This window comes from Phyllostomus discolor, chromosome 14, assembly GCF_004126475.2.
Source record: "Phyllostomus discolor isolate MPI-MPIP mPhyDis1 chromosome 14, mPhyDis1.pri.v3, whole genome shotgun sequence".
Lineage (NCBI taxonomy): Eukaryota > Metazoa > Chordata > Mammalia > Chiroptera > Phyllostomidae > Phyllostomus > Phyllostomus discolor.
In genome coordinates this window covers 18,389,189-18,612,785 of record NC_040916.2, presented here as the reverse complement: position 1 = coordinate 18,612,785, position 223,597 = coordinate 18,389,189, and the positions used below count along the sequence as shown (strand labels likewise).

Below are 223,597 nucleotides of genomic sequence, written 5' to 3'. Positions count from 1 at the left end.
TCACGCTGGGGGTTCAGGTTTCAAACATGAAACTGGGGAGGACAGGAACACTCAGTCCCTAGCAAACACCCACCAGGTTTTTCTGTATCAGATATTTTCCGTTAACTAGGGAATGGTGGAGATGTTTGCACTGTATGTATGCACCGCCTGGTATGGAACCCAAGTGGAGGGTGGGGCGTAGGTTTGTTTTCTAAGCGGTTTATAAAATGGGTTTCGAGTGCCGAGTAGAGGAAGTGAGCGAACCTACATGTTGGAACGGGGTCCTGCTGAGGACCGTCTGGGTCTTTTAAGGCCGCACGTAGAGACAAGACCAGAACTTTCCATTCCTCATCTGCCTTTCTGGACTCCGAAGCGCTGCCCTCCTCCAAAAAGGAAAAATTAAAAACACAAATTCTCGAGTGATTTGATAGTAATTCAGCCCAGCAAATTATACTTTCCATTAAAAGCCACCAGCTGTCACGCGCTTCGCTGTGAGTGGAAAGAACTTGCTCTCAGAGAACCTTTCTCGGTGGATGTTGCTGATGAGTTTTATTTTCTCCTAATGAAAAATGGATTTGCGTTAATGCGGCTTTGGTGACAGGAAAGCCCTGGACGGCAGCCTGCCTTGGTGATCTGCCCCTGCCCCAAGGAACGCTCGTGTCTCCGCCAGCGGCTCCGAGGGTTGACGCCGAGGGCGCCGGGGTCAGCACAGGGTTCGGGGGGAGCAGAGGGGAGGGGCGGCGGTAACGTGGTATCTTCTCACAAGGCGGGTCTCCCAGTGATGCTTCCCTTTAAGGAAAACGTTTCAATGGAAACATGCTGTGACGTGTTGAGGCGGTTTTGGAGACAGGAGGGGGTACTTGAAGGCAATGAACGGTTTGGGGGGGGCAGCCCTTCCGCTACACGTGTGCTCCAAGGGGCACGCTGGCCCGCCCTGCACACGGGCGCCCGGGGGCTCATGGCTGGGACAGCTGGAATCCGCTGTCCTCGACTCTCAGGAACAAAAGACAGAAAGGATCTCTAGACCGAAGCTGCCTGCTGCTCGACGTGAGTCATGTGCCTCGGTGACGGTGGCCCCGGGTGGAGGGGCCAGGACGCTCGGAGGTCCCGCTGTGGGTCCTGTGGCAGGCAGCGGGGCCCAGCGGGCAGAGGAGGCAGGAGGGTGGTGACTAGGACCCCCGGCGTGGCCTACCTGGGCCCTCCCGGGTGGGGAGGGCAGAGCAGGCATATTGCTAGTCGTTCCAGTGGGGGCCTGGCACGCTGATGCTGATCCTCAGGGACCAGGGGCATGGAGCTCGTGACACAGAGAAAAGCGAGACCCTGACAACTCAAACACCAAGGGCTGGAGACACCCTGGGCCTGGGTCCTTGGAGGGGAGGGGAGGGGAGGAGAGGGGCCCTCCCGCCCCCGATGTGCACACACCCGGTCACACAGGCCACCCCCAGGAGAGCCCCCTGTGAAAACAGCCGCCTTCAGAGCCGGGGCCATCCCAGCCGAGGCCAAACTTCCCCCAAGCCTCCTGTCTCTGAGCACACAGTGAGGGCTCAGAAGTGTCCAGAAGTTTCTGAGTAATGTTCTTGACAGACACCAAGGCTCTGTCCCGCTCCGGAGCGAGGAGCCCCGGGGCTGCCCCCAGGGAAGACGCCCTGGCAGCCGCTGTCCCGCCCTGGGCAGGCGCCAGGAACGCTGGAATCTGGCTGCACACGCAGCCAAGGCCCGGCCCCCTCGGACCCCCCTCCCCCTCGTCTCTCCGGGCGGGAGCCTGCCAAGTGTTCCAATCGTCATGTTTCCGAGCTGCCCTGCTGCTTGATCTGTGTGCGCACGGGGCAGGGGCACAAACTCTGGAGTGGGGAAGGCATGCTGCGGGCAGGGGGCTTGAGGGTCCTGCCTGGTCCTGTCACCCCAGGGGTCACCGGGAGCGTCCCCGGTTTTAGGATCAACTCTGTTTCTCCCAGCAAGGGCTGAGGAACAAACAGGCCTAACAGATGTCAGGGGAGCAGCGGTGTTCTCGCTCCCTCGCTCCCTCCCTTCCTCCCTCCTCTCTCTCTCCCTACCCCTGCCCCACCCCCGCCCCCCCCCACCCCCTTGTGAGATGCAGCCATAAATGGAGGGAAGCTTCGTTTGCCCTTTCGCCTGGCTTCACCTGAAAGGGCTTGCAAAAAACTTTCCAGCCTTCTCCTTCGGGACATGGGATGCGGTCGCTCTGGCCAGAGAGAAAACGAGTAACAGATGAGGCCCCTGTGCACGAGGAGGCCAGAGCCAAACCGTTAATCACCCCAGAGTACGCGCTGCTCCCTCCCAGCCTCGCCCGGCTCCCCTCCCAGGACCTTTGACTGGAGAGGTTCCCCTCCGTGGGGCGGGGGCGGGCCTGCTGCTCCTGCTGGGAATGCGTTCACTCTGGGGTCCGAGGGTCCGGCTTGCACGCGGTACACAAGGTCGATGGCTGTGTTTCCGTGCACGTCCTGAGTCTGTCGTGACCCTCGGTGATGGAGTATTGACCACAGCACCCGGTTGAACTAATGCTCGGTGAGACACCCTAAAAGGGCAAGATGCTGTCACCCACGACGCACAAACACGCCCCTCTGTATTCCCTGCACGAGAGAACAGGAGGTCACCGGACCGTGTTTGGAGCGAGCTCTGGCAGCCGGCCCGTGTTCACCGCTCCCGGTCACAGGGCTCTAATGGGGCCGGAGGCTCTGTTTTCCCTTCTGAGAGGGGAGGCCCGTTCCGAGGGTGCGCAGTCCCTTTCCCTGCCCGTGCCCGAGGTCAGCCCGGCCCTGTGACCACCGGCGTCCCCAGTACTGGTGACCAGCTCCAGAGCCCAAGCCCTGAGGGGTCGGTGTATTCATCTGAGCACCCGGACACTGAGACACCCCCCATCTGTCCGTCACCCGGGGCGAGGCGCAGATGGGGCGAGAGCAGAAGGTCTGAGAACACTCTTTCCCCAGCCCTTGGGATCGTGGTTAGCTCTGTACTGGGTAGAACTCCAGAATGCCTTCTGGTCCCTCGTATGTGCTATTCCATGGATCCGGGGTTCTCTCTGGTGTCTGAGGAGTGGACTGGAAGCAACAGGGGCTGCCCGAGCTCGCCTCTCTGGCCCTCCTTGTCCCCGGGGTGCCCGCCGGTTCTCCACACGGGCTGTGCATTCGCGTCACCGGGGAAGCTTCGAAAACACGGGAGCCTGGTCCCCAATCCCCAGCAGCTCTGAGTGTGTTGGCCCGGGGTACTGCTGAGCACCAGATGTTTCAGAAACTGTATTGTCTGTTGTTTTTAAAAACTGCACATCACAGTAAAAATATTTGGGAGAATGTTCACCAGTATGTTAATGGACTATCTCCAGATAGCAGAATTAAGAGGAATCTTTATCTACTTAAATACTTTTCTGTGTGTCCTGATTTTTTTTTTTTTTTTTTTTGCAACAAAGCAAATGGCAGTGAAACAAATGACCTGTGTACAGAGGGGAAAGCTGTTTCTTATTTTTAAAGGAAGACACTCCAGATACCCCCGCAAACAGAACTCATCTTCTCGACCCAGATGTCCTCCCGCCTCCCCAGTTCTGAAGACGACACCTCCCCCGCTGCCCTCAACTACCCTGCCCTCCTGCCCTCCCCAGGCCGTGCGTCCAGGTGCTCACTAAGCCTCCGTCTGCGGCTTCCTGATGCTTCTTCACTCTCCCCACGCTCATCCACACGGCCCCTTCCTCTGCCACCCGGTGGGGGCACCCCATTAACTTCCTTCCGTTCGGAGCCGGGAGCTGGCTCCTCCCCCAGCTCTCTGTCCTGGAGGCTGCGGTGTGGCGGGGCCTCCCCACACGGCACACACTTAGTCTGCAGCCACAGCGGCGTCCCCTGCGCCCCACACCTGCTCCTGCCACTCGCCCCCTTCACACTTCCAGCGACCTCTCCGGGGGCACATCCTCCAGACCCTTGCCTGGCTGACAAGCCTGTCGGTGACCAGACGCACCCCTTTCTAAGCCCCTCACCCTGCACCCTTCCCACCCACCAGGCACAGCAGCCGGGCGTCCCCAAAGGGACCCCCTGGCTCAGACCCGTTGATGGGAAGGCCCCTCCCTCCCGGCCGCCCAACCGTTTTCCCGTGGCAAACTCCTGCCACTCAAGACTCCGCTGCTGGGGAGTCTTCAGCAGCTCACCCCCCGCCCTCTGTCACATTGGCTGGTCTCTGTGTGTGTGTCTGTCCCTGCTCTCCCTGACCTTGAGGACAAGAAGGCGTGTCTGCTCCCCTCACGCAGCCTAACACCTCCCAGGCGTCCGGTCAGCGAGCCAAGGAATGAATGGGCGCCGTCGATTCCGCGCATCACACAGCTCTTCGCGATTTTCCCCAGCACCTTTGTGTGTGTTTGGGGTCGGGCTTGCGCCCCAGATTGTCTTGGAGATGCGCCACCCGCATCCCGATTTCTCCTCCAGGCAAAGCGGGGAGAGGGGAGGGGGGCCGGGCTGTGGAAGACGCAGGAGCCCAGACCCTCGGGCCGAGTCCTTCCCTGCGCCTCACCCGGGCCCCTGGGCGGGCGGCCGCCCACCAGGAGGAGGACATGGTCAGCCAGGGAAAGCCCCGCCGCCCCCATTTTCCATTCCTGCTTCCGGGAAGGGAGGGGGGGTCCCAGGGGATATGAGTGGAAACCGCGGCTCCGGGAAGGTGAAGGCGAGCCCCTCAGGGGCGAACAGCCTCCTGCAGTCAGCACTTCCCACAGGGCAGAGCGCACGGGTCCCGCAGGGGTGGTGTCGGCTCTCTGGCGGAGAGAGACACACGCTCGCGGGTCCCTTGCTCTGTAGCGAGGCCCGGGGAGGACGGGCTGCCCGGGGGAGAGCCTCTCCGGAAGGTGATGTCAGGAGAGGGCCGAGCCCCCCCACCTTCTGACCCCCCGGCCAGCAGCCACATCCTAAGACGGCACACGGCAGTGGCCGTGACCAGAACTGTGGCTCCTGGCTCTGCCGGTCAAGCCAGATGGTGTCCCGGCACCTGCATCGCCACAAGCAGCAGGGAAGGAGACATGGACGGGAGATGCGTGGTACTTCTTCTTAGGCCAGGATGGCGGGAATGGCAAGGGGCCCGGCGTGACCCTGTGCAAACACTTGTGTTCGCCTCCCTCAGAGCACACCTGCTTGGGACTTGCACGTTCCCGGGTCCTTCCTGGCAGGCACACCTGGCTCAGGTGGTTTCTCTGAGCAAAAGGGCTTCTGCAAGCTACCACGTCACCACCCCGGCGCGGTTCCCGGGAGATTGGCGGTGGCAGGGCTGCTCGGGCCCCAGAGGTTCCGGACAAACACACGCTCGGCTTTCCAGGCAGGGAAGTCTTGGCCGCTCTGCTCCCGGGAGCAGCTGCGAGCAGGGACAGAAGGCGGGAGGCCCGGGGTGGGCACAGGCACCTGGGCGGGGCCGTCCCAGCCTTGCACCTCATTCTAAGCAGTGGCCCTCTGGGGACGGGGACAGTGTCCTAGCAGCATCAGGAGAAGGGCTTGTGTGTTTTATTTCACAAGAATTGTCAATAAGAGTTGTGACAGGACATTTAGAGTTCTAAAGTAAATCATGTTTGCGATGGGCCGCTGCTCTGAGAGCATAAGAATCAGAGTGTCAGGAACGCTCTCTGCCAGCCCCACCTCGCCTTCCCCCCTGCCAGTCCCCTCGTCCCTGTCCTTGGTGGCCCTCAGCTCCTCCGATCGGAGGGGACGCAGAGCCATCCAGGGGGCTGGCTCTGTTGCATGCAGTTCCTCAGGCCGACTCAGGCGGCATCTTCCCATGTTTCTGTCATCTCTGCCACCCTTTTCCCGGACAAAAATTGGTGGGTCTGAGGGCAGAAGCAGGTTTTAAACACCCTGAGACAGTGTCACCCTTGGGCATTACAGGCCCTGCAAAAGCCCCGAGAGCAGCCGCTCGCACGCTCTGCAGCCCTAAAAACCTTCCCTGTGGTTTCCCTGTTCAAGTCACCGTTTCCAGCCCTGCTGACCGTCGGTGGGGTCAAAACGCGGCTCTGGCTGGGGCAGTGGCGGGCAGCAGGCCACACCGTGGGATCGGGTCTTCCCACCCAGTCCGAGGGGCCTGGCATGTCCCACCCAGACCGAGGGGACTGGCATGTCCCACCCAGACTGAGGGGACTGGCATGGAGAGGGAGCCCGGGCTCCGCACTCCTGAGGGACGCTTCTCGGTCCTTCCCTGTGGTCAGCAGCAGGCCCCGTCCTGCTGTCCCTCCGCTCACCCCGCCCATCCAAGGAAGCTCTGCAGTTTAATCCCAAAGACGGCATCCCCTTCCACACGGTGCCCCGCCCCACCCGCCGAGACTGTCCTTACAGCACTAGCCTTTCCCTGGCCTGGGAGGTCAGTCTACAGAAGCGGAGAGAGGGCCCAGCCCGGCCTCAGGCCCCCTCCCTGACTCGGCAGTGAGTGAACCTGCAGGCCCATCCCAAGGGCCGGGAGCTGTCAGGGAGAGAAGGGGGTGGGGACCCCACAGGACAAGGGCACCTTTTCCTCGTGGAGCCAAGGCCCCGGTCGCTGGCAGCAGCTCTGCACTGGAGTCTTTCCCCAGGGGGTGACATTGAACTTGAACCTCGGAGAATGGAAAGGGGCAGCGTGTGCAGCAGGTCAGGAGGCCAGGGGGGTGTGAAGAGCAGGAAGCGACAGGAGCCGGAGCACAAACGGCTTCATGCGTGTGGTGGCGCATGTTTACACACCTGTGGGAAGGACTGGATCTTTCTAGAAGCTTGATTCATAAGTATCAAAACTTGGAAGCAACCAAGAGGTCCCCAGCCGGCAAATGGAAAAACAGCTGTGGTCCATCCAGACAGTGGATGATGATTATTCAGCACCAGAAAGAAACAAAACGAGCTAGCAAGCCATGGAGAGGCACGGAGGGAACTTAAATGCATGTTAAGCGGAAGAAACCCAACTGAAAAACCTGATTTCAACCACCTGACGCTCTGGAAAAGGCAAAACTGTGGGGACAGGTGAAAGGTTAGTGGTTGCCAGGGGCTTGGGGAGGGAGGGATGAATGGGCACAGCACACGGGCTGTTTGGGGCGGTGGGTGACCCTGCTCTGTGTGACACCGTAGTGGTGGACACATGTCCTTCTGCACTTGTCAAAACCCACGGAATGCACAGCACCAAGGGCGAACCCCGATGTAAACGACAGACTCAGGGCAATGGTGATGTGCCAGTGCGGGCCCATCCCTGATAACACGTGTTCCGTCCGGTGCGAGCGGTTCATAGTTGGGGGGAGGCTGGGGCGGGGGAGGGGGGGCATGGGAACTCTGCTTCCCACTCAGTGTCGCTGTGAACCTAAAGCCATTCTATTTCTTAAAATTCATGAGCTTGGCCAACGCTATTTTCACAAAAATGTAACATTGCAAACGTTTAAGAAACCCCTGCAAAGACTTAATTCACCAATGTACACAATACACCAATACAACAGATCCTCTTAAAAACTCTAAACACATTAAATACGCAAAATGCCACGACTCCAAAGCTGCCGCCCAGCCTTACATCACAACCTGGTGTAGAAGTGCCAATGCTGCGGATTTCTTCGCTTGGGTTCTTACCCTGCATTCCACACCTTCCTGGGGTGCCAGCTTTAACACCTTACTAGGATTTCAGTGAGTTCACCGAATACTATTTTTACCTTGCTAGGGACTTGAACAGTCTTACCAGAGCAAACAACGAAGAAAGAGAGCCACCCCAAAGCGCTGGGTTTGCCAACTCTGGGTGGCTGACAACGGGTTCCAGGCGGGGGGGTGAGCCCGGGCTGGGGAGTCCCAGGGGAAGACCCCAGGGGTCGGGGAGGGGTTCCCTTCCACAGTCACACGTTACTTGTTCCTTCCACCCTTCGGGGAGGTTTTCCGTTCTGCGGCCATGGATGCTCCCTGGCCTGAGGTGCATGCACATCTCGCTTGGCCGGTGTCGCGTCACCTACTGCCCTGTCACCATCACATGTTGATTGATGTGATCTGGTAGCGCGATCACGAATGTGCGTCTCCTTGCTGGCGGAGACCCATGATGAATGGGGGCCCTCTGGCAGCTGCACCCCTGCAGGGGACAGGCACCGGTTCCTGCTGCTCGCTGGGACCACAGGGCGTGGAGGGGGCCCTGCTGCGCTGTGCGGTCCCGTGGGCCCCGGGGCTGAGAGAGCCTGTTCCGGGAGAGTGTCTGCTCGTCCCCGAGCTGGCTGCAACTCAGCGTTCGCACACTTACTCTTTCCCGCTCCCGCAGGTGGAAACTCTCTCTGCCCCTGAGGGGCAGAACAGAACCGAGAGGAAACAAAAGGCCCGTCTGCGGGGCACGCCCTGCTCTCTGCATCGGTGGGCGCAGATGAACTGGTCCCGCGGCCTTCGCCCTCCCTGCGGTCTACCAGGCGCTCCCTGCACCCGCTGGAGCTGCTGGAGTCCGGCCGTGAAGCCGCACCTTTCTCTGGCTCCACCTGTTCTCATTAATGCCCAATGTAATGTCAGGGTTTGGCCCCGGAGCCCCCTTGGTTTGACCCCTGGTCCTTGCTGCACAGCCCCTGGCACTCCAGAAAGCGTTCCTGCTTTCTGGCAACAACAGGATGTACCAGGCACGTCTGATTGTTTTCCTCCCTCAAGACAGGGAATCAGCTGGCCTCCCCCGAATCCTCGTGCCTGTCAGTGGGGAACGCTGCTGGGGCAGGCATGCTGCCTTGGTGGGAAGAGAGACAGAAAATACCTGCTTTTAAGTGAATGCGTTCATACTCCTCTTCCCCACGCCGCACAATGTGCCTCCTGTCTGCTTTTCTCCCGGTACGAGCCTCCGGTGCCCACTCAGTCTTTGCACGCCGGCCCAAACGATGAGCCGTAAACGCAGCCCTGGCCCATCCTCCCCACCGCGGCCCGCAAGGAGAAGTGGGTAGGACAGATGTCTTTCTGCACCGCTGGAAACCAGGCCCCCCCACCACCCTTGGAAGGACGCTGCGGCCCAACGATTTGGTTTTCTCCGCTGTGTTTTGTTCCAGGACCGTGGGGTGCAGGCACGCGATCCGCTTTGCATCCTGGGTGGGTTCCGCTGGTCGCTGGGTCAAGGGTGCTCGAGAGAATGGGCTGGACACAGGAAGATCGTTGAAGAGTCTGTCGCAACGGGTCAGAACAGGAGCCTTGAACCAAGGAAGCGACGGGGAGTTGGGCATGGCTTGGTGTCCGGTTCTGGTCCCTGCAGGAATGGCGGTGCCGGCCGCCGAGGGTGAGCACGCAGTGGACATGCAGGCCCGCGGGAGGCCTGGGGGGAGCCTGGCTCTGACCTGCTGGGGGTGAGGTGTTTCCATTTGGATGGAAACGTCCGGCAGGGAGTTGGACCCGTGCGTCCGAATTTCTGACGTGAACCACAGGCAGAGAGGGTCTCCCCAGCTATAGGCAGGTAGTGTGGGGCTCCTGCCGCCCAGGGCCGCTCTCCAGGGACCATCCACAGCCTGGGCGGTGTGCTTAGGCTGCATGGGAAGATTTGGAGACACTTCTGTTTTTCTCATTCTCCTTTTGTCTGAGTCCTCACCGGGAATCCCCGAGGTTTCTCCTCAAACCAGAATCCCAACCCGAATTAGCAAATAGCCCAAACAGCTGGGACCCAGAGAAGGGGCTGACTACTTCTCCCCTTTGTGAGCCCTGGGAGACCAGGTGAGGGCGGTGGAGACCCAGAGCCAGGCGGAGGAGGCTTTAGGAGCGAGCCCTGGCCCTTCCAGGAGATGGCGTCTGCCCCCCGGGTGTTCCTGGTCGGTTCCGGAGCTTCTGGGGGAAGCACAGAGGTGAGAGAAGGGAGGGGTGCTGCAGAGAAAGGACCTCCTCCCACTCCCCAGGCAGCCCTCTGGCGGTGCCTGCTGTGGGGAGCGTCTGGCCTGAGCGTCGGCCTGCCCCGGGACTCAGCGTGGCCAAGGCCGTACGTACGTAACTGGGCTCCTCCCTAGCTCGGAGGAGACACGGCGGCTGCGTTCCTGGGACGGTCGGCAGGACTGGGCTCATCTCCGAGTGTCTGTCGTCTGAACTTTGACAGGCGCTAGACGGCCTGGTTTCCTTCAGGGGCCGGACACGGCAACTTGGATCTCCGCTGTATGCCTGATCCAGTGTTGGGTTACTTTTTCCCCTTTGCTGATTAGAAGAAATTGCCAAGTGTAATCAACCCCCTCATCACTGTCCTCTGCGCTGAGCCAGAGGAAGTCAGAGGTGCAGAAGGGGCCCTGTCTCCAGCCTCTTCTCCCGCCTTTCCCCCACAGGAACCCACCTGGCAAGTTCCGTCTCCTCCCTACCTGCCCCCGTCCGGCCCACGCCCACCCTCCAGCCTGAGCTACGCCCTCCCCGCCAGGTTGCGCTTCCATTTCTTCCATTTATTCCACCTGGGGGCTCCTCCGTCCTTGGAGGCTGAGCTCGGCCTCCATCGCGTGGATCAGCTCTCGGGATCAAAATGGAAAGTGTCTGAGACCCTGCCGTGCAACAGCCTGCAGCGCAGATGGACACCCCCCCCCCCCCCCGTGCACCGGAAACACAGCAACTACAAGTCGGGGGGCAGGAAACCCTCTGGGGCATTGAGAGGAAAACCCCAAGCAGACTTAGCCCTTTGCCTTCTTCCATTCTCCCTGTCACCTCATTGTCAGCGATCTTGCCACACCCGCCACCCCAGCCGCCCTCCTCGCCTGGCCTCCAGCCTCTGGCCAGAGTTGGCCCCAGAGTTCCGGCTGCTTCCTGCACTTGTCGAGAAATGACCGTTTTTGCTGTGTGCAGACGTCCTGCTCCAGAGTTTGGGAGCGATGCGAGTCTGAAACGCATGGGTTACAGCCTCGAGGTTAGTACCCAGAGAGGGTGCGCCTCCATCGGAGCCCCGGGACAACCTCCAGCACGCAGCACCCTCGTTGTGTGCGTTGTGTGCGAGGGCACAAGGTCATTTACACGGAGCGCTCAGGGTCCGGCCCGTGGGCCTCAGGAATGGACCCACGCCAGCACTACCGGTCGGGCACACCCACCCCACGCCAGCCTCTCAGAGGCGAACGCCCTGCTCTGCAGCCGTCAGCTCTGGGCGCGTGGGCCCCCTCGTGGTCAGGCTCCGCACACGCAGCAGGGACAGGGCCGAGGCGTCGGGGCCAGAGAGACGGGAGGAGCAGCCGGCGGTGCCTGTGACGGAGCCACTTCCAGAATGGGGCCGGAAGGCCTGCTGCTGCCTGCTGGGCTGGCGCAGACGCGGCCGGAGCCAGTGGTGGCCGGGGCCAGTGGTGGCCTTCCTCCGCTCTCTCCCTCTCCACACCCCCCTCTGGACCCTTTTCCAGTCCCACTGCCTTGCACGGCGGCCCTGGCCTCCCTGGCCTCCCTGGCCCTCCAGAGCAAACGTATGGAAACATTATTTATAAAGGAACCCCAACCTGCAACTCTCGGGGAACCATTTATGGCACCAAGAAAAACATGATGGAAGGTTCCAGGCATTCAAATGGATCCACGGGAAGAAAACGGGGTGGACACTCGCGTGTCCACCAGTTCTGAGTAGCACTGAGCACAGCTGTTTACAGAGCACCGACGCCGGCCAAGGGGAGAAATGTGCTTCTCTAAGTAAAGGCTGGACAGGGGCACCCGGGAGAGCAGTCGGGCGAGGAGGGCAGGCAGGATCATGGGCTGGGGAGGTTTCCTTCCAGCCCCTTAAATTGTATTGTCAAGTTATGCTGATGATGAAAGTGTCGTATATAAGTCAAGTGGCAGCCCACTGTCCCATTCCAGGTGAGCTCACGTCAGAGCTGATCACAGCCGTGGCGACTTCCCCGTGGGATCCGGGGCTGAAGTCTCCTGGGAAGGAGGCTCCAGGAGGTGAGGTCTCAGGTGGGGCAGGTCCTCTGCTGCCCCGGCGCCTGGCGTGTCTCCTCACAGGGCTGCAGAATCCGGGGCCCTGGGGGCCACAGAGAACACCACACTTCCCGGGCTCCTCCCGTGGGCCCGTACCCAGGGGTCCAGAGGAGGGGGCAGGCGGATCAGGCGCCATCCAGGCTATGGCGTGAGGGACAAGGGCAGGAAGCAAGTCACTGTGGTCTCAAAAGACGAGGACTTGGACACCGGAAGAAGAGCTCGGGGCCAACAGAAGTGAACCAGTGAGATCCGGGGGAAGAGGCACAGACTTTGCAGCCCAGTTTCGATCCCAGCGCCATCAGGTACTGCCCAGGTGATCCGGAGCAAGCTATCGACCTCCCCGAGCCTTAGTTTCCTCATCTGTGCAATGGGCATCCATGGTCCCAACCTGAGAGTATTCATTCTTCTGAGGCCAAGGACTCGAAAGCACAGCGCCTGCGCGTGGCAGGCACCAGTAAGTACCGGCCTCCAGCACCTGCTGATGGAGCGGGAGGGGGCCCAGGGCCCGTGGGGCTCCCTCTGAGCCACGTGAAGGGAGAGACAGAAAGTGCTGTGGATCGGCCCGGGGCTTCGGAACCCAGGCAGTTCCGGGGTGTGTGTGGCCTGGAAAATCCCTCCGGGTATGGCTCTTCCTTCCACCCCAAACTAGTTCACGCCTGGTCACCACCATCTCTATCAGCCTCTGAATCTGTTCCCGCAGAGCGGGGGGTTGGGTGCGTCTCTCGGGACGTGGCCCTTTGGGTTTGATAAAGGTCAGGGGAGGGGAGTGGTCGCCCCGTGCGAGGTCTCTGAGGCAAAGTCAAGGTGATCTTGCAACCAGCCAGGACCGACTGTGCCAACCCAACAGCTGACTGTGAAAATGGCCGGAAGGTGTGTCCTTGTGTGTTGTCCGCCCTCTGTGACAGGAACACGCTGGGTTAGGGCCCCGGGCCCTGGAGCTGGACTCAGAACCCGGTCCGTGAGTGTGACACATCCTCAGGCAACTACCTGGACCCCTTGGGGCTGCAGATGGATGCCTCGTGGGCAAAATGAGGGCTTTGGGCCTGATCAGAGGCGCTGGTCCCCAAGCGTAGTAGGACCACCAGGAGACCCGTCAGCATCCAGCACACGGCAGGCTGCCCAGGCACCCAGAGAGTCCTAAGTGAAATCCTGGGGATTTCCTTAAAGTTCCCTAGATCTCTTTTCCCCCCAAACTTGGCTGCACCTTGGAGCCACCTGGGGCGTTTTAAGGGCTGCTGATGCCTGCGCCCCAGCCCCCGAGACGCTGACGTAGTTGCTGCGGCTTGAAACCTGTGCACAGGTGGCTTCCCAGCTCCCCAGGTGATCCTAATGTGCAGCACAAACACGTCTCACCTGGAGGCGTCTGCGCAGGAGGCTCGAGGTGCGTTGGTGATGCCTCCATGGCTTTGTCAGACTTTTATTCCCCCTGAGAAGGAGGGCCTGGTGGGCTCAGAGACGGGAGCGGGCTGCCGTTGTGATGCTGAGGTCCCTGCCCCCGGCAGACAGACGGCCCCAGGGAAGGTGAGGGTGCTGGCCGCACAGAGGTCACATGGGGCGGGGCATGTCTGCAGCCTCATCCTCCAGGAGCAAGCCCAGAAACCCAGCAGAGGGGAGGGGAGGAGCCCCAGACGCAGCTGATGCTGGAGGCTTGGTGCTCAGGTCTTGGTTTGAATACTGGGGAACCCCCGGTGAGTCCCTGACGCCCCCCATTTACTCATTTTTTCACACACGTTTCCCACCAACATTGACAAAGCACCCTGCGGGGCCCTGGAAAGGAAAGATGGGTTGTGTGGGGCCGGGAGGAAAGGGCACGGAGGGGCACCTCCCACCCGGCGGGGGAGCAGACGGGGCAGAGGCTCGGGGCAGTGAGTGGCAGGGCCTCTGCCCTGCAGGGGAGGGGCAGGCGGGCCCACTCACGCGCCGTGGGCCGTGCTCAGGAGCTTGGGCCTTATCTGGTGACTCTGCCTCCCACACACGAGCTTCAGCTACTCCAGGTAGCATCGTGGCCGCGAGGCAAACAGTGCTGCTCTCTCTGCTCCCCCTGCTACCACGGGAGCCCCCTTCGAGGTACCAGAATTCTCTGGGAGCCCACGGGGGCGTCTCAGTGAGGGCCAGATGGCACTGGGTGCCCACCCACCCTGCATGCCTTTCTCCTGAGCCTGGGGCGGCTCTCCACTGCCACTGCATACCAGGAGGGGGCCCTGGGTCGGTGGGTGTGGCGGGGGGGGGGGGGGGGTCTGTGCAGCGCCTCATCATGCGGCCCTACGTGTCCCGTCCTGGTCTGACCGAGCACTTAGGGAGGTCACTCCATCCTCTCGAGTCTGTTGCCCTTCCCGCTGGGAAGCCGCCCCTGTCCTCCTGCGGCCACCCCCAGCCACCTGCTACTCTTTGTCCCCTTAGGACAAGTTCTCCCCACCCCGGGGGGCTCCTGGGCCCTCCTAGCACCCAGAGTCCTGGGGCCCACAGGCGCCGCGGACAACAGGGAACATCCGGGACAGAAGGTAAGCCAGAGAGTGCCATCGACTTCCTTTTGTAGAAAAAAAATAAACGCGGAAAGCTGAAAACCCATCCATCACCCTCGGGCATGGGCAGGCCCGTGAGCACCAGGACTCGCGTGTGCAGCGAGACGAGCCCCTCCAGCTGCAAGCACTTCGCCAGCGACACGCGGGGTCAGGAGGCAAGCGGGCGGCCGGCCTGTGAGGCAGGCGCCCTCTCGGCCCCATTCCACAGCTGAGCAAACCAAGGCTCGGAGGGGCTCGGCGGCCTGCCTAGGCTGCGCAGCTAGGACGAAGAAGCCCAGTCCGAGTGTCCCTGCTCCCCAGACACTGGCTCCCCCAAACTGCTGACAGCACTTCTGAAACGGGGAAGCGTTGCACAGTGTCAGCACCCATAATTATTATCACTTCACTGCGGGGAGCTGGGCCCCGGGGCCCCGGAGCAGCCGGCACCCACTGCTGCCCTTCCACTTGCCTGTCCCTCACCTGCCCAGCGCAGAGCCACCGTCAGGAGTGGGCAGAGCCGCCGTGAGGGTCACGGCCAAGGCTCCATGTGCGTCCCCATCTGGTTTCACATAAGTCCCTGTAATGTCTGGCCATCCTGACTCTGAGTGCAGAAAGAGACGCTGAGGTCCTGCAAGCTGCCTCCTCTGTCCCAAAAGCGAAGTTTGGGGTGTGGGACACCCACAGAACAGAGCCGGCCGAGCGCGGCGAGGCTGGGAGGGGACAGGCCCTGGGGGTGCTCCGCAGGCATCTCAGTGGCGCAGAGCCATTCGGGCATCTGGGGTGTAGCCCACGTGTCTCCCCCAAGGTCTGCTTTTCCTGGAACGTGAATTCCTGCTCGTAAAGCGTCGGGAGAGACGGGGTAACGCAGAAGACGGGGAAAGTGGGGGGAGGCCCTGAGGCCTGAGGAAGTCAGATACTCCCTAGGAAACACTTCGCTGTACGACAGGCTGGGAAACATATGGATTGAGTTTTCCCAAAGAATACACATGGACTGAAAAATTAAAGGGCAAGGATGGGGGGTGGATTTTTTTTTTAATAATTGGGTGTTTCTCCTCCAAAGCATATTTGGGGGGATTTTATTGGCAACCAAACCACTTAAAACCCCCTGAGACGGTAACCAGACGTGGAGTCATCCAAGTGACCTCTCACCCCTCGAGGCGGGTCCGCGAGCCGTCTGCCCCTCCCTGGTGGGTCTGCACAGCCGCCCCTGCTGGGGTCACCCCCGGAGCCGGCACGTGTACGAGGAAGTGATGATGGCGCGCATCTCCGCTGCCAGCTGGCCCCCTGCCGGTGGGGGCCGGCCGGCCGCCCGCCCGGGTCCGTCCGCTGTGAGCTCCAGAGCGTCCACTAGCTGCCGAGCGGAGCTCGGTGGGCCTGGCCTTCGCCTCTCTATGCCTCGGGCTTCCCATCCGCTAAGTGGGAATAATAATAGCTCTCACGGTGACCTGAGAACTAAATGGCTACGTGCATATGGAATGCCTTGCAAACTTTTAAGTGGTGCTCAAAAAAACAATAGCTGTAGCTGTTGTTACATGGGAAGTGCATAGCGATACCTCGAGTGGAATCCTGTAACTCAGGACTTGATGAAGGCGACAGAAGGATTCCCTGACAGTTCCTTCATTTCCCCAGCACACACTGACCGAAGGCCCGTGTGGAGAAGGTGGTGTGTGAGCGGAGACTTGAAGGAGGTCCGGGAGGGAGGGAGCCGCCCGGAGATCTGGGGGAAGGTGCTCTGGGTGGGTGGAGGGGCCGACTGTGCGGGGGCCGGTGTGTTTTGGGGGGAGGAGGAGGCCAGCAGGGGAGGCCGGGGGGCTGTTTTCTGGGCGAGTCGGCTTGTCACCTCCTGAAATGGTTGGCGGCCAGCCCTGCTGGTCTGTCCCCCCGGGTCCACTGTTGCCACCGTCGGGGGCAGTGGGCGCCAGCTGCAGGGTCTGGGTGTCGTATGGGGGAGCGTACAGGGCAGGGGGCGTTGTTAGTTTAAAGCGTTGTGGGAAGAAACGTCTCTTCTTACTCTTATTTTCCCCCTGGATTTAAATTAGCCTCCCCGCCCCTCACCCTGCACCACCCTCGCCAAAAAAGAAACTTCTCCTCTCCCTCCTGACAAACCCAGCCTCCCTGCCCTCAGCCACAGAGCCCGAGGCCTAACTTCTTAGTCACATCATGGTACTGCTGTGACCTGCCTCACAGTAACCCTGCAAAAGCGGCAATGCCCTTACCCTCACGCCTGTTTTACAGACGGGAAACCAGCCAGGAACGGGTGAGTGATGTGAGTCCTACAGATCAGAGAGGCAAGGTGTGACCCAGGTTTCCTGACCGCAGAGCCTGTGATTGGTTCACGGCACCAGTAGCCTGCTGTGTGGCCCCGCCCACTGAGCCCTCCCCTGGAATCTGGGTTGGCCCTGTGACCTGTTTTGACCAATAGAACATAGTGAGGGTGACACGGTGGGACTTTTGAGGCTGAGCCTTCAGAGGGCCATAGCTCCCTACAAGCAAGCCTTCCCCATGGGGAACGCCCCCTCTGGAAAGCGTGCTGTCATTAATAAGTCCGGCTGTACTGTGACTGCCATTCGGTGAAGTCCAAGCCCCGTGGACAGAGGAGGCTACGTGGTCGAGAGTATGAACGAAGCCTTCTTGACCTTCCAGGCCAGCCAAGCCACAGGCCACATACAGCCAAGGGAACGGCCCCAGCCAGCACAGAGGGCGAAGGCCCAGCAGGCTGAGCCCTGTCTGCACTCCTGGCCCCCAGAATCTTAGGCACATGCAGTAGTTATTGTTTTAAGCCACTAAGTATTGGAGTAGTTTGGGGTAACAAATAGATCATCAAAATGCCTTTATATGTATGGCAAGAGATGAGTAACTGTCGACTTAATTCCTTCTTCCCTCCCTCCCTCCCCTCCCCAGGTGTTTATTAAGCACCTACTGCATGCCAGGCCCTGCGCTAGGTGCTCTACTAAATGAGCAAGGCAGTCACCACCCTTCAGGGGCCTGGTGGATAGTAGGAAGACCGTGTGCGAGCAGATACACACGTAAACATGACCTTGATCATTACAAAGCGCAAAAGGGGCCTGACCCACCGGGCGGGGCTCTCCACGTCACTGGGAGCACAGCAGGGAAGGCACACGAGTGAGCTCTGGAAGAACGAGCAGGCAACGCCCACACAGACAAAGCAGGGGGGCCGTTGTAGGCGGAGGACATAGTTCTATGACAACAGACACAAGGGTGTGACATGAGGCAGGAGCCAGGCAGGGCGCTGAGGGAGGCTGAGTCAGCTGACCCGTCCCCTTCCCCGTCCCCAGCTCCGGGCAAGCTCCACTTGCCTTAACTGCCTTTTGTGTATCACGCGAATCACTCACTAAAATGCTGAACAGGGTAAGGCCGGGCCAGCTGCTTCCTGTGTATGCCAACTTCGGCGTGCCCCTCCCCTGCCGTGCCCCTTGATGGAATGCCATTAATCAACGCTTTTCAGGAATTTTTGTTGAAACACTTACAAAAGCATCTGTATGGCCAGTGCAGGCTGCCTTAAAATACGAAAGACTGGAGGGCTACAACAAGAGGTGGTGCTTTCTCCCAGTTCCGGAGACTGGAAGTCCAAGGTCAGGGTGCAGGCTGGTCAGCTCCTGCTGAGAGCCTTCTGTCTGGCTTGCTGCCTTCTCTGTGTCCTCTCCCGGTGGAGAGAGAGCTCAGGGGTGTCTTCCTCTTCTTAGAAGGACACCAGTCCCACCGTGAGGGCCCTACCCTCTGACCTCATCATCTGGACCTACCTGATCACCTCCCAAGTCTCCGGTTCCATCCGGGGCTTACGGCTTTGACGTCTGGATCTCAGGGCAGGGGGGAAACAGTCCAGGACACTGGCGATTGAGGCTATCATCCCGGTGACATTTCTCCCTCTTGACCCTGAGGGTGTAATGAGCGTCTTCACTCAAGTTCATGTTTCAATCCAACGTGTAACGTCGCACTAATCCTCCAGTCTGGCGACCCCATTATTAAAGGAAATGAGACCATTTCCTCTACTAAAAGCTTACAAATTACGCATTTAATCATCTTTTCAAGGGCTTTTGTCAAGGTTCAGGTCTGTTAGTTTTGGAATCTACCTCTCTTTCCATTTTTAAAAACTGTGTTCAGAACCTGCCAGTCTCCTGTCACCTGCTGCCCGGCTCCTCCCAGGGGACCGAGCAGACATCGGGGACATTGCTTACAGATTGTCCCCAGTCCCGGGATGTGTCTGACACAATTTAAAGGCCAGGCACTGCCCTCCTGTGTGACAGGGTAATTTTTTGAAGTACTCACGTGGGTGTTTTCTTCTTGGCGTGCCCTCGTCCCGAGATTGATAGAGGTAGCTGGGTTCTCATGAGCTCCTGCCCATGGCGGGGGGTCTTGTACAATGAGGCCAAGAATAGAAGTCCCCATTTGGCTGCCTATTTCTGGCATTGGCTGAAGAGACTATGATAAGTATTTTTAACAGCAATGGGGAAAATAAAGTGCAGAATTCCCTGAGACCAAAAAAAAAAAAAAAAAAAAGGAGTGGGCAGAAGCAGGACTGGGCGGTGCTGGGGAGGTGGTCAGACCGGGGTCGCTGGCGGCATGGAGCCCTGGGAGAGGCTGGCTCGGGGACCAGGGTATCCCCATCTCTGCGATGATATCCACGCCACACATGGCTGTGAAACAGAACCTTCGAGGGACCACTCAGAGTTCAGACAAGGAGGGTGTCAGCCACAACCATAATGACCTAGAGCTGTGTGACCTTGGGCAAGCCCCTGAGCCTCTCTTGGCCTTGGCTCCTTCATCTGCAACGTGGCAGGAGTCAGGATTCCATCTGGGGTGGCTCCGAGGCTTCCGTAAGCTCACGGATGTGAGCACTCAGGACAGTGCCCGGCCCCGAGTGCCGTGCTGCTGCGGCTGCTGGTGGCGATGCCTCATCATCGTTCAGTGGTGCAGCCCCTGGATTCTGGGGAAAGGAGGAGCTTTTGTAATAATTTAAATTGAGTTTCCTGCCCAAGGGACAGGGTAGGATCTTCAAGTCAAGTTGAAGTCAGGTTGAAGAGAGTAAGGAAGTGTGACCTTTCTTGCCCACTTAAATGCAGGAACCAAGGCTCTCATCTGCTCCCGTATCTCACTCCGTGGCAGGACACGCGTCCTCTTTCAACTGTTCGTTTTCCCCTTTATGCAGCGGGTCGCTTCGAGTGGGCGCTGCCAGCCGCTAGCATTGACCGCCTTCCCCAAGCAGGGCCTCCGCCTCCTGCTCAGTCATCTTCCTTATTGGCCTTCAGAACGGTCCCCAAAGGTGGCCACGTCCCAATGCCCCGAATCTGTGAACGCGTCCTGTGACAGAGCCAGGAAGGTGTAGATGGAGTTAAGGTGGTTAATCAGCTGCCCTGAAAACAGGGAGATGATTCTGCATTGTCCGGGTGGCCCAGTATTGTCACCAGGGCTCTCAAAGCAGGGAAGGAGGAGGCAGGAGAGGAGCCCCCCCACCAGCCTCCGCTGGCTTGGAAGGTGGTGGGAGGGCACCCCGGCAACCCCTTGGTCCCAGCCCCGGGAGACCCCTGTCAGACCCCTGTCAGACTTCCGACCTCCTAAGATTATGAGCCACGCAATGTGCGGTGATGTGTTACCGCAGTAGCAGGAAACAACCACACAAACAAACCACAGTGACAAACAACAACCAGCCAAGCAAAACCACCGGTTTCCGCAAGGCTGGGCGGTAGCTCTCCCGGCTCTGCTCGGAAAGTGCTCCGGCCTCTCTCTCCCGTCCCTGCTCATCCCCGCCCCTCGTCCGGGGCTGCTGTGTGTTGTGCTTTACAGAGGGCACCCTGTCCTGCCGCTGTGACCCTGTCTCCCGTCCTCGCTGAGGCCGTTCTTGGTCTCCTACTCAGACGTCCCTTCGCTAGCATCCTGTGTCTTGTTGAGGCCTCTGGGGCTGCGCCTGCCTTTCCTCCGGACTCCATGAAACCCTTTCCTGGGACCTGGGGCCTGGGGCCTGGGGCCTGGGACCGACTCCGACTCCCAGGTCCCAGGTCCAGCGAAGGTGCTGAGGACGCCAAGATGCCAAGTCTCTCACAAATAACTCGTCGTCTAATGGCCAAGGCCATGTGAAATTGCCTTTGTTTTTTAAGATCTAAAAATCTAAGATCTAGGTACAGTTCAGCCTAAGGAGAGAGAAGACGTGTGAGTAGCTCCGAGTGTGAGAAAGACACACGAAGCCGAGACGAGGAGGCGAGGGAGCATGGCGGAGGGGACAGATCCCCGGGGAACAGCAGCGAGGGTGCTGTGCAGAGAACCACCTGTCGCTCAGAGCTCCTGGGAGCCACTGAGGTCGGCGTCAGGGAAGGTGACGGGCGTGCCTCGTGCCACAGCCCGGCCTGTGCCAGGCGAGGGCTGGGGGAGCTGGGGGACACTTCAGGCGGGAGGAGGACGCCCATGGACTTTGTGACTTGCTGCCTCTGCAGGGAGTGTGCGGGAGGCCGGGGGCGGGGGGCAGTGGAGGAGAGGAGTCCGTTAGAGGGGTGTGTGTGGTAGGCAGCCCACGGATGGGACGGCGGTGGCCCAGAGAAAGACCATGACCGTGGGCAGGGAAAGGGGGAGGTTTCGAATACAGGACATGTTGGTGCCGGGGGGGGGGGGGGAGGGCAGAGGAGGGAGAGAGGGATGTCAGGGAAGCAGCTGGGTTCTGTGTTAGGGGCTGGATGGTGGTGCCACTTCTCAAGGGGAGGCACCCGGGAAGAGGGTACCCTGGGCGGACAGGCACCCGTGTGGAGGAGACCGGAAGAGGTCACAGAGCCCAGGTCTGGCAGTGCTGAGCCTGACCGTCAGTCCACAGAAATGGCCCCCAGTGACTCATGCCCCCCAGTACTCACGCCCTGTGCCCACCCTCCCCCAAGTCCTGGGTGGGCCTGCAGTTCTCCTTAACCGGTATGATGTGGCTCTAGGTTTGGGGGGGTAAGGGGTAGGGGGTTGTGTGTGAGCTTTTTAAAAATTGTAGTAAGATACACACAACATAAAATCTACCATTTTAACCCCAAAGTGTATGGTTCTGTGACATTAAGTACCTGCCACATTGTTGAGCTTCCATGACCGCCATCCGTCCACAGAACTGTTTGCATCACCCTAGACTGAACTCTGTCCCCCTTCAACAGGGAGTGCCCCACACCCTCCCCCAGCCCCTGGCAGCCGTCATTCTACTCTCTGTCTCTCTGAACTTGACTGCTGAGCCCCTCATGCGAGTAGAGTCAGACAGTACTTGTCCTTCGGTCACTGGCTTATCTCACTGAGCATAATAAGGTCTCCAAGGTTCACCCTTGGTGTAGTGTGTGTCCAGATTTCCTTCCTTTTTAAAGCTGAACAGTATCCTATTGTTTATATGTACATAGATTTTGAGTATCCCCTCATGCACGGATGGACCCTCGGATTGCTTCTACCTTTTAGATACTGGGAATCACATTGCTGTGAATGTGGGCATGCAAATCGATCTTCAGGTTTCCAGCTCTTCCGGGTCTGAGCCCAGAAGCGGGATTGCTGGGTGGCGTGGTAGTTCAACATTTAATTTTCTGAGTGACGCCCACACTGCCTTCCACGGTGGCTGCACCGTTTCACATTCCCACCCGCAGGCACAAGGGCTCCCGTTTCTCCGCATCCTCGCCAGCACTTCCTATGCTCTGTGATTTAGCTTTTTGTTTGCTTTGAGAGTGTGAGGCATCATCTCCTATTTGTGGGTGGTTCTCGTGTGAGCCCTAAGTTCCAGGTGGGTTTGTTGTGCTGCAATGGGAAACCAAGCCCCCGAGTTTGCCATCCTGGTGCCGCCCTGGTGGCTGCCAGGCTGCCAGGCTGGCCCATCACTCTAAGATGGCTCCCTTACCTCCCCACGGGCTCTGCCACCTGTGCCTTCCAACTGTCTGTGCCTGGCCAGAACAGGGTCTAGAGTAGCTGCCCTCTGGAGAGACCTTCGAAAAAGCATGTTGAGAATTTCCCTAACGCTGTTTTCACCCCTCCTCCCTTGGCTTAATGTAAGCCTTTGGGGTTGGCTCCATGGGTGGCTTGTGGAGGAAATAGCTGGAACCCTTCCTTCTGGGTAAAAGGTTTCAAGGCCATGGCTGGCCACCCTCACACACAGACTGGTGTCCAAGAGCCTCACACCCCCAAGGCCTTGCGTATTTCTTCACGTGTCCACGCGTGTGCCTGTTCACTGCCATCCACATGCGCATTCTGCAGGACACGGTCAGACGTTCCTGACACACGTCATAACGAGGCACACCCAAGGTCAGCCAAGGACAGTGTGTCTGGCTGCCCCGGAGCCTGCAGCAAGCCTGAGAGCTGGGAGGTGCAAATAGAAGGTTCTAGGTGCTGGGGTCACTTGGGGGTTTTCCACAAATCTCGGTGTTCAGGCCACTGCTCCTGCCAACTGAACCAAGATCCCTGGGTGTCGGGCCCAGGCATCGGTATTGAATGCCAATGCCCACAGGTGCCGCCAAGTTCGAGAACCTGACATCCTCACCTGTCAGCAAACACGGGAGCTGCAGTGGAGATGTTTTTTTGAATTGTGGTAATAGTCACACAACATAAAATTAACCCTTGTGAATGGTACAACCCAGTGGCATTAATGCCTTCACAACATTATTCAGCCATCACGTCTACTCGGCTCAACAACACTTCCGTCACCTCCACAGGAGACCCTGTGCACGTTAAACCTGTACACACAGGCGGTCAGTCACCGTCCCCAGCAGCCCCACCCTGGGCAACCACTGATCCGCTTCCTGTCCCTCTGGATTTACCTCCTCCAATCTCCTGCAGAGGGAGCTTCTGACGTGTGAACTTCTGTTTTCAGCCTCTTGCACTGAGCACGGGTTCCTCACCGGGTGGCAAGTATCACCACTTGTTCCTTCTCACGGTGGATCGAACGCTTCGCTTCCCCACGCCACGCACCCGCCAAAGGACATTCGGGTGGTTTCTGCAGTGTGGCCGATGTGAGTAATGCTGCTGTGAACATTCACACAAGTTTTGCTTGACTATTGTCTGTTTTGAATTCTTCGGGATATGTATCCGAAAGTGGAATTGCTGGGTCCCGTGTAAGTCTATGTCTCGCCTTGCAAGGACCTGCCGCACTTTTCCACGGCAGCCGCAGCATTTTACATTGACACTCGTTACTTCTCATGTTTATATCACAGCTCTTCTAGCAGGTGTGGAGTTTATGAACCTCCTTGTGGTTTTCATTTTCATTTTCCTAATACTGGCCAATGATATCGGGCGTCTTTTCTGGGGCTCGTTGACCATTCGTACATCTCCTTTGGGGACGTGTCTATTCGAGACCCAGGTATTTCATATGCCCTGATCCTTACACCACCACTGAAAGGACTGTCCGTGTTTTTGTAATGAAGAAACCCAGGGTAAGAGAGGTTAGGTTGCCCCATATTTAATCGGTGATGGACAGCAAGGTCAGACTGACCCCGAAACTCACACCACATGCAGTTCCCCTGATGTTCAAGTGCGCGAATGCCGGTGCCAGAGGAGAACCGCAGCCAAAAGTCTACGGGGGAGAGGGGGGAGGGATGAGCACAAAGAACTGGAGCTCCCAAGGAGATCTGCAGGTGGGGAGTGGCGAGGGGTTCCACGTGGGTTTGCAGACAGGTACCCAAAGTGAAGAGCACATTGAAGGGGACCCCTTCGACCAGGCCTGTGTCCACAGCAGAGAAAGACACTGTGTGCTCAGCTGGGGGACGCTCGGGTTTCGTGCTCTGGGCTCCCTCGAGTCCCAGGAACTCAGCCACGCTCGGCTCCAGCGGTGGATTCCGGGACGGTCTCAGACAGACCCAGCCTCACCCAGGGTCACTCACACACACGGAAGCAGTAAGTCTGCCCGGCACAGGCAGCCCCTGCAGCGGCAGGAAACCTGGAGGCGGGAGATGACACTTGTGTTCGACCCCCAGAAAGCGGCCTCACGCCTGTGCGTGTGTGTGTGTCCGCAGCACGCAGATGCTCACGTGCACCCTTCCGGGAGACCTCCTCTTCCTCTAAAGGGTGCGGAGGGAGCTGGGAGGTGGGGCGACGAGGCGAAAGGAGTTCCGACGATCGGGGGCTGAAGAGCAATGGGGGCCAGGGCGGTAGCCCTCGGCTTTGGCAGGCAGCCTTCGCCTCTGGAAATGATGCCGAAATACTTCAGCCTCGCTCTCCTAGGGCTTCCTGTTTCCTATTTGGTCTCCGGTTTCCAGGCAACCCAGGACGGCTGCTGAACTCCTGAAATGCACGGGTCTCCAAGTGTCCCTCCGACTCCGAAGCTCACGTCCGTAATGAGTTTCCCAGCTGCCGGGTCTCCCAGGGCAGCCCATGTGCTCTGCTCTCCCCACGGGACAATAGCAACGTGAAGATGCCTCGTGCTGTGAGGGGTGTGCGTGTGCATGTCTCTCCCCCCTTTGTAGGCTGGCTTCCTGTGGTTTAATAAATCCTGCAAGTCGGTTTAGCTGGCTCTGGTGTGCGCTGTGGGGCAGCAGGATTAGGGTTCAGTGCTTTGATTTTAGTAAGACCCAAGCCTTGGCAGGAGCCCAGCGGCTAGACGGGATTGCCCTGCGGTATGCCGTCGGCTGGGTCTCTCTCTCTCTCTCACAAAGGAGCACACGGGGCTGCTTTTGCTCCGGGGAACTCGGGTGGGCTTCAGGGCACAAGACGCCCTGCCTTAGAGGCACAGCAACCTGGTTTCTGAGTGCAGCGGGCCTGGGGGTGCTCAGAATGCAGTTGAGGGGGGCAGAGGTTTGGGGAATGGCCGTTAATTTTTGCTTTTACATAATGACATTGGAGACATGTATTTTTTAACTATTTAAAATTGATTTTAGAGAGAGAGAGGGGAAGGAAGAGAGAAGGAGAAGGAGGCTCATGGATTTGTGGCTCCATCTATTTATGGGGATGACGCTGTAACCGGCTGGACCCCCCAGCCAGGGCCCGCTTTCAAAGTCAGACAGAACTTGGGGGCTCGCAGCAGCACATGAGAACCCTCTACATCTCCTGTCCATCTCCGGGCCCCAATCCAAGGGGCAGCCGGCTGTACTGTTGTTAGCTGGTTTAAGAAATGTGCCTTCATATTTAAAAGGCCACTTCTTAATCTCACCTTAGACATTCTTTATTGACTTCCACCCCGAAAGAAAAGGAGTTATTTCTCTTACATCTCCCACTGCACAGTAAGTCATGTGGCAAAATCTAAAAGTCAGTGTTCGTGTGAGAGTTATAACTGGGTAAATGCGGCTCCCAGCCGGCTCTCCCAGCCCTGGATTACCTCGCCCATCCCACAGAGCTTTCTGACCTTTGCCCCCACCCCACACTGAAAACTGCTTTTGTTTGCTTTATTGTCCAGGCACCTACCATGAACTTTTCTCCCAGCCCAACCCTGAGCCCCCGGGACCTGACAGAGTCGTGGGGCGGTTTCGGCTTTCTTCTGAGCCATCTGTCCCCCGTCTCAGCCCCCCGCTGCTGCCCAGGCCTGAGTGAGCCTCAGCCCCCATCCTGGACCCCCCTTCGCCTTACCCTGGGGAGGCCTCCCCCTGAGCTGCCTGCAGCCCCCCACTGTCTCTCTCTCGGTTTAGTCCCTCGTGTTTGTGGGCCCCCTGCTCCAGTAGCTTCCTGAGAAAGGGGGCGTGGGGGGTCAGTTGTACATGGCACGTGTCTGAGATGCCTTCAGTCCGTGTTCCCAGGACAGGAAGTCGAGACCAGAAGGCATTGCTCCCACCCCTTTGAAGGGTCACTCCCGGCCTGTGAGCCCCCCTCCCCCTTGCTGGCGATCAGCCTGGCCCCTGTCAGTGCCGATCTTCACGTGTGACTCTCCTCCACCACCCATGTGGGTCGGTTCACCTCTCTGTGCTTGGCGCTCCGACGGTTCAAGATGAGGTTCATTGACGTGGGTCTGTTTTCATTCTCTCGCTGCTACTCTGGGGGGCCTTTGAGGCTGGTGATTTACGGCCTCGGTGCCGAAACTGTTTCTTGTATTGGTTTATTGATTGTGCCCTCTTTTCAGCTTCCCTGGTCTCTCCCAGGGAAAATTCTTTTGTGTATTTGACCTTTTTATTTTCCATCTCTGTCTTCTTGTTCTATTTTGGGGGACAGTTCCATGGGCTTCTGTTCCATCCTCCCTACTGAGTCCACTTTGCCTACCACACGTTAAACTCACGAGAGCTCTTTCTTTTCCTCTGCGTGCACTGTCCTCTCTTTTATGGATCTCGGGCTTTCTAAACATCATTGCGATCGTTTGTTTTCTTCAGCACCTCCCATTATTCTTGTCTCCTGAATTCCTTTCTTTCCTGTTTATTTTGTTGGCTTATTTTGATCTCTGTCTTTAATATTGAGGGATGGGGGTCTGGTATGGATTTAAAAAAACAAAAACATAGCCCTGGCTGGCGTAGCTCAGTGGATTGAGCATGGGCTGCGAACCAAAGTGTTGCAGGTTTGATTCCCAGTCAGGGCACATGCCTGGGTTGCAGGCCATGGCCCCCAGCAACCGCACATTGATGTTTCTCTCTCCCTCTCTCTCTCTCTCTCTCTCTCTCTGCCTCCCTTCCCTCTCTAAAAACGATTAAATAAAATCTTAAAAAAAATTGGTCTGGAAAATTAAAAAAAAAAAAAAAAAAACCCATGAGCCAAAAAAGCAAAATAGGAACAAGCCTCCCTTTATAAACAAAATCTAATGAAAATATGTAAGCTACCTTCTTAAAGACAAAAATCAGTCCCCCCCTCAATATAATGCTTTTCTAGGTAAACTCACTGGTGTAAAATTTTAAATCCCAAATCGGATTGCATTTCCTATGCATTGGTAATTGTTTTCTGTTCTTAAAAACTGACACCCAAGAATATAAAGGAAGAAACTTTATTTGCGTTAAAACTTGTTTTAAACCAAACAAACACGCAGTAAACACCCCTCTTCTTGGATTAGTCACCAGACAGATGAAAACTTCCTTAGATCATTACATTCATCATAAACCTACAGCTATGGGAATAATATTAGTGACTCAGAGTTGATGTAAGCCTGTTTTTCATTAAAAAGCGTGGTTTTCAGAACTCAGTGCAGACTCCTTGTGGATAATAATTCTACTTATTTTAGAGCTGCAGTGGAGTGGTGGTGGTTTTCCACAGTGTTTTCTGAGCATTTCCCCCCAGACGTGAGCGGAAGACAAGGGGTGTGTGTGTGTGTGTGTGTGTGTGCGCGCTGGTGCTGTCCTCCCGCCCTGGTGAGTTGGGCTGCCTGAGGGCTGTCGGTGGGGCGCCTCTGAGTGTGGGCCCAGGGCGTAGACAGGCTTGTTTTGTTGAGAACACCCCCATTTCAGTGTGATAAGTCTTTTCTCTGGTACTCGTCAGCTTTTCTAAGGAAGACTCTTCCAGCCTTCCAGGCTGTTTGGAACAGAAGGGAGGAGGCCCCTGGGTCTCCGCACAGCCTGGGGACCTGCACCCAATGGCCTTGATTTCCCCACCTGGCCTTCCCCCAACCCTCCAGTCCCAGTGGCTGGGCTCCTGGTCTGTCTGGTCTGTTTCTGTAGATAAGGAACTTCTGGGTGGGGGGAAGGGAGGCGGTCCCCACTGGTCCTATGTTTTTCGTCCCATCTCTTCCCACCTTCTGAGGAAGTGAGCGTCTACCACAGCCTCCTTGGCCCCGACAGGCCAGACCGGCGCCATTTATCCCACTCCATCCCTTATCTCTGTCCTCGGGAGTTCACCCCCTTTTTATTTCTTAGTAACACTTCGTAAGTGGATTTGGGGAGGGAGGAAAGTATATATAGGTTTCCAGTCCACCTTGTTTAATCAAGAGTTCTTGTGCTCTTTTGTGATGACCAGAGATTGTGCTTCCCAACCGCTCATTTATTCACTCACCCATTTGTGTAGGTGACCAGTGTTTGTCAGAGCCCCACGCAACCTTGCAGCCTGGTGGGGCGTCTCGGGGACAACCAGGTGGAGGCCAGTGTGACCGGCTGGTGGCCGGCAGGTGCGGGGCTCCAATCTGGGTTTTTGAATCAGCCTCAGACCTGTTTGCACACAAGAAGCCAAGGTCAAGAATCCTCTGTAGACGATCCCGAGCTTAGGATGGTTCGAGTTACAGTTTTTTGACTTTACGATGGCATGAGAATGATTCGCATTCAGTAGGAGCCATGCTTCGAAAGTTGACCTTCACCCAGGCTAGCGACGTGGGGTAGGATGCTCTCCCGTGATTCCGGATAGCGGCGGCCAGCGCAGGTCCGGATCCTCCACACGATTGGGAGGTCGAACAACTGAGACGCACAGTGCATCCATTGTGCAAGATGGTTTTGCCCAGCTGTGGGCTGGTGAGAGTGCTACGGGCACATTGAGGTCGGCTAGGCGAAGCTATGACATTCAGGAACTTGGGTGTATTAGATGCATTGTCGGCTTAATGGTATTTTCAACTTATAATGTGTTTATCAGGACATAACCCTATGGTAAGTCAAGGAGCCTCTGTACTGCCTTCCCAAGAGCTGACGTGGGCAGGACAAGAAACTTATTCTCCCCGGGGGAGAAGGCGAGCACTCCCTCCATACGGCTGGGGGCCGTGGGCAGCCCAGGGTCACAGGGTCGGAACTTGGGTGCACAGCCATCTGTCTTGGGCACTCTGCTAATGCCAGGTTGCTGGACAGCCCCTGAGACGCCTTTCAATCCTCAGTCCCTTAATTCAATGCATCCCCACAAACCCAAACAGAAGTAATGTGCCCAGGGCTGAGGTGTGCACCAGGGACGGTACCCAGAGACATTGACGTGAACCTGACTGTCCCCCGGCCAGTGTGCTAGTCCCGTAAAACTGGATTCGCTCAGTCCCCTCAGTCAAAATCTGACCCTCATTGGAGCTGAGGTCGTGTTTCTGAATGACTGATAGCTATGTAACTTCAGGATTCAGGAGCAATCAGAACTCCTGGGAATTCTTGGAAATACCCCAAGTGATGTCATTTTTAAAACGCTCTCAACATCCTTACCACTCTTTACTCACAGCTGTGTGTATCTTGGAAGTTGTGTTGAATACATGAGAAACAATAAGGTGGTGGTATTTACAAAGAATCACGGCCCACTGCAAATGCTCAAGCACTGGAAAACACCAGCAAACATGGCTGGGTCATCCTTGGGTGCTGGATCTTCTGGCCGAGTGCACAGCACTGCACGGAGTCGGGTGTGGAAAGGCCCCGTTTAGGAGTGTATTTGTGCTTTAACTTGTTATTTCTTGGAACACCATTGATACGATTTTAATTGCATGTGCAAAATGTATCAACCCATTAGTATTTATTTGTCACGGTAACTCAACGCCAGACAGGGCCCCGAACACACACTCATAATATTCCAACAGCTCGAAGCAAGACTCACTGTACGGTGACCGGGTTTATCCTCCGAGTTCCCGTTACCATTCCCCAAAACGTCCGACCTGCACCTGCACCTTCACCCGTGAGTTCTCAGCACTTTTTGCTGCTGATTTCACGTGACGTCAGCGGGTCCTTCAAACTAGTCCCATCTCTGGGTTGACTGTCGACTTCAGTTCTCACGGGAGAATAACGCTTTTTCCCTGTTCTCCCGACAGATTTTTCTCAGCATTTGGGATTTTAAAACATACTAATTAAAAAAAAAAAAGCCCAGAACAAATCCCGATGTGGAAGCAGCAGGTTGCAGTTGGTCCTCACCTGGTTTCTAAACACGGGTGTCATCAAACAGACAAACCAGCGTCACGAGGAAGAGCACGTCAGAAGGGAGGCAGGCAGCAGGGCTGGGGCTGGATGGCTGGATCCCACCTGGTGTGGGCAGTCCCCTGGCCGTCACTCACCCACGGCCACTCAGGCACAGTGCAGCCTTTATCGTGCCCTCGGGGGGCCCCCTGGGAGCAGCTGGGTCCCCCAGCCCCACTCGGCTGTTCGAATTCAGTCGTTGAGCACCAACTCTATCCCAGGAACTGGGAACAGCGCCATCTGCAGGGGACAAGTGGATAAACAAGACACCTCTGCCCTCAGGACACCTGGTGTCATCCAGAGACCGTCCAGGGGAGGGTCTGATGGGGCCACAGGAGAGGTGGCAGTGAGCCCAGCCTCGGCCACCAGCTGCCCGGGCTCGACCCATCTTGCCAACCCAGACCTTCAGCCCCCCCCCCCCCCGGGGGTTAAAAGCCCTGGGAGACCCCAGACCAGTTTTCTTCAGATACATGGTCGCTCACTGCAGCCCCCTGGTGTCAGCTCACGGTGCACCGTCCACGCCTGTGTGTGACTTTCTCTGGAGCACCCGAGCAGCAAGAAGGGAAAAGCGTGTTAGAAGAATCTTTCATTCCCTGTGTCCGTGCTTCTGGCTGTCCAATCAGCGGAAAGCTCGGGAGGGCTGTAAGTCTGCTAGAGGGCAGGGCAGGGTAGGGCAGGGCAGGGCAGGGCAGGCCCCGAGCGGCTGGGTACTAACACCTGCTCCGCCTTCCATCCAGGAGGGAAGGCGTTCCTCCCACCGGAAGCCACGCAAGCTGGGCAGTGGAGCAAAGGAGCAAGCCAACTCCCGAGGGAGGGAGGTGGGACAGAACGGGGGTCCCAGGCAAGGGCGGATCTGGCATGAAGCTAAGGAAGCTGGGGGCTTCAGGACCCCTCGCTTGCCAGGACCCCTTCAGGTTCCTGGGCGGGGCCCTTGGCAATGGCTTCACATTCGTAAAAGGTGGCTAAGTTAGATACATTCACCATAATCAATTAAGGCTGCAGTCTTCCCATGCTTCTATTCCTCAGTCAGTCGCCCTTCTTTTCGCCTTGGTGGCGTTTGGAATGGCTGTGGATGTTTTTAAAAACGTATCGGGCCAAGACGAAATCGAACGGAGAGTGCCTGTATGTGTGTGATTTGCAGTCACTTCCTAGTGAAGTGGTTTTTAGCGCCTTTGCCCCCGCATAGAGGCGGCTTCCAGGAACATCCTTAGAAACCTGGTGGCTGTGCTGACTCATGACCAAAGGTCGCACTGCACTTCGAATGTGACCTGTGGCACCTGGCACCGGACGGAGGTGGGGAGTTGCAAGCGAAACAAGGTTCAAAATGTGCTGAGGTAGAAGCTCGTTCGTGGGAGATTTTTCAGTGGCCGTACATGCAAAAGGCAGGGGTCGGTCCCCATCTTCTGCCCGGAGTTCCTCTCCTCTATCAGGAATATACTTAATAATGCAATGCATACAATGACAAACACACCATATTTTTTCCCTCTTTGTTAGGATCGACAAAACAGAACATACGTTTCTCAGGGGCCTGCCAGCCCCTCTGCCTGCACTTGAATAACGGAGACTTCTTCCCTGTTCCGGCAGGCTTCCTGCCAACCCCCGGCGGTCCGAGGAGTGCTGTTTTTAAATTAGCGTGGAGCCGGCCGGTGCAGGGCGTCCTCAGCGAAACTGAGGGACTGTGGAAGTAACCTGCTATTCTTGCCCCTCACCCGGCCCGCTGGGTCTCACGGCCACGTGGCTCCCAGCCCTAGGGGAGTTTTTCCCAATTAGCCAGAGCTCTGCAGAAAGACTGCAGGGAAGGCTGTGGGGTCCGGCTGCACCAGCCGAAGCGTGAGAGGACACTGACCCCGTGTGGCCGCTGGTGGAGGTGCAGCGCCCTTAGAGGGATGGCTGCTCGGGTGTGGTCCCTGGGCCCTTTGACCTCAGCCAAGTGACCCCTTCGCATCTACCCTGATCAGCCCGCCTCTGTCCCTACTCATAGCAGAGGGCCCGAGGGGAGGGAACTGGTGTCCTCAGATCCGCTGGCTTCCCTGGTGACCTGACCCTCGTGCGCTCTCAGCTCCGCGCTGGGCTTGGGCTGTGGCCCCTGGGCCATCCGAGCTCAGCGGGAGCAGGAGTGGTTGCGTGGTGAGGGGGCAAGCACGTGCAGGGGAGGAGAGTGCTGTTACCCACCCCCCTCAAGCCCCAAAGCACAGCGCATGGGTCCCAAATGTGGCGTGTGCTCACCCAGCAGTGCGGAATAAACAGACGCGGGCACGCACCTGCATGCCCGGCGAGGGGTGGGCCCACGCGGAGGCAGGCAGGCGGGGGTGGGGACGTGCCTGGAGGCTGCCTCTCAGAGAAGGTTCCAGGCTAGGGGAGCACTGAGTTGAATTCTCTGGACAATGAGTCCCCAGTCCCGATGCTATGTTCTTTCCCTGATCACAGAGTTTTCTGGAAGGGAAGGGGCCTGCACGCTGCAATCTGGGATGGGGGAAGGAGTGGGTGTCCAGCCAGGCAGCTGTAGCATTGCTGATTCCATGTAGGTTCTCTCTCTGGGCGTTCATTCTTCCTGGCCACGGTGATCAAGGTCCCACAAAAAGAAAGTGCTGTGCTCGGGACAGACAAGGTCAGAGAAGTTGAATAGTTACGCGTCACGTCAAGGCCACGCTGTGGGTGAGAAGCCCCACTGGGTTTGAACGATGCAGTGACAATGCAGCCCAGGCGAGGCTGCGGGTCTCCGGAGTCCACGCCCCGCCCCCTGCCCCTGTAGCTTCTATGGAAACAAAAGTCCCTCTGGTTTCCGGGGTGCCTGTCTCCTCCGCCTCAGTCCACTCTCTCCACGGCAGCTGAGTTGCTGTCCAAAAGGCAAGTCTGGTCACATCAGTCTGTGCTCAAAGCTATCACAGCTCTCCTCTGTGTCAGGGTGAAGCAGAGCATTGGCCTTGGCTTTGCTGGCCTTCCTGACCTTGGCCCCACTCTGGCCACATCACCGCCCCCTTCTTTCCCTGTCCTCCCGTCCCTGTTACCTGGCTGCTCACCCCCTCCTCCAGGAGTCAGCTTAGACGCCACTGCCCCCACCCAAGCTCTCCTGCCCCCACTGAGACCAGCGAGGGCACGCCTCGTCTGCTAGAACGGCAAAGAGAGGTCCGAAGTGGACGGAGTGATAATGCCTGGGATCCGTTTCTAGATCCTCACGAGGAGAATGGGGGCAGGAGACGATGAAGTAAGAATGGCCGAATATTGTTATCAGTAGTTGCAGTTGGGGGATGGCTACATGGGGTGTGTTGTACTGTCCTCTCGGTCTTTGTGTATGTTTAGAAGTTTCCAGAAGTTTTGAAAAACCAAGCCTGGGTGAGGAGCCTCTCCCACGTGCCTCCTTAGCACCTGTCCCTGCCGGTCCCCACCTGTCCCCCTGCCCTTGACTCTGACACTCATCCCACTGCATTGTGAGCTGCATAGTTTTTTTAAGGGCTGAGATTGTACTGTGTTTTGTTCATTTCTGTGCGCTGGCTTCTGGCAGGGTCACAGGCACAGGGAGAATCTCAACATATTTCTGTCGCATGATGAATGAAGATCTTTCCAGGCCGTATTAGGTAGCAGAAAAGCACATCACTGTAAATGCATGTTGAAACAAACAAACGAAAAAAACAATGCCTATTGTCCCGCCTTACACAGAGCAGGGCTGCGTCTGCTCCTAGGACTCTCTAGGAAGGCCATGGCGTCCCGGAAAGGCTTAATGGCACTTGAGAAAAACACTGTGAACGGTGAAGAGGAAAGCAGGTGTGGACAGCGGAACCTCTTCGGTGCTTAAGGGAGGAGGCGAATGGGAATGCGACTGAACGCTGTCGGGGCATCAGCTCCGTGGGTTCATTCACTCGCTCGACCACCCAAGACGCGTCCCAGGTCCGAGGGCCTGGACTGTCTGCCACATCGGAGACGCCGCTTCTCCACCGTCGCTTCTTGCCTGAGTCCGTGTAAATGAAAATGGGAAAAAACAAATGCAACTTAGACAACAGTAAAGAACTCCTTGACTTTATTTCAGCAGCCGACGCAGCAGATGGAAAGGAGCCCCGAGGAGCCGTACAGAAGGAAAGGCTTTTACAGGCAGAAGACAGTGGGGCAGGGAACGCGTGCTTGGCAAAAAGAAAGTGGGTGGGTCCCTGCAAAGTCCCTTTCCTTTCGGGGACAGCAGGGGTCTAACTAGCGCTGGTCGGGCAGTCTCTGACCGGCTGGTTTAAGACTGCATTTCTGGGAGAAACGGGGGTGTGATTTCAGTCTCGGGTTGGTGACATAAGGCTTAGCATGGGCAACTCCGTTTTGGGCCTGTCTTCTTGTTTTTAACAGGAGCTTGTGTTTGCTGGCCCAATGAAAGAGACAGAGTGTTTTGTTTTGGGGGGAGTGTTTTGGGGTTTGGGGGGTCATGGGGGGACATAGGAAGAGGAGAGAACGGGGCCACAGAAGTCTGGGCCCCACCCAGCGGGGCTGAAGGAGTCAGTCCGGGCCGGAGGATTGAGGGCTGTCTGTCCTTGCAGGACCCTGGGCTGCAGCTCAGCCGACTCTCCGCTTCATTGTCTGCCCCGCCTGCTCAGGCCCCATCCCGTTCTAGCACTCTGCAGCCTCGTGGTGGCCATTAGCAGCAGGAACAGGAGAGCAATGTCGCCTCTGAGGCTGACAACAAGAAAGGCAATCAGGTGCTGTGCTGGCACATCTTTGACCCAGCAAGGCGGAAGGGATGGGCCCCACCTATGATCTTCAGTTCAAAGCTGGCTGGCTTCTACTAAGCCACACAATTTCTGAGGCCAAGTCCAATGTCTCGTTCATTTCTGTAGGATAGAGTCCTAGCCCCGAGTCTAACTCGAAGCAGGCGCCAAATCAATGTTTGAAAAACCAATGAACAGAATGAATGTGCTTGGGACACTGTGGGTTTTTCACTTGGCCCCGAGCGAGAATGGTTACTCAAGCTCAGCCATACTCCATGTGGTTATAATCAGCTTGGTTACTGGGTTTATAGGGCACTTAAGAACTCCCCTATTCCCCCTGGCTTGGGGGAAACTGAAGCTTCGGTGATGAGGGAAATGCTCACTTGATTGTTTTCCGTGGGAGGGCAGCCTCGGCTCCCAGCTGGTGGCCTCCATGAGGTCCGCATTGCTAACGGGATTTCATGTGTTTCCTTCTGCCTGCTGGATCCAGCCCTTAGACAAACGGACTCCCCCCACCTTCTCATGAAGAGGAAGTTTAGTCTCACCCCAGACCCTCTCTGGTTAGGACCTGATTTTAGGTGGGCAAGAGCAGACTTGAGAAAAAGAAGCAGAGCACGAGGCAGGCTCCTGCTGTCTGGGCCAGGCAGACCCTGGGCTGGGAGGAGGAGTGGGCATTGGCCATGAACTTCGCCTTGGTGCACCGGCTGATGTAGCTCAGTGGATTGAGCCCTGGCCTGTGAACCAAATTGTCGCCCGTTTGATTCCCCATCAGGGCACATGCCTGGGTTACCCGCCAGGTCCCCAGTAGGGGGCACACAAGAGGCAACCACACAGGTTTGCCCCCATTCTTCTGGGACTTCTCCACTGCTCTTGCACCCCAGCCGCATTCCCTGCACCCCACGTCTGGGACCGGGACTTCAAACTTCTGAGCAGTGACTGGCCAGCGCCCGCTAAACAATGTTCGTTCCCTCAGGAAACACTTATCAAGCCCCCGGCGTGTACCAAGCACTGCTCTAAGCATGGGGAGTAGCGCAGTAAACAAGACAGACAAAATCACCGACCTCAACCGTGTCTCGTCCAATGTGGGGGAGGGAGGCTGCATTATTTCCGCATGAAGAAACGTGCCCAGAACTTTCCGAGCATGTTGGAGGCACCCAACACCCCCCTGCCCCACTGTCCTGCAGGTTTCAACAGGCAGAGCCTGGCCCACGCCAACCCCTGTAACACGGACCACAGCAGAGGCTAACACGGGGGCGCGGGCTTCCCCTGCGCCCAGCGCTGGGCAGGCTCCTCGCCGGCCCTCTGCCTTCCCGCCGCTCCGTGCGCAGCCAGGGATCCCGGGGTGGCGGCTCCCTGGGGGCTGTCTCACTGCGTTGGAGGAGCAATCGGGTGACTGACAGCAGCCTGTCTCCCTCCGCCCACCGGGGCGGGGGGGGGGGGGTCCTCTCTCAATAAAGGGCCTGGCGGTGGAGGGAGAGTGGTCCGCACCATGGTCCAGGGGGGAGACGGGTCCCTCCCAAGACCCCAGTCTCCCAGAGTTTACCGAAGGGGCTTGTGAGAAAAGCCTGGGGTGGAAAAGGGGCTTTCAGGCCATTCGAGGTGGGTGAGCCACATGGGGTTCCGGAGAGGGCAGCTCCCCTCTCCCTCGTTTCCACTCACACCCCAAAAAGCGCCTTCGGCCTTTGGACCAACGTCCATGTTCTCTCCGAGGCCATCGTTGCCCAGGTTAGAGACTTCACCCAGCCTCCGTTCACCTGCGAAGAAGGCTCAGGACAGGCAGGGGACCCAGTTTAAACAGTGGCCGGAAGATTGAAGCAGATGCCTCCCAGAAGACACCCAAGTGCCCGACACACAGAAACCTGCAGCGCCATCGGCCGTCGGGGGAACGAGAAGGAGAACCACACTGGGAGAGCGCGGCCCCTCCGCCAGCAGGGCCGAGGGGGAGAGGCCTGGCGAGGCCGGGAGTCCAGACACAGAATCTTCTGTGCTCCGCTGGGCTGCAGGTCGGTCCACCTGCTGGAAAACTGTTTGGCAGTTTCTGCTAGTGCTGCACAGACCCTGCGATTGTACTGCCGGCTCTCTCCCCAGCAGGACTGAGTGTGCGCGTCCTCCAAAACCGCAGAGGAACACGTAGGCAGGAACCCTCCGCATGGCTTTCTCCCTCATCGCCAAACAGCGGGCCCAGCCCAGATGCCCGCCCCAGGCGCTCCGATACGCATGCGAGGCGTTTTCTACAATGCCACGTCACTCAGCAACACCGGAGGCCGCGGTGCCCAGCGCACGTCGCCCTGGGTGACTTCCATGGGGGGGGGGGGGGGGGTGAAGAGAAGGCAGACTCAAGGTGACACGCTGTGTGACCCCTTCGCCATGCCGCTCGCGAACAGGCCATGCTAACTGGCAGAGATTGACGTCAGGATGGTGGTTGCATTGTGGGATTATGAGGTGTTTACAAGGAGGAGGTGCTGGGAGGTCGTTACTTGGTGTGTGTGTGTGTGTGTGTGTGTGTGTGTTTATCTAGTTTTACACTGCAGATGATGTGTAAGTGGTACTTCAGCAAACATTTAAAAGAAGGAAGAAACAGCCCTGGCTGGTGCAGCTCAGCGGATTGAGTGCCAGCCTGCGAACCAAAGGGTTGCCAGTTCCATTCCCAGTCAGGGCACATGCCTGGGTTGCAGGCTAGATCCCCAGTCCGGGGGCGTGGGGGGGGCACAGGGGAGGCAAACACACATTGATGTTTCTCTCCTTGTCTTTCTCCTTTCTTTCCCCTCTCTTAAAAATAAATAAATAAAATATATGTAAAAATAAAAAAGAAGGGATAAATGAAGGAAAGACCAACAAAACCCTACCCTCCCAAATGCAAAACGGTACAGCCATTCTGGAAAACAGGCAATTCCTTAAAAAGTCAAACTTTCACCTACCATGTGACCCACCAATCCACTTGTAGGTCTTTAGCTAGAGAAATGAAAACGTACTTTACACAAAAACCTGCACATACGCGTTTACACCAGCATTATCTACAATGGCCCCAAACCGGAAACGACCCAAGGTCGCCCGACGTTGCACGGAGAGACCGGTAGGTCTGCTCCACGGACGCCGCTTGCGGTGGGAGGGGCTGGGCTGCTGACGCGCACGGGGAGGGGCGGGCTCCCGGTGCGCTGAGCTGAGTGAAAGCCGGATCTCGGAAGTGTACACTCCACCTGGTTGCATCTGCGTGACACTGTGGGACAGACAAACACACAGGAAGAGACAACGGATCGGTAGCGGCCAGAGGGCTGAAAGCAAAAGGGGCGGTGTGAGAGAAGCTCTGGGGCGCAGGAGTCGTTCTGTGCTCGGTCTGAGGCGGTGGTTACAAGAAACCATACGTGTATAAAAATGCATAGACTGACACCCCCCAAGAAGGTGGTTTTCCCCGTATGCAAATTTACAAGTGTTTTAATTTAAAAAAAAAAAAACACTGAAGCTCCACCCTCCCCTCCCAGGCCCCGGCCTCAGTCCTGGGAGCTTAAGGGGGCGGGGCAGGCAGTGGAGGCCGGTCAGAGCGCACACTCATCCCTGTGGGTTTGCTCCTAATCCTCAGACGTCCTCACTCAGAAGCAGCTAAGGGAGTCGCCCCCATTACTCCCTAAGGGGGAGTTTACTCTGAGGTCACTGCCAGTGCAGAGTCCCTTGGGGGAGCCACAGAGGAAAACTTATCAGCCCCCGCCCCCCATCCAGGGCTCCTCCCAGTTGCTGAGCTGTTATTTAGAGAATCGCAAGGTGAAGGCCTTCGTGGTCAGTTGGCCTTGGTCACGCAGAGCGCCCACCATTGCCCACGAGGTCACGTCCTGGTTGTTCCTCAACGCATGTGCTTCTTTAAGACCCTGTTCCAATGCCATCTCTCTCCTCTGTGACGCCTGACCCGGCCACCAGGCCCTCCTTCCATCTCCCCAGGAGCATCCACTGATCCAGCCAGCGGTGCCTGCCACCGGCGTGCAGGGAACCGGGACTATGAAGAGGATGGAACAGGCAGGGGCCTGGGAGGAACTCCCGTCCTCGGGGGAGACTGATGAGGAACATGTGTGTGCACGCTGTCCTTGCCAAGGGACCCAGGTGCAGGGCGACGGGGTGCAGGGCTGGTCACAGGGGCTGCATGCGACGAGGAGATGCCACTTTGGTGGGGACCTGAAGGAAGGCCCCGTCCGTCCGCCTTCCTCAGCACTTGGCATTCCCCTAGGAAGCGCTGCCGGAATTTGCCAAAATAGTGCATGAGACATACTTATACCCAAAACTTGTGCTTTGTTTTTCTGAAATCCCTGTTTAACCTGTCATCCTGTGTTTGAGGGGCTCCCTGCCCTGTGAGCTCAGGGCCCAGGATGGGGCCAGTTCACAGCAGACGCTCAGTGAACTGTGAAAGAATGATCCGCCATCACTCGTACCCTGTGCTTCAGTCTTCGAATTTGTGTGGCAACTCCCGGTGACCCAGTGACCTCCCCTGTGGCAGGGACAGGAGTAGATGCCACCCTGAGTGCCTAATGTAGGGCCTGGCTAGAGGCAGCCCCCCGGGGGGGTTGTGGCTTGGAGGGGGCTTCAGCTGCCTCCTGCCACCTCCACCAGCACCTCCCCCACGTCCTCATATAATAATAAAATAAGACAAACATTTCTTTAAGTGTGGTAAAATGTGTAATACTGGAAAACTGGTTATTTCCTCAGTCTTGAGTGCATGAATGAGCATCTTTGGAAATCGTTGCTTTGTCTGTGCGGGAGCAGTCTAAGAAGAAACTGCTCCAGCGGCTTGGCCACCCCCTTCAAACCAAACAGACTCCCCCCTAAGCCCCCTTTCTATTCGAGCTGGCATATCCGAACCAGCGGCATGAAAAAATGCCTTGCGATTCCGGGTGTGCGTGTCTGTCTCCTCCCGGGACTGGTGCCCCCCCTGTTCACAGGCCTGGCACCGAGGCGGCATCTCAGGAAATGCGGTTTGAAAGCCCGTCAAGAGTGACGGATCCAACCTGACACACAGGCTTTCAGCTCGGGGCGCTCCTTCTAAGGAAGGCCTCTGCAGAAGCAGACCCCCTGCTGCCCCCTAGCGGTCGGCGATGCTCTCCAGCCGCGGGTGTCAAGCCGCCGCCCAGGAAGGGTGTGGGGCTCACAGCCCAGCAAGTTCCATGAATGAGCTCAGTCTTCACTCACTTTCGTGAAAGGAGCAGTGTCCCGGGGCCGCCCCAGCCCCTGTTGGTTTCAGCTCAAAAGGAGAAGGTTGTTGCTTGAGCCTCTTTTGAGTTTTAGAAAGAACAAGGAAAGGCACTGTATAGAGGGCTTTACTTCTGGCTTTTTTTTTTTCATTCCTGCAAACTGTCGGATGTTGAGAAGCTTGCATTTACTTGTGAAGTGGCAGGCTGTGTTTCGGTAGGGGGGCCGGTAAAGACGTGAAGGGTCAAAATTATTTTCCCTTTCCTTGTAAGTTTCTCCAGTGCTTAGCTTTCCATGGAGTATTCTATATTTATTTCTGTGTAGTGCCGTCATTACTTGGTGCATCTTATACGTGCAGATGCTGAAAGCTTCTCCCCCCACACCTGTGCTGAAGTCAGTTGAGCCACGACGACAGCCGGGCACCCACCAGGAGTGGGGGCCCGCTGAGCCGAGGGAGACGGTACTGGGTGGGCGCACTGGTTGAGCTGGGAGAGTGAGCACAGAAACGCTGCGTGCCAAGGTGTCAGACTTAAAATCAGCTTTCGGCACACTATTTGCTTGCATGCCAGGGAGGCCAAAAATAGGTTTATTTTGCATGTCGAGGGCAAAACTCGGAGTTCAATGCAAAATAGAAGGAGAAGGGGGAGAAGGAAAAACTGAAGACAAGTTGCACGCCGTGAACTTTGCCTCCCTTGGGTTAGCTCCTGCTCAGCACATAGCTGAGAAGGTGGGCAGGTTGCTCTGCCCTGGCAGCTGGGTGGGGCATCAAAGAAGATAAACCCAGCGAGAGGTTCAGGGAGCCCCAGGGCCCCTGAGCCTGTAGCTGTGCTGTGTGGGTGACAAGCTGCCTGTCAGGCCGGTCTGCCCCACGACCCTGATAAAAATTCCTCAGTGGCGCATGAATACAAACAGCCTAAATGTCCAACAATGGGAAAAGTGCTACATCAGGTGCAGTGTGGCCTCAGCATAGAATACCAAAGATCTTTTGAAATGTTGTAGCAGTTTGGGGAAGTGTTGTCATAAAAGAATAAGTAACCATGTGGGAAGTTCTTCATGATAGACTATTAAGTTAAAAATAAAAATGAGATTTTAAAATGATATATACAGGGAGTTCTGGGTAAAGATGGCGGACCAGACGTGGTTTTTTTTGTGGGTTTTTATTTTTTTGGTGGTTCCTCGCCAAGCCCCACTGAAATGACAGTAAAAGGATTTTTTACTCCTAAATAAAAGAATTTCTTTATTAGAATCTTAGCAGGGATGTTAACACATATAGATCCTCCACAAAGAATAACAAGTTAATGAAAATTTGCTTTAAAGCAAGACTAACGAAACCTAAACCTGGGCCTGCTGAGGGCCTCACAGGGTGGTTTCGAAAGGCACACACCTGCGGAGACAGGAAGGAAGGAAGAGGAGACGAAAGGACCAGGTTTAGAAGCATGTGGGTGAATGAGATGCACACAGGAGAGTCCAAGGAGACTTCCCGCGTGGCGTGGAGGCAGACCAGGCATGAAGGGCAAAAAACTCTGTGTGGGAGCAAGTCCAAAAGCTCCAAGGAAGGATTTCTTCGAAGAAGGTGAAACTGTTAGGAATCACACATTTCCATTTGTAGAGGAGAAAGAGAGTCAACGGGAAGAATTTTCTCTACAGAAATAATAATAGACAAAACTAAACAAATGAAAGATGGAAACCAAGCATTCACTCAAAAAACAAATGAACAAAAAAACCCAGCAACAACCAAAGCCAAACAACGGGTCATCAGAAAAGGACGATATCCATCAGGGTCTGATCAGGAAAAAACGAGACAACTTTCTAGAACAGCAGCTACCACCATCCACTCCAGCTGGGACTCAGAGCCAAGGAAGACCCTCTCCTCCCGGAGGACATCCAGCCCCCCTGGAGAGGGCGCAGTCCCAGCTCACTGAGCTGCAGGGACGTCGTGATGGTTTCACGACTGGGGGGACTTGCTGGAAATCTCTAAACTGGCTCAAAGCCTACCCTCCAGGATGCTAGGGAAGCCACTCGTGGAGAGATGTCTCGCTGGAGGCGCCAGGAGGGGCGTTGGGGAAAGCAGCTGGCCGCTGTGCACTACAGGCGCCTGGCGGTGGGAGAGGGGCACAGAGAACCGAGGAAGAAAGCCCCCACCTCCTCGCAGTGCCTCTCTAGCGCCCTCTCCCGGCAAAGCCCGGCATGGTGCCACCCTGCAATGGGAAAAAACCCTAAAAGGTCCAATATGATTTTCACAGAGCAGGCGATCAAGGGTGGATTGGCGCTGAAAGGTCATAAGCTGATAATTGACACAAAAGTCTTTTTTAATATTATTGTGAGAATGAAATGAGATAAAGGGCTTGGCACACAAAATGAGTTCTAAGAAGTTAATGACAACACAACTGCTATGCAGGGTGATTCACTGGCTGTTAGCAAAGAAGCCTTTCAGTCAATGCTTGGGAGGCTAAATGGGTTATGAAGGAAAACAATTTCAGTGGCTTTTAGATGACTCAGATGGCCTCAGAAACTCAAGTGCGGCAGTTGATGCTGTGGGTGGCCAGAAGGATACACCGTAGGGAGGGAGACTCAGGAGAACACTCAGTAGCAAATTATTGCGGCCGCACGGGAAATGAGCGATGAAGGCCCAGGTGAGCGGCGGCGGTAGTGAGGACACGGAGGGAACCCACGTGCCACTCCCTGCGGAGACACGAAGGCTCGGCTCCAGCTGGCCTCAGCCTCGGCAGTGGGTGACCCACAGGCTAGAAAGTGGCGGGCCCTTCAAGACGGGTTTCGGACAAAGCGCCCTGACCTGTCCTTGCAGAGCGGCGCCTTCCTTGGGAAGCTCTGGGCCGCGTGGGACACGGACTCTGACTAGCTGTTGCTCAAATGCTCGCACATGCATTCAATGACTCAGACAGGACCCAGGTGGCAAGAACGCGGGGCTCCTGCAATTCACACGCTGCTGCTGTTGCTGCTGCTACTGTTGCTGCTGCGAGCGCGAGTTGACCCCACCCCTTCGGACAACTGGGTGATGGGCACCACCGACGCGCGCTGGACGGAGGCATACCGAGTGACGCAGCAGCTCCGCGACGAGCTAAGCCCGGACATTCTTCACGGCACAAGAACGCCCGTGGCAGGACTGTGTGTAACAGCCCAAATCCGGGAGCTACCCGCATGCCTGCCCATCAAGAAGGAAAAGCGATAAATGGTAACGTCGTCTCCCAATGGAATTCTGTTCATCAGTGAGCATGAAGGACCTACAACGACACGGCCACGGGTGAATCTCAGACACGTAATGTGGAACGAAAGACAGCAGACGCGGAAGAGCACTGCGCGTTCAGAAGCCGGCTCACCAGGCAGGATCCGGCCAGGCTCCACCCACCCAGGTGAGCTACAGGAGCAGACCTACGTCTGTGTTAGAGGTCGGGAGAAGGTCTGCGCTTGGGAGCAGGTAGTGCTGGGAAGCTGCTAGTTACCCAGGTGTATTCAGTTTGTGCAACTTCGTGGAGCTGTGTGCTCCTCGTTTTCGACAGACATGAGACTCCAGAAGTTTAAAAATAAAGGAAAAGTGTCTGGTGCCATCTGTTTTTCCTTTCTCCCTTCTTTAGGGGGGGGTGGGCCTTGTGTTGGGGCTCCCGCCCTCGTGGCTGTGAAGCTGTGCCAATCTCTAGCTCTGGCTCTGCTCTAACCAGTTGTGCTTCTCCGGGCAGGTTGCTTTACCTCCCGACCTGCTTTTCCATCAGCAACAGGTGGGGGCTGGACCAAATCCAAGGTCAGCACATCCTTGCCTGAGACTTTGTTACTTCGAAGTCCGCGATAGGAGGGCCTTGAGCTGCTGCTGCTGCTGCTGCTGCTGCTGGTGTTTTTGAGGTCGGTTTGTTTCCTTCTGTAAGCAGTTTCTAAAAGCAGCATTCTCATAGCAACTCTCCACTCCCTGAAAATAACCTCCCCCACCTCAGCACGCCACATGAGTACCAAGTAGGTGCTAGCAAGGGCCTCAAGAATCAAATGTGTTTTGTATAACCAGTCCTTTCCTCAGACTTGTCAAGACATGAGTTGTCTGCAAATAACTGACACGTTACTAACTGACTTCACTAGATAACGGGCATCGCAATGGATGATGCTGGGAAGTCAGTTTTGCCACCCAAGCATCCTTACTCGGTGCTCCCAGCAGGTAAGGGACAGGTGTGCTGCTTCACTGTGAGTGCATTTTCTTAAAAGGAGGGTGTGTGTGTGTATGCAGGCAGCTTGAGGCAGTATTCCCCACAGACCTTGCCAATGAAGGGGCCAAGAAAACTTCCAGTGCCCCCAATTTCCCATGTCTGCGGAACCTGTTCTCCTAGAACTTCTTTTTCGAGTACTGAGTGTCTCCCATGGACCATGTGCAGTGTTGGCTCTCCAGAGATACAGACATGAGTAAAACACTGGCCTCAGCTTCGAGTGCTTACAGCCCAGGGGAAGGCATCAGGTATATCCCCCAAAGATGCCCATACACACCAAGGACTGAGTCTCAGAAGCCTGAGAAAACACCCACAGTCAGAAAGGTCAGGAAAGGTTCCGTGAGCAAATGGCTTTTGAGAGATGAGGGATGTTTTTCCCAGGTGGAGCTGGGCGTGGGGTGGGGTGGGATTTCCAGAGGAAGACCCTATCACAACCATGAGTGCAGGGAGAGGCGTTGGCTTCTGAGAGTGAGTGAGCCCTTTAAGGTGGGGAGGGTGAGGAATTAGCAGAAAGCGGGCCTGGGAGGGTGGACGGGCACCAGCAATGCCAAACAGAGGAGCTGCCATTGAATTGGGCGGGCTGCGGACAAGCCACCGGTGCGGTATGCACTGGGTCCCCTGCTGAGGACGTGCCCGTGTGCATGGCCCTTGGCTGGAGGGGACAGCCAGGTTCCTGCTCGGATCCCACCTCGATGCACTTCAACACATCAGCTGCAGAAATAGTACCCTGCGTGAGGCTCTCCGCAAATGGAAGTAACGACAAAGTCAGACTGTGTCTTTAAGAGCCCTGCAGTTTGGGGACAAGGAAAAAGAAGCAAAGGTGGGGGGAGGTTTGACAAGGATACCTAGAACCACAAGACATCACATGAGTTGTGAGAGAAGCACCATGGGAGTCTTGGCAAAGTGCTCAGGCCTTCCTAATGGGGGCTCCCCCTGGCCTTCCATTCTCCTTGTCAAGACGAGGCTGTAAGCTTCTCGGGGCCCGGCCTTGCTTGTCTTGGCCTCACCAGGGACTAGCTCAGTGTCTGGCACTTGGTAGACAGTCACTGAAGGAAGGGTGGCAGGAAGGGAGAGACAAGTCCTCTTGCGTCATGTACCATCTGCCGAGGGGATCTGTCTTTAAGTCCACCTAGCACGGCCTACCTTTGGTTCATACTGGCCCTTTCTCCTCTCACCCCTGTTTTGCCCACCCCCGTCCTCCCTCCCTGGTGGTGCCAGCCCACACCGTCTTCCCAGACCCGATTCTTTCAGTGATCGCAGAGTCTGTGCCGCACAGTTTAAGCCCCTGTATTCCTTGCAGCTGTTTCCTGCGTGCTATCGTGTAAACTCTCTGAGGGCAGAGTCCCCTTCTTAAATGACTGCATCCTCCAGACTACAGAGACCACTGATTGGCTGGGAAGTAAGGCCCGTAGCAAGAGGAGAGGGCAGAAGCCAGCATCCTGGAGTGTCAGGCGTTGTGCGGTGCTGTGTGTACATCCACAAAGAGCCTGACACTATGGCCCAGTGAGGGGGGAGCTGGGGGGCAGAACAGGCCCTAAACTCATGGCTGAGGACAGAAGAGGGGGAAGTGTGTCTGTCTGCAGCATGAGGGGTGGCTGGAAGGATTTGGCTGGTGTGAAATTTTGGAGGGGACTGCCTAGAGGAGCCACGGACTCTCCTCTCTGAATGTCCTTAAAGGGGATCACTAGCCAGCTCAGGCTCCAGGACGCGCTGCCTTCTCCCCAGCCTCACTGTCTTTGTTGGAGTGACAGGCGAGCAAGAAGCAATCTTGGGGGTAAAGCGTCTTGGAGGAACTGTTGCTTTGCCCTCTGGCTGTACGATCTGAACGTCAAACGAACGAGGTCACTCTAATTAGCTGACTGCAGGCAGGCCAACGTTCCTGCGCAGAGAAGGAAGGGAGATTCTCGCCACCACCGAGCTCGTCTTCCTGAGAATTATGTATTCCGTGGTCAGAAAATGCCTCCCAGACCTGTTCCGCCCTTCCTTCCGGGACAAGACTGATCTAACTTCTCCTGCACTTGGCTGAGCACTCTTCTCACAGTAATTGTTTTCTGCAGAGGGGCTGCCCGCCCACCAGACTGTCTGGGGCTGGTGTCAAGCAGGTTACTGCTGTAGGATCCCCCGGGAGTAAGTGCTCACATCTCCTGATTTAGTCCTTCCACCGACCCTGGGAAGGAGGTTCCATGATTAACTCCCATTCTCTAGATGGGGAACTGATGCTCTGGGCGAGTAAGTGGCACCCCCAAAATCATACAGTTTGTAAGGAAGAGGACTTTCCTTGACACTATGCTGCCTAAATGAAATGCGTGGGCTCAACAAAGCATCAGCTCGGTCTTTCCCGTCATTCATCTGATCCCGTGGAGCAACGTGCAATTATAACATTTCAAGGGCAGGTACGTGAAGTCCAAGCCTCTCACAGAGTGAATAAATGCGTGGATGCATTGTACAGCGGATGCTCTGTATGGAGTCATTGGAAAAGAAACAACTTAAGGGCAATCAATCTTTCAGACCATTCACAGGGAGTCTACTCGGTGTATTCTGGCATTGGAGACCCGGGACTGCCTTGCCCTCATGGGGCTTACCGTCCATTGCAAGAGACACGTTAAACAACTAATCCCAGTTTCGTTACATGCAAGTAAATGTAGCAGAGAGCTATGCTCTGGTCGGAGGAAAGAGCGATTGGGACTCACTGGAGGAAGGTCAGCCCCTTTTGGGCAAGGGGATACATTGAGATAGGCAGAAGCAGAAGTCGAGTCAAATGAAAAGGGCAAAAGGAGGAGGCAGTTGCTTTTCACAAATAGAACTTGACCAGAGAGGGCCCCCCAACTCTCCAGAACCGCTGCCTGCTTAGGGATCCCAGCAAAGAGAGAGCCAGAGCAGGGAGAGGTCAGTTTCTGCGGGCAGGGCGGACCGCAGGGAGGAGGAGACACTGCAGCTGGCGCCGAGGGGGTTAAGCGGGGCGGGCCAGGGACTGAAAGGGTTAATGGAGGCGGGCCGCAGTGCAGCCGATAGGCCCGCCCACTGGAGGGCGGGGGGTGTGGCCTCGGAGAGTGAGCCCGCGGATTGGCCGCAGGGCAGGCGTTACGCTAGGACGGTACCAACAGTCGGGAGCCGCGGAGGCGGGGGTGGGTGTGGGCCAGCCGGCTGAGGCGCGGGGAGAGGTGGCCAGGGAATGGCCGGGCCGGGGGTAGGCGGGAGCCGCAGTGGCGGTGGCTGCGACGGCTGGGGGCGTTGAGCGCGGCGTGGGGCGGCCCCTCCCCGGAGGCGGTGGGGGTGGCCGGGCCGCACCGCACGGCCAGGCGGCTATGGAGCGAGCCTAGGGCCCCGCAGGTGAGCGTGAGCGGCGTGGGGGCGGCGGAGGTTGCGCGACCCCCGCCCCCAGCGCAGCGGGCGGGAAAGTGCGGGTGGCTCTCAGTGTGTGTGGAGGACCGGGGGCCGCCGGGGGACGAGATGCCTCCCCGAGGGGCCGGGCGCCGGTGCCCCGAGCTGTCCGCGGGCAGGTCCCAGAGGGAGAGCTGCTCGGGCCGCGTGCCCCATCGGCTCCGAGGCGGGCTCCTGCGGGTGGCCGCGGCTGACGGGATGTGGCGTGTCCTCGGCTCCCCGGAGGCACGGGCCTTACCTGAGGACACCTCGGCCGCTCAGGGTCGCCTTAGTGACCAAACCTGGCGCCTGGACGCGGTCCCGTGAGGCAGCGGGCACTGCTGCCGCCCTTGTGTCTTGCCGGTGCCCGGTTGCGGCGGCCCGGGAAGGATCGCGCGCCGCGCGGGCCCATCTCGCGGCGGGGAAGCACGAGTGACCTGCAGGCCCCTAGCCAGGGGCAGGGTAACCGTGACCCCTGTGTGCAGGGGTCGGTGGTGTCCTCAGGGTCTGCACCCCGCGCTCGCCATCGGGGCGCGACTTGAGGAAATGATACCGTAGTCCGGAGTGGGTTGCGCTTGAGAGTTCATTTCCGGGTGTGCTGGCCCAGCGATTAAGAAAGAACCTAAACGTTGCCATTAATGATGAATGCAAACAGTTGGCCCGCGGTGTCCTTGCCTGTGGGAGCTGATGAGAGTTTCATTCTCGTCGGGCTTCTGGTACCTGCAAGTCTCTTGGGAGGAAGAGAAGGGTAGAATGGAAGGAAGTTGGAGGGAAAGCGGAGGGGACTGGTCACGATTGGTCGTTGCGGAATTCTGAGTCCTTTAATTGACCACGTTATCATTGGGACGGCTGAGTTTATAATTTGGGAGAATGAGAGATGCTTGATACTCCGACTTGAGTGTAGGGCCGGGTATCCGTATCCTCTCCCCCCAGCCGGTTTCTCTCCCGCGGTTTGATTTCTCTCCTTGGAAAGAAAGGAGGGATTGTGGGATCTTTTAGCTTTTCACTTGTAGGACTTTATAAATAGGTAATCTGCTCGTTAAGATCGCTGTTTACGAATGATTCCTACCCTTCTTGTGTTGTAAATTCATGCATTTCGTCGTTGAAACGTTTTAATTGGGCTCAAGACCTCCGTGTGCTTGTGTAGTACGAACAGTCCTGGAGTTTATGCAGGACCTTTGAGCCAAGCCATGAGCACTTCACATGCAGGGTGGGGCAGAGCAGGTTCACCATAATTAATAAGTAAGTCGAGAGTAGACCGTGTTTTACCTACTCACAACTGGAGACCTACTTCTGCCCCACCCTGTATCTTGGTATTTATCTTCAAGACGAGTCTTTCAGAAACTGAGGTACAGGTGTAAAGATGCCAGATGGCTTGCCTAGACTCAGAGCCAATCTAAGGTAGATTTAATATTAAACCAATGTTTTGTTTTAAATTCGTACGTTTTCTGAAGTTTGTGAAGGTGCTGGGCTTTGGCCCCTAGAGCCGGACAGTGGACTCAGTCCACAGGTGGCTGTTCCACATTTGAGAGTGCTTGTCAGAGAATCAAAACGCCCGAGGAGTAATTCAGACTCTCAGCCTCGCAGTACAGTGCAGCTGCAGCGAGGGAAGCGGGCGGAGGTGAAAGACCGGGGAGAGGTCCTGGAGCTCGGAGCCCTCCGCCAGTGCGGCTCGGGGAGATGGGACGCTCGCAAGCAGCCTCACTGTGTACTGCGTACTGTGTCTGTTGTCTAATCCTTTATGTCATAGCGTTATTTTATGCCGAATTGATAACTCCTTGACTTGTAGTCTGTTCCCTTGATTTCCCTCTGTAGACTCCAGCCCTTTCACACAGCCTTAAAACTTCTGCTTGTGATCTTTTCTGAATGTTGAATTTCTAAATTACATTTTCTGTAACTTGCAGGGCTGCCGTCCGATTCCCACACTTGGCGGGACCCTCATTTCAGCTGATAAACCTTGAAGCCAGATGCCCCAGCTCTTGACTAGACAAACCTTTTAGAGAGAGTGTGAGGGGGAAGTGTTGACTTGTTGTTCTCCTTTTTTATGCATTCATCAGTTGGTTTTTACGTGTGCCCTGATGGGGGATCCAACCCACAACCTTGGAGACCACCCTCTAACCAACTGAGCCACCTGGCCAGGGCCTTGAACTGGTAACTCTTTAAGTAGTGACCACTGCGGCTGCCTCTTGGTCATTGCTGTGATCCCACAGAGAATCAGGAGGCTACTTTGTTTTCTGTGGCCACAGTGGCAAACAACACAGAGGAGACAGTCTTGTGCAGCTGGTGTGGGTCGCTCCGGGACCGAGTGCCCTGTGGTTTTGTAGAGGGGGCGGGAAGCGCGGTTGCAGTGAGACACTACAGTTTGTTGTAACGGTGATGATAATGGAGGTGCTCTTCTCTCTGTACCTGACAGCGCATAGGCCGAAGTAGGTGTGCAGGGGCCGTTTGACGGCTGGAGGAATGAATGGAGAACAGTATGAAGGAAGGGGCCATGTTCTAATGCACATACTGAATTGATTTATTCCTCTTTTGTGTAAGAAATGATGCCAAGAAAATGTGTTTCAGATTCCCGTTGAAAATATGCTGCGGAGGGGGGTATTTGGAAAGGGTGTCACTTGCCGGAGCTGCCTTGAGTCAGATTGTGGGGGTGCGTGACGATCCAGACGCCTGCTGTGGGGGAGCGTCCTGGGGCGCTCTGGTCAGGTGCGGCTTCGCCGAGTCGCCCGCAGCCTTCTCTGCCGGGGCTAACTCAGCAGTCGGATGGGCAGTCAGCCTTCTTGCATCAATAGAAGAACCGTAGCTCTTGGTAACAGCCGCACCAGTAACATTGACCCTGATTGTCCATCTTCTTGTCCCTTATATTGGGGGTGGGAGTGGAGAGTTATTCCTCCCTGAAGCGCTTCTCCAGCAGCTCCTCATTCCACACTTCTCTCTCTTTGCCTTCCTTGAACTGCCTCTGTACCCCCCAAGGACTGAGGAGTTCGTTGGCACAGACCTGGGGCACGGAACAGAAGACCTTGCTTTGCAGCTGAAACTAGCCTCTGAGCCACACAGTGCCAACGTGACTGCTAGGGCCGTCGAGGAGAGGCTCTGGTGCAAAGGTCTAACGTAACTGCATCTGTCTTACCCACAGGCGAGAGAGGAAGGGCCTGGCTCGGGGCTTGGTGAGCCTCAGCGGGGGGTGCAGCTGTCATCCCAGCATGAGAAATGGAGGCGGATGTGGAAAAGGGGCACTCAGCTTCCGTGTGTGTTTGGGGTCTGTACTTTCTGGCAAGGTAAACACCCTGTTCATTTGGGCGTGCTATATGAAAGGAGGTCAAGGAACGTGAAGTGCGGAATGTGTGACAGAAGTAAGGGCAGGTGAGGCAGCGAACTCTGTCACTCCGTGCTCTCAGGTGCTGGCCTTCTGCCCCGTGGATGTGTAGAGCAGCGTTTCGTTTTGTCTGCGAGTGTTAGGGGATGAGGCAACACGTGCAGAAATTCTTATTTTAACTGTATCTTTTGTGGAAAAAAATTTAGTGTATTATATGCTGTGTTTGCTTTTTAGACAGTGTGGTTTAACCTTTGTTCTGTTGACTCAAGGTCATTACTAGCATCCGTTACCGACAGTAATGGAGTAGGGCTTTGAGGCCATTGAAATATGTAGGATGTTTGCCCCATCTGCTTACTGAGTTCTTGACTCTGCTCTTAACAGTCCATCTGTCTCTTCGTTCTGGGGTGGGACAGCTGTGCTTTTGCTGTTGTTTGGTCCCTGCTGCCCTCGTTCTAACTTGCAGCTTCTGACCCTCTGGAGCGGGGAGGCAGAGAGCCCTGCTTCCTGGAACTGGACGTAAAACAGCTACGCAGGCTTAGCGGGGTCTGCAGCCTCTTCTCTGCTCCTGGGTGAACTTGGTAACCACTGTTTCGGCTGCCCAGAGACCTTTTGCTTGTTTCTGATTTCTTATCTGTGGGTTAAATAGTGAACTTGTTCTCTGTGTAGGTGCATTTATGTTCCCGTAGTGCTCTCTGGTTCTCGCTTCAGAAAGCATCACCAGTACTGCTCGAAACTCTGGGTCCAGCCCTGTCTGTCGCTCCTGGGCAGGGTCTTGGGCCGTCCCCAGTCTTCTGTGAGCGCTTCCGGGTCATCCCGACTGCCAGTCCCAGCCGGTGCCAGGGGCCAGGCTGATAACGGCATTGCCTCGAAAGCTGAAAGAAGGGTATACAGAAGGCAGCGATTTAAAGTTGAGTGCATAAAATTTGTAGACATAATTGCTATTTCCGCATTTCTTTACTATACGGTATGTCTGGATTCATTTCAGGGCTTAGTTCCCCCACGTCTCTTAAAAGTGGCTATGTGTGCACCAACGAGCTGAAGAAATTCTTGTAACCCTGAAGGTCTCTCCTCCTTGCTCTTCACTCCTATTATCCCGCAGGCATTTTGGGGGGACCTCTCATGTACCCCTGCACTGTGCTAGCTTACCTGGAAGTACAAAGAGCAAACATGTCCCCTGTCCTGAAGGAACTCACAATAATAGAGGAGACAGGCACACTCAGAAAGGGTGAGTGTGTGTGTGTGTGTGTGTGTAGTGAAGGGATCGTGGCTGGAGCCACTCAGCCAAAAGCCAGCACAGGGCCTGCTGGAGGTTCCTTCTGGGCTGACTTGTGTATCCTGTCCTCTTAGCCCCCCAGGACATAAGGTTCAACAATGTGAAATGTGACTGTTGCGTGAGGTATATTTGCTTTTGCAAGAACTGCAGTGAACTGAACAGCACAGACGGAAAACATGAAACTCTGGGGGAAGATGTTGTGTCACTTGAAACTCGGTATTTCGCATTCTGTAGGGGGTGCATTCTCCAGCACGGCCTTAGATGGCTGTACATGGACAGCAGAGCAGTGAGAGGCTCGGAACCTGGGGAGGGTCACCGTTCCTGGCCCATCTGAAAGGGAATGCATGTGCCTAGGCGTCTCCAGAGTTTCTAGATCCGGGAGCACTCCCTGCGTTGCTTTTTGAGGCCAGAGCTCATTAACGGTATGAGCTAAAGAGTTTCATTTTCTTTTCATTGTTCAAGCAAGAGGGTTAGAGGGTGTCCTTAATCAAGGTTTAAATGGGACGGGTTGCAGGAAGTGAAATCTTTTCAGAGGGAACGAACACTATCGCCTATTTCATTTTAACTCGCACACCCAGGAAAAAGGGCTTCACCAGTGCCTGGCAATGTTCTAGGCTGGTTTCCCTCACAGGGGGCTGTTGGGGGATTTCACAAAAGGGATTCAGAGTTTACAGATACAAATAAGTGTGTGCGTGGAAGTGGAAACAGGGAGGAGAATCGAACACTCAGACCAATTTGGACGATATGAGAATCGTATGTTCTATACCTGTAACTTCAAGTTACCGTTAAGGCACGGGTGGGGGCTGAACCTGGCCCTCCGCCTTGTTTTATCCCGCCCAGCACCTTGTTTCTACCCGCTGGCACAAGCTCCTTGCCCCTAGTTGAGAAGTAGTTACATTTATACAGTCCTAAAATTGCATTGGGCCCTTTGAAGGCAACTGCAAGGCTGATGTGCCCCCCCTCCCCCCCAAAAATGAGTTTGCCACCCCTGTGTTAAGGCTTAAGAGCTTAAGGACATGACTAGCTCTTATCTTTAGAACTCACAGCTAAATTTCCAAACCAAAAAATGTCACACAAGGCATTCTTGCAACATTTTTTGTGAAATAGAGTAAGTTCCTGCTCTCCGTCTGTTTCACGGAGATAGAAGGTGATAGAATCGAACTTTGCGGAGGACAGAAACTGGTGGGCAGAGGAGTGGCATGCCCCCCAGCCTGCACCTCGCGTGGTGCTGGCTGGGAAGGCCCCCCAGCGTCCAGGCCGCGCTGCTGCTCGAGTGTGGGGAAGGGTTCGGTTCCCAGCGCTGCAGCAGGTGTGGTCAGCCCCTGGCTCAGGGACCCAGACGACCGCAGAACCAGTGAGGGTTATTTTCGTTGTTGTTGTTTTCTGCTGAGGAAGTTTTCGTCTCTGGGCTTTCGATGTGGTGAGAAGGAGTAGCCGGCAGTCACCATGGGTTGTCCAGGCACAGTATATGTGGTAATGCCGTTCATTTTTAACAACTCTGTGAGTTAGCGAATAGTGTTCTTACTTTACTTCTTATACGAGGAAATGGTGGGCAGCTTGGTTAGCCGTGAAATCACGGTCACAAGCCCCCCGGTGGGCGGTGCAGCCGGCGCCCAAGCACACGCCCTTGCCCTCCACACAGGCCAGCTTGTGTTCAGCGTAAGGAGGTGAGTTAAGCCGTTTCTTAAGTGGAAAATTAGCAGGGACAGGAAACCTCTGTGCAGGTACTGATTAACGTTATTACTTGGTTTAAGTTGTTCTGTTGAGGGCTCCCGTCCGAAGATGAAAAGGCGGTGTAGTATGCTGCTGTGGCAGGCAGGGGGCGGCAGTGCAGGGGGTGCTGGTCTCACGGAGGCGCTCGCGGAACAGACCCTCGATGCCACTGGGTAGAGGAGGCTTGGACTTCGTGCACAGGAGCACCCGGTGCTAAGGACAGGTTTCTGAATGCTCTTGATTTGACTTACAATTGCTACTGACAATCAGGACAGGCTGCTTTATTTCTAGGGGCTGTCGGTACTATAACGGCGGAATGCTGTGATGTCGCTGCCCATCAAAAACCAAAAGGACAGCATATCGGACCTGTTCGTCCAGGGTGAAAGTGTGTGTGTTCCCCATTTTTTGTTATTAAAGGGTTGTGCCTTTTGCCTTTATTTATGCATTGGTCAAAGTATAGAGGTTAGGCTGCGTAAGCTGGGCGTGTGTAGCTGTGTGAGTTTGTGCGTGAGGCCAGCCTTACCTGCTCTGAAGCATGTAAATGGGTTTAGTGACCCAGTAGAGATTCTATTTTTTTTAAAAGATTTTTTATTTATTCACTTTTAGAGAGGGAAGGGAGGGAGACAGAGAGAGAGAGAGAGAAACATCAATGTGCGGTTGCTGGGGGTTATGGCCTGCAACCCAAGCATGTACCCTGGCTGGGAATCGAACTTGCGACACTTTGGTTCGCAGCCCGTGCTCAATCCACTGAGCTACGCCAGCCGGGACGATTCTATTTTTTTTTTGTTACCTCTAAGAGTCCTTAATTATGTATTTTCCTAAACATCTTCAATGAAGACAAAAGAAATAGAAATGGCATATAACCTTCATAATGGGTTTATTACTTGATAAGCCATTAATAATAATGTGCAGATGTGACCTAACACTGTATTAATTTGATCTTTACTTATATTTAACAGGGGATTTAATGTTTCCCCTCTCTCTGAGAGAATTGGTTTTTGTCACATAATCTATGTCCCTGTGTCTTCACCCCCAAAATTGTTAAGGTCCCCAAAACAGTTGATATGGACAGAATAGATGTGAGAATGTTGGAATTTACAAACTACTTTAAAATTTAGTGGCTTAAGGCAGTGATTTGTTATTTCCTATAATTACGCGGGTCAGCTGGGCTCAGCTGCTTGGTGTTTCTGCCGCATGGTATAGGCTGGGGCCACACGTGGGGCTGAATTCAGTTAGCGTCCCAACTGGAACTGTAATGCCCCTGATGGCTTTGCTTTGGTGGGTGGATTTGCGAGAGAGAAACATCCCTCGATGTGAGAGGGATATACTGACCGGCTGCCTCCCGTGCCCTCCCTGACGGGGGATTGAACCCGAAACCCAGGCCTGTGTCCTAACAGGGAGTAGAACCCCCGGCCGTCCGGTGCACGCGGGACCAGCTGAGCCGCACTGGCATGGGCCGCACTTCCCCTTTTACACTTAACATTTTCTGAGTTATGTTGCTACCTTGAGTCTATTCGTACTTTGAGGTAGGCTCTGTTCCACATAACAGAAGCATTAAAATGAATGACCGTGATTCAGCTGGACAATGCTGCGCCGTTGGAGGCATTTGCAAGAGGAGGCGAGGGCAGGGCAGGTGGGGGCTCCTGGGAAAGCAGGTGAAGTGTGCATGGATAATTTGGAATACACCCAGTGATGCTGCTTCAGTTTCCTTAGTGTCTGATGCGGGGATCTTAGAAGCCCAGTATGCAGGGCGTGTGGCAGGCTGCTGTCTCAAACAAGAAAGGAAGATAAGGCCCCTCGGAGAGCCTGTCCTGGGCGCCCTCCCCTCCCAAGGGTGCAGAAGTGCAGCGTGCCCTCACTAGCCCATGGAACGAGTCCACATCACACACTTTTTCCGGAGCAGGAGGAGTCTTGCAGACTCACACACTTTTGTAGAAATTCCACTGTAGTCTCTATGTTGTTGATTTCTTAACTACCTTTGTGTTTCTGAACCATCAGTGTCAGCAGTGTAGGTGGAGAAGCAGGTTGCCGGAGAAGGGAGGGTAGCTGATTAAGGAGAGCCAATACTCATTGATAGGAAGTCATGAGGGAGATTGGCATAAGTCTTAAGGTGTTTGCAAAGCCTCATTGTAGCAGCTTGTTTGGTTTGGGTGCATAAGGCGCCTCCTTCCTGTGCCAGGTACTGGAGGGAATGCCACGGCAGGCAGCCGGGATTGCTGCGGAGCCACGGTTCTGGGCGGGGGAGTCGGAGCTGTGTGCAGGAAGACGCTGGACGAGGCAGGATGTAAGTGGTCTAAAGGAGGGACAGGTCCGAGTGTGGGGGGGAACCAAAAACGGCTTTGGAAATGGCCCTTCAAAGACAAGACTGGGCTTTTAAACCAGAGAAGGTGGGGAGAAAGGGTCGTAAGAGCAAGAGGAATTTTGAGGGAGTTCCAGTGTGAGGATTGATGAGGGCAGAGGTCAGCCACGTGGGGAACTGGGGCCCAGAGCATGCTCGTGGTCCATTTAGGTCGAAGCTGAGAAGACAGGGGTGCCCAGCCAGGTGGGTGGCTGGGGCCGTGTAGGGTGGGGCTTTGGTGCCTTGCTAAGGAGGCTAAGGAGTGTATAGCAGTCAGACGTGGTGTGTGAATGATTAGGAAGCTGCTTTTGCTGCATAGTCCGCCTGGATGGGACAATCTGGTGGCTCAGAAGGCGCTTCTTTCAGGGGTCCAGGTGAAGGGGATAGGTGCTGGGTCGAGGAGGTGGCAGTGGTGGCGGTGAAGGGCGGTTGGAGAGAACAGTGCCACGTGGCGACCCGGTTCTCCCCAGACGTGGTGACTAATCACAGCACGAAAACTTGTTCAGCCTCTTCCTTAAACCTGCCCGCACCGCTCACCTGCAGAGGGAAACAGGGAAGTCATCTGACAGTCAAAGTCGTCACAGTTCACTTGATAAACATTTCTCTGTCAGCTGAGTGGACGAACTGTTTGCAGCCCTGAAGTGATGAATGTGGTCTGAAGCCTGTTCCAGAGGTTAATGGGATTTCAAAACCTAGAAGCACATGCTCGGATTGTAGGGTTGGAGAGTTTGGTTTGTCCGAATTTCGGAGCTGCTAGCACGTCCCTTTTGGTGATTTTTAAAACGCCTCTCTATTTCTAACCTTTATTCTAAATGTTTACATATGATAGGTTTATGTAGCATGAGGGAGTTTCTCGTCCTCTGCACCCGACGCGCAGCACCCCTGGAAGTTTACGGGTTAACCGGGCCGTAGTTCTGGGGAGTGTTCCGGAGGCAGTGCGAGGCTGTTGGGCTGGCCCCTCGGGGCCGGAACTGCGCCAGGGCTGCCGGTCGCTGCAGCTGGAGGCAGCGATGGCTGGCACCACGAGGCGTCCGTGTCCCGTCTGGTCGCCGCAGCCTGAGCTGTGTGTGTGTGTGTGTGTGTGTGTGTGTGTGGTTCAGGCCGCGTGGAACCGGCACACGTCTCTGCAGTCTGCCTCCCCGGCGTTGCCCTTCTCAGTGATCACAGGGAGCCGTTTTACTGCGTTTCACACCAGCCTCGATGCCATCACAATTACATTTTGGATGCACTTGAATTGCCTTTGTTTCAGCTAATAGTGTTATGCACTCGCCGGGAAATGATGCTGCTGAAACAGAACAGGTGGCTGGAGGTAATTAGAACTTGAATTTGACTCTGACTTTCCCCTTCTTGAAAGCTGAAGTGAAAAAGCGTGGTTGGGTGAGCACAGGGAGTACACTGCGTGTCCACGGGCGCACCTCGGGGTGGCCCCCCGAACACACCGCTGGCTCCGGCACACTGCTTCTGGCTGCGCCTCGGCTCTTGCTAAGGGGGCGGTCTCCAGCCTGGGTGGGAGGTCTCAGGCGGACTCAGTTGCCCGCTCTCTTGTATTGCTCTTGCTTCTTTGGTTTGTGGTGTGAGCTGCTAAATGGAGTGGAGAGTGAGGCCGCACCCTGTTACCTCCTTGTCTTCACTGTCTCAGCCCGGGGCTGTGTGAGCCCGTGGCAGGGCAAGCTCATGTGTGCTTTTAAATGGCCCCTCGGAGTCGAAAGTGACCTGCCGGCATGCAGGTGACACTGAACTGTACGTTCTGGACACCCATACGCGAATCTTGCATTGGGACTAGTTTAGCCTGAGCATGGACGGAGTGGGGCTGGCCCACGCTCCGAGCAGCGCTGCCCCCTGTCTGCGGCGTCTGTGCGTGGCCCGTGCCTGAGCGGTCCAGACTCGGTCGTGTTGTGTGGTGCCAGGTCTCACCAGCCTTCCAGTCACGTTCTGCCAGCAGCCGACAGTGCAGGGATGTGTTTATCCTTTACTTGATTTGCCCAGATTTGATTATCCATATTTTACCGGGATTTTAATTTAAAATGTAGTTAGCGGAAGCCTGATTAAGTGGAGATCCGTGTCTGGGTGTTGTATGTAAACACGGGATCAGCAGATGCGACACGTGTCGTACGACGGGTATGGTCGCTGGGAACTCGGGTTCAGTGGAGGAGTCCCTGGTCTCCCCTGTACCCCCCCTGGCCGTTTTGGGAGTTGCTGTCTACACTGTGCCCTAAAACTTATCTCGGGAGAAGATAAGAACCGGAAAGTTACCAAACCCTGGTGGTTTTGGACGTTCCAAAGTCCTTTATGGATTTTGAAAGAGAAAAAGGAGAGTTAAGAAGTTGTGCATATCTGAATGTTTTACTTTCGTTGTGCTTTTTCCCCTCCTTGTTTTGGTTTTTAGAAGTTTGTAGCCGTCCGAGTGGCTCCTAGGTGACTCCGCATCCTATTAAAACAGGAGCACTTGCTTTTAAATCTTCACTGTACCTGGTTCTTTACCCATGAAGTCCCTCCCTGGACCAGTTCATTTTAAACTCTTAGGTCTTCTCAAGCGTAGGACCAGCAAGGCTAAAAGGGTGAGTAATGTATTTCAGGCTTGCAGAAGCTTCAGCAGGGAGAACAGAGTGTCTGATTGAATTCTGCTTTACGCTTGGGCCTGCAGGAATCGTGGGAGGCGCACGCGTGAAGAAACGCCCCGGTGTGTCTAGCCATGGGACCTCGCTGACCGCCATCACCACCTGCTCTCCGGACTCGCGAGAGAGTGGGTCAGGGCAAAGGGAGAGGGGCCAACATGAAGCTGAAGCAGCGGGTCGTGCTGTTAGCCATCCTCCTCGTCATCTTTATCTTCACCAAAGTTTTTCTGATCGACAACTTAGACTCCTCGGCTGCCAACCGGGAGGACCAGAAGGCTTTTCACCGAATGATGGCCGGCTTGCGGGTGGAGCTGGCGCCCAAGCTGGACCACACCTTGCAGTCTCCCTGGGAGATCGCAGCCCAGTGGGTGGTGCCCCGGGAAGTGTACCCCGAAGAGACGCCAGAGCTGGGGGCGATCATGCATGCCATGGCCACCAAGAAAGTCATCAAAGCTGATGTGGGTTACAAAGGGACACAGCTGAAAGCCTTACTGATACTCGAAGGAGGGCAGAAAGTCGTCTTCAAGCCTAAGCGGTGAGTCTTCGTCTTGGGAGTCGTGTGTGCTGGTGGGTTGGCGTGGGGAACAGGGTCCATGGAAGGGGGTTCATCGCCTTCTCTCGGTTTTCTCCTCGGTGCTGAGAGCGGTGGACCGGGAGGTCTCTGAAGCCTCTTCTCGCTCGTAATGTTCTGGGAGCCTTTGCGTAGGGGAGATTCACAGGAACATGATTTGATTTCACACGAGACTGAACTTGTTGCAGTTAGAGCTATCCTTTCCACTTTACCCAACACCTGTATGTGCCAGATGTTAGAGATACAGCGTGAGTTAGTTGGGGAATGAGGAGCTGTCACCAGCGGTGGGCAGGGAGAGACGAGACCACTGCGTGCTCGGGAGAAGGAGTTGCCCAGAGCTGGCGTGGCCGGAATCCCTCTTATCATGGAAGCTGTAATGCTTTCACCCAGGGTTTTTTCCCCCCAGTGTGGGTATTGTTTTTGTTTTTATTTTAGTTAATAGATTTATTTAACATTTTTATTCACTTATTTTTAGAGAGAGGGGAAGGGAAGGAGAAAGAGAAACATCAATGTGTGGTTGCCTCTTGCGGATCCCCTTTTAGGGCCCTGGCCTGCGACCCAGGCATGTGCCCTGACCGGGAGTTGAACTGGCGACCCTTTGGCTTGCAGGCCTGCACTGAATCCACTGAGCTAGACCAGCCAGGGCTAATAGATTTTTTTTAAAGCACTTTTAGGTTCACAGAAAAATCGAGGATGTAGTACAGGGAGCCCCTATGTAGTCCCTCCTCCCCTCCACACTTTCTCCTGTTGTTAACATCTCCCATTGTGTTGTATATTGGTTATAAACGGTAAGCCCATATTGTTTTACTGACTACCACCCGGAGTTCACATTAAGGTTCACTCTGTTGTCTACTCTGTGCGTTTTGGTGAACATCTGGTGACAAGTGTCTACCATTGCAGTTTTCTGCAGAACAGCCTCCGTGCCCGAGGCATCCCCTGCGTTCGACCTGTTCCTCCTCCCCTCCCTCCTTCCCTCCCCCACGGCCCCCAGCAACCCCTGGCAACCACAGATCCTTGCACTGTCTTCCCGAGAGTACGCGTGTGGCTGGACTCCTGCCTTCTCAGGTCGGCTCCTCTCATGTGGCAGCGTGCATTTAAGGTGTCTCCTGGCCTTCCTGTGGCCTGCTGCCTCATCTCCCTTTATTGCTGGGCAACGTCCCGTTGTCTGCATCACCCCAGTTTGTTTATCCACTCACCTCCCTAAGGGCATCTCGGGTGCTTCCAAGTTGTGGCAATTATGCATAAAGTTTCTAGAAACGTTTTTGTGTAGATGTTAGTTTTTAGCTCATTTGGTTAAATACCAAGGAGCACAATCGCTGGATCATAGGGGGAGAATACGTTTAATTTCGTAGGAACCGCCAGACTGCCTTCCAAAGCGGCTGCACCGTTTCGCGTTCCCACCAGCAGTGAACGCGGGTTTCCGTGGCCCCACGTCATCCCCGCCAGCATGTGGCGGTGTCTGCGTTTGGGTGTTGGCCGTTCCAGCAGGCGTGTAGTGGCGTCTCGTTGTTCCTTTCACCTGCTCTGAGCGGAGAGCCGGGCCACTTTAGTTACCTCAGCCTACAGCTCGAGCTGGCCAGTGGACTCTGTGACCCTGTGGACTTCTCTACGGATCTGCAGAGCTCATTTGTATTTCAGTTTATAGTATAATTAACTTTTTATAAAACTTTCTGTGAGCCCTGGCTGGCAGACAAACGCATGACCTGGCCGCAGTCACTGCTGCTCCATCCCATGTCTGTCACCAGCATCGCAGCCTGCCCGTTGCCTCCCTCTTCCAGGCCATGTGGACACCACGGCTACTCTTCCCCAGTGGACACCCGTGTTATCCCGTGCTACCCAGCTTTAAAACGTCCGGCAGCTTCTCGCTGCTCACCAGACAAAACCCAGCGCCCACAGCCTGGTGACTGGCCCCCCTCCCTCTCCACCGCCCGCACTGCCCATGTCCTCCCAGGCCCGGCGAGCTGCACGGGCCCCTGCCGGGCAGCAGCGCTCTAAGTCACTGACCACGCTGACCCGTGCTCGTTGCGCCTGGCGCTGTCGCGGGCTGGGGACCGGGGTGCCCATGTAAGTGCTCGTGGACGTCAATGCCGGTCCCGACACCCCCAGCGCACCGCTGCTCTGACCCGGGGCCTCAGCAGCCCCTCAGTGCTGGGGTGCGTGCCAGCTACTGCCCTTGGTCACACTCTGACGCCCCTCAGCGGGGCGGTAGGAGTGATTTACTGGCCGTTACTGTATGAATTTGGCTGCCGTGTCGGGGACTTGAGATGGATCGCTGAGCTGAGAGGAGGAGCCGGGTCCTCACTGCTAAGTGACCCGTGCCCCGTCCGGGAACAGCCACCATGACTCCGCGTTGCTGGAGCCTGCCCACCCGTCCCTGTCCTGCTCCCAGAGGCGGAGGATGGGAGAGACACGGCCTGTAGGAGTACAGCGGCGCTCTTACTGACAGGTTTGCCCTACATCGTAAAAGTGATTTTTTTCCAAGGTAGCCGTGCCCACTCTGGAAGTGACTTGATTGTCACAGGCACACGCCGCAGTGACGGTGAGAAGGCACAGGACAGCAAGTGGGCAGAGTGAGGGGCGGTCCTAGGAAGTGCTGAGAGGGCCCTGGAGCTCGGCCAGTCCGGCTGCCCCCTTCACAGGCGGCCAAAACGAGACCCAGTGTCCCCACTGCCTTAGTTATTCATGCAGCCGGGCTCGAGCTGAGGGTTCGGACCTTCCAACTCTCGCCCTTCCCCTTCCTCCGCTCCCTCCCTCTCCACCCACTCCCAGAGTTCCTGGGCCCCTCTGGGGTCTGCCATTCCCCGCCAAGCGGCCCGTTGATATACTGGAAAGCCCTCTCTCACCGAGAGGAGCGGACTGCGCGTCACCGCGTCGTTCCTGCGGCTCCGCTGGAGCCCCACAAAGAAAGTGTCCGGGGCCTGTCCCCCAGCTGACGCCGGCCCACAGCTGTGATGAGAGAGAGAGGTGCTGGAAGCGGCAGCGTTGCCTGCTGTCCTGGTTAACGATCGAGACTTTCCATTTGGAGGGCGCGGTGGGATCCCCGATCGCCGGAACAGTGCTCTGACCCCAGAACAGAAACCAGCGTCGAGTGTGTCGGCAGCGCCGACGCCGGCGTGCAGAAGGAACCGGTGTGCAGCCAGGTGCTGGTGCGCAGCTGCCTCCTAGCGCCTCTCCCTTTGCCTCGGTCGGTGTGTTTGTTTGGTGGGCAGGCTGCCACTTTACGTCCCACGGTCACCTTTGCTGGAGGTTGCCGCCTCTCCCAGCTCCGTTCCCCACTTGCCCAGCTTTTCCCACACCGGGGAGCCGAGGGCCCTCAGTGAGTAACTTGGCGTCGGTCTCGGCGTGCTTCCATTTGTCAGTGCCCCGTGCAGCCCCCCCGGGTGTCCTTTCGGACCGGGAAACGCAGGTGAACAGTGGAGGTCACGGGCGAATTAAGTGTCTCTTTCTTCCCCCGTAGCAGGTTTGAACTGTGTCTCTTCCCATGACCAGCAGGAGGAAGTGTGCAGTTTTCATTATCCCTTGTGTCGTGCGTGTGATGCAGAGTCCTCAGAAGGGAGTTTGAGGTGAAGCAGGTCGTAGGAAGTACCCCCTAGTCAAGCCGCTGATACTGTGGGTAAGGACCGTAGGACCGAGACGGAACGGTTTCGCTCCAGGTGTCGCAGGGAGGTGATGTGGCCGTTTACCTGGCTGTCCCCCGGGCCGGCGTCTCTTCCGTTCCGTCGTCGTGGACTGAGCGGGAGGAGAGAGTGGGCATTCAGACGGCTCTCTGCAGGTGCACCCTCGCCTGCGTGGTGACGGAGACTGCGGCCTGTCGGCCCTGCCTTGTCCTAGGGAATTCGAACTCCTCTCATAAGCCTCTTTCCGTAGCCATTCTGGTAAACAAACACTTTAATTCCATTTCCCTTCACTTCTTAGGTTCGGTCTAATAGACATTTCAGTGAACACTCCTCAAGCACCCCTCTGCCACTGTCGTGGAGACACGAAGGTGGTCCTCGCCTCCTGGAAAGTGGCCTCGCAGTTTTGCTCAGACCACGGGGAGAGTCTTTTAGCCGGGGTAGGAGGGACTTCCCCCGTGTGTGCGTCCCTGCGTGATCGCCGAGGCAGAGCCTTGGTCCCTCCACCGCTGAGCCCTCCGCCACCCCACAGTGACCCGGGTCGTCCCCGGCAACCTCCGTGTTGACGGAAGGCCTTCCGGGGCAGAGCCGGGCCTGCCTCCCCATGTTCTGCTGTGCCACCGCCCGTGGTGCTGACGTGACCCGTGTCCCCACCTTGTGCCCCGCAGGTACAACCGAGACTACGTGGTGGAGGGGGAGCCCTACGCCGGTTATGACAGACACAACGCAGAGGTGGCCGCCTTTCACTTGGACAGGTGGGTCTGATCACTGCGGGCTGCCTGCGTTTTGTTGCCTTTTAAAGACTCCTGGAAGAGAGGGCGTGTGGACTCGGTCAAAGGCCGCACCACTGACAGCTTTGGCCACTACCTGCTGGGCACAGCCGGTTGACTGATCCCATGAACCTGCACGAGGGCCTCATGATTGGGGTGGCGCTGGGAATAAGACCAGAGTTTCTTACCCCCAGTCTTTTCAGGTCCTCTCCTACGGGTCTGCCCTCTGTCACCATCAGGAGCGAAGGTGTTACATTAGTAAGTCCAGTGGCAGGGTGAAGACCAGAGTTTGGACTCCAGTCCTGCGTCGCACTGGGCGTGCACTGAGCCTGGTGACACCATCCTGTGTTTGTTTTGGGGACGTGACACCGGCTTGTCCCCATGTGCTAGGGACAGCGTGACATTTTAGTGAATTTTATTGTCCTGCATATAAGATAGGCACAGCTTTCATAGCCAGAATAACACCAAGAGAAAAATGCACATGAACTCTGGGTGTATAGGTGAACTAGGAAAATGCGAGTTTTCCGTCAGGAGCCCTGCATGAGAATACTGTCTAGCACCCCAGCTGTGTCTCTGACCTGCTCTTCTGTGAGGGCACCCGGGCAGACTTTTAAAGAAATGCTCACAGTATTTTTTAAATGAATCTGCAAGGAAACTGGAAGAAAAATTAAGGTGAATTTTTGTCTTTTTCTGTATTGGGAAGGATTTTCTGAGCATAAAAGCAACCATCTAAAAAAATCACAAAGAAAACGCTCAATAGACTCAGCTAGGTAAGGAAAGAAACGTCAAGAAACATTAAACAAAACTTAAATGCAAGCAAACTGGGAGGAAACACTTGACGCTAATGTAACCTGAGCGTGTAGCCTCAACACAGAAACATTTACACAGATCTCTACACGGGCTCAAACTTGAGGGGAAAGCGGCCCGAGGACACCGTGGGTGGAATAGGAGTCTCTGGTTGCTGGTAAATGTGGAGGGGAGCTCGTCCCCCCCACCAGTAACACATAAAGTCCAGCTGAAACCCTGGGGTACTCTTTTCTCCTGCCGAGAAGGGCAAAGTTTTTCTTTTTTTTTTTTAAAATAAAACTACGTTGGCAGGAATACATTGAGATTCCTAGGCTGTGTCTGACACTGTTAATTGGTTCAGTCTTTCTGGTAAGAGCGCTGACCTTATGTGTGAAAAACTTTAACATTTGTACCCTTTGAATGAGTAATACCTTGTTATGCAAATATTTAAGGCATTTCTAGAAGGGACCCTAGAGAAATAATTAGGAGTTCAAAGATACATATACCACAGTCTTAACCATAGCGTCTTCAGAAGTGAAAAACAGGTAGCAGTTTAAAAAGCATCTAATGCTATGGAAAAGGTTAAACCAGTGTTTGTTCGCAGTTCGTGAATTTCCGTGCCTCTGTGAGACCTCGTGGGACAGAGCCGGGTAGACCCTGCTCCCCCCGTGCCGGCACACCGGAGTCCATCCGGCCAGGGTCTCGCTGCTTTCCCGGTTTCCTCCATCGCCCACCCCTTCCTCTTCTTCCCCTGTGGACAGGCACCGGCAGCACGAGCCGGTCACTTTCCCACGCCTGTGCTCGTATTTCAGGTCGCCCGGCACACCGGGTGTTGTTACCCTGACATGTGATGTGCCGTCTCGTTACATTGTTGCATTTCCCCAGTTATTGGCAGAACGTAGTCTCCCCTTAATCTTCTCACAGCGCAGCTCCTGTTCCCTAACTTAGAGTGAAGTAGCCTTTGTACAGAAGTCATTCGTTTTGAAGTTGATTAAATATAATAATGTTTCACTGTATCACTTGTGCTTTGGGAGGTTTTGTATTCAAAAGTCCTTCTGTACCTCAAAATCCGGAAGCTCTTCTCCAGCTGGTGGCCCCACCCCTTTATCCGCTGCCACCAGGCCCGCCGCCGCTGGGCTCTGGCCTGGCGGTGGGCACCGGGAGAAAAGGTTCTTCCCAGCTTTTTTCTCATCCAAGGCTCCTGACACCCTTCCGCTCTGGGTTGCTGTTTCTCTGTTCTGTCAGGATTTGACTGCCTTCTCTGGCCTCAGCAGGTTCTCTCTATTTTTATGTTATTTTGGCAGATCTGTCGATCTCCTTGTTCTGTGGCTTTTCCAAGACTGAGTTTAGGACAGAGGCAGTCAGCAGCCCTGAGCAGCGGTTTTTTATTACACAGCCTTAGAACATTTTTTTGTTTAAATTTGTTGGGGCGACATTGGTTAGTGAGACTGTGTGTGTCCAGTGTGCAGTCTGTGACACACCGTCGTCGCACCGTCTGTGTGTTGCACTGTGTGCTCACCACCCAGAGTCAGGTCTCCTGTCGCCCTGCCGCTGACCCCCTCTCCCCTCTTCTTCCTCCCCCGACCCCCGTCCCCTCGGGCAGCCACTGCACCACACGGCCACTTTAAGGGCTTTGTCAGGCCGTGGGAAAGGCTCGTGGTGTAATGACCAGAGAAAAATAGGGTCTGTTGTGGGGGGGTCTTTGTTTTCTTTGTTATAACGTTCCTGGGTGTTCCAAGCCCTGCCCCTCCGACTTTTCCTCGGTGAGCATGTATTTTTTAGACAGGGAATTTCACTTTAGAAAAACTATTGTGCTTGTCCATAAAGTCGTGCTTTTAGACCGTTACAGAGAAATGTCTTCAAGTGTGTCTGTGTTTAGTTTGTCCCGTGGGTTTGCCCTTTTAGATTAATCTGCATCATCTCTTGTCAGCGTGCTGTTCTGTCCAAAGCTTCAGACCCAAGTGTGGATTTAGACCTGGTTTTTGTAATGCTTTGTTGAAATTTATTTAAAATTTTTATCGCGAACACTTTCTAACCACCAGAAGTGGGGAGAACAGGGTAAAACGAACCCACACACCCATTCCTTGGAACGAACAGTTATTCCCCATCTTGCCAGGGTCGCCTTATCCTTTTTGCTGAAGTGCATGTTACATCCATCTCGATACTGAAGTCAGAAGTATCTGTACCTCTAAAAAACACTTACCCACCTGTCAACAATTCCTTTACATATTTAACATGATTAGCCACGACTTTTAAGACTGCTGTTTAAAATATCTTGTCTTTCTCCTCTCCAACCCCCCACCCCAGGATTCTGGGATTCCGCCGAGCCCCCTTGGTGGTCGGCAGGTTCGTTAACCTGCGGACGGAGGTCAAGCCGGTCGCCACGGAGCAGCTCCTGAGCACCTTCCTCACTGTAGGTGAGAACAGCGGAGGGGACGCTGGGAGAGGGGAGTGGCCAACACGTCAAATGGGGCGTCCGAGAGCAGGCTGGCTCCCGGCTCCCAGGAACTGAAGGATGGGATGGCAGGGGGTATAGGAGCAGGTGGGCAGCTTGCTCTCAGGTTCCTGGGGCGGTGGGTCTTCCCACGGGTGGGTGGCAGGAAACTGGAAGTCCCCTGCTGTGAGGTGAGGGTCTGCGTGGGGCCGAGCGAGGCAGGTGGTCAGGGCAGCATCACGGTCCCCGAGGGGCCTTGCGCCCCGGCCCACAGTGGAGGCTTTCTCCTGGGGCACTGGCTGGGAGGGGGGGGGCACTGAAGGGTCTGGGCGTGGAAAAGTCAGGCTCGAAGTTCAGAAAGCCACCGTGGCAGCTTGTCGGGGGGATGAGCTGGGAGAGGGGGTGCCTGGGGCTCTTGGAGTGAACTCACTGCAGTAGGAGTCAGGGAAGCAGGGACAGGGGTCAGAGAGATTTGAGAGCGAGTCTAGAGTGGAAAGAATTTGGTAAACATATTAAATGGAACATTCCAGAAATAAACAGTTCATCAGTTTTAGATTGTGCACCATTCGGAGTAGTGTGATGAAGTCTCACACTGTCCACTCTGTCCGGCCTGGGACACGGATCTGCCCCTTGTCCGGTGTGCCCCGCTGGGTCCGCGCCCCTGCCGCCCCGGCAGGCCGTGCCTCCTTCCTCCCGGCGCTCTGACCAGCACGGGGGCCAGTGCTTTTCCGCCACACTGTCGCCAGCCGGGGTCGGGCAGCAGCGGGCTCCTGGAGGGGGGCGGGCAGGAAGGCACAGAGAAAGGGAGACGGGCTTTTTCCCATGTGCCCTTTTCTGCCTTTCCTGTGCAGTTAGTTTTATATGTAAGTAAGTTCAGGATCCTGGTTTTCGCCGTATCCATTTGCTGCATCGGGGAGAATCTGGAATCTTCCCTTTCTGTTCTGAAGTGTGTTCGGCCCCTTCCGCTCTGTTAGGAAACAATACCTGCTTCTACGGGAAGTGTTACTACTGCCGAGAGACGGAGCCGGCTTGTGCCGACGGGGACACCATGGAGGGGTCTGTCACGCTGTGGCTTCCGGACGTGTGGCCGCTGCAGAAGCACCGACACCCCTGGGGCAGGACTTACCGAGAGGGCAAGCTGGCCAGGTAAATGCCCCTGGGGGCCACTGCGTCCTTGTCCCCTGCGTCCTTGTCCCCTGCGCCCGGCCCGGCGCCGGCCCCAGATGCCGGCAGGGGTCCCGGCCAGGACCGGAGAGGACGGTGGCGGGGGGCCAGGGCAGGCCTGCCGGGCAGGAGCCTCGCCCCCTGCGTGTAGACAGCACCGGGGCGGCGGCGCTGGCTCTCGGTGAGGGGTGCCGCTTGCCTCCAGGTGGGAGTACGACGAGAGCTACTGCGACGCCGTGAAGAAAACGTCCCCTTACGACTCTGGCCCCCGTCTCCTGGACATCATCGACACCGCCGTCTTTGACTACCTGATCGGCAACGCCGATCGCCATCACTACGAGAGCTTCCAGGACGACGAGGGCGCCAGCATGCTCATCCTCCTCGATAACGCCAAAAGGTAGGCCCGGCAGGGGGCGCTGCCCTGGTCGGGGAGGGGAGTCTTCTGGGCCGTCCTGCAAGAACCCGGGACGCGCTTGGCAGAAGGCGCACTTCCTGTCTGTGCTCGGCTGGGGTCTTCGAGGTTGGCGGCCCATCTTCCCGCCTGTTCAGGCTGGCCCGTCCTCCGTCCACCCTCGGGGTCTGCGGACTTGAGAGCACGGAGAAGTGTTTTCCCCAGGAGCTGAAGACTGTGATTCTGTTCACAGACGACTAGCGACAAGGCCTTCGACTTACCGCTGCTCACATCTTCCTTCCTTAACTGGGGTGTTTAGGATCTCGAGAAATACACTTCTAATAGAACATGAAATCTGATTACTGTTAAACTTACTTCATCCGAAGGTTCACACAATTTTTAAAAGGTTAATTTTTTGATAGGCTGTTTTTTTGTTTGAATGCTCACCCAAGGATGTGTTTATTGATTTTAGAGAGAGAGGAGGGGGCAGGAGAGAGAGAAACATCGATAGCTGCCTCCTGCGCGCGCCCTGGTCAGGCGTCAGACCTGCTCCGTTTTGGCGCACAGGACGGCGCTGCAGCCGTCTGACCTCCTGGCCAGGGCTGCTTTATGGTTTTCAACAGCAGTCTGGGCCCAGACGTTTGCTACTCTGAGAGGAAGAGGAGTTGCTTAGTGATTTATATATAAAGACAAGTTACTTTTTTCTTGAAAAACATAATTTTATTAATTTTTTAAAGGTTTTATTCATTTATTTTTAGAGTGAGGGGAAGGGAAAGAGAAAGAGGGAGAAAAACATCAATGTACTGTTGCCTCTCGCATGCCCCCTACTGGGGACCTGGCCCGCAACCCAAGCATGTGCCCTGACTGGGAATCGAACCTGCGACCTTTCAGTTTGCAGGGCAACGATGCCCAACCCACTGGGCCACACTGGCCAGGGCTGTAACTTCTTTTCACAAGTGACGGCCACCTGCTTGTTGGCAGGAACCTCATATGAAGAGCCCTGCTTCTCTGCCCACCCTTGAAGTGTTTTCTTGTTATCTGAGGTCTTCAGGTTGCCCCGCTGGGCTGCGTTGCCACGGTCCTGCTTGGGCACCATTCTGTGCCTTGTCAGCGGGGGGGGGGGGGGGGGGGGGGGGGGGTCCCTGCAGAGGGGTGTGTTTGTGGTTCCGCGCTGTCACACTGACGCTCGGAACCCTACGCGTCGTTGGCTGCACCTGCTCAGTTTTAATCCAGGTGCCGGAGCTGCGGGAGCAGGACGTCACTCGGGGTCCAGTCGGGCTTCCTGCCGAGTTTGCTTCTGCTCTGAGAAGGGCCCTGGTGCTGCCACCTGACTCACTCGGGCTTCGTTCCGTTTGCAGCTTCGGGAACCCCTCGCTGGACGAGAGGAGCATCCTCGCCCCGCTCTACCAGTGCTGCATGTAAGTGACGCGCGCCCCAGGCCGGGCCCGGGCGCTGGGGCCTCGGTCCTTGCGGCCGCAAAGCTCCCGACCCCGAGCAGCGCTTCTCGCGCCTTCAGGCCCAGAGCCCCTCAGGGTCCTGAGGGGGCGGGTCGAGGACAGGTGGGGGCCAGCGGCCCAGTGCTCAGGACTCATTTCCAGTTTGTATGATAGGAGTTTTCCATTTGTTCACTAATGTGTGTCCGTGTCTGTTTTAATAGCGGAATATGGTCCTCCCTCAACCCCCACAAAAGTCTAGTCAGCAGGGTGTCCAGCCTTTTGGCGTCTCTGGGCCACACTGGAAGAAGAAGAGTTATATTGGGCCACACGTTAAATACATCACAACACATAATCACCAAAAAATCGCATCGTGTTCTCGGTGAATTTCTGATTTTGTGTTGGGCCGCATTCACAGCCATCCCGGGCCGCAGGCGGCCTGCGGGCTGGACGCCCTGGTGGTGCGTCTGTGCCTCTGGCCGCTGCACGGCGTTCGCCTCACGGTTTCAGTCCTCGCCCTCACCTCCCCAGGCGCCCTGTGGTTTGCGTACCGTAATCTGAAATTGTATAAACCAAAAGTAATGTTTCCCATAGGTATTTAGTAACTGAGCTTTTAAGTCTGTGTTGGAGGACAAAGAAATTAAAAGGTAAATCAGGGAAATGAGATAGAGATCGGGCTCTTAGGAGCTCCTTTTCGGGTCGTGATTGCCGTTGGGTAGAACTTGAACGTGGGCACAGACATGCCCGTCCGGGGCGCCTCTTCCTCCCGGTCGGCTCCCGGGCCCTGGGGCTGCGCCAGACTGCCCCTCCGGGCAGCTGGTCTGCTTCTCCCTTTTCTTCTCTTTCAGTCGCAAAAAATATTCTGCAGAAAGTCTACCTAGGCAGCCCTTCATCATCTTCATGAATGTCGGGAAGCAGTGATACATCCATCAGAAACTGTACCTTTGAAGGGAGGTGTTTTTGTAGTAACACTTGGTGTTATCAGTCTGGTCCAGTAAGGACACAGAAAGACGGAGCGGGTTAAAGGGAGAGTTAAGTGTAAAGAAGAGTGTCACCGTGATGCAGGAGTGACGTCACGGAACACTAGGGCTGAGGATGAACTTGGGAGGGCACCCCCCTCCCGAGGCTGGGGTCAGGACCTCAGTGGAGAAGGTGCAGGTCAGCCCCCAGGAGGGCAGGGAGCAGCCCAGGAGCTCGGGCAGGGGACAGGCAGGGAGCACCCCAGGTGGCATGGCACACAGAGCGAGGACTCGGCCGAAACCCCCTGGGCTGCAGCAAGCCACGTCTGTGGGCCTGCAGGGGGGTGGGGGCTCCAGAACAGGCAAGTGGCCTCTGGGGCTCTGGTTTCCGCGTCGGGAGGGCCTCGGGATGGTTCTCGCCAGGCCAGGCCGAGGCTCTGAGATTCCCGGGGACCTGCCCACTCTGGGACTGAGCCGGGGCACAGTGGCACGTGACGCCCTCACCCTCACACTGCCGGCCCCTGTGCAATGGCCAGAGACAGCTGGCGAGAGAGATGCTTCAAGGAAACCCGTCCTGTAGTTACAGCAGGTCATAGCCAGCTGTGCCCCCGCCGCACCCGGGGAGCTCTACCCGGGGAGCTCTGAGGCTCGGGCATCTGTACTCGAACTTTAAAACAGCAAAGGCACGCTCGCTGCCCCTGTGCTCACTCATCCCCCGCCCCCCGGCCCCCGCCCCCCGCTTCAGCCAGAGATCGATCTGTGCTCTTCACATGGTTGCAGAAGAGGCTGCCACTCGCAGAGCCCAGCTTTTCCATGCACCTCGGAATTCCCGCAGCACCCCAGGGAGACGAGCACTTCTACTGAGATAAAACAGGAGGGCCTCTCCCGTGGGTGACAGAATTACGGAAAATAGGCGTCCTCACGGTGAACTTTTCTTACTCACCGTATGAAGGCAGAACCTTCCTAAAATTCAGAAACGTGAACAGCAGGAAATTAAAGTTGCCCGTTGAGACGTGAGGACAGTTTCTGTCTGCAGTGTCGTGACTTCACACTGATCGCGTGTGTCTGTGTGTGTGTGTGTGTGTGTGCGTGTGCACACGTCTTTCCCCACAGAGTTCGAGCGAGACCGTTTTCACTCACGGGTGCTGACCGGCACCCAGCATCATCATGTCATGGGCATCTCCCCACGCCGCCACTACACTCTCTGTGCTGCTTCTAGCGTCTGCGTGGCATTTCCGTGAACGGATGAGCCGCGACATGCCAGTTGGTGGACAGTCAGATTGGTTCACATTTTCCCTGCTGTGAATGAACAGACGTAAATCTTTGTATTACCGCTCATCGATTACGTAGGGAAAATACCAGGATGTGGTCATGTGACTTACTCATAATGGTTTTTTAGTCGAGGTATTTTATATAATTCTTTCTTTTCTTTTTTTTTTTAAGATTTTATTTATTTATTCAGAGAGAAGGAAGGTAGGGAGAAAGAGAGGGAGAGAAACACCAATCTGAGAGAGAAACACTGATCAGGTGCCTCCCATGTCTGCCCCGACCAGGGACCAGGCCCGCAACCCTGGCATGTGCCCTGCCTGGGAACCGAACCAGCAACCTTTAGCTTTGCAGGAAGACACCCAACCAACTGAGCCATGCCAGGGCTGTGTAACCGTCTCTTTACTTTATGTGCCAAGCGGGCTGTAAACCCATTCAGTGGTGAGAGATCTTCAGTAACTCGTGCCAAAACTTTCTTTCTCTTCCAGCATCCGCGTTTCCACCTGGAACAGACTGAACTACCTGAAGAACGGCGTGCTGAAGTCTGCCTTAAAATCCGCCATGGCCCACGACCCCATCTCCCCCGTGCTCTCCGAGCCCCACCTGGACGCCGTGGACCAGCGGCTCCTGAGCGTGCTGGCCACCGTGAAGCAGTGCACCGACCAGTTCGGGGCGGACACCGTGCTGGTGGAGGACAGGATGCCGCTCTCCCACTTGTAACTCCCGGCGCGGAGTAACCGAAACTTCTTCACAAAGATAGAGAAACAGCACAATCAAGTCCAAACGGCACGGGACGGGTTGGCGGCGGCCGGCAGCAAGTCCTGGTGGCGGGGAACAGGACAGCCTTGCGATTCTTTGGTGTTTTCCGTCGCAGAAACTAAGGACGGACCGCGAGCTTCGGGCCACGGAAACAAACGCTCCCGCAGCGGGCCAGGCTCACCTCTCGCGCCGGAGGACGGGCGGGAGTGGCGTCCACGCAGGCCGGTGCTGGATCGGTGCTGGGGTGTGTTCCAAGTTCATCCGAGAGTCCTTTCCCCGCACCCGTGGATGTCCTGGGAGCACTTTGCAGACTCTCGGGTCCTTTTCTACCAGGACCGGTCGCACTGGGAATTGCACTGCCTCCCGAGGGGCGGCAGGAGCGGACCTGGCGTTCCTGCGGCCGGAGGGGCGGGCCCTGTGGGAGGGTGGGTGTCTGGGACGGAGGTAGCAGGGGGAACAAAGGCTTGTGTGGGCCGCTCAGCCATTAGGCAGTCCGGCCTCTGAGGGGCGAAGAGGCGGGAAGAGGGGAGAGGGAAGGTACAGCTGGCGTCGGGGAGACTCGGTGGGAGCAGGTGCCCTGTGTTTCAGGTGTGTCCTAAGGTGTGTAAGAGCTCGCGTGGCTCGTACCTGAGCAAAGTCTGCGTTCTCACAGCTGTGTTTAAGTGAACCAAAAATTGTCTCCAGAGAACTTACTGTTCCAACCCAAGCACTATTCTTTATGGAGATTTTTTTTTCCCTTTTGCCCGGAGGAGACAAACCCTGTCCGAGTTAACGAAGCAAACAATACCCTGAGTGAGAGTTGGGCTGCCTGTGATCTGTGCTGTCCCGGTTTCTCTTCCGAGATGAGTTTCCGCCTCTGCTGCTACGGCCTTTGAAGCTGCTCTTCCCAAGAGACTGGCAGTCCTGACCGTGCCTTTCTTGGGAGACAGCCGGCTCCCTCTGACCGACGGCCGTGCGCGCCCCGCCGTGGCTGGGCCCATCCTAGGGCTGGAGCCACGCGGGCGGCTGGAAGTAGAGACGGAAGCCTTCCGAGCCTTAAAATGAAGGGGGTTGTGCCAGGAAGAGCCTTAAGATTTTGATTTACGTGAAACCCTAATTCATCGTCTCAGCTTGTTTGGAGTTTGGAACCCACATCCTTCTCTCTGTTGTTAGCACTCTGAAGCTTCAGGTTGTGAAAACTCGGGCATAGTTCTGGGCTCTGGCAAAGCGATTGTGGCGTGTGAGCAGTTGTAAGCGGTCAGACATGGGGACGGCAGGCCTGGCGTGCCCCCCGCCCGTGTCCTCGCCCCACGCGGTGCCAGGTGCTGCTGCAATTCTGTGCCTCTGCCGGGCAGGGACCCGTGTTGGACCGTGTGGTTGAGCACACGTGATGCCGGCCCCTGGAGACCCGTGCTCGTCAGCCACCCTTTGAAGGGCAGGTTAGGATCGAAAGATAACTGTGTATCCTGTGACTACTTCAAAAAAACGTGAAATTAGGATACTTTTGTACTTTGTGTATACATTTTGAGATGTACACGAGTGTGGGCTGAGTTATTGGGAAAGGTTTTGAATTTATGAAGACGTATTAGCACAAGACACTGAACTAGGGTTAGCAAAAGGAGGCCTCGGTCCCCATTGTAAGGCCTATGCCCAGAAATCCCCCACGGAGTGGGGGGGGGGGGGCGTTCCCTGGAGAGTGCTGTTGGGGTCTCTTTCCCTGCTGTTTAAAAATTCATGCTCTTCCAAGGTGTTCGAATCTGCAGTGGTTGAAGTTAGGGTTTTGCTAATATGACATTGAGAATATAAATTTATATTCAAAGTCAGGATTGGATTAAGCAAGAAAAGCATGTTTAGGTGAATCTTAAAATCAGCCATAAATATCAAGCTATAAAATTTACAAACACTACGTTTTGTTTGAGAAAACAGGCAGATATCTTTTCAGAAGTTCTCTAACACTGTCCTCTTTGTGGTGTATTTACTGGCGCCTCGCGCTGTTACGGTCAGACACGCCAGGGGTGGGTGTTTGGTCAGCCCAGAGTAGGGAGAGCTTAGCAGCCCCTGCAGGTGGGCGCAGGTACATCGTGGTATTGTAGAGCCAGGAAAGTCAGAGCCGACTGCTGCGACCTCTTGTCTTTCTCCTACTTTGTAAACGTGTTTATGCCGGAGTTTGAAGGGGAACTACGAGAGAGGTTTCATTCTAAAACTGCTCTTTAATGTGAGTCTCTAGGGTGGGTTTGGCCATAAGTGACTTTCTGTGCAAAACAGATTGATAGATAAGGTCTGACTCGCTCGGAGTATCGCCCAGTAACGCGTCAGGGAGCAAGCCCCCCTGCCGGCACTCAGGGTCAGTGAGCCGCGTGAAGCTGGAGGAGGACGTGGGAGAATCTGGCCACATCGGCTGCACATTACTTGGGGGAATTCTCAGTGAATCCTGTATGTGGCAGTTTTTCACCATTACCTGATGGCAACATGTCCTTCCAAAGAAATCCATCTTTTCTCTTTAAAAAAAAAAAGGCTTTCAGGCCCCCCCCACCTTCCCATCCACCACACTCCTACAGCCCCACCCCCACGCGAGGTGGTCTCTGTGCATCCGCGTCTGACGGGGAAACCGAGCCCCCGATACGGCAGGACAGCCGCGGTCCGCGAGCGCCGCCTGCAGGCCGTCCCGTGAACTGGGCTTCAGGAAACTCAAGTAGAGGCGTGTGTGTATATGGTCATAGATGTATCCTAGCAAGAAAAAACGTATTTATTTTGACACAGGGAAACGCTGATTTGCGTTGCTGAAGAGCTCGAAGCCAGTGAAAGGCCCCCCTCTCAGGCTCCGAGCGCGACCCTGCAACCCTGCGGGCACAGTGACCATCAGGTCAGCAAAGGCCCCCCACCCCACCCTAGCAGCCCTGGGGAGTCTGCCCTGCCCGGCACTCCATGAGCCAGAGAGACCTGACTTCACGAACTCTCTCAACTTCACGAACCGTCTCGGGCAGGGGAAGCCGGCTCTGCCCACTCTGATTCCTGAGTATGGGTTGGAATGCTAGGGGCTGGGGACGCCGCTGCCACAGGCCATGAGGAACTGAGGGGTTGCAGACACCCGGTGTGGGGCAACTGGGAATAATGCAGTGGGGAGCTAATTTATTTGCTTCAACAGGAAGCGTAGGAACCGCCCCGTCTGTCCCGACATGCCAGGACCTCCTCTCCCAGCCGCTGCACAGAGGTCACGCTTGGCTCGCCACCCGGCGAGGTGGTGTGCACCCAAGTGTCTGACGTGCTCTGTGGGCTCCAATTCTGGGAGAAAAAGAAAATGAATAAAGATTTTAATAAGTATCGAGGTATCGTGTTTTCCTCTTGTTCTCCGCCTCCACCACCCCAGTGCTGTCTACCCCGACTTCCTGTGTAACTAGGGACAGAAGGTCACATCTTCCCATCCCCTCACTGGAGCCGGTGGGTCAGTCCTGGGGCTCCCACAGGGAGGGGGCTTCCGAGGGCCCACAGCAGGTTGTGACTGGGCCAGGAAGCCCCACAGGGTGCCTTCTGGATATGTAGCAGTTAGCTCAGGTCTCGCAGCCTCTGCAGGGGCAAAGCATGAGGAAGCCAGAGAGCTGGTTGGGGCCGCGCCGTCGAGGCACAGGAGAGAAGGCCAGGCGTCCTGGGTGTGATTCTCGGGACAGTCAGATCTTGAACTTTCGAAGCTGAAATCCAGCCTCATCACCTTCAACCGGACAGCAGAGCAGGGTCCCCAAGACTTTTCCTGGATTTGCAGCGTTTTCGTTGGCGCCTGTTTGTCGTCTGTCCTTGACCACCAGTGGGAGGCCAAAGCCTCGGACGAGCTTTCCAGGCGACGTCTCAGGCCTCGCACACAGTGCAGTGGGAAAGGGCAGCCGGCAGGAGGGAGGGCGCGGCTCCGTGACAGGCTAATTTCCCCCGGTGTCATCCGCCTGTGAAAACCTTTTTCAGCAGCGCTCATTTTGTGAGATTCAAGTCACAGCCACCGGCCAAGCACGGCTGGGCTGTGTGCGGTGGGGTGCGGTATGAATCCCAGGGAGTAACTGGGGTCAGTGAAGGTCTGTAAAGGGTTTGATCTTCAGTAGACATCGGGGCATCGCACCGTGAGCTGTGGATGCCACCGAGACGGTGATGACTGTCCCTTTCCTCAAAGAGCCTCTAGTCCTAGCCGAAGAAAGCTGCTGCATGTGAAGTGCCTCAGCCAGGACGCAGGTGGGTACGAGGGAAGGAAGGGCAGGAGCGGAGGCGGGCTGGGGGGGAGGCAGGAGGGCCCGAGGTGCAGGACAGCGTGGTCCGGGTTTGGCAGGTGCTGTGTGCAGAAGCCCGGACTCCAGAGATGCGGAGCCTCCTGGCCCGTGCGCTGTCATCGGCCCCTGGGTCACCAGAGAGGCCCCTTCAGGGGTTGGCTGTGGTTCTGGTGGGGGTGTGCCCTGTCTTCTGAGCGGATGGTCTCCGGCCACTGCGCTGCCTCGGTGGCTCTGTGGCACAGATGCTAGCTAACAGAGGGGCCGCTGGCACGTGGACAAGCCGTGAAGCACTGGTTTTGTGTTTGCAGAGTTTGCTTTTCACGTGACAAGTCTGTTTGGAGACAGACAGGCTTGGTTTTTACTCGGAGGTTGATTCCGTGTTTGCTGCGTGCCTCCGCGGGGTGGGGACAGTGTTTGCTGCAACCGTAAGTCCCCCTCGGATGACAGTGGAGGTGTCGGGTGCCTGTTTTCTCCTAGAAAGCTGACAGGTAAAGTTTAGCAGATTTCGATTGGGTCGTTTTTGGGGACTGAGGCTCTGCATTTCAAACAAGCCCCTGGGTGTGCTTGCTGAGTCGCAGCCGCCTGCAGTTCTGACAAGCGCCTTCGGGTGTCGCCAGCATCCCGGCCACGGGCTCCGAGAGTTCGGCCAGCAGCAGCCTGGGAGCCCTCGCCAGGAAGTGTGGGCCGCTTATTGGGGCCAGAGGCTGGTCTGAGGCCCGTGTCTGGGGTCATCGTTTCAGTGTGGGGCCGGCTGGTGAGACGAATGGTCCGCGCTGCTGCTCCAGAAAAGGGGATGTCACCTTGAAATCAAGTGGCTCGTCCAGGAATTTCCCAGCGACCTAGTTTGTCCGCCACGAAACGCTAAACTCCAGCCAGAACAGCTCAGAGATTAGCAGTGAGCTCTGTGTCCAAGTTACAGTAAAGACAGAATTATTTCCACAGTCTTAAGATTTGAATTTTTAAAAGAAGCTGGTGTCAATTCTAGTAATTTTCTCGCCACAAGTTCACCTACAAGCTTCACCAGTATCAATAAAACCATCCAGACTTCCTGTGCGCACAGCACCCGGAGCCTCCCCCGGGGCGAGGCGTGTGCAGTAACAAAAGTTTCCACGTAACCGAACTAGCCGTCAACCCTCTCAGCATCCCTACAAAGTGCCTATTTTATATTGCCCCGTTTTACAGGGTGGGGAAACTGAGGCACAGGGCAGGTAACTAACACCCACGGTCACACAGGAAGTGGTCGTCGGGCCGTCTGGTTAGCACGGCGGTAGATCTCCCTGCTGGAACGACACTGAGTCACGGGGTGAGTTAGTGGTTTCAGTTTCCTTGGTAACTGTGCCCTGAAGGGTTTCGTGAGCTTGACTGCACTTAACACGCTCCACAGGGCCCCCCACTGCTCTCTGGAAGGTTTGGGTTCAGTTCTGACACCGCCCTGCGTGGCTGAGTCATACACTGTCCTGGGGTAGCAGTATTTTCTTTACACTGCGGCTCTGGCTGCCCAGCCGAGGTGCCTACCCGGGGTCTGCAGCCGGGTGAAAGCAGCAGGTCTGGGGAGCTGCTGAGGGCAGAGCAGAAACGGGTGGGTGGGCGAGTGGGTTCGCTCGTGACCATGCACTGGGGTCCCCTCTACTGTCCGGAGAGCCCACCCGCAGCCATGGAGCCTGTGGCAGCAGCTGAGTCCCGTGCACTGTCGTCTAGAGACAGCAGCCTCTCGCCAGGACAAGGTGGCTCTTAGGCCAGCGGCCGCACAGCTCTGCTGAAACCCGACCGCCTGGCCGCAGGCGCCGGGACAGTGGAAGGCAGCCGGGGGAGAGGCCCTCCGGTCCTTCTCCAGTGGCGCTGTCACCGGGTTGGGGCGCCTGGCCCCGAGAGGGGCTGCCCAGTGGGAAAGATCTCACAGCACGAGTCCGGGTGACTGTGAGCATGCGTCTATTAAAGCAGGGACAGTGAAACCAGGAGGACTTAGCATGGAATCAGCAACAGGAGAGCCCGGCTGGGCTGCCTTCGCTCACTGGGAGGTCAGAGAAAAGGGGATTGGGGACAGGTTCAGGGGGTCCACCTGGGATGAGCCGCCAGCTGCCTTAGAGTTTAGGAGACACATTCCTGTGAAGAAAGGAGCGGGGGTAGAAGTCGGAAAAGGAAATGGCTCGGGCTGCTCCCCGGCAGGAGAGCACCCGCCCGCTGGGTCCTTGGTCCTGAGGCTTGTGAGTCTCTGGCAGGCGGGAACCTCAGGGGAGGGTGTCAGCAGAACATGCATCAGTTTTCCGTGCGTTTGGAGTACGCGGATGTGCCAGAATGAGTGTGTTGGGGGTGGGGGGGGATTCTTTGGCCAGCTGGGTCGTTCCTTTTATCTCGGGGCTGCCTGGCTCCAATGGGGTTTTTGTTACTTGCTCCTGACTTCGTCCGTCCTTGGGTTTGGCTGGGACAAATGACATTAGCTGGGTCTCTGTCCTCTATGTCCCGGACCAGGGAGATTTAAGCCGTGCATTCTCTGGTCGGGATGGAGAGTGAACCATTTGCTCTCAAGTGTCCTCGCTGGGGAAGATGAGCTCCTGCGATTGATTCACTGTCTGGCTGTAAGTTGTTCAAAGTGTCTGGCCTTGTTCGGTTTCTTGTCTCAGCTTTCCCCGTCCACTGGCCTGGGAGCTCTCCCCGCTTCGCACTCGCCCTCACAGGGTCAGCAGCAGCTCGTGGTCACAAGCACCTACACATCGCAGACAGAGCCACGGAAGTTACAGGGTCCTTCTTTTCAACGAGATAGGATTACACCGACCGAGACCTTGTGATTTTCCCATGACCCCATGACTCTGCGAATTTCCAGAGCCCACGTGTCGCCGGCCGGCCTGGCGCACAGCTTCCTGTGCCGACTCCCAGCTGAGGGCACCTGCCGGCCGGGTTTCAGTTCCCCCGGTCGGGAGGGGGGGGGAGGGGGCGGGGCACCGGCCCGTGCCCCTCCCGCCGGCCTCCGGCAGCTGCCCGCTGGCCCGCCCACGGTGGGGGTGGGTTGCGGCGGTGCCCCAGACACGGGGCGGGCACAGAGGGCGCCCCTGTTTGGTAGACCACGCGTGGGCCAGCGGAGCTGCCCGGAATGACAGCAGGGTGATGTCAGTGGCCTTTTCGGCCCCGACTTCTGGACTTCACCTTCGCAACCTCCGCCCGCCCAGACTAGGCGCGGCCAGCCGGACCCAGCTTGGGTTTCGATTCCGCCACGTCCCGGGTCACGTGGGGCTGCTGTTCCCCTGGCAACGCCAATCCGGGGCCGCCGGCCTCGGGAGCCCGGGTGCCCTCCCGGCGGTATTTAACCAGCCGGGGAGGCCGCGCTCCGGCCCAAGGAGCGGCACCCAGCCGGCTATGCTTCGTGGCTCGCGGCTCCCGCTCTGGCCCTGGGTCCTGCTGCTGCTGCCGCCGCCGCCGCTCGCCGGCGCGCTGGAGCCCCGCGGCCGGGCCAGGCCCGAGGAGGCAGCAGAGGAGCCGGGCTCCGGGCGGGCCAGGCCAGCCTTCCAGGACCTGCAGGAGCAGCTGAGGGCGGCCATAGCCCTCACCAGACGGTACTGGGCGCTCTTCACCTGCCGCGTGTGGCCTGAGACCTGCGGGCAGGACGGGAAGTCCCCCCTAGGTAAGACTCCCCGGGGTAAACGCGGCTGTGAGGCTCTCTCCTGCCCGGGCCGTCGCCCCTCCCCGAAGCAAGCGCCTTGGCAGCCAGCTTTACTGTGCTGCCCGGAGCCCCGCGCTAGCCGCCCCCACCCCTTGGTGTGCCCGGCTCATTCCGAGGACCGGCCTGGCGGCCCGCCCCTTCGTGGCTCGTTCCTGACCCCTGCACACAGCTCACACCTCGAGGGCTTCAAGTCCCCGTTGGACACCCCGAGTCCCTTTGTCTCCGCTGTTGCTGAAGGAGGCAGAGCCCGGGCCGGGAGTCCCAGACCTGAGTTCTGGTTGCCGCTCGTCACCGACAAGCTGTGTGGCAGGGCGGCCCCATCACTGTCGTGGACCAGGTGATCTCGGGCTTGTGGTCTGTGCCCACGATTCTAGATCCAGGAATAGTATGCGATGGCGATTCTGTAATGGGGCTCTAAACGTCTCGTGTACATCAAAAGATTTCCAACTTCCAGCCAATGGTTTGCGTGTCGTCTTTGTTTTTGCTGGTGCTGGGAGTATTCAAACTGCCATTCGGCAAGAATTTAGAGGCCTTTCCGCTCGGCTGTGGTCAGATGATTTTGGAATCCGGCGCATGCAGGAAGAACGGCTACCCGCGGTCGCCGGACTAGACTGCCAACTGCTCGCAGGCAGGGGTGGGCTTCTTGCGCCGCCACTCGGTGCCTGAGGCATGTTTGTCGAGTAAACGGAGCCTTTGCTGCAGCTGCACCAATAGCAAAGCCATCTGCTTCCGTAAAGCCAGTGGCGTCCACTCGTGCCCATTCCCTGGCAAGACTCGAGGGAGGCTCGGGGAGGAACAGAGAGGAGTGACCCTGGGGGGAGGAGGACAGAGGTCTGGAGGAACCGGAAGAACCGCTGGGGGCAGGGCGCCGGGGCTCCCTCCCGGCCCGGCCCGGCCTGGCCGGAGGCTCTGTCCCTGCCTCACCGCATCTCCCTCTCCAGCCTGGAGCCTTCCTCTGCTGGGCCAGCAGTACCTGGACATCCTGACCACGTGGTACTGCAGCTTCCAGGATTGCTGCCCCTCGGGGGACTGCAGGATCTCCAACAACCTCACAGGTTGGGACTTGCACGCCCCCAGGGGGCCAGGGACCCGAGGGGAGGGCGAGCCGTCCATGGGGAATGGCTAGGGTGCAAGGACCTTCCCTCACCCTGCCGGCAGGGGGCAGCACACACCATGGCTGCCAGCCACCCCTGTCTCCAAACCCTGCAACCCCATGGCTGGGCTGGAGTAAGGGAGTTAGGGCACACGCTAGCGCTCCTCAAAAAAGTGTTTACTGAATTGAAATAAAGTGAGTAAAGTGAGGGCACATCCATGAAATATTTGTGGGAGTCCTGAAACTTCCAGGCGGGAGCAGCCTCGTGGGCATGGGGGGACGGGACTCTGCTGGCCATTCTCCGGGGTCTCCGGGGCCTTCAGAGCAGGCGACTCATTCTCCCTAAGAAAACGGGGGATTTCTCAAGCTCTGCAGAAAACAGCCCCCAGGCCCCTCCTGCTGCCAGGTCTGCCCACTGGCTTGCTTCGGCCCACGTGGGATGGATAAGGATCCCCCCCCTCGGCTGTTCCTCCCTGGGCTGTGGCCAGGCTGGCGGGGGCCGCGCCTGTGAGCCCCCCTCACTGTGGCCGCCTCTCCCCCACCCACAGGCCTGCAGCGGGACCTGAGCGTGCGGCTGCACGGCCAGCACCTGGCCCGGGAGCTGGTCCTGACCACGGTGAGGGACTACCTGGCGCTGCCCCGGCCGGACAAGGCCCTGGCCCTGTCGTTCCACGGCTGGTCTGGCACGGGCAAGAACTTCGTGGCCCAGATGCTGGCGGAGAACCTGTACCGGGACGGGCTGAGGAGTGACTGCGTCAAGGTGTTCGTCACCATGCTCCACTTCCCTCACCCCCGTCTCGTGGGTCTGTACAAGGTGAGGCCATGCAGTGAGTGCTGGGGCCGGGCGGGGGGATGGGGCCGTTCCGGCAGGACCTGTATCCCACAGAGACATCCACCCCACGCAGAGGTGGCCGTGAATAGGTGGAGGAAAGGTGTGTTGTGAACACCACTTGTCCCCTGGCTCCGGCTGCTTGCCCCCCCCCACCCCCAGGGCAGGCCGGAGGCAGAGCTTAGACAGACAGGCCGAGTGTCGTTTCCTGTGACAGCGGTGGGGGGAGGGTCGCAGGGAGTGCCGACGGGAGGGAGGCCAAGACTCTGCCACAATGTCCCCACACGGGCGGAAGCCGTGGGCGTTTGGGTGCACTTCCCGCCGACCTCCCCCTGAGCTGTCCTGTGTTTTATGTCGTCGTAATTCCATGAGACAGAAGTTGCATGTCCTGCTTCTTCGAAAAAGGCCTGCCGTGCGTGGTGCTCACTCAGTATGGGCCAGCAACTGGGTGGGCGACAACTGGCTGTGAGGCTCTGCTAGGTGGGGTCTCCCCTGTTGAGACGTAGTGTCTAAAGGAGGCTGGGCAACGACCGTCCCCCTGCAGCCCGAGAGAGATGATTGAGTCCCGTCTGGCTTTCCATTCCAGTGTTTGGACAGGGACGGCCTGGGGTGATTAGGTAAGCATCCGAGCACAGACTGCCAGAGTCACCCTGCGGTTTCACGGTGGCCTTGGCGAGCCGGCCTTGGCCAGCAGCGGCAGGGTGAACTGCCCTAAGGGCAGGCCGCCGGTCAGCCAGGCCTTCCCAGCAAGACCCAGCTGGCTCTGGCTGCGGCAAAACTGGGTCTCCGCATCCCCACCGTGGAAAGTGCCAGGCACACACTCGCACCCTACACATCCTCTCGCCCACAGGCTCGGGTGACGGGCTGCGGCTGGACAGGGAGTGTGGCTCTGCTGAGAACGCCCCACCATGGGGCAGGGTGGGCCCTTTCTGGCGAACCCCGAAAGGCAGCATCTCTTCAACTGCGGGCTGTCTTGCCTGCATGGGGAACCCCAGTCTCCAAAGTCCCTGACAGGTCCTCCCCAGCTTCTCCCGAGTTCTTGGCCCAGTGGGCGCTCCACTCCTGGAAGTTCAAGAAGGAAGTGTGGCCGCCTCTGGGAAGCTGAGCCTGGCTCTACCTAGCCCCTCTTATTAGAGCCTGCTCCCTTCCCCCGGGGGAGGGGGCACTGACCGCCAGTTCTGGGACCTTATCCTGGAGGGGCCGGCCCAGGTGCAGGCCCTCTTCTGTTCCTGGGCTGGCTCCACCTCGTTGGCTCTCAAACCTCGGGCTGCAGGAGAATCACCTGGGGAGCTCTGGAGTGCTGTCACCTGGGGAGCGAGCTAGCTAGCCCCACCCCCAGGCAAGGCACCGCAGATGTCCGGCGGTGCGTCTCCTGGCTGCAGGGGGTCTTCCTGGCTGCAGGGGGACCGTGCCTCTCAGGGCTCCCCAGCAGCTAGCCCCACCATGTCCCGCGCAGGAGCAGCTGCTGGACCAGGTGAGGGAGACGCAGGAGCGCTGCCGCCAGACCCTGTTCGTGTTTGACGAGGCCGAGAAGCTGCACCCGGCACTGCTGGAGGCCCTGGGGTCGCACCTGGAGCGCCAGGCGCCCGAGAACCACAGGGCCGAGTCCCCGAGAACCATCTTCCTTTTTCTCTGGTAAGGTCTGAGGAGGGAAATCGGGAGGGTCGGGCGAGGGGAGGAACCCTCTGTCCCCTTGTCGGGATGCTGTGCGTGCCTGGCGTGGGCCTGGCTAGGGGGATGTTGCCGCAGGCGGGAGACGGCTTCGGCGCCCTCCTGGGCCGGCGGGCCCTTTGCCACAAGGGAAACCAACAGCAGCTCCCACAGGGAACACGCAAGCCTGGCTGCTTGGGGCCGAGCGGGGTCGGGGGGGCCCTGATTCTCCCCCCAGGGCACGCGTGAAGGGCTCGGATCCCCCCACACCTGTGGCACGGCCTGCTAACTACCTCGGAGGGCCGGCCAGGGGAAGAGCAGCTGCCCCTCGTGTAGCCTCCCCGTGGCTGAGACGCGGGGCTGCCCTCGGAGCCCCAGGCTGCTGGCAGCCTGGGCCTGCTCCCCCCGGGAACTCCCTCTTGGAAGGGTGGCGAGGTTGTGGCTTTTGTTGTTGTTGTTGTTGTTGTTGTTCCTCAAACCGAGGTGCGGTGGACGCGCAGCAGCAGCACGCTGACGTCACAGCCCGCAAACAGGTGGGCTGTTGGCGCGCACAGGTGCGCCTCGTTCACTGCCTCCGCGGCCGCGCTGCGCTGCGCAGGTGTTGGGTGTTTTACAAATTGAAGGCGAGGCTCCCGACCGGCGCCGAGGTTACTGCGCGCTCTGTCTCGGCCCGCTCTGTCGCGGCGGTCCGGGACGAGGGCCGAGGTCTCCGAGGTCTGCCTGCAGCACAGACCGTGCCCTGAGCCTAGTCAGCACCTGGTGCCGTGCACAGTTGCAGAACTTTTCTTGTGATGGGAGCTTTCCAGATCTCGCAGCAATTTTGAGATCTGCCATTCAGGATTGACTAGTCAGCATGCTGAACGGTTCGTCCCCGGGGCTGCGTTTTCCTGGCTGGAAGTGGGAGCCCTTCGACCCCCTTCGCCCATTTCTCCCACCGACTCCGCCCGCCGCCTCTGGCCACCACCAGGCTGGTCTCCGTATCCGTGAGTTGGGGTTTTGATTGATTTTTTGGATTGAACATCTGGAACTATATACTGTCTGTCTTTTTCTGCCTCACTTCACTTAGTGTGAAATCCGTGTTGTTGCAGATGGCAAAAGTTTACTGGTTTTTATGGCTGAAGAGTATCTCACTGTTAGATGCTACATTTTCTTCCTTCACTCGCTGGTCGATGGACATTTGGGCTGTTTCGATATCATGGCGAACATAGGGGTGCAGGTGCTGTCTTTTTTTTTTTTAGATCTTATTTTATTTTTAGAGAGGGAAAGGGGGCGGGGGAGAGAGAGATATCAATGTGCGGTTGCTGGGGGCCGTGGCCTGCAACCCAGGTATGTGCCCTGACTGGGAATCGAACCTGCAATGCTTTGGTTCACAGCCCGAGCTCAATCCACTGAGCTACGCCAGCCAGGGTAGGTGTTGTCTTGAGTTGGTGTTGTCTCAAGTTGGTGGTGTCTCGTTGGTGTTTCCATTTTCTCGGGATAAATATGGGGAAGTGGACCTGCTGGATCAGGTGATAGTTCTGTTTTTATTTTTGGGGGAACCTCCCCACTGTTTTCCACGGTGACTGCAGCCATTCAGCATCTCCTCATCCTCATCCGCGTTTACCGGTCTTTTGGGGGACAGCCGTTCCGGCAGGTGTGCGGTAGCGTGTCATTATAGTTTTGATTTTCATTTTTCCCTGAGATGAGGAGCGATGTTGAGCGTTTTTTCATGTACCTGTTGACCACTGGTATATCCTCTCTGGAAAAAGTGTGTATTCAGATCCTCTGCCCATTTGCCCATTTTTTCACCTGGTTGGTTGATGGTTGGTTTGTTTGCTGTGTTACCTGTTTGCTGTGTTACCGGGTCGGGTTACTAACCCTCTCCCTACTCTGGATGTTAACCCCTTATGTGGGTCTCTTCTCCCACTCAGCAGGCTGCCTGCCTTCGTGTTGATGTACAGAAGCTGTTTGTTTGGGGTTGAGGTCCCATTTGTTTATTTTTGCTCATTGTATTAGTTTTGGGTGTCAGATTCTGAAGAAATCAGTCACCAAGACCAGTATCAAGGCGCTTACCGCCCGTGTTTGGCTGCTGGGAGTTCGGGAGTTGCGGGTCTCCCGTTCACGTGTTCAGTCCGTGTAAGCCGTGTGTGTGTGGCGCAGGACAGGCTCTAGTTCCGTGTCTCTGCATGGGACCCTCAGGGTCCCCAGCACTATTTATTGACGAGATTGTCCGTGCCCAGCTGTGTATTCTTGGTTCCTCTGTTACGAATTAATTGACTGCACACTCATGGGTTCATTTCTGGGTTCCTAGTCTGCTCTGTTGATCTGTCTGTTTTCATTGCCAGTGTCTGGCTGTCCTGATCACTCCAGCTTTGTGGCACCATTTGAAGTGCAGCTCACGCACACGGAGTCCCCTCTTAGAAGGGCATTGAGTTTGCAAGTGAGCACATTAGTTGAACATCCTGAACTCAGGCCCAGTCGGCGGGTCGTGGCCCAACACGGCCAGCCTGGTGTGCCCTCCCCCCGGCCACGGGAGGTCTGTGTCTCTGACCGTGAGGAGCCCCTGGCCGGACACCCAGGGGACGATGCGCTGAGCGAACAGCGCGCCTGGGCTCCCACCGCGGGGGACCTTTCCCGTTTCGTCCAGCTGTGTGCCCCAGACTCGGGAAAGGGTTGGCTGAAAGCAGGCGTAGAAATCAGCCTGTCCACCCCTGGTACCGTGGGGAGGCCCCAGCTGGGAGCGTGCCGCCCGAGTCTGTTACAGCCAGCCTGGGCCCCGCTGGCCCGACCTGAGTGCCTCACGAGCAGCTTCTCGCACCAGTCCCCCGCCCCCCGCCCCCGACCCTGTGCAGGTCAGAACCTGCGAGCTGGGGGTTTCCCCAGCTTCAGGGCGCACTCTGTGCAGCTGGGGAAACGGGTCTGGTTTCTCACCCAGGGCTGGGGCGTGCCGCCAAGGGGAGGCGCCGTTTCCTTCTGTACCCGCAAGACAGGGCAGGGCTGGTTTTAAGTGGTTGCCCGTTGAGGTTTCGGTGTGCTGGTGGCAGGGCCTTCCTGGTCCGTGAGGCCGGCTGTGGGGCGTGCAGAGGCTGGGGGGGGGGGGCCCTCAGAGAAAAGCCCGGATCCCCCTCGGTGAATGGCTGTGTGTGGCTGACTGCCTTCGGAGGCCGACCGGAGGCCCAGCGCTCCCCGTGTTGCAGGGACTAGGGTGGAGGCTAAGTCTCCCCCTCCCTCTGGGCCAGCTCTCGGCCTCGGCCGAGCCTCCCTGCACCTGGGCTCTGCTCGGTTCTCAGCACCAGTGCCAGGACATCCTAACTCGGCCCGGTGGCCCTGCTCTCTCTGGACAAATGTTTGCCCTTGTAGTGCTTTGGCCTCGACCCACACCGCCAGCAGTTGCCCTCATTCTCTCCAGCGCTGCCCTTTCCCCCAGTGACCCAGATTGTGCGCACTGAGGTCACTGGACGCGCGGTGAACCGGGAGGAGGGCGCCCCACCTGGGACGGGGATGCAAGGATGCGGCTCCAGGGGGCGCCAGAGCCCAGGGGCCAGCCAGGCTGCCAGTGCCACCCCACCCTCTAACCCGTGGAGGTTTTCAGTTACGTAGCGATGGGTGGGGAAGACCGTGTACTGAATCTATTAGAGAACAAAAATTCAGTCACATACACTTGAAGAGCTAACCGGCTTTATTGAGCGCCTGCGGAGTCACGCAGCACCCCGTCCGGTGAAGAGGCGAGCTCCGAGCAGCTGTGTGCAGGGGGAGGCTGCTGTTATGGGCAGAAACTGGGAGGGTGTGGAAGCTACTGGAAAAGAAAGGGTTGTTTCTGGGAGGGCGGGGCCTGCCCTCAGCTCCTTTGGCTACAGGGAGGGCCTGCGTGACAGATGACCTCCTTGGCACCTGCCAGAAACATCCAGGCCCGGTGCCACGGGCGGCAGCACCGCGGCCCCATTTTTGGCCTGCATTGCCCCATTTCTCTCGGGCGAGTTTCTGGCCTTGGTTTCCAGAACGTGGGGTGGAGACCAGGTTTGGGGGAACAGCACAGCTGACTCAGGCCCCTGGGGCGAGCGAGGCACAGCAGTTTCACCTGGGAGAGCTGCCCCTGCCCCGGCTGGGGGGGGGGGGGGGGCTGGGGGGACCCAGGCCGCCCTCCGGGCCAGAAAGCCAACGCTAACCACTTCGCCCACCCCCCACCCAGAGGATGCGGCTCCGGGCGGGCGAGGGACAGGAGCGGGGCACCCGGAGAGCACAGCACGGGCCTCTCCTCCCCTCGGCCAGGAGCGCAGAGGAGACGAGGGCTGTCCGCCGGGGCTGCTGTCAGGAAGAGGGGGCAGAAAGGACCGTCCCCCGGGCCCACCGGAGGACACGCCTGGGAACGCAGGCGCGGGCACCGCCCGGGGCATCTCACGGGGCCTGGCACAGCTCGTTGCACAGACGAAACTGAGACCTGCAGACTGACGCCCGGGGCAGGTTCCCACCTGTTCGTTGGGAGCTCCTGGCAGGTGGGGGTTGGGTTTCTGGAAAGGCCTTCAAGGCCCTGCCCCTCAGGCTGGCGAGGTGACATGCTGTCTTATCCCGGAGCCAGGGGAGAGGCTGGCCTCTAGAGGTGACCTCTGGCCCGTCAGACCGCCCGGTCAGCAGGTGCCCTGGGAGGGCGAGGGGGACTGAGGTGTTGCAGGCAGGCAACCTCTGTCTGAAGGTCGGTGCCGGCGTGGCGGCCCCTGAGGGCGGGGGTGAGTGGAGAAGGGGCCCAGGTCCTGTCTTGCGGGCTGAGCTGCAGCCCCCAGCGTGGAGGAAGGAGACAGCTGTTGGCTGTGGGACCGAATGAGGGGACATTCAGGAGGCAGGTGGGGACAAAGGTGCAGCTGCCCCTGCCCGCCCACCCTCCAGCCTGTGGGAGCTGCCCCTGCCCCTGGGGGCAGTAGGATGAGGCAATCGGCGGGCACCTCTTACCTCAGCTGACGCAAGCGCAGCGCCGGCCACACTGCGTGCAGACGACCTCCCGGGCAGGCCTGGGGGTGGGGAGGCAGCAGCTTCCCTGCGGGCAGGTGTTGGGGGAAGTCTGGCAGAGCTGAGCGGGTGAACTTGAGCGGCGGGTGGGGTAGGGACGCCCCTTGTTGCTGCCAGGCGCTCCAGCTGGGGGAGGGGGCGCTGGAGCGCTTGGCCAGACACTCGGCCATCCCCAAGTCCCTGCTGGGCAGGGAGAGCCACTCAGCTTCTCCTGTGCCAGCCCCCAGGACACACACACACGTGCTAAGTGGACAGACCCTCCAGTTAATGGGCCCGAGAGCCTCAGAGAGCCAGCCAGGGCTCTGTGAGAGACGGACGACCCTGGGTCCCCACCCCCTCCCTCTGCTGGGCCCAAGGGAGAGGGGCTGGGTGGGGGGGGCTGGGGGTGGGCAGGGGTAAGCAGGCAGCTCTGCCGGCTCCGCTCCTCCTTCCCAGCGTCTGTTTCCGCGGCACTAAGATTTCTTCTCACCCCTTTCCTCCCTCATCTCTCCAACCCGGTCCTCTTCCCTGTGCTTCAGACCCCAAATTCCAGTTGTCCAATGATGTCACAACCCCCTAGGGACACACTAGGCACGTGCAAACCCAAGCTCTGTCCCCACCTTCTGCGGCAGCTACTGCTGGGGGCAGGGCAACGGGCAGCTCCGGGCCAGTGAGGTTTTCTTCGAGGGCCTCCCTCCTGCCACTCCCACGGCTGTCAGTCAGGAGCCCACCCACCGCGCTTCCGAAACCCTTCCCACCCCTACCCTGTGCCTGCGTCCCCTCCCGGCGGGGACTGTTACTAAAGCCCCCTGCAGCCCCCCGTGCCTCTGGAGTGCAGGTCTGCGGCCCCAGGCTGGTGTTCTTAGGGGGCAGAGGTGGCCAGGTCACCGCACCACCCCCCTACCCTTCCGAGTCTGACACCTGCTCTCCACGGCCCGTGAGCCTGAGTCCACCCGCCCTTCGTGTCCACGGTGCAGCCCCTCAACCCGCAGGTTCTCTGAGCGCCTGCCCCGCATCTGTGGTCACTACTCGGGCTGTGTTTGCTCAGAAGTCTCCTCCCCGGGCCTTAGCTGCTTGCACACGAGCACCTGCCGTACTGTCCTGGGGACACGCACACAGAGGCCCCTCCCTCCACATAAGGTCAGCAGAGGGAACCACAGCTCACCACCGCGTCCCGGGGTCCCTGCACCCAGCAGAGTCCCGGTGCTTGTCGGAAGGGAGCGAGACGGGGGGCCTAGGGGACGCGTGTGTCGTCTTCGTACAGACCTTGGAGCTGTGGCGAGACCTCCGGGGGGGGGGGGGGGGGAGGCCCAGGCTCTCCGCGGCCACTCCTCCAGGCAGCAGTGCGGCTGCTTCCGGGGCCGGCTCACCCCCTTGGAACCTGAACATGAGAACGCGACCTGTCAGCGAGCGAGCCCCGTCTCTTTCAGTAACCTCGGGGGCAGCGCCGTCAACCAGGTGGTCCTGGAGCTGCTCCGGGCCGGCCGGCCGCGGGAGGAGGTCACCATGGAGCACGTGGAGCCCCGCCTCCGGGCCGAGCTGGCGGCGTCCCCAGGTAACCCGCTGAGGAGGCCTCGGGGGTTGGAGTGCTTTGGAGGTGGGCGGGGGACTCGGGACCACAAGACACACCAGGAAAGCTGGACTCTGAGAATGCTTTGGGGGAGAGGAGTTTGCCCCGGCCCCGCAGATACAGGTGGGGGCTGGGGGGCCTGCGGACCCCGGGGTCCGCCTCCAGGCAGAGGTAGTGTCCCCGCCCCTTCCGCCCTCGAACCAAACCCTCCGCCCGGCACCCTGCCCCCCTCTCCTGTCCCACCGGCGCCCACACCCCAGGCTGGCCGCGGCGCGTGCTCCCCGAGAGCAGGCCCAGAATGGCGGAGAGGTCCCGATGCCCCAGACAGCCCTCCGGGGTCTGCCGTGCCAGCAGACCTTGCCCGGACGCCAGGGAGCCCCAGTGGGCTGCTGACCCCGCTCGGGCTCGCCGTGTAACTCTGGCCTTCATTGCAGACAGCGGCTTTGGCCGCAGCCGCCTGGTGAAGGAAAACCTGATCGACCTCTTCGTCCCCTTCCTGCCCCTGGAGTACCGGCACGTGAGGCTGTGCGCGCGCGACGCCTTCCTGAGCCGCGGGCTCCCGCACACGGAGGAGACGCTGGACGAGATCACCGGGACGATGGTGTACGTCCCCAAGGAGGAGCCGCGCTTCTCCGCCCAGGGGTGCAAGTCCATCGCGCAGCGCATCAGCTACTTCCTGCCTTGAGGCCCAGACGGGCACTGCCCCGAGCTGCCTTCCTTCCCCCACCAGGGCCCTGGGGCCGGCACAGTCACACCCGAGGAGCGTGTATCACACCCGAGGAGCGTGTAACCGGGAGGCCTTAGCTCAGCAGCCAGGGCTGCTCCTAAAATCACCTGGTGCCTTAGCAGCCACGTGGGGGGAAACACAGCCCCAGGGGCTGTCGACCTCAGCTCTCGCCCGCAGGAGCTTGAACTTGGGTGGGTGAGGGTCCCGACGCAGCAGGACCCTCCGCGACAGGGAAGGGGGAGGACGTTCTGCTGACCGTGGCCAGCTGGGGGCGGTGGCTTTCAGGCGGCCGTTCCCAGAGGGGAGCTGGGCAGCTTGCGCCTGGGAGCAGGTCTGGGAAGAGCAAGTACAGAGTGACTTTTTGGAATCATGTCGATGCACGCCAAGGTTGGTTGGTTCTCTGCAGTTTTTAGAAAATTAGGAGCCTTGACATCACTGTGCCATATGTAAATATTAAATTTTATATTTTTCTAAAGCCTTCAGCCTACTTTCTTAACAAGACCTAGTAATCCTATTTACTCAGCAACATTCTAAATGCCAGGTGGTACTGATGGGGTGGAGGGTGGCTATGGTGGGTGGGGGGACGCGGCACGTGGGGTCAACTCACCGTGCTGCTGGGGGGGGGGGGGTCTGTCCGTTCACTTCAGTCCGCTTTGCTGAGCTGGGTGACTTCCACCTCGTCCGGGCAAGGCTCCCGGCCACAGCACAGTGCGCTCCCGCAGGAGAACGCCGCTCCTGCGCCCCCGGCTTCGAAAAGAGAGAGTTGTTGCTGAGGACTGCGTGGCGTGGCCGCGCCCACACTGTGCTCTGCACAGTTCCTCCCCGCCCCCACCCTTCGGAGTTCCAGGTCATTCCATCTGCCCTCGCCTCGAGGGTCCCCTCGGACTGAAAGCCCTCCTCACTGCTGGCCCTGGGGCAGTGACACTTCCGTCTCCCCCATGTGATGCGCCCTCACAGTCAGGGAGCACCTGGCCGGAGCCACAGCAGATGCCCAGTAAATGCCCAGATCGGTGAATTAAAGGAGCTCAGTCTCCACCACTCACGGGAGTGAGTCGGCCCAACGGCACACTTCACGGTGAAGCGGGGCGTGTGTCACTGCCACAGCGGGGCGTCCGGCCTGGGGCCGCCTCTGGGCCACACGCTGAGTACACGAACACGAAAACAAATCTCAACGTTTTAAGTAAATTTACAGTTTTGTTTGGCTGCGTTCACAGCCTTCTGTGGACAGCCGTTTGGACACCCCTGGGGGCATCTCTGGAGGAACGTTCGGGCCACTGGAACCTACTACGTGCCTAGCGCTAAACACATACTAAGCGGAGCATTCTACAGCTTCGGGTCTCAGCTGCCATCCTTCCAGCAGCGGCCAGCCGTGTCCGATGTCGTAAGCGCAGGCCTAGCCCCCCCCCACCCGGGGACCGGCGAGCGGCAGAACGCAGGGGCCCTGAAGGCCTGCTGGGGGTGTGGCCCAGCCGGGCCCCACTGCCTGACGCCGGGAGAGCCAGCACAGCCAGTCTCACCTCAGTTTCCGCTTCTGAAAACGTGAGCGCAACCGGACTTACCTCCTGGGGCTGCTGTGGGGACTGGATCAGTCACTCCAGTGCTCCGGTAGCAACAAAAACTTGGCACAACGGTCCGTTTTGAACCGTTCTCCAAGCCAGGGCTGCACCTTCCCCTTCGTTTTCCTTCTGGGAACCCCGGCGAGGCCGCCGGCACTGGAGAACTCACCTTGCGCTGGGCCCCGTGCCGAGCACAGGGTGGCCTTGACCTCTCTGACCCAGGCGCCAACTCCGTCACCAGGTGAAAACGAGAGCTGGGGCTCCGAGAGGGGAAGTGTCTCGGAGGGAGCCCCCAGGCTCCAAGCAGGAGTGGGGCCACCAGCCCGGAAGGTCCAGCTCCAGCTCCTGTGCTTCCACACCTCCTCTTCAAAACCACCCCCAGATTCCATCCGCAAAAACAAAACATCTCCTCTGGGAGCACCACGGCCCCAGCTGCGGGAAATGGCCCGGGAGCTCGGAGGGGAGACCACCACCACGGGAGGGTCGTCCCCGAAGACGCAGGCCGGGCTCCCGGAACACACGGGAAGAGGTGGGAGGCCAGGGCGGAAGGTGGTGGGAGCTCCTGCACGTGGGCACCACCTGCGTGCAGCCCACTCGGACGGACTGAAAACACGGCTTTGGAGAGCCACGCCTCTCTTTTTAAAAAAAATTTGAAGACCAAGTCAAAGAAGAGTAGAACGTTCCCTGTGAGGTTCTATGATGACTCTTACTGCTGCGTTGGCTCAAACCACTTTTAGAACTTATTTGCAGTTGTCCTTGGGATGGGCTTTGAGAGAATTCAGTCTCCTTTTACAGTCGCGTCCCACTGGACGGACGGACAGACGGACAGACATACGCACACACAGAGTTACCCACCTCAGGCACCAGCAGGGCTCCAGATGCCGCCTCTGGCCATTTCCAGAAGTGGGCTCCATCAAAGGGTGCGTGCTCACCCCCGAGGGCGTTTTCTAGAGAACGTGCCGGGGGTGCCGGCCACAGTCGGCTGCTCGCCCTCACGGACATCTGTTCCACGTGCAGGTGAGTCTGCTTAGAACCCTGTCAGTCAGAGTGATGGCGGAGCGCTCCAATCACAAAGCCTACTTTGCCAATAAAATACTGCAACCTTTATTTAAAATAAAACACGAGTTGGCAAGCCGTGTGAGACAACAGGCAGACAGCATTCCCCTTTCAAGGGCCTCGTTTATTTACATCAAGTTTAACACTGTTAGCAGTTCACAGTCAGACAACAGGTGAGAGGATTAAATTAGGAAACGGAACACCTGAAAACAGATTACAATGACAATTAGGAACAAACACCTGACCCCGGCGGCAGCGTGACCCACGACGGAGGTGTTTTCTTTCAGTGGAGCCCCCTGCTGTCTCGCTGCGTCCCTCCCCGAGCACCGGCGCCAGGTCCCGGACCCCCCCCCTCTGGGCACCCCCGAGCACACCTGCGGCACGTGGCCTGGGGCAGGGCGTGGGGTGAGCGTTACGATTCTGAAGCCTGCGTCCCGGACAAGATTCTGTCCTCCACCAGCACCTGGTCCAACTCATTCTTGCCAAGCGAACGTGACGCCAGGGCCCCTCCACCGACAGGCGTTCGGCACCCGACCGCAGAGGAGGAAAGGGGGCCCCACCCAGGACTCGGGGGCCTGAGCACGGCAAACGCGCCGGCCAGGTGCTCCAGCCAGGGCACAGCCCGTGCCACCAACCACAGAGGACGCCGCCCCGCCGACGCCCCTCGCCACCCCACCTGTCTCGGTGGGCACGGCGCCAGGGTGTGTGTGGACCGTGGGCGGCACGTGTCCCCTCTCTGCGGGCCGAGGGGAGGTTTCCACACGGGCGCGCTCAGTCACTCACTGCAAGGTGAGGACCGCGCTGTCCTTGCCAGCTTCTGAGCACTCGCGTCTCTGGAGGACGGACAGCCTAGTCGAGGTGCCTTCTCGAGGTCTCGGGACACTCCTCTCCTGCTGGAGTTCCAAAAGCAGTGGCCACACCCGCCCCTTGCTGCCAGAAACACCCCCGGGCGCCCCTGCCGCCTGCGGCCCACGCGGAGGTGCCGCTGACCGCGCGCACAGGGTTTGGGGCTCGGCACTGGTGACCCGGCAGCGATGCTGCGTTCTCACTGCCCTCTGAGTCAAGAACACACTCGGCACACCTGTGCCACTGTTGTAATTGCTGAAAATTACCCTTATATACGAGCACCTTATTAACCAGCAGTCCCATTTTCCAACTAAACCTTATGGTGCCTAAATCCATGACTTAAATCTGTCTTAAGGCTCCGAAGCCAATCGAAACAACTCCGACCCCACCAACTTCCTTCCTTCCCAGGAGCCTGCTGGCATTGACAGCTCGTGTCCAGCACATCAAGCCCTGTGTGTGCAGCTCAGCAGTTCGGAGTGACATGTAGGGCCCAGAAATGTGCTGCTTCCAGTGCAGTGACGAACAAGGACAGACACAAGAGGGTGTGTGCAGGGTGTGTCTGAGGATGGGGCTGGGGCTGGGGCTGGCCCTGGCCCTTCAACCACAAGGAGATGTCCTTTCGCTCAGAGGGTCTGCAGGTGTGACGACCCGCTCCCCCACTGTCCGTGGCCGCGGGTTAACAGGGCCCCCCTCCTGTGCTCGGTCGCTCAGCAATGAGGAAGCCAAAGGGTACATTTTTTCTGAGATGTAAACAATTTCAGATTTACCTTGTACACAGGAGCAAGGAAGTGCGCGCACTAGGAGGAAGAGAAGGGTCCAGTTACGCGCCCTGCCCCCGCTCACCAGGAAGGATGGAGAGAAGTGCAGCGGTCGGCCAGGTCAGCGCCCCCCGCCCCCGGGACCCCCATGTTCTCACTGACCGGGGCTCTGAGCTTCTGCCTCCCACCGCGCTCCTCTTTGCCAGTTCTGGGTCAACAACACGCCCCACCAACCCAGCTGAGGAGTCTTCTCCACAACACACAGACCATCTCTGCAGGCACATCCCCTAGGAGTGACTGCTGCCCCTCACAAGCCAGCCTGGAAGCCAGATGACCAGCCCAGACCTCCTCCCCGGGGGAGAAGCGTGGGATCTGCTCACCCTGATCGTACATACAGCCTTTCCCAGGGTCCTGTGCCTTGGGTCTAGGACACTGAGTCATGTCACTCTGTACACGATATCTCAAGATACAACATGCACCTCAGCTGGTGGCATGAAAAGCAGCAGAACCAGAGCACAGACTCATCTTTCTGGACAGGGCAGTAAACTTCACACAAGACAGGCTGGTGCTAAGTGAGTCCCTGGGGGGCCGCTCTGGAGCAGGGTGCAGCCCTGAGACCCACCCACACTTCCCAGTGATGCAGGCGGGCAGGCGGTAACAGGGCAGGTACCTGTAATTGTTACTCCAGGCACCATTGGCCTGCTTAAAAAAAGCAAGCCTTACATTAGTTTCTGTTGTTGTTGTTTAAAGTCTGGAAGTTGCAGAACTGACTCTCCCCCAAAGACACACCCATCCTGTCACCAGTGGGACAGGGTTTACAACCAGCCAAGGCCTGCCTCCCGACTAGGCGAGGGCTAGCAGCAATTCCCCTGGGTCGCCAGGGGCCCTCGGGGCTGCCTTTCTGCCATCCCTCCCGCGCCCACGTATCTCAAACCGAGTCAGGCATTTACAAAAGAACGGGGCTCCTGGCTCGACAGACGCTGAGACAGAGATGCAGACAGCTGGAGAGCATTCACAAACACGTAAGGAACGCACGCCTGGAGACCCGGCTACATGAAGAGGACACTGAAGGCAGAGGCGGGCCCCACATTAACACAAGCACGACAGTGAACCCAGGCGCCGTCGGGAAAGAAGCTGCAGACAACCCCACAGCCCGATGTGAGCTCCCGCAGGGTGGGGGCAGAGCCTGGCCGTGGTGACGACACCCGCAGCAAAAGTGGAAGGGGCGGGAGATGTCCGAAGGCAGCGCAGCTGAACGCAGAGCGGCCGCCAACGCAGTTTACTCCCGGGCATTTCACAGTCTCGCAGGGAGCTCCGCTCAGCCACTCCTCTTAGGAAAAAGGTACGTGTGGTTGATGAGTGTCAAGCTCGTTTACAACTAGCAGGAAATTCTACAAGTAACTTCCAACACGCACTGGACCTGCAGCCATCCGATCTCCTCTCGCTCCCTGCCCCTCAAAAACAACAGGGCACCTCACGCAGAACACAGGTGAAAAAGGACACTGTCCACATCAACAGGTACGTGTCCGCTCCTGCCACGTCCGGGGCGCTCGATGACGGACGTGCCGTGGACAGGTGTTCAGGACCAGAGGGCCGCCTCCGGGAGTCGAGGTCCCTACAAGACCTCCCTGTTCTGGAGTGAGGACCCGTTGCTATTTTTAGTGCTTATGATTAAACAAGAACGTTGGTCCCTCGTTTTCTGGGGTTATTCGCACTGAGCTACAGCTTTAGTGAAATACTGTACCTGCAGGCTTCATGTTTACAAAGGCCACAGCACAGAGGGGACACAGTGCAGGGGGTCCGCAGTCTCAGGGCCCCCACAGGTAGAGTCTGTGTGTCCGTCAGCATGTAGCCAACTGGTTTCACTGCCAAAAGACATCACTAACACAACCTTACAGTTATAGTACATCTGATACTTTCCCTCAAAGTGCTTTCATACACACGATTTCAGTCATTCCAATGGCACGGAATAAAGGTTTTAAGAGAAAGGAATGTAGCACTAGGCTCGTTAAAACGGAAGCTGACGTTCCTCTGTCACACAGTGCGGGCTGCCGGGCACGTCCCGAAGGACGAGCCACACGACGTTCTCAGTCACCGAGCTCCAGGGGACGCCCGCTCTGCGGGCGCAGCCACTGCTCCACTCGCCAGCCCCCCGGGTCCGAGGGCGCCCCGAGCGCGCGCTCCGGAAACTGCACGGCACCGTGTGGACTGATTGTCGGTCTGAGCCACGTTTCGGCAGGGCCTCTCAAGGCAGCGGGAAGGACGGAGACGCCCCCACTCTAGCCGGGGCCCTGCCACTAAGGAACTGCTGAGATAATGGGCCAGTGACTTAACCGTCCACTCCTCCAGTTTCTTAAGCTGTGAAGGGTGGGGTGTTAACAGTGTTCAGACAGGGCTGGGCGCTGGGAGCTGGGAGGGATTCTTGGAAAACAGTGGCCGAGACCTCACCCCACTGGGGATTCTGATCGATGGACGTATCAGGTTATTTCTGTTGCTTGCCTGTCTAACCACAGGGGATTCTGCTGCACATTCCTGGCCAAGACTTACTGGACTAAGTTTATCAATAATTATAGTAGTAGTTGACACGGAGTGCTCATTATGTGTCAGGCACTCAGGCTAAGCATCTTATATACATTATCATTAAATCCTTAAGACAACCCCGAGGTAGTTACTATTATCATCCCTGTTCTCCAACGAGGAAACTAAGGCTCAGGAAGGGGAAATGACTTGCCTTCTAGGCTGGCTGTAGAGTCCGAACTCTTCACCACTATCCACACTGCATCTTCAACTCAAAAGCTCCATGACCTTAGTTAAATAAATACGGGCTATGCTTTAGCAGTCATCGTATTTTATTAACTGGGCACTATTTTATTGGCCAACTTTCAACTGAATTATAAGAAAACTCTAATTTAAACCCCAAAATGCAGCTGAGTGAGGGGCTCCAATAAAGACCTCAATGTACAGAAGTCATCTGGAAAAAAACAACAACAGACTTCCTTAGGGCCAATTTTTTTAAGGCTATTATCTCTGAAAATCACGATGGAACTGTGTAGGAAAATATACACATTTGATTTTTACACAAGGCCTTTTAAGAAAATACTTCATGTAAAGTATAATGAAGATTTATTATGCCACACAAAACACTGCATTTTAAGGTAAGAAATCTAAACAAATTGTATTATCTGTACACAGAAGGGTTCATGCTGTGGTAGCCAAAGGGGTGGGGGTGTGTGAGAAACTATAGTCTCAACATTTCACAGAAGTGTTTTGGCTCCTGCTCTCTGTTTTGCTTTTAAACCAGAGAGAATTAAACTACATTTTTAGTTTCTAGAAGGAGTTTTTGCTTTGAATTCAAACTTTTAAACTTACATAAGGTTTGTTGTTGTTTTTTTTTTTTTTTTTTAAATCTGGTCCTTTTCAAGTAGAAAAAGGAAAAAACCTACCGGCAAATTATACTTGCCTAAGTTGACAGTGCCTCTCTAACCTTCACCCTGAGCCCTCAAGTCCTGAAGTTCCACAGTTCAAGCATCGCATGGACGGGGGTGGGGGATGCTGCAAAAGTCAATGCTACTATGGACGTGCTGTGAAAACTCAATCCATTAACTTATTGAGCACCTACTGTAGGCAAGACAGAGCCCGGTGCCGCCCCTGAGTAAGACACAGCCCCCACCCTCCAGACCATTCTTCGGCATGAAGAAACCGTGAGCCTAAATACACTCAGTAGTGATCCTCCAAGGCTTATTTTCAGAGCTCTCAAAGAAAGATCCCTTGCTTAGGGAAAAAAATAATCCCCTGAAAAACAATTATAATCCCTCACCTTGCATCCCACAATGTCAGGGATAAACTTAAAAAGCAGCATAAAATATTCTAAAGTTTTAGCTTTCCCTGCCCCACCCTTAGAAGGCTAATGGCTAAAACGCTTTCAAGTTTATGGAAGTACATCATGAAGGGGAGCGGCTGAGGAGACGGGAGGGGACCGCTGGCTTTTACGGCCACGCTGACGGGAACTCGAGCCCCTCTTCCGGCCGCGGTGCGACAAGGAGACTGACCGGCACATCACCGGCCACCTGTGCTGCATCCTCCGCAAACAGACAGAGACCAGACCGCGGACTGGGACCCGGACCAGTAGGGAACGCTGGGCACAGCCTCCTCCCTTCCACCCTCCCCCTGGACTGGGCCTCCTTTCAAGCTGCTGTGGCAAGAATCAAGGTTCCCTCTTTCCAATGAAAACTAAATTCCCTCCTTGGTCGAAGATGCCAAACTCTATCCAAAACATAGTTTTTCCCTTTTAGTATTATAGCCCAATTAATATAATCTTAACAGTTTTGAAATTTCATGATTTGCTACTGAGCCAAGAAGAGAATGAAAAGCCCTTCGCCGTAACAGCCCCGCACCGAAGAGCATCCCAGGGAGGCCCCCAGAGGCCGGGGCCCCCCTTGTGTGTAAAGCACCGGGAGGACGTGTGTCACTGCCTTCACTTAATGGACTTACAGATGGGGCGGTGGCTCGACGGCGGGTCAGTGACTGAGGCAAGACGACAATTCACTGCCCGTCAGTGCTGAATTCCTAGCTTCCTCATTTTCCTTTGGAAGGAAAAAAATAATGTGTTTATTTTTTTTTTGTATTGGGTTCTCCTTGGGGGAAGGGTCATAAAGCTTTAAAAACAGAATTAAGTGGTAACTGGGATTAGACCTGATACTGAGAATATTAATAATATCTAACCAATTAGATTCAGCTCCCTGCAATCCTAATTAACTTCCATCATTCTAAATGAGTAGGGAAGAAAAAGGACTGTCTTTCAGAGGCAAAAATATTTGAGGGTTAAGTCATTATATTTCCAGGATCTAATTGGTATTCCCTGGAAATGATGTGCTCCTTCGATTAAACATTCTTAAAATGATATTAAAATAAACATCAAAGACGATTCCCAATGTGATCTTTACAAACAAGCACAAAGATGGGGGGCATGTGCAAGGAGAAAAAGCACGTGAGAGTAACTTGGGGTGATCCATCAGAAACCCAGAGAGAGGGAGTGTGCTTCTCTGTACTCCCACCTGGTTTGGGTCGAAGGTGCGGGGGGAAGGGAAAGGTACAGGGAAACAGCCATCAGGACCAAACCAGCTTCCCTCCTCCATCACAAACCCCTGGGCCTGGCCGTGGGCTTTCGAGGGGAGCCCCTTTGTTGGGTATTTTCGGTGATGATGAAGAAACATACAGCTGCCGGAGGCCCTGACCAGCACACCAGCAGGCAGGGCACCGCATCAGGAAAGGACTCCCCTGTGAGGACCTGCCCATGACCACTAACTTCCAAGTCAACGAGGGCCAACGCCAGCTTGTGGCCAGGACTGAAGGAAGATGGCCTGCCCAGCAGGGGGCAGGGAAGGACCACTGCAGAGACCCCTGCTGCACGCACACAGTCCGGCACCAGCCAGCAGGAGGCGCGACCCGGCCCACTCAGAGGTAACAGACTAGACTGGGGGAAATGGCTTGTCGGTCACCATGCGAGTTTAGGAGGGGGTTTGAAACCCTGGCATTCCTTCCCTCCTGCACCAGTTCGCACGCCCAGGAAAACAGGTCAGCGGCGTGCAGACAGGGCCGGCTCTGTAGCTCTGGCGCTCCGCTCTGCAGCTCCCGCTGCCGCAGGACCTTGTGGAAGCAAGGCTGGCGCTGCTTCCGACAGCCTCGAACGCAAGAAACATCATTCGGTACCTTCACGGCTTCCCTTTCTCTGGCCCCCCCAAACCTGCCGGCTGAGGCGGAGCGTCACCACCAGTGGTGGCCGCTGCAGCCCTCCGTCACCCCGACCTGTGCACGGGCCGCGGCACTGCTGGGGGCGGCCCCGCCCGACCACCTCGCACCAGTCCCGGCCAGAATGGCTGCACCGGGTCCTTCACGGCACCACCCACGCCCGCTCCCTGATGCGCCCGCTCCCTGACGCCCCGGCGCGGCTTCCGCCCCGACCACGACCGCCCAGCCCATCCGCTTTCCCTCTCCTAGGACTTCTGCCTTCTGTTCCTGGTGAGATGAACCTGTAAACGTGAGATCTCAGAGAGCTGAGGTACTTCACATGGACACGCTCAAGTATCAGTCTTTCATTTCTCGAAAACAAGAACACAGGAAAACAAGCCCCTCCCCCGCCCCGGGAATCGTGCGCGCCTCCCGCGAGGCCGGCAGTGGCTACCTCTGCACCACATCGCTGATCTCCTGCACGCACGACAGTAAATTATTGAGGACCGGGTTGGCCCCGGGCCCGGCGGCGGCGGCCGAGGACACCTGCAGCTCCTGCAGGCTGAGCTCCAGCTTGCTCACGGCCTCCCGGAAGGCGAACTTGTTGCGCGTCTGCGCGATGCAGTCCACGTAGCCTGAGCAGTAGTCGAGCAGCTGGTGGCCGGTGTCCACCAGCTGGCTATTGGGCACCGGTTCCGAGATCGCGCTGGACAGTAGGTCCGCACACTCCAGCAGGGCCTCCTTGCTGATCTTGTCCGCTGAGATTTTCTCAGCTGCCTGTTTGGTTTTCCTCAGAGCCACTTTCGTACCTGCCGTGCCGTTGGCCATCTTGGCTGGCGAGATGGAGGATGCGGGCAGAGGCACTTGAGGGGGAGGCACCGCAGGCCTCCCGGGTTTCCCGGCGACGGGCACTGCCCCCGGAGCTGCCTTCTTCCCCGCCTCCTGCGTTTCGGGCGCGGGCTGTGCGGCCGGCTCCTCCGCGGGGTCCAAGCACGCGGACGGGTGCGGCAGTAGTCTCATGACGGGGGGCGGGGGAGGGGCACACTTTGGTTTCACCCGTCGGGGTCGGTCTTTGTCTCCAGAGGATGGGACCTGATGCTCAGACAAGAGCTTGAATTTATTCCCCTGAGAGTCTGTGCCAATGAGCTGCACGTCGGCGGGGGTGTGCTTCAGAGTGGGGGAGATAAGGACGGGCACTTTGTGGTTGTGCGTGGTCGGGAGCACGGCCGCGGCCTTGGCCGGGGACCAGCCTGCATGCTCGCCGTCCTCTGGGACTCCAGCCATGCCAAGCCGCGCCCCACCATTCCTCTCCTTGCTCTTGGGGGCAGCTGCCACTCCAGCCACCCCCACCCCTGGGGGGTCCTTCTCTGTGATGGCTGGGTCCCCAGAGGGGGCTCTGAGAGGAAGAGCTGCGGCTCCTCTGGGCAAAAGTTTGGCTTTTGGTCTCTCCCTGGTTGGAGCGGCACCTTCCTCTGATTTTTTGGGAAGCGTGTCACTGGCCCTGTCCACATTCTCTTCTGGCTGAGAAGAGGCGGACACTGTCCTTTCCAGCTGGAGTTTGGACCTCTGGCAGTTCCTGGGAAGGGTCATTGCCATCCTATCCTGCTCTGGAAGCCCTGAGGACATGGAAGATGTAGAGTTTGACCTTGGAAAAGGCTTGGCAGCATCATCACTGGCTGTGGGTTTACCTGCTCGCAAGCCCAGCGTCTTTTTGATTAAGCGTGGTGTAAAGAAGCCTGTGATGCCAGACCACCCGCCCCCTGCGGTGCCGCTGCCCCCACCCCCGCCACCGTCGTCATTACAGAGGTTCCTCTGCGCAAAGCTCCCCCCATAGCACTTGGAGGGCGCCAGATTCGCCTCTTGCTGGGCAGCAGTGAAAGAGAGCCCATCAGCATGCTGTAGAGAAGCAACAGATGAGAAGTTACCCGTGAGTTCGTATTTCTTGTGGGGCTGATTCTCCATTTCTCGGAAGGAGCTGCTGCGTTTGGGGGGTGTGGGGGCATTTTTCTTTTTCATGAAGGAGCTGAAGAAGCCTCCCTTCCTATCCCTGGTGAAGCATGTCTCTTTGGCATCTTCCAAGAGGCTGCTGGGTGACTTGTCCCTCTGTTTTCGAGGCAGTGCCGGGGACCCGCTGGGGGCCTGTGCACTTCTAATGAACCCTGATGAGAAACGGCCAGTCAGTCACGCGAAACACAAGAGGGCGCTCCGTTACACCTGAGCCATTAAGGCTGAACTGGACGAGTTTTGTCGGCGTCTATCAAACGTCAGGTGGCAGCAGGGCTCAGGGCGCTAACAGACACGTTACCGTTTCACACTGGTCAGTGTCCCGAGTGTGGTGTGGGATAGAGACGGGAGGAAACACCCTGCTGACCGTTACCTGGGCCTTCACCTCTTCTCCACAAACCACCTGGCCTCACTATCAGGTTCCCTGAGGAGGCGTCTGCCAGAACCGCCCAGCGGGTAAGCACTCGGGAAGCACGAGCTAAGGAACTGAAGCGGAAGGCAGACTGCATGCGGGTGGGCGGACCAGGACTCCTGGCCCGGGCGTGCAGAGCTGAGGACGGGCGTGGTCGGGGGGAGCGGGTGCCAGCTGCACCTGCCTCAGGGAAGACGGGCAGGGAGGTGGGCCGGGAAGCGGTGCAGGGTTCCTCGGACCAGGCAGCCTGACTCTGCCTGCCCAGGCACTCACTCATACCTGGTGCTGAACTGGAAGCAGAATTGTCCGTGGCATCTTGGGCCCCCTCGATATTCTCCTTGTTCTCCGCCTGCTTCTTCAGCGTCCGGGTCTTGGAAGGAAGTATGGGCAATCGGGGCAGGTAGGGCACGACAGATGAGGCGGCGGCGGCCCTCCCCAGCTCCTCGGCCACCTCTGTGAGGGAGACAGGGAAGGAGGCTGACACAACCAACGGCCTGGCAGAGCGACGCACACACCACTGCGAGAGCGCTGGGGAACGGGGTCCGGACACGTGTGGACGGAGTCACAGAGTGCGCACCCTTTCTGTCCGGCTGCTTGTGCTAAACGTTATGTTCACGGAGTCAACCACGCTGTCGCACGTGGCGGGGTTTCCTCCTCGCCCCTGCGCACTGTTGGGATGTGAGGACACACCACGGCTCACCGGTCCTCCGCCATCTGTGTCCGGTTTTCGGCTATTATGAGTACGTCACTAGGGGCATCCTGCTGCGCGGGATGGCGGACACAGGGCGAGTACGAATTCAGCTTCTCCCTGCCAAACTGCCTCCCCGCACGGCTGTACCGATCTACTCTCCCAGCAGCACTGTGGACAAGTTCTGGCTCCTCTGCATGCTTGCCGGTTCTGTGCTGTCGGGGTTTTCTGTGTGATTTAACTGCAGCCGCTCTGGGGCAGGCACACGGGGGTCTCACTGTTCTACTCTGTTCTTCTCTGTTGAGGGGTGACACCGAGCGTGGCCTCACCTGCCTACTCGTCACTTCGCTGTCCTCACTCACGGATCCCTGTCCAGAGGCTGAACAGAGCAGACAAAAGTCTGCAGACACCTGTATTTTTGGTTGCACCTTGCACTACAAAGGAGGGTAGAGACAGTCATGCCCTGAAGGAGATGAGGCCCCTGGAAAAGGGTTCGCCCATCAGCAAACCTTGCTGACCAGAGCTGGCCATGGGCTCTGTGGCTTTCACTGAAGCAAAGACGTAATCTGCTATTCATTCCTACACAAAAATGAAGCCAGTAGGATTACTGAAACTGTAAAATTTTGTGATTGTACAACTTTTGGGGTAATTGTTTTTAAACATCAATATGCCCCAAGAGTGGGTACATGGCACCTAACCCAAGCCTATGCAATGAGATTCCTTTCATCCGCCACTGCACACAACAGCTGGGAGGCCGACGTGACCTCAGGGGTGCTGACAACTGTGTCCAAGGCCACTGGGAGGAGGATTCTGGGGACGAGACCAACACAGAAGCAAAGGCGGAGAGATACTGGGTGGGGGTGGCTTTAGGAAGGACGGACACCCAAAGCTACTTGAGTCCATGGCTTCCACTGACCCCGAGGTTAGCACCTTTCTGCTTTCCCACAGTTTGGCTGTGAGCCAGTAAATCCTCTTAATCCTTAAGAAAGCTTGAGTTAGGTTTTCCTCATTTACAAGGAATAAGAGCATCCTTTTAAGGTAGGAACTGTGTCTTATCTCTGTGTCCTCAGACCTAGTACAGTCCTTGCCACAGGTTAAATGTCAGTAAGATATGGGTTGAATAATGTTAAGTTTCTTATTTAGCAACTGTGAATTGAAATTAGCTTTGAAAATGGGTAAGGGCTGACTTTCTAAGAGAACATACCATTTTCAAGAGAAGGAGAAGTATTTAAGGATTCAACAGAAGCTAAAAGTTGACACAGAGGAAGTGCCGGAGAAAGGGACCCTACTCTTGGGCCCAGTAACCATGACTCCCACCACCCCAACACTGCAGGACAGAGCACAGAAGGTTCTGTGACAGGCAGCTGGTCTTCCCCCCTTCCTCTCCCCTAGATATGACAACGCAGCACGAAGGGAAGCTGTAAAAATCAACTTGTTCACTTCTTCCAATATTTTTAAACTTGAACTTAAGCAATAAGTTCTGCGTTCAATTAGGAAAGGAAAAAATTTTTAAATATTTATAAAATTCTGGAATTATATCAAAGTGTCTAGTAGGCAAGTATATATAACCAAGATGTTGTGTTTTTAGCTCTCTAGAAAGAGTCTCTCTTCATAACAAGTTTACTGCTTGCCTTTTGCAAGTACTTTTGCGGTAACTTTAGAGAGGCGTTGTACACAAACGTAGGAAACGGCCTGTACATGTTCATATCCTCGTTTTTCAGATAAGAAAAGGGGTCTCACTGTTCACAGCATAACTTAACACGCTCACGTTAAACTGCTTTGTCAATATATTTAAGAATATCATTTTAGGTATTTAATTTTACAGATATAATTAACATCCCACTAGATACTTAAATTGTTCTTAATTTTTTCAATATTATAAACTGTATTGTAATGTAACAACCTTGTAGCTAAATCTTTGTTTATATCCTTAATTATTCCCTTAAGATCTACACCCAGAAATAAGCTTCTGGATAATGCTTTTACAACTTGGTTCTGCCTTTGTAGGTGTGGTTCAAAGAGCCGAAACATTTTTCACGCTCATTTCTCTCCCTCTTCTCTTCCCCACTTAATGCTTAAAGAACTACTGGACTTGCTCTCTTTATGAAGAGACTGATTTTATAATTAAAATATAATTTCAGTATTAAAAACCAACAATATGATAGAAATTAAAAATAGAAAAAAAAGCAACAACACAAGAATGATGAAGGCCCAAATTCACTGAAATGCATCCTGAAACGCAGTCCCCAGCCACAAGAAGCCATCATTTTCGAAATGTCATCACCACCCACACGCAGAGGCAGCCGCCGACAGCAAACGGCCAGGTTCTCACCTTCAGAGATGCTGGAGTCGTGGAACATCGTTTCAAAAGCCTGATGTGTTTCCGCGAACGAGGGCCTGTCGGCGGGGCTCCATTTCCAGCCTGGGTGACGAGAGGAGGAAATGTAGAACGCTCCCTATAGACATCACAAACCCAGGGGCCCCCTGAGAGTGAGTCCCCACATTGCAACGTGTGCTCGTGCAGGCAGAGTGACAGCACGCTCACAAGGACAGTGGGGCGGCTGCCTCCAAGTGTGACTCGGAGGGTCGTGAACCCACTTCCTCGGTCAGGCTCTCCTATGCAGCCTCAGCCCCTATTCCCTCTACTACGGGGATGAGGAGGGGTGTGGAGGTAGTTTAGAACATGGCAAGTTCTCTTCCTCTGGAAAAATAAAAGAAGTTATACTTCTCTTCAAACTTACTCTAACCTTAGAAGTCACGAGCTGCACATATGCAGAAATAAAACAGGCTATTAGAAAGGAGGAGCTTGGGAGTTCATTTTTGGCAAAGACAGGGCAGTAGGCGATGCCCATGCTCAATGAGAAAATAAGATTTACGCTCCACCACAGCTGCAATTCACTGTCACCTTCCTACTTTCCCCATCCTCAAGAAGTCAGAGGCTCTGTTTACTCAACACAGAGGTAACTTTCGAATGTTCTCCCTACTCGTTAGCAATCATTTTTAATCTAGTTAAAAGCAGTCCTCCCCACTATACTCCACACCCAATTTCGTATCGTCCTGTTAAATGTGCAAATGACCCCGGGAAACTGACTCCCTGTTCCGGCCCTAGACATCGACTCTCAGGATCTCAGTGAGACTCCCAGGCCCGGCGCATGACACACCGACCGGCTGGGCAGTGGCCAGCTCTTCCTATGCCATGAGGTTCGAGCCAATCTAACCACAATGGGAGGGGGAATCTTTCCAACTTGGCTAATCACCCTTAATTGCTCATTCACACCTTCAAAATGAAAATATGCAGAAATACGCACATGCTCTCATAAGTTCGTAAACCTTGGGGGGGCATCCTTCAGGCTGCTCCATTCGATACCCCTTTTCCAGCAGATCGTAGACCTGAGACAGGTCAATGCCCGGGTACGGTGACATTCCGTATGTAGCGATTTCCCACAGCAGCACCCCAAAGGCTGCAAAACGGATGACAAAAAGGAGCTTAATGTTTTGTCTCTGAATCATTACTTATTTCATACCATTAGGTAATTATCTTTCAAATACTGGGTAACAGTTACCCGAATTATACCTTCTAAGTCTTATAGTATGCCTTGTCCTTCTAAGAGATCTGTTCCAGGAACACTTCGGATATAATGTCAAGATGGTTTTCTTTATATTTCCCATCTTTTATTTAGATGTCCTTTATTACAATGAAGGAGAATAAATTATGACCATACATGAAGCCTGGGGCATAATCAAACTATTCTGAGAATAATCTATGATCTATTTAATGAGTTTCACAGTTTTGTATGTCAGCAAGCAGTAGAGGAGTAAATACAAAAAATGAACTCATTTAAAGCTCACCCTAGAAAAAAGAATTTGCTCAATTTTGTCACAGGTTATTTCTGAGTTTGAGATTTTTGGTAAAGAGTGACTCAGAATCCTACAACTATTTCCATTGGCCCACCACCCAAATTCTCAGATTGGTTCAGTCCACGAGCCTCCACTAAATCACACAGGTGTTCGTGGCAGCAGAAGCAAGGCCAGCTGCCGGGATGCACTCCAGGTGAGACTCCGGCAGCCTTCCTGGAGCCGAGGAGGTCGCCCCGTGCGCCCCAGTGCTCTGGCAACGAGCTCCGACGCCTCGTGTGGAAAACGGGGCACTTCACGGAGAGGGGTCGTTAGGAGGCCGGTGCAGGATGAGACCTAGTCTGCGAGCTCTTTGAAGCAGGGGCTCTATTCATTTGTTACTTTCTTCTTTGCACGTCCTCCTATGCTGTGTGCCTAGCTAGCTTCAATGCCTGGTAGACAGTAGGTATTTCATAAATAATTGAGGGGGGTGGGGGTAGAGACAGAGGATACTGGTCATGTAATAGAGAAGCTCTAGAGAGTGAAGAGCATTTACAAAGAAAATGAGGCAACACATGCAGGAAGAAGCCCCTCCCAACCTCACCCCAGACGTCAGATTTGATGGAGAAGGTATTGTAGGCAAGGCTCTCCGGGGCTGTCCATTTAATGGGGAACTTGGCTCCAGCGTGAGCGGTGTAGGTGTCTCCAGTCATCAGTCGACTGAGGCCGAAGTCAGCCACTTTGACCACGTGGTTCTCCCCCACTAGGCAGTTCCGAGCGGCAAGATCTCTGTGGGGAAGAGACCCTGGTGTGACTCCATCTGGACAGTGAGGAAAGTGACCGTACATGCTCTCGTCTTGGTTCTCTGTGCTACACGCAGAGTTCATAGGTTAAGTGCCAACAGATACGGTACTATTTTATGACAATCAGTAACATTGTAGAAAGCCACTAGTTATGTATCACTTGTATGCATCTAGAGGCAATTACATGATGCCTGAATAAAGCAGGCTTCAGAATAAGCAGGCTTCAGAATAAAGCAGGCGGGTTCCTACTCATGAGCACAGTTGACCCTTGAACAACGCAGGGCTTATAGGTTCCAACCCCACCCAGCCCATGCCCCTGCAGGCCGAAACGTGTGTGTAACTTTTGACTCCCCCCAAACTTAACGACTAATAGCCTACCGCTGACTGGAAGCCTTACCCTTAACAATCAACTAACACGTCTCTTGTATGTTATATATATTATGTATTGTATTCTTACAATAAAGTAAGCTAGAGAAAACGATATTAAGAAGGTTGTAAGGAAGGAAAAAACATTCACAGCACTGTATTTATGAAAAAAATCTGTGTACAAGCAGATCCTCGAGGTTCGAACCTGTGCTGCTCACGGGTCACCCGCACAGGGGACAGGGTGCAGAGGGAGCGACAGACACCAACGCTTCCTCCAAGGTTTCAGTTCTTTACTCAGACAGAAAGCTGTTCTTTAAACTAACCACTAAATGAAGCAAAAGGCTACTGAACACAGTCCTGGGCCAAATAAAGAGCTTTTTGTTTTGAGAAGAGCACGGGCCCTCATTAATATTGTAATCAGAGTACATAGGTTCGTAAGCTGGAAATGACATCATCATGGGCCCTGTGAAGGGGAAAATGACTTTGCGGAACTGTCTGAAGATTTCTGGGAGGTTCTCACATTCTTCCCTTCGTTTGCACGACAAGCAAGGTGGCCTCGAGGTCAGTCGTAGCCATCACCGGGTGGCACCCACCTGTGGATGAAGTTCTTCTTCTCCAAGTACTCCATGGCGGAAGAGATCTGCGTGGCCATGTAGAGCAGCACGACGGCCGTCACCTCCTCTCGGCTGCACTCCCGGAGGTAATCCAGCAGGTTCCCATACGGCATGTACTCCGTGACGATGTAAAACGGAGGCTCCAGAGTGCACACGCCTGGCAGTCCAAGAACACAGCGTGCTTTAGCACCGTACATCCAAACACTCCAGACCACTCTGGCAAAAACAATCGACACCCTTCGAAATCTAACTGGGCAGCAATCTTTTCCCTTCCTGCCATCACACTCTCTGGAAATAATGCAGCAAGTGAAGAAGATGGTTAGTAAGGGAGCCTCTACTTCCATTAGGTATTTCTGGGAATCCATATGCACTTGAGTATTTGCTGTTTGGGCAAAGGCAGAGTCACTTGAATTAATTCCAAAAAGACGCAGGAAGACCAAAATTTCAAGAGTTCTCTATTATGTGCCTATGACTCTCCTTCCCAAATGCACATTAACGATGCTTATCTGAAAGTAACCGCAACTGTGCGTATGCTGACTATGTGAGCCCAGCCTGTAACCACGCTTTGCAAAAAAGATTATAATTGTTTCCATAGTCAAAGTCCCTGTAAAGAACCAACCAGAAATTATTTCCTTTGGGACAGTGGGCTCAGTTTGAACACCCACAGAAAGTGGCCCTACTTGAAAAGGGTGCAGACACTGGCTTCCTGGCGACCCAAACAGCTGAGAAGCCAGCCTACCAGAGCGCAGCATTTCCTGCCCGCAGGGTGAACCCACGGGTGTGGTCACCATGTGTGATGTGCTTCTTGTCAACAGCTCTTTGTTTCATGTCTATTTTGTGAAAGGTTTTGATTTGTAATCACGTTGAATAATTCTGAACTTTGAATCTGGGGCAATTACCACAAAGTGGGCCATTTTATACATGGCAATCAATCCAGGCCAATGTTTCTTGGGCAACTTTTAAACACAGAGCTTGCTAATTAAAGCAACAGCCACTTATTGAAGTCAATTCACACTTGGAGCTTTTACCATGGTGATTCAGAGGAGGACCCGTAGGTAACGGAGTTGGGGACAAGCGTCTTGGGGCACCTGTGGTTCGGGCAAGATTCCTCACCTAATAGTTGCACCAGATTAGGATGCTTGATTTCCTTCATCACTGCAGCTTCCTTCAGGAACTCCTCCACCTCCATGGTATCTTCCTGGAAAGGGGGAAGAATAAAAAGGAAAAAAGAGGGACAAACCCCCATCTTAACCATTTGAGTGAACTCACAATCATAAAGCTTTAAATGGGGGCATCTTTTTCACTCATATGTGGAATCTAATGAACTAACAAGCAAAACAGAGACAGACTCAGAGAGAGCAGGCTGACAGCTGCGGGGCGGGGAGGCTGGGGAGTTAAGGGATTGAGCAAAAAGAAAAAAAACCTCGCAGACATGGACAACAGTATAGTGACTGCAGAGAGGGCGGGGGAAGGGCTGGGGGTAACTGGTGATGACAGAGGCTTGACAGGGGGTGGTACACACCGTACAGGGTACAGATGATGTGCTGGAGAACTGTTCACCTGTGACCTGCAGAATTTTGTTACCCGGTGTCAGCACAATAAGTTCAGTACAAAGGAAAAAAGTGGTGCGGGGAGGGACAAGGGAGAGAAAAAGAGATTGAAAAGTGAGGTCGACAATATTTAAAACAGTCTCACTAACCATCAATTCAATGAGTTTTAATGTCCCATCTAAGCTCCTGCCATGACTGTAATATACATGCCCCTTCATTACCTCTGAATTTAAAAAGGGGGGGACACCTTCTGAATATTTTAACACATATGTTAAGAAATTTTATCATAACCTAGTATGTTCTACAGAAGTCCAGTTAGGAAAGAAAAATGTCGCCCTGGCTGGTGTGGCTCAGTGGATTGAGCGCCAGCCTGTAAACTGGAGGGTCACAGGTTTGATTCATGGTCGGGGCTCAGGCCTGGGTTGTGGGCCAGGTCCTCAGTAGGGGGCGTGCGAGAGGCAACCACACACTGATGTTTCTCTCCTTTTCTTTCTCCCTCCCTTCCCTTCTTTCTAAAAAGAAAGAAAGAAAATCTTTTTAAAAATGTCCTTAAATTTATCCAATGTTTGAAACAAGTAAAACTTAGCAGGGTGAGCAAAATTCAGTCATCACATCTTATCACACACTGCGACTTGAATAACTCAGTTGTTATTTTACTTCCTGAGCTATCTCAGCTTTGAGAAAGAAGACAGAGCAGTTAGCTGTTTACACATTTGTCTTCCTGACAAATTAATTCCCTAGGAAGCACAGCATGTTTGCAAGGCCTCAAATACTGTTTCACACTCAGAATGTGCTTAATAAATGCTTGCTAGAGAGAACGGACCAGGACTCGCAGCTGAAGAGCAGCCCTTACAAGCGATACGGCCGAGCCAGAGGCACGCAGGAGAACCTGCACAGAACAGGATGAGTGACAAGCCTGTGCTTTGATACCGGGATGCTTAAAGAGAGCATGGCGTCAGGAAAAAACCTTCTGTGAATATTGAGAACAAGAAGTGGCCTACCGTCATGAAGACAGGGGAGCAAGAGGCGAAGGGGAGAGAGGGAGAAGGGGAGAGAAGACGAGGGAGAGAGGAGAGAGAAGGGAGGGGAGGAGAGACGGGGGAGGGAGAAGGGAGGAGAGACGGGGGAGGGAGAAGGGAGGAGAGACGGGGGAGGGAGAAGGGAGGAGAGACAGGCGACGGACCTTCCCTGCACGCGGGCTCTGCTGCACTGCAGCGACTAGCCTGCCCCTGCACTGTCAGCCACGGCGCGAGGGCTGATCACCACAATTTGCTGATGTGCTTGGCACCAGTGGGTGGCGAGTGTTCCAAAGCTAAAGAAGGGCGCGCTGGTATCTTCGAGTGATTCAGCACAAAAGAAAAAGATGCCTGAAAACTGTAATTTTCAGCAACCCACCTTCAATGTTTTCACGGCAACTGTCAGGCTGTATTTCTTCCAGACGCCGACGTAAACCTCTCCATACTGACCACCCCCAAGTTTGTGCTTCATGGTGATATCTGTTCGCTCCATCTCCCATTTGTCATGGATGGGGGACACGCCGTAAACCGTAGGCTTGTTACACTTGGGTGCGGGGTAGTGCAATGTCGTCACCAGCCCATCGGCCACTGTGGAGTGATGGTGGACCAGCTCGGCCAAGGTGCTGAAGCGGCTCTCGGTGGTCACGTACACCTGGGGAGAAAGGCGGGAGAGAAGCTAAACCAACTGGAAAAGAGATCAGAAAGTTTTTTGTAAAAGCCCATCACTTCGCTGGTCTGGAGATACAAAGAGTGAGACGATGACGGCAGGGAACACACAGAACTTCATTCCGTTCACTCCAGCCGCTTTCCCCTGCTTCCCGAATGTGCTCTGGTCTCGGGAGAAACTTCCAAGATACCTCTCTGGATCATGAAGATCACTGCACCTCAAACACTTTTTAAGCAGGAAGACTGTGGAACCCAAATACATTAGACGAATAAAGGAAGAGATTCTCTGGTTCAAGTAGGCAAGAGGGAACCTGGCCTCCTGTGGGTTTATCAAATACCCCTGCAGAATCTTGCACAGAACATAACTTGAAAACCACTGACTTAGATTTTGGGGGGTAGAGCGAGGGTATTCAAATCTTATAATTTTTACTTCATTAGGATGTGCTTTTCAGAGATTCCATTAACAAAACAGTAGTTAATTTGCGATAGGCAGTAAGTGTAAAGTAAGATAGCAGTCTTTGGGTCTTATCTCCCAAGGGAGCTTATTTATTTTTTTAAAAAAGAAACTTTTATTGTGTACAGGGAAGTATACAATGAATAAATGGAGAATTGCTGATTTGTATAAAAACAAAATGGACTCGCCCAGGCTAACACCTCCACCCCGAGAACTGTGACCTCCCAGCGCCCAGCAGCTCCGCACCTGCCCTCCTGCCCAGCCAGCCGCCCCGCAAAGGGGCCGCGCGCCCTCAGCCGGGCTGCGCCTGCTTCTGAGCTCCGTGCGAACGGAGCATCCAGTACGTGTCGTCTTGTGTCTGCTTTCCTTCACGCCACTTTTCCCCCAAGCTTATTGGAACCCACTAAGTGATGATTTTAAAAGCAGAGTTTTCATCAAATTAACACTTAATTCAGGGCAAAAATATATTAAAAAAACTTAAATCTTAAGGCAGAAGTAGAACATAAAAAACCCAGCATGTCTTGTACAGGCTGTAGAATGTCAGAATTTTAAGAGCTTCACATAGTATTTTACAGCACTGAAATGTTAATACAGTCAGAAACAGTACCTACTCGTCCAGGACTTCTGTCTATAAACTGGACCGCTCAACTTTTTTTTATTGTGATACAATTCAGACACCATAAAAGTCACCATTTTCAAGTGTAAATTCAGTAGTTTCAGTATATTCACTGGGCCGTCCAACCATGAGCCCCATCTAACTCTAGAACCTCTTCGTCACCCCACAAAGAAAGCCCGTCCCCACAGCGGTCATCCCCACGCCCCCACCCCCGCAAACGCGAACCGCTTTCACGCAGCTTGACGTGTGCGAGAGTCAGGTGTGGCGGGGACCAGCACACCTCTCTGTAAAGGGCCGGAGCGTAAACACTTGAGGCTTGTGGCCACTGCATACCTGCTGCTACTACTCAAACTTGCTGTAATGATGAGAAAGCAGCCGTGGACAATACACAAACGGGTGTGGTACATTCCATACATTTTTATTTACAAGAGCAGGCAGCTGCAGGGCCGTAGTTTTCCTGATGTGTATAGTATCAGTACTATGTTCCTCTTTGTTGTTGTACGAGACTGAATGTTATAAATACACTACAACTTATTAATTCAGTCTACTAGTGCTAGACAGTTGCGAGTTTCTAGTTTGGGGCCATTACAACTAAAGCTTCCCTGGACATTCCTGTACATGCCCCCTGCACACATGGGTACTCACTCCTGTCGGGTATATAAGCAGAAGTGGAGCTGCTGGGTCTCCCCCACATTATCCCTCACCTCATTCTGTTTGGTTTTGTCAAGAGACAATATGGGACACTTCCAGCCAAGATGACGGTGTAGGTGAGCACAGCCCACCACCCACCTCACAAACCACATCAAAAGTACAACTAAACTATGGAACACCAGCATTCAGAACCATCAGAAACTGAGTTGAATGGATGTCCTACAATTACGGAATTACAGAAGAAACCACATCAAGACTGGCAGGTGGCAGGCGGGGTGAAGACACAGAATGGGCTGGCCCCACCCCCACGTGTGACAGATAAAAATTGGGGCAGACATCTCAGGAGCAAGGGGTCTCAGCCCCACACCAGTCCCCCAGCCCAGGGTTCAAGTGCCAGGAAGATAAGTCTCTGTAACTTCTAGCTGTAACAACCAGCGGGGACTGAGACTGTGGAAGACAGAAACAGCTGGAATCCCAGGCAGTTCCTCTTAAAGGGCCTGCACACAGACTCACCCACACTCCCTCCCTCTGAGCTCCAGCGCCAGGGCAGCAAATTGAAAGGCACCACAGACATATGGGGAGGAGATGGAGTGTGTGGCATCAGGGTGAGAGTTGGGGGCAGCCTTCTCGCAGGCAGAATTGCTGGCAGAGACCCATTTAGTCTTTTCTGAGCCCTCCCTTGTCAGAGCCCCCACAGAGCTATATCTGAGATTCCATCAACCTGGCTCACACTGTTGTCCCGCCCTGGTGACTGACTCCCTTAGGCCCTGCCCCACCCAACTTTCAGACCCACCCAAGCTGTTTCTAGTGGCTTTTCCATGTGCTTCAGATGTTCCTCAATTCTCTCAAACAAAAAACATCTGGCTTCAGCAAGCCCCACAACTCTCTCTAGGATGTCCTGGGCTTGGCACTAGCAGCAGCCGGCCTTGGTTCAAAGCTTGGCCTCTCCTGGGCACCTGCCTCCAAACCCAGCGCAAATAGCAGCCATCTGCAGATCACTTTGTAGCCAGTGGTGTGTGACCCCGGGCAGAACACAGGTGGTGGCTGACCTTGCATGTGCCAACAGCGATCAAGGCTCAACTACAAGAGGAGGATGTACACAGCCCACACAGTGGGCACACCTTGAGTACCCAGCTTGAGTGACAGGGGAGGTGGTACCACGGGACCCCATAGGACACCTACCACATGAAGCCACTCTATCAAGCCTGGGAGACGTAGTAACTCCATCTAATACACAGAAACAAGCACAGGGCGGCTGCCAACGTGAGGAGACAGAAACATGGCCCAAACGTAAGAACAGAACAAAACTCCACAAAAGCAGCTAAACAAAATAGAGAAGAGTGATCTATCAGATGCAGAGTTCAGAACACTGGTTATAAGGATGCTCAAGGAACTTAAGTGAGGACCTAAAAGCATTAAAAAAAATCCAGTCAGAAATGAAGGACACACTAAATTGAAATAAAGAACAATCTACAGGGGAATCAACAATAGAGTGGATGAGGCTGAGAATCGAATCAGCAATTTGGAACATAAGGAAGCAAAAACACAACCAATAAGAGCAAGAAGAAAAAGGAATCCAAAAAAATGAGGGTAGTGAAAGGAGCCTCTGGGACAACTTCAAGCACTCCAACACTCACATTAGAGGGGTGCTGGAAGGGAAAAAGAATGAGACAGTGGAGACTTATTTGAAAAAATAATGAAAGGCCCTGGCTGGTGTAGCTCCGTGGACTGAGCGCGGGCTGCGAACCAAAGGGTCACCAGTTTGATTCCCAGTCAGGGCACATGCCTGGGCTGTGGGCCAGGTCCCTAGTGGGGGCCAAGTGAGAGACAACCACACATGTTTCTCCCTCTCTTCCCCTCCCTCTAAATAAATAAAATCTTTTTTTTAAAGCTAGTGTTCTGTACCTTAAAAAAAAAGGAAAGAAAAATTCCCTAACTTGCTGAAGGAAATAAGACATACAAGTACAGGAAGCACACAGAGTCCCAAACAAGAAGGACCCAAAGAGGGTCACACACACACTCATAATTAAAGTGCCACAGGTTAAAGAAAAAGAGAGAACCTTAAAAGCAGCAAAAGTGAAGCAATTAGTTACCTACAGGGGAGACCCCATAACACTGCTGGTTTCTCAAAAGAAACTTTGCAGGCTAGTAAGGATCAGCAAGAAATATTCGAAGTGATGAAAAGCAAGGATCAGCAACCAAGATTACTCTACCCAGCAAAAGCATCATTTAGAATAGGACAAGTAAAAAGCTTCCCTGATAGGAAGAAGGCTAAAGGAGTTCACCACCACCAACCAGTATTATATGAAATGTTAAAGGGTCTTCTTTAAGGAGATCAAAAATATAAACAATAAAATGGCAATAAATACATATCTATCAACAATTGAGTCTAAAAAAAAATAAAACAAGCAAGCGGAACAGAAGCAGAATCACAGATACAAAGAGTGTTTTGATAGTTGCCAGGCGGGAGGGGAGATGGGGCCATGGGTGGAAGCGGTGAGGGGAGTGAGAAGCACAAGCTGGAAGTCACAGACTAGTCACGGGGTGTGAAGTACAGCACAGGGAACAGAGCCACCCAAGAACATGCGTGCAGGGCCCGTGGACACGGACAGCAGTGTGGGGATGGAGGGAGTGGGGGGAGCGGGTAGAAGGGGGCACGGGGGAAAACCGGGACAACTATAACAGCATAAACCACCAAATATAACTTCAGAGACAATAAGTCTAAAGGTGGAGCGAAAGAGAATTCATAATTTTCTTATTTCTTATTTTGTACCAGCCAATCTGTTTTACGGAAGTTATTGCATTTAAACCTCACAAGGATCCAATAAAGTAGGATGGGAAACTGAGGCTTATGTAACGCCCCAAAGCTACAAAAAATTGTGGCGTTACACTGCAAACCAGGCCTGCCTGCTCCACAGTCTGAGCCTTCCCTCTACTGTGCATACCACGGCAAGGAAAGAATGGAAGAAATGATTCGATCTACATTTATTGTTCACCAGAAGTCCTGACGTAAGCCCATGCTTTATAGTTTATAAAGTAAAACAGTTCCAATCTAACGTTAACAACCATTCAAAACTGGCTGGTCTTTGCAACATGTGAACTGCTAAATAACTCATCTATTTACACTGACAAGTATCAATGACCAGTACTCGTCTTACAGCCTAAATTCTTACTCTGTGAACTTTCTGGTGGAGATTATTATAATTTTCAGATATAGGGTTTAATTTATAAATTCTTTACAACGTATTAGATGTATATTTGTCTATTTATATGTTAACGATTAGAACAGCCAACTTACCCAACAATTTCCTTCACTGTTCTTCTTCACATCTAGCTCATCATTAAACCATTAATATAATACTGTTTTATTTTAAATTTATTTTTTGAAAGATTTTATTTATTTTAGAGAGAAGGGAGGGTGAGATACATCGAATAGCTGTCTCTTGTATGTACCCCCACCAGGGACCGATTTTGCAGCCCAGGCATGTGCCCTGACTGGGACTTGAACCAGCGACCTTTCATTCTGTGGGACAGCGCCCAACCAACTGAGCCACACCAGCCGTGGCTATAATACAGGGCTGTTTTAGATTTCCACTACCATATTCTTCTGAAAAGAGTAAGTTCCCTTTAACATGACAAACAGCTCAAACTCACGTCCGTGATTATTTTCTTTCCCGTCAGACACAAAAACTGCATTCTTCGCTCATTCGGAGTGTATTTGCTAAAGCGCACCAGCCCACCCAGGAGCCGGCCGCCGGCTTACCTTGCCGTCTGCGGTGGTGTTGATCCTGTAGTGGTACACACGCCCCTCGTACCTGAGCGAGATGGACAGCTGCCCGGGGCTGCTCTCGCTCTCCCGCACCAGGAAGCTGCCGTTGATCAAGCTGCTGAGCAGATACTCGGCGGCGCTGCGCGACACCGGCCCGTGGTACCAGGAGTGCTTCTCCAGGCTGTTCACCGGGGTGATGTAGTTGCTTGGCACCCAGCCCTGGCCGTTCTTAGAGCGAACTTCACTCCACTCCCCATTCTGGTTGTAACCAAGGACCCGTAGCTTTTCACCTAGCCGTGAAAGTCGTCACAGAATGAACGAGAGGATATTAGGACTTTATCTCAAATGAAAGCAGTCTCTTTGTCAAACTTTAAACTCACTGAAAAATGAATCAGGAACTTTCATACCAACACATTTTTCTCAATAGTGAAAACAAACCTGACTTTCCATCACATCCTCACTGATCCTAGCTTGTGCCTTAGACCAAAGCAGCACAGCTAGAAGCGGCATTCTGGCATTTACTACATACAGGTTTTAAGAGATTTTTACACCAACTAAAAACAAATGTCTTTACAAAACTCCATGTATGCTAGTAAGGTGGAACAAAAGGACATAAAGTTACTCATATGGCTGGAAAATGACAAAGTCTTACCCTTCAGAAAAATTAATAAAATTCATCCCCCCCCAAAATGGTTTGTCAAGGAATGTCTCTTATACATGGTTCAATATTAACAGGCAATCAAGGATTAATCAGGGATAAGTCATGGGGAACAGAGTGTTATTTCCAAACGAAACGACACTATTTCTAAATTCACTTGACACCAGGGCAACAGAACCATCTGTGTGAAAACACGAGAGCACAGACCTCTCGGCAGTGTTTTCAGGAAGAAAACTGTTTGGAGGATGGGAGACAAGCAGTGAGGGCTCCCAAAGCATAATCTTTTCCAGGACTCAAGCTTTAAATAGTTCCAGTTCCCCAGTTCCCCTCCCATTCCCCCCTGGAGAATGAGTCACTCCTACCCAGCCCTCTAAAATTAGTGTGTGGGAAAGGAACCTGAGTCTGATGCTGGAACAAAAGATTCGAGTTACTCAGAGTGTCTTTGCCACTGACTTCAACGTCCTTGGCTGCTCCATCAGAGCCGTGAACAACAGCTTCAGGCTCCACCGGCAGGCAGGCACCTTGCCCTTGCGGCACAGACAGAACAGGGAAGATGAAAGAGCTGTCACTAGCAATACCTGATGCTCGAAACAATTATTCCAAGGCCGCAGGCCCCTAACTCGGAGAGATGCAAGCCTTCCTACCGAGTTCACACCCACTTCTCAGTGCAGGACAGCAGGAAAAAACCACATCGATCAAAAGCACATGTCCAGTAGTTATCAGGCAAAAACTATCGAGGAAAAACTCAAAACCATTACTCTGGTGGCCATCTAACTTTTTTCAGCAGCCTACAAAAATGTCTACTGGGGACAACTTCCTACGAGCCCCTCTTGTCTCACCCAAGACACCTGGATGTGTGACATTCGATGAGAGAAAACACACGAGTGTGGACTCACACACATTTTAACTATATGTGTAAAACACACATATGTACAGACAGGTAGGAGTGTGAGCGGCATGCTGGCGGAAATGCACAGGAAAAAACACCCTCATACTGCTAGAGAGAAGAAATACAATCTGCTTGTAGCTTCTCTACTTCACTCCACAAAAGCTGGAAGGCGGCAACACGGAGCAGTTCACTAACTGCATCACCACTGCCTCCTTATCGAGGCCTGGCAGGGACAGGCCCCCACAAGGAGGACACGGTGAACACCCACGTGTGTGTCTGCCTTCCTCTCTTCCTGGAAGTCCGGAGGAGACTGTTCTGCTCTAGGAGGAAACTGACGGGCCGGGACTGGTGGGAATACAGAATAATGGCCCTATTGTATTTTTAAAATATATTTTCTTGTCTTTAAAATACTAATATACCTTTAGCATGACATCATCTCACAGTGAGAAGAACCTGATATAAAAAGCTGTGGGCACCTCACTGGGTTTTAAGAGACCCCCTGCGGGCCACAGGCAAAGGCAGTCCCACTCCCGGGGCGGCACACCAGCGGCCGCCGTCACTGGTAACGGAGGACTCAACAAACTCTCTTTATCGATGTTTCCCCGGTGACTGAGCTGTCTTGGAAAACACTGACACGCAAACCTACCTGGGAAAGAACGCTCTGAGCCACAGCCCCACAAACTCCCACTGAAGCACCAGTCAAGGTGTGAAGGCCTGTTGGGGCCCAAAGAAAGTACTGCAGCGTGTAAAATCTCTATGATGTCCTTTGTTTTACCCTAAAACTGTGGGTAAAAACTCCCTCCCAGCGCATAAACACACACCATACACACATCCCTTCGCCACCCAGCTCCGAAACTACCCGAAACCTTTAAGTAAACGACACCAGGAGACAACGCACCTTCCCTTTCTCCCGGGCCTCCCAGCCTCCTGGCACGGGCACACGGGCCATCACACCCTCTCTGGGACTCGTTCCCACCCCGGTTTGAGAAACTCGGGTTTAAGCATTTCTGCTTTTGATGAATCTGGCTGGATTTAAAAAACTGATATACATAAAAGTTTTATTTAAGAGTAACAGTCCTTGAATGGAAGCCTGTCTCGTTAATTTGGTATATCCACTCCCATTTAAAACCTCATCCTGAACCTTACAAATAAACAGCCTATGTTTGACGAATCACTTATGTTACAATTTCATTTAGTTACAAATTATCCCGAAATGAACTTTTTCCCAGTTGGACGCTCTCATAGGTTCAAAAGACAAGAACAAGCCTGAGCAACCTAGCGATGCAGTTTACACACACGGTGACGGTGTCCCACACTTCCACTTCCTTCTCAAAGCTCCGTATTTTCTGTCCTTGTTCAAAATACCAATAATGGACGATTTCATTTGGTCGTGTTCTTCGTGTTCCCTTTTATGAGAATCTACCACTGAAACGAACCACCAGCCAGAAAGTACCACCAGAGGAGAAACCCCTCCTGCTGCCCATCTCGCTAACGCACGTGGGCAGTGCACGTGCAGGCCAGGGCTGCTCAGAGCGGGTCCGCGGTAAGGCAGGAGCCCGCGCCAGACTGCACTCATCACCAGACTGCCTTCCTCGCACCGAAAGCCTTGCTCCAAAAAAGAAAATGTCAGCGGACCTAAACAATAAATACTGTACTTAGGGGTGAAGTTGGTTTACATTTTGGGTGCAAGTTCTTGATCACACGGTGAACCGGTAACACACAGTTCTCAGGCAGGCAGTCACAGACGACGCTCCCAGCAGCGCTGGGGTCTGGAAGATGACTCAGCCACAGCCAGCGGGAGGAGACGCACGGCGAGCCTTCCCTTGGTGGCGGATGAATGCTGGCATATTACACACAGTACAATCTCTGAGAGTGAGCACCATTTATGTGTAGATTGTGTGGTGTTTTTTCTAAAGCACTTTATTTCATTTTATCCTTAATAAGCCCTATAAGCTAGACAAAGTGGCATTATTCCATACACAGTTAAGGGGAAAAAAAGGACCATCATGACCCCTAAGAATCTGGGCTCAGGTCACCTGGTTAGTTTTAAGTGGCGTGGAATCTAGAACAGACCCCTTTATTTCCTAAACACTCATGAAAATGAGAAGTGAAAGGATCCTACTCGGAAGCTCACCTTTAGTGATGCTGAGTGTGTTGTCACCACTTGCTACAAAGTCATAAAGTGCAACGAAGAGGTTGGGGTCGCTCTCGGTGGCTCCCAGCAAGTTCTCCTTGGAGCTCCACCTGATGGCCTCGTGCAGCGCCTGGGGCTCCACGTCACACCCGTAGGGGCGGTGCAAGGCTTCTGGAAGACAGAAGGAGAGACAGGAGTTCACAGTAAGCTCAACAGTTGGAAATGCACGTGAATTCAGCACACATGCCGTATGCTAGCCGCTGGCAGGGATGGACGGCTCCGGGGAGGAACAAAACCATGGAGTTGTGAAATCACGAAGAATGAGCACACGGCACTATCTCCTGAACGTAAGAGAAGACTACTTGTTGAAAATACACCAAGACAGAGATCACGTTTAATTGTGATTTATATTCACTGACCAAATCCAGAAATTAGTAAGAAAAACATAGTTTTCTCAAAATGAAAAAAAAAATCTCAAAAAGAATTGGCAATTTGTTTTATAAAAATGCAAGATACTACATTGCGGTGGTGGTTTTAAGAGGGAACAGTCATGGTTTATACGTCTTCCCTAACTACCCTCCTTCCCTTCCTCTCTTCGTATAAAAAAAACTGTGGAAAAGATAACAGATGTTAAGAAATATACACATATCGTATAAATCCAGACCCTCCACTTACATGTAAAAATAATGCTTCTAGAAAAAAACAAACCTAAAATTATCTGTTAAACAACAGATGTTTTGGTTTAATACAAAATGTTCTCGCCACTCCAAAATACCTTTGTTTACCACGCACTGTCTGTAAGAGCCTGCAATTGTTGTTCTAACGAAAAAAGTTCTATCCTATTTTATTTTCCTAAGTGGCACGTTTTCGTAAAACATCAGTAATTTAATTGAAAGCCCTAGAAAATATCACTAACTTGGACACTGATTTAGTTTCTACCATGGGCAATGCTGGCAGCCTTGCAAGACCTGGTCGCTCCCTCCAGGGTACATGGGTGCCACGTTCAGTCGCACCACACAAACAGGTGGTTCCTGCACCACCTTCTCACAGCCCAGGTCAATTACACAAAAACGACACTGCTCTTCCAGCAGGAATTTTCTTAATCACTGGAATTGTTTCAGCAGCTACAGGCCGCTAACTGCCTATGTGATATAACAACACTTTTGCAATTATGTTTCTTTCTCTGACTCATTTTTAATTTAAAATTGGTTTTACCACATTTGAAGAAGAAAAAGCCTTGAATCTGTGGTTTTACTCCTTTTCACATCCATTCCCTCCTCTCCGTCTCCGCAGCCAACACCTTGGAGCAGACCCCCACCACCTCTCACCTGGACTACTGCCTCCAGTCTTGTCTCCCTCAAAGCCATCCTCCACACAGCTGGCAAAGTGATCTATTCAAAACAAAAATTCGACCATGTCACTCTTCTTACGACTCTTCGACAGTTCACCGTGGAGCTGGACTCTCTTTAACACGCCTTCAGGGGCTTTAGGACCGGGTCGCCCCCTGCTTCCCCAGCGTCACCTCTCCCCACCCACACTCAATTTTACACACCAACACACCCCATGATGCTTCCTGCATCTGTGCCTTTGCTCACACTGTCCTGTCTGCCTGGAATGTGGTCTCCTTCCACCCCCTTCTGTGTTTTTTGACAGTTTGACTTCTCACTCTGTAGCCCGCAGCTCCAATACAACCTCCCCTAAGAAGCCTCACAGGTTCCTCCTCCCATTGCCCCCCAAAAGCATTCCATTTGCTACATTCGCACCCTGTGTCTTTATCTTTGTAATATCCTCAACGCATGCCTGTTTCCCAAACTTCGCAATGTGCACTTTGGCATAAGAATGGTATCTTTCTGCTCTGGCTGGTGTGGCTCAGTGGACTGATTCGCTGGCCTGCGAACCAGAGGGTCGCTGGTTTGATTCGCAGTCAGGGCACAGGCCTGGGTTTTCGGGCCAGGTCCTCAGTAGGGGGCGTGTGAGAGGCAACCACACACTGATGTCTCTCTCCCTCTCTTTCTCCCTCCCTCCCCCTCTGTCTAAAAATAAATAAAATCTTAAAGAGAAAAAGAAAGAATGGTATCTTTTTTTCCAGCAAGGAGTTGTATGTATTCAGTAACTGTTGACTCAATGACCAAATTACATAAAAATGTAAGTGGCAGGAAACAATGACATGTATTTTAATCCTAAAATAGCATTAACCAATGTTTAAAAATGGTTTTATAACTGTATACATGAAATAGACAGTAATTCCTGCTGTGGGTTGAATCCATAATTCTCTTCACAGTTTTAGAATTTATTTCACTTCATCACATTCCTTCTCCTCTACAAAGGAACACAGCTTCAAAATTCCACAGCTAATTACACTGTTTCACATTAAGAACATTACGACAAACCTAAAGATATGTCCAGATGTCCTGACAAGTTAATCTGAAGCAGATGTGCTGTTCCTCGTCCACAGGCAGCGTTACGGTGAGTGGGAACAGCTGTATTACACACTAAAATAACCGATTATGATTATAGAACGAAACACCATCCTGGCCTCATGTACCATGTTTTTCTTTACTCTAATGAAAAATTATCTACTCTAGTAGAATTTCCACAGGGCTACAAAATGCCAGCCCTTTATTAACATGAATAGAACTGCGAAAAGAAATACAAAGAATATTCATAATACTAGGTTCTACACTAAATATAATATATCCGCACTAACGTTTCTTGCCAGTGATGGTGGTAATATATCACAATGTTTTGTGATCATTCCTCTGTTTAATGATTATCAAACAATTAAATTACATTTCCTTACGTAGGAGTCCCCTTGTTTGAAATTATAAAAGGAACAAAAACCAAGGGTAATTTAACTTTTGTACTATCAATGACCAAGTTAGAAATAGTAATCAGGCAGACACCAAAACCAGCTCTTAAGCCCTATCAAGGCCAAAAATAGCAAATGCCATACATTTATGTCTTACTCTGTGAAACCCAGTGTACTAAAATTTAAAGTTTACAAAACTAATAATTTTAGTGAGCATCTATTCATTACTGGACATCTACCATACACCAGCCTTATGCTGAGCTTCAAAATATAAACATTATAAAGCACTACTTGGATTTTCAATTAAAATAAAAACTACTCTTCTTCTTTCTCCCAAATATGTTTTTCCCACAGAATTCTTCACCTCAGTTAATGGCAATTTCATCTTTTTAGTTGCTCGAGCCAAAAACCTTGAAAGTTTGAGCACATACTTCTAGCTATAAGAAGTTCTAGGGATCTAATGTATAGCATAGTGATTATACTTAATAATACTGTACTATGTACTTGAAAGTTACGAAGAGAGTAGATCTTACTATTTTGCAATATGCAAGAGTATTAAATCAACACATCATAACCCTTAAACTTCCATAATCTTACATGTCAACGGCATCAATAAAGCTGGGGGAAAAAAAAACAAAAACCTTGGAATCGTCCATGACTCCTTTTCTGCTCTCACATGTCACACCCAATCCGTCAGGGAATTCTACTGGCGCTGCCTTCCACATCAGTATTCGGGATCTATTCCCTTCTTGCCCCCTCCATTATTACCGCCCTGTCGCCACGGTTGTCTCTCACCCAGGTTATTTCACTAGAACCCTCACTGAGCTCCATGCTTCTGTCCAGACATGTTCTCTACTGTCTAGTCTCACTAAGGCACCAGCCAGTTTCTAAAGCGTAAGTCAGAGTGTGTTGCTCCTAGGCGCAAACCCAGCTCACAGATGGCTCCCTGTATCTTAGAGTCAAAGCTCAAGTCCTGACAAGGGCCTGCAAGGTGGCACCCCTCCCCTGCCTCGGGACCGTGTACTGGCTCCGCCTGCTGCCTACACCGTTCTTCCCCGAGACATCCCCGTGACACTTCTCGCAAACGTAACCCTCTCGGCGCGGCGTTCTCTGACTGCCCTATTTTAAAACACATCTATTCCTGGCAACATTCCCATGTCCTCCACATCTCCCTTCCCAATGTGTTTCCCCCCACAGCTCTTACTACCACAAAAATACAATTCACTTACTTACTATTATATTCATGTGTACTCATCGAGCTCCCCCAATCAGAACATCAGTTTCACGAGAACAGGGGTTTCTGCCTGCTTCGTTCACTGGTCAACTCCAAGCACCAAGAGCAGTGCATGTGTACGGGAGGCTCTCAAAAGAGATGTGCTGAGTAGATGCACTCAGAGGATGCTGAGGGGACAGACCAGAGCACAGAGCTCGGAAGGCAGGAGAGAGAAAGCATCCAAACTGCATGAGCAGGGTTCTGCACTGATGACACAAGAGTGACAGGCTGTCAACGTGCAAGACACGACTATGCAGCACGGTTCATCTGCACTGAAGGGGAACTCCATCAAGCTCAAAGGAGGATGGGTAAAGGCAAGTCAGTCTCTTAACAGCCACGTTATTTGATAAAAGGAAAAAAAAAAAGAACAAGAACAAGACCTGCGACATAATTTTATGTAAACTTAAAAAATATTCAGGGTGGGCAAAAGTAGGTTTAGAGTCATGAGTATGTGAAACACAGTTTATTCTTGTATTATTTATTAGTTATTGAGTTATTTTCCATATGAACTGTAAACGTACTTTTGCCTACCCCGTATTCAGACTAAATGATACTGTTTCATTTCTCAAATACACAATATAATAAATACAGGACAGGATAAAAGCAATTTTTGAAGCCAAAGTACTAAAGAATCACAACTTGAAAAACAATCTTTTTTATTCTCTACTCTTCGCCCCATCTCTGGCTTTATGACTTTTTTGGTCAAGTCAAAAGACCTTCCTTCCTTCCTTTCTTCTTTCTTCCCACCCAGCCTTTTGTTCTCGGAGGGCCAGGGGTCAGCTTCCGTACAGCCTGTCTGCACAGGATATCCCCTGAAACGCATCCCACCGCGAGCACAAAACAAAGGGAGAACTTTTCAAAGACAGAAAACATCCTAATATTTCCCTCAGGCGAAGAATGAACATGTATTAAATCATAAAGAACTAAAGAACTAATGAAGAGGACAAGCTAAGAAATAGAGGCAAAAAAGACAAAAAAAAAAATCCCGTAAGAAAAGCAAGTCAACGCCCCGGTGTCACCCAGAGGGCCCCGCCTGCACCACTTCCTCGGGGTGCACAGCAGAAATGTCCGGACGACTCGGATGCACTGAGCCCGCCCAAGTGCGAGTGAGCCGGCCGGGAATGTTGTTTCTGAGCAACAGCGTGGAGTGACTACTACACATTAGGTAAATCAGATAGCAAGTTAGTCTTCTATTAATCATTGTTATAGATGTAGATCACAGACTCGTGAGGAAACAACAGAAGATTCTGATTCTCATTTAGAGAAAACAGGACCCAGGTGGCAGAAATACATTATGACTACTAAGAAAGGTAGTTTTATTACTTTTTTCTACTGATACAGTTGCAGGAAAAAATAAAAATAAGGCTAAACATAGAAACTTGTACAAAGTAAATTATCAGTATTAAACAAATTAAAATCCAGACTAAAATTCAAACTCAAATTTAGAGATAATTCCTAAATGTAATGTTTAACTGTATTAAAAACACCTTTCACCAATTATTCAATAACTTTGATTGGTTTACTTAAAAATCTGTCAGGTAGGAATTGGAAAAATTAATGTACAAAATTCCAACTTAGGCACTCCCAAGTATAAATGCCTATCTTGCCAGAAGTCTGCTTTCCCTGGCTGTGTGCTCTCTAAAAAGCCAACACTTTTTAACACCTCTTTTAAAAAGCTATTTAAGGTGGTTGGATAAATCATTCAATAGTTCTCAAAATACAGTTCAAATTCTTTATATCAAGTCATGTATATCTCAATTTCACAAAACATTATGTACTACTCATCCATCCTTTCTTTGTAAGTACTGAGGCCCTGCTGTAACTCACACACCGGGAAACACAGCACTCACAGTGTCACTGGCCACCAACGAAGACGATGATGTCAATACACGAGATTACTTTCTTGAAATCTCCAATCATGCTTGATTTCTGCGCCTGTCCACCCTCTCCCAGACCTCCACCCCCGAGTCCTACCTGTCAGGTTGGGCAGAGCAGTTCCTGGGGCGTCAGTGCGCGGGCAGCAGAGTGAAGTGCCCTGACCTCGGCCATAACGACCAGCTGGAAGCAGAGCTGTCCCCAGGACCATCCCTCCGCCCAGAAGCACAGGACTCACACTGCTCTGGGACGAGGCAGTCTCGGCATTCCACTCTGACGAGCGGCACCACGTGCCTGGGACACTGACTCATGTGCGGGGTGGCCCGGGAACCAACAGGGGAGGAAGAATGTACAAGTGCCAAGTGGGAGGAGGGTGGCCCGAAGGCAACTGTCTAGTAACTAGGAACAGATTGAGTCAGAATGGAGTCACCTCAAAACCTCAGGGGTTATTTTGAACAAACAAATAAGTAAAAAGCAACACACACACGGGTAACATAATACAACATGTAGGGGCCTGTATATATAGATGGGATTTCATTCCTAAATAAATTGTTTAGTGAGACTGTAGAGAACTTTCCTTGGAAAAAAATCTGTTTACAATAGAACACCAAATACACTCCTAAAACAAGAGGAGCCGCCTAATGAGACTCATCTTTTGCATCACTTAAAGTAGTTCAAGAAACCACAAATCTAACGTCAAAGAAATAGTTACAACCTGATTCATAAGCACAGAAGCCCAGGAATGACTGCTTTCACTAATATTTCACTCTATAGTTTAATAAAAGTTAAAAACATGGCATGATAGTGTTGAAAACTTTTCAGTGCTAGAACTTTTAAAAGCCAAAGTCTAATCTTTTAAAATATTTAAAGTTAAGTAAATTTAGGAACCTGCAAATGAGACTACCTTATGAGAATTAAACTAGTAACATCAACAAATAATGAATGAATTTAGTGGTATACTCTACAAAAATAATACAAGAATGTTTGTAACTATACAGCTAAAAACACTTCTTGATTCAATATTTATTAAGCACCTACTATGTACCAGTTCCCAGGTCAATCAAGGTAACAGTAAAATTATAGGATAGCAGAATGAAACAGCCTTCAATAAAGCTGAAACAAAATTATAATGTAACCTTAGAGAAAGAATGACTTTGCTGGAGGTAATTATTAATAGTTTAAAAAAACAAAGCTTACACTTTTGATAAAACTAACCTGTATACAGCCAGTACTGTTAACATTATAAGGAAAGCAAGAGTTAAATGACTAACCATTACCTCAGTTAATGACTCAGAATTTCAAATACCAGGCTGAATTTTTCCTTCCCTGGATTATAAAAAATACAAGAAAAAGGATCTCCATAATCCATGCTCTATACATATTTATATTCTATATCATATGGTTTACTATTTAATCAGTAAGTCTATTTAAATTTACCAATAATTAATAGTTACATTTGCAAGTGCTCTTATCTTGTAACCAGGAGTACAGAGGGGATGAACAGATAAACCAAATGTGGTGCATAAATACAATGGAACATTATTCAACCATAAAAGAAATAAAATTTTGATATATGCTCCAACATACATGACTCTGAATGCCTTACGCTGAGTGAAATAAGCCAGAGACAGAGACACATACTGTCTGATCCCACTAGACAAATAATGTCTAGAGTTTGTTCCAGTTGTGCAGATGGATGGTTACCAACATTGTGAATGTGCTGAAAGCTACTAAATTACACATAAAGCTATTTTTTTAAAGTTTAAAATGTAAACTTTACATTATCTATATTTTATAACAATAAAACATTTAAGAATAAAAAGCACTGAGGTCTCCAAATACCTCTATTATGTGATGTGGGTCATTTCTATCATTATGTATCATATTTAAAGTTAAAACCGAGGTTTTAACAATATTTATGAATTTTAAAATAATAAACCCATATGTTAATGTTTTTTAAAAATAAGTAGTCTTCAAAAGAAAATTAAGAGGTAAGAGTAATATTCTGCAAATCTCTTTACTCTTTGACTTAAGACAACTGAATCCTCATTTTGCATTTAATCTGTTGTAATGTTGTTTTTGTTGAAATATATGAAAATCTTAATGCACACGGGTAAGTAGGTGCAAAAAGAGTTTAATTTAATTTTGATAGTCTTTCGGATGATTATAGCTATTCTTCTTTGATACCACAGACAAAGGGGTTTCCCAGTCAAGAAAATGCTAAAGGAGTTCATCGCCACCAAACCAGTACTACAAGAAATGTTAAAGGGTCTTCCTTAAGAAGAAAAGAAAGATAAAAATATGAATAATAAAAGGGCAATACGTATCTATCGACAATTACTTTAAATGTAAATGGATTAAAGGCTCCACTCAAAAGACAGAGGGTGGTGGCTGAAAGGCTAAGAAAATAAGACCCACACATATGCTGGAGACTCTTCAAAACAAAACACACACCAGTAAAGTAACGGGATGAAAAAACATATTTCATGAAACTGGAAATAAAAAAAAAAAGCTGGAGGAGCCATACTTACACCCAACAAAATAGACTTTAAAACAAAGGTTTAACAAGAGACAAAGAAGGACCCAGCGATTCCACTTCTGGGTATTTATCCAAAGAAACCCAAAGCGCTGATTTGAAAAGACACACGCATCCATATGTTCACTGGAGCATTATCTACAACAGCCGAGATGCGGAAGCAACCTAAGCGCCCACCAACAGACAAGTGGATGAAGATGATGTGTTGGATATATACAATGGAATACTACTCGGCCATAAAAAAGAACAGAATCTTGTCATTTGTGACAACATGGATGGACCAAGAGGGTGCTGTGCTGAGTAAAATAAGTCAGAGTATGATTCTGTCTGATTCCATATGATTTCACTTACATGTGGAATCTATAGAACAAAATAAACGAATACACAAAACAGACCCACAGACAGAGGAGGGGGGTTGGGGAACTGGTGGACAAGGTGACAGAATTAAAGGAGCACAAATTGGTAGTTATAAAATAGTCACAGGGATGTAAAGCACAGGGAATATAATCAATACTATTATAATAACTATGTATGGTGCCAGATGGATACAAGATGTATTGAGGTGATTACTTCATAAGTTATATAAATATTGAGTAGTATATCTGACACTAATATAATATTGTATGTCAACTGTAATTAAAAAATTAAAATTTAAAAAAATAAAGTTTTAAAAAGACTACAGTATCTTAAGTTAGAAAACTAAACAATTAAGATACAAAAATATAAAGAAAATAAGATTCTTTTCTGATTCCATGCCGCTTTTAACTATCTAAACTATCTAATACCTTGTAAACATTTTTTGAGAATGAAGTGAAAAAGTATGCGTGAAAAAACTAATTAATAGAACACGATAAATGAGAGCCTAAAAAGATTGAACTCAACAAAATTATTAGTAGAGTAAGGTGGGTTTTCGTTTTTAAAATGATTTGTTTTCAAGTTTATAAAAGCAACATATGCTCATTATAGAAATTTGGGGACTATATATAAATAGACAACACCACAATATTTATACAACTTATATTCCCACTTACAAAATTATTAAAATAATAGATACTTTTACATGTGGCTCTTTTAATCTGCATAATGATTCATTGTTTTGCCCAGTATTTATTGAGTGGTCACTATGTGCAAAGCTCTTTGCCAGGCAGGAAGTATTAGGTGCTAGGCAAAAAAATAAATAAAGTCCATAAGAGATAAAGGTAACTCTTGTGGTTGGGCCAGGATGGGGAATTTCTCCACTTTAAAGAAAGTGACACTTAAGGTAAGGGGTGGGGGTGGGGGGGAGTCTAAACTGAGAGAATGTAGCAAGTGTAAAAGCCCTGAGGTGGGAAAGAACCTGGTATGCAGAGGAGACGGAAAGCACGGCTGTAATTGAGAAAGTGAGAAGAGGAGCACGAAAATAAGTTAGTAAAACAGACAGGAGCCGGCCAGACCAAGCCCTTCAGGATTTAGGATTCTATTCCAAGTACAGGAGACATCCACTCAACAGTTCGGAGCAGGAGGTCATACGGTCTGACTTCCATTTTGTAAAAGGTCACTCTGGCTACTGGGTGAAAAATATGGATTACATGGGGAACAAAATTAGAAACAAAAATATGCAGCGGTTCAGGGATGGGATCATCTCGGCTTGGAAAAGAATGATGTCAGTGAAGACAAAGAAAAGTGGAAGAATTTTAAAATCCAGTTTAGAGATGGAACTGACAGGGGCTGCAGACCACCTGGATACCAGAGAAGCGAGAGGGAGAAGAGGAGTGGCTGCCGGCTGGCAGGCCTGAGTAAGCGGGTAGATGGCCACGTAACTCACTGAAAAGCGTAGCAGTACAAACCACACGTCCCACCACAGACAAGTAAATTTGAAGGACAGAATTAAACACCCCGTTACAGAAATCTGGAGCTCAGAGACGACCGACCAACCGTAGGGGGCAGACATCAGCACATCAATGGTGTTTTAAAACCACGGATCTGAATGACACCACTTGGGGGACAGAGTCAGACGGAAGTGCGGGACGGAACCCACAGGGAACAAGGATCTGATACCGCAGAGGTTTCATCTGAAACCACGGAGGCCAGAGAGAAGTGAGAACACACTGTAAGTGCGGAGAAAAAATATCCTTTCTGAATTTTGGCAGTTTTGTCAAACCAAAATTTGTCTACCCAAAATTCTACATCCACAAAAAACACCCTGCAGAGATGAAGGTGAACAAAGACAGTTTCAGCTGAAGAGAAGAGCTCCCTGCCAGCAGACCTGATAGAAACGAATTGTTAAAGGAAGATCTTCAGACCGAATGCAAATGATACCAGAGGGAAACTCTGAAACATCAGGAATAAAGAGAAACAAAAATGATAAGTAAAATATATTATTCTCTTCTTGAGTTCTTTAAGTTATGTTTGGTGGTTTGAAGCAAAAAGGGCAACACCCTCTGTAGGGACTCTTCAGTGTAGAGCGACTTGACATAAAGGCGAAGGAAAAACAAAACTATGAGATGGTAAGGTTTTCTTTTTTTATATATATATTTGACATGAGGTGGTTAAATGTTGAATCTACGTAAGTTGTGAAAGTTCAATATATATAGTGAAATCTCTACAGCAACCAGTAAAAAATTTCTATAAAGAGATACAGCAAAAGAAGAAAAAAACTAAATTAAACTGTAATGCTAAAAAAAAAACGCGTTAATAATCCAAGAAAAGGCAGAAAGGGGAGACAGAGGCACAAACAGAAAACTAAAACGGTAGTACAAAATCATAAGGCAGACGGTCATAACATATATATAATGTGATTCAACTACATGCTATCTAAAAGAAACTCACTTCAAATATAATCATATAAGCAGGTTAAAAATAAAAGGATGAAAACATGTGTTCACATAAAAACTTGAACTTGAATATTCATAGCACTATTCATAATAGCCAAAAGTGAAAACATCGGAGATGTCCATCAACTTAAAAATGGATAAATAAAATTATTCACTAATAAAAAGGAATGGAGCACTAACACAGGCTGTAACATAGACAAACCTTGAACGAATTACGCCAAGTGGAAGAAGCCAGTCAGAATGAGCACACTGGGTGAGTCCACGTGGCTGGACTGTCTGGAGCGGGCAAATCCACAGAGACAGACAGCAGACCAGCGGGAGCCAGGGGCTGGGGTGGGGAAGGACGGTAGAACGACTGCTAATGGACATGGGGTTGCTTTTGGGGTGATGAACATGTTCTAAAACTGGGCTGTGGGGAGGGCTGTACAACTATGTGCTTTTTTAAAAATCACAGAACTATATTTTTAAAACAAGTTTTATAAAATGAAAGTCATAACTCAATAGAGTTGTTTTTAAATAAAGCATAAAATATAGAAAACAAAATAGAAAACTGGATTCTTGTTCTCTAAGAGAATGAAAAGATAATCTATAAATGGGAGGAAGTTTTTGCTAGTTATATATCTGACAAAGGACATGCATCCAGAAGATATAAAGAGCCCTCAAACTTCACAATGTGAAAACAACTCAATTTAAAAATTAATAAAAATCCCCTTCATCGAAGAGGACACAGGAACGACAAATAAGATGTCCCACACCGGCGGCCGCTGAAGCAGTGCACGTTAACACCACACTGAGACACCACTGCACACCTATTAGAGTGCCTAACGGAAAATACTAACAATACACTGAGTGCTAATAACGAGGCAGGATGCAAACCAACTGGAACGCGCATGCACCGCTCAGTGGCATGCAAAATGGCACAGCATTCTAGAAAGCAATTTGGCAATTTCTTGTAAAGTAAAACATACACCTACCATATCACCCAGCAATTCCACTCCTAAGTACTTACCCCAGAGAAACAAAAACTTACATTCACAAAAACCAAATGTTTATGACATAAACATGTCTGCCCCAAACTGGAAACAAAATAAATGCCCTCTACAGGTTCGTACAATGGAATACTACTCAGCAGTAAAAAAGGAATGAACTCCCGACACACACAACAACTTGGCTGGATCTCAAAGGCATTATGCTGAGTCTGTCAAAGAAGCAAGCCAGTATCAAAAGGTTACAATTCTCCAAAAGATAAAACCATTGTAGCAAGGATTTTTTTTTTTTGGCAGGAGTGGTAATGTAACTATTCTGTGTCCTAAATGTGATGATGGTGGTTACACAAATCCATACACTGGTTAAAATTCACAGAACTGTACACTCCCCAAAGGCCAGTTTTACTGTATGTTAATTTCAAAAATTAAAAAAAAAAGTAAAGTCCAGGATCCAGGACAAGCCTTGAAGAACTCCTATGCTTAGAGACCAAACAGAAAGGAGAGAAGGCAGCGAAGGAGAGCGAGCACTGAAGGAAAACGCCCCGAGGTTCAGGCAGGTGACTGAAGGAGGAGGGAAGGGTCACTAGGGGCCCCTACTGTTGAGATGTGAGTAAGTACAAAAAAGTATCTTGTTTTTAAAAGCTAGATTGTAAAAAAACTTCCATATTCTTAGAAATCTTCTAAAGCTTTCTTGTTAATGGTTATCTACATTCCATCTTGCAGGGGCCTCGTCACTTCCGATTTGCACCTGTAACCAATTAACACATTACACTGTACGCTGCCCCCCATTTTTCTCTATTTAACATTAACTTTAAGGGCAAATTTTCAAATCAAAGGACATTTTTAAGACTCATGATACATATTTCTAAACCACTTCCCAAAAATTTGTACCTCTTCATACGCATCAACTCTGAAAGAATACTTGCTTCACAAAGGTGCTTATATATTACTTTTTTCATTCTAAAGACAAACAGCAGTAACTTGTCTAAATTCACCACTCACTGCGAATAAGGTAGGACACTTCCCATTTCTTTTGGTAGCTATATTTCAATTTACTTTTGGTGAGGTGAAACGCTTTCCCATTTCTTTTGTTGTTTCTGTTTCCTACTTTGCAAGCTGTTAGGGGCGCTGGCCGCAAACAAAAACCCACAAGCGGGAAACTACACAATGCAACTCCTGGTGTTACTCCCGTCACTAGACATGCCAAAGAGGGGAGTTCGACTCTTCCCTACGCTGGCCCCAAACTGCAAACGCCTCACAGGTGGAGCTGTCGCTTTTAGAACCACGTGTGTCTCTGGGAGTGGACAGCCGCCCCGGGTGAGCTGGCCCACAGCAGGCCACCTCCCCCCTTTTCACACCAGCGCAAAACAGCGTCGCAGAGACCTAGAGCAGAACGTGCTTCAGGACCTAATGGGAGACCCTGCAATATGCCCAACTCCATCATCACTGAGAGGAGGACACGAAGCTGGCGTCGGAACCAGGCGGTCTGTAAGGTGGCAGCTGCCACAGCCCGGCCTGTTCGTAACCCTCGCCCCTCTGCCTCCCAGGCAGCCGCTGGCTACAGTTCTGGGAAGAAAGGAGAGAACCAAGTCCGCATCACGCCACTTCACTCTCAGCATTCACCCCTTCTTCACCTTTTATTTTGTGAACTCGAGGCTATAGGAACAATACTGGCCGCCTCTCATTCCAAAAAGGTTCCAAAGTTAATAAGCTCTTTTTTAAATCCAAGAGACACGGTGGTGTAGGGAAAGGGAAAAGATGCTGTTACAGCTTTTACATTTTGTGACAAGAAGTCTCAGAGTTACTGAATTTTTAAAATTAGCGATCCTATCAATCATTTTATTAGCAAAGCACTTTTTGGGTTTCATTGGACAGAGAGATGCATAATGGTTCTGTACTTGTACAGACTTCATCTTACTGAAGGAAAAAGACAAAAAAGGAAGTAATGAATTAGAGTAGATATACCATTTAGGCAAAGGAAGAGACTACTTAATCAGAAATGATCAGAGGTCAGATTCAAGGAGAATATAGGAACTTGAACTACCATTTGAAAGATAATACAGGATTTATATAGACAAAGGGAGAAAATAAGCCCAGTCAAGAATAAAATGCCACTGTGATTTTTTTTGTGATACACTCAAACTGAGAGTGCGTGGAAGCTAAGGAGAAAGGCCACAACTACTACTACCAGCTGATCTAAAGGACAGTTCATCTCGCAAAAGTTCAGAGGCTCTTCAGCTGCTTATTTTTATTTCTATACCTTCAACTTTTCTAGCCATACAAATTCTCGACTTGAGCCCAATAAATTTCTCCCTACCTTTTAATGAACTTACTTACTTTCAAGGCAGGAAGGCACCCCTGTTAGATTATACAGAAAGGACTGAAGTTTGCAGTTACGGTGTCAAGTTCTCCACTCAGCACTCTGGATGCACATAACCTCACTTAAGGACTCCACAGTGCACTTACCATGTTTTTCCTGTTTTACAAATGAAAACTGTCCACTCAAGATATTTAAATAACTTATCCAAGGACCCCTCACTTTTTGAATGGCAGAGTCCAGAGCTGCTGCTTAACAAAGATTTCTTAGATTAAAAAAAAAATTTGCTTTTGTGTTGCCCGTTCACTTCTGGAAACTAGTGAATGTGGTGTCAAGAAAGGTGTAAACTAAACATTTTGCAGCCCTTTCCTGCCCTTGAATATGATGTCTTTGGTGTAGGAGCTGCGTAAGTAACAGTGTAAAAAAAAAAAAACAAACAAAAAGGCTTTTTAACTTAGGGATCATTATCCCTAAGGAATAATTTTAATTATTTATAAATTTATAAACACTCCTTAGGAATAAAATTAAATGTAACTTAAAAGAACTAAACAAACTCAATTATTTTATTGTAATTTAATTCAATTTTTCCCTAACAAGAGAAATTAAACCTAAAAGGATGAGATTTGGTAAAGTAGCACTGAGCTCTGGAGGACCACAAGCCACTGAAAACACCTAAGTCATCGCTCCAGTCGAGACGGTGTGCTTCACACCCACCCGAAGCCTCCAAACACGTGAAGGAATCATCTGCTCCTGTCAGAGTAGGAGCTTTCTCTAATAACGAAACCACAGAGAGCAACACGTCCTGGACTCGAAAATCTTCTAGTGCTGTATTATCACTTAGAATGTCCACAGCCCCGAAGGACAGGCGTTATCACACTAACACACTCGAATACTCAGAAACACTAAGTAACTTGATGGGCTGGTTCAGCAGGATGCGAACCCAAGGTCGTGTCTCACTCCGAAGCCCGTGCCCCCCTCACTGCTCCAGGCCGCCTCCCTCAGGCAGCAGAGAGCGGTATGGAAACACCGGGAAAGTCTGGCTTTTCACCTCCTGGAGAAGACTCTCAAGAGAGCCAGACTCCCCCCGCAGAATGGCCTTGATTCACCCGTCCGTACACATAGTGACATTTAAGAGCCAAACCTCAGAGACTGATCAGAACGCTAACACGTGCTTACCGACCAGTCCATCCCATCGCAGGAAACTGGAAACTTCAACATCACTCCCAATGTTCGATCGCAAATGTTTCCAGAGCTAACGCACAATGACTCAGAGAAGAGTTTTAAAAATTTGTATAGGTCATGTCAGAACTTAGGATGCATCCAAACATACAGCCTTTTCTCTACTTAACTGTACAACTTTCATCTCTTCCTACAACAATCTTATTTAGATCAAAATAAAATAGGTTCTGTGTTTACTTTTGATTTACCCTAAAAACAGAAACAAACAAACAAAAAACACGAACAAAATCTTCCCTAGTATATGGCTCACCTCACAATCATTTCACACAAAAAAGAAATGTTCCGTGTGGGTGTTCACTAGGAGATATTCCTTACAGTTCTAGAAGTTTCCTAACCTTACCCTGTAGGACACCTGCCGCTGCCCTGCAACAACTCAGCAACATAACGACCCTTTCATGTGATGCTAAAAGTCAAAGAAGTTGGTTTTTCCTGTTCCAGACTCGTGGAGCTAGTTTTACGTTAGCTATGAAGAGTCATGTCTATGTGTACATACTACACCCCCTATACTTGGGCCCTGGCTGCCAGCTACTTCCTGCTGGCTGCACTCACATGTTTCCAATGGACTTTAAGAGAAACAAAGGCCTTATTCATTGCCCGTATTTCAGCCGCTGCTGGCCTATCCAGAGCAGAACTCTCCCTACAGCATGAGTGCTGGAGGTAATAAGAAAAAACGTAATTCAAATATAAAATTCTTTTGGTTTAGGGTTCATATTAATATACATTTTTTGTTCAAATAATCACTTTGATTATTTGATTAATCTTTTTGTCAGAAACACTCAGCATTTAATTCCTGTGATTTCATTGCTGAATTCTGTATTTTTCTCCAGGTGAAAACAAAACTATCACTGAAATTACAAAATTACTGGAAAATTTTTAACTATATGTCTTAGTTACAAAATTCCATACTAAAGTTGTTTTCCCCAGACCTGTCAGTATCAAGGAGTGAACACAGAGCACTCGCTGCACCTACCACGTGACACCACGTATTCACATCACTCTGTGTACCACGACGACCCACAGTCAAGTTCACCGTTAGCATTGGCCTAATTTATGACGTGGGGTAGACATCACAGGGCAGCAAAAAACAAAAAACAAACAAACAAAAAACCAGTTTTAACACCACCACCACCATCAGTAAGTCTTTTCAGGTCACCCCTCCAGATATCAGATGAGCACTACGGGGAAGGGGAAGCGAAAGGAATTCTTTAGAGGTATCCAAAAGATAAAAATACAGAATCCTTTTTGGAGTAAGATTTGAAATTCTGCTTCTGGCACTTATGAGCCTTGAAATCACGGCAACTAAGAACTCTGAAACAACTCAAGTCGCCCTAACAGCAGCAGGGAGCAACAGCAGCATAACAGTACTGCGAAAGTACGTATGCCTCTTCAATACCCTCCCATGCCAGGGACTGCTTGCCCTCCGCTCCCCAACTAGACTGTTTTACACCCTGCCCCCCAATTGCCCGATGGGGCTCTCTGCACTTACGTAGTGAAACCGGCATCTGACCGAAGGCTAGAAACGGGTAAGTAACACAAGGCCTCCTTCCATGGAGAGGGCACAGAGGACAGAGAATGATTTAAAGAAAAGATAAAGCCACACCAAGATTTCACAGAAAAGAAAACTACAGACCAACATCCCTTATAAATATAGATGCAAAAATTATCAATAATTTACTAGAAACCAAATCCAAGAGCACACCGAAAGAACTAGCAGACACCACACCAAGTGGGATTCATCCCAGGAATGAAAGGCTGATTCACATACGAAAAGCAACCAGTGTAGTGCACTAAGTTAATAGAATAAAGGGAAAACGCATGATCGTCTCAGTATGGTCCCCGAAAGGACAAAGCCAGCGCCATTTTCTGAGCGGGCCGATGCCCTTGTTAAACGTGACTGCCATTTCACTCCTCTGAGCGTATGTCCCCGGGACCAGAAAATTACTGGAAAAGCAGAAACAGAACCGTGACTAACCACTCCCCACAGCCGCAGGCAACAGGTAACACTGCAGCAGACTGCAGCCACCCCGAACCACGCGGCCCCAGGGTTGCAAGCAACCCCCCTAGCAGCCACCCCGAACCACGCGGCCCCTGGGTTGCAACCCCCCTAGCAGCCACCCCAAACCACGCGGCCCCTGGGTTGCAAGCCCCTAGCAGCCACCCCTTCACCCTTCACAAGCCAACAAGGACTCGAACGTTCAGGGCCGGCTTAATTCTCTACGCCTGGCGCCTTTCTGCTCATGGAGAGTAAATAAAACCTGGAAAGTGAATAAAACTTTGCCCTCAGCATGTTCCTCTCTTTGCGAATTCTTTCACAGCCCAGTCAATGGCCATCCTAACAATTCCTATTCTAATTATCAAGTGGAAAATAGTTTTAAAGTATGCAGTCCTGATTTAGGTATGTAATTTCTACTTTTTAGAAGAGATGTTTAAAAGTCATGCTTTGCAGAACTCTATTAAGTTATGTTTAACAAGAATACATGATACTATTGTGTTGGCCAAAAAGTCCGTTTAGTGTTTCCGTAAAATAACAGGCGTTTTTCTTCATGTTCCCCATTGACTTTATTGAGTTGGATACTGTGAGTATGTCGGCCGTCTCCCGTGTGGTACGACACTGATTGTTCTCAATGTCTCAGTTTGCTCACTGTCAACTTCAACTGGTCTACCTGTCGGTGGAGCATCATCCAACAAGACAGCTCCCGCACAAAACTTCACAAACCACTTCCGACACGTTCAATCAGTCACAGCGCCTTCTCCATACACTGCACAAACCTTTTTTGTGTGTGTGTTTCAGTTACATTTTTACCTTTCTTGAAATTACATTTTTACCTTTCTTGAAATAAGAACCATAATATGTCAAACATGTTGCCTATTTTCTTCCATCTTCATTGTTAAAATGGTTACACATTCACCAATTTCTATGATTTTTTTGAAATGCACACTGATATGACAGCTGTGACAATACAATCTAACAACAGTGTTTCAAATGAAGTTGAAGACATCTAAGCACTACTACAGCCAACTTAACAACAACAACAAAATTTAACTTTTTGGCCAACCCAGTATCTCTCTCTTATCAGAGTACCTGACATGTGAGGTGTCAGCCACATGAAATTTGATTCGACTGTAACCATCATGGTTACAGGCGGTGGTAAACAGGCGGTGGAGCACGGCAGTTAAGAACACGGACACCGAAGCCGGATCTCCCAGGTTTGAATCAGACTTCCACCCCTCACTGTGTGACCTTCATCAAGGTAACATTTCTGTGCTTCAGCTTCCTCATCCAAAAACGTACAGTAAAACAGTACCTACTCTCACAGAAGCGGCATAAGAGCGAAATGTTATTGTATGTGGAGATCTTAAAGCAGTGTCTGATACAAAATAAGGGCTGAGTAAAGGTTGATTATTTGGTTGATGAAGATAAAAAGGGTGACTAGAAGGATGTACACCCAGCCCTATCTTCAGACGTCAACAATGAAGTTTCCGCCTTTTCTAACAGACTGCACTGGATGAAAGCTGGTTTCCATGTAATGTGGGTAAAATGCATACTCTAGAGATAATCTCTTTAATCTGGAACCCTTAGAACCTGATACCAAGATCACTTAATTTTCTAATTCATAGAGGACGCCTATGCTAACCCCTTCCTTCTCCCCAAGTAAGGTAACGTGTTACACAACCTTCGTGTGCTCTGTGACTGTCACATGCTCTGGTGAAGGAGTGGTAAGCAGTCCCAGACAAGACACTAGCTCAAATGTACTGACAGATTGTTTCATACATTTGAATTGATTAAAAGTCCTGTGTAGCTAAAATTTTTTTTTATACTTGGCTAACAGATTAACAGAATTATATTAATCTCTTGAATAATCTGGATTGAATTAATGTAATGTGTTTAAATACAGGCTTCTCTGAAGCTGTCTATTGATACAAAATCATTTCTTATATAAATACTCTATCTTCTGCCACCATTCCTATATATCAAAACACTACTTAAATCGAATACCAGGCTTTTGGAACATATACCAGTACATACCTAATGATCATATTAACACATATCTAATTAGTATATAATTATCTAATTCTCATAATAAAATTGTCAGATAACTTTTCCAAGATCAGAGAGATTTGCTCCAATTTCCTTCATCTGCCCTATATGCTCTATTTTTGATAAAAACTCATCTTTGAAAGGTAATACTGAGATGAGTCTTGTCAAAATACTTAAATTATAGTCTTAATAATAAAACAAATGTTATACACCTCATATGACAACTTTTGAGATGTAATCATTTAAGTCCAGGGTTTCACACCTGTGACGCTTTGGATCAGATACTTCCGTGTCCCGGGGAGCTGCTCTGTGCACTGCGGGATGTTCAGCAACACCCCGGCCCCTACCACTAAATGCCGGCAGCACCCTGTCACCAACAGTGACAACCAAAAACGTCGCAAAGGCTGTCAAATGTCCTCTGGAGAGCAAATCCCCCCCCAGCTGAAAACCACTGATCTGACCTTTACAACAATCCTGTGATATACAGAGCTATGACAGAAGTCGTAAGTGAGTGGTACGCAAATGTGTTTCAGATTTTGAATCCAGGGTTTATTTTCCTACGTCAGATCTGCTTCCTCTTATGTGCCCCCAGCCCATTACCCACCATAAGAAAAATGTGCGACAGTGTGACCTTGGATGTAAACACGTATGTGTAAACATGTACAAACGAAAGAGTTATAAAACTCAGTTTTACCACATGTGCTACGTTCTCATGTTCCTTTCCTTTCCCTCTCGACCATCCCAACTCCTGCTGGTTTCCCAATGAATTGATTTCACCACCTGCAACTGAAAAACTACCAAAGCACTAACACATGTTAATGGGTTCTCTCGCTGTTTTCACGTGTTTGACACAGCTTGTCAGCTTCGGCAGGCAGTGCAGAAAGGTGTCCTGATTAACCCTAGTCCCACCCAGCTGATCCAAATCTTCCGGGACTTGGGTGCTCCGCCGACAGAACCCCAGACTGGACGCCGCCCTGAGGTGGCTTCCCTGGAACTAGCATCCTCGCCGGTCCCCGGAAGCTCCTGTTGCAAAGCACATCCTAGGGCCTCACTCTGGGTTTCTGATTGGGCCGGCCTAGGGAGGGACCTAGGAATTTACATTTCCCCCATCACCCCAAGGTGCTACTGATGCTACTGGTCTAGGGATCAGAAATCCCTTAGAAATGGGAATAAGGGGTCATAAAAGGAGAGTATTTTATAAAGAAAAAGCTATAGTAAGCTATATAACCCAACTCAAGATAAGAATATATTGGGTTGGCCATAAAGTTCTTTTAGTTTTTTTCCTGAAGATGGCTCTAGTACTACCTACTTGCTTTAAATGTCACTTGAAACAATTTTGTTAGATTGCATGGTGACAGCTGTCACAGTGTGCATTAAAAAAAAAGTTTATTAAAACTGGTAAATTTTTATGTAGCCATTTTAACACTGAATATGGAATAAGATATACAACATTTTCAGCACATTGTTTTTTATTTCAAGAAAGGTGAAAACACAACTGAAATGCAAAAAAAAAAAAAAGGATTTATGCAGCATATAGAGAAGGTGGTGTGACTGCTCAAATGTGTCAGAAGTGGTTTGCGAAGTTTCTTGGTACTGCTGACATTTTGGCCAAACAATTCCTTGCTGTGAGGCTGTCTTACACATTAGAGGATGTTTAGTAGCGCCCCTGGCCTCTACCCACTGGAAGCCAATAGAAGGAGATCGCCGACATACTCCAAATATCCAAAGCAATAAAGTTACTGGTGAAAATAAAAAATGTGTATTATGCAGAAAAAAACTAAATGGACTTTTTGGCCAACCTAGTATTTTTAAATGCTTATTTTAAGATTAAAAACAAAATAAACCATACATCTATTTATTTGATAAATGATGAGTATTTGCTGTGTGCCACACTGGTTGGGGTCACATGCTACGCCAGTAGTTCCCAAAGTGTGTTCCATAAAGTAGGTTAAGTACAATAGATGTCACAGGCCAAGTATTCCATGGTTAAACAAGATGGGAAAATGCTGAACTAAAAAAAAAAAAACCCTACAACAAAGAATGCCTAACTTATTAGAGCCATTAATCGTATACTCGTGTTCAGAGTAGCCCCCCGAAAGGCAGCCACAGCATGTAGTGTATCTCACGTTTCTTCCCCCAGAGTCCCTTTCCACCGAGCATCTGCAAAGATCAGAGTTCCGGGGAATGCCCCTGGAATGGACCCCACCTAATCCTGATGTGTTATCTTTTCTAACGTATGGTTATACTCACTTTGCTAGTAGTAGACTCAGCAACACAGACAACAGTGTGGTGGTTACCAGAGGGAAGAGAGGTGGGGGGAGCAGTGAAGGGTCAGGGGGCCAAATCGATGACGACGAAAGATGACCTGACCTTTGGGTGGGGGGCACACAATACACAGATAATGCGTCATAGAAACCTACATAGATACACTTGAAACCTATATGATCTTATTAACCTATGTCACCCCAATAAATTTAATTTTTAAAAAGTCATGCCGAAAGCATATAATGAGAGAACACTAAATTTTAGTAATACCTACAGATGAGAATTTTCAGCTTAACTTCAGATCCTAGAGTCTCCACATTTATTGATAGAAATACTCTTCTGTTGAGAATTGTGACAGAAGTTTAGAGGAACTATCATCTTTCCTAAACACATAAAGTAGGCAGAATTCAGCATTCCAAGATCTTTGCTTTTTAGCAGAAACACATCACTGGCTATGCTGTTCCGGGGAAAAACGAAACATCTGAAGGATGAAAGGAATGTGCCAGTCCTCCTTCCCCCATGGGATTCCCAAAGTCAGGGAGGCCAGCACCTGGTACAATGACTTCAATGCGAGCTCAGAACTGACATTCCTACAGAGGGACTCACAATAAACCTCAATCATTCCTGAAGATCTACAATACAATCCTGTGTAATTCAAGCAGCCAGCTGTTCCGCGGACGCGGCGGAAGCGCGCGCACGGTCCAGCGCACGGAATGTGTACGAGTGTGTCTGCGCGCGCACACAAAGTAACTCAACCTACAGGAAATTCTAACGTGCCCCACTCTCAACGACAATTCACTGATGTATTACTTACTCAAATATTTATTGAACATCCACTTTCTGCCAAGCACTACAAGCACCGGGGGTACATCGGTGAGCCGGAAAGACGAAACCAGGCTCTCTCGTATCATCTCCAGTTTAAAGACACACAGGTCATTTTTATTGTATCAACCATCTGAAGTAGGTCCAAGTGAACGAAGACGAAGGCATTCCAAGTGAAAGGAGACCAATGACCGCAAACTGCACAGCACGTTCTGGAAACCGGAAAAAGTGAGCACGGCGCCAGGTTTCTGTTTTTGTGTGGAGAGGGCGTGTGCATGACACCAAGCGCTGGGAAAACCAGAGGAGGAGACGCGGCGAGGATCCCGTCTTGGGGAGCCCTGAATGCCGCACCAGAAAGTTCAGGTCTGTTGCGTTGGCCACCAGAAGCCATTAAATAGCAACAACAATTCCAAGAGTTTTTCTTTTAGATAAACGTGTATTTTAGATTTTCCGGATTACAGGGAAGGGAACAAAGAATTAAACTAAGGAAATAGAAAATATGACACAATACACCCTAGGTCAACTGAGATAATAGTTAAATAGAGCTTCTCTAGACGCAATAAGATAACATATTCACTTACCAACTCTCTTCCCAGGGAATTCAAACAGGAACTTCCTGCATAATATTATATTAAGAACTGGCATTATTTACTAAGGCTTATCACTTACCAATCATTTTTAACATACACTGCTAACAGTCACATTATTCTATAAAATTAAAGATTAAGAACATAAGTTAACTGAAAAACTGCCCTTTTCTACCATTCAAATCATATATAGGAAGAGAATATGACCGATGCACTCGCTGGCTGAAAGCAGTTCAGCCTGGGTCTCTGATCTCCTTCTGGCCCCACGGCCGCCACCTCAGCTTCAGGCCGCCTGCACCCTCCCCCTGGGTTTCGGCCATGGCCTCCTCATTGGTCTCCCGGGCTCTGGTCTTATCGCACACCGATCTAGTATGTATATACAGCCGGAGATGACTTTTTGCCTAGAACACAACAACACACGATCACATCCCTGCTGTTTAAAACATTCTGGTAATTTTCCCTACGTTTTGAAGTTAAAATCTAAACGCCCTCACGTGACATAAAAGCTTCTCTTGCAGTGACCTTGGCCTTGAGTCTCCTTCCTATTCTCTTTTGGTAAACACCCGACTTCTTACCTCTTACCCTATACTTTGGACATACTCAACTCGATAGCTCCCTAAACCCTCTTATTTTCGCAAATATTGTTCCCTCAGCCCCGAGTATTTTCTGCCCATTGTCCCGACCACCACGGTGCCTGGCTAACTCCTACTGCCTCAGATCTCCATTTAGATGTCTCATTGTACTAAACATCGTCCACACTGAATCTCATTACATAGCTCATTAAAAGATGCACAAGATACACTGATTACTGTTCTGAGTTTTTCAGCTCCCCCCTGTTACAGACGTACACACCCACATCCTTGGCCAAAAGACCCTGCAGCCGTCTACCAGCAGAGCAGACAGCGTGCTGGTGGGTCTCCCTGCCCCACTGATGCCGGGCTTGGTCCTGCGACCTTCTCTGCCTGATGATGCGGGCAGTGTGCCAGTTCGGAATGGCGGCCTTAGCGGGCTGTGCGTGTTTGTTCTCACCCCTCTTATTCTCCCTATTTCCATGAGAAGATTGTAAGACACGCAGAACAGAGCTAGGAACTCAGAGCCAACTCCAGCTGGACGCAGTCAAGCTCAGCTGAGATCAACCAAATCCCAGCTGACCCAGAAACTCATGAGGGGGAAAAAATATTTTAAGCTACTAAGATCTTCAGATTATTTATTATGCAGCACTTTTTTTGGTGGCAATAGCTCATATAATGCATTTCCAATAAAACTGTACTTTTAATTATCAAAAATATATTGTTTTGATTATATGCTAATAGGTTAAAATTCTAAATCAAAAATTTTTAAACACAAACTTTAAAAATTCCTATTTCAATTATATACCTATCTTACATGCAGAGAATTAGGATATGGTATCTGGGTAGTCAATAAAATACAACATTAGGATAAATTCAATGAGGGAAGTGAAATAAAACTACAAATCCAAAGGATAACAGGAATAATTCCCAACTTCCAGCTGTTAACAAAGAGTCTGTTCATGTAAAAACCCATGGGGGTTGTGGCAGCGGGAGAAACTCCGGCCTCACAGGAGAACATGTTGGAGAGACCCACAGGGTCCTAGAACGTACACAAACCCACCCACCGGGGAACCAGACCTGAAGCACCCAATGTGCTTGTGGGTAGCAGGGGAAGTGACTGAAAGCCGGACAGAGCCTCCCTCTGTCCTCTCCCTCTCTGACCCCTCCGCCACATACAACGCCACAACACAGCACGTGGGTTGTCCCGCCCTGAATACCTACGGCTCCTCCCTGTATAACTCAACAGGTGTGTCGAGACAAAGAAATACAGCCCAAATGAAAGAACAGATCAAAACTGTAAAAATAGAACTAAGCAATGAGGAGACAGCCAACAAAACTGACACAGAATTCGAAACACTCATAGGATGCTCACAGAAATGGTTGAGTTGGTTGAGTATGTCACAGAATAGAGGAAAAAATGAAGGCTGTGCAAAGTGGAATAAAGAAAAATATACAGGGAACCAACAGTGACGAGAAGGAAACCAGGACTCAAATCAACAATCTGGACCAGAAGGAAGAAATAAACATGCACCCGGAACAGAATGAAGAAACAAGAATTCAAAAATATGAGGAGAGGCGGAGGAACCTCTGGGACAACTTTTAACATTCCAACTTCCAAAACATAAGGGTGCCAGAAGGAGAAGAGGAAGAGCAGGAAATTGAAAACTTATCTGAAAAAATAGTAAGGGAGAACTTCCCCCATCTGGCAAAAGAAAGACTTCCAGGAAGTCCAAGAAGCTCAGAGAGCCCCATACAAGTTGGACCCAAGGAAACACACCAAGGCACATCATAATTGCATCACCCAAGATTAAAGATAAGGAGAGAATCTTAAAAGCAGCAAGAAAAAAGGAAGACAGTTACCTACAAAGGAGTTCCCATCAGACTGTCAGCTGATTTCTCAAAAGAAACCTTGCAGGCAAGGAGAGGCTGGAAAGAAGTATTCAAAGTCATGAAAGGCAAGGACCTACATCCAAGATTGCTCTATCCAGCAAAGCTTTCATTTAGAATGGAAGGGCAGATAAAGTGCTTCCCAGATAAGGTCAAGTTAAAGGAGTTCATCATCACCAACCCTTATTATATGAAATGTTAAAGGGATTTATCTAAGAAAAAGATGATGAAAACTATGAACAGTAAATTGACAGCAAACTCACAACTATCAACAACTGAACCTAAAAAACAAAAACAAACTAAGCAAACAACTAGAACAAGAACAGAATCACAGAAATGGAGATCACATGAAGGATTATCAGTGGGGAGGACGAGGGGGGAGAAGGGAAAAAGGTACAGGGAATAAGAAGCATAAATGGTAGGTACAAAATAGGGGGAGGTTACAAATAGTATAGAAAAATGGAAAAGCCAAAGACTTTATAAGTGTGACCCATGGACATGAACTAAGGGGTGGGGAATGCTGGTGGGAGGGAGGGTGGGTGCAGGGCAGAGGGGGATAAAGGAGAAAAATGGGACAACTGTAAGAGCATAATCAATAAAATATACTTAAAAAAACAAAGAGCCTGTTCATGCAATTTTTAAAATGGGTAATGGCAAGTGATAAATCACTGTGGTATTTACATTTCTGAATACATTTTTTAAATGATGTAACAGTTTTATTTTAAAATGTCACTGTAATACATAAAATTACCTAATTTGCAATGATTTAAACTTTGATGAGTTTTCAGATGTCGCCCACAACATATGGAAGAAAGTAGACAGCCATTTTCTTTCTTTTGGTGTTCTATGAATTTTAATACATATATAGATACATGCAATAACCACCTTTGTCAAAGGCACAGAAATCTCCCTCATGCGATCCCCCTTGTAGTCACATCCTCTTCTCACCTGGATCTTTTAGAACTTCTCTGAAAAAACACGTGAACAGCCCTGCTTGGTGACGCTCCGTCAGCGGGTGTCCTCTGGCGGAGTGCAAGTCCTCTGGTCCGGTTCCGGCCAAGGCTCATGCCCTTCTCAACCAGCCCCCAAGTCCCCTCCCCCCCGGACAGCTACGAGTCTGCTTTCTGTATCTGTGAGTTTAAGGGACTAAAATAGTTCTCGTATAATGACTGGTGATTGGTTCTATAACTACTGGCCATCTGTGAAGAATCACAGACAATTTTACCAGCCTCTTAATAACACACCCCATTTCGGGCTGCACGTACAGAGGGGCTTCCTGTTGGCTAGATACCATGGGGGGGGGGGGGGATAAAAGATACGGAGGCTGCTCTCAAGGAGCTTAATGTCTGAATTACACATCTGGTTAGCATAAGCTCATTGAACACTGTCATCAAGTACAAGATACACTTAATTACGCCATACCTAAGTACATGGAAATAAAGTTCTGCAAGGAACTCTGTGCAAATTCAAAGAAAGAGTCTTCATGTTCACGTTTTACAAGTATGCACAATTTATTTTCTTATCTATGAAAAATAAAAGCATCAAACCTAACTACCAGTGGTTAGTTGTTCCTTACTGATTGTTATAATTATTATGTGTATTTCCCTAAGAAAAAGAAAAAAATCCCAATAGAGACCACAAATTCTAGAAGTATTCACAGAGCTAGAGCTCAAAATAATTATAGCACAGTAAAAAGCAAGTTAATTCACCTTAGAAATAATCAATAATAGGTTATCAGTGCTTTCAAAGAACGAGGAGAAGAATTAGAGGTTGGTACACGCTCCACTTCAAGAGACGGCAGCCTTACTCAGGTATGGTCCTGGGGAAGGAAGGAGGCCGCAGTGGGCAGGCACCCTCCTTTCCTGACCTCTCTCGGGAATCCGTCCTCCTCTTTCCCAAGGACTCTGGCCCCTAATGATACCCCTACGACTTTCTTGCACACAAACATGCACGTAGAGATGGTCCCAAGTAAGGCTTTTTCTGTCTGAAGGGCTGAAGTGACTTTATCTTTGACTGGAGGGTGGTAATAGCGGGAAGAGAATGAATTCCATTTATTTTAACTACTCAGGAACTAGGGGTATTTACTCTTGCAAGCAAGGTCTCTAGTGCAATTGTCTCTAGAACAATTGTGATCTAGAGTCTTAGAATTTAAAGGTAACCTATGAAATTTAAAAATAATCTGGTGCCCTGGCTGGTGTAGCTCAGTGGATTGAGCTTGGGCTGTGAACCAAAGGGTTGCCGGTTTGAGTCCCAGTCAGGGCACATGCCTGGATTGCAGGCCAGGTCTCTGGTGGGAGGCCACGTGAGAGGCAACCACACATGAGGTTTCTCTTCCTCTCTTTCTCCTCCCTCTTTCTAAAAAAAATTTTTTTAATTAAAAATTTAAAAAATCATAATCTGGTAACTTCCATGAAGAGATTAATGTACAAAAACTAATGTATGAAAAATCCCAACCCCCAACATAATAATAATGTTTATATTTTAATAGGTTATAGTTTAAGGAAATCCCCCCCAGAGAATTTTAGGCATCCACTAGCAGGCACAGAGACACTGCTGTGTTCCTCGAACCGTCCATATTCCACCCCTATTAAGCATGCACACAGGATGGCTCTGTTTCAACTCTGGCCAAACGCAAGTGTATCTCTTCTGAAGATCCTGAATTAACAGGGACGGACAAACGTCCACCCAGAACATGATGGGGAACTTTGCATTGTAAAATATGGATATAACGAGCCCCATCTGGACATTACAAAACTACTAAAAATCTTAAGTTATAAAGAAAATTTAATTTTAAAAACCTGCTCTATGCATTCTCCCAAAATTGTCGACAAATATTTTGAAAGCATGTTCTAGGAAAGAGCTGATATAATTAGAGTAACATAGCAATAAATTTTAAAGTTACAAAGGCTTTTGAACTAATGCTTTCCTTTGCACAAAACAGTATGTGAAGGCAGAGAACCCACAAGCAACAGAGATTTCAGATATATATCATTAGGTATCACATTATTAAATATTACTAGATATCAAAATATTAAATATATCACTTATTAAAATGTCATTGTGATAAACAGGTCTCATCTAGATACTAATTTGAACAAACTGAAAAGGAACCACATCTGAACACTAGCTGAATATGTGCCTATATAAAAGCAAGCAAATTTTTTAAAAATTACAATGATACTTATAAACCTTTTTAATAAAATACTAAAAGGGAGAAAAAGTTTAACATGTACTGGTAAAGCAGTATTTTTATTACAGTTTCCCCTTACTGTGTATATATTTTCATGTCCAAGTTTATGTCAAGAAGAATAAAATCCCCATTTGTTATATGCTGACCTACGCAGAACCTCCCTTCACTCCTAACAGGTTCTCTTCCTTTATCTCCCTTGACTCGCCCTCCCCTGCACGCCCGGGAACTTATTATCCCCCCACCCCTGCCTCCTCACCCCGGGTGAGGGGGTGAGCTGACCGTCCCTGCACCTGTGGACGCACGATGAGCCCGAAGCGTTTCCAGTACTGTGGTTTCTCTTTGACACTCCCCAGTGAAACCCCCGCACCTGAATGTACACCTGGGAGTTAGTCTGAAACACATATTATACATGAACATTACTTCATTCAGTCCCCAGTGTTTTCTTAAAACCTCTGAACTTCTTTCCACCCCTCGTTTTTTCTATGGGTTGTAAGCAAAAAGGAGAAGGCGGGGAAACACAAAAGGCAGACTATATCCCCGACCACTTCTTAGTGCCTTTACCTTTTGTTCCTCCCTGTGACATTTTTTAGAGCACCTTTTATTTCAAAAACAGGAGAAAAGACATGAGACGGTGGTTTTTCTTCTGTTTGGTTGTTTGGGGGGGGTCAGTTTGTCAGAGAAAAAACAAACAGGACACTAGAGCAGGCTGACAGACAAGCGTCCGACACGCTCCTCTACCCCCATACTCTCTGGACCTTTCCAACTGGTCTTCCCTCCTTGTTCAGCCTCAAAAAAGGAAAGCCACCACCAGTCCCTTGGAGCTGGTAGGGACCAGATTGCCACCGCCACAAATGTTTCCCAGTAGTAAAAGCTTAGTAAATATCTGGAGGTTTTTTTAGAATATTAGAACAGACAAGTTTGAAGCTACCTAAAGGAGATAAATTAGCTATTTGAGGAGTGGGATGGCAGAGGGCAACTATTCTCCTTAAAAGGAAGTACTTAAGGAATAAACATCGAGCTCTTAATTTTAGTCTCCCAGCAGACAGATAGCCTAGGAAGTTTTACTGCTGTCTGGCATGCCACCATCTAATAAATGGGAATGTGAGCTCATGCCCTAGGCAGTAAGACAGAAAGGCTGATGAAAGGGAATGATGGAGCAAATTAATAACGATCACAAGCTAGACAAATTCTTACCAGTCTCTACCACAAGAAGAGGCTGTAAGAAACTGATTAAAGTAAATTATCACTCCTTTTTAACTATAGGCATAAAAAAAATCTTAAAGATCTAAGAACAACTTGGGTAAATACAGGCAAATACTCAGGATAGACGAATGCTATTAAAAAAAAACAAAAGTAATAACGTTGTTATTAATAGCAGCCAGTCTTAGTTTTTTAGTGTTGCTACAATTTCTATCCTAAGAAAAATATAAGCAATTGAGCAACTTTTTAGAAGTAAACCTCTGATTTTGATGAGCAAACTTACCAGTATGTATAGCAATAGAAGAAAAAAAAAAGAAAAAGGTTTAACACCCCAGCTAAAGAAAGAGATAGACTAGTGAAGGGTAGGTTTCTGTTACTGACGGGATTAAATAACAGGATTAAAAACTCTGTACAAGAGTAAAAAACAAACAAACAAAACCTATAAGAGGACTGAGCACCGGATGCAAGCGGGCTGCTATACTAAGCATCTTGATTATTCCAAAGATGCCCTGAGATCCAACCCAACCCTTCTGGCTTCTGCCAAAGCAGCACAGAAACAGCCAAGTCAAGTTCCAAGAATAGTCATGACATACCACCCCTTCCAACTACAGCCACCCTCCCTCAAGGGGACTGTCGGTCCTCGGAGGATCTTGTCCTGGGACAAAAGACACACACCAGAAGGGCATCAGTTGTTACCACTGTTTCCTTGTTTATCCACTGCAACCCAAACACACGGAAGAATAAGGAACCCTGAATTTAACAGCAATTCATTCACTTAATTTAATGCCAATTACTTCATGTAATTCATTAGGGCAAATGAGAATAGGCTAAAAATGTCACCCCTTTTCCAAATCTTATAATCAGGGTCTACCTGGAAAACAGTAGGTGCTAAAATCAACTTTTAAAATACTTAAGTATATAAGGTGGCCCTTTTCATGCGAAGTTGGGGTAGACTGATTCTACAACCAGTTTAAACACAGCTTTTTGGTCAAGGAATAAGGACTCCTCAGAGCTCCCCCTGTTCAGTCGCCAGTAGCCAAGGGGAGAATTCTACTAAAACCGCTTGTCCTTAATCCACAATGGCCTACCGGGGTATCACAACCTTCTAACAGAAAGTCCGTAATACGAGACCCAAGGCTTCTGGCCTCCACACTCATTGGGTGTGCGATACATTCTGGTGTGTAATTAGGTTCTATGCAAATTATACTTGTGTATGCACACACAAGTACGTATCACCAGGGATATAATTACACAGGAAGGAATAAACAAATTTGGGCCATAAAAGGTTCAAGTTCCAACATGCCAAATTCTAATGAAAGTAACAACTTGTATTAAAGCTTGTGCTGACTTAAGTTCTTACTCATATGTCATCATATTTCAAAATTTCCGCTGTCAGGAAAAATACTCTTCTTTCTTCTTAAATTTGCAATTATCCTTGATTCCTCTCTGACCTTTTTTCCAAGCTTTCATTAAGCATGTAGAGATGACTGTCTGTTTGCAAGTGGTGCTCCACTCTGAGAAACACCTGCGTTCTTACCAGTGCTGAGTATCTCACTATGCTATTCCATATGTGATATTAACACATATAATGAACATAATATATAATTATAATAAATACATTATCTTTATATATCACCAAAGTAGAATACTATATAGCGAAACCTTTGACATAAATTGTGCAAAAAATAAATTTCTTCCTCAAGTATGATTTTTATAGCCACAGAGTACAAATTAATAAAAGTTTATGCTATTTCAACGTAGATGTGCCTTAAAACGTCTGTAATAAACTAACTTTTAAAGTGGTTCATATTTAACAAACATGAATTAGAAAGTCCCTGGAGACTTGAATACACTCGGATCACCAGGCACATAGGGTTCTGACTCCCCCCACTATATAGTCGAACTGCTCTTTTTTTTTTAAAAAAAGAGGAAGACAAAAGAACTGCGAATGTAAACATCATGGTAATTCACTGTAATGTCAGTCATGGAATTTTAGAGATAGGAGAAACTTTATAGATTATCTCAGTCAGGACCCATTTTCAAGGATGAGGTAAATGAAATACAAAGAGAGGCTAAGAGACGCATCTAGGGTGGTTTATGTCTAACTCAGTACCTTGTGGGTAGAACTGTCTCCTAAGAATGAATCCCAGTACGTTGCAGGTGGGGATGTAAGATGGCACAGCCCCTGCAGAAAACAGTTTGGTGGTTCCTCAAAAAGCTAAATATAGAATACATGGCTCAGCAATTCCACTCCCAAGTATATACTCAAAAGGAAGAAAACGGGGATTCAACTTACATGTAATGTAAAATACTTACATGCAATGTTCACTGCAGCACTATTCCAACATTCAAGAGGTGGAAACGACCCAAGTGTCCATCAAGTAATGAGCAGATAAATAAAATATGGGGTGTGTGTATATATTATATGCATCATATATATGTATTACATATAATACATATGTACATATACATGTGTGTATATAGAATAGATGCAGCCATAAAAAGGAATGAAGTTCTGACACATGCTACAACATGGTGAACCTTGAAAACATTATGTTGCCCTGACAGGTGTGGCTCAGTAGATTGAGTGCCGACCTGCAAACTGAAAGGTCACTGGCTCAATTCTCAGTCAGGGCACATCCCTGGGTTGCAGGCTAGGTCCCCAGTTGGGGGTGTGCAAGAGGAAGCCAATGGATGTTTCTCTCACTCATCCATGTTTCTCCCCCTTTCTTTCTCCCTCTCTTCCCCTCCTCTAAAAATAGATAAATAAAATCTAAAATAAAAAATAAAAACATTATGTTAAGTGGAACAAAACAGACAGAAGAAGACAAATGTTGTATGGTTCCACTTACATGAAATATGTAGCACAGGCAAATTCAGAGACAGAAGTAGAGTTGAGGTTCCCAGAGACCGTGAGGAGATGGGCATGGGGAGTCAGTTATTGCTTACTGGCAACACTACGCTGTAAATGTCATTAATGCCCCTGAGTCATACACTTAAAAATAGTTAAAATGGCCAATTTTGTTATATATATTTTATAATAATACAAAAAAGTTTAAGAATAAGTCCCCAAAAAGCTGACCTACCGTAGGCCAGGAGCTCTGATGTGGAAGAGCTGGAGCACTTGGAAAAAAGTGATCACAGATGTCTTCAACACAACACCCTAATTTTAATGTAAAAATTATTTAAATAAATGTAAATAAATTTGGGTTTTTCACAGAATTGCTCTTTGTATAGTACATCTTTACAGTACTTAGATTCATGGCAAGAAGAGAGACATTTTTAGTATACAACCAGTTTCCTTGACTATTGTTTCACCTAAGTGATTTCACAACTAAAATTAGGAAAAGAGGCAACACTTATGGTAAAACGATCGAGAAGCTGGAGTCCAAAACGGAAGAACATCTAAAATAAAGTCTTCTCACAGGAACAAATAATGTTATCACCCACTGACTGAGTCATTAGTTCTAAGGAATACCAAAACGAACCAACTTTTGAAGTCAAGGGTAGACAAGAAAAGCAGGAGGGAGTGGAAGTGAGGAAACACAAATACATTAATAATATGTCTTAAGCAGAAACAGTTTAATGAGTCACCAATTTAAAATGCACAAACTCAGACGCACTGATCTAGAAGGAAGAGGCTTACATAACCTCGTCCCACTATTTCAAGTGCTCAGTCCATCCTTCCACACGCAGTCTCCAACCCTCATGTTCCTGCCCAAGATCCCACTCTCATAATAAGCAATCACATTACACTAATCACGACTTATTACACATACTCGTTGGAATACTAATTATCTCACAAATCAAGTATTTGAACAATTTTCACCTTGGGAATGAAAGGAATTAAAATTTTAAAGGCTAGGAATATTCCATATATACTATTGCACAATGGAACCATTCGGAAACACGAGAAACAGCTACCTTCAAGGCCTCTTGCGATAGGAAGTGCCTATGAAGAACAGTCCAGGAGCTAGGGGTACTAAGGGAAATAAGACATGCTCCCTGCCCCTCGAGAACCTCACTACTAATGGAAAACACAAAAAGCAAATCAGCTATTATACACAGAAATGTGGCCTCAATGTTTGGTATCACAGAGCCAGAGTAACTGCAGTACTAGTATAGACAGAAGCAGACAAGGCCTGCTGAAAGAGGATTCTTGACCTAGGTCTTAAAAGAAAAGTCACAAGTTGGCCGTGGAATAAGAGTTAGCATGTTAGTATGTAAATAAGTACAACTGCAACATACATGTGTATGCATATATGTATATGTATATTCTGCAATGTGTGTGTGTGTATTCATTCTTTCAAAAATATTTCTGGACCACCTACTCTGTGCCGGGCACAGACCGAGTCTAGAGAACCACACGTACAAGTATTTCAGTCTGGCTGGGGCCGAAAGAGCATGTGTAAGGCTAGCAGGCACCAGATTCTGAAAGCCTTGGTGGGATGTGCTGTGAAGCAGTTTGGACCTCACCCTGGGGACAGTTAGGAAATCAGTGAAAACTGTTCAGGAAGTCACAAGCTCAGGGTTGAACACACTCCGACCCGGGCTTCCCTACACATTGAGGAGCTGGCATGGAGGCGCCAGAGGGAGAGAAGGGACAGAGCTGACATGACCCAGGTTTCACAGATACTGTGTGAGGGGTGAAGGAACACCAGCTGCTAGCTAAGGTCTACACTACGTCTCTATGCTCCTGCTCTGTCACCAGGCTGCACTCCGATGGGGTAAAAAGACTCAGTTCCACCAGGAGACGGAGGAGTGGTAAGAGACAGAAGAGTTTCTCTGGCCAGAGTGCCTAAGGGTCATCCACAGGAACTACTCACATGTTAAACAGATTATTATATGAACTAAATAAAACTAGAGTATATTACCTGGCTGGCGTAGCTCAGTGGATTGAGCGCGGGCTGGGAACCAAAGTGTCCCAGGTTCGATTCCCAGCCAGGGTACATTCCTGGGTTGCAGGCCATAACCCCCAGCAACCGCACATTGATGTTTCTCTCTCTCTCTCTCTCTCCCCCCACTCTCCCTCCCTCCCTAAAAATAAATAAATAAAATCTTTAAAAAAAAAAAAAAAACCAGAGTATATTAAACAATCTGATGGAGTGTTCAATTTTATGTTGCGTGTACTTTACCCGCCCCCGAGATCTAAAACCGAAGCATACTTTTTTCCTAATCCCGCAAACATTAAAAATGGTAAATATTAATTCATACTACATGTAATTATAATTCCCTAATTCTTCCTTCACATTTAAAGAATTCTTCAAAGTCTACCCTCCACCACAAACAAATGTACGAGAACACACACACACAAAGCAAGATAGTTACTATGGTACTGGGGGAGAGAACAGAATCATATTCCAAATGGACATCATCCAATAACCCAACCATCCTTTCCTGGAGACTCGCGATGGTGCAAACTGCCACCATAAAGAATGCACGTGGACTTGGGAAGACGCATTCTAACAGCACAGCTGTCTGCCCAGGCACGCTGCTGAAAGAACAGTACATTCCTGCTTGTCCTGTCCCCCAGCCACCTTAAGCCTCCTTACAAAAGGGAGTTTAAACAAAACGGTCACATTTAAGCCTCTGGCGCGTGTGTGTTTTCAATAGATCAGTTAGGTAGTAACAGTAGCCATGACGCCCTCTAACATCACCCCAACCCCCACCCCCCAAAGATCGTCTCTGAGGGTTCCTGAAGAGGAAAATAATTTTATTTGAGAAATACATATATTTCTCAAAAGTCCTGACTTAGGCCATGTAGGTTCAAAGAGAGGACAACAAGTCACTAACACAGAAAATTCATAAAGTATGGCAGAGGAGTGAGAACTGAGAGTTAGAGTAATGGAATCTGAGTCCTAAGTAACCAGCTTGCTAGCTTTATGATCTTAGGGAAACTGTCCACCTCTCTGAGCTGCAATGTTTTATATGTAAAACATAAGCAATGCAACTGAGGCGTAACTAGATTCAGTGACTTAAAAACCTATCTACAAAAAATGGACTTTTTAAAACACCTACACTATATTCAGAACTGAAAAGATAAAATTTACAAACAAAAAAGATAAACAGGATACATATTACATTTAACAATCATTTCCTTAAGTATGTTATTACAAGGAAATTACTGCATTAAAAATTTTAAGAAACAGAAAAGATGTTTCAAAAATAAGAAAATATTATAGTGTCTAAATTTTTTAAATATTTTTATTGGTTTTACTTTTTTAAAAGATTTTATTTATTTTTAGAGGGGAGGGGAAGGGAGGGAGGGACAGAGAGAGAGAGGAGAGAAACATCAATGTGTGGTTGCCTCTCACATGCCCCCTGGCCTGCAACCCAGGCATGGGCCCTGACTGGGAATCAAACCAGTAACCCTTTGGTTTGCAGGCCAGCGTTCAATCCACTGAACCAAACCAGTCAGGGCAAATGTCTAAATTCTTAAACCATGAAAACTAATGACTTGAGTCTAATATATGTACTGATGCTAGAAATAACCACTCTTACATTAAATTAATTTACTATAGGACTAACGATCCTTTTTTGGTTCAGGGAATTTTATTTTTGATTGCTTATTTGTTATTTTTACTGGCAACTACCCAATTTTACTGGAAACTGCTTTCCAGTTAAAATCTCCCGATTGAAAGAGACACAGCTGTTTCTCCTACAGGAAGTTCTCAAAACTCGAATTGGATATGACTAATCAAGAAACACAATTTGTTACATAAAATGCTATTGGTTAAAATTCACAATGCACACTGTGTGTGCATCACATTACAGACACAGATCCTGGTTGCTTAAGGAGTGAGGTGTTCTCTCCTTTGCCATTGATAGTTGTGACTTTCCTGCCAATTATTTATTTTAATTTATTAATTTGAGAGAGAGGAAAAGAGAGAGACATCGATTTGTTGTTTCACTTATTTACGCATCATTTGGTTGATTCCTGTATGTGTTCTGACCAGGGATCAAACCCACGTCCTTGGTGTATATCAGGGGGACACTAACCAACTCAACTGCATGGCCAGGGCCCCCAATTATTTACTTTATCACCAGCTGTCACTGTAGCTGGCTATGTTGGCCTGTGACCAGTGTCAAACACTGCTCAAGAAAGCCATTTCTTTCACAGCCCTTCCACGAACGGCAAACTTGGGTCACAAGCAGCCTTCACTGTTCTTCCACTTGTGGCTGGGACCGCCGTCTGCACCAGTTCATGCGCCAACAGGGACTTCAGGGCTCAACACTCACTGATACTTTAACAGTCTTACTACCTCAAAATTTTGAAACTATAAATATATTGTTAGGAATTAATAAAGTTCATTTCTACAAATCTGTCAAATTTGGCTTGCTAAATAATAATGTCAACAAGATGTTAAGGTTAAAGTTATTTTAAATTTAAAAATTAGTTGTAAAGATACTTTCTCCATTTAATTGAACTATTAAGCAAATTAAAATGCTACTAAAAGCATCCTTAGCTACTTGTTAAATAGATCAGATGTCCCAACAATTATTTCCAGCAAAACCATGATAATATACCAGTACTTACAGTTATTTGTAACTCAAAAGACCAATGTCTTAAAATACCCCATGAATGAGATATTCTGCAAAGCCGAACTGGTCCTTCTTATTAAAATTAATAAGGCTCAGCAAACGCAGGCTGTAAAATCTCAAACACTGCTCGTAGCAGTATTTTTCTGATATACAGTATCTCCTCAGGCAAGGGAGACAAAAGAAAAAATAAACAACTGGGACTACATCAAACTAGTTTTTACACAGCAAAGGAAACCATCAACAAAATAAAAAGACAACCCACAGAATGGGAGAACACATTCACCAATATATGATAAGGGGTTAATATCCAAAATTTATAAAGAACTTACAAAACTCAACACCAAAAAAAAACCCCAAATAATCCAATTTAACAATGGGCAAAGAACCTGAATAGACACTTCTCCAAAGAGGACACACAGACACCCCATAAACAGATGAAAAATGCTCAATGTCACTGATCATCAGAGAAATGCAAGTTAAAATCACAATGAGGTACCGCCTCACGTGGGTCAGAATGGCCATCATCAATAAATCAAGTGCTGGCCAGGATGTGGGGCGAGGGGAACCCTGTGTGCACTGCTGGGGAGAATGCAGACTGGTGCAGCCACTATGGAAACCAGTATGGAATTACCTTAAAAAATTAAAAATGAAACTGCCTTATGACCCAGGGATTACATTTCTGGAAATTTATCTGACGAACCTGAAACCATAATGTGAAGGAATGTATGTACCCTATGTTCACTGCAGCATTGTTTACAATCACCAAGATATGGAAGCAGCCCGAGTTGTCCATCAGTAGATGAGAGAACAAAACAACTATGGGACATCTACACGATGGAATACTACTCAGCCATAAAAAAGAAGAGAAGTTTACCCCTTGTGACAGTATGGATGGACCTGGAGAACATTATGCCCAGTGAAATAAGCCAGTCAGAGAAAGACAAATACCGTATGATTTCTCTCATATGTGGAATCTAATAAACAATCTGAACTAACAAGCAAAATGGAAACAAACTCATATGCAGACAGCAGGCTGACAGCTTGGGGGCGGGGCAGTTAGGGGGTGGAGGGATACAGCAAAAATGAAAAATAACTCATGGACACGGTGAATAGTGTGGTGACTGTGGGAGGGAGGGGAGTGTAAGGGGATTAAATGTCAATGGAAAAACAGCAAAAAAATTTTTTTTAATTAATAAGCCTCTGCAAGCTTTTAAAAGAAATATTTTCATTACATTTTGCATACTTAATTCTTATAAAAAGAACATCTTTGTATGTATAAGTAAAGCAGTCAAATTTATTAATCACAAAGCAGCAAGTTAACAACAAAAAAGGTAGCTCCTGTCTTGGCTAATGTACAACTGACATAGTCAGAAAATTATTACACAAAACGTAAGACAACGTAAAAGATCACAACCAGAAGTCAGGAAACCCAAGTCCTACTCTGTTCTCCACTGTAACTAGATAGGAGAATTTACCACTGTTTCCATTTCCCCTTCTGTAAAACAAGCAGCAAAGGAAGAGGTCCCTCTAAGGTTATTTTCAGCTGAAAAATCTTATGATTCCATGAACCAAACTGCAGTATGTCATAGTTCATTTTCTCATCTCAAACAGAAATAAAAATAAGTGTTACACAAACTGGGAGTCAAAGGCAGCATTCCCATCTCTGACTAGAAGACAGCAGCTGCAGGAGAAAGACTGTGGCAGAGTACAAACCCATGAAAAGGCGTGAGAATGTATTAATAAAAACACACACCACTTTCCCTGGGAAAAGTTCCTCCTGGAAACACTTAAAAACTTTTTTTGAAAAATTACTTTCTCTACCATCAACCTGACTCTTAATCACCACTCTGTAAGTCCTATTTTAGGAACCCCAGGCAAGCAGATAAAATGAACAGAAATTAAGAGTAGAGAAAATTATCAATGCTCCTCTATGCTAGGACGAACCAGTGGGTAAGTGATTTGGAGTTCACTGTCAGAGTTCTTTTTGAGAGAGTGCGTGTGCGTGTGTGCGTAACTGTGTCAGTCATTCCAATGCACTCCCTAAACATGACTGGACCCAGCAATTCCTTCTTTAAAAGTTTTCTTAAATTCTCAGTTTGCTAGGCTTTCCCTTGAACTTTCATTTTCTACTCCTCTTCTTCCAACGTAATTTTCTGAATGCTTCGGTGTCCATTTTGCTTTTCTATTTCCCTAATCCATTATTTCATTTTTTATTCAAAGTACTTCTATTCACTTAGAAGTACTCTGAGTTCTGAGATCCTCAAATTTCAGACTTATTTCCTATGATGCAACTCCTTTCTACAGCATCAGACACACAAAGTTTTTTTTTAGCGAGTTCAGACACACTGTCCAGTCACTTGAAAGGTTAAATTTCACATTTTGACATTTTTATATTCCATTTATTTCCATTACTAGTGACCTGCTTACTTAAAGTCTCCCTAGGAATTTTGACTTTTAAATACTTTTTAGCATAATGATACATGCTGGGAAAACCAAAACGGTTTCAAATTCAAAATGTCACCTAGTCAAAGTGGAGAAGAAAAAATAGCACCCGATATTTCATCTGTCAAAACTTTACAGCACAGCTTTTTTGGGAAGGACTAAGGAGAAAATGTATTGCACGCTGCAATATAACTATAAAAGATATTGGAGTTTCTTTTGGGAATATACATATTTCTTCAAGATGCAAGTGATGCCTGCAGGGTCTACAAAAACAACCTTAAACCTTTAGAGTTGAACTATAATTCCTAAAGTTACCATTCAAAAATATAAATATTCATTATGAGTTCAATTTTATCTCTTACCCCATTTTTCAACACAAGCCAAAAAGTGACACCCAAATAAAGTTGATACAGCTCACTGTACCTAGTACCATGCTGCATATTCCATGGCTGTTTTACACTCGTAACTCGTCTGTTTTCACCCTTGCCCCCAAGAGTTTATTCTCCACAAAGCAGTCAGACTGAACCTTTTAAACCTATGCCACTCCCCCCGCCACCCAGTGCAACAGATTCCCATCCTACTCAGAGCAAACCCCAGTTCTTTATGATACCATCTGAGCCTTCTAGGAACTGGCCCTCAGCAATCCCCTTTGTCCCACACGCAACTTTCACCTTCTTTCTTCCGTATTATCGTCTCTTAGCATTCTGCTCCGGAGCCAGTCTCCTCTGGCCCTCCCCACCATGCTGGAAGAATAAAGGCCTCTCCTGTGAAAACAGGCTGCACAGTTTTGCCCTGGATGACCCTCTCCCTGGAATGCTTTCCTCCTGAAAGCCACTCGAGTCTCACTCCTTCAGATCATTCACTTCTGATGAGACCTCGCCCTCCCAGAGGCTTTTCCCCTGACTACCCTATCCCGAACAGCGCCTCCCCTACCCCTGTCCTTTTACCCAGAGTAATTTTTCCCCTAGAACTGGCCACCACGTGATCCAGGACACAAATAAGCATTTAGTGCCCATCTCTACCCACGGCAGTGTAGTCTCCACGAAGCCAGGATGCCTCACTTGCTCACTGCCACACTCCCAGTGCCAGCAAAGTGCCCGCTATGCGCACAACAACTGTTGAGTACATGAAAATTTTTAAATGTCTGATCCTAGAATCCACACTGCCAACTTTAATTATTCACAACACTAAAGAAGTCCTTTAAATAATAAATGTCAGAAGAGTATTTAAACTGGGACTAATGACGGCCTCTAGGGAAGAGAACCGGGTGGCTAAGGAAGAGGGATATAATGCAATTAAAGATATACCTCTTAAATCTTGAACTATATTAACATGTTAACACTATATTGATGTGTTAACTTACTAATTTTAATAAATTTTAAAAATTTAATTTAATAACACTGATGTTTGCAGTTATATAAAGTTCCCAGTTTAATTCTGCATTTTCAAGAAGTGAAACACTAATGGCAAAAACACTTGTGTGTCAAGGACACTGTTCTCAAACTTTGTCACCAAAGACAGTAGTAACAAAGGATATCCAGGATGTGTTCGGGTACATCCAGACCTTGAGCCCTGGCCCTGGTAATGGCATTGGGTGGGAAGAAGGTTGGGAGTGGAAAAGTGGAAGCAATTATGCAGTCACTTCCCTTTATCCCTTCTAATCCAAGCTATCCATTCCCCTAGTTAGACTGGAAGTCATTCCCAGTTTTATTGAAAACAGTGCTCCTCTCAACTGACATGACGCCACGTAGAGAGTCAATTTCAGAAGAGAAAACCCAGAATGGTGACAGTAATGGAATCCTTTATGGACCCACACTAGTCCTGAGGGCCTTCTCGGTACTTTGTACTTGTACTGTATCACATAGGATGGAATTTATAAAACCGCAACGTGAAAGAATAAGCACTGATTTCTGCCAGCTACAAGGCAATGGACTAATGCTCTTCATTTTCAAATTCGGATAATGCTGTGCTTTCCCAACTCTTGCATGTTACAGTGTTAAGGTATGATGTGAGATAGTGTGCATGCTTAATCTTTCTGTTTGAAACCACTTTAACTATATACACATATTCCCACATCATTTAAATAATCTCTGCTCTTAAGGTAAAAAAAACTCACAAGAGTTGTCCCCTAGAAGTACTAAGAGGCAGTCTGTGTAGTGTTATATGAAAGGTGGTACAATTAATTATTCCCTCTACTGAAATCAGAGAAAAAATTTGATAATGAATTGGAACCTGGCATATAAAAATTAACTTGGACCCACGCGAAAGAGCTATATAGTCTATGTTTTCTTTTTGTTTCCTTTCTTTTAAAAAAAATAGAAACAAAAAAGTATAAAAACAAAAGAGTAATTTGTGCTCTTTCCTCTACAGGCACAATATAACAAACCTTGAACCAGTCATATTTCATTTATTGACTAGTCATTGAACACAGCAGGGAATTTAACCATACTCAATGGTTAGAGACCTAGTTATGACAAGTGGCCCAGAGGAATACTCGGGAGCTCTCTCCCCCACAGACACAGACTGCTGGTCCTGGGCATGCTGGTCCGCCTATCCAGATGCGCAACTAAAAGGCCTAATTACCCCAATACTCTCTAGCTCTTTCCCTACTTTCCCTAGGGAGACAGAGATAAAACAAAAAAGCATAATGTAAGAATAGCAAATGCAATCAATCCTTCTACACAAGACAGAGATGTTATCTCTACTGTATCCTACAAAATGATCACCCAAACTCTACTTAAAACAAACTCTCAGTAATTCCTATGCCATCTTGATTCTCAATGGACAAATAAATATACTCGTTCTTATCCCATTTCAAAATCATGCTGTCGTGAGAAGCGTGTGGTACCACCCATTTGTTGCACTTATAAATAACAGAAATCAGATGAATTGTTGAGTTAAATATGACAAGTCACTTAATATTTAAGTACCTATGTGCCAGGCAGAGAGGAATGAAATACACACTACACAGAAAACTCATTATCATATCAAACTATAATCATATCATAGACAAAATTTTAAAAATGGGTTAGAAAAAGTAGAGAATAATTTTTTGTAAGGTATTTTCTAAAAACATTAATAAGTCTGATCTTTTCCTAATATATACAAGAGCCTAAATGCTTTACTTGAAACTTTACTATTTTAAAAATGGAATTCAACTATTTATATATTTTTCTTTAGAGCACTAAGCAATTGTACTGTGTCTACTTAAACTACTAGAAAAAAATCACAGTAATATTAAACACTGCTGAATACCTTTAATATCAGAATGAACTATCTTCTGCCATGTGTACCTAAGGTAATCTTTCATACTTTCTTAGGTAAGTAGTTAGAATAATATTCATGATATAATAGAGAAAATTATAACTCAAACTAAATATCAACTTTTCTGACCTTCCAACAAAGCAAAACTTACAAAATAAATGAGAACCATTACTTTCCTGTACTAAGAAAGAGAAAAAAAACACCCACTTTTTCTGAGCTCAAAAAAATTTGAGGCAATAACCACCAGAAAAAGCAACCAAGGAATCACACTATCAATTTCCACATTTTAAAAACGCAGCAAATTCCATGACCTCACTTATATGTGGAGTCAAGAATAGTCAAACGCAGAGCAGAGTCAAATGGGGGCTGTGCCAGGGAGACAGTGGACTGAGGTGATGTTGCTCAGAGGGTACCAAGTTCATTACTAGGTGAATAAACTTGAGAGCTCTAATGATTGGTACTGCTTGGTGATTACCATTAGTAACAGTGTATTGTATACCTGAAATCTGCTAAGAATGCAGCTCTTAAGTGGTCTCACCACAAAAAGGAAGGAAGGAAGGAAGGAAAGGAGGGAGGGAGGGAGGAAAAAAGGAAGGAGAAAAGAAAGGAGAAAAAGGAAATGGTAACTAGGTAAAACGATAGGATATGTTAATTAGCTTAATTGAGGTGTGCATTCCACAATGGATACATATATAAAAACATTATGTATATTGTTATCATCAGCGTACATCAAAACATATAAAACGTATAACTTGATGTTTTAATACATTCAATTCCTACTTGTCAATTGTAGCTTAATAAAGCTGAAAAAAATGCTGCAAATTCTTCCACAAGCAAATACTGTCAAATTTATAGCCCAAACTAGTTCTAAAAGTTGACCTTCTTTTCATGTAAGCAAACAGGAAAGTAGTAACTTTATTAAATGGGAGGTAATTTTTAAACTATAGTGGCAACTGGATTTTCTTCCTAAGTGCTGGAGTATCCCCTAGTGGACTGGTAAGGAACAGGTTGTTTTTGTTCTGGGTTTTGTGTGTGTGTGTGTGTGTTTTTGCTTATTAAATTGAACCTTTTAAGTCTTTGATCATAACAAATTCACTAGCAATCCTACCCAAAGAGTATCTTTTTTTTCCCCATGGTCAAAGCAAAAGTAACACTTTTTTGTAAATTTCATAATTTTGAATCAAATGGGGGCCCTGCAAGACAGAAATAAATCTGTTTGATAAAATACTGACTTTTTAAAATCTAAGAATTTGGTTATATAAAATGGTCATGAATTTAGGAATTTAAAATCACTCTTCACTCAAACTACCTCACGGGTAAATGTCAATATTCACATTACGAATGTGAAGCAGAGTGCTTTCTAAAGAGCCCGTGCTTACCAACAAAGACTGTGAGAAACTGAAAGGCACTTACAAATTATTTGTTTACATAGCATGTAATTTCTGGTAATATGTGGAATAACAATCACCAAGAACAACTTTTGAAGGCATCAACACCCTATACAAAATAAAAACTAAACAATGACTATTTCATATTTTTCAGTTCATCAGGCAAAAATCTACTGAAGAAAATAAAGTGTACAAAGCCTTTACGATCTTACTTGAAAACATTGAAAATAATGCTACCAGTCTTCCTCCACCCAGTCTGTACATTTTTTGTTCCCTCTTTCTGAAACACTCTTCCCCACTCCTAGCCACTGACCTATTTAATTCTCACCTACCCTTCAATGCTCGACTAAATCAACACTAACCTCCTGACTAGGTAAGATTCCATTATTACTGCGCAGCAGACTATGCTCTTACAGGGGTGTTGTGAAGATTAAGTGAACACGTGGAAACCACCTAAAACAGTGCCAGCCACCATGCAAATACTATCAGCATTAACCCCATTAAGTTTGTAGTTAACCCCATAAGAGTTATAGTTTAACAGGTACAGAGTTTCAGTTCAGGACGACAAAAAGATTTCTGGAGATAGATGGAGGTGATGATTATACAAAGTGACTGCACTTAATGTCACTGAACTGTATGTTTCAAAATAGTTAAAATGGTACATTTTATATAATGTGTATTTCACCACTGTTTTTTAAAAAGATCAGACATTTTTAAAGAGAATCAAACAGAACATGAAAAAATGAAAAAATAATTGAAATTAGAAGTTCAATGGATGGATTAAATAGATTAGACTGAAGAGCACTCAGAAGTAAGTTCTTTGGGCATCCTGATAACCAGAGTTTTTGAACTTTGTATCTGATTGCTTATCTCCATTTTGTTTAGTTCTTTTTCTGGAGTTTTCATGTATTCTTTCACTTGGGCCATGATTCTTTATCTCCTCATTCTGGCAGCCGCCCTGTGTTTGTTTCCATGTATTAGGCAGAGCCGCTATGACTCCCTGTCTTGGTAGCACGGCCTACTGTAGTTAAGTGCTCTGTAGGGTCAGGCTGCACAGCCTCCCCTATCCCCCAAGCTGGGTACTTGAGGTGCACCCTCCTCTTGTAATTGAGTCTTGATTGCTTACCCAGAGCAGTGAGCTGCAAGGACTGGCTGTGTCCACCCACCACCAGCCTCCATCCTCCATGGAGGATCAGCCGTGCAGGGGCAGGGTGATGGTGCTCTGGCACTGGGTGTGCAGGCTCTGGGGTTCCCCAGGTGGTGCAGGCCAAGGTCAGCCCCCACCTATGTTCTGCCTGGAGCTACCCTGCACAAGCTATAAAGTAGTCTCAGATAGCTGCTACTTGTGCTGGGCTTGATGATTCTCAGGTGAAGCCACGCTGTGAATCTAGGCTGGTACTGGGCTTGGGGCCAATTAGCAAGAGGTACAGGGACTGGGGAATCACTGAGTCTGGCTGTTGCTTATTTGAGAGGATTTAGGAAGTTGTGAAGCATACGCCAAGACCAGCCATTCATATGGTAAAGTCGTGGTTAACCGTTTGGGTGGGCTCATAAATTGTGTGGGACAGAGTCTCATGGGATCGCCAGGGCAGGGCAAACTGTAAGCTGGTTTGATGGAGTCTCAGATATGGTACCCACAGCTCTATGGCTCTGTGGGGGAGGGTTCAGAAGAGGGACAATGGCCCCTGCCTGCCTTTCTGTCAGGGAGAAATATGTCCCCCAGCTCCCAATTTGATGCCAGATACTTCAGTTCCTCCCTGTATGCCACTGGTGCCTTTCAAGCTGCTACGCTGGTGGTGCTGGAGCTCAGAGGGAGTGTATCTTTGTAAGTCCATGTGTGGGTTCTTTAAGGGAAACTGCATGGGACTCCAGAAGTTTCTTCCACCGGCTCAACCCGTGATCTTTGCAGCCTTAAGTTATGGAGACTTACCTTTCTGACACTGGAACCCTGGGCTGGGGGTGCCTAGTGAGGACCTCAACAGCATAAAGAAGATTTAGTAAGAAACAAAGAATACACTGATTGAAATAAAGAACAATTTACAGGGAAACAACAGTTGAATGAAGAAGCTGAGAATCAAATCAATGATTTGGACCATAAGGAACCAACACCAACCAATCAGAATAACAAGAAGAAAAAAGAATCCAAAAAAATGAGGATAGTGTAAGCAGCCTGTGGGACAACTTCAAGCACTCCAACATTCACATCATAGGGGTGCCAGAAAAAGAGAAAGAGCGAGAAATTAAAAAGCTATTTGAAAAATAATGAAAGAAAACTTCCCTAAGTTGGTGAAGGAAATAGACGTTCAAGTCCAGGAAGCACAGACAGTCCCAAACAAGATGGATGCAAAGAGGCTCACTCCAAGACATCATAATTAAAATTCTAAAGGTTAAGAATAAAGAGAATTTTAAAAGCAGCAAGAAAAAAGCAGTTAGTTACCTGCAGGGGAACTCCCATAAAACTGTCAGCCAATTTGTCAAAAGAAATTTTGCAGGCTAGAAGGGATAGGCAAGAAATATTCAAAGTCATGATAAGCAGGGACCTACAGCCAAGGTTGCTCTACCCAGCAAAGCTATCATTTAGAATTGAAGGGCCAATAAAGAGCTTCCCAGACAAGAAAAAACTAAAAGGGTTAATCATCACTGAACCTTTATTATATGAAATATTAAAGGGACTTAAGATGATCATCAAAACTATGAACAATAAAATGGCAATACATATATACCTATCAACAATGGTATCAAAAAAACAAACTAAACAGACAAGAACAGCAACAGAACCATGGATATGGAGAGTGTTTTGACGGTTGCCAGGAGGGAGGCGGGTATCGGAGAATGGGTGAAGAGGCGAGGGGATTAAGAAGTACAAATAGGTGGTTACAGAATAGCCTCGGGGTTGTAAAGTACAGCACAGGAAATGGAGTAGCCGAAGAATTTATATGCATGACCCGTGGACATGAACAATGGTATGGGGATTGCCTGAGGGAGTGGGAGGTACTGGGTGAAAGTGGCAAAGCGGGAAACATTGGAACTGTAACAGAATCATCAATAAAATATACATTAAAGAGCACTCTGATGAAACATACAAAAAGTGGCACAGTGATACAACTGAAAATTTGGAACAGAGGTTAAGCAATATGAGAACAAAACAAAAAATTCAAAATATATTTAAAAAATGTTAAAGAGAAAAAAACAGAAAATGGACAAGAGACAATATTTGAAGATATAATTACTGAGACTTTTCTAGAACTGCTGAAGTTGCAAGAAGCACAAAGAATCACGAGCAGGATAAATAATAAGAAATCCATACCTAGTTACTTTGCAGTGAAAATGCAAAATACTAAAGACAAAAAGATTTATAAAGCCACTAGACAGAATGACATATTGTCTCCAGGAAGAATAATTATACTAGGAACTAACTTCTTGACAGCAATAATAGAACCCAGGGGATAATAATAATATACTGAAAAGGTTCAACACTAAATCAGATACACTTTAAGGCTATGCACTTTAGCCTATTATGATTTTCAGAGTCCCCTCTGCCCCCACCAAATGAAAATAAACTATCATCACCATATTATCATAAACTAATTTTTTTTAGAAAGGCCTGGAAAACGAGCTTCATTTACATGTTTTTTTAAAGATTTTATTTATTTTTATTTTTAGAGAGGGAAGGGAAGGAGAAAGAGAGAGAGAGAGAGAAGCATCAATGTGCGGTTGCTGGGGGTCATGGCCTGCAACCCAGGCATGTACCCTGACTGGGAATCAAACCTGAGATGCTTTGGTTCGCAGCCCGTGCTCAATCCACTGAGCTATGCCAGCCAGGGCCGTAAACTAATTCTTAACTTGATGTACATATCCAAATCATAGGGAGGGTATTTGTTATTTTCTCCAGAATATACCTGCTTGGTTCAGTAGAAATGTACATTTAAAACAAAATGTTCTAAAGGTGATTTGATACACACTCTTGGTTAAGGAGAGGAACAGAAGGTGGAGAGGGAGGGACAGCATATGTGTCATCAAAATATTAAATATTGTGGAATCTAGGCAGAGCAAATAAGAGTTCGTTATGCTTTTCTTGCAACTCTTCACTAATCTTGAAACTTTCAACATAAAGTTATAAAAAAACATTCTAACACTAGAACTGTGCAATTCTGTTTTAAGATGCTACTACCTCTCTAAACATTAATTATAAAATTTCTAATAGAACATCAAGCCTATAAATTAGTCCAAATTGTGACACTGTTACCTGGAGGTATTCATGACAAGACAATAGAGGTTGGCGGTATTTAATCAATTACTGAATCTTACCAACACACAAGTGTAAACTAGTTCACGACAACCTCACCATAAAGAAAGGTGTAGAAAACACTCATCAAGTTTCTATGCCGCCCTATCCACCTCCTGACTTTGCACTTATTACATTCTTAGTTATTAAAATAAAATATGAAAAGATCCACTGTATGATTATGAAGATAAATTTAAAATTCTGTTTTCTAAAACTTAAGGGTTTCTTGTCTCCTTACTACCCTTCCTACGCAACCTCACGTCAGACCAATAAGCAGGAGAGAAACACAAGCCTCGCCTTCTCTTTCTCCCCTTTAAGCTTCTCCAAACTCTCTACATTTTCAAGAGCAGAAAAAGTATACTAACAATTTGTGAGTCGTTATGTGCAAGACATAAAAGGGGTGTCCAACCTTTTGGCATCTCTGGGCCACACTGGAAGAAAAAGAGTTGACTTGGGCCACACAGTTTATACATAAACACTAATGAAAACTGACGAGCAGAAAAAGAGTTTTAAGTAAATTTATGATTTTGTGTTGGGCCACATTCACAGCCATTCTGGGCTGTATGCCGCCCACAGCCCACGGGTTGGACACCCCCGTAATGATTAAATTCTGTATCTTTTCTTAAGTAGAATACCTGCAAGAAAAAGTCCTATAAGATTTAACGGCAGTAAATACTTAATCTTAGCACACTGGGATAAACATCATTGATGCAATTTAACAGATATTATGGATCATCTATACTGTAACAGAATGATGTTCCACAAGCAGAAAAAGAACAAAAATGGGCCTCCTCCCACTGGATTTCTACATGTTACCAGCTAATGTGTACATTTAGAAACAGGCTGTTAACACCGTGGGATGCTCTTCTTTCGTAAATCACCACCTAAGAACCAGGGAGTAAACCCACGCTTCCTTCTCGAAAGAAATGAAACAACTCATGACATTTTAAAAGGAACAGAATATCACCTTGCTGTCCTCCTCCACATTTTATTTTCAAGAGTTAATGCCTCAGACTAAGTATGGTCTGTGCAAAAGGTCATATAAAAAAGTTAACATCCTAGAAGTAGTCTAGTTCAGCTTTTTTTAAAAAAGTAACTTTAAATGATGTATACAAATATGCACTTTCTTAGTTTTTGGTATATCAGCAGCAAATTAAGCAACGCTGGACTGTAAATGAATTAGTGATTGATCTGTACCCTGAAATAATTTCTGAAATGCCGTCTGCCTTTTTCCCTATAATTACTTTCATTAGTGTATGCCCTGTCCTTAAATTAATGTAGTATGAGCTCAGCAGACTAACGAATACAGAAGCCTTGAAGAACTTAATCTAACTGAGGAAACAGAATTAACAAAAATTATAAGACAAAAGTACAGATGTTAAATAGGGTGAGGAAGCATAAATGCAAAAGAAGTTATGAGAAGAAGGGAAAAACAACAACAACAACAACAACAAACTTTCTCCTTTAAGATTCACTTCTATTTTGAAGTAAAAAAAGGTCATTAACAAACACCCGCGTGTTTGCTGTGTGCGCCACCTGGTCAAGAACACGAGGCGCGCGCACGAAAGAGGGTTGGAAAGGGCGCACACCAGATCGTTGGTGACGGCTGTCTCCAAAGAGGAAGGTGGGTTTTTGGATGTGTTGTGTTTTATTTGTTATGTTCTTTTTCTCTTGTAATAAAATCTACTGTTTTTGTAATAAGGGAAAATTAATTTTTTTCCTTTCCCTTTGAAGAAATGAAGGAAAATAGTATATAAACAGCCTTTCCCCACTTTTTCTAGTTAAAGATGGAGAAAGTTCCTTTATTTCGGTTCACAGCTGTCTGGACCAAGAGGAACCTCTTCTGGATCTAACAGACTCTGAACGTCACTCAGAGATTCTAGAGGTTGAGCTCAGTGTGGTCACGAGATAGAAATCTGGGTTTTCTCTCTAAGGGAGAGGGTTGGTGTGCTGCATAGAACACCAAGAGCGACCCAATGTTCAGCAACCAGCCACGCAAACTACGGTAGTTACCACTACTCTCCATCGAATATTTCCAGCTGCCCTCCCATGCAGATAGCTGAACTGCACCTTCCTTGTCCCCTTGGCGTGATGTGAGGCCATGTATTTCTTTGGCTAATGAAATGTAAAAGGAAGTGATGTATGTCTCTTCTGGCTTTTTTTTTAAGGGCATCAATGGGTTTTTTTTTTTAAGATTTTATTTACTTATTCTTAGAAAAGAAGGGAGGGAGAAAGAGGGGGAGAGGAACATCAATGTGTGTTTGCCTCTCGCATACCCCCCCACTTGGGACCTGGCCCACAACCCAGGCATACGCTCTGATGGGAATTGAACCAGCGACCCTTTGGTGGTTCGAAGGCCAGCACTCAATCCACTGAGCCATGCCAGCCAGGGTTCTTCTGGCTTTTCAAGTATCCACTAGTACCACTCTCTTCCCCTCTGCAATGGGCAACTACCAGCATTCTAGATGACGGTGGAAGACTCTGTCAGCCTGGGTCTACTGGTAACAAAAGATGAGCGTAGCTCCTCTCCCACCTCCCGCCAAGCCCTGATCCCCAGCATGTGCGAGCGTGTGCACACACATTCACACACACACACACAGATCCACACTGAACAAGTAGTGTGAGTGACAATCTTTCGATGTGTTAATCCACTAAGATGAGGAGGGAGGGGTTTTAGGTTGGTAACAACCAACCTACCTAGACAATCTATCCTACCTAGACAGACCAACCGATTCTAAAGTGAACATAAAAAAAATAAGCAAGAATAGGCAGGAATATTCTGAAAGTGAAGAGCAATTGAAGAACTAGCCGCACTAATGAAGAACTAACACTTACACTGCACTTATGACGTGCCAAACACTGTTCTAAGGACTTTCTGTAAACTAATCACAACAGCCCTATTAGACGGGTATTATCATCTCCGTGCTACTAATAAGGACACTGAGTAACAGGAATGTTTAGTAACCGCCCAAGGTCACACAGCTAAGGAAGTGAAAACAAGAATCAAAGTAAAGCAGTTTAGCACAAAAGCTTAGGATTTTTAAAAATATTTTTTTATTTATTTTTAGAGAGAGAGGAAAGAGGGAGAAAGAGGGAGAGAAACATCAACATGCAGGAGAAACATCGACTGGTTGCCTCTCACATGTGCCCCCAGCTTGAGACCTGGCCCCCAACTCAGACATGTGCCCCCACCAGGAATCAAACCCGTGACCTTTCGGTCTGGACACCAGTGCTCAATCCACTGAGCCACACCAGCCAGGGCAAAGTCTATGATTCTTAATCACCATGCTATACTGCACATTATAAAAGTAGGATAATTAAAACAGTATGATATTGGCACATAACTAAGCAAATCAAAAGAACCGAAAATCCAGAAATAGAATCAAATGCACACAGGATTTTTGTATATAAAAAGGCGGATAAAAGATACTCAATAAATGGTTATTCTGAAGTCCCTATATCCCGTCAGCAATTCCAATTCAAGGCATTTATTCTGTAGTTACACTAGCTCATGTTTAAAATGACACATACAAGGTTTTTCACTGCCATACTGTTTGAAAACAACCTAACTATATAAGTCATCTGTACGATGAAATGCTATGCATATATTCTTTTTTAAAAAGGCAAGATCTTCATACATCAACATAAAAGAATATCCAAGATAAATTAGTTGGGGGGGGAGGGAAGCAAGGTACAAAACCATAAATCCAGGGATGGGCAAAAGTAGGTTTACAGTTTAATACAAATAATAAATAAATAGTACAAGGATAAACTCTGTTTCACGTACTTTTGCTCACCCTGTAATATGTGTCCATTGGTCTTTAAAAAAAGGACTGGGGCATATACATACATGTGTATATGTATACATGCATAGTATATGTGTGGAAGTATACACAAGAAACTGGAACCAGACTGCCAAAATGGAGCGGCCAGGGAAAGGGGGTGGCAGAAACACCTCTACACCATTTGAATTCTGAACCATGTGAAGATACTGGCCATTAAAAGTAGACAAATGATTTAAGTTAGCAGCACGAATAAATGCCAAAAGAATATCCTGGGGGCTGTCCTAAGAGAAGCTGAGCAGCCATCACACCCCATACACAAACTGAAACCAAGAAAGCCAGCTGGAAAAAGGAAAACTGAACAGATGTACAGAGCGAAAAAAGATGCCAAAACCTTGCAGCCCCTGCATGAGAAAGATGGAGTATGCAGTCGTAATTTCTAATGGCTTACCAGTTCGGTTTCCACGAGGCCCAGCTATACAATGATTCCTACCCACAGCATGCACGATCTCCGGTGCACCCACACACAACACTCCCTTCCACCCCTTTCTGGAGCTGGCCATTTCATTGTACACGGGGGTCTGGCAGAAGTGACACCTGCCTGAGTGTGGCTGGTCGGGGAATAATATGGGTATAATAATTTATAGTTTTAATTTGAACACTTTACCTAAAATGTCACATGGTGTGTGTGACTATGATATTGTTATGTTACAGAATTGCATGCTTATGATTGTGTAATAAAAAAGGGGAGTTATTTGTGTTGGACCCTATATATGTACACACACACACAATTTCAAAATAATGTTTTTTAAAAAAAAGCTCTCCAGAAATACGAAGTTTTAAGAAAATAAGAATGTTGTTAGAAAGCTACTGCTGCAGGAAATACGACTGCCCACCTAGAAAGATGATTAAAGGAAGAATGAGATGCAATCCAAGTGTAGTAAGGCAATGAGACCCAAGACTGACAAAGAAAAAAATCACTATTCTTCCTCAACACCAGCAATAAACAATTGGGAAACGTAATACAGAAAGATTACACTTATGACAAAAAAATTATAAAGTGCCCACAAATAAGCCTGACAAGAAACATTTTAAAAAAAAAAAAAAAGGCAGGCAGGCAGGCAGGAAGAAAGGAAGGAAATGTCCAAAAACAACATGAAGAAAATGAGAAATCTTTAAGGACATAAAAGATGACTGAGACTGGCAAAAAGACATCATGTTCTTGGATGTAAGGACACAATAATGCAACAAAGTCAATTCATCCCCAAATTAACCTATAGTTCAGTATAATAACTATTAAAACCCCACCAAGAGTTCCAAATCTTAAAAATCTGATCCTAAGGATCTTTAGAAGACATAATATGTAATAACATCCAAATAAATTTTGATAAAGAACACAATAATGGGGAGCTACCCAGATAAGCACATGCATTTTAAGTTGATAATTATTATAATTAGAATATGTTAACAAAGTATGGGAAGAAATAAAGATAAATGGAACCAGGCAGAGTTTTTAAAAGATCTGTAAACATTTGAGAATTTAATATATGAGAAATACAGCTGTTCAAAGCTGTGAGGACTGATGAACTACTAATCAGTGCAATGAAAAAGCATTAAGTTGCTTCCAACATCAAATAAATTATGTATGTATACATAAAATAATTTCAGATAGGATGAAGTTGGTAATATAAAAAATTTTAAAAAGATTTTTAAATAACTTTAAAAACAAATATTCATCAATAAGACAATGATTACTATCTAAACAAAATGACTACAATACACACCTAGGGCATGAAATACTGTAAAGCTGTTGAAAGAACGAGAAACCTACACATACTGCCACAGAAAGGCCCTCCAGACATTTAAGTACAAAAAACAAATTTGGGAGGAAAAATTCATACGGTACAATACCATTTACGAAATGACAAGAGAACTAATAATATGTACATGCTCCTCTATATGTATATACGTGGAAAGTTCTGGGGAAATACAGAAGCCCCGAACAGTTTCCCTACTTAATACGGGGAACATGGATCTAGGGTGGGAATACCAAAGGGGACTTTCTACAGGGGACATGTCTAGTCTATATGCTTCTGCACTGGTTTTTCTTTTACCCTGAGATACTCCATATATTCTTATACAATAAGAAATGCAAATCTCAAAAATAACAAAAGCTACTGTAACACAAATCAATCTCTCTTTCCTATAGGAAACAGATGGCGATACAAACTGTGCCTGTTGGGACTGCTAGTTTTAGGAAAACGTTGTCTTAGTAATTATCTGGAACCACAAAATGCTAAGTGACAATCTTGAGTCCTAACTCAGTATTGTTATTTTAATTTGCTGGAATTAGCACAGAGAGAGGAACATGTTAACAAAATTGTATGTGTTCACACTGTGTATCATGTTAAGCCACAGAACATTTTCCTTGACCTTGACCACATCAAGTGAAAAGTTTCTAAACCCTCCCTCTGCTTGGAAAGCAAACCAGGGACTGGAAACTGCCTGGGCCTGCTGAGCTTTGTGTTCTGCTGGATCAAAAGCCAGTCCTGGCAGAGCTCAGCGTGGAGGAGGAACCGGCAGTACCACCACTACAGACTCAGCACATTTACCGCACTGAGCAAAGGGGGGGGCGGGGGGGGGGGGACGCTCATGATAGTTCTTACTTTTTTAAGCAACCAAAATCAAATTTAGCATAGTATTATACTTAAATCTATGCATTATTTGAGTGGAAGTTTAATTGAAAACAATACTGAGAAATTTTTCTAATTAGTAAAATGACCACAATTTACATACTAAAATTATGCACTCAAACCAAAAAGGCAGAGATCATAACCAAGAGTTATTGTCTAAAATACCGTACTTCCACACCCACAGACACACAAAACAAGATTCATGTTCATCAATATCTATTTAAGCAGCATCATTCTTTTGGATAGCAGTTCTATTTTTCTTTAAGATTTTATTTATTTTTTAGAGAGGAGAAAGGAGGGAGAAAGGGAGAGAAACTTCAGTGTGTGGTTGCCTCCCACGTGCCCCCTACTGGGGACCAGGCATGTGCCCTAGACCGGGAATCCAACTGGCGACCCTTTGGTTGGCAGGCCAGCGCTCAACCCACTGAGCCACACCAGCCAGGGATGGATAGCAGTTCTATTTAAATTATGCCTTAAAATTCTCTCAGAAACATTAACATCATTAATTTCTATGATAACTGAATAAAGAACACAGAAAATACTCTGGAGAGTTAAGCTGAAAAATTTTTAAATTCTGCCATATTACCTAAAAAGGAAAGAAAAAGTCCTTATAAGTTGCACACTGCAATAATAAACTACATATACCACATTAAGTGTCTCCACAGATAAACACAAGATCACTGGAGTACTTTATTTTTAACACTAACATTCTACAAAACAATGACCCCCTAAAATAATTGTTTAGTCTCAGACATAACACCCTCAAAAATAAATAAACATAAAGTAATTATGTTTAGTCTCAAAACAAACACCCAAGCAGATAAGCTCCTGTATCTGGATATTCCACACACCTGGATGTACATCTAGATATAAGGGGAAAATAGTCACCTACACAGTTTTATCAAGTAAAACCATTAATAACCAGACATACTGTCATTTAAAATGTGTTTAACTGACAACGACTATTTCAGAAATACATTATATAAAAGGATATAAAAATAAGAAAAAAATTGTTCCACAATCACTCACAATTGCTCCACAATCACACCCACTATGTGGCCTGTTCTGTGTGTGAAGGACACAAGACAAAGAAATCAATTCTCACAACCTAGTATCTCAGAATCCAAGAGTCATTTACACAAATACTTATGCAACCAGTACACAGTATCATCAGTAGCTTTCTAACAACCCTCTACCAGTACGATGTAATAAATCAACAACAAATATTAGAGGGTATTTATAGCTAATATTTTATACTTTCTTCCACATCCACAGAGAAACATGGCTTACTACATTCATCTTCTCATAGTAGCCCAATATACCATCACTGATATCTGGTAAATCTTAGCAACTTCTAAAAAGCAAAGAGAATAAGAGCTGTAATCTACAACAAAGGGGGAGGAAATATAATAAAATGCCTTCAATAAGAAATAGTAGCAACACTAAGCCAAGAGGCTGAGGCAGCGGTTCAATGGCACCATGAGATTCCAAAGAGCAGTGTCCGTGCCTACTGCCCCTTCGTTAGAGCGCAGCACGGAAGTCTCAATCTACAGCCCCAGAGCACACTGGTCCGACCTGTCTTTCCATTCTGAAAACGCCAATACTGGTCTCAAGCCAGGTGGGGGGGAGGGAAGCCTAAATATTGCCCTGGTTGGTGTGGCTCCGTGGATTGAGTGACAGCCTGCAAACCAAAGGGTCACCGGCTGGATTCCCAGTCCGGGCACACGCCTGGGTTGTGGGCTAGGTCCCCAGTTAGGGGGTGCGTGAGAAGCAACCACACATTGATGTTTCTCTCCCTCTTTCTCCCTCCCTACCGCTCTCTAAAAATAAAATAATTTTTTTAAAAAAGCCTAAATATCTTGGGATACACACACTTTTATACATAAACACACACTCCATAAGGTAACCAGGCACCATCATATACCAAAATTATAGAATCACAAATAGGTACCCCAAATTCTTTGGTCTCTAATCTTTTTCAGTTTTGGCAAGTAGGGTCTGATAGGATTTTTTAAAAAACCCCAGATATTAACATGTCTGGCACCGCACCCAATAAGTGGCAACTTTTTCTTCACCAGTTCTCCCAAGAACTGAGGCCCACTCTAGGTCTGCCAGCAGGACCCGATGTGCCCTCCCTCCCTTTCTCCCTGATATTTGAGATTCTCTTAGAAGTGTGTCTCTCAACAGACCTTCAACATGTGATCCTTTAAGTTGAAGCCAAAGCAAAAACACATCATCTCTCCCTGCCACCAAAAGATGAGATAAAACGGTGACACTTATGTGTACACTACACTCAGAAAACACACAAACACATACACACACGTACTCGAACCGGTTTTAGGCAGAAGAGAGTTAACACAGTTCTCTGACACAGCTGACAGTCTTTGAATCACCTTTAATCTATTACTTTTCTTCAGTTCACACTACCAGTGGTTCTCAAAGTGTGAGCCTAACCAGCTGCATCAGCAACACCTGGAAGTCTGTCAGAAATGCAAATGCACAAATCCTACCTGAAACCTGAATCAGAAACTCTGGGGGTGAGGCCCAGCAATCTGTTTTAACAAGCTCTCCACATTCAAGTTTGAGAACAGCTGTTCTACATGATTTGGTGATATTCCAAATTTACCTATTCCAGAAGAAATCTGTTAAGATTGAGTGAAGTTAACATTCGTAAGTATTTTGAAATTTCATATGCATATTGTAAAAAAAAAAGTTCATCTGACTTACAAAAAATCAAAATCTAAAAGTCCGACTATAACATGCCTTTAGCCCTAGCTGGTGTAGCTCAGTGGACTCAGCACCAGCCTTCGACCCAAAGGGTCACTGGTTCGATTCCCAGCAGGGCGCATGCCTGGGGTAGCAGGCCAGGTTCCCCAGTAGGGGGCGTGTGACAGGCAACCAAACACTGATGTCTCTCTTGCTCTCTTTTTCCCTTCCTTCCCCTCTCTAAAAATAAATCTTAAAAATAAATAAATAAATAAATAAATAAGTAAGTAAAACAAAACATGCTTTTAACAGGAAACTTCATAACCAAGGTAAAAATACAAGGAGGCATAAAAACATCTAGGATGTCAGATGAAGGAAGTTACAATATTAAGTCATTGAATCCTAACTAGCAAACAAATGTTCCAGATGAGAATGAAATCTGTACCTAAACTTTACATTTGCACTGGCCTGTGTTTCTGGTTCAACTTCTCTGACGGAAGGAAAAAACAGCCCACGAAAAGAGTGAGTGAGAAAGAACCAGCAGCCCCTAAGACAAATCATAAGAAGATAACATTGGCCTTCAGAGGAATGTGGGCATGTAGGCCCAGTGAGATTTCAGATTCTTCTCCGATTCTCCGAAATCTCCGATTTCAGATCCCCAAAATTTCCCTACCATTTTGTTGCTTTCTGGAAGTCCTTCAATAACCAAGAGTCACTTGGGAGAAACAGATTTAGAGAAAACAGAGACTTAAAATGTAAATACTGAGACAATTCTACACTTTAGCATGACATCGTGTTGACAATAGCAGTGTCTTAGTTTACAAAACATTTTCACATGACTCATAATCTTCACGACCGTTGACAATAGCAGTGTCTTAGATAATTTACAAAATATTTTCGCTTATGACTCATAATCTTCACAACAGTCTTGAGGTAAATAGCAATGACAACAAAACTGCTGTTTACTGAGCACTTAGTGCCCGGCACTTTCGTTAAGAGCCTTACATAACTTTATTATTTAATCCAACAATCTGCTGAGGTTGGAGTTGCAAACCATTTACCAATAGCAGATACAAGGCAGAAGGTGAATGCAATTCTGCTGATTTGAAAATCCGTGCTCCCTGAATCTCTGTGCTTTGGCAAGATTCAGAGAAAAGGGCTTGTGTTTCAGTCTCATGGCTTGAGAGCAAGGCGATCCTGGAAAGTCACACAATTCTCTTAACTCTTCATCTATTAAGTGAGAGAATTAATGCCTGTCCTCAACTATTTCAGAGCAGCAGTAAAGGTCCCATGACGTAAAGGCCATAAAAGACCTTCATAAACTCTAAAAAGAACCACACGAATATAAATTTATTGTCATCATTCCCAATTTTGATAAAGAGAACAGAAAACAACAACACAGAATGGGGGCTACAAGGGAAAAGATGCTCGTTTTTCCTTTGTCTTTTGTGTTCTTTTTAAAGCCCGCTGAAGACCCCTAAGGAGACGACTGAGACTCCACAATTTACCTGGGGTCTTACTGGCAACCGGGCTGGGACAACATCTGTATCACAACTCAGACTGCCACTTGACTAAAAGTACAGACTCAGCTATCTAGCTGTACCTTGTACAGATGCGGAGGTTAATAAAAACCTGACAGCTCATTCCTTTTCCGACGTGGAGTTCTCGCAAGAACCAGTGACCACCATACCAGGCCCCCACAATTAAACCTCCCCGCAACAGCCTTCCTGTTCTCTGCTACAGCCATCAGTCCATCCCGGGGTGCCACCTCTTTCCTTCTCCAGAGATCAGAACATGAACTACAGGTCCAGAATAAACAAAGCAGGCCACGCAAAACGATCAGTTTAACTTAAAGGAAAATTTCTAGTAGTCGGAACTTCGCAAGTTCAGGTTAACCTACAACAGTATTTTCAGCAAATGAGTGAGAGAAGTGAAGTTGAAGTGCAATCACTCAAGTGTTGTGAGGTATGTCAGATATTAAAAAGGAAGGTATTTAACACTAGATTACTTACTAGTCACAAAACATCAGCTCCCCAAAAAGGTTCAACAGCAGAGCTCAGAAAAGTCACACAGTACTCACTTCTCTCATACCAAAGCCCTATTATTTTTATTCCTTTTAAATTACTTTACAAAAACCACTTTAAGCAAATTATTTTAACAACTCACCATATATTAACAATAAAAATACCATTCTCATCTTCAATAAGAAAATACCCTTTCTTTCTCCAGAAGAAAAATCACGGACTCGGATAAACTATCTCTATAACATAGGCGCATTTTTACTGATTAACTATATACCATATTGGATCTTCTTTAAACCTACACATAAACTCAGCAGCTTGTCAGACTTAACTTTCATATATAAAATGTGCAAATATCTTAATACTGAAATTCAAGACAGAGATTTGTACATTAGTTCTAGAATCCAGAATCTTTTGTGTAAATGTCAAATGACGGATCCACTGAGGGGCTCTGGAATGTAATTCATTCAATTCAAAAATCTACCACATGTTTCTAAGCAGTGGTTCTCAACTAGGGGCAACTGTCCCCCCGCCCCCGCCCCCACCCCAGGAGACATTTAGCAATGCCTGGAGATGTTTCTGTTTATCGCAATGTGGTGGGGGCTGGAGGTTGTTACCAGAAAGGTATACTACCGGTATCTACTGAGAAGAAGCCGTGGATGCTGTTCAACATCTCACAAAGCAAAGGACAGCCCCACCCCCCCGCAAACACACACACACACACACACACACACAATAAAAGAATTGTCCACCCCAAAATGTCAATACTGCCAAGGTTGAGAAATTGATCTAACAAAGTTCATAAACACCCATCTAAGAACAATACTCACTTCACCTTTGTTTTCTATATTATTTGCTAATTACTAATTCCATTGTTTTCATACTGGTCTTTGGCAACAAACTTACCCTATTCCCATCCTTTCAATCATCTTCAAACTTCCAAACTTGTCAACAGAATAATTATCATCTCAGCCAATGTCAAACCTTAGGGTCTTTGACTCATCCCTACCTTTAATAGTAGTAGTAGTAATGGTAGCAGCTAACACATACTTAGCTCTTAACTATGTGCCAGGCACTATTCTAAGTGCCTCACATATATTAACTCATTAAATCTAGGCTTAATTACTATGTACTCTTATGAGGCCCATTTTACAAATGGGGAATCCAAGGCACAAAAAAGGTAAATAACTTCCCCAAGGTCACACAGATAATAAGCAGCTGGCCCTGACTGGTGTGGCTTACTCGGCTGAGCAACCTTCCATAAAGCAAAAGGTTGCTGGTTGATTCCCAGTCAGGGCACAGGCCTGGACTGCCGGTTCGGTCCCTCGTGGGGGCGCACACAAGAAGCAATCAATTGATGTTTCTCTTTCATATTGATGTTTCTCTCCCTTTCTCCCTTCCTTCCCTTCTCTCTATAAATAAATAAACAAACAAACAAATAAGCAGCTGAGCCAGGTTTCAAATCCAGGCAGAATGTCTCCAGAGTTCATGCCCTTAATAAATATTCCAACGTGATCTCTCCTCTTTCACCCTCCACATCAAATCGTGGAGTCCTTCAAGTCCCACAAGGTCAGAGACTCTGTTCCAGTCACAGCAACACGCCCAGCACGTAACAGGTGCTCAAAAAACTTGTGTTTGTTAAATGAATGAAATAAGGCTCATACTTACCCCTCCTATTTCTACTGTCTCCATTCAAAGGCAATCTTTCAGTATCTCATACTTGGGTCTGTTGATGTATCCTATAAACTAGCCAATCAGGTAAACTCATATAAACTTCTCTGCCACATTTTCCACTGATTCTCACTCAATATCATAAAATCTTAACAGTCAGGAGGTACCTTAACAATCATCCAGTCCAGTATGTTACAAATTAAAAAAAACACAAAGATGGTAAGTGACCTAATCACCCAGCCAGGTGAAACGAAGACCAGGACTTCCTTCTTGCAACTTCTGCTCTGCAATTGCTCCTGGGGGATTTGCTTCACTCCCCACAGATGTCTCCTCCCATCGACAAATCACCTTCACTCCCACTGTTCACGCTCAAGTTGTTTCTCCTGCCCCCTGCCCCTGTTTTCTTGCTCCACAGAGCCAACTCCTGCCCATCCTTCAAAATCTCTTCCCATTCCATTTTTCATGACTTCCTCCTTCCCTGACAATCATAAACCCTGAATAAGCTGCTAGAGGAAGAGGATCACTGAGGCCTGCTGGGCCAAGCTGCGTGCATACTAACACTGTTCCACAATGCAAAGCTACTTGGATTCCTTCCCTGAAAACTATTCGCCCACTCTTGCCTCCTGTGTTTTAGAAAGTGATTTCAACAGACTAAGTTATACAGCACCTTCATAACATGTTCATTCATATACCTGGAAGAAAAGCTCGCTCCCATCTTTAATAGCAGACATGTACTTTTTTAATAAAGATTTTATTTATTTCATAGAGAGGGGGAGGGAGGGAGGGAAACATCAATGCGTGGTTGTCTCTTGAGCGCCCCCCACTGGAGACCTGGCCCTGACTGGGAATTGAACAGGCGAGCCTTTGGACCGCAGGCCAGCGCTCAATCCACTGAGCCACACCAGCCAGACCAACAGCCGACCTGTACTTCTCCAATGGCCCCAAACCCCTTAACTCTCCTCCAATAAGAAATAGCCAGGCTTACTCACAAACTCCAAGCCCATGTAACTCCGATACTACTCCCCTGACAGCCAGAGCTCCCTGGATACATTTCTTTCTTTGCATTAGTTCCTCCAAAACTCCATTTCTAACAACTAGTCCACAGTTCCCTTTCTTCCTCCTCTTCCCTACATTGTGCAGTATGGAACACCCAGTCTTCTTTTTCCTTTATAGTTTTCTATAGGCCTCTTCAGTGAAATTCCAGTTTGCTACCTCTCCTCCAACCTCAACCATCCACTCCTTCATACAGAAGTCACCTCTCTCCAGCTTCTCTCAGGGCTTAGGATAGCTACATCTCAGGAAGGTCAGTTTTGTTCCCCCCCTTCTCCACTCTTCCTTCCTCTAGAAAAGCCGTCTCAAAAGTGGTGTGGGTGGGTGCACCTCAGAGGAAGTGCAAAAGAATCCACTCGGCTGTAGGCAAAGATATCTATTAGAACTCTTAGCACACTTATTTTTCATCTCATGCTTCCTTAAATTCTATTTCTGTGTACATTGTAAGTTATATAACATATTATCACAGTAGTACAAGCATAAAATTAATAAAGGTATATTAACTCCAGAGGTTTATGCTCTTCTACTGATAAAAGTATATGATCGAAAGAGTTTGGAGACGATTCTAAAAATACCTTGATAATCAAAGTAATAGGTTCAGGACTACAGAAAGGGCGTAAGTGTGGATACATGCACACGGAGCAGGAAGAAAAACATGTTCCTACCCGAAGTCCCCACCGTGCCCACCAACCTCTAAGCCCTACTAGCCATCTCGGAATTCTGTCCTAAAGAGCAGACCTGGGAGATGGTTTGGCAAAGCCCTTCATTTTCAGTTGGGGGGGGGGGGGGGATCAAGAGTGCTGAGATACCACCCTTATCTTTCCCACAGAAGGGTATTTCGGGCAGGCACTGCTCACTATCCTGACACTGCTCATCGCCTGACTTACAAATATACTTTATACGACACTGCCTCCTGACATTCAGTCGCTATTTCCCAATTCCTTTAAGGCACAACTCACGTTTCCTTCGCTAACGACCGATTTACACTAACACCTCCAAGGCTGAGCTCACACCCCACCTCATCCACCATCCCCCGGGCCGCACGGTCCCGTCCCAGGGGAGAGGAGAGTCCACCCACGGTCCCTAAGACCACTTCTCCTTCCTTCTCCGCCCCCGGGAGCTGCCAGCCAGGCTGGAGACGGAGGGGGAGGGGTGTGACTCGCCTCCCGTGACTGGCCCAGATGGCAGCGGATTCCGCCCCCACTCCCGGGCACCCTTCCACCGCTCGACCCCCAGGGGCTGCCTGTCTGCCGCCCACCCCGCCCCAGCCCCACCCCCGGCCTCCCGACGCCCGCACGCCGGCTCCCGGACACACTCACCATGCTGGGTGAAGATATTGAAGCCGGCCTCCGTGGTGCGCCCCGCCAGGTCCCGCCTGCGGCCGGAGGGCCTGGCTGCACTGCTGCCCCGGATCCCTCGGGGCTGCGGCTGCTGAAGCCCCGGAGCCTCCCCGACGCGGCCCACCTGCTGCCCCATCCCTGCGCTCGCGTACGCCCGCGCCCCCGCCGACCCCCGGTCACATTCCTCCTCCGCTCCGGCCTCGGGCTCCTGGGGCTGCTCCGGCCTCCTTGCCAGTCCAGGCCCCGGCCCTGAGAAGCCGGGCCGCCGGCGGCTCCGCGCCCGCACTCCACACAGCAGCGGCCGCGCTGCCTCTCGGCGACTCACAGATCCTCCTCTTCCCTCCTCCTCCCGCGGCTCCGCGCCCCCAACGCCGCCGCCGCCGCCATCTTTAAACCACCGAGCGCTGGGAGGGCGTGGGGCAGAGCGTCCCCCGCCCCCCACCCAACCAGTCACCTCCGCTACTCCGGGGGAGGGCTTCCCCGAGGCCCCGCCCACCCGGCCCCGCCCACGCCCACGCTGCCCCCGCCTCCTCGCGGGCTGGGTCCTCGAGAGCCCACCTCGTGGGCACGTTGGCTGCTGCGTCAGGTCTTTCGGCCCCTCTGTCCTTACCCGGCGCGCCGACTTCCCACGTTCCGCTCAGTGCGCTACGGCCTTCGGGGGTTGGTGGGTGCAAAGCCCTTCCCGTCCCACCTCCACCTGTCAAATCAATCAGTCCAGCTACGCGCCCCAGGTGCACCGCCCGTGAGCAGGCGCAGCTGCACAGAGAAGCGCAGGGCATGTGGTGTCAGGTGAGGATCCCTAAAGTGCTCAGGAGAATCCCCGTAAACACCGTCGTCGGCAGTGGGCCTAGAATCAAAATGATCTAAAATGTACATGAAGATGGTAAAGAGATACATTATTGTTTCACTATGATTTTAAAAAATTATTTCATGATGTTAAATTGCACTCGGCTCAGTAGTCTGCACTCTACAGGCTCACTGGAGAAGCAGTTGTGGCCCCATTCCTCGTATTATATTACCACGAATTCCTCTTGGACTCCTTTACCATCTAATCACACGTGTGTTTGTTACCCTCGCAATGCTTGACGGTAAAGCTAATCTCTCACTGGCGTGCTTTACATACCTTGCACGTGGTCAGGTCTTCTTTTGAGTACAAAGGAGGGGGAAAATCTATCTTGAACGCTGTTTCTGAGCCGGAACTTATCTTTAACTTATATTATCTAAAGAGGGACTCAAGCAGAAAAGTGTGTTTATACGCTCACACACGCATGCACAAACACATCTATATGTGTAAATACTATCCCCCCACTGTGTATTCTTGCACCTTAATATTGATCCAGTCTTTTAAAAAAATTTAAAGATTTTATTTATTTATTTTTAGAGAGAGGGGAAGGGAGGGAGGAAGAGAAGGAGGGAAACATCAGTGTGTGGTTGCCTCTTTGGACCCCCTGCTAGAGACCTGGCCCTCAACCCAGGCACGTGCTCTGACTGGGAATCAAACCAGTGAGCTTTCCATGCATAGGTGGACACTCAATCCACTGAGCCACACCAGCCAGGGCTGATTCAGTTTTTTAAATTCTCAAAGAATTAGATAATTATCTGCCTGCTTTTCCTTTGGCTTTTCTATTTCCTTTATTAAAAGTATCAGTCATTGAAGGTACCTCATTGAAAATTTGCTTAAAATTAAAGCAGAGAGGATAGTGCCATGGTAAAGAAGCACTAAACCACCACTGGGAAGATAGGTTAAAAGGGAAGAGGGAAATGCAAGCCTTTTTCACATATCTTTCATAGAATCATCCTGACCTTAGAGGAACCATTCACTGACATTGATACTCACTATTACAAGAACACTCTGAAATTATTCCATTGCCATCCAGGCTTTGGCCAGAAATAACTGAAATTGTCCCCCAAATGGGAACAGAGCCACTATGCTTTTGCACTGAGTAGAATATGAATTTTCCATTTGGAGCAAAGTTTTCTGTGTGTAAAATACTTTTTCCCCATTTTAATTCCCAAAGTGTTTGCAACTTCTGAGAAATAATCATTTGCAATGGAAAAAGGTGGTCACAGAACAAGAATTTGGTTTGTTGTTTGATTGTTGTTATCTGAGAGAATTTCAATTTGGGGATAACTTTCTGGTTTCTCTGTTAATGTTGTATAGTGATATAATGTTATGTAATAGACACATGTTATACAGTAGATCAGTGTACTATAGCAGGAACTCTGAAGCCAGGCTGCTTGTGTTCAAAAGTGGGCTCTTCTACTTACCAGCTATTTGTTCTTAAGCAAATAACCTTTTTGTGCATCGGTTCCTCCTTTATAAAGTAATGATAATAACAATAGTACTTATAGGGCTTTTGTGAGAATTCAAAAAAGCACTGAAAACAGTATTGGGCATGTAAGTGTCATACAATCATTTACAATTAAAACAAAAAAACTTAATGTTTTCAGATCTCCACCAGCTTTCCCACACCTAATTTCTTCAAGTGGTATAAACTTAGATCATGGAGCAAATTCTACAGTATTTATTCAGGTGAGTCCCCCCACCATTACCACCACCTGCCACCTTGCATATAACTAAAAACAAAAACACCAACCAAACAATAAAACCATGTAGAATCATCACTTTATTAGTCATTTTTACTTGGTTATCAGCAGCTACCTACACATGTGAATGATTACATAAGACCTTTGTTTTTGCCTATGAAAATTCCTCTACCATTGGTTCTTAAGATCTTGCCCAGGCTAGAGCAAATATCTTGTAAGTGGAGACTTAGGATACATGCACTGTCTTGTAAATGTTTTCCATTCTTTCATTTTCACAGTGAGATGGGAACTTTCAGAAAGGGAGTGGGGGCTGTGACAGACTTGGGAGAAACAAGGTGTGGGAAAATATTTCATCCCAACATAACCGAGCTAAAATGACTTACCTGAGAATTCACTGCGACATTTAAAACAACCCCCAAACATCTCAAACTGAATATAGGGTAGCTGTGAGTTCCTGGCAAGGGCAGGGACCAGGTGAAAAACAAAAAAAAAAAAGTAGCAGGGATTGATGCACCCGAGTGATGGCCAGGGACTGGCGTGAAAGATCGAATACAGCACCAAGGCCAACAGTCACACTGAAGACATAGATGCTCGTTGTCTGTATCTGCCCCGGAAGCAATACCACTGTTTCCCGAAGCAAGGAGCATGTGAGTTGTGCCTCACTGATCCCTGTCTTTTCCAGCCGGCACTTCCAAGTTATTGCTACATTCTTACATTATCTCACACATCTACTCCTTTCTGTACATCTGGACGGACACAGTGTTCATTGGGACTCACGTCATCTCTCTGCTGGATTCTCCTGCTGCTGGTCTTTTCTTCCCGGGTTCCAGACCTTGAGCACCCAGCAATTTACAAAAATATTTCTTCTTGTCATTTCTGTGACCACATTCTCCTCCCCTCCATTATGTACAATGTCTAGGTTTCTCGTCTAATGTTTCAAAATTAGTTTCCGGGATAGCCTGGCTTGTGATTGCTTAGTGTTCAACATCTCCTGTTCCTCAAACTCCCACCCTTTCTATGACAGATATGAATGGATGGATGGATGGTTGGATAGATGCATGGATGGATGCATGGATGGATGGATAATCTTCAATTAGCCTATTTTGGGGATGTCTTCTTTTTCAGCTCTGACTTTTGTAATGATTATATTCTCCCCATTATGACTCCTGAGTGACTCCCCTTATGGTACTTAGGATTCTACTCAAATCCTGCTTCCTCCTCATAAGAAAATCTCAGACTAATGCATAAAGATATAACAGTTTCCCTGGACTCTATTCAGTCCATACCTAAAACAAGTACAGCTGGTGACAATCCTTTGCCTATAACATTCAACCTCACCTTCCCCCAAATGCATCTGAGTTTGACGTGTGGTTTGGTGTCATAGCATTAGAAAGAACTTCAGAGGTCATCTAGGCTAATCTCCTGGAATTCTCTCTACAGTAACACTCCAATGAGGGAGCCCATTTATTCTGAAACGTTCTGATGGTTAAAAAGTTCTTCCTGAAGATAAACTGACACTTGCCTCCCTGAAACTTCTATCTGTTTCTCTCCTGGTCCCAGTTGTACCCAGTAGCTACACAGAGCAAATTTAACCTTTCTTCTACACAGCAGCCTTTCAAATACCTGAGAGCTGTCATATTTCCCCGAGCTTTTTTCTTTTACTTGAATACATGCATAGTCATTGTATGATTGTTTATCTCTGTCTATATTACCTACATGTGCTAAAATGTTTATGTAGATAATTTGCAACAAAAAATGTCATTTTATATTATCTCTCTTTTTCCAGCTGTATTGAGATATAATTGACATATAATATTGTTTAAGTTTAAGGTGTACAAAATGTTGATTTGATACACTTATATCTTGCAAAATGATTATCGCCATATCCTTAGCTAATATCTACATCACCTCACATAATTACCATGTCTGTTTTGTGGTGAGAACATTTAAGATCTACTCTCTTAGCAAATCTCAAGTTTATAATACAATATTATTAGCTATAATCATCACACTGTACAATAAATCCCTGGAACTTATTCATTGTATCACTGAAAGTTTGTACCCTTGCCCAATATCCCCCATTTCCCTCACCCCACCCTGCCCCTGCTAACCATCATTTTGTCACAAATGGCAGAATTACCTTCTTTCTCGTGGCTGAATAATATTCCATTGTATGTACATCCCACATCGTCTCATTCATTCTTTTTAAGCTGTGCATGCAGTACTTCGAATTTTGTTTACGTGTGGTGTCTCTCTGCATTGTTGTTGCATTACATCTTTAAAGGCCTATGGAGTGCCAAATACACTTCCATTTACAGATCCACACTTTAAAAGTTTTTTTGGATGACAATCAGGAGAAGGAAGATGACTCTTATCTGACTTGGATAGAATAAGTCATTCTCTTTGAAGATAAGGAGATGGATTAAATGACCTCTTCTTGCTCCTCTTAACTCCCATAGGTCTATGATTCAATATTTCTTCTATTAAAAAACTTGATAAATTATTAAGAGACTATTTCAAATTGGCAAAGTGCTCTGTAAACGTTACTAGTATCGATAATAACATCTATTCATTTTAAATGAATAAATTAGTACTCTTTTTCTATGGTAGTAATGAAATAGCCAACTAAACAATCCATTAACATGCAGCCTATCACTAACTATAGTGTAATGGAAGTGGGCCTGGTTTATAATTTATGGGAAACGGGGTTGTTTCTTTGATCTATTGCTGCATAACAAACTATCCCAAAACATAGTGGCTTAAACCAGCAGTGATTTATTATTGTCTTCCTTCATGCAGTTCTGTGGATCGGCCGGACAGTTCTGCTGTTCTCCCCTGCACTGACTCATGTTACAGCCTGCAGCTGGAGGGTCTGCTGGGCTGGATGGAAGGTTCGCAGTGGCCTCCCTTCTGGCAGTTGGTGCTGCCGCCAGTGTGTTGCTTCTCCTCCATAAGGCCCCTTAGTATGGGCTGAGTTGTGTGTCCCCCGCCTCGCCCCCTCTGCCAATTCACACATCACAGCTCTAACCCCTGCACCTCACTCACAATGGGACTGTATTTGAAAACAGGACGTTTAAAGAAGTGATGGAGTTAAAATGAGGTCATTCGGGTGAGTCCTAATCCAATGTGGCTGCTGTCCTTACAAGGAAAGGAAGTTTGGACACAGACGCACACACAGGGAAGACCACGTGAAGAAAGCCATCCACAAACCCGGGAGAGGTCTCAGAAGAAACCAACCTGCCCGCACCTGGATCTCAGACTTCAGGCTCTAGAACGTCAAGACAATAAATTTCTGTCGTCTAACTTCCCCAGTCTGTGGTACTTTGTTATGGCAGCCCTAGCAGATTAGGACAAACAATCTAACCTATTGGAGAATGAACAGGCATTTTAGTTTATTAGTATTTAGGGCAACTTAAACCAACAGAAATTTATTTACTCCCAGTTCTAGATGCCAGAACACCAAAGTCATGGTGTCAGCAGTGCAGCTTTTTGTCTGAGGGCTGAGAGGAAAACTCTGACCTTTACCTCTCTCCTAGCTCCTGGAGTTTGTTGATGATGTTTGGTGTTCCCTGGGGCGTAGATGCATCACTCCTATCTCTGACTTCATCTTCACAGGGCTTGTTCCCAGTGTGTACGTGTGTGTGACTGTGTCTAAGTTTCCCCTTTTTACGAGGACATCGGTCATATTGCATTAGGGCCTGCCTGATGACCTGACTTTAACCTGATGACCTCTGTGAAGACCCTGTTTCCAGACAAGGTCATATTATGAAGCACTGGGAGTTAAGACTTCAACAGACGAATCTGGGGGGAACAAATTCAGCCCATACACTGAGCTTTCTTACGGCACGGTGGTCTCAGGATTCTAAGAGAGCAAGAGCAGAAACTGCCAGACTTATTGAGGCCCAGGATCCAAGGCGCTCACAGCATCACTTCTACCACATGTTATTAATCAAAGCAAGTCCCAAGGCCAGCCCAGGTGTAAAGGGTGGGGAAGTAGACTCCACCCCTTAATAGCAAAATATCAGGACCATGTTTTCAATTTTCCGCACAGCCTTATCCTTTATTGTAAGAATTAACTAGGTAGCCCTGCTGATGTGGCTCAGTTGTTTGGAGCATCATCCCATAACCGAGGGCTGCAGGTTTGATTCCTAGTCAGGGCACATACCTATGTTTCTGGTTTGATCCCTGGACCTGGTACCTGTCTGGGCGCAGTATGGGAGGCAACAAATAGATGCTTCTCTCTCACATCAGTGTTTCTCTCTCTCCCTTCCACTATCTCTAAAAGCAATGAAAAACTGTCCTCGGGTGAGGCTTAAAAAAAAAAAAAAAAAAAAGGATTGCCCTGGCTGGCATAGCTCAGTGGATTGAGTGCGGGCTTCGAACCAAAGTGTCACAGGTTCAATTCCCAGTCAGGGTACATGCCTGGGTTGCAGGCCACGGCCCCCAGCAACCGCACATTGATGTTTCTCTCTCTTTTTCCCTCCCTTCCCTCTCTAAAAATAAATAAATAAAATCTTCAAAAAAAAGGATTAACTAGGTATATGGCCTTGGGCTAATCGTAAAAGCATAGATTCTTAGAACCAGAAGGGACCCAGGACAATCTGATTCCTACCACTTAGTACATTTCTTCGGCCTCCTTCCCACTCCCAGCTCCCCTTCCCTTTCCTGTGGAAGGGCTGTTCCTAGGTAAACTCATCAAGACTCTCTTTGCTCGTTCTGTTTCTTCTGCCTTGAAAGCCAATTCTCCCTTCTTTTATTTTCATCTTTTTATTGAAGCATAATGTTCATTTAGGAAAGCAAGTATGAGCGTGTGTGCGTGCTGATGAGTTTCACAGACGAAACACATCTGTGTCATCAACATCTGAGTCCGAAAAGCAGAATATCACCAGCACCTCCCAGAAGCCCTCCCCACGCTCTCTTCTACTGTCTGCCCATTTCCTCCTCATTCCACAAAGGTAACCACTATCCTGACATCAGCAGCATATGTTAATTTTTGCATCTCCTGTACTTTATGTAATGGAACCATACAGTATGAAATCTTCTGTGTCTGACTTCCTTTACCCAGTCTTTTTTTTTTAAGATTTTATTTATTTATTTTTTTTAGGGAGGGAAGGAAGAGGGGGGAGAGAGAGAGAGAGACAGACAGACAGACATCAATGTGCGGTTGCTGGGGGTTATGGCCTGCAACCCAGGAATGTACCCTGGCTGGGAATCGAACCTGGGACACTTTGGTTCCCAGCCTGTGCTCAATCCACTGAGCTACGCCAGCCAGGGCTCCTTTACCCAGTCTTATATGTGTGAAACTCATCATATCGTTTATCGTTGTAGATAGTTTACTTTTCATTGCTGTATGGTACTGCATTGCATGAGGATATATTTTACTGCAAGTATCCATTCTACTGCTGATGAACATTGGGATGGAATGCATTTGGGGTTATTGCAAATAATGCTATTATGAATATCCTCGTACATGTCTTCTGGTGACCACAGATAAATGCATTTTGTTAGGTATTTACCAAGAATATAGGGTGATATTTGGTTGCTCCAAATCCTCACTAACATGAAATATATCCCATCCTTTAAAATTTTAACCCATTTCACACTTACTTTACTGACAAACTCCCATTTGCTTTTTTCAGATTCGGCTTAGAAGTCACCTCCAAGAAGCCTTAACTGACAGGCTAGTTTAGGTGTCCCTTTTCTGGGTCCTCATTAACCCTGGTCTCCGCCCCAGTCTTTAGAAGGTGTCTGTTTGAGGCTGTTGAAGCCCCTGTGAAACCTGGGACACATCTCGGGTGGGGAGTTTAGCCGTATCTACCAATACATGGGCTCACTATGTATACACAGAATATCAGTTCACAGGCTCTTTTACCTGGCATGTCCTACAAATTGCTTCTACACGTACACAAAGACACATGTTTGACTGTGGTCACAGCATTGTTTTCAACAGTAAAAAACTGAAAGCAAATAGACTGTCCGCTAATATAGGAATGGTTCATATAACACTAAACACTGGTTTTAAAAAAAAGAATGAAATAGGTATACATGTACATAAGGGCTTAAGAATATCCCCAAATTACAATAATAATAAAAACAGGCACAGAACAACATGAAAGCTTCTCTGGTTGAGATAATAGGAAATAGTTCCCAGAAGAAGGGGCAGGGGAGGAGGCTTATTGCCATCTTATTAGGGTGAACTTCAGCACTTGCTACTAGGTTTATGTTTTCCTTCTGAAAACTCCTCTCTCTGTTTCCTTCCTAGAGTATGAAGTTAACAATAACATCTACTTCAAAGATTGTATGAGGAGCTAATATCTGGGAAGCTCTCGGAACAGCTCAACATAGCTTCACCCGCGCCCCCAACCACAAGTAATTGGCCATGGGATGGTCAGATGACTCAAGCTTGGCCAATTCCAGTCCTAGCAGATTAATATGAACAATCTAACCTGACCTAACAATCAATCTAACCATTGGAGAATTAACCTAACAATCAATCTACCCAATGGAGAATGAACAGGTATATTAGTTATTAGTATATTAGGGCAGCTTAAACTGACAGAGATTTATTCAGTTGGTTTATTTATTCCCTGGAAATTTTGGAACTGGAACTGAGAGACCAGTTCCTCTGAGAGCCTGGACTGTGTGATGTGCAGTGCCAGCCGTTTTAGCAGCCATGCTCCCCCTCGTTTGGACTAGAGCGGGAGAGGGAACTGGTGTGCAGGGAGAAAAACCAGGCCTTTATATTCATAATCCATTTTTTCCTTAAGCTAGTTGACATGACTCATGCAGCCCTGACGGCCGTGGCTCAGTGGGTTGGGCACCATCCTGCCAACTGAAAGGTCGCTGGTTTAATTCCTGGTCAGGTTACATGCCTGGGGTGCAGGCCAGGTCCCCAGTTGGGGGTGTAAGAGGCAACCAACTTGTGTATCTCTTGCACATCGATGTTTCTCTCCTTCTCTTTCTCCCTGCCTTCCCCTCTCTCTAAAAATAAATAAATAAATAAAATCTAAAAAAAAAAAAAACCCACTTTGAAAAAGACATGAAACAAGGTTACTGTAGAATGGCTTGTTTTTAAAGGAACACTGGTTGCCTGCAGTGGTTACTGCTTTTGGGGGATCTATGCGGACAGATTATCTATTAATTAGCTTTTGGTTAGAGATGGATATTACAGTCTCAAAGGGCCATATTTTTTTAAAAGGACCATTGCCAGCCTTTGCTCGTGTGTCTCTGTTACTTTAGAGATGGCCACCAGCTCTGCCTTGACCAACCTCCCCATCTGCCAGGGACTGTTCCTGTTTGGCGCTGGGAAACCCCTCGCCAGGATGTGAAAAGTCTCAGTTGTCGCCCTGGTGCCATAGGTTCCTGGGAAGGTGCAAAAGCCGCGTGGCAGCCCACAAAAATAGAGGCTGAATGCTTCTATTTTTTAGCAGTTTTTATTGTTAAATGGTTCCAAGACAAATGATCCGCCTTTCAGTTGGTGTTTTTTTGCCCTCAGGCCGACATTGACAACCTAGATTACCGGCTCACAGTAAAGGATCATCCAGTGCTGCCTTCCTGGGAGAGATGCAGTTGGGGTGGGCAATTCAAGCGCCTTATAACAAACCGATTTTTGGTCTTGCCTGTGGATTAACTGTTGTGCTTTGTATGGAGATAGCGCTAGTTTAGTTTTTAACATTGTGACGATTGTGACCACGTTTTCTAAGCATGCAGATAATGAAAAAGAAAAATTACAATACCTACAACAGCATGACCTACCCATCACCGAAAAAGAGAGCTAAACAACTGTTACTTTTTTTTTTTTAAGGAAAGAGCAACTTTATTTATTAATTTTTTACAGATTTTATTTCTTTTTAGGCAGAGGGGAAGGCGGGGAGAGAGAGAGAGAGAGAAACATCAATGTGTGGTCGAACCTGGCGAAGGGGGAGGGAAAGCACTGATGATAATCGAGGATCTCACAAATCCAGGATGAGAAAAAGCCAGTACTTCTAAATCAATCAAAAAGGATTTTTTAAAATTTGTTTTGTTTTGTTTTTTATCTCCACCAAAAGACATCAATACTCAGTGTAAAACAATTGCTGATGAGTTAGCTGGGGCATACCCAACAAGTTAATGTGAATTAACACGCATTATTTTACCTTTTTCTTGATTTTCTATGAAACCAAATAAAGTTGCATTTCTTTATTTTAAATGTTATCCTTCAGTCTTTTTTTAAAATTTTTTAAAGATTTTTAAAGAGATTTTATTTATTTATTTTTAAAGAGGGAAGGGAGGGAGAAAGAGAGAGAGAGCTCAAAACATCAATGTGCGGTTGCTGGGGGCCATGGCCTGCAACCCAGGCATGTATGTGCCCTGACTGGGAATCGAATCTGTGGTGCTTTGGTTCGCAGCTTGAGCTCAATCCACTGAGCTATGCCAGCCAGGGCAAGTTGCATTTTTTAATTCAGAAGTTGTTGCAACTCAAAGGTGTTGTTGACAAATGAAAGGGAAAGTTTTGGTAACAGCTGTGTTGGCCCCTCACAGTGCAGAGCGCTGATTCTGACAGATTCTGCCAACAATGGAGCCCTCCCTCTCTCTGTAGGACCCCAGGGGAGGCCTCAAATCACCAAACAACCACAAAATGTTCTCCCTGGCTCTCAGGGATTTTGTTCTTTAGAAAAGGAGTTTCAGATTGTCTTCCTGATTGGAGGATTTTGAAGAAGCAGAAGGATACATAAAAGATGCTGCTGTGTTGTCCAGATACAAACCGTACTTTGGGCATCCAGCGCGTGCTCAGCGGGCAGTGTACACGTGACTGTGGCGTATTCCACTCACTGTGTCATTTTCTTACCAAAGAAGATGAAAAAAAATCTTACCTGCTGAATATCCTGCAATCGTGCAATTATACAAAACAATGCTTAAAAAAAACAAAAATTTGTTTACCTGTGATATTTATATTACCCATGGTGTTTACCTGTGAGGCTTCTATAATAAAAGCGGCGATTTTTCAGTTCTCGTCCAACATGCAGAAGCAGGTAGTGAGACATTTCAGTTCACGGAAATGGAAAGAGGGGGTGTCCGTTCACACACGCCTTCAGGAAGGCTGTCATCGTCACCTGCCACAGAGAGGGTGCTGGCCTGCTGTAACCTGTCTTCACAGTGTGGGACAAGGAGCGTGTCCTGCTCTGGTTTGCAAGTCCATTAAGGGTGAGAATGGAGCAAAGGGTTACAGTAAAACAGAAATGTATATGCTATTCCTCCAAAACTGTTTGATTATCTTTACAGAGGCCTTTAAAAAAAGTACTAACTGACTGCCCCTGAGTTCTTCAATGTTAAGTGTAGGTTGCAACAACAAACAAAACAAATCACACAATGAAAAATGCATTTTGCAAATAAGACTGCTTCAGAACCACAACAATAACAGCTCACCAGAACAGGATGACCAAGTTAAACAAAACATTCTCATTTTGCTAGTAGAACTATAACTTACTTGGAATCTAACTTCAACTTCACAAACTCAAATTTTCTTTGTATTTTAAAACCATCTTGCCTAGGGAGAGGTTTAATTTACGATGACATCCAACGTGCCTCAGAGGGCGTACATTTCCCTCTTCCTTGAAGCCAGCCTGGTCCTGCGGTTCGCTTTGACCAATGAGAGAGCAACAGGGTTGACTATGACTTCTGAGACTAGGTCACTACGCACCTTGCATCATCCACCCTCAGCACCCAGAATGGTCCCTCTTGGAATGAAGCTGAAAGATGTTAAAACCAGGAAATGTCAGCTGTAAAACTCAGGATGATAAAAGTGACCACCCGTTTCGTGATTATTTCCTTAAGCAATTAATACAACTAACATAGCAATCTAAATTAATATGTAATCTCATACCAAAATGTAAGACAGAAATAAAGAAATTGAAGCCCTGGCTGGCGTAGCTCAGTGGATTGAGCGTGGGTTGGGAACCAAAGTGTCCCAGGTTCGATTCCCAGCCAGGGTACATTCCTGTCTCTCTCTCTGTTTCTCTCTCTCTCCCCCCCTTCCTTCCCTCCCTAAAAATAAATAAATAAAATCTTAAAAAAAAAAAAAAGAAATTGATGAGGAAATAAGTAATCCAAAATCAGGCAAGTTGGCAAGAAGAAAAGGATTACTACTAGATATTAATAATTAATTTTATTTTCTTGATACAATTATATATTTAAAAAATAGAATTACTTCAATTGTTTCTGATGTTAATGAGCTTCATTGTGGTGATCATTTCACAACGTATACATGTATCAAAACATAATGCTGTACACCTTAGATACATACAATTTTTATTTGTCAATGATGTCTCAATAAAGCTGTAAGAATTTTATGCCACAATTGGCATTAATCCTCCTGCCAAATAAAAGGAAGGTGATGTGGGACTACGTGATCCTTTGGGTGTCAGACAATCTCGCTGGAATTCAGTGTCTCACACTACAACATGAGGGATGTGTTAGATGACCCAGAAGACACGTATCATCGAAAAGGTTAAGCACAATCCTGAGTATCGTGACCACAGAGGGCCTTTTTAAGTAGAAGGAGGGGAAATACTTGATAAACAGCTTTAGGAAAAGAATACACATGAGCTGAGGATCCGGAGGCCGAGGAAGCGCCGTGCCCATGCAAAGTCTCAGCATGCCCCGAGGTCCGTGTGCGTCCGTTTGAACACCAGGATCCTAGAGAACGTAACAGAGTGGGAAATAAAATGACATAAATACTGGCGAAGTGATTGTTTGTAGCTATGATTGTATATTTCGAAAATCTAGGGTGCTCAGTCAAAGAGTTTTAGAACTGATGCAACAAGCTAAAACAGGCTAGATGTAAGTAAGGTACACAAATGTAGTAGGTTTCCCTTATGGGAGGAGCACTCACAAGTGAAAAATAGAACTGTAAATAAATGCATGAAATAAGTTAATCAGAAATGTGTTAAATGGGAAATAAGTATAAAGCTGTAATAAAGGATATAAAGATGAACTCAATAAGTAGAGTTCTTCCTGGGGAGAAAGACTTAGTATTACAAAATATTAAGTTTTTTCTAAAAACTGGTTTTACCACAATTCTAATTAAAACCCTTTTGACATAAAACAAACACCTCTTTTTCATATTTTATATCAATTAACATATATGCATAGTTTTATTCATATTCACAGTATGTACTAATATATGGTATACACATGCATATTCATAGGTTTCATAGTCTCTGGAACCTGTGAGTATGTATGTGTGTACAGATGTAGACACACACACACACACACACACATACACACGTGCACACATTTGGGGGAGCCCAATATGGCTGCACTCCCGTCTGGCCTTTGAAGAAGCTGGTCGCTCTACCAGTGGCCACTCATTCACTAAATATTTATTAAGTTCTTACATGTGCCAGATACTGTGTCAGGGACTAAGGTTACAGCTGTGAAAAAGGAAACAAAATCCCCTCCTCGAAGAAGTTGTAGCGCAGTGAGGCATTCAGTCAAGACGATAGACGTGAGAGTACACCACATGAACCTGTCAAGGCGGGGAAATGGCCCAACGACACAGAGGACGGGACTCTGGAGGGTGAGTGAGTGGGCCTGGTGGGGGTGGGGCAGGGGTGGGGCGGGGGCCGGAGGAAGTGTCTTCCAAGCCAGAAGGGGGGCCAGTGACAGCCCAGCACGGGAGGGGAGGGACGAAGTTTTCTACCACTTTCCCTTTTGTTAGCATCGGCTAATGTTTGTGCTTGCTCTGTGTCCTATGACAGGCACAAAAAGAAGCAGATAGTTAAGCAGGTGATTACAAGAGATGTCACAGCTGTTGAGATATAAATTCAGTTAACATTTTAAGTGAAAAGCTCAATGCTTTTCCATTCTAATTTGTTTATTTTGAAAAGAAATTACGCAGAAAAGGTGAAAGAACAGGGTAATGAATATCTATATTCTTCCCCACCTACATTCATCAACTGTGAACATCTTGCTTCATCTCCATATGTATACACTCTCTTCTCCATATGAATACACACTCTTCTCCTAATGAGTATACTCGCTTCTCCATATGAGTACACACTTCTCCATATGAGTACATTCCCTTTTCCATATGAGTACACTCTTCTCCATAGGTACACACACTCTTCCCTTTTGCCAAAACATCTGAAAGCAGGTTTCAGACATCTTCCTACATTGCCCTTAAATGTCAGCCTGCATCTGCAAAGGATGGAAACATTTTCCTGCACAAGCATCATGCCCCAACTAGACTTAAGAAAATCAACATTAACTCAGTCACAGCAACCAATATTCAATCCGCAATCAGATTCCCCCAACTGCCCGCCTGTGACATTCACAAGTTCTCCTCCACCCTTCACTGTACTTCCGCTGCGCCTGGAAAATAGATGCAACCTTTTTAGATCTGTTTTCCCCTCTTAAAGATTAGCTATACAGTCATACTTATTCTACTTGGGCTTCTTGGATCTGTGATGTATGACTTATGACTGCGTCGGGAAAGGAAAGAACTCTGAGAGCATCTCTGGACCAGCTACCACATCGCAAGCAGCCGCTAGGTGTCCTCCTTGGATAGAGGAACCCCGATGCTGCTGCTGAGGACTCTTCCAGAGCAGTCCCTCTTCGGAGAGGGTCTTTTTTTCTCTGGTCACCACAGATCAAGGAATCTAATAAATGTCTCAGAATCCTAAACAGAACACACGCACCTCGATTTAGGCGGTTCTGCAAACACTCGGCAGGCGTGAGCGGGGGTGTGAGCTGGAGGGCGTGAAGACAAGGAAGTGTCAGGGCCAGAACAGACCTGTGAACGTTTCCAGGCTTGTTTCTGCACTTCGGTTCCGTTTTAAAAGAATATCTTTATTGCGCAGTATTCTGTGCCTTAGTTAGTCTCCTCAGCTAAACAGGTGGAGAAACGGAACGGGGTGAGCCTAAGAAAGCAGCCAAATGAGAACCACCTGGCAGGAGTGAGCCAGGAGGTGGACAGGAGGGACCTGGGCAGGACGGGTGGGGTTCCCAAAGAAAGAGGAGAGAGTTATTTGGGGTGGGGAGTAGCTGCTATAATCAGCCGGGACTTTGGGGAGAAATTTGTAGGGGATTGCAAGGTGTTCTACTGCATACTGGGTGGTGTGATTCTACCTCAACATCTTTGTTCAGATGTATCCCTGTTCGAGTAATGTTATTTACTGAATACTAATTACTGTGCATCAGTCACGTGCTAATAAGCACTTTGCACGCATTTCTCACATAACCCTAATTACAAGCCTGTCAACTCTTATTATCCCTATTTTACAGAAAGGAGAACTCGTGCTTAGAGAAGTCAAGCAAGTTGTCCAAGGTCACGTGTAGTTAGTGAAGGGCAGAGCCAGCAGAGCGACTCCAGAGCCTGTGTTCTTCTGTGTCCTGCTGTAATATCCATCCTTTGTCACTGCCATATGCATTTGTTACTGTCATATGTCACAAGCCTTTCTCCACCAAAGGAAACAACCTAAAGTTTCTTCCGGTCATTGCCCCAAGCTCAAAATCCAGGATCTCTGGGTGACACAGTCTTCGCCATTAGGTCTGGATGTGGCTCCCTGTGGTCTAATGACTTTTGGATTAGGAAACACGTTTTCTGTAACCTTCCCTTTCCCCTCCCCTACATACGATGGTGGAGCTGGGGCAGGCAGACTACCCACAATAAAACCAGATGCTCCCATTCAGGGGATACACACGGTTTCCAGTCCTCAGCGGTTGTGGAAACCAGCAGGGCAGGGACTGTGAAGACCTCTGTCTTGGGGCGGGAGGTTCTCTGTTGAGACCACAGTCCCACGTTTGGGAAGGTTTCCTGTCGGCAGCTTTCTCGTAGCCCCCCTGGCTCATCTTCTGAGAGGCTCTCCCTTGTCCATCACCCTTCCTGGCCACGTCTGAAGGGGGCGCTGGAGAGCAGGACATCCTTGGGGCTTTCACAGTGAGCGTCCTGCCTATGCAGATTTGAAGATGTGAGGGCTGATTTTAAGTTTTCAGGTTAGGTGAGAGCTTTTTCAGACCAGGCTTGTCGTTTCTTTATCAGTACAGTTCCCTCTACAACTTGGGTGTTTCTGCTCTGTTGGCTTTTAGAAAGACTCAGGTACCAGGGATTACTCCCAAAGATATTTTCTAGGCTTAGGGTTGCTAGATAAAATACTCGGTGTCCTGTATTTCTATTTGCTAAAATTGTCAGTGATATCTAGATCCAGTGCTCAAGGCTGTCTGACTTCTTTGCTCCTTCCCCCCTCCATGATTTGCCCTTTTACCTACAAGGTGGTTATCTTCAGGCTGGGCCCAGGAGGGAATATCCTGACCCAATTGCCACACAGCTGTCCTTTTGTTTACGTAGAAATCTTACTAAACCTTTGTTATGCAAGGGTTTTGCTATCTTATCCTTTCATATTTGGAGACTAGAAGTGGGAGGATTTTCTAGTTCTATGAAGTGTACGATCTCTGGGTTTTCTTCCCCTTTTTGATCTCTGCTTGCATTGAGTCCAGCTCTGTTCTAGCCCGGGTTCCCCTCCCTCTTAACAATGATGACTGGCTAAGAGCAGAAAGTTCAGCCTGAAACACAGGCGCTCAAACTCGTCCCACCACTCCCCCTAGAGTTGGGGTCTGTGACCAGGGGTTCTGTAACTCGGAGGGTGTGATAAGTCACATTCTCTGGAAGCAGACCCCGAAATGAGGATGCACACGCAAGTGATTCATTAGGGAGTAACCGGGAATGAGGGAAAAGCACCATAATGACATGAGAAAGTTTTAGGCAAAGGCCCAACCTCAACCTGATCCCACAGGGCACTTCTGGAGCATTGATCAGACTTCAGTTTTGTGCCATCTCAAAGCAAAAAAACCCCGATTTCTCACATGTTCTCACCAGGCAGTCACTGGCTAGGGGGTGCCTTTGGGGGACTTCAACACCCATGCATTTTCTTTTTCAAAAAGTTTTTATTTATTGATTTGAGAGAGAGAGAGAGAGAAACATCAGTTTGTTGTCCACTTATTTGTGCATTCATTGGTTGATTCTTGTATGTTCCCTGACCAGGGATCGAACTCACAACCTTGGTGTATCAGGACGATGCTCTAACCAGCTGAACTACCTGGCCAGGGCCACCCATGCATTTTCAGTCTTCTGCACCTATAGACACGGGGCTGCAGTAGCCCAAGGATAATCCTCTGAAAGGAAGCTCAGGTAAGAACTGGTAAAGCAAAGGTATTAGAAGCTGTGAGATCAGCACAGGGAACCCCTAACAGAGGTCTGTGGGGGCCAGGCAGAGCACCAACAGTGTTCACCAACATGGGAAATGAATTACACTTTTATTTTCACTAACCCCCAACTGAAATTTAGCATTTCTTTTATTCCGTTACGAATGGAGGCAACAAACCATAGTGGTATTAGGGCCTGTGAATTATAAGTCACAGGTATTTTCCTATCATATTACAGTTATGGCACACAGTTGCAACCTCTCTCAAGGTATTCTTTACCCTGATGTACGACACTGTGACTATGATAGTCCCAGGATCGACAGTGGCCCCCTCATACTGGGGGCCGATCTGCTTTGCTCAGTCTACTGAGTCAAATGCTAACTGCACTCAGAAAGGCCCTCACAGACGCCTCCAGAATCATGTTTAACTACATATCTGGACACCCAGTTGCCCAGTCAAATTAACACATACAATCAATCGTCACATGCTCCTAGGTCTTGTTATTTAATGTATTGATAAGATGCAAATATGTTAGTTTTTTAAAAAAAAGATATTTGCTTACTCAAGGTATTTTGCTAAGTATTTGTCAATACAATTGGTTTCCTTATAGTCTTATGAATTTTATTGTATACATTTAAGAACATTATTCTGAAGTGGGGCCCATAAGATTCACCAAACTGCTAAAGGGGTACATGGCACCAAAAAGAAAACAGGAAGGAAGGAAGGGAGGGAGGGAGGAAGGAAGGAAGGAAGGAAGGAAGGAAGGAAGGAAGGAAGGGAGGAAGGAAGGGAGGGAGGGAGGGAGGGAGGGGAAAACAATTAAACCTCTGTCCTGGAACTGTAAATTCACTTAGGCACACCATTGTCCTTCTAAGTTACTTTCAGTGACAGTTTATCAAAGTTTTGTCCGTACACGACATGCATCTGCATGCTCCTAAGTTTGGATATCTCCTGCCTTACCTCCCACAGCTGACCCACTAAGCTGATGCCACAAACTTCAGTTATTTGTTATGGCAGCTGCTACAGACTGAATGTTTGTGTTCCCCAAATTCACATGCTGAAAGCTAATCTCCAGTGTGATGGTATTTGGAGGTGGAGCCTTTGAGGGGTGACTATGTCATGAAAATGGAGCCCTCGTGAATGGAATTAGTGCCCTTACAAAAGGGACTCCAGAGAGATAGATCCCTTGTTCCTTCCACTATGTGAGGACATGGGGAAAGATGGCCTTCTGTAAACCAGGAAGCAGGTCCTTCCCAGGCACGGAATCTGCCAGCTCCTTGATCTTGGACTCCCCAGCCTCCAGAGCTGTGAGAAATGAATTTTATACTCCACTGAGTCTATGGCATTCTGCATTCTGTTACAGCAGCTGAACAGACTAGGACAGCAGCACTGTACTTCAAGATACTAATGTTCTCTATTGGTTAAGGTAAATCTACCTGTATAATAAATAAACTCCTCATCTCGGTGGGTTAACAATAAATTTTTATTTCTCACCCAAAGAGCAGTTCATGCAGTGTTCAATGTACATGGCCCTCCCGTGTGATTCTCCTGGGCAGCTCCCATTCTAGTGGAGACCTAGGTACCCAGTTCCTCCCATCTTGTCCTTAGCCAGCTAGAGAGAACAAAAGCAAGGAGGACTGAGCTGGAGAGGTTTTTATGGCTGGAACTCAGTCATATGACCCCACCTAGCTGCAAGAGAAGCTAGCAAATACGGTCTATAGCTTTATGCCCAGAGAGAAGAAATGGGTTTGATGTCGGGTTGCCAGATAAAATATATGACATCCAAATAAATGGAAATTTCAGATAACCCACAAATAATTTGTTAAGTATATCCCATGTACTGTTTGGGCATCCTGTATTTTTATATGCTGAATCTGGCAATCCTACATAAATTAGTTTGGTGATCAGCAGACAGTCTCTGACATAGAAAGAATGTCAGACTGACCCTTTTGAAGTGCTTAAGGGCTTGAGTGAATATTCGTGGGAAATTCAAGGGAGAAGGGAACTTGAAGAGGGAGGTTCCAGGCTTCCTGATAAGTGAGACTGGGACTAGTGCAATCTATCTGGGAAATAAAGAGATGAGACAATATTTGTATCATGTGTTCATGGGGGCAATAAGTTCATTACCAGGAGCCTTATCCCAGGATATGTATGAATTCCCATCTAGCACATACTTGTGTTATGGACTCATTGAAGCTTGCAAACTGGGAAGTAGTCAATATTTTTCAGACAATGGCTATGATGCTGTTGACATGGGTGGGTGCAGATACTTAAAAGTCTTTGCTAATGTGGGGTACAGACTTGTGGTCTGTGTTGAGTCTGAGCTTGAAAGGATGCTGCATGATGCTTTAAAACCAGGAAGATGGAGAGTGGTTGGCAGAATATGTAGAATATGCCTTTAATGTTTTTTTTCCTGGTTTTAATCCTTCCCCGAGGATATGTTTTTATTGACCTTGGTGGGGATAGCCGGAAGGACAGGACCTTTCTCTTCCAGGAGTGGCTCACCATTCAGTAAGGAGCTTAAGCTTCTATACATACCAGCTTTGTTCTGAAAGCGTGAAGGTTGAAGCTTCAAGCAGCGTAAGGCATAGGCTCTAGAACTCACATTGTGTCACTTCCACCACCCTGTCAGGCAAAGCAAGTCATAAGGCCCATCAAGATTCTAGGGAGTAGAATAATAGACTCCACCTTTTAAGAAGAGGCTACAACACCTTGCAAAGAACCATGAAGTCAGGGACTCATGTTATGTTGGGAGCCATTATTATAACAATCTACCACAGCTGGAGAGTGCAAATTATTTTGCTACATAGCAATTTGATCAAGCAAAGAGAAAATAATCTCCAGAGATTAGCATCTCTTTTTTCTTATAAATTATCCCAGAAAAGATTTATAATAAATCTAACTTCTTTAATCAGCATAAACTATATCCCTAAGCCAACCTGAGCCATTTCATTGTACCTGGAAAACCAAACCGAAAGTTTACTTAGAAATTGGCAAGAACACTGCATTTTTCTTTTGCATTTGAGTTCTATGTCTGAAGTGTAGGATTCCTGGGGATTGCATTCTCAGGACTAGAAGCACTATTCAACAGCTAATTAAAGGGGAAAAGCAAATCAAAGAAAGAAACCAAGTGACAAATCTTTGTAAGCGACATGAAGTGACAGGTCTCCCATGAGATGACAAGTCTTTCTAAGATTTCTATAACACTAAAATTGTAATGCCAGAACAGTCTGTTCTCTACCCAGTTTGACTTCAGAAGTTCTGGAAACCTTGTCTTATTTATTTATTTTTAGAGGGGAAGGGAGGGAGAAAGAGAGGGAAACATCAATATGTGGTTGCCTCTTTTTATGAGGAACAGGTTTCCTCAGACTGGCCCAGGGTATAAAATATTTTTATTTACTTATTTTTAGACAGAGGGTAAGGGAGTGAAAAAGACAGAAAGAGAAATATCAATGTGTGGTTGCCTCTCATGCACCCCCCACTGGGGACCTGGCCCGTAACCCAGGTATCTGCCCTGGCTGGGAATCGAACCATGACCTCTTGGTTCGCAGGCTGGCATTCAAGCCACTGTGCCACACCAGCCAGGGCTGGAAAGCTTGTCTTCTAAAACAATGCTCTCTTGCCCTCTACCATGGCCAGCAAGACTAAAGGCATCAACTTTTTGGCACTCTTACTTGAGATCAAAATTGTTCTAGAAAATGCAATAAGCTGAGTTCAAATTTGCCTTGAGTCTGACGTCATAATGCTTTTTTAATTAGTGGAAAGATGGGAACCTGGGAAGGTGACAAATAGGGCCACTTTTGGTGATAAATTTCACTGCCTTACAACCTGTGTGGTAAAGTAGTATTACCTTTCATTTGTTTAACAGTGACCTTCCAGATATTCTAAGGTACGTCGTGCCAAGTAGGCTAGCCTGGCAGGTGGAGTCAAGTCCAGGGTCAGGACTCACAGGTTTATCTCACTTGACTCTAACTTTTTTTTACATCCGCCTTTGGCTATCTGAATCCAGACACAAAACACGTGTACAGTAGGTGGGAGAGTTTCAGAAGAAAATGAGGCTTACTTTCATGCTAGGATAGTAGATTTTATTGTTTTATCAAAAGGAGGAGTCTTGGTGACACCTAGAATATGTTCAGAAAATAAATGGATTTATCTCGGTTTGGGCCTTATAGATAATAAGCTGTACAGATCTCCTTGAAATGAAAATGGACCCCATTAAAAAAGTGGAGCCCTTGACACAAAGATTTGTAAACATGGAGGAAGGAAGGAAGGAAGGAAGGAAGGAAGGAAGGAAGGAAGGAAGGAAGGAAGGAAAGAAGGAAGGAAGGAAGGGAGGAAGGAAAGAAGGAAGGAAGGAAAGAAGGAAGGAAGGAGCAAGCTAGGGAGGGAGGAAAGGAGGAAGAAAATAAAGGACAAATAAAAAGTAAAAAAACATGCAAATTAGGCAAAATTAGTTGACTGATTAACAAGATCATTAAGCACAAAAATCTTAAAAGAGAACTTATTGGAATTAAAACATGAAGGCTTTCAGGAAATTTTAACCTGGGTTTTCAAACTAGCACATAGTACTATATAGCAGGGGTGTCGAACTCATTTTTCACCGGGGCCACATCCGCCTCGTGGTTGCCTTCAAAGGGCCAAATGTGATCTCAACTCCTTAACAGTTAAGGAGTAGTTACATTTATACAGTCTTAAAATTATTTTAGCAACCAAGAAGGCAACCTCGAGGCTGACGTGGCCCCCGGTGAAAATGACTTTGACACGAGTAGAAAGCACTTGATTAAGAGTCAAGAGGGTCTTGGTATGCAAGTCCAGGCTATTTCATTAAGTACCAGGATGAAGTTGAGCAATCCAATTGAACCTGCTTGTTTTCAGTTTCCTCACCTACAGAATAAAAAGGTCGCATGATCTCTCACTCACTGAGGTGCTATCATTCTGTGCTGTCAGTCACTGGTCATACCTTTAGCATTAAATCCTATCTTGGAACCTTTAGTGTTTATTAAAAGACATCTCCTACAGCCTCCACGAGCGTGTGCCTTTAGCAAATGGACTTCTCGTATTTCACAATCACATAAATGAAGTAAGAAAAAATAGTGACTCTCAACTGACACGTCCAGATATCATATTACCTTTCTATGAGAAACAAGGAATAGACTTGCTATTTTTATGAGGAACAGGTTTCCTCAGACTGGCCCTGGGCAAGGCTTTTAAAATGATGAGGTTTGTTATAGGTGGCCTCTGACCCATCTTTCTCCATCTCCTCCTACTGCCTAATGTTGCATTTGGCCGTCCCCCAGGTGTCTCTGCTTTCCTAACACTCTGCAGCCGCCCCGTGCCCACCTCTCCTCCTCACCTCCTCATGCCCCCTCTTCATGTCCACCCCTTAATACTGCGCCTTCCTGAAGTACTCTTACTCACACAAAGTTTCTGAAAGTTTCTAATTCAGCAGGTACAATAAAGTTAACTATCCGACTGAAATTTTATATTGAGTTGTGACTTGATCTGCGACTTCTTCCAGAAAAGTTGAATTTGTGGAATTTTAGACTCAGCAGCAAAGTCCAAGAATTTCAGGGAAACGACGGAAATTTGGGACAGTGCAAGTGGCAGAAAAGAAGCCTTTCTGCTCTACAGACTTCTACCCAAAGTGTGGTCCTAGGACCAGTCGCAATAGGATCAGCTGGGAGCTTGTCAGAAATGCAGAATCTCAGGTCCTCCCAGCCCTACTAGCCAGTATCTGCATTTTCAACATGACAGGGTGAGGTGATGGCAGTTTGTAGGCATGTAGAAGTTTGAGAAGCACTGGTTTTCAGTATTCCACTGTAGGAGACTGTTCTGCATGGCGTGGGCCCAGCTCCCACTCGGAGATGCACAGGACCCACGCCTACGGATAAGTTCTCCTGTGGGGAATCAGGCCTGCAATGTGCCTAGGTCGCTAAGAGTCTTGATTTTTGCTAAAACGCCCTCACCCTGAATTGAAGACATTTACTGCAAAGTAACTTCCTAAAATCCACGCTAAACCTTCTAAGATGAGTATAATCGGTTCAACCACTTTTGCCTTTCACCATTTGCAAATATCCCTCTTCTATGATGTGACTGGCAGCATTGGCTCCTTTGTTTTCTGTAAAAGGTAACCACCTAAAGTGAACCTGTGCATAGTAAATGAGGACCATCATGTAATGGGCAGAGAAAGAGAAATAAAGGCCTGTCGTGGCGGAGGCCGCGGCTTTTGCTCCCCTTGAGAGAAAAGCCATGCTGTCCCTTTTCCTCCACCGAGCTCGGTAGTCCGTGTGATGTCTCATTTCATCCATAATGACTCGGACACTGCGGGCTGGTGTCTGCATCATTCCGCATAGGTGTACACTTTCTCCCCTCTCCAAAGTCAGTTGCCTGTTCCTTATGAGACTCTGAATTCAAATGAAGACCCATTTTATATTTCTAAGCAGACTTCCTTCTCATTGTTGACCCAGAAATGTTATGGCCACAAATAAAGACTCCATAATTTTCGACATTTAGAGAGGAGGAGGCATAAAAAGACCTTCATTTAGCACAGTGCTGAAGGGAAGTCCAGCAGCTGGAATTTCGAAAACTATGTAAAGTATGCAGGTGTGGTAGTGAAAGCTGAAGCCAGTGGCTGAAAAAAAGATTTAAAGCCATATGACAACCCAAAGAAAGTACTCACTAGAGCGGAATCACTGCACAATTATTAGGACTACTATTGGTAAGAGCGAGGAAAGGGGATTAAGTTGCATATGTGTTATAGATATGAATGAATAAAGTTGGCTTATCCAATCCAACTAACTCTACAAGGTCCTTTTCAGCTTTCATCTTCTGTCCTTTATGAGGACTTTCAGATTCTCCCTACATCTTTGTCTTTATTAAGATCGGTTGTGTCCTGGCCAGTGCAGCTCAGTTTTCTTGGAGCATTGTCCCTGGACTGAAAGGTTGTGAGTTCGATTCCTGGTCAGGACAAATACTCAGGTTGTGAGTTCAATCCCTGGTCAGGGCACACATGAGAAGGCAGCCAATCAACGTTTCTCTCTCTCTCTCCCTTCCTCTCTCTCTAAAAACAATGAAAAAAAATGTCCTCAGGGGAGTAAATTTTAAAAAGATTGACTGACTGTCTTGTTTGCCCAGGACTATCCTGGTTTTCTCACTGAAAGGTCTGCATCCCAGGAAGCCTTTTGGTCCCTGTCAACCCAGGACAGTTGGTCATCCTGCCCCCACTCCAAGTTGAAAGTATTCCTCCCTACTTTGAACTTCTTACCTCTCTGAACTCTCACCATTTATTTGGCACTTGCCATGTTTTTACTTTACAGGGTAATTATTTGTGTTCAAGAAATGTTTCCAGGGTTTGCTTATACATTACTTAATTCGTCTTTCATCATTTCTTCTACTCCACACAGTATGAAACCAGTGTCAGGCACATATGAAGCACTTAATAGTTTGAATGAAAGAACCCTATTTTTAAAAAAAATAATAATTGCCAATGAGAAGTATGTCTGCCATGGAATTTCAATCTGCTGAATCACAAAAGTTACAATTTGGAAATCCAAATATTCCTATTCTTTCACTTAAGACTGCTTAAATGTGACCTCAACCTTTCAATCTAAACTTTATTTTTCCACTGTGTCCCTTAAGCCATGATTCACACAAAAATGTCTAGGGGGGTACAGAAGTCACTGGATGAACATGGTATGTTTTCTAAGAGACTAGTGTTTACTTAAAGATTTATTTATTTTTTTAAGTGTGGGTAGGACTGGGAGTGTAAACTTGTGCACACATATGCTTTGTCAGATTTTTCATTTCAGGCATTATGGCAGATGAGATATCCAGAGAAATCCTCCTGGTACAGAACACCTGAAAATGCTGAAGTAGACACACGTGTGTGTGTGTATGTCTTTAAAATGTACGGCTGAATTGGTAGGAAAACTTGAAATCTGCAATGCAGTCTGATGTTGGCATTTGCTTGGGGGGTGTCTGTGTACATGGGTGGCCTAAAGCTTGGATTTTAATGGGCTCGGTAAGCAGAGGAGAAAACTGAGACTCGTTTCAGAAGATTGAACAGAAACCACTACTACATGGGTCTGGGAACCACTCCGCCCCCCCAAAGATATTTGGCTTCAGCGTATAAACTAGGAAAAGAAAATGACCACACAGAAGTCAGCGACTCTTGCCTGTCTCCAGCTAAACTTTATTGGAGGAAAAATATGACTCTTTTGAAGTTTCCCACCTGACAGAGCAAATATTCTCGGGAAGAAGACACGGCCTCTGGGCCTCAGGGACTTTTGAGGAAATTCGAGCATTTTGCATTCCCACCAACAATGCAGGAGGGTTCCCGTTTCTCCACATCCTCACCAACCTTGATATCCTCTTTGATGGCGCAGGCATCGTAGAGGGCGTGAAATAGCATCTTACAGTGTTTTTGAAATTTTTTTACTTTAATGATTTTAGAGAGAGGAAGGGAGAGGGACAGAGGGAGGAAGGGAAGGAGAGAACGAGAGAGAGAGAGAGAGAGAGAGAGAGAGAGAGAGAGAGAGAGAGAAACATTGGTCTGTTGTTCCACTTACTTATGCATTCATTGGTTGATTTTTGTATGTGCCCTGACCAGGGATCAAACCTGCAAGCCTGGTGTGGAAGGACAGTGCCCTCACCAGCTCTGCTGCCTGGCCAGGGCTCTCACTGTGGTCTTGATTTGCATTTGCATAATGACTAGTGATGCTGAGCATCTTTTCCTGTGCTTTTGGCTGTTTGGCCTCTGGAGAAATGTCTGTTCAATGTCAATCCTCAGCCATTTTTAAATTGGGTTACTTGCCTTTTTATTGTTGAATTATGAGTTCTTTATATATTCCGGATATTATTACCTTCTGATAAAGTACAATTTATCTATTTTTCTCTATTGTTGCTTATGCTTTCGGTGTCATATCTAAGAAATCATTGCCTAATATAAGGCTATAGAGATTTAGGCCTATTTTTTTTTCTGAGTTTTATATAGTTTCAGCTTTACATTTTGGTTTTGATCCATTTTGAGTTGTTTTTTGTACACGGCGTGAGGTAGACGTTCAACGTCATTCTTTTTGCACGTGGATGTACAGTTGTCCCTTCGTCATTTGTCGCAACAGACTATTTTGTCCCCATTTTAGTGACTTGCACCCTTCTTGAAACCAACTGACTGTAAACGTACAGTTTATCTCTGGACTTTCAATGCTATTCCATTGATCTCTATGCCTAAATGGCATAGCATCGCTTCTGCCACGTCCTGTCGATTACACAGACTATCTCTGGCACAATGTGGGAGGAACCGTATGAGGGTATAATACCAGGAGGGGAAATCCAGGAGGCTAGGTACCAGATAACAGTTATCATGTAATTATCTGGATATACAGGAAAAATTATGCTCAGTAATTTAAGAATGCTAAAGGACTTCTAAATCTGATTATGACTAGATTCAAAATACTCTAAACATCATGTTCAATAGTGGAGCATTTAAAGCATTCCCTTGAAAACCGAACACAAGACAGAAAGGCCCACTCTCCCCAGTCTTACTTACCACTGTTATGGGCTTCAGCATGTGGAATAGAGTAAAATAAGGAATAAAATACATAAGAATTTGAAATAAAACTATGACTCTAGAACTCTTTGGAGATAATATGATTTTCCACATGAAAAACTTAAAAAGAATCTATAAACTAGTTAATAAGAGCAATTAGTAAGACATCTGCTCTAACCAACTAACATAATTAGGGCCGATGCATGGCTCTTTACAAAGTAGCCTTTAAAGTCACTTAGAGTAACTTCTTTATTGGTAGAACAGTTACAGAAAGCCCCGTCGCTAACCTGGGAAGGGGACATAGACCCTACCTCCTGATGGGAGGTGTGTCAAAGTCACATTGTAAAAAAACATGTGGATGCAAGATATTTTTGTGGTCATCCTTAGAAAATACCATCTGCCACAGGCACTATTTCACTCCTGGACAGTCACCCTGGGGAAATTCTTTTCCACGTGTATCTGGAGACACAACACTTTGTAATGACAAAGAACTGAAAACAACCCACATGTCCAGCAACACTGGAATGAATATAAAAAGATATGCTTTGTAGGCAAAGATGAACTTTAGACACTCACATGGACACAGAAGGATCACCAAAACTATGTACAACTAAAAAGGCAAAGGGTCGAATATATATATATCGTTTATATCAAGGTTACAAATAAGCGAACTATGCTACTTTATGCTTTATTGTTTTGGAATGTCTACATTTATGGTAAAGTAGTAAATTATAGAGAAAAACAGGGTAATGATTAACCTAGAGTAACAGAGGTTTCAGGAGGGAGGGAAGAACAGCCGCAGAGGCAACCTGGGAGGGGCCACACTGGGCGCTTTAAGTTTGTGGGATGTTCTGTTCCTTAAGTTCGGTGGTAGTTATCTGCTGTTCAGTTTATGGTTCATCTTTAAAACATATGCATCTGTTGCAAACCCTCCTATTTGTGACAATGCTCACAAAATTTGAAACGTGTGCATTTATCTGAAAGGTTTTATCGTATACTGTATAAGGAAGTAAAACCAGTAGGAAACTATGCTTCCAAGAAAGTATTAGCCAAGGGCAGAAACAGGACACTTGTTCTCTCCTTTGTCAATAGCTCTTTAAAACGTTATTTTTATATGATCCCCTTGATGTGGTAGACTGGCATGCAACATTTGCATTGATTTTAAAGATGAAACATGAGACTTCAAAGACATCGAGTGTGGACATGGGACAAAGGCCTACATTTCTTGGCAAGTGGGGCATTCGAGTTTATTCTTTCCCTGTAACCAGATATTTTGGCAGCAAAGTTTGAGAAGCGCTGGGTCTCCCAGCCAACTTGATTATTCATTAGTTTCTGAACCCAGCCCACGTCTTCCAACTTCCATGTTTTTGCTCCTGCCATCTTCTCCAATACAAACCCTTCGAGTCGCAAATTTACTCTGTAGGCCGGTGACGAGCCGGCTTGTTCTCACCCACGACCAGCACGTTTTGACCTACGTCCTGGGCTCCCACAGACAAGGGACAACCTGTTCACATTTGTGCAAGTCTGCCTTGTGACCTGAAATTTGAAGTCTCGGGTCTGTTTCCCATTATCCCAGCAACAGCAGGAACTCGGCCAGTGAGGGTGTTGTTTCTAGTGGATGGCTGTTGGGTGAAATAAATTCTTTTCTTTTTTAAGATGTTATTTATTTATTTTTAGAAAGAGGGGAAAGGAGGGGGAAAGAGAAGGAGAGGAACATCAACGTGTGGTTGCCTCTCATGCACCCCCTACTGGGGACCTGGCCTGCAACCTAGGCTTGTTCCCTGACTGGGAATCGAACTGGCAGCGCTTTGGTTCACCGGCTGGTACTCAATCCACTAAGCCACACCAGCCAGAGCAAATGAATTTTTTCTTGACATTATTTTTAGTGACATTTTAAAATTTAGTGAACTCCAACAACCCATTAGGGAATCTTGGTCAAATCCTTGGATGGCTATTCATTATATTGCTAAAACCACCACAATTAGTACTTGAATTTTTATTGGTAATTTCTAGAGAGTTAGAGTCCAGTTGAAATAAAAGGTGGACTCTTTAGAATATTACACAGAGGATCTTATGTATTTCTAGAGAGTGGCTTTTTACCCCTGAGTATAAAGTCTATTTAATGTCTTCCTACCTCTCCTAAAATAACATACCAAGACGAGATGTCTCATCATCATGCACCGGCCAGCCCGGCTCTCAGTCAGTGAGCCTCTCACTTGTACGAGTTGTTGATTGTGCCAATCAATCAACAATTAGTGAAGCAGACTGGGTAAGCTTGTTCCCCATCGCTCATGCTTTCTATGTCCTGAGGGCTAAAGACTTGACTCTTCAGACCTATCATTCCTGCCTGCTTGGGGATGTCTTTAATCTAGAGAGATCTCTTCAGGTACACTTCCAACTTCCCATACATGTAATTCAGTTACAGTCAGAATGTATAGGTGACCACACTCGCTGCGATAGACACGACACAGGGGAATCAAGAACGGGGAAGACTAGCCCCTTTCTCCTGAAGCGATGCAGAACTGTGCGTGTGTACGTGTGTGTGTGTACATGTGTGTCCTTGTGTGGGGGACGTCTCAGTAAGTGGTTAGAAAGTATACAGAGAACTGGAAGAAAGGCAGCACATGCATGCTGTACATGGGGCCACCAGTAACATGTATGTGATAGGGGATGAAAAACAAACTGAGGCTCACATGCCTTATCGTTGAGTCTTTGGAAGTTAGAAATCAAGTTGCCAGGCTAGCAAATAAAGTACGTTCCCCTACCTCAACAAATAAACACTTGCAGCAACCAAATGGGAAAATATATGGAAAGCTATAGTTTTTCTATGACTTAAAGAAAAGTAAAATGTCAAAAACGACAATTTAAATATGAATGCATCGTGTCTAGATTTTTGGCTGATAATCTGTTGGATGAGGAATAAAATGAAAATGTGTAATTTGTATATCATTCTATATTTATGCCATAACTTTGATCTTACCAACATTTCAACAAAATATTAATTATGTTATCATTAATATTTTAATTTATTTGCATTCTGTTTATAGTAATGATCTAAAGTATCAGTATGTAAAACATAGTAGAATTTAAAGTGCATGAAAATTGAGTGTGTTGGATATATTTGTTCTGTTGAATATATTACATTAAGAAATTAAATATAAAAAATTAAAATAAAAATTACTTCAAAATATGTTCCAAGTTATTTTACTTCTACAATATTCTTATATATTAAGCTATATAAAAATTAATATATAATTAATGAACATCAATATTTTAAGTCAAAATTATTTCAGCAGAGCTGACATTTAAAAACATTTTTTGTCTGAGATATTGCATATAGTAAAGTACATGAATCTTAAATATGTAGTCTGAAGAACTTTACATTTGTGTACACCTATGTGATCACCACCCAGATCAGGACACAGGACATTTCTAACATACCAGCAGGGTCCCTCATGCCTTCCCTCAACTGATAAGTTGGCAAAAGTTAACCACCCTCCAGACCTCTATGTTAGTTTGAACTGTTTAAAGTAATTTCATTGGGATGCAATTCACACACCATACAATCCACCCATTTAAGGGCACAGGTCAATGGTTTCCAGCATATTAACTACCTGTGTAACCATCACACTGTCACCACCCCACAAAGAAACTCTATCTATCAGCAGTCACTCCCAATGCCCCTCAACGCTCCCAGTTCTAAGCAACCACCCATCCCCCCACGTTTGGCCTCTGTGGGTTTACCTATTCAGAATGCTTCATGTGAATGGAATTATGTAACATGTGGTCTTTTGTGACAATGTTTTTGCACCTTTGCAAAATGTTTTCAACTTTCATCAATGCTATAGCATGAGTACTTCCTTTTTTTAAAATCCCCACTCAAGAATATTTCCATTGATGAGAAAGAGAGAGAGAAAAAACAGAGAAACATGAATGTGAGAGAGAAACATCAATTAGTTGCCTCCCCTATATGCCCCAGCTGGGGATCGAACCTTCAACCCAGGTATGTGCCCTGACCGAGAATCGAATTCACACACTTTTGGTGTAGGAGATGACGTTCCAACCAACTGAGCCACCCAGCCAGGGGAGAACTTCATTTCTTTCTGTGGCTGAATAACATCCCATTACCTGAGTATACACTTTATTCATCCATTCATTAGTTGATGGGCATTTAGGTTGTTTCTACTTCTTGGCTATTTATTGCTGCTGTGAATATTCTTGGACAAGTATTTTTGTAGACACATGTTTTTTCATCTCTCTTTCATCTTCTATACATAGAAGTAGAAGTGCCAGGTCATTTGGTAACTATGCTTAACTGACAAACTGTTTTAAAAGAGTGGCTGCACCATTGAGGCACTTTGCCTTAACGTCTAGTTTGTCGGATATTAACATAGCCGCTCCAGCTTCCTTATGGTTGTCTCTAGCGTCATCTATCTTTTTCCATTCTTTGAATTTCAACCTATGTGTATCTTTGAATCTAAACTGTGTCTCCCATAGACAGAACATCACTGGATCTTATTTATTAATGTCATCTGATGATCTCTACCTTTTGATTGGGCTGTTCGATTCTTTCATGATTGATGTTATTATCGATGTAGTTAGGTTTATGTCTGTCATTTAAATTTTTCCCTATGTTTACATCCGTTTGTTCTTCTCTTTCTCTTTTACTGCTTTTTTTTTTTTACTATGTGAATATTTTCTAGTGTAACCTTTAAATTCCCTTCATGATTTTTTCACTATATTTTTTAGTTACCTTCTTGGTGGTTTCTCTAGGACTTATATCATCTTAACTAATCAGAATCTTCTTTAGATTTATAACAACTGAATTCCAGGGAGATGAAAAAGAATCAGTGGTGATTCGGGAACTCGTGTGGGTGTTTCCTCATGCGTGTATATCCCTGGAACTGTTATTATGTCTAGTGCAGTACCTCAAGTGCCCTTTGCTATGTAGAGCTGGAGAGAATCTATGGAGTCAAATGGGCAGCCTTCTTAACTGGGTGAACAGCTCTCTGCCTTATATGTAAAGAATCCAGGCCCTGGCTGGTGTGGCTCAGTGGACTGAGCGCCAGCCTACAAACCCACGGGTCATGGGTTTGATTCCCAGTTGGGGCACCTGCCTGGGTTATGAGCCAGGTCCCCAGAGAGGGATGGGTGTGAGAGGCAACCGATCGATGTTTCTCTCCTGCTCTTTCTCCCTCTCTTCCCCTCTCTCTGAAAGTAAATAAATAAAAAATTTTTTTAAAAAAGAGAATTCTGTTTGTAGAAAAACAAATGATGACATAGCATGTGAGGTAACCGAATCAACAAGAGAAGGAATGAGGTCTGATTTCCATTTTGTTTGGGATCCACCCACGATCTAGGGACTTACACCCTGAGTTGGCTTCATTAAATTCATCCAGTGCATTTATCCAGGTGGCTTGCACATGTTGTGCTGGGTGCTTCCAGAATGCTCAAACAAGACAGGATTTCACCTCTCCACGAGTTTTCAGGGACTTACCTAATAAAGTTGTCCTGGTTCACACTCTTGCTTCATTGTCCTTATCTTAGTCCCCAAACCTTAACTCTAAAGGAGTCTATGTTTTCTTGAAGCCTGAGGGTCAGTGGAGAAATTACCCATACCGAGGATGCAATAAAGACTTATTGCTTGATTGATATCGTTAACAGAGATGGGAACCTTTGGAGAACTGAGATGTTTGTGTTTTAAAACCTGGTTTGGGCCCTGGCCAGGTGGTTCAGTTGGTTGGAATGTTGTTCCCTACACCTAAAGGGTGGTGGGTTTAGTCCCCGATCTTTCTGGGTGCGTGATGTAAGTGGCCGATTGATGTTTCTCTCTCTCTTTCCCTGTCTCCATAAAATCATTGAGCATATCTGCTGGTGAGGATTTAAAGAAAAACAACCTGGTTTGTTTGGTTCCTGTTTGGTTGCCTTTCCTGGCTCCCTGCAGGACCCAGGCCTTCTTGCAAAAAGGCTCAGTCCCCAGGCTCAGGCCGCTGTTCTTTCCTCTCGTCAACGTTTAGTTGCATCTCCATATGGTAGGGCATTAGATGGCATTTATCTTTGTGTTTTTCTGTATTTGATTTTATTTTCCACGATAAGTAGGCACTATTTTTGTAATCAGAAAAAATGGGAAAGCTATTTTATTGTAAAACAAAAACAATACTTGATTGTCCCTTGTTCAGTTCCTTTAGGTCTCAGTAGGAAGTGGACCAGTCTAGCTTAAATATTAACCCAGGTAAAGCTTATCCCTACTCCTTAACTCATTTTCTTGCTTCAAGTGCATTTTCTTACCTTAGTTGGTATTAATCCCATACACCCAGCCCACTAAGCCAGAAATCCTGGGTACATCCTTAAATGCCACACCCCAAAACTGTCTAATTCTATCAATCGTCTCTTCAAATTTCTCCCAGGTATGCCCCCTTCTTCCCATCCCACTTGCTAGTGACCTACTTTAGGCCTTTATCCTTTGTCACCTTTACTACGGTCATGTCCTTCTGACTGATCTGTCCACCTCCAGCTGCATCTCCCTCCAGGACAGTCACCTACATCTCTTTCCTGCTTGCCCACCGTCACTGGCTCCCCGCTGTCTGAGGAAGTCTGCGTCAGGCTCGGTTAGCACGGCCTACAAACTGCTTAAGTTCTGACCCCAACTTCATGTCTTTTCACATCTCAGCAAGTACTCTACACTTCAGCAATGCTCATCTATCTTCCTGTCTCCTGCATGCACTGGCTCCCTCTTGTCTTGTTGGCTTTTGACCTTGTTTTTCCTTTGCTTGGAATGTCCTTCCTCCCTTGCCTTGCCAACTGAAGTCCTCCTCCTCCTGGCTCAGAAAGCCGGAGTCAGCCTTGCTCCATTTCAGCATTTCCTCTCCTGGAATGAAGGCTGTGACACCCGTTCCTTCTGCCCCCACTGTGTCCAGAAGATAATAGTATCAATAAGAATGATGAACTTCAGTGGAGAAAAGTGTAAAATAAATGAATATTTATTGAGCACTTCTATATAACCGGGTCTGTACTTGGAGATTTGTAGGCATTAACTCATTGAATCCTTACAATGACTGTTAGATAGGCAATTTTACTACTTCTTTTTTTCTTCAAAAGATTTATACGATCTGCAGAGAAACCAGAGTATATTACTACTCTTTTAAATGACAACACTTACTGTCTTTAAAGGGCTTAATTATCTAACTCTACAATAAACAGTTGTTCTTATTCATGTTTATATCCCTAGCAACTAATACAAGTTCTGTACATGTGTTTTTTTGGGGTACGATGAAGCCAACATTCAAATTTAACCAAGCCTTGATCCCAAGGGTTTTTAGGACAGTGGCAGGAGAGGCTTAGCAAAGGCAGAGGCTCTCACGGTCCTCTAATCATATTAAGCGGTCTTTCCCCTTGAAGTGAATGGCATTGCCATCCTCCCATTCACTTAAAAGAAACTACCCTGGGTGTCACCTTGTTCACTACTTTTCGTCACAGCTTCACCTCAGGAAATACTCGGAAGTTTTTCAACTTCGATTTCCATAGCAACCACGCTAATCCAGTTTACCGTCCTCTATCCCAGGAACTTGTCCAGGACCTTCCCATTGTTCTCAGGCTTCTCCCCATTCCATTTCTGTTCTCCTCCAAGTCATTCCCTACAAAATAGGTTGACTTAGAAACACGAGACAAGAGAAAAATTAAAAAAAAAAATCTAACACGGCCAAGCTCTCACCTAACTGTCCAACCTCAGTCTCCTACCCTCTGCACGGTGCTTCCGGCCTTCTGTTCCTCACATGAGCCAGACTTGTTCAGCATCAGCACCTTCTCGTTCATTCTCCGCTGTCTGGAGCAGCAGTTTTCAACCCATGCGCCACAGGAATTTTTTGAAACATGCAATACTTGACCACTTAGTCAGGGGCACTGACCTCTTTTCCCTTAGACTTTTAAAGAAAAAAAAAATGACAACAGCCAACATAACAATAGCTGTCTGGTGGGAATGAATCAAAATGATACCCATTTTTTGTCAGATCAGAAAATATATATATATTTTTGATGTGCTGCAGAATTTTAGTAATTAATTTGTGTGTGCCATGAGATGAAAAAGGTTAAAAATCACTGGTCTAGAATGTTCTTCTTTCCATAGTTGGCACAGTTGGCAAAGTCGCTCCATCTTATTTAAGTCTTAGCCCAGATCACTTTCTCAAAAAGTCCTTCCTTGATACAGTTTTGGTTTCTTCTCAACATTTGTTACCATCTGCAAGCATCTCATTTACTTGTTTATTTTATTTTATTATTTTTAAAAGAGTTTATTTATTTAGAGAGACAGGAAGGGAGGGAGGGAAACATTGATGTGTGGGTGACACATTGACTGGTTGCCTCTCACATACCTCCAGTCAGGGACCCTGCTGCAACCCAAGCATGCGCCCTGACTGGGAACTGGACTGATGAATGACCTTTTGGTCCACAGGCTGGCAATCAATCCAGTGAGCCACACCAGCCAGGGTTCATTTACTTGTTTCATTATTTATTTTTTCCACTAGAAACATAAACTTCTAAGTATAGGGGCTTCTTCTGTTTTATTCACTGCTGTACCCCTAGCACCACCACCAAAACACAATCAATATTTTTTTAATGGATAAATGAAACAAAGGAAAAAGCAAGAGTCTTCTTAGTGTATATGTCAGGTGGCCAGCACAGTCTTAAGGGAAACAGTCCCTGAGTCCCTGTGTTCCCACCTCTCTTTAGCTAATGGGGCCGGGAGGGGGGGGGGGGGGGGTGGAGGGAGGTAAAGCACAAAAGCCTTTGGGATCTATCAGACCCTACTGTCCTCCAGTTGGCAGAAGCAGCAACCACAGTTGTACAAGAGGCAAACTGGGTGAGTTGCCAGTACTGCCAGTACTGAATTCGACCCAAGGCTGATAACCGGCTTCTGCCTTGGAGTGAACAGTGCTGCCTGCTCTGGGTGTCCAGGTACTTGTCCATCCTCCTCGTTATAAAAGAGCAGCCTGACCCGGCCATCTCAATCTGGAGTCGGGTCCGAGTGACTAGCCAGGCTAGACTAGCTTGCAGCTGGCAAGCTTCACCCTTCAGTGCCTGCTGCCCTCCTTCCCTTGGCACCCTCCATTCCTCTAAATTCTCCTACACCTCTGCCTTCGTAAAATCTAAGCGATTAACTGT

The 223,597-nt window shown here is 49.1% G+C and overlaps 3 protein-coding genes, 2 long non-coding RNA genes and 1 other non-coding gene across 17 annotated transcripts; 3 read left to right on the top strand and 3 right to left on the bottom strand.

Moving 5' to 3' along the window:
• The first annotated feature begins 47,188 nt into the window (after positions 1-47,188).
• Positions 47,189-75,282, top strand: FAM20B (FAM20B glycosaminoglycan xylosylkinase). Its single transcript, XM_028530680.2, has 8 exons — positions 47,189-47,368; positions 58,680-59,185; positions 63,504-63,590; positions 66,699-66,808; positions 67,800-67,971; positions 68,195-68,386; positions 69,739-69,798; positions 72,527-75,282. Exons 2-8 carry the CDS (start codon positions 58,809-58,811, stop codon positions 72,756-72,758), a joined length of 1,230 nt encoding a protein of 409 aa, XP_028386481.1. The 5' UTR covers positions 47,189-47,368; positions 58,680-58,808; the 3' UTR covers positions 72,759-75,282.
• LOC118498257 lies at positions 67,604-73,492 on the bottom strand. Its single transcript, XR_004900783.1, has 3 exons — positions 73,357-73,492; positions 70,420-70,423; positions 67,604-67,638 (listed from the first exon to the last, which is right to left on the bottom strand). It is a non-coding gene; the product is annotated as an uncharacterized LOC118498257 (long non-coding RNA).
• A 3,629-nt stretch (positions 75,283-78,911) lies between the features above and the next one.
• Positions 78,912-98,810, bottom strand: LOC118498119. Its single transcript, XR_004900641.1, has 4 exons — positions 98,801-98,810; positions 93,663-93,665; positions 85,426-85,432; positions 78,912-79,558 (listed from the first exon to the last, which is right to left on the bottom strand). It is a non-coding gene; the product is annotated as an uncharacterized LOC118498119 (long non-coding RNA).
• On the top strand, positions 80,360-91,917 carry TOR3A (torsin family 3 member A). Its single transcript, XM_028531022.2, has 6 exons — positions 80,360-80,639; positions 81,620-81,733; positions 82,320-82,585; positions 84,057-84,235; positions 90,640-90,764; positions 91,214-91,917. The coding sequence occupies exons 1-6, from the start codon at positions 80,375-80,377 to the stop codon at positions 91,462-91,464; spliced, it is 1,200 nt and encodes a 399-aa protein (XP_028386823.1). The 5' UTR covers positions 80,360-80,374; the 3' UTR covers positions 91,465-91,917.
• A 1,559-nt stretch (positions 98,811-100,369) lies between the features above and the next one.
• ABL2 (ABL proto-oncogene 2, non-receptor tyrosine kinase) lies at positions 100,370-187,568 on the bottom strand. 12 transcript variants are annotated; one of them, XM_036015243.1, is made up of 14 exons: positions 187,147-187,567; positions 123,902-123,964; positions 122,574-122,744; positions 118,887-119,182; positions 113,116-113,388; positions 111,693-111,737; positions 111,284-111,368; positions 110,150-110,327; positions 108,992-109,176; positions 107,862-108,014; positions 106,886-106,975; positions 104,145-104,318; positions 103,375-103,608; positions 100,370-103,065 (listed from the first exon to the last, which is right to left on the bottom strand). In XM_036015243.1, the coding sequence occupies exons 1-14, from the start codon at positions 187,301-187,303 to the stop codon at positions 101,900-101,902; spliced, it is 3,270 nt and encodes a 1,089-aa protein (XP_035871136.1). In that variant the 5' UTR covers positions 187,304-187,567; the 3' UTR covers positions 100,370-101,899. The 12 variants fall into 12 exon arrangements, with proteins under 12 accessions (XP_035871136.1, XP_035871132.1, XP_028386476.1 ...); XM_036015239.1 differs by having other exon boundaries at positions 100,370-103,608; positions 187,147-187,568; XM_028530675.2 differs by lacking the exon at positions 111,693-111,737.
• Positions 137,468-137,601, top strand: LOC114512213. Its single transcript, XR_003685789.1, has one exon. It is a non-coding gene; the product is annotated as a small nucleolar RNA SNORA13 (small nucleolar RNA).
• Positions 187,569-223,597: the final 36,029 nt, after the last annotated feature.

Bases quoted from the DNA above. Each gene is read 5' to 3' on its own strand.
- FAM20B (XM_028530680.2), top strand. From the start codon at position 58,809: ATGAAGCTGAAGCAGCGGGTCGTGCTGTTAGCCATCCTCCTCGTCATC. The intron at 63,591-66,698 runs GTGGGTCTGATC...CCCCCACCCCAG, and splicing joins GCCGCCTTTCACTTGGACAG to GATTCTGGGATTCCGCCGAG. The intron at 69,799-72,526 runs GTAAGTGACGCG...TTTCTCTTCCAG, and splicing joins CCGCTCTACCAGTGCTGCAT to CATCCGCGTTTCCACCTGGA.
- TOR3A (XM_028531022.2), top strand. From the start codon at position 80,375: ATGCTTCGTGGCTCGCGGCTCCCGCTCTGGCCCTGGGTCCTGCTGCTG. The intron at 80,640-81,619 runs GTAAGACTCCCC...CTCCCTCTCCAG, and splicing joins GGACGGGAAGTCCCCCCTAG to CCTGGAGCCTTCCTCTGCTG. The intron at 84,236-90,639 runs GTAAGGTCTGAG...CGTCTCTTTCAG, and splicing joins ACCATCTTCCTTTTTCTCTG to TAACCTCGGGGGCAGCGCCG.
- ABL2 (XM_036015239.1), bottom strand. From the start codon at position 187,303: ATGGGGCAGCAGGTGGGCCGCGTCGGGGAGGCTCCGGGGCTTCAGCAG. The intron at 122,745-123,901 runs GTGAGAGGTGGT...TCTGTCTTCCAG, and splicing joins GACTGGAGGCAGTAGTCCAG to AAGCCTTGCACCGCCCCTAC. The intron at 103,609-104,144 runs GTATGAGTGAGT...GTTTCTCATCAG, and splicing joins TGCTTCCAGTTCAGCACCAG to GGTTCATTAGAAGTGCACAG.